The sequence below is a fragment of the Lynx canadensis genome, chromosome F1, assembly GCF_007474595.2.
Source record: "Lynx canadensis isolate LIC74 chromosome F1, mLynCan4.pri.v2, whole genome shotgun sequence".
Lineage (NCBI taxonomy): Eukaryota > Metazoa > Chordata > Mammalia > Carnivora > Felidae > Lynx > Lynx canadensis.
This window is the reverse complement of record NC_044319.2, coordinates 57039263-57327620: the sequence shown is the minus strand read 5'-3', so window position 1 is coordinate 57327620 and position 288358 is coordinate 57039263. Positions and strand designations below refer to the sequence as shown.

Here is a 288358-nt window from a genome sequence, read left to right as displayed (position 1 = left end):
CAGCAGGAAGTTATATTTCAGGTAAGTCCTTGAAGAGGAGTAGGACATAGGCAGAGATGAGAAGCTTCTGTGTTCCAGGCACCAGGAATAGAAAGTTGAGAGAGAGCCTTGTAGGTTCAAGAAACTTTTACAGATGAAGTATAAGGACAGAGACACCAGCTTAAAGAGTTTGTACTTTTTTCTGAGTACAGTGGGAAGCCATTGAAGGATTTTAATCATGGACAGATAACCACCTATTTTTGGTTTCAGAGGGATTATTTCACTACAACACGGGAGAACGAATTTAAAGGGCATAAACCTGGAATCAGGAAGGCCAGGTGGCAGGCTTTTGTGGCTGTCCAAGGGAGACAAGTCTGGATTATGGCCGTGTGTGCAGCGATATAAAATGGTGGACGAACTTGGCAAATATTTTAAGCGGTAGCCCATGGCTAGTCTTGCACACAAAATTTTTAAAAAGTCACATTGTGGAATCAGTCCATCAAGATGAAGAAAATCAAAATTACTCAATTCTTTCGTGATGATTAATTTTATGTACCAACTTGAAAGGTGTCTTGGGGTGAGATTAACATTTAAATTGGTAAACTTCTGGTAAAGTAGGTTGATCTCCATAGTGTGGGTGGGCTTCATCTGATCAGTGGAAGGCCTGATCAGAGCAAAAAGACTGTCTTCCCATAGCAAGAGAGAATTCTCCAGCAGATTGTCTTTGGACTTAATCTTTACCTTCAGCTCTCTTGGGCCTCCAGGCTGCCAGCCCACACTGCAAATTTGGACTTGCCAACCCCCGTAATCACATGTGCCCATTTCTTTTTCTTTTCTTTTTCTTTTTCTTTATTTTTTTTTTTGAAGTTTATTTATTTTGAGAGAGAGCAGGAGGGACAGAAAGAGGGAGAGACAGAGAATCCCAAGCAGGCTCCACACTGTCAGTGCAGAGCCTGATGTGGGGCTAGAACCCACGAACCATGAGGTCATGACCTGAGCCAAAATCAAGAGTCAGAGGCTTAACTGACTGAGCCACCCAGGTGGCCCATATGAATCAATTTCTTATAATCTATCTAATAATCTATCTATCTATCTATCTATCTATGTCTATCTGTCTCTTACTGGTTCTCTTTCTCTGGAACACCAACTAATACATTGTTGAATTAAGAACACAAGAAAAAAATGGTCTAGATTTCTCAGATGTTTGATCTCAAGAAGCCATCATTGAAATCCACTCCAGGCAACATATGATCTCAATATACACTAAGAAGATAGGTCTAGGAGTTCAGCCAAATGTGAATATGAAATTGCATCAGACTTTAAAACAAATCTAAGGTTGATGATACCTAGTGGTATCTTGCTTTCAGTATGACTCTGATCCATGAACTTGACAACACATTTTTTAGAAATTAAGTGTATGATGATCAGAGCTAGGTGAGAATTTACAGGTTGTTAGGTTGACCCTATTATTTTTTTTAAATTTTTTTTTTCAACGTTTATTTATTTTTGGGACAGAGAGAGACAGAGCATGAACGGGGGAGGGGCAGAGAGAGAGGGAGACACAGAATCGGAAGCAGGCTCCAGGCTCTGAGCCATCAGCCCAGAGCCCGACGCGGGGCTCGAACTCACGGACCGCGAGATCGTGACCTGGCTGAAGTCGGACGCTTAACCGACTGCGCCACCCAGGCACCCCGACCCTATTATTTTTTAGTTGTGAAAAATGCCTAATTCCATCAGCATTTATGAGCACTGCCCAGGATTATATAGCCAGGAGGAAGCTCTGGGATGTAGGTGATGGCCAGCTTAGACTTGAGGGTTAGAGTATGGCCCTCCTCAGCTACGTGTGTGGGAAGAAGGGACATGGGGCATGTTATCCATGGTTGATTAATTAGATCAGTTCAAACACAGAATTAATGATGCTGATGTGATGGGTTTTAGTCTCATGAGCTAATTAACATCAGTTGTATTATTTTGTCACAGGCGGAGTTACTAGCCCTTAGTGGTTTGTTCCTCACAACTATGTGCTATGGGTCACAGTCTGCAAGAGAATGTGGCTGATTCAGAACAAGTTCATGCCACCACTCACAGAAATAATTACAATGAAAACGTGTAGATTTTTACTTGCTCAACATCCTTTCTTGCCTCTTGGAAATAAGTGACATTCTTACCTCAGAGGAATGCCCCTTCTGTTGCATGAAGTTCCAGTGGGGCCACTTATCAGAGTCCCTCTCATCACCTATGGTTGCACGGCAGACACACCCGATCCCAGCCAACCAGATCTTCTCTCTTGGGAATATGAGTCTTGACGGGGCACAGGGACCTGAAAGCTGTTAGAGCTGAGTCATCCAGTGGTTGTGTCCTATGGTTCCTGTTGTCGACCACCATAGTAGTGGTCTGGGGGTTTCTACACTAGAAGTCCAGCAACCCACCTAGTTCTGATTTTTCCTGAGGTCAGGTTGCTCAACTTGTCCTGCCGTCCTCCTCCAGTAAGTGTCCATTTCTTACTTAAGATGAGTTTTTTTGTGGCTTTCAGCCAAATATCCTGATGCAACAGCTCAACATGCCTATTTTTCAGTGAACCATATCTTATTCTTTTATTCATTCATTCAATACAATGATCACTGGCCATATTTTGGCACAGTTTTAGATGTGTTGGATTCTTTTTATCAGAAATGTTATGCGTGCATATACACCATGCAGAAGGTACACGTGTCCTGGAAACACGCCTCTCTTACGGAGTAGTCACTGCATTGTATAGTTGATACACGGTAATCCAAAATTTTCTGAAAATGGGATCATACTATAAATACTGTTGTGAAACTCATTGTTTACTTTTTTTTAAATGTTTATTTATTTTTGAGACAGAGAGAGATAGAGCATGAACGGGGGAGGGTCAGAGAGAGAGGGAGACACAGAATCTGAAGCAGGCTCCAGGCTCCGAGCTGTCAGCACAGAGCCCGACGCGGGGCTTGAACTCACGGACCGGACCGTGAGATCATGACCTGAGCCGAAGTCGGACACTTAACCGACTGAGCCACCCAGGCGCCCCAACTCATTGTTTACTTTTAACGGTATAGCAATAATATCTCTCCACATCAGTGTCCATAATTCTACTCATTCTTTTAATTGGCTGCATATTATTTTATTTTATAGATTGTTTTAAGGTGAGGATGCAAAGCCACGGGAATTCTCATTCACGGCTGGTGGGGATTCAAGAAGACACACGCAGCCACTTTGGAAGATAACTTGGTGGTTACTTACAGAACTAAACATATTCTTACCACACGATCCAGAAGTTGCGCTCCTTGGCATTCATCCAAAGAGCTGACAACATATGTCCACACAAAAATCTTCACACAGACATTTATAGCAGCTTTATTCGTAACTGCCAAAACTTGGAAGCAACCAACATCTTCTTCAGTGGATAAATGGATAATAAACAGTATACATCCAGGCAGTGGAATAGTATTCAGTGCTAAAAAGAAATGAACTATCAAGCCATGAAGAAACATGGAAGAAACTTAAACGCGTGTTCCTAAGCAAAAGGAACTAATTTGAAATGGCCACATACTAAAGGATTCCAACTGTATGACCTTCTGGAAAAGGTAAAACTATGGAAACAAGAAAGACATCAGCGGTTGCCACAAGTTAGCAGGGAGAGAGGGATGAATGGGCATAGCGAAGAGAATTTTCAGCAGTGAAAATACTCTGTATGATACTATAATGGTGGAAACATGTCATTACACGTTTGTCCAAACCCATAAAATATACACCACCGGAAGTGAACCCTAATGCAAACCATGGTTTACAGTCTGGATGGTTAGCGATTGTCCGTGAAGTTTCATCAACGGTAACAAACACACCACTCTAGTGGGGGGAATGTTGGTAGTGGGTGGAAGGAAGGAAAGAAGGAAGAGGAAAGCCAGCCAGCCAGGAGCCTGGTGGGGGTGGGGGTGAGAGAGCAGGTGGCATTGTGAAGGCTTTGGTGATGCGTGCTCCCAGCTGTGTGGGCCTGCTGGTCTCGGTCACAACCGCTGGCCAACGCCTTCTCCCAGCCCCATCTTGGAAATGTGATCCCTTTCATACGTACTCAGTGAGTGCACTAGATATGACCCCTTGATTGGAAGTGCTGAGATCTCCGAAAACAACCTAGGGGAAGATTGGACGCAGCCAGCCTTGGATAACGCCGTTTTCTAGCACTTGCCATTAGCTCTGTCTAAACTGACTCCATGTGGAAGACTTGGCTCCTGTGCTCCAGAGAAAGTGCCTCGAGTCTTGCTACTATTTGATATTCGGGCTCCAGAGATGCTGGGTCTGCTCCTAACATTTGGTTTGCATTACACATATGTTGCACAGATCTGCTTGAGAGAGTTATGCTCTCCCTTTTAGGGTGGCCTCGCTGAGAAGGCAGAAGGAGGCGAAAGAGGAATTGCTTTTTGGACTCAAACACGGCCAACCGGTTGCTGACATGGCAGATAATACCTTAGGACCTGGTGACTCGGTCATCTTAGAGTTCGCGAACCAAGGAAGGGAATGCTGGGAATGGTCTAGCACGGAAAGTGGAAGTAAGACCCTCAGAGACAAGGCAGGTAAAATTCCATGGTCAGAAATTCCTTTTTTATTTTATTTTGTTTTAAGTTTATGTATTTATTTTGAGAGAAAGAGCACGAGTGGGGCAGGGGCAGAGAGAGGGAGAGAGAATTCCAAGCAGGCTCCGTGCTCTCAGCACAGAGCCCGATGTGGGGCTCGAACTCACGAATGGTGAGATCATGACCTGAGCTGAAATCAAGAGTCAGACGCTCACCTGACTGAGCCACCCAGGCACCCCCCGTGGTCAGAAATTCTAAAGGAGAGCATGGTTAATAGAAGACTACATTTTCCAGAATAATTTAAATATAATTCTAATAATGCAATCCCAAACAATCCCAGTGATGATTTCAGTGGGGCTGGGACAGATCATTTGCGTGTGGTTTACTCAGTTGACATTTATCAAATTCTTAATGTATGCTAGGAACCATGCAAAACCCTTCATAAGTATTTTCTCACTCAAACCTCAGATGATCTGTTTGTTAGGTACCGTTGTTATGCCCATTTTACAGATGAGAAAACCAAGTTTCACATGGTTACATGAATCGGCCAAGATCACACAACTGGTAGTTTCTCAAATCTGGATTTGAACCTAGACAGTCTGTAGAGTTTATGCTCTTGACCATTTTCTACATGAAAGAGAGGCCCAGACCTGGAGGGTAGTATCAGGATACACAAAGCCCAAATGAAGCTAGAGGTTATGAAAATACTAACTCGTTAACAATTTATATTCAAAGCAGTACTAATGAGGCAACAACAGGCCCATTTTGGGGGGGAAGCAAATAATATAGCTCAGGATGACAAACAGGTTTCAGCTTGCACGACAATTCCGGGTGACTGATGGAGACTATCTGGGACATGCTGTTGAAAAGGTTTCTGAGACAGCGTCCAGGCTGAGTTGGAAAGAGTGCTAAGGGGCTCCTGGGTGGCTCAGTGGGTTAAGCCTCCGACTTGGATTTCAGCTCAGGTCATGATCTCACAGTTCAGGAGTTCAATCCCTGCATCAGGCTCTCTACTGTCAGCACAGAGCCTGCTTCAGTTCCTCTGTTCCCCACCCTCTCTCTCTCTACCCCTCCCCCACACGCTCTCTCTCTCAAAAATAAATAAACATTAAAAAAATAAAATAAAATAAGAAAGAGGGCTGAGATTAATTAACGATAGCTGCTAAGGGTGCAGGGGTTGGGGAGAGGCAGAAAGTGCTGTGTGTGCGTCATTTTTTTTTTTTTTAATTTTCCTTTTAATGTTTACTTATTTTTGACAGAGAGAGACTGAGAGTGTGAGCTGGGGAGGGGCAGAGAGAGAGGCAGACACAGAATCCGAAGCAGGCTCCAGGCTCCAAGCTGTCAGCACTGAGCCCGATGCGGGGCTCGAACCCACAAACCGCGAGATCATGACCCGAACCAAAGTTGGACGCTTAACCGACTGAGTCACCCAGACACCCCATCGTCATTCTTGGTAGAAGCCCACGGGGGTCACAGAGAGAGCAGGATTTCTTCAAGGAGTTAGGCAAAAGTTGAAATAGATATGTGGCCAGCACCAGAGTGGTCTAACCATGACAAATGGTATCTGTCCTGATGCCACACTGCAGGTGGCCTCAGGGGAGTCTGCACTTACGTGGATGCACCAGCTTGTTCTTCAGAGTCAGTGGCCGAGTATCCAAGGGTAAATAGTAAAGGTGGGATTCCTTTTCCAGAAGAACAGGATCTTGGAAGAAATTAGGCGGTGACTCAGTGACTTGGATTGTGGTCTCAAAGGAGAAAGCAAGAGCTAGAGGCATGGTCCCAAGAGGCCAAGTTGGAGTGAGGTTGGCAACATGGCTGTAACACGGTTCCCCAGAGCTATGGGGCTCCAGTCTGTGGGTGTCTGTCCATCCAGGGTCTGAAATTGTTCTACAATACAAAGAGGGACAACTGGGAATTAGGAAGCCCTGTTTGTTTGTGAAGCTTGAGAGAAAACAAGGCAAGAAAGCAGTATGCCTCACACCCATTCCATGGAGAGAAAATGGGGAAACTGGTTTGGCAACCAGTCAAGGGACAAAGGCCTAGAGGCTTTCAGTTGATGCTAAATTAAATGGAAGCAACAACTAACATGCTAATGCATTAAAACCTAACGCAGGGCACCTTGGTGGCTCAGTCGGTTAAGCATCCGACTTTGGCTCAGGTCATGACCTCGCAGTCCGTGAGTTCGAGCCCCGCATCGGGCTCTGTGCTGACAGCTCAGGGCCTGGAGCCTGCTTTGGATTCTGTGTCTTCCTCTCTTTCGGCCCCTCCCCCACCCACGCTCTGTCTCTCTCTCTCTCTCTCTCAAAAATAAATAAACATTAAAAAAATTAAAAATTAATGCGATCAGCTCTAGCCCTCTTTTTGGGGATTGTGGCATCCAGATTAACCAGGAGTAATTTATATTTTGCATTTGTTTATTTTTTATTTTTTAGAGAGATATAGCATAAGCAAGGAAGAGGGGCAAAGACAGAGAGAGAGAGAGAGAGAGAGAGAGAGAGAATCCCATCCCATACAGGCTCTATGCATAGCATGAAGCCCGTCATTGGGGTTCAATCCTACGAGCCTGGGATCATGACCTGTGCCAAAATCGAGAGTCAGATGCTCACTCAATTGACTGAGCCACCCAGGTGCCCTTATATTTAGCATTTGTAAAGCCATATCTGGGGCGTTGTGCCCAGGTCTGGCCACTTCATGTTAAGGAGGCCAGGAATATAGGTACAGTTGAAATGACTGAAGCTGGGTATTGATTTTATTTTTGTTTTCTGGTTAATAGCAGACCTTTGAGGAACATGGGGGCTTCTTCTAGCCAAAGGGCTGGCCTTTGGAGGAAGGATTTGATTTACTCATAGTAACTCCTAAGGAAAGAATTGAAAACAGTGGCCTACTATTACAAGGGGGCTGATTTCTGTTCAATAAATGAAAGAATTTCTAACCATTAACACAGCTTTCCTCCAGATTATTTCCCCATAGAGTACTCTTCCCCTGGATATTATTAGCATGCACCAAGGGGTAAATTTAGGAATGTCTGCGTTAGACAAAATAAACAGGTTTCTTCCTGGCTGGACTCCTCAAATGCTTTAATGTATTAGTATTAATATGCTCAAAATTTCGCCAAGAAGAATATTTCCCAAACTTCATTGACCACAGAATCAAACTCAGTCTTATTTATTCATTCAGTTTTCGTGACTCATCTGTTACTATCTCCCAAAGCAAGTACTCTGTGAAACGCATTTGGGAATGCTGGACTAAAGCTATCAACAAGGAAATTGGTCGCTTAATGAAGAAAGTTAGCGGCCTGTCAGCATTCAAGCAGATATCCTTCAAATTCTAGGAAAACGGTTGGAGAGGAAAATACCTCACGGAGACACATTTGGGAATAGACCGCTCTAGAACGTATGGTTCTATGATGCCACTGCCAGCCTTAATGACATTTGTCCCATAAATGTTTTCAAAGGTGGCTGAATTAATTTTGCAACCTCGACAGATCCCTATGACAATATAAAGGTCGTCACATGAGGCTACTCAACTGGTGATACCTCCTGAGATTTTATGGGTCTAGCAAGAGCACGCCGTTGGCAAATTCAGGTTTGTGAAATTTTGCAAGGCTGTTGCTGCCCCCACAAAATGCCTTACTTGTAGAACATTCTAGCCGTCTTGTCCTGGCATCTCAAGTTGATCTCTGAAAGCTTTTTTTTCTGCTCTTTGTTGCAGAGTAGCTTTTGTCTAAGTTGTATCCATGATTTCCCCTAAAAATGATTCCGCTCCTCACGCTTTCATACCATTATAAATCTTTTTAGAAAGAGAGAGCGGGATATACATTTTAAATAATTTAGCTTAAGAAGAGTGTGTCTGTCATGTTAAAAAAAAAAACATTTTTAAAGAAACATAGAAAGGGGCACCTGGGTGGCTCAGTCGGTTAAGTGTCCAATTTCAGCTCAGGTCATGATCTCGCGGTCCGTGGGTTCGAGCCCCGTGTCGGGCTCTGTGCTGACAGCTCAGAGCCTGGATCCTGCTTAAGATTCTGTCTCTCCCTCTCTCTGTCCCTCCCTGACTCATACTCTGTGTCTCTCTCTGTCTCTTAAAAGTGAAAAAATGTTAAAAAAAAAAATTAAAAGAAGTATGTGTCTGTCATAAGCATAATGCATGAGCATAAGCATATGACCAGTTAAAAAAAGGTGGGCCTGGTGTAAAATCTAACATCCCTGGGTTGAACAAACAAGACCCCAACCCTTTTCCTTTCGAGTAAACGACAGGGCTTTAGTTACACAATGCGAGGTTCTAGGGACTTCCGTAAACATCCCAAGCAGGCAAAGCCTATCGTCTGTCCAGCCGGTCAACATTCGGGGCAGCAAGGGGTGACTGCCTTGGGTTTCCCTGTCTGAGGATGTGCTGCATACACAGCCTAGCCTCACATGTGCTGCATACACAGGCAGTTATATACACAGCCCTAGTCTCAGCCCCCACCTCTGGACAAGAGACAATGGTGGCTCTTGTATATTTCTCTGAGTCCTATGCACCCCCGGCTGCTAAGGAAGGGAGGGAGAACAATTTCTTACCACAGCCCCTGAGGCCTCCTGCCATCCGGCCCCCATCCAACCCTGTGACCTCATCTCCCAATACTCACTCTCCCTTTTTTCCCTTCCAGCACCTGCCTTCTTGCTGCCTTCTACCTCACCAGGCTCACTCCTGCCTCTGGGCCTTTGCATGCGCCCCTTCCCTCCAGCTGGAATTCTCTTCTCCCTTTTGCTTATTTCACTCTCTCACTTTTTTTTAGTCTCTGTTTAAAGGTCACTTCCTCAGAGAAGTCTTCCCAGATTACCCCGAAAAGCCAGCGACTGTTTTACTAGGAATCCTTCACTCGAGATCCCCTTACCCTGCTTGATGTTACAGTAGCATTTGCCACTGCTTAACACTTTATTCATTGATTTGTTGCCTTTGTTTACTTCAGGCAGGTCTAAAGCCTAGGTCTGCGAAGGGGATAATGTGCCTAGAGAATGGACCCTGAGGAAGTGGACTTCCATCCACTCACCCTGCAGCAAGCTCTCTGAAATGGCCCATCACCTGGTTCTGGTTGACAGACAGGCATCAGTGACAGCCTCTAGCACAGCTGAGTGGGTCCCGGAAGACATAAAACCCTCATCAGAGTGGCAAAAAGACCGTCTCTTAGCACTTCCGGTCTAAACAGTTCATGTGGTCATCAGCTGCTGGGGCTCCTCCCAGGGCCCAAAGCCCAGGAACACGGCCCTGTGGCTTGAACCCCCAGCTCTGCAGAGCTGTCTGTGTGGGTGAGTTGCATCCCTCACATGAAGGAGAGCCCCCGGATTTTGGCATCTTTCCATCAATCCTTTCACTGTCTCATTTGCACAAGTGAACAGAACTCAGTGCGAAAACAGTGTACATAAAAGGCGCTCAATAAAAGCTTTTTCATGGCTAAAAAGAGCAGTGGGAGATCCTGTAAGAGTGAGAGGAGAGAAAAGTGTAAGATCAACAGGGAGGACTAGAGGTCAGCCTTTTTGTTGTTTTTTTTTAATTTTTTTTAAATGTTTATTTATTTTTGAAGGAGAGAGAGACAGAGTTTGAGTGGGGGAGGGGCAGAGGGAGAGGGAGACACAGAAGCCGAAACAGGCTCCAGGCTCCGAGCTGTCAGCACAGAGCCCGACGAGGGGCTCGAACCCACGAACTGCGAGATCATGACCTGAGCCGAAGTCAGACGCTCAACCGACGGAGCCACCCAGGCGCCCCTAGAGGTCAGCCTTTTTGTTCAGAGGGGAGCAACCCCAGAGGTGCCCCTAACTTTGTGACAATGGTCTTCGACGTTGACCAGCAGCCTCCTACCTGGATGTGCTGCGCAGCCTTGATGGGCCAACGGCCCAATTACAGTATTGCCTCGGTGGTTCAGCTGGGATTCTTCCCTGGTAATAAAATCCTCTAAAATTTACAAGATGATGAGAAGACACGCCCTTGTTGTTCAGGAAGATGTTAAACCCTTTCTTCCAGATTTGTGTCCAATCTCCCTCTGATCGGGACCATCAGGTCTCTCTGTCATCCTCGGACCCGCTGAATCCCCCGTGCTCTGCCTTCCATCCTCCACCAAGGCTCACACTTGTTTCCTGGTCCAGCTCTGCTCCTGGAGCACTCCTCATCTCTGGCTACTCTTCTGGGTTCTTCCTTGCCCCCCACACTAATGGGAGCTGGACATGTGCCCCCATAGGGTGTATATACCGCTTTAGGAAATAAGACAGTCTCTGGAAAATGGGAAGGACTCCTGGGGAAGCAGGCTGATTATAGGGAAATCATCAGGTTAGAAACGAGAACTCGAGCATCAGATGTAGACGCAACGAAGCTGAACTCCAGAAGCTGTAAGTTACAAGCCTTCAATCAATACAGGAAACAGGAAAGACGTCTATTTGCTGCAAGTTAGCTTGTTTTTAAAAGACGCCATTGAAAACCACACTCCATTAGAGAGGGTTTGTGTAGGTGGGTTACTCTGAGAAAAATCCTGCCTCTCACTATACTTTCCAGGAGGGATAATGAGGCAAATAGAATGATCAAGCTGACCTTCCATAGTGAGGTCAGCAGAAGGGACTTTTCTTTTCTTTTCTTTTTTTCTTTTCTTTCAAGTTTATTTATTTATTTTCAGAGAGAGGGGAGAGGGGAGACAGAATTTCAAGCAGGCTCTCCGCAGCCAGTGCAGAGCCTGACACAGGGCTTGAACTCAGGAACTGAGAGATCATGACCTGGGCCGAGATCAAGAGTCTCACGCTTAACCAACTGAGCCACCCAGGAGCCTCCAGAAGGGGGTTTTCTAAGCCCAACTGAATTTAATTTTTTTAATGTGTATTTAGTTTTGAGAGAGAGGCAGAAAGAGAGAGAGAGAGAGCAAGCGTGAGAGGGGGAGGGGCAGAGAGAGACACACACACACACAGAATCTGAAGCAGGCTCCAGACTCCGAGCTGTCGGCATAGAGCCCGAAGTGGGGCTCAAACCCATGAACCTCGAGATCACGACCTGAAGTCAGATGCTTAACCCACTGAGCCACCCAGGTGCCCCTAAGCCCAAGTGAATTTAAAAATAGATGGAGGTGATGCAAAGTGTCAGAGAGCAAAGAGCTGCCCTTCACAAGCTCCCTCATTGCCCTTGTGCCTGGGAGTCCCTTGGGGTCTGAGGGTATCACATGCCAGTCTGTCTTATCTATTCGGGGCTGGAGGTGTGTGCCCTTGGTCTGGAGGGACATCGGAGCCACTTGGTTCTGATCCGCCCCATCATGGCCCAAAGTCACTGGGCCTATTCCAAGGTGTTCCCATCACCCTACACGTGTGCACACCCACACGTACGCACCTGCAACAAGATGGTGACTCCTTCAGGGGAAGGGACTGTCAACATCTCAAGAGGGGAGATAGAACCTGGTTTTAAAAAGCATGTTCAATGTGCTTCTGGCTTAATAATACAAAGGACAGGAAGTGGAGGTTCACAGAAATCTCTGTGTTGGTTTGCTTTAGCAGACAACAGAGCGAGAATACAGTAGGAAGCCACCAGGCTTTTTTTTTTTTTAATTCTTATTTATTTTTGAGAGAGAGAGACAGAGCATGAGTGGGGGTGGGGAGGAGCAGAGAGAGAGGGAGACACAGAATCCGAAGCAGCTTCCAGGCTCTGAGCCTTTCAGCACAGAGCCTGATGCTGGGCTCGAACCCACGAACGGTAAGACCGTGACCTGAGCCGAAGTCGGACTCTTACCCGGCTGAGCCACCCAGATGCCCCGGCTATTGGGCTTTAAAAAAAATCATTGAGAACCACTACTCGAGTTTGTAGCCTGTCCTTGGTGAGGGGATCAGAGATGGACAGAGCAAAGCAGGGTGCTTCAGGGCCTTCAGTCAGCAAATAGTATGCAAGCCTCTGTGTTTGGAGAAAAAAAAAAAAAAATCTGACCCCTAAGCAGTGAAGGCCACAGGCAAATCTGCCTGCCGTAACCAGCTGGATGCTAGAAAGGTTTGCCTCTGCCTCGTAAAAATGTATTTCACTCGCAGATGTCTGATCTCCACCTGAAAGGATTACTGAGCAAATAGCAGATTTGCCTCAGACAACAGCTTAGTGAGTCATCACTGATGTCAGGCGACGCTCGGGCTCAAAACATCTGGGGGCACGTAGCTGGATGGGGGCCGGCTGCGGACTCTGGTAATGTGGCATCTCAATGGGAAGGCAGAGCGCTGGAATCTATGTGACTGGAATTCTAATACATTGAGATTTTCATCAAGGACTGTAGGATGTCCAGGCTCGTTCACTGCCAATCGGAGCATTGATTCTGGAGCTGAGAATAGTTCTCCCACCTAAAAAAAAAAAAAAAAATCGAGACACTTCAGACCGTGACTGGCTTTACTTGGCAGGTGACATACAGTTTAAAAAGAAAAAGTTTAGGCGTCAAGATTGAAAGGGACCTCAGACAGGATACAGTCTAAGCAATCAAGAGGCCAACCTCTCCAGCCCCCAAAGATATTGAATTTGAGTAAAAGAAGTTGAAGTGTTATTCTGTTTCAACGCTGGGGAAAAGATGTCTTGAGCATATTCCAAGCCATCCTAATATACACACATACACACGCGCTAACACGCCTCACATACATGTACACACATAACTCGGATTCTCCTTCTGTCAATAGCAACACTTCTGCTTTATTAGATTTATCTGTGGAACTTTTGAAAATCCTGACACTTAGTCCATACTCCGGATCGATTATGTTGAAAAGCTCCGGGAGTGGGACCCAGACGTCAGTAAGTTTTAAAACTGCCACTAGGAGATTCCAATGTGCAGCCAAAGTGACGAACGGCTGCTTCAGAGGTTTGTTATTCAGTCATTCAACAAACATTTATTGGAAATTTAGTATGTGCCAGATGCTGGGAATTCAGGCATTGTTCCACTATACGACATGGTGGAGTTTTTCTATAGGCAATAAGACAAGGTCCTGCACTCAAGGAATTCACCCATCTAATTAGGGAGACAATGAAGAAGTGAGCCCAGTGCAGTGGGTGCCATGACAACACCCTAACAAAGGTTGGCACAGGGCTCCAGTCCCCTCACACAGGTGACTGAGTTGACCGGACAAGATTACGTCCATTCATTCACCAAATAGTTGTTGAATGCCTACCATGTGCCAGGACCTGCCAGGAAGCTAGGGATCCAGGGGTGTCAAAAACAGACAAGGGCGCGTCTGGGTGGCTCAGTCAGTTAAAGCGTCTGACTCTTGATTTTGGCTCAGGTCATGATCTCGCTGTTCGTGTGCTTGAGCCCCGCGTCGGGCTGACAATGTGGAGCTTGTTTGGGATTCTGTCTCCCTCTCTCTCTGCCCCTCCCCCGTGGCTCTCTGTATCTCTATCAAAATAAATAAAAATGAAAACTTAAAAAAAGAAGAAGAAGAAGAAGACAAGTCCCAGGCCCTCACAGGAGGCGAGATCTCAGACTTGGAAGTTACAAAGATCTGGGCTCAGATTTCATCTCTCCTCTAGTAGTTAGGTTCCCTCGGGCAAAGGGTATAATCTTACCAAGCCTCTGTTTATCTATCAGGTGGGAGTAATAATAGTACTCAGCTCTTACCTCATTATGAGAACGGAATGAGAAAATGCATATATTTGTCACCATTTTTGACACGTAATAGGTGCTCCAATGCTTTTTTCCCCATTGTCTGTGTGTGTGTAAATAGAACCAAGGATTTCTCTTTGGACGTTGGCCTGAAATAAAATGGGAGGGTGGAAAGTTCCAGAGAGATGGAGGACGAGACAAGGTGTCTGTATGTGACTCAGCATGGGGCTCTAGATTGCTCAGCACCATGAACATAATGTTCTGTCCCCACGTGTGCATTTCCATTTGACTCACAGGGAAGATCTGTTTAGGGAAACAATCTTTAAAATTATTTTTAATCATAGCCAGGAAAATACCAGAATCGAAATCTTACTGTTTATCTGTTTAAAGAATAAGTCCACCCTTGGGGTGCCTGGGTGGCTCAGTCGGTTGAGTGTCCGACCTCGGCTTAGGTCATGATCTCACGGTTCGTGGGTTCAAGCCTTGTGTCAGGCTCTGTGCTGACAGCTCAGAGCCTGGAGCCTGCTTCAGATTCTGTGTCTCCTTCTCTCTCTGTCCCTCCCCCACTCGTGCTGTCTCTCTGTCTCTCAAAAAAATAAACGCTAAAAAAAAAGTCCACCCCCACCTCCAGAAGGCTAGAGGGATTTTTCCACATGGCACAGATAAGGTGGCCAATTTCTTAAAAAGACAAATCAGGACATATCTGATAGCATGGCCACACCATACCAAAAAACAAAACAAAACAATATAATAAATAACCATTATTATACACATAGGGTGACTAAATTAGCATAAAATATGAAAAATAGGCATCAATTTGAAGTTATATATTATTCTATATTACTTGCCTTCCTGTTACATAAATGTTGTTATTAACAAAACAGTAACAGGACTGGGTAAGAGTGAATTACTAGTAATTGAAAGTAGGAATAATTTGGGGCGCCTGGGTGGCTCAGTTGGTTAAGCATCCGACTTTGGCTCAGGTCATGATCTCGCGGTTCCTGAGTTCGAGCCCCGCATCAGGCTCTGTGCTGACAGCTCAGAGCCTGGAGCCTGTTTCAGATTCTGTGTCTCCCTCTCTCTCTCTGACCACCCCCCCGTTCATGCTCTGTCTCTCTCTGTCTCAAAAATAAATAAACGTTAAAAAAAATTAAAAAAAAAAGAAAGTAGGAATAATTAAACAAAAAATATGTGTAGGAAAAATATAACAATATTTTCATAGTGTTTCTTCCAATGCAACAATTTATTTTAACTCGTCATTGGATAGTTAAATTTTATAGGCTTTTTTATTGTGTATTCTTAAGCTACATAAATGTAAGTCTTCTAAAAAAAAGAGAACATAACTACAACAGGACTAATTAAACCACTATCAATAGTTGACAAAAGACGACAGTGACATGTTTCTTTCTGTCCCATGATGCAGTACGATATTTTACACTTTGTGTTTCCTTGTCTTTTCTTTTAATGATTATTATTTAAAAAAATTTTTTTTAATGTTTATTTTTAAGAGAGACAAAGACAGAGTGTGAACAGAGGAGGGGCAGAGAGAGGGAGACACAGAATCCGAAGCAGGCTCCAGGCTGTCATCACAGAACCTGATACGGGGCTTAAACTCATGAGCCATGAGATCATGACCTGAGCCGAAGTCAGACGCTTAACCGACTGAGCCATCCAGGCACCCCCAGCAAAATTCACTTTGACCCGCAGCTTTGCTCTTACCAAAGTCACATTACACAGAGTCCTGGTGTCAATCCTATGTGCTAACATCCAACTGAATAGCCTCACGAGGAATGCATTTGAACTTGGAACTCATAGGACTTTACTTGTTAGCAACCCCACTTCTACAATTCATTTCCAGCTCTTCAAACATGTCCACCCACTTTCTATTTACAGGCTCGTTTTGGTAGACCAGATTTTGTCTTTCAGGTCTTTGGCATCTATAAATTCCTCCCATAGGCTACTATGCCTAAAAGGTCCATCACTTGAGAACACTACAAATCACACTGTATGTCATTGTAAGTTAAACTTCTCCCTCTCGGGGAAGATGGTTTTACAGCACAGGGGTGGTTTAAGCTTGTAAGGGAGAAGCTGGATTCTAAAGACATTGTAGTTTTAGTAAAGATATTGAGAAATTCCTGTTGAACTTGGCTGTCCTTTACCGGTGACTGTTTTTGTTTTTTTTTTTTTTTTAAGGCTCTGAAGCCATCTTATTTACCCCAAATGAATCATATTTTAAAACTATGAGTTTTTTAAAAATGTATATTTATTTATTTATGAGGGAGAGAGAACGTGTAAATGAGGGAGGGCCAAAGAGAGAGGGAGGCGGGGAATCTCAAGCAGGAGCCACACTGCCAGCCAGAGCCCAATGCAGGGCTCGAATCCACGAATTGTGAGATCACGACCTGAGCCTAAATCAAGAGTCGGATGCTTAACCAACTGAGCACCCCCGGTACCGAAAATTTATGAGATTTTTTTTTTTTTTTTATCACAACCAACACAGAACATCAAGCATCGCAGGCGCAGTCAGTTTATCCTCTTCTAGGCTCTTTGGACTCTTTAAAGATAATCTTGCTCTAGAGAAATAGCTTATAAATTTCTGTTTCACTGTGATCCTTTTATCCACTCTCATCCTCAAAACTGGAGGCCATTCTTGCACCACACTTTGAAAATGTGATTTTACAGCAGGTCAACATTTTAACATCTTTTCAATGGCCAGCACTAATGATAGCAAACCAATGGTAGTAGGTACATGTCTAAGGATACCTCCTTCTATTTCTATCAAGTCAAAAATCTCATTAAGTGCTTTGACACATCCTGAAGGACTTAACTCGACCAACGGCTTTCATGATGAAAGTCTCAATATCACGGAAAAGCAAATCATACCCCTTTTTTCTGCAGTTCTTTTTTTAATTTTTGAAGATGTATCTGGATTTATTAAGCCATTCGTGGATCAGGTGACAATCCATCTAGCAAGTAGAGAAATGCTCTCTGTAGCAGTGTTGCATGAAAGGTGTGCAGGACCTTTTCAGTAGGTAAAAGCTTTTCGTTTTATTTGGTAACAGGTTGATAACCTGAATGGAATTTGCCAAAACTTACATTTGCACCGTCTCCCGATTGCATGTGGATGAGTCAAGTCTAGCTTTTATTTGGAAATCGGCAGTCTCAATAATGTTTTTCTGCAGTTTCATTAAAAACTTCATAGAAATCAGGAACACGATTTGAAACTCCAGTTTTCACATCAAAGTACCTAAGAGCTAGGGACAAAACACTTGTTGGATGCTGTGATTTGATGCATCACTTGTTCCACTGTGGAAAGCATGATGGTTGGTGAGTTCTTGCAAAATCAGTTCTACACTGCAAGATGCTGACGTATTTGTGGTCAAAACGTCTTCTTTTGTTCACCCAAAGGATATCCTAGTTGCAATCTCTGAATCAGAAAACTTATCTTCACAAAGTTTCATTGAGCAATCAAGAGAAGGATGGATAATGCGTGTTAGTGTTTTGCCCAAGCTAATTTAGTGACCACCGTTTGGGGCTGAGAATTAATGTCTTTTGGGGAGATGCAAAACGTTTTATTAAATTAAAAGTTAAAGCTGTGGGGTTCAATATCTATATGTGCTTTTTAAAAAAATGTGCTCTCAGCACAGAGCCCTGACACAGGGCTTGATCTCTAGAACTGATCTCTAGAACCGTGAGATCATGATCTGAGCTGAAATCAAGAGTCAGATGCTTAACCGACTGAGCTACCCAGGCGCCCCTCTGTATGTGCTTTTAATTCTCCTCAGCCATTCTCAGCCACAAATTCTTCTCTGCATATTATGTAGATGGTTCTCTTTGGATCACTCACCTCCCTTCTCCAGTTGCAAGCGTCCTTCCATCAATCATAAGAAAAGCACAGTCAGTGAAGTCTGGGTCATACTGATGCTGGAACTGTCATTGTTCTCATTTTCATTGCCTGAACTTTAGCAAACACGGTCACGATATTCACAACGTGAAAACTTCAACTAGCAGTTGATACAAAGCATGACAATTAATCTGCAAGCAAAGCCAAAGGTGAGCTGTTAACACTCATGATTACAAGGCCCTTGAGCTATACACTTAAAGTCACATCACTAAGGGGCGCAACAAGGGGTGAGCCTTTAGCGAGGACTGGAAATCGTCCTTGTCAATACTACAGCTTGGGTGAAAAAACGACAGTCACTTTGGAAGGTGGGTAATCTTTGTCGGTTTTTTGCACACCAAATCAGTGCTGCTTTCAGCTCCCATTTCTGGGGCCACCGTATGAGTTTCGTATTCCCTCCCTCTCCCGATCTTTCACACCCATTGCCAAAACCCTAGGACCTTTCACGTTCTGGAAACGTTTTCTGGGAAGCAGGACTTTCAGTGCTAAACCCAGGCCACTGCTGGCCACCGCAGGACTGTTGATCACCCTATAAGGTTGGTCCTCACAGCGGTTTCCTGGCTCTCCCGGAGCACGTCACCACAATGCTGAACAGTAGGATCTCTCTCGGCTCCAGACTCCAAGCTGGAAGTCACTCATGCCTCTCGGGGCTTCAGATGCTTCTTCCCTCTCCCCAGCTCTGAGGATGCATGCCGTCCCCGGAACACAGATGAAGAGCCCTGACTCAGAGAGACAGAGAGCCACAACATCTTGCAACCCATCTTTCTGAGTGCAATGTCAGGCGATGTCTTTTGAGGGAAAAGAAAGCTCCCCCTAAACACAATCATTAAAATCTTAGTAACCAGGACTTTAGCTTGAACAAATTCAGCAAAATCCTTTTGTAATTAATAGCTGGAGACCTGGTATAGAAAATCAGCATGCTATGTGACAAGGGGCAGGGATCTTCTGTGTTGTGTGCATGTATATCCAAGAAAGTTGAAAACTATGTACCCCCTTGCACATTTTTACGAAAATTTTTAATGTTTATTTAATTTTGAGAGAGAGAGAGAGAGAGAGAGAGAGAGAGAGAGATGCGAGTGGGGGAGGGGCAGAGAGAGAGGGAGACACAGAATCTGAAACAGGCTCCAGGCTCTGAGCTGTCAGCACAGAGCCCGACACGGGGCTCGAACTCACAGTGAGATCATGACCTGAGCCGAAGGAAGATGCTTAACGGACCGAGCCACCCAGGCATCCCCCTCCTTGCACATTTTTAAGTTGACATAGAAAAATTATACATACTACACTGTCATTTCTGGTATATGATAAATAATAACATTTTAAAATAAAACTGTCACATTACCCAATGAAATACCATAACCATTTGATATCTACTATCTTTCACTTCAAAAATATGAGTTTGTTTTTTAACATTTGGAAATATAATATCTTTCCCTGCTCTATTTGAATTCATAATTCTGCTTCTCCACACACACACACAAAACTGTCCTAACATCTTTTATGGTTAAAAGTCCTTCATGGTTAAAACGCTCTGATCATCTCTTCATACCTATAATAAAAATCCGTATATTAATTGAAATTTTAATATCCGTATCATTTTTGGTGACCTAAGGTGTTAAATGTTTAAACAACATTTTAGATTGCATTATCATTACACTGATTACTAAATGCAATTGATGAAGACAAAGTAAATATTTTTATTAATATTAACTATAATGAAGTATAAAATTATATTTTATATATACTACATTTCCTTGACAGATGAATCATGATCAAACGTTTCCTGTACATAGGTGTGGCCACTAGCCCATAATTTTATTTTTTGCTAATGAGTTAAAAATAACTTAAACACCTTATGAAATGAAACAAGGATTGATTGTAACTGGAATAAATATTTAATAATATGATTTGATAATATAGATTTTAACTACTAATTCTGTAAGAGAAATCACATAAAAGTTTTATCTATGGGTTTTAGCTAATGTATCCTGAAAAAGCTTCCTGTTACCTTTAAAAGAATTAATGACACTCCTTGTATTGTTCTTCAGAGTTGACTTGCCTCCTAGCCGTAAAGGAGTAAGCAGTAGTCCTTTGAAAATGGCTGGAAAAAAGTTAATATTTAAATATCTTAAGAAATCTGTTTCAGGGGCGCCTGGGTGGCTCAGTCGGTTAAGCATCTGACTCTTGATTTTCGCTCAGGTCATGATCTCATGGTTCATGAACCGGAACTTCACATAGGGCTCTGTGCTGATAGTGCGGAGCCCGCTTGGGATTCTCTCTCTCTCCCTCTCTCTCTGCCCATACCCTGCTCGATCGCTCTCCCTCTCAAAATAAATAAACTTAAAAAAAAAAAAAAGAAATCCATTTTCAGCACTCTATATTTTTTATTCATGTTCTCTGCTTCACTTTTACAAGACTTTCTCTCCATAGTCAGGGAATGCAAGGGGCAAAGGTATTAAGCAAATTCTTGCTTCCCCTACCGCTCCACTCTGACATATCATCTGCACCAGAGTTCCCAGCATGGAGAGCGCCGCCCTCCACCTTCATCAGAACCAAGAGTAAAACCAGGAAAGACAGGAAGCCTGGGGTTCGCAGTGCCTTCATCACCGTCAAAGGAAGCCCTCCTTTCGTTGGCACCCAGGCGTTTTTACATCCCAGGGCAATGTGCCCATAGTGAGGTATAAAATGGGTGAGGATACGAAGAGCTTTTTTTGGTTTTGCTTTTGTGTGCATGTGTGTGTGTTTTAGAGAGAGTGCATGGAGGGAGGGAGAGAGAGGAAGAGAATCCCAAGCAGGCTCAGTGCTACCAGCACAACGGAGCGGAAATCGAGAGTCCAACACTTAACGGACTGAGCCACCCAGACACCCCATATGAAGAGCTTTTGTGAACACAGCTCAGTTCTCTAGGAAAGAATATCTCAGAGGGGGATTGAGTATCCGGAAATTCATTTCCTTAATACTATACACTTTATGCCTTAAAAAAAAACCCAACTTCTTTCACACCCCAGAGGTGCACATATCATAGTGTCAAGACCACTGAATAGTAGCGTTTAGTGTTGTGGTAAGTCATACGTAGATCCTAATCTGAGCACTGTCATACTAACTGTGTGACTTTAGGCAGCTTGTTCAGTCTCCCTGAGCCTGTTTTCTTACCAGTAAAATGGGCATAATGGATACATATCATAAAGTTATAGTGACAATAAATAAGATATGTGAAGCTACTAATATGCTACCTAGTTAATACAATGGTAGGCGGGGCACCTGGGTGGCTCGGTCAGTTAAGTGTCCGACTTCGGCTCAGGTCATACTCTCATAGTTTGTGAGATCAAGCCCCGCATCAGACTCTGCACTGACAGCACAGAGCCCACTTGGGATTCTCGCTCTCTCTCCTCTCTCTGCCCGTCGCCCACTCGTGCTCGCGCGTTGTCTCTCTCTTGCTCTCGCTCTCAAAATAAACACACTTAAAAAATGCGATTGTTGGTCCTGAATAAATAGTGTTGGTTTTTTTTTTTTTTATCACTATCATCATTTTGATTTCATTACATTTTGATTTCGGTACAGAAGTTACTATTATCCTTCTGCAGGTGGCATAGGATTACAAGCATAAAATAGGCACCCAAAGAGGAATCATAACAAAACTAAGTCTATTTTGCTAAAGGCTATAATGCCTTAAGATTTTCCTATTTGACAGTGGAGAGGAATTAGTGACTGGAATCCGAATCTGTTGTAGAGCTATTTGGTATCATTTTTAGTGCCAGAAAATGGTCTATGCATTCTCAATAATCCTACTGAAGTCATTGTAAAGTCTCTTGTTTAATAAAAACCCCTTTATGATTCTACTTCATTATTATAATCAAGGTGCTGGTGCTTGTTGAGCATACAATTAGGTACGTAAAACACTTTACAAAAATTATTCCTTAATGAGACACAGGCCTGAGACCATTCTTCTAGCCTATGGGTTTTGGAAGCAGATTCTCCAGGGTCGAGGTCTAAGGACCATCCTGCTTGCCATTTTTACCAGCTAAGATGCTTGACTGATTCAACTTCTTCCTAATTTGTAAAGATGGATAATAAAATTTCTCCAGGGACACCTGGGTGGCTCAGTTGGTTAAGCATCTGACTCTTGATTTCATCTCAGGTCGTGATCTCACAGTTTGCGGGTCTGAGCCCCTCATCGGGCTTTGTGCGCTCTCAAAACTAAATAAATAGGGGCGCCTGGGTGGCGCAGTCGGTTAAGCGTCCGACTTCAGCCAGGTCACGATCTTGCAGTCTGTGAGTTCGAGCCCCGTGTCGGGCTCTGGGCTGATGGCTCAGAGCCTGGAGACTGTTTCCAATTCTGTGTCTCCCTCTCTCTCTGCCCCTCCCCCGTTCATGCTCTGTCTCTCTCTGTCCCCCCAAAAAAAAAAAAAAAAAACTAAATAAATAAATATTAAAAAAATAAAACTTTTCAGAATTAATGAGAAAGAAGTGTGTAACTCCTCTAACAAAATCCTTAATATGTGGTCGGTGCTCAACAGAGGGAGGTTAGCATTACTAAAAAAGACAAAAGAAAAAACGCGGCAAATCATCATATCAAGCAGAGTGTTAAATACAGTGAAAAGCAATTGAGGGGCTATGAGGGTTCCAAGAAGAGAGAAGGACAGTTTTAATTCTGGAGGGAGGAAATGGGGAAGGCCGCCTGAAAGAGGTAGCATCTGAGATTGCCCTCAGAGGACTGGTTGGGTTTAGATGCGTGAGTTGGGCAGAAGGGACATTCATGGGAAAGGGAGGGAGCGAGAAAAGGCAGAGGTGGGAGATTCTATGGACAAATTTAAGGAATGAATAATTTAATGTGTATAGGTAGATGATAATGAGAGGTGCAGTTACGGCCTTGTCTCTTTCTATTCCTGCCTCAAACCTCAGGTGATAAAACGGGAGCGGTAGCTTGGTGAATCTTGAATGTTGGATCTGGGAGCTGACAGAGGGAGAGCTGAAGCCAGACTGACCGAGATCTCAGGCTGAGTGAGTGCAAGCCTTTATCCACAACATGGAGGCAGAGAGAAACCACGGAGGTTTTTTGTTTTGTTTTGTTTTTTAAGTGTGTATTTATTTTGGGGGGGGGGCAAAGACAGAGGGAGAGAGAATCCCAAGCAGGCTCCACACGGTCAGCGTTGAGCGCAACGCAGGGCTCGAACCCACAAACTGTGAGATCATGCCCTGAGCCAACAATCGAGAGTCAGATCTTAACCAGCTGAGCCACCCGGGTGGCCACCATGAGGTTTTAAATTCCTCACCCATTCCTCCCCTGGCTTGGATCACATAAGGAGAGATTTCAGAATGCTGTTTGGGAAATGTACTTAGGCCAGCATTTCCCAAACCATCTTCGGGGTACACGGAAAACTCCTAAAGTTAACACAGACATACCACGAAATAGTCCACTGTGATCACACAGATTTAGGAAACTGTGATGCTGTGTCCCTCTTTGTTGGTTACACTGTGAATTAACATATTAAGGATCCTGAGAAGCCCTGAAGCCAATGAACTGATCCCCCTTAATTTAAGTCAGCATTTTCCACACCCTTTACAGCAGGTCACACTGTCGTCTTCATAACACGGGTACTAAAAGCATGTGGAACAGGGTTTTGCAGAACCTAGTTTTGGGAAATGTATCTTAGGCCAGACCTACTTGGGCACCTGAATTATGATTTGAGCTTGGAGGCGCAGGGAGAAGAGGGTGGGAGCAGAGGAGGCTGTTGGGGAGAGTACCCCACGGTGTATAAACCAGACTGATTGACCCACGGGTCACACAGATAAGCTTCCTTGTAGAAGATTAATGAGCAGATGAAAGAATTTGATCATCCTGAAATTTGGCAATAGTGACTAACACTTTCTTCCTTAAACTCTAATCCTTGTGAGTTTTTAAACTAACTCTTCTCATTCCTTTTGCTGGCCCTGTTAAAAGAACCCCAGACTGCTTTCTCCTGGTTTTGAAGGACAATTCCGTACCCTGCCCTAAATTGGGTGTGAAATAGGTAAACATTAAAAATCCAAGATCTCTGAAGCCAGAGAGATTTTTAATCATTTTGCTCCTGGCATCCCTGACTTCTTCCTGATATCGGAGGGCTTTGCAGTTCAGATTGGAGCTGCGTGCATTTCTTCCCACTGAACATCCAGAGGCCATCAACAAGTCTCCCCAGGTCCTGTCACTCTGCCTTCCCTTCCTTCCTTCTGCTTATAGCCTATGGAAAACACTCACAGGCAGCAGTTAAAAAGCATTTAGAGAGAAAAAAAGTTGGCAAATGATAAAAATATAGAGAGATGTCCCATTTGAGTAATATGTATCGAGTACCAGGCACTTTTCACATAGTACTGAAAGATAGCAGCTCTTCTAAACTGCCATTCATATGTTTTCAGTACTTACAATCCGATTTGAGCCACTGCTGATAACAGAAACTGAAAATTCTCTATTGATAATATAGGGCCCTAAATATAAAAACAGCATAAGACATAAATAAAAGCATCTGTAGAACCTGGCCCAGAATGAGCAAATCAGAACACAGACTGCTCTTATAGACATGGCTGGACAAGGACTTCAATAATTCCCACCGTGGGGGATTTTGAGATGAATTATTTGAACCACAATAGTTTATATGGTTTGTTGTAGATCATTATGTTTGGTTAAGTTGATTATAAGGCAAACTATACATAGCTAATTCGTATGCAAATTTAGTCATTCTGAATTCATGTTGTCTGCTGTGTTTATAAAGTCTATAGTTAAGTAATCTCTTTAAATAGGTATATTGATACTTATATCTGTAGTAGTAAGTAGACTTTCTCTGACAATTGCAGACAAGATTTTGGCTTTTAGAATGAAGAACAGATAAGTTACATGTCTTGCGATGGGCTACCTTAGCCAGGCTTACTCTGGTACACTTTTTGGTGGTATGGCTTTCTCCAAACACCTATGACTATACATGAGCTTTAGAAACTCTAAAACTGAGGGGTGCCTGGGTGGCTCAGTAGGTTAAGCGTCCAACTTCGGCTGAGGTCATGATCCCATCATTCACGGGTTCAAGCCCCACATCAGGCTCTGTGCTGACAGCTCAGAGCCTGCTTCGGATCCTGTGTCTCCCCCTCTCTGACCCTCCTCCGCTTGTACTCTGTCTCTCTCTCTCTCAAAAATAAATAAACATTTTTTTCAATTAAAAAAAAAAAAAGAAACTCCAAAACTGAGTGTTAGCTGTGTTTGGCTGAAATGAAACCCTAAAGGAGATCATGGATCTCCATCTGGATACATTAATGTTCTGATCTGAAGGGCATTAAGGCCTCATCAGTTTCCTTCTATTGCATAGAAGGGTATGTCACAAGACTGGTTTTGATTTTGAAAAGTGGCACTGCTGTGGGATGCCCACTCTCCCTCATAAAAGTGGAACTATGGATATACGTAAGAGCAACTCTAGTCACCAAGCCCTCAGAGCCGATGGCAGCTTTCATAAAGTACCAGTAAGAGCCAGAAAGGTGTTCTGTGGATATGAAGCATTGAGTCGATGTCCAAATAGGAAATAGTACCAGCAACCACCACTCAAGGGTCTCAGTGTGCTGTTGACCACACGATACAAATCTGATCTCAGAGAAGAAAGGTCAGAAATAACAAGAGAATTTCCCAGAGGCACGTGACAATTCAGGGGCACAGGTGGCGAGAAGAAAGCTCTTCCTTCCCAGTTCTGTGTCGTCCTTAGTGCCTTACACTTCCCACAGAGTAGTTTCTTTCCAGGTCGTTCACTTTGCTCAGAGAACGCAGGGAAAATACATTCACCACAATCGAAGCAGCATTTGTGAGGCGTGATTGCCCACTCTTGCTTCCAATGGCTTCTACTCAATGTAGGCAGAGAAGGTGAAAAACAAACAAACAAAAACAACCAAAATTGGGACCAAGACAATCACACTTTGAATGTCCAATGCTGAGGGCAAGGAAACCCTGCAGAAGTTCCATTGGTTTCTCTCCTTTCTCCCTCCTAGTAGAGAAATGTGGAATGCTGACCAGCTCCGTCGGAAGGTGTCTTTCCTTTAGCTCTTATCCAGCAGTGATTCCTAAAGGAAAAACTTGTATTGGCTTTAAAGAAGGCTTGCTGCCCTGGACATACATCAGAAGAATCTGGCGAAGGAGAAAAAGGTGTATTTACTGCAAGACTTTCCTCCCACTCTGGGAGAATTTGATACACCCTCCTGGGGGCTTACTCAACATTCTCTGTCCACTCCTGTTGAGGGTCACTGTACTGGGGAGACACTATTACTGATGACATTACGCATATCCCTCAGCTCTGCTGAGTCAACAAAAGCGGACCACGAACCACTGCTGAAGAGACTCTTCACTCAACCTCAAATAAGTTGAACAGTTTGCTCAAAGAAAAAGCTAAAGCTCTACTGGGAGGGCCGTGTCTAATGAAAACAGTTGAGTAGAGTCCAAGGTCAGGAGTGTCTAAACCAGACCGCAGAGGACGCCAAAGGATCTGGTTGCCAGGTGGAGGAAAGAACTCAGAGAACACAGAGCAATGAACAGGCAACGAGGTTAGTTAGCAACACAAAGAGTGGTTAGGGTCTTCTCATGGGATTAACTTCAGAGCAACGTCCAGAGTCAGACAATGGGTTGAGAGTCTGAGCTAGGGTAGATTGAGGCAGAGCAGGACCAGGAGCTGAGGGCCGGCAAGAAGGCGTATCAGACGATGTAAATGCCTGGCTGCCTCAGTGGGGAGTCTCCCTCTTGAAGAGGCCCTTCTTCTTCGACAGTTTGGTGACCTGAACCCGCTCATCTTGGGGGCCAGATCTGCTCACAGAACTACCGAATTACCCTCAGGCCTCAGGTGCCTCTCCGCATCCTTAAGAATATCCTGTTACTTAAAGAAAAGAAGGCACATGTTTCTGTTGTTTGCTTTTGGCCTTGTATGTGAAACCATTGCAAAATCTGTCGTGTTAAGGGCTGCTTTTACGGCAGAATATTCAGCCTTTCCCTATGTTAGATTTGACCCCACGTCTAGAGGACTTTGGCCTGTTGATATACAGATTGTGTTTGTGTCCCCAAGTCCACATTAGCATCTTTCTGTGAGCTCAAGAGCAAAAAATGTCTTAGGCACCCGTTTTCTTCCTGTCCCCTGACCCTACAAATCTCACGCCTTGCCTGCTCTTTAGCTTTGCACCGATGTCAATGAAGACGAGACAAAACACCTGTTTGACAAGAACTGCCAGTCGCGTGACAGGCCCCACGGATGTCTGATGACTGGAGCTTAATGTTGTGATAAGCCTAAGGAGTGACAGGATTCAAGAAGGGATGCTTGGCTCATGTTTTTGCAACGGTACCATCGCAAGAACAAATGCAATGTTGTGCCATGTGTCTGGGCTTCCACTGATACTTTGCTCCACAAGGCAGATTTAAGGTAGAAGAGCTTCTGGGGTGCCTTGGTGGTTCAGTCGTTTAAGCGTCCACCTTTGGCTCAGGTCACGATCTCACGGTTCGTGGGTTCGAGCCCCTCATTGGGCCCTGGGCTGACAGCTCAGAGCCTAGAGCCTGCTTCCGATTCTGTCTCCCTTCCTCTCTGCCCCTCCCCTGCTTGCACTCTTTCTCTTTATCTCCCTCAAAAATAAATAATAAACATTAAAAAAAAAAGAAGAAGAAGAAGAGCTTCTGACCCAAAGGCTCTTGACGTCTTATCAAGCCACACTGGATTTGGACCATTGCTTCTGGGTCTATGTCACTGAAGCTCAGCGTTTCTTGTAATTAATTTACTACAAAGTATATTGGTAGATAAAATGATTACTTCTTCCTACTACAATGACTAATTATTATTAAAATAAAATGCAGTCGGGGCACCTGGGTGGCTCTGGCAGTTGAGCATCTGACTCTTGATTTTGGCTCAGGTCATGATCTCATAGTTTGTGAACCTGAGCCTCAAGTCAGGCTCTGTGCTGACAGGATAGAGCCTGCCTGGAATTCTCTCTGCACCCCCCACCCCTCCCCTGCTTTGTTTCTCTCTCTCTCCCTCTCTCTCTCTGTCAAAATTAAATAAACATTTAAAAAATAAAATAAAATGTAGTAAATGAAATCTGTCAACAGAAAGATGTCATTAGTTTTCTATTGGGATTATCAGCTTCTAAATGACTGGAATAGAATTGTGCTGAATGTAATTTGGCTTTTTTAATTATGTAAAAGGTACTTTAGAATTGTCATTATAAACACTCATTGAACTGAGGTTGGGTCAAAGCACTATTTGGAAAGTGTTCTTAAATTCAGTTTGTTCTAATATTGTAAATTACTGCAAATGAAGAATAAAAGTTAAATATCTAGGAATAAAATAGATCAACTTGGCACCTAAGTGACAGCCCCAACATTTTTTCCTCAAATACCTCTAAGAGGTCTGATAAATATTAAAAAAAAAAAATCTAACATTACCACCCAAAACTATGACTCTCAATTGTACTATTACAAATGTTTCAGAGGTATTTTTATTAATAAAGTTGATACAATGCAATTTACAAAACAATCAGTCTCTCATATTTACTTTTGCTGAAAAGATACCAAACTTGTCAATCTGAAAGAAGGGAGGAAGATGCTTTATGGTTTTTCTGACTACTAACTCCAGTTTGAAATGGCAAAATCTGGATTAATGAGAAAATTAGGTATGAAAATCCAGGGGTAGAGGGTTGGGGTGTTAGGACATGGTGAGTCAAGTCATGGGGGCAGGTTATCAGAATAGTGGCTGATTACACAGTCCGCACAATTCTCCATAATGCTTTTTAGAAACACAGTTGAAATTTATCAGAATTCCCAAGATTTGGGGGCGCCTGAGTGGCTCAGTCGGTTAAGCGTCTGACTTGGCTCAGGTCATGATCTCGCGGTTTGTGAGTTTGAGCCCCTGATCGGGCTCTGTGCTGACAGCTCAGAGCCTGGAACCTGCTTTGGATTCTGTGTCTCCCCCTCTCTCTGCCCCTCTTCCACTCACACTCTGTCTCGCTCTCTCTTTCAAAAATAAACATTAAAAAATTAAAAAAAAAAAAAGAATCCCCAGATTTTTAGATTGTAAGCACTGAACAGCAGGGATTCTGTTTCTTATTCACTGTGACATCCTCAGCATCTAGTAGAGTATCAGGCACACAGAACGTGCTCAATGTGAAATGAAAGAAAGAACAAAAAGGAAGGAGGAGAGAATGAGAGAGAGAAAGGGGAGAGGCAGAGAGGAGGGAGGAGTGGGGGAAGGAGGAGGGAAGGGGTATCGACTTGCTTGCATCCAAAGTCGGATTCCAATACCTCTTGGGAGAAAATCTTCTATTATATCTACATAATGGCTTACCTAACATGTGTGGGGCTAGCTACACACCCACACAACACATTATAAATTTATATTTGGAAAATATGCCCCTGTGCTATGCCATATTATCCTGCTGGTATTCTTGGATCTACTCAAAATATAATCAGGAGGCCAGGACACTCCAACCTGATTCTTCCCGCTTATCTCCTCTTTTCGGGGACATTCCTATCAGGAATAAACTAAAACCTCCCTGGCTCCTCCCTACTTCACTCTACCTGCAACCTCAGTTTAAGGGGAGAAATTCAAGAATGCAAGAGATACAAAGTCGAGCATTGAGCCATTCACCCCAGAGAGACCAGACAGAGGCATGTGCGGCTAATGAGAAGGCCTCTGTAAGAAAAAGGAAGACAATGAATCTGTACTCTAATAAGGCCAGGACTGCTCTTTTATAAGAACTTGGGTCAGGGGCTCCTGGGTGGTTCAGCTGGTTAAGCGATCGAATTTTGATTGGGGCACAGGTCACGCCCTCACGGTTCCTGAGATCAAGCCCTGCATCCAGCTTCACACCAACAGTGCAGAGCCTGCTTGGGATTCTCTCTCTCTTTCTCTATGCCCCTCCCCGCTTGCAATCGCACACATTCTCTCTCTCTCTCTCTCAAAAATAAATAAACATTTGAAAAATAAGTAAATAAAAAGCTTTGCTTTGTAAAAAAAAAAAAAATGAAGAAGAAGAGGTAGGGTCAAAATCATGTTAAAGAAGGTTAGCGAAAGAATAAAACTAGTGAGGCTCCTGGGTGGCTCGGTCGGTTGAGCTTCTGACTCTTGATTTCAGCTCAGGGCACGATCCCAGAATTGTGGGATCCAGCCCCGTGTCGGGGCTCCATTGAGCACCAAGATTCATTCTCTCTCTCTCTCTCTCTCTCTCTCTCCTTCTGCCTCTCTCTCCTGCTCATGCGCGTGCTCGCTCTCTCTCTCTCTCTCAAAAAAAAAAAAAAAAAAAAAGAGTTCTCTCCATGGTGTGGTAAGACTGCTCTTGGGTAACTTAAGAGAAATTGGCTATGGTTCTTGCTGCTGGAGAGAAGCTGGAATGGTATTGGCTCACCCTGGTGAGCCAGCCTAGCCCCTCCCCCATCCCATCCCACCCCCCAGCCGCATTTGGCTAAGAGGAAACGTGAGTTCAGCCACACCCCCCTCAGATCCCGCAGAAACCTATGGGAAGATTTTACTGACTCCAATTGAAGCCCGAGGAAGCTAAGTGTATGAGGTACAGAGGGATTGGACCTCGGATACTTTAGCCTGTGGGGAGGTACGGTGTGCCCAAAGGAAGAAAGGGGGTCTTACAGAGAGCATTCCTCATGCAAGAGAACACAGGGAAGATTGGGGAGATGGAGTTAGGGAATGACAGACAACTCAATGAGGCTCAGCACTGCCTTCAGTTCACCCGACTTTATCTACCCCTGTGTATTATAAGGCATCAGGTTAACTAAATAAATTCACAGCTTCTGAGCCTACACTCTGGGACACTTGGTTCAACACTTCATTCACATTTCAGTGCATGAATTTGGTCTGGGGAGGATGAGAAGGGCAATACTGAAGGCACCTACGCAGTCACCTCCAGAAGACCGCACACCCCTACCTTACAGTGTGCCAGCCTCAGCGTCTCTCAGGAGGAGAGTTAGTTGACTGGGGAGTCTGTCCAGGGTCCACTGGCAATATTTCCCCATGGAAAAGAAGAGGAGCATTCCCCACCAGACAGAAAGGAAGCTCTCTCAGAAACTCTTCAACACAACTTCCTGTGACATTTCACCACAAATAAGGGAGGGTTGCAATAGAGTAGCTATTGGTACGGTAACTCCCACTGTTCAAGGAAAGATGCTCATACAGTCACGTGTGGGAGATTACAACCAGCCATAAATGCTCTCAAATTCTCACATCAAAAGGTAGTGCGTTTTCTAACTCCTTAAATCTGGATCGGCCTTGTGACTGGCTTTAATCAACAGAATGTTGTGGAAACGATATTCTACAAATTTGAACTTAGGCCTCCAGAGGCCTTACAGCTTCTACTCTTCTCCTGGAACGTGATGCTCTGTGAACAAGCCCAAGGTAGCCTCCCTAATGATGAGAAACCACATGGAGAGAGAGGCCGCCGGCACGAGGAAGCCAGCTCATATCATGTAGAGCAGAGACGACCCATGTGGGTTTAAAAGAAATCTGGAAATTCTCTGATACTTCTCAGGTAACATGGTGGAGTTGAATTCCCTCTCCCCTTGACAATGGGTTGGCTTTAGAGACTCCCTGGTAAGGGATACAATGCAGTCAAAGTGGCACTGTGACTTCTGAGACTGGGCTAGAAAAAACAATACACTGCCCACTGGGCTCTCTGTCTTTAGACACACACCATGGGTTCACCGAGCCAACATTCGAGAGGTCTGGCTACGTTGGAGCCACCACGCTGGAGAGAATACATGTAAATAGAACCGGGTGCTTGAGGAGTTTGCTCCGCGTCAACCAGCAGACATGAGTGAGTGAGTGAGCTGTCACATGACACTCACTTCAGATGAGCCCCCAACTTGGAGACACTCTATGCCGACGCCGGGTGAAGCAGAGATAAGTGGTTCCTGCCAAACTCAGCCTGAATTGCAGATCTGTAAGCAGGATACATGTGCTCATTGTAAGCCACTGAGTTCTGAGATGATGCATCAGCTAACAAGATATAACAAACATGATATTGCATTTTCTTAATCTGGTCTGTCATAACTTGGTGAGTTCTGGTCAAGGGTGTGCTTAAGCCTCATCAGCATGAATCAGTGAGGAAGAAGCAGCTAGAACAGGAAGTGAGAGGGATGGAGGCTAGAGATACCGACCTTGGCCGCAAAGGTAGCTGCGGGTTCCAACACATGATGTTTGAAGGTCAGGGGTACTCAAGTGGAGGGGAGGGGAGAGGTCACAACCCAACAAGTGTAAGTACACATTTTCAGGGAGGCCAGCAGATACCACGTGGTAGCCATCCATTGGGGGGCCTCACAAGGTCTTAATAATTCTCCGTCCCCAAGGGGCTTTCCTTTTGATTTTATTACCCAGTTGGAAGGACAAAAGTAACACACGTGCAACTTTTAGAGGGAGAAGTAAGTGCTCAATCACTTGGGCTATGTGTTCAGACAACAGAAAGTTAAACACGAAAATTACCTTCACACCATACTAGTCGTATTCGTTCACCTATCACTAGCTGACCCTGTCGTAGTCAGCTAAACCGAAGGTGGGTCACTATGGCTCGAAAATGATTCCAACCTATTTCCTAGAAATGAATGGAAGGGTTTGGTGAAAATAAACCACTACTTTTCAGAAAGAGAAGGGTGTAGACTATGCCGTAGTTTGAATGTGAGAGTGAAATCTCTATCTGCCCCAAATCTCATTTTCCCTTCCAGCATTGGTTTTGGGAAATCCATTGCACGCTCTTGCCTTCATGGACTAGGCACTCAAGCACCAGCGTCATGTTTTTGTATAGGTTACGCTGAACCTCTACCCATGAGAGAATCTTGTGTTCTGATCAAGCAGGGGTGGAAAATAATAATGGAAGGGAAACCACAGACACTGAGCATTTATCAGGGACTGAAGGGTAGTGTATCTTGTGTCTATGACTATCCGGAATAATCTCATATTCTCATTGTGGAATGTTACTACAGATTTTCTACCCATTTGCCAAGAAGAATATGGAGAAAGGCAGCAATTTCAGATAACTGTGTTCAAAATAATCTGTTGCTGTTGGTAACTAAGACTTGGAATAAATTGAACTATAGGAATCTATGCTCCTTTTTGATGTTCAGATGGTTGAAACTTTTAGAAAAGGGACTTAGTTTATTTTTGGTTTTTATGGTTCAACTATTTCTCAGAAGGTCAGTAGGCCTTGGGAAGGTTTATATCCCATATTTGGATTACTAGATCTATGTTTTAAAGAAGAATGTTTGGGACTTCCAAAAAATTCAACTTACGGAAAAGAATTGTAAGATAAATAAGATTTCAACTGCCAAGCCAACCACTTCACGTCTCCATTCAAGGGCACCATCACACATCATTTCACTTCATGGCAGCTATTAGTAGATCACACTCCAGAGAAGTTTCTGGGGTCCTCCAGTAACTTGTCTGTTTTTTTTTTTCTCAATCCTCACTCTCTGCTCACCCTTTGGACTTGACAAAGGAATTTGGCTAACTCAGTGTATACATCGGGATTTTTCCAGTTGCATGTCACAAAGTATTTAAACCAAACTGTCCTGAACCAAAAAGGGAATGGATTGGCTCATGTGACTAGAAATTTCAGGTACATCATGTTTCAGGAGCTCAAATGAGATCTCTCAGTCACATTTTTTTTCTCTGTCTCATGACTCAACTTCTGTGTTGATTCCTTTCTCAGATAGCCACCCCCCCCCAATGGCCCCCAAGTAGCTGCTACCTGCTATGGGAAAAACTTCCTTCTAGGTTTAAATCTGGTAGAAATAATCTGATAGAAATTCGAGAGATCCACATCAATTAGACCAGTCTAGATCTCATTCCCACCCTTGTCCTGAGATAATGTGATATGCCAATTGGTTTAGGCACCAATCTAATACCTAGCCCCTAAGCTGGATCTCCACCTATACTGCAGGAAATGAAATGGGGGAGGAATGGGTTCCAAAATGAAAACAGGGCCTGTTGATAGGAACACAAGGTTGGATACCAGGAAGGCAAACAACAAATACCCATTACATCTAGTTTGGGCCATTAGCTCTACCCAGGCTCAGATCCTAGGCTCTTACAACTCTCCAGCCATACGGAGCTCTCCACACCCTTAACTTGCTGTATTTTCCTTCTTCCTCTGCCTTCCTGCATGCTGGGAAACTTAGAATGGAGTCTCGCCTATTGCGTGCCTGTCATGAAAAAGTGCAAATGAAACTAAACTCTAGGACCCAGATCCGTAATTAAGGTCTTGGACTCAATCCAGTGAAACAACCTAGCAACACCAGGATTGCTACAGATGTATAGAAATGAGCATTAATGCTCCCAAAGTGTACGGATCATGTAAGCCAAAGCACATCTAATTTGAAAGATCTATCCTGATGTTGGAAGAAAGATGATAAAACATCTATAGCCAATGCCCAGTGCCCAGAAGCCCTCACCATGGTGGCCAATACACCCTGGAAGTGCTTCCCTCTCTGTTGTCATCTTGAAAATATTCAAGACTTCTCCTCCAAGCAATTAATCCCTTTGAAACTACTAGACGTCTGACATGGTCATTCATCCTAGAGAAAAGAAGTCTGACTTCAAATATATGAAAGACTGTGAGCTAAATAATAATAAAGTAAAATAGACTTTTTTTTTTTTGGTAATTTTTTTTAAGCATGTGACTAGAGCTCAAAAAACAGCACATCTCATTCAACGCACATTTACGAAGAGTCTGCCAGGGCCGGAGCTGGGTATACAACATTGAAATGACACAAGTAAGATCTCTGCCTTCAAGACTAACCCACATTAACACACATATGAATACACACATTAACAAATGCCTGTCTCCCCCCACCTCGCCCCACCCCCTGCTGGGGCAGCAATAACCCTAGGTGAGACCCACTGCACCCTTTCCATCTCTCTCCCAACGCTCCCACCTGGAAAGAAGGTGAGCAGGCTTGGGCTTTGCAACATTCTAGGCCCTGCTTGGCAGTCTCCAGCTGATGACTCCTCCTTCCCTATTTTTGTCCTTCCCGTTAAATCCCTCTGTGTCAAGACCATCATGGCACTTTCCTGCTGCTTTCCCTGCTGTCGCGGAAGGGCTGTGAACTGGAGCAAGGCTCGCTGAATAATTTAAAGGCAGTTTCTCACTTCCCGAAGCAGTTCTCCAGTTACGTAAGATAGCATCGGGCCACCCAGCTCTCGGCCTGGGCCTGAGGCAGGTGAGCCCTGATGGTGGCTCCAGCTGCAATCGCCATGAATCAGCAGTGGCACTAACTATCCCCCGACTTTCATGAATTATGGACGTCACTCTAAATTGAGGGATGTGGGTGGAGGAGCAGCTGCTGGGGTTGGTCAGCAGCAGGATCACAGGCAAAAAGGACCACCTACTGGTGCTATGACAACAGGTCATGTTTGTGTTAAAAAAAAAATTCAAGTCAATAAACATGAAGAGCTCACTGGCTTTATTAAAGGCTCCATGAATCGGGCAGCATCCCACCTAGCAAGTAAGGGATGTCTAGAGGAGTTGTACAAAATGGAAGGAGAGTACGGTAAGTAGGTTATAAGCAAAAGAAAAGAAAAGATCGTTCCAGGGTAAGATCACTTTCCCTTAGGGGGAGGAGTGGGGGGCGGGCAGTCTTCCTGTGCACATTATCTCACCTTCCTTTGGGAGATAGATTCCCTCAATAGTGCTCCCTGGAAAATTCCTGATTGTTAGGTTAGGACTTAGATTTCTGGGGCAAGGTGAAACCGCAGTTAGGGTAGGTTCTAACCCCCTGTTTGGTGATCTGGCCTGGCCCAAGGAATGCTCCTTTGGGGCCTGTGGTTTTCTTTTTAATAAGTGTTTCCAGGGGCGCCTGGGTGGCGCAGTCGGTTAAGCGTCCGACTTCAGCCAGGTCACGATCTCGCGATCCGTGAGTTCGAGCCCCGCGTCGGGCTCTGGGCTGATGGCTCAGAGCCTGGAGCCTGTTTCCGATTCTGTGTCTCCCTCTCTCTCTGCCCCTCCCCCGTTCATGCTCTGCCTCTCTCTGTCCCAAAAATAAATAAATGTTGAAAAAAAAAATTAAAAAAAAAAAATAAGTGTTTCCATTTTCTTTTAAGTTTATTCATTTTAAGAGAGAGAGAGCATGTGCTTGTGAGTTGGGGAGGGGCAGAAAGAGAGGGAGACAGGGAATCCCAAGTAGGCTGTGCACTGTCAGCACAAAGCCCAACGCGGGGCTCAAACTCCCAAACCTTGAGACCATGACCTGAGCCGAAGTTGGATGCTTAACCGACTGAGCCTCCCAGGAGCTCCAACGAGTGTTTCTAGTTTAAAAATCAAGTCTGGAATTTCACCTACTTCCTTCTTCCTGCCACCAACATTCTCTGTCACTTCACTAAGGTCATTCCACCTTCTCCAGGGAATTCAGAGAATCACAAATCACCAGTGTACTGGAGTCCTAAGTATGAACAGAAGTGAGACTCCTTCTGTGAGGAAGACAAAATGCAGGAAGGTCTAGGGTTCCCCAACTAGCTTTGTTAACTCAAATCTGCAACAAAAATTCGTTCTTAACATTGCTTAAATGATGATCATACTTGCAAGATTTCTGGGTGTGTTGGTTGAAATGTGATTTTTTTAGTTTTTTATTTTAACTCCAGTATTGGTGACATACAGTGTTGTATTAGTTTCGGTGACTCAACAATTCCATACGTTACTCAGTGTTCATCAGGATAAGGGCACTCTTGTTCCCTGTGCCTATTTCACCCATCCCCCACCCACTCCCCTCTGGGACCATCAGTTTGTTCTCTATAGTTACGAGTCTGCCTCTTGGTTTGATTCTCTCTTTCTTTTTCTTTGCTCATTTGTTTCTTAAATTCCACATATGAGTGAGATCTTACAGTGTTTATCTTTTTCTGTTTGACTTATTTCACTAAGCATTATACTTTCTAGCTCCATCCATGTTTTTGCAAATGGCAAGATTTTGTTCTTTTTGATGACTGCGTAATATCGTATTGTGTAAGTATATACCACATCTTCTTCATCCATTATCAGTTGATGGACACTTGGTCTGCTTCCATAATTTGGCTATTGTAAATAACACTGCAATAACATAGGGGTGCATGTATCTTTTTGAATTAGTGTTTTTGTATTTGGGGGGGAAATGCCCACTAGTGTGATTACTAGACTGTTAAAAAAAAAAAAAAAAAAGAAAGAAATATAGTGATTTAGTTAATACTGAACAGAAGCTAAAATTGGAGGAAGAATGGAAACAAATCCAAGACATGGGGTCCTCTTTATATCCACCTTATGAAGGTTGCTCTTATTAGTTTAACTAAGCTCCTGGATTAATTTAGGTAAGCCCCTCTTGACTCATTCCTTACTCATGTAGGGATCCCAGCATGAGCCTAAGCTGGGTTCACTCTAGGACTCAAGCAAGTCAAGACATGTTGCAAAGATAGGTGGGGGTGGGAATGGGGGCAGTGTTCAGTAGGGCTTTACCTAAGTGACAGATAAAGGAAGCTTCTGGAAAAGAACTTTTCAGGAAAGAGAATTGTAAGGCAAATAAGTATGATCCAGAATGAGAAGGGTAAAAGGGCAAAAGGAGTGAAGTGGGAGGTCCTCTGAGAGGTTGAGGGAGCCCCAAACTCATGTTTTTGAGACTCCTAAAATATTACACCACTAAGAAATACCAATACTGGTTTATAAAAATGGGCACATTTTTACAAATTCACATTTACTATTTAAATTTACATTTGCATTTAACATCTTCATTTTTTAACACCAAAACAGAAGCAAATCACAAATAATTGCACTCTTCCAAGATAATGAAAGGATTTATAAACATTAGTAATTCATAATCTAACGCAGGTAGGGTGATCCAGTTCAGGAGCACCAGGGAAAGGTATGTTGAAGGCTGTCCGGTTTCAGTTCTGACAGCATCTCTGAGACCGTATGAACGACCTCGTTTGGAGTCATCCCCATGGCTAGCCTGCATGGGGGACTCCTACACCGTCCATCTGTCCTCACTGACCCAGCCTACAGCTTTTGCCTAGGGAGCTGCAGGGAAAAGGCAAGTGGAAACCACAGGAGCTCTTTATCCAGAAGCTCCGAGAGACGCTGAGCTCGCAAACCTCTGGCGCCAACAACTTCTTCAGCGATTTTGCTGACTTTGGCAGCCACAGGAGTCGGTTCAGACGTTGTTGCCTCAACTGGGCGTCAGCAGCTTTGGCACAGGTGTGGCTGGGCCATCACAGAAGTGGGAGTGCCTTCTACTGACACCAGCAGTGGCTACGTCTTCCAGGCATACTGACACAACTGTCGCTTTCAATATTGGTTATAAGAACACCAATGGGAGGCAGATCACCAATGGCGGAAGCCGTGGCATAACCAGGCGGATCGTATTCCGTCAATTAATCCTTCCGTGTCCTCTCCCTTGGGGCCAGACTTCCCGCAGAGGGCACATATTCTGTTTCTCCATGGCTGATTTTCAAGGGACAGACCATGTGGGGAATCACTGCCTGTGACTGGGTGTGTAGGTCTATTTAATTCTGGGGTTTAATATTTAGAAGCCCTCTTGTCCACAGAGAGAAGGTTCATTCTTCAATACAAGCTTTACTTAGGAATTATTTTGATGTTATAACTTTGCGTCTACATGCTGACTCATCATCAGTGTATTCTCGGGGCCAGGTATATTATCTGACCCTAGCAGACACATAAAAATATATTCGTGAGAATGAATGAATGAGAACATATGTACAATACTCACCCCAGGGCAATAGCAGAAATATCTGGTTAGAATTTGAAGGGTGTGCCATGAATGGGAAGAAGGCAGATCCAGAGAAAAAATTGTTGGTTGCAACAGTGACTCAAGTTTTTTCCCTAAAGCTAGTATACCCCAGGAAGCATAATTTATTCATTTATTGACTTATAATTTCAAGAAACATCTTTTGAGCACTTCACTTGCACCAGAAAGAGAATTGTCACCTTTAAGCGGTTCATATTCTAGTTGGGTACACAGACCTGGATGCGAGTAATTGGGTTTCAGAATGACAAATGGTTTACCGACAGTGTAAAACCCGTTGCTACCGGGGCTTAGAGAAGGTGACAACCCTGCCTATCAAGAGAGTTAGAAAAGTTTTTAAATGCTGAGGACCAAAAAATATCAACTACATTTATGGATTCACAATAAGGAAAAGAAAGAAATGCGTGTGACATTGAACAAACTTCCAAGTAACTGCTGAAAGGGTATGGAGCTTCTAAGGCCTCTTGGAGAGTGTCACTCTCCCCAAATCTCCAGGTGTTTGCCAACCTGGAAGCTCTCCACACACTGTCCTTTTGGGTTTGTATGGAGGCTTCAACATATAGGAATGGTTTATTAGATTAACCCATTGGCTATTGGTGATTGATTTAACCCCCAGCCCCTCTCCCCTCCATGAAGGCCAGGGGGATGAGAGCAAAAGTTCTAACTCTCTAATCCTGTGGTTGGTTTTCTTTGCAATTTGCCCCCATCGTTAGGTGCCACCCAAAAGTCACCTCTTTACAAAACAGAAGACAACTTTATTGCTCTCGTTGTTTAGGAAATTCCGAGGGTTTTAGGACCTCTGTGCCAGGAACAGTAGACAAAGACCAAGTATATATATATTTCTTACTATAAATCACAGTATCACACCATTCAACCCACAAGGTAGATAATGGCAGAGAGGTTTATTGCACATAGACCCTTTCTACCTGGGTTAATAGATCAGTAAGACAAAGGGCAGCCATCTAAGATGGACGTCTGTCTCCAAAACCAGAATTGGGGCTAAGAGACGCTTGCAAATTGCTAACGGTTACAGTTCACACTGTGCTCAACTGAAATATCTTAATAACATTACAAACTTGTGTATGGAGAAGCAGAGGTCACTGTGAAGAGAGAAACCTGATGCACAATGAGAAAAAGCCAGAAGGAGCCTAGGTGCCCATAGCTTAGTCCCTATGACATGGCCTCACCTCCTACTCTTGGATCCTGTTGCCCCATAATAAATCCTTGGCACACCACATTTTTGCTTAAGTTAGTTTAGTGGAATCTTCTGTGTTACCAAAAGAGCTTGAGGCTTTAAAAAAAAAAAAAAAAAAGTAGAGCAGAGACCCTCTTCTGGGATGAATGGTCTGTAACTCACTAGCTGCAAAAGTTTCAGTTGACTTACAGGGTTCTATAAAGTCTGTGTAGTTGTGGGGGGATAGCTACATATGAACTTGGACACCTCATCCTACAAACTGTTGCTTGCCTCTGGGAAATGCAGTTGCTTAGGTAGATCGGCTGCTGAGCCCCCAACATGGAAAGGATATGCAGGCATGGATGTTACCTCCAAGAAGAAAAACTGAAAACAGCTGGACTGGGTTTAGCGATGTTACTGTAGACTGGACTGATTGTGCCTTGTGCCGTTTATGTGGTGCTCTTTTAACCCAGCTGAGATAACACCAGAGTTTCTCTCAGCTGTGGGATTGGTTCAGGGGAGGGAGAGATGGATGGGGCCAACACGGGCACCAAAAGGAACGTTTGGGTTTTGTTGGTGCTCATGGGATCAAGATGGTCCCCAGATAGTGTCGCTGGTTTTCAGGATTCTGGGATTGGTTTGTTGATTTCCCTGTGAAAACCAGGAAGAAATCCCAACTCCCCCAGTCACTGCTCTCTGAGCATTGCAAGGGCCTCTTCCAGCTGGGGTCCTAGCCTTATCTTGCTGTCACCTTTCTAAAAGTGACTGTACCCCACCTCAGGCAGGGTCACCCCCACTGGTGGCAGAGCTGGAGGGGGGGGGGGTTGCTGCGTGGCGGTGGGTCAGGCCAGAAAATGCTTGACAGTGCTCTCGTTTTGTTCATAACATAAATTATTGCTGTCATTTTAGAAAATTTAAATAAAGAGTTTCAAAGCAATTAAACAAATAGTTATTTTCTAAAGAGACTCTGTTTCTGAGGACAGAGACCACCTTCTATGGGGCAGGGGTTGATCATTTTGCTAAAGGGAATGATAATTTCCAGAACCTGTCACATTGGGATCGGACGATCCAGAGGCAGAAAGAAAAGACTCAGAAAGCAGAGAACATTTAACCTTTGAGGAATCTGACGATACCGAGGCCAATGGCTCAACAGAGGGGGATGGGCTCGAGGTCTTTCCTCCCTGTGGGAAAAAGAAAGCTGCCATCTACTACAGTGAGATGGGCCAGAAACTATACAGGCTTCCATGGGTGAGCTCTGAGAACAGTCATATCTATACTGGTTTTAGGTTTCTCTGCATTGTAATTTCCTTCTGTGATGTTAAAGCCTTCAGTAAATTTTTGTTGGTACAGTCTGGCCTTGACCTAATTCAAGTAATGAATGGAAGGGTCTGTGTAGAGTAGTAAAGGGGAAACAGACTTTCCTCATCTTGAGGTCAGCTTCAGGATGGAAGAGAGAAGTTTCTGGAACTGCATAAAGTGGCCATCAGGAAAGTTGAAAGAAAGCCCATGGTGGAGTGGAGTTCACCAGTCTGGAATAGTGCAAAGCAGAGGCATGGGTACAGCATGATTGGCCTGGGAACCAACATGAAACAACCTTTTTCCACCCACCTCCTCCCAAGTATGCTACAGGGGAAGGAACAATTATGGCAGAGACTGGGTAGGTGCCAGACAATAACATTTCCCCCTCTTGAGCGCCCCCTCTTGAGCCCACAAAAGACTACATCTTCCAGCCCCCTTGTAACAACCAAAGGAACATGACCAGAAGTGAAATAAACCGCCACTTTCAGGCCTAGACCCTAAAATCTCCATGATACACTCTGCTTAGTTTCTCCTTGCTTGCTGGTCAGCTCAATTCAGACTCTGGGAGCGTTGTAGAGGACAGCAAACCCAAAGGATGGAAGGAAGATGAATCCCTGAGTCATCGCTTGGAGGAGAGCTGCCAGTCCTGTTTTGAGTTGCAATGTGAGTGAAGAATAAACATTTACTGTGTTCAACCACTGAGATTGTGAGGTTGTTTTGTTCCTGCAGCCAACATTCATTACTCTAACTGATACAACAACATAAAGAGATGCCTCAAGTCCTGTTATTACTCGGATGAGGGCGTTTGAGCCATCGGAGATCCAGGTTACAGGAACATGAATCAGATATAGAGCTTTCCTCCAAAGAGCTTGCGATCCACTAAGAGGGTTAGACAAAAAGTGACAACAGAAGGGTAAACAGGACCTAATAAATGATGTTGTGATGAGGCATAAGGCCACCAGGAAGTGTTTAAGCAAAGATTCTTATAGCACCATTCCTTTGTCAGAATCACTGAGAGTTTCACTAGTAGTGAAGTCATGGAGATCCTACCCATTTTTCTCTCAGATGAGCTCATAGGGTTTTGTTTGTAACCTCTATTTTTTCATTGCCATGGTTTTATCTTTTACTTCTCCATGGTTATTGGAAAACAAAACAAATTAGAGAGACACTCTGTATACTCAGTCAGTTCTCACTGAACCAAGAACCAACCTTTACTAACACAGTGCTTGTTAATGACATGTATAACTACAAGCCCAAATAGGACTAAAACTTTTTAAAAATACTTTTAAAGGTTTATTTCTTTTGAGAGAGAGTGAGCACATTACATGTGTACGCGAGCAGGGGAGGGGCGGAAAGAGAGAGGGAGCAAGAGAATCCCAAGTAGGATCTGTGCTGTCAGCACAGAGTCCAATGCAGGGCTCGATCTCACCACCGTGAGATCACGACCTGCCTGGAAATCAAGAGTTGGACACTTCACCGCCTCAGCCACCGAGGTGCCCCTAAAACGTTTTTTTAAAAGGTTGACCTGGCGTCCTTGGGAAAAGAGCTGTTCACATGGGATATATAGACTTTATTTCTCTTAATCTCCTTTTCCCGCTTCCTCGGGACCTAAATAACGCACCAAATCAGAGGTTTGTGATGGCAGTTCTTTCTCTCATGGACTGCCAAGTAACACTGGGTGAAAGGAGAAATCCAGCCAGGTGACGTGGGTTGGTGACTTTTTTTAAAATTTTTTTTTCATCGATTTTTTTTTTTTAATCAAAAGTCACTTACGATATCTGCTAACCACGGATGAACCTTGAAAACATGAAGCTGGGTGAAAGAAGCCAGACACACACACAAAAAACCCCACATACGGTATAATTCCATTTATATGAGATATCCAGAACAGGCAAATCCGTAGAGACAGAAAGCAGATTAGCGGTTGCCAGGGGCTTGGGGTCGGGGGAGGGAGGAAGGGAGAGGAAAGGAGGAGTGACTGGTGCTTAATGGGTACGGGGTTGCCTTTTGGGAAGATGAAAATGTTCTGGAACTAGATTACGATGGTGCTTGCACAGCACTGTGAATGTACAAAATGCTGCTGGATTACACACTTTTAAATGGTTAAAATGGCGAATTTTACGTTCAATGACTTTTACTTCAATTAAAGATATTCTGATTTTTTTTTTAAAGTTAACTTGACATAATCTGTCGCCTTCCTTGCCCCCCATACTCCTGCTCTGTCTCCCACTCATCCTTCCTGAAATTATAGCATTCATAATGGTAGCACTAATAACAGGAGAAATTAAATGCAACTCACTGCAGCCACACTGGCAAAAGCACAAAAGTCAACTTTAGGGGAAGTGACCGTCCGCCAAATCAATGGAAGCTCTGAAAGGCGAAATCGCATGCTGTTTCGTCAAGTCCTGGGGGAGGCGGTGCTTCCAGTCGCGGCGGACACACAGCTGTAGGTTCCTGGATGGGAGATTAATAACCAAAGAGTAGAGAAGCGTATCTGGGTCCCTTCTAATTCTCTCCCAAATGCATGTTGGTGTTATTTATGGCTCGATCATTTTTACAATCTTCTTCCCTCCCAGCACTGGTTTTTGTGGCAAACCAGACTCAGACAGAGAAGAAGAACAGAGTAACCGAAGGACAGGAGAGGATCTGAGGTTGGATTGTGATTGTCATGCCGCTCTCCCGAGAGCCACCCCGTCCGTCCCTGTCGCCGATGCTGCGCCAGGCCGGGTAGAAAGACATGTGGTTTGAAGAAAATAGACTGAAGACGCTTGATTTAAACTCCTGCCCTCCCCTTGCACCTCGGCCACACCTTCTCCTCAGGGAGACGGCTTAGCATCTTCAGCTTGAGTTGGGAGATAAAGGGAATGTTGGCAGGAGGTTTGTCACTTCATAAAGAGGCTCATCTCCTTCGCAGAGGCCCCGGTCCATTCTGTGAGATGGTTTCCAGGCATCTCCGAGTGTAAAGGTAGCATGATGGCAGCCGACCTTCCAGGGTCCAGCACAACAGAGAGCGAAAGCCACGTGGTGGTTTTGACGATTGAGCCCTGCCTTGAAGAAGACAAGGGAGTCAAGCCAGGTCACTGCCAGCCTCAGAGACAGACGCATGCTGGAGCTGGCTTGGCTCACGGGAGGCAATGATTACATTTGAGGGTATTTTGCAAGCCAGTTCTTAAAACTAGTGTTTAAAAAATTATATTACAAATATGACCAGAACTGAAAGAGCTCTCAGTTTAATGGTTGTAATTTGCATACAGGTGATAACTCCTGGACAAACTGTAGGTGACATAGCAAATGTAATGGCAATAAACAGTGGGGAAAGCTTTAGTGGATTGGAATGTGACTCCATTTGTCACATCATGGTTGAATTGCAAAAATAGGTTGGCTAGGGATATGTGAATGCAGCAAAAGTCAACAAAAGCATTTTGTGAAAGTCAATTGGTTGTATGGAATTTACAGTAAAGTGTGCCATGCATTGTGTTATTGTTTGTTAATTGTATGAGACACTCCCTTTATATCAGTGAAATTCATAATAAACCCATAAACACATTCTTTTTGGAGAGCCAGTTGTTAAACATTACTAGCTCACCACTGCCCGAAAGTCGATAATCCAAGGAGACCCGAATCGAGTCATTTGGAAAATGAAGAAGTGAAATGAAAGAAATAAGGGAGGAACAGAGGCAGGCAGGTGAGCAAGGAGAAGAGTTATCCTAAACAATCCTACTCCTTGCGTTTCAAATCTAAAGTAGTGAAGGAAATGATAGATATGAAAAATAAAGGGCTCTCTCTGCAAAGGTAGAGTAGGTGGCCTCCCGTCTGGTGTGATTTGAGAGGAACTCCAAAGCTTGCCAGCCCGGAGATATCTACCCCTCTGGCTTGTCCGAGCCTGCTTCTTAAAATTCACAGGATGTGAGTGTCCTTCCTTTGGGTGAGCGTTGCCTCCTGTAGCTTTCTCTTGCCTCCAATATCACTCATTAGCACCTTGCCCACATTTGTGTATAAATAACCACATATGACCTTGAGAAGCACTGAACTTCTTCCCGGGGAAAAGAGACATAATTAAAAGTTCTGATGTGGGGCGGGAGCTGGAAAAATCCCAGACCTTGGGCTTGCCTTGGCAGTACGGGCCACAGATGGGGAATCACGGACAGCCGTGGATGTAGCCACTGAGGGCACCGGGGAGCGAGCATCAGGGTTTTGCAGAGACAGGTGCTCCAGAGGCCGCTTCATCTGTGGGTCAACTTGATGTGTATGCTGGCATTGAGCTTGCACGTTGGACCTCACGTGAAAAATAAGGAGGGTTGAGTGATTCCTAGTGTAAACAATGGACTTTGGGGGATAATAATGTGTCAATGTAGGTTTCATTGATTGTAACAATTGTACAGGTCTAGCGGGGCATGTTGATGGTGGGGAAGGCTGTGTGTATGGGGACAGGGAGCTCTCTGTACTTTCTGCTCCATTTTGCTGTGAACCTAAAACTGCTCTTAAAAAAAAAAAACAAAGCCTATTTCAAAAAAATAAGGGAGTTAGGATTCCAAGTGTTTACCTTGTTTACTGTTCTAGTCTGAAGCTGCCCACCCAGGAGGGTTCTTCTCACTTCTCAGCACCCCTCACCATGTCAAGATCCTAAAGTGTCCCATTCCATGATGGCAACATTGACAGTTCTTGGAAAGACATAATTATAACTTAATAAATAAGCAGACATGAATGTGTAGACATACATCCAAAGCGATGGGAAAGATGAGAGAACGCATGTCTCCTGCACTCCCAGCAATCACATAGCAGAACTAATAAATAGTCTTGGGGTGCCTGGGTGGCTCTGGTGGTTAAGCGTCCAGCTTCAGCTCAGGTCATGACCTCGCGGTCCTTGAGTTCGAGCCCCGCGTCGGGCTCTGTGCTGACAGCTGAGAGCCTGGAGCCTGTTTCAGATTCTGTGTCTCCCTCTCTCTCTGCCCCTTCCCCACTCGTGCTGTCTCTGTCTGTCTGTCTATCTCTCTCTCAAAAAAATAAATAAATAAACATTAAAAACAAAACGAAACAGACCCTAAAACTCATACGAGAATAGCCTGGTTGTTCTTTACTCCCTTGAGCTCTTGCTGCATGTATGGAAAAGTCACGTATTTTTAAAAAGGGGTTAGGAATGAATCACTGAGGCCACACAGGCGAGGCTAGCTTTTAGTGGTGATTACAAATGCCAGGGTCACTAGTGCAAGGCGAAGTTGCTCCATTGCTATCGGTCGAACTCCCCCCTGCTGGGCCTGACCTGTCCTACTTGCCACAGTGCTAGCCTAATGAGGATTAAACCTTCCTTTCTGGGTCTGCTTCAGTCCAAGAGAGCTCTGGGATGGCCCCTGGCGATCCAGATCCGTCTTCAATACCAAGGTCTCAGTCAGCAGCCATTGCCTCACCCGCCAGGTTTGGGCCTCTCTAAACCAAAAATGCAACCAAGTGGTCTAAGAAAAAAAACTTAAAAACATCTTTTTTAATTTTTTTAATTTTTTTTAATTTATTTTTGAGACAGAGCATGAGCAGAGGAGGGGCAGAGAGAGAGTGAGACACAGAATCTGAAGCAGGCTCCAGGCTCTGAGCTGTCAGCACAGAGCCTGACGCGGGGCTCGAACTCACAAACCGTGAGATCATGACCTGAGCCGAAGTCGGACGCTTAACCGACGGAGCCACCCAGGCACCCCCTAAAAAATTTTTTAATGTTTATTTTTATTTGAGAGAGAGAGAGGAGAGAGAGAATGAGAGCATGCATAAGTGGGGGGAGGGGCAGAGAGAGATAGAATCTCAAGCAGACTCTGTGATGTCAGTGCAGAGCCCGATGCGGGGCTCGAACCCACGAACTGTGAGGTCATGACCTGAGCTGAAATCAAGAGTCCGACACTTAACTGACTGAGCCACCCAGGCGCCCCTAAGAAAAATAGATTTTAAAAGACATCCCTGTGTCTTTTCTCACACAGGTCGTTGCCCTCATGCTTTGGCCTCCACGGACACTTGCACTCCATTGGCAGAGATGGGACCACAGGGCACCCAGCCCTTGCCTCCAGATGGCCATGACTTTCACAAGAAATCACCTTTGAGAAGTCACCTCCACGTTTCAGTCTGGGCGGGAATCTTTTTCCTTCACGCCTTCAACCCTCAGACGGAGCCAGTGAGTGGCTCTCTCTTCCCAGGCGTTAGCTCTCAAGTGGACGGTCTCTGCTTGGTTCACCCACAACGTAGAGGGAGCAATCCGGTGTAAACAGAACACCCAGAAACTGAGTTGAGTTTCTGACACGTGTGAAAGCTGCCCACTTAGTTACAGGATAGCAAGGCAGACGACGGCTTGTGGGAAGGATTCTTAGTCAACAAATAGAAGCCACAAACATGATGAAATCATGATTACCAGTGTATCTTCTGCCGTCTGCGCACGGTCAGGTGTCTCTGGGAGGCTTCCCGGGAACATCAGCTCTACAATTGCCACATAGAAGAATTGCAGGAAGCAGGTGACTAAGCAACTCCGTGCCTAGCGGCCTCGCTCCTCCAGAAGTAAAGAGAGGCCAGGGAGGACGAGACCAGGGAAGGGGCGCTGTGATTTCATGGCTCTAGCTGTTTCCGAGCACATGTTCTTTGCTCAGCCCTCTGCCAGGCAGCGTTCACAGGAGCCCCAAAACATCAGGCGCATCTCCCTAGAGCAGAGCTCACCCTCAGCAAGAGTGAGAGACGGCTGTGCCTGACAGCCATCCTTGCTGAAGTGTGGCTTCTGGGCTGTAGGGAGAGCCCAACGGCAGAAGCTAAACCAGGAGAGAGTTAACCCAGAGCCTGCAGACGGCTAAAAAAAATAAAAATAAAATAGAAAGTAGCAGTTGACTGTTTGCTTTGTGGTTTGTATCTCTGTTCACTCAGAAAGGGCTGTGTTCCCTCAGAGCTGCAATTAGCCCAGCTCACGAAGGATACGCCGAGGCCACTCCTGGCCGCCAACCATCGCTCCCGCTGTGACCCCCTCCAACTGGAGAAGTTCACCGACGAAGAAGGGCAAGAGGCAACATGGGCTCAGTCCCTACGTCCAAGGCTGCTTGTCTTTGACCTTGTTTTTCTAACCCAAACTCCGGACATGTGGTCTGAAAAAGGATTTTTGTGTTCCCAGGGGCATGAGTCAGTTGGGAGAAACATGGTTTAGAAGGACAGATGTTGGAATTTCTGGTACATTTTAAGAATAGCAAAGAACAGTAGTTTTCAAATCAAAGGGATGTGATTAAAAATTCTATCTCCACTACTTAAAAACTGCAGTCTTGGACAAATTATTTCACCGTGACACCGCTTTCCTCTTGTAAGAGGGAGGAGTGATACCTCTCGCGTGCAGTGGCTCTAAGTGTTGAGGTAATATGTGCATTAGGAGAAGAGAAAAAGCGTCACAATAAAGTTGCCACAGATGCTTTCTAAGGAACTGGGATCCTGTTACAGACGGCCCTTTTATTCTCCTGAACTTCTTCATGGGTCTGCTGGCTTTTCTTAGTAAAGAAACAAGAATTTGGACTTTGGGAATAGTCCAGGAGTGATTCCCTGAGGAATGGGATGGAAATAGGGAAAGAAAATAGAATCTGGTGAGATGGTGTGGGGCTGGGGGAGGAAGCTCCAAGCCAGGGGATTTAACACTTGATAGACAGACCAGAGTCCAAATTCTGCTTCTTTTTTTTTTTTTTTTAATGTTTAAATTATTTATTATTTATTTTTGAGAGAAAGAGCGAGCGAGAGGGGCAGAGAGAGAGGGAGACAGAAGATCCAAATCAGTCTCTGTGCTGACAATAGAGAGCCCAACACGGGGCTCGAACTCATGAACCGTGAGACCATGACCTGAGCTGAAGTCGGATACTTAACCGACTGAGCCACCCAAGAGTCCCTCAAATTCTGCTTCTAACACTTACCAACTGTGGAGCGTTGGGAAGTTATTTGCCTTTGCTGGGTTCAGTTTCCCCATATAGAAGATCAGGATCATAATTCTTCCCTCTCGGGGCTGTTGTGAGAAATAGATGAGATAAGATTGTGGAAGTGCCTAGTAGGTAGCATCTGTTGTTGCTATTGTTGTGAATGGCACTGAGAATATATGGTCCGATCTCTGCAACAGGGGACAGCTTGGCAAAGGCACATTCCCCGCTTGTTCAGCTAAAGCTGGGCACGTGCTTGGCTCACCTTCTCCAGAGTCCAGTGTCATACGGGGTATAGTTGGGAGAGCCCAGGGAACATCTCCGGATACTGGCAGTAGCTACCACACCCAAAGCCCTACCCGAATCTCAGATACGTACACACCACACTCTCCCCTTGGTATTTTATTTTTGAGCCAGGAAAGCAGCATTCTATGATGGGATGACAAATGTGAAAGGCCTACATTTATGCAAATAAAGTAATGGGGGCACCTGGGTGGCTCGGTCGGCTGACCATCCAACTCTTGATTTTGGCTCAGGTCAAGATCTCGTGGTTCATGGGTTCGAGCCCCCATTGGGCTCTGGGCTGACAGTGTGGAACCTGCTTGGGATGCTCTGTCTCTCTCCCTCTCCCTCTGCCCCTCTTTCCCGCTCATGCTCGTTCTCTCTCAAATAAAATTTTTAAAAAGATTTTAAAAAGTAAACTAATGTATGCGAAAGTATTTTGTAAACAAACTCGGGTGGGTGTATTATGCAGAAGTAAGTCACTGGAGTTACTTTATCAGAAGACAAGGGCTTCATACACGCAAGGCTGGATATTCCTTTTTTATGTCAAGTATGGTTTTTCTCAGATACATCATCTAGGCATTAAGGAGTTAAAAAAATCATCTTGGGGGCATTTGGTGGCCTGAGATTCTCTCTTCTCTCTCTTCTCTCTCTCTCTCTCTCTCTCTCTGCCCCTCGTTACCCTCCACCAAATAAATAAACATTAAAAAATAAAATAAATCAAATCAAATAAATCATCTCTGCAGCTCCACTTAGTTTCTGCAGGGTTGCTGAGAATAAGTGCCACTTCTGTGCGTGGCAGAGTTGTGTGGCTTGTGCCCTAGCACAGGGGACCTGCCCGCTGTGCCTGGAAGGGCAGCAGAAGTTGTGTCTGCCTCCTGTGTCCCTGCACTAACGCCTCCATGCTGGTGGCAGCAACTATCTGCTGGGCCCATAACACAACAGTGAGTAAAACACAGTACGTACAAGTACACACAAATATCGTTCAACTAAATGTCTAAATACATGTATACACGTGCGTTGCAAAACAAGAGTTAGGGGTGCTTGGGTGGCTCAGTCGGTTAAGCATCCAACTTCGGCTCAGGTCATGATCTCACGGTTCCTGGGTTTGAGCCCCGTGTCGGGCTCTGTGCTCGCAGCTCGGGGCCTGGATGGAGCCTGCTTCAGATTCTGTGTTTCTCTTTCTCTCTCTCTCTCTCTCTCTCTCTCTCTCTCTCTCTGCCCTTCCCCTGCTCATGCTCTGTCTGTCTGTCTCTGCCCCTCTCTCTCTCAAAAATTAATAAACATTAAAAAAAAATTAAAAAGAAAAGAAAAACAAGAGTTAAAAGAAATATGTCAAAAGATGGGATTAAGGAAGATTTTCTTACAATGTGTGGTTGCTATCTTTAGAATAGAGGAAAAAAAGAAAAGAAACCAAGCTGTCTCTGGCTTATTAATTAGCATCTGGTGACAAATAAAGTTTCTTTACATATTCTCTTCCTCCATTTAGATTTGTGTACCTCGAGGTGCACCTGGGTGGCTGTGTCAGTTAAGCATCCAACTTCGGCCCAGGTCATGACCTCACAGCTCCTGAGTTCAAGCCCCACATTGGGTTCCATGCTGAGAATTCAGAGCCTGGAGCCTGCTTGAGATTCTGTCTCTGTCTCTGTCTCTCTCTCTGTCTCTCTCTCAAAAATAAATAAACATTTAAAATATTAAAAAAAAAAATTGGGGTACCTTGAGACTAAAGACCCTCTCTGCTATTTCTCTTGTTTTCTCCCTCCTGGTACAGGGGTTTTTGCACCGAGGGGCAGTCAGCCAATAAGTCTAAAGGAAGGATAGGAGCAGCTGATATCATCAGTTCAGTGATCACTTCTGTAAAGGCCCTGTGGTCAATCTCTCAGCAAAAGGACCAGCGGGTCACTGGGTGAAATTCTACAGCATTGAAGGTGATGAAATACCCAGTGCAGAGGAATAGCAAAAAATAAACAAACAAACAAACAAATAAATAACTAAAAATAAATTAGGGTCAAGCACACCTGAGTTTCAATCCCAACTTTGCCACTTAATAGCTAAGCAAGCTGACTTGGCCAAGTTACCTCTTCTGTGAGCCCCAGCTTGATCACCAATGATAATACCGCTCCTTGAGGTGGTTGTACAAATTAAAGGAGGTACAGTGCCTGGCAAATTGTTGGTAGTTTCCCTCCTTCTTTTGGAAGCATGGATCATTTTACTAAGAAAAGGAGATCGTGAATAATTAAAATTGTCACCAGCTCTCACGGTTCATTAAATATCTTCTTTGGGGGAACTCAAAGGATTTAAAATGAAAATTTAAATGGTATCTGTGTGGACAGAATCCACCCACACGTGGAAAACTAGAGGTTGAGCCTTTGTTCTTGCTGCCAGCAATTAGATTGTTCAGTATTCCTCTGAAAACCTCTTGCTGTTTCATCAAATCTGATTGGGGAGGGACACTCGATTCCCCAGGGTCTGAGGTTAAGCGTTAGACAGGAAAGTCACATAGAGACCAGAAGAGATGAATAATATGCCTCAGCTCATTTAATTTCAAAAGCTTTTTGAGGCAGGAGAAGAGGCGGATGGGAGGAACTTTGAAAGACTAACCAGTTTGATGAGGCGAAAGGATATCGTTTTCATAATTTAATCCTGGAAAGCAGGATTATCTTTGAAGAAATAGATGTTGGAACGGGAGTAACTGTTATTTCTTTTCTGTTTCTCCAGGGCAGCACAAGGACACTACAGTGACTGCCATAGGGCCATATGCAAGTTTATTTTGCCTCCTACACCTCTCTCTGTCCTCTCTTTCCTTATGTTGTGACTATTTGGTTAAACAGTGATTTTCCAAAAATTATTTTTCTTAGTTATGTGCTGTATACGTTTTCCATTATCAAAATAATTCTCTATTCTTTCATTCTGGCTTATGAAAATGGAATCTTTGCATTGCCCCTACCTTGAAGGTGGTGGCAATAAATCGTTTGGTCTATTTGCGCACTAAGCAAACCAGTCATTTTCGCAAAGAAAAATGGTAGTAATGATGATTGGATTTTGGTGTGTATTATTCAATGTTATCTAATGCCAATCTGTATAAATTCCACTTAAAATGACCCTATTCCCACCATCCTTTGGGAAACACTCCTTCTGTCATGGTATCATCCATGTTCCAGAATCTTTGATCCTTATACTGTCAAATCCTTAGAGTCTGGCTTTTGTTCTCATGGTCTCAAGATGGCTCCTCCACATCCTCCAGATACATCCTCTTTCCAACTGGAAGGAAGGGTCAAGGACCAACACAGTGAGTATAACAGCTAACCTTTGATTTTTCATTGGGAAACAGTACTTTAACTAGCATTTCCACCCAGTTGAATGCAACTTGCCTCTCACTGGCCTGAATGATGTTACATGTCCATTCCTCACTGCAAAGGAAGGCTGGGGAGTCGTCCTCATGAGATGTGTTTCCTGTACAAATGTATCAGATATTCCCAGATCCATTTCCTTCCTTGGAGACACCATTCCCGGTGTGCTCTAATGCCTGCCTCCAACCTGCCCAGGATATGCTCTAGGCTTGGCGCTCAACCAGAAACCAGGGACACTTCCATTATTTTCCATCCCGGGAACCGTATTCCTCGTGTTCCTGTGTTAGATCCTTTGTTTCTTGGATGATTACTTCTTGGTTTACTCTCCCTTTTTTGATGGTGTGCATGTTTCCACAGCTTTTGGAAAAGGCAAAGTAAATTTTTCAGAGCTTACATGTCTGTAAATATCTTTTATCTAGTGTCGTGGTTGACTAATAGCTTGGATGAGTAGAATTCCGGATTGATTACATATCATTTTTTTCTTATTTGTTATTTATTTTTTTATCTTTGCTTTTGAAGGTATTGCTTCATTGTCATCTAATTTTCAATGATGTAATTGGGAAGTGTCGTGCCATTCCTATTCCAGAACTTTTATGTATGTTCTCCTTTTTCTTTCTGGGGCTTTTCAGTACGCTATTTCACGTGTTCTAAAAGTTGGCTCGGTTCCTTATTTATTGTGTTAGGCCCTTGTGAACCTTTTCATCTGGAGATGTATGGCCTTCAAGCCTACGAAAAGTTCTCATATTATCTCTTTGGTCATTTCTTTCTCTCCCTTTTCTCTGTTTGCTTTTTCTGGAATAACTGCTAATTAAATATTGCACCTTTTGGATTGCTCATTTTACGTTCTTGTTTCTGTTTTCTCTCATGAACCATTGCTTTTACTTTTTATTCTTCTTTCTTATGATTAATGTTTGCATATAAATCTTTTTCCATCACTTCCCTTTTAACTTGTCTGTGTCTTTCTGTGTAAAGTACATCTCTGGGGGCACTTAAGTGGCTCCGTTGGTTAAGGGTCTGACTCTTGATTTTGGCTCAGGTCATGATCCCATGGTCACATGGCCCTGCATGGGGCTCTGTGCAGGTGGTCCAAAGCGTCCTTGGGATTCTCTCTCTCCCTCTCTCTCTGCCCCTCCCCCAAACGTGCTCTTTCTTACCCTCTCTGTCTCTAAAATAAATATATAAATAGGCCTTAAAGTATATCTCTTGTCGGGGCACCTGGCTGGCTCAGTCAGTAGAGCATGTGACTCTTGATCTTGGGGTTGTGAGTTCGAGCCCCACACTGGGCATAGAGCTTACATTTTTTAAAAAAAGTAAAAAATAAAAAGTGAAGTACATCTCTTGTAAACAAATATAGTGGGATCTTGCTTTTTATGCAGTCTGACAATATTTTTCAGATTTTGATTTCTATTTTGACTGGCTGCCCAGAGACTTCCAATATTTGCCAGAAAAATGATTCTGAATGTAGGAATAAAGAGAAGATTGTCAGAATAGATACACACAGAGGTGATTATTTTCTATTATAATTCCAACACGTCACTGAGTGAAACAATTTGTTGAGCCAGAAAGCTCCGACAGATCATGAAAAGCAATGTTTAAGATAAAAGGCAACTTACTCGAACTCTAATATGTGCTGTGGATAGAAACACCATCTGGGCTCCTTTTCCAACAGCTGCAGAGCCTTATGAGTCCGTATTTCTTTGATCCAGAAGGTTATCCACATACCCCTCATATGCCCCCCACCCATATTCTGCTTCTGCCTTTCTCAGGTGTTGAGAAACCAGCACTGGAGAGCCTGTCAGCGCAAGAGTATGGCCTCTGGGAAATTATCCTCTCTGAGCCTCCGTTCTTCACCTGAAATATGGCAGAAAGCACTGCTTTTTGAGACATTATCTGCCTCTGTCCTGCCAAGTGGTTGACGCTAAAGCCGACTGGCTAGGGGAAGTGCATGGCCCAGGGGGGCATGTTGGAGACCCTTCCTCTCAGCAGGGGAGGCAGGAACTGATCTCCTGCACGTACACCTGCTACCTGACTTGCTTAGAGTAAGTGGTAAACCACTACGTGCCCTGTGGGTGTTAGCCCCGAGAGGCTTCACCTACTTCATTGTTCTTGTTCTATGACAGTACCTCACCCGCTCTTTCCCTCAGGGCTCTGTACAAGCTCCTACTTCTGACAGGAACGTTCTTCCTTCTCAGATCTTCACTCGGACTCCCATCCCCAGCTTGATGCTTCCTGGTAAACTCCTACTCTTTTTTAGATCTCAACCCAAACATCCCTTCCCCAAAGATCACCTCTCTGACCTTGACTAGACTCAAATTCCCCTGCAGGAGGATCCCCTAAAAACCTGCCCTTCCCCTCATGTAACATGCATCACAAACGAGAGTATTTATTTAATATCTGTGCTCTCTGACAGGAGAGAGAAACTCCCTGAGGGCAAGGATCGTGTGTGGAATCTCCAAGACTCGATCCTGATCCACAGAGAGTTGCCCAACGAACCGTTGCTGATGTGAGGTGTTAATTGTAGTTGAAACGCACCCCATATATTTGGAGCGTGTTGATGTTTGAGGACCCAGTGGGGACTAGCGGGGTGACTGGGTGGAAACTTAAGTTGGCGTCCAGCAAGAAGATACTTTTGCAGCGTATCTTTTTATATGAAAAACTCCACACGTTGAGGGAGTCAGATGGCAGAGGAGGAACAGAAGGTTTCGGAGCTGAGCAGTGAGGCACTCTGCCTGTGAAGGTCCTTGTGGAACATCTGCTGAATAGAAGACAGAACAGGAGATCTGTGTCACAAAAGCAACCTCTGCTCGTTGGTACAAAAAGGTGGAAACTGAAAGTCTTTGAATCCTGGCCAACAATGGCCAGGACCAGTTACATGCTCAGTGTTTCCCTTTCCTCTCTGGTGAAAATCAAGAGGCAGAAAGTATGTTTGTGGTCGTGATAGCCATTTTCTTTTTGTACCGCAGGAGTAAAAGTGCATCGCTTGTCTTCAGGCACGAGAGAACCAAACACGGGAACAAATGCCTGCATTAAAAAAAAAAAAAAAAATTCTCAACAGCGGGGAGGGGATTAAGAAGCAGTGACATTTGCCCTGAATAATTTGGACAGTTTATCAGAACTCTTCAAAAAATTAGATACACATGAAAGAGAGAGACAGAGAGAGAAGGCACTTGATTTTTCTCTATGTACTCTGTGTGTGTATGAAAAAAAAAGAAAAAAAACAAATATGGAAAATGTTATTAATTGGCGAACTTAAGTGAAAGGTATATATGGGTATTTTAGTATTCTGTAATTTTTCTCTATATTTGAAACTTTATAATAAAAAATATCACCATGATTAATAAAGGCAAAGCTGTGTATTTTTAAAATATTATATTTAGTCCATCCAGGGAGTTTGTAGAAGCTTTATTTGCTGACCCCCACATTCCTCTCCCCGAGATTCTGTCTCTCTACCCACTTAGAATGCATAAGAATTTCTGCTGGAGCGACATGTCCAAACCCTCCCCCTAGACATTTAGCTAGTCCGACTAAGAGCCACTGCTCTAAAGGTAGTGACACTCTGGAGCCACTTACCAAAGCAGGTTATACGCCATCATTCTCCTGGAGAGTTTCACATGCTTTGAAGTTTTAGATATAATCTTCCTTAGAGGCAGATGGTTGAACCAGATAAGCCTCCCTAGGTCCTTTGATTATAAATGTGTCTGAATGCTGAGAGGTAAGGGTTTAGAGTCTCTGGAGTAAGTGTTACAACTCCCTTTCTTCTCCCTTATGATTTGACTGCTCAGATTTTTGAAGCTGGCACATACCTTTTGTTTTGCTCTGATTTGTTTGCTTTTCTGTCTCCTGAAAGAGCTAGGAGCCACTCTGCCCAGCAAAGTTGCCAGTGGCAGCATTCTGGGAAGCTCCCACCTCCGGATGATGTCAGACTTCATGTGACCCAACCACCATGCATCCAGAAGCATTACATCATTCCAGGATGTGATCCCTTCTAAACGCAAAGCTTGTTGTCACCGTGCTGCCGTTGCCTCTGTGGCCACTATGAGCAATAAGCTATAACCTCAAGTGGAGTTGGCGTTGTCCAGGTCAGCAGTCAAGGCTAGGTCAACAACAGGCTCACCTGAAGGTCAGAGAGTGTCCCCCACAAGATACAGTGGCTTCTGGGGCAGGCCACACAACACATTCAACGTACATGAGACATTCTACGATTGAAGATCAGGAAATGAAAGGAAGGTGGCTTTTTCCTGGCCAAATGTGTTAGCATGCGGTTCCTGTTTTGTTGAGTCAGTATTTTGGTCTGTCAGGTATGGGCAAATTATGTAGGCAAATGTTAGAGTGAATCATCACTGTTGACTGTCTGAAGGGGATTGGCTCTGAGTCTAAAACTCACGTACGGACAGGAACGGGCAAAGAGGACTTTTGAGGGGCATTAAAAGACAAGGCCTATTTTAAAGCCATTTGTGGGGTGTCTGGGTGGCTCAGTCAGTCGAGCGTCCCACTCTTGATTTCCATTCGCATCATGATTCCAGGGTTGTGCTATCAAGCCCCACATCAGGCTCCGTGCCAACATGGAGCCCGCTTAAGATTCTCTCTCTCTCAGGGCGCCTGGCTGGCTCAGTTGGTTGAGCGTCCAACTTCAGCTCAGGTCATGATCTCGCGGTTTGGGAGTTCTAGCCCCACGAAGGGCTCTGTGCTGACAGCTCAGAGTGTGGAGCCTGCTTTGGATCCCGTGTCTCCCTCTCTCTCTGTCCCATCCCCACCTGCACTCTATCTCTCAAAAATGGCCAAATGTTAAAAAGAAAAAAAAAAAAGATTCTCTCTCTCTCCATCTGTCCTTTCCCCTGCTCACACATTCTCTCTCTTTATAAAAACAACAACAACAACAACAACAACAACAAAGTAAAGACGTTTGTAATCCATAGTCACCTCAAAATAATTAGAGACACAATCTGGGGTTGGAGGGAGAAGATAAATAGTTAACACCCATCTGTAAAGGTGAATGTAACTAGAACAATAGAATTTTAGCTCTTACCATGTGCCAGGTGCTGTGTCAAGCACTTAACCAGATAAGGAGGCCACCCTTTGCCTCTTAGCCTTGTGTCCCAGGGGGTTCCCATCAGTTCCCACCTCCTAACACTGAGCTCTACTGGATGAGCCTCTTGCCGTCTGGAGCAATTCAAATACATCTGCATTTGGATGAGCTTCAGTGCTTCCCAGAGACAAGCTCAGGCCCAGGAAGGATGGCCTCAGTCATGTGGATCTCAGTAGCCACAAGCATTTGACCACCATGCTGGATCTGAGGAAAGCAGGGAACTGCGAGTTCCAATCCAATTCCCCAGGAGCTTCAATCAAAATGACTCCTTCTGCCATTATTTCCTCCGAGCAACAAGCCTTTGGTTTCTTTGCCATCTACACAACCTCACGGAAGTTAGCTCGTATTGGTGCCTCATCCTGCATCTCTGCCTCTTATCTATAAGCTCTTCCCCCAAAGTTCTTCCTTTCTCTTCCCCAGCCAACCCCCATTTGTACTTGAACTCAGTTTTGAAAAACTGAATCAGGAGTCCAGGAGGGATTTGCTCCTCTACTTACTCAATGGTTGTGTTCAGCCGGCTAGCTTCCCCAGTGAGCTGAGGCCCCTTGATCGCTGCCTGCTGCCTCAGCTCTGGTCTCCTAGCAACCGTCAGCCTTCACAGTTTGGGAGGTAGAGGTGTCAAAGGGAGCCAGGGTGGCGGAGGTGAGACTGTGAGGAAAACTCCTGCTCCCGGGCCCTGAAGTGAAGAACTGTTGATTCGCAATCATGGCTTATTACAGAAGGGATTGGCTTTCCCTGGCATATTTAAGAATCAGCCCTAAGGGTAACAAGTCATTCGCCAAGGAGTGCAGGGTTGCACTTTGATGCCAGAAGCAGAAACTTCTATTTGAAAGATGTTTAATGATTCCTTACTTAGTCTGCCCTGAGGACCAATGAAAAAACAGTGGGGGTTGAATGTGATTTATCTTTTTTGGGACAAGAACAAGTTGGACTGACTTGTCTTCACTTGCTCTTTGAGAATAATGCCATTTTAAAGCCAGATGATATCTTAGGATCACACTGGTCAAATATCATAATTTTTGTAACCTGGTAAAATGAAGCCCAAAGAAGTTAAATGACTCACTTGGGGGGGGGGGGGGCTGTCTTCCAATGAGGAAATGCTGGAGTTGGAACCAGAATGCTATCACCCAAGTCTCAGTCCAGTGCTCCTTCTATTACCTCACTCTCCTTTCCAGAGATAGTGTCGATATGCACTGAGGCACACTGGTTCACAACATGGTCAAGGTCATGGGTTGCAAAACAGATGGATGTTTTTAGGGGTAAGTCTTATGCTATAGACAGAACAGAACTAAGTGAACCACATGACCCATGCAACCCGGCCTCACTAACAACATGTTCTTCCTGGTTGAGCTAACCAGGACAGGCAACAGGGAGGAAATATTTAAAAATAAACTAATCACTACTTACCCATGAGTCTGGTATTGAAAGATGGGACTCTTGGCTTGATCTTTAGGTTAGGGTCAGAAGCATGGTGTTATGACCCCACCCCAAGTTTGAACAGTCTCTGTAGTAGTCAGAATTCTTCACTGTGACAAAAATCTAACTCAAACTACCTTTAAGCAACAAAAAAAAGTGGGAATTGATAGGCTGGTGTAGGTAGGAATAATAACTAAGGTGACTCAAAAGTCTGAGGAGCTGTAGGAGCCAGGGCTAACGGACTGAAATTAGGATTCGTTCCTCCATGTGGCTTTTGTCTCTGGCTCTATGCTCAACTCTCTTACCTCTTCTGGTTGCAAGTCTTCTCTATTTGGTTAGGAGGCTGTCCATGCTTGTCCAGTGCTTCTCATTCTTCTGGCGTCATGCCCCCCGAGACACGACAGCTATTCCTTCAACTGCAAACTCAGAAGTGTCAGGGAAAGGACTCTAACAGACCCGGCTGGATTTCCTAATAGAGCTCTCCTGAACCATCACGGTGTCTGGGAGGGACAGGAATCCGTGGTTAGGCAGACCTGTGTTGCTGACCCATGCCTCTGCGAGTAGGGGAGGGGAGGGTAAGTGGTTACAAGAATCAGGGGTAATAGGAAAGGCTGCTCTTTTGTGGAACTAAAAGGCAATAGCTCGCACCGGCACCATTCACTACATCTTGTTTTCTCTAAGCGCTGGCATTCAGCACGGTTGCCATTACATCATGCTACTCCTCCCTCCAGCCCACATGCATAGATATGGACCATTAATAAACTTGGATGATGACATTGGCAGTCCCAGGAATTCTTGGCAAGTTAATCAGCCTCGTCAGAAGCGATCTCTCGGTGGACCCCACACGAATCCTCCAGGGACTGGCGGGCAGGAGACAGTGTGCTACAAAGAGGAATGCTGGAAGGAAAAGTAAGTGATCTGGGTTTTGCCACTGGCCAACTCTGTAGCCTTAGGCAAGTCCCTTCGTCTCTCTGTTTGTTTATAAAACTGGAGAAGTTGGCCGAGGAGATCACTAAGACCCGTTTAGCCTTCATATCCTACAGGTGCATTTCAGGTGCCCTAACGGAGCAGGTCACTGCCCCCTCTAGTGGTTAATTTAAAGTAGAAAACGAGTTCAAGTGTATTTTCATTTCAAGATGATGACAGGAACAACTTTCTCCGTAGAGTTTGACAGGCACATGCCAGTGGAACAAGGTAGAAAGGCAAACTTCTGGGAGCAGAAGGATGCCATGGCTTTGTCAATGGCAGCCATTGAGAAGTGCAAAAAAGAGAGACCTCTCTCCTGCTGGGAAATGTTGTAGCCACTCTGACATCCATCCACCAACACACTATGTATCCCAACTGTAGGTAGTAGGTGTGTTAGAAAAAGGAAACTGATAGTAGAGAGAGGAGTAGACAGAGAAGGAGAGCGAGAGAGGTTAGCCTCACAAATGCTATTGATCAAAACTCACTTATTCCAGAAATGTTTATTGAACATCCACTGTGTCCTAGGCACTGATTGTGATTTGTAGCACTGAAGAAAAGCCTAACACAACAGGGACGCAGCCCTTGACTTTGGGATCAGGGGAGGTCTCTCTGAGGAAGTTATCCTTAAGCTCACTTTTGAGAACACTAACACTGTGATATTGTGATTTATAATAGGAAATATATATATTGGGGGACTCCTGGCTGGCTCAGTCAGTAGAGCATGTGAGTTTTGATCTTGGGGTTGTGAGTTTGAGCCCCATGTTGGGTGCTTCACCTTCCGTTGGGGGTGAAGATTACATAAAAAATAGATAGATAAATAGGCAGGTAGATAGATAGATAGGTAGGTAGATAGAATCTTTTTTAAAAAACATTTTTAAGAAATATATACATATATATTTCTCCAGTTTCTGACACGGGACTCCTAAAACCCTTGTCATTTCCTGAATGCTAAAAGCACTAAGAACATCTCTTGTTCTAATATTTGGTCTTTGACCCCAGTTCCTGACACAGGGCTCCTGAAACTCTCGCAATTTCCTGGGCGATAGGTGTGTCTTTTGTTCCAATAAGCGAGCTCTTGGATGGCTTTTGGATGAGAGCTGGCCATTGGAAAGACCAAGCCATGACTAGAAGCTTGGAATTTTCAGCCCCACCTCAAACTCTCTTGAGAGGGAAGAAGGGCTGAAAATAGAGTTAAAGCCCTCTCATGCCTATGTGAGGCAGCTTCCGTAAAATCCCAGTAGTACGGGGTTCAGACAGCTACGTCTATTTTACCACAATTTAAAATTACTATTACTTTCCTTTTTATACAGCAGCCAAAATTCTCAACTATCTTGGTGTATATCTTGCCCAGAGTGTGAGAATACTTAGCTAGAAGAGAGAAATCATAAAAACAATGGCACAGAACCCAAATCATAGAAGTCCTTGCTCTTGGATGAGGAAAGGAAGGAGCTCTTTTTCCATTAACCTAAGGAATTTGTCTATTCCTAATATATGTCTACTCGTATTTCCTATAACTTTAAGAATTCTATCTTATTCCCTACATCTAGGATAACAAGCTTGATCCAGGACATAGGGAATAAGATGCTCAACATAATTTAATCATAGTATTCTGTGAAGAGTTTAATCCAGCCTTTAGCTTTTCTTAAAAAAACCATTAGGGCTGCCTGGAGGGCTCAGTCAGTTAAGCGTCTGACTCTTGTCTTGAGCTCAGGTCATGATCTCATGGTTCGTGGGTTCCAGCCCCGCATCAGGCTCTGTGCTGACAGCTCAGAGCTTGGAGCCTGTTTGGGATTCTCCCTCTCTCTCCCTCTCTGCCCCCCACCACTCTCAAAACAAATAAATAAACAAACTAAAAAAGAAAATATTAGCAACTGGGTCAGCCCAACCCAAAATTCTCAGAAACTTTCAATACACGAACTAGAAGTAAGTGCAATTCGCCTGTCCTGTTACTGTGTGAACGTGCCTAGTAGTCACTATAATTTGCATTGTGTTCTACAGACCTCAGAAAGCTGTGACCTACTGCACATTATTTTATCTGACCCTCAAAATAACCCTGCAAGGGAGTTAAACAAGTATCATTGTTCCCATTTTAAAGGTGAAAACGAAGTCTCTCAGGGGATAAATTACATAACCAGGGTTAAATAAAGAGTAAAAAGAAGGGCAAAAACTCAAACCCAGAAGGCAAAAATCCATTTTCTTCCACCGCGTTATGAGGCCTCCCCTAGCACTTGGAGAGCAAACTGCTTATTGTATTAAGCAAGCCAAGGATTCTATCCCTTTTAAATGTATGCACTCATTTCATTTTCATTCAGATTTTCAGGCTTCGTGCTTTCATTATGTATTTTTCTTCAAAATGGAAAAAAAAATACCTCAAAGCTTTATTCTGAATAAAAGCCAAATGTAAAGGTCTTAAAAAGAAAGACTTTGAGAGAGTTCCGTTTCCAGCTAGAAAGAGGACAAAAAATATCTGGCAATCTTTCAGCTCTAAGCATCTCAAAATGCTGGGTAAAATCTAAGAAATACTCTCTAAAAATTTTTTTAATGTTTATTTATTTTTGAGAGAGAGAGAGAGAGGATGAGTGGAGGAGGGGCAGAGAAAGAGAGAGACATAGAATCCTAAGCAGGCTCCAGGCTCTGAGCTGTCAGCACAGAGCCCGACACAGGGCTCGAATCCACAAATCGCAAGATCATGACCTCAGCCAAAGTCAGACACTTAACCGACTGAGCTACCCAGGTGCCCCAAGAAATACTCTTTGAAATCATAGCTGAGGGAGCATGAAACAAAAGGAAAATTGCACGTGCTACAAACGAAAGAGAGGCTGAAACAGAGAAGCAAGCTTGCTTAGCTACACTTGAACAGCAGGCAGTATGCATCAGCCTTGGTTAGTCAGGGGAACTCCGGTCCCCACCTGATAAACGATGATCATGCCTTGGGCTTGTTCAATGCAGGGTATTGGCCCTGAGACTGTCCTCACCAAACTAAGATTTTAAAAGGGGTGTCCTCTTAGCGAAGGACTAGTTTAGAAACCACGCACCTTCCAGCACAGCAAGAGAGCTTATCTGAGTAGACCTGGTTCAATGTGGAAAAAAATCCTCCCTGAAAAGTTAACACCACTGCCACAAACAAAGGTTGGGAGCTAATATTTATTGTACCCTACTGTGTGCCAATCACCGTGCCAGGACCTCCTCCTAAATCCTCTCATTTAAGAAGCATGAACTTCATTCAGTGGGCACCGAGGGACATTCAGAAGCAAGGCAGTGACACAATTATTGAGGATGGAAGAATGTCATGCATTCATTTGTGTCTTCGAGCTTCCTTTCAATGCGCAGAGTGGTAATATCTGGGAGATTGACTGAATTCTGGAAATGTGAAACAGTGGGGGTAGAACCACCCAAAGCTAGGGACTTTCTATGTTAACTCCAAACTTCGCTATTTTCCGAGGGCCCTCCAAGGAAGCTAAGTACCATTTACTCCTTCATTTCCTTGGATAAGTGCAGTACAACTATGGAAAAGTATACAGACTCGTTAAGAAATAGTGCACTTGGGGGTAGTCTAATCTGGAACCCAACCCAGATAACTCATGCCTAGCACCTCCTTTAACAAACAGTATGATATCTTAAAATATAGGATTCCCTGGGGGAAGGTATACCAAAGAATAGCAAGAATCTTCTGTTTCTTCATGATCATCATCACCATGATATCTTCACATTTTATACGTAGATGTAGCATAGTATAATCTATCTATATAGTGTGGTATAACCTCTCTCTAGAGTATAGTACATTGTATACAAACCATGTGTGCCTTGCTTGGCAATCCCTTTATGTCGCTCTAGTTCTACAATGGTTATTACATTATTCTGCCTCCATTTATTCAATTGTGAGAGGAGAATATTGGGCTAAATGGTCTCTAGATTTCTTTCCAGGTCTAAATTTCTACACGTCTATGATTCTACTGCAGTCCATAATTATTTAATTATCTTTTGTTAATGGTGTTTTCTCTAGCCAAAGAAGTTGTATTCAAACTCTATATGTTGTGTGAGCAATATTTTAAAGTAGCACACTGTATTTACCAGCATCACTTCTCTCCACTGTGTTAATATCAGTCTATGGAGTTACTTTACATTGAACCATATACATTTACACCTCTCTAGGAGAAACATCTCAGGACATTTGATAAAATAAGTGTTGCTTTTTAAGTTTTTGATCATTTACAGTTACAGAGTCATTAGTAGTTATGTCGGGGAACGAGTGGTTCTTTTTTACGTGTAGCAACTATAATTTAGGATTATGCAGCCTTTCAGTAGGCAAACCATTTATATGGAAATCAAATAAATCTGTCTTTAGTTGGTTGCTTTATAAAAATAATCTCATAAAGACTTACTTCAAATAATGAAGTCCTCTAAATGCAATCTTTATAGTGGTTCTGTCACAAAAAGTCTATCAAGACCAGGATAAACAGGATGAAATACTCACTATATATATGTGTGTATATATATATATATATATATATATATATATATATATATATATGCTTCGTGTGTGTGTGTGTGTGTGTGTGCATACAGACACATGGACATATATATACATACACACATACACACACATAGGACAAAGTGCTTGTATCCAGAATATATCAAGAACTCTTACAATTCAACAACAAGAAAGTAACCCAATTCGAAAATGAACAAAAGCCTAAACAAAAACTTCACAAAAGAAGATGCATGAATGATCCATTAGCACATAAAAATATGTTCAACATCATTAGTTATCAGGAAAAAAGCAAACTAAAATCAATGGGTTACGACTACAGAATCATGAAAACAGCTAAAATTAAAATGACTGACAATACAAAGTGTTGAGGGGAGTATGTAACAACTGGAAATCTTATGCATTGTTGGTAAGAGTGTAAAATGGTACAACCACCTATCTTTGAAGGTAATAAAACACCTATCTTCTGATACAACAATGCCAACTCTAGGTGTTTACTAAGAGATATAAAAAATATATGTCTATACAAAGGCTTGTGCATGAAAGTTCAAAACAGTTTTGTTTGTAAAAGCCCCAAACTGAAAGCAACCCCAAGTCCATCAATAGGTGAATGAATAAACAAGTTGGGTATAACCAAACAAATGGATACTACTGAGAAATAAAAGTGAACAAGGGCGCTTGGGTGGCTCAATCGGTTAAGCATCCGACTTCAGCTCAGGTCATGATCTTGAGGTCCATGAGTTCGAGCCCCATGTTGGGCTCTGTGCTGACAGCTGAGAGCCTGGAGCCTACTTTGGATTCTGTGTCTGCCTCTCCCTGCCCCTCACCCACTAGCGCGCACTCTCTCTGTCTCTCCCAAATGAATAAAAAACATTAAAATATTTTTAAAAATTAATAAATTTCTAATATACGCAACAATATGCATAAATCTCACAGAGATTTGGTTGAGTGAAAGAAGTCAGACACAAAAGAGTCCAAAAGAGTCCATACTTGCTTGTTCCATTTATATGAAATTCTAGAACAGCCAAAACTACTTTATTACGATAGAAGTCAGTGCTTCTCTGGGAGAAGGATTGGATTAGTGTTGGCTGGGATTGACAAAACAAAGTGGCAGGATGAAAACTCCCTAAGGTGATGGAAACGTTCTATATCTTTTTTTTTTTTTTTCAAATAGTCTGTATGCCCAATATGGGGCTTGAACTCATGACCATAAGATCAAGGGTCACATGCTCCACAGACTGAACCAGCCAGCCACCCCCCACCCCCAGAAATGCTCTATATCTTGACTGGGGTCAAGGCTACATTGGGTGTATATATTTGTTAGAACTCATCAAACTGTGCAATGAAAATCTATGTAATTTAATCTATGTAAGTTATATTTCAATAAAGTTGATCTTACAGGATTGATCAGTATAGACTAGTAGGCACTTTCTGTTACAGTAAAGGATTTTTGACACTTTCTTATGTTTTGACTCCTAAGTTCCTTCTAGAAAAAATGTAACTGTAAAACCAGTGGTTCTCGACAGGGGATGATTTTTTCCCCCAGGGGACATTTGGCAATGTTTGGAGATACATTTGGTTGTCACAGGCAGGGGCAGGAGCAGTTACTGGCATCTGGTGTGTAAAGGCCAGGATACTTCTCAACATCCTACGGGGTACAAGACAGGACATGTCATGTTCCTCCATAACAAAGAATTATCAGGCCCAAAATGTCAAAGTGCCCGGCCTTAAAACAGTTTCTGAAATCATGGTCTGCTGTGCAGACACATGTTAGTGAGATTATCAGACTTAACTGATTGAATGTGAGCATGTGTATGGTGACACTAATGCATGGTACAGTGACCCAAGGGACAGTTTGCAGTTGACAGTGCTAATAAACCCACCATCCTACATGATATTGTCAGTTTTTTAAAAATGAACTGCTAATTGGGAATGCAAGCTGGAGCAGCCACTCTGGAAGACAGTACGGAGGTTCCTCAAAAAACTAAAAATAGGATTACCCCACGACCCAGCAATTGCACTACTAGGCATTTATCCACGGGATACAGGTGTGCTGTTTCGAAGGGACACATGCACCCCCATGTTTATAGCAGCACTATCGACAATAGCCAAAGTATGGAAAGAGCCCAAATGTCCACCGATGGATGAATGGATAAAGAAGATGTGGTATATAAATACCATGAAATATTACTCAGCCTTGAAAACGAATGAAATCTTGCCGTTTGCAACTACGTGAATGGCACTGGAGGGTATTATGCTAAGTGAAATCAGTCAGTCAGAGAAAGACAAAAATCATATGAGGACTTTAAGAGACAAAACAGAGGAACATAAGGGAAGGGAAACAAAAATAATATAAAAACAGGGAGGGGGGAAAGAACAGAGAGACTCATAAATATGGAGAACAAACTGAGGGTTACTGGAGGGGTTGTGGGAGGGGGGATGGGCTAAATGGGTAAGGGGCACTAAGGAATCTACTCCTGAAATCATTGTTTCACGATATGCTAACTAATTTGGGTGTAAATTTAAAAAAATAAAAAATAAAATTAAAAAAATAATAAATAAATAAAAATAAAAACTGAACTGGTAAAGATGGAAGTAGTAAACATAAAGTATGAATTTATTTTTTCTTTTAATTTTCTTTCACATTTATTTATTTTTGAGAGAGAGAGAGAGAGAGAGAGAGAGAGAGAGAGAGAGAGACAGAGCACAAATGGGGGAGGGGCAGAGAGAGAGGGAGACACAGAATCTGAAGCAGGCTCCAGGCTCTGAGCTGTCAGTGTGGAGCTGGACCCGGGGCTCGAACTCACGAACCATGAGATCATGACCTGAGCCAGAGTCTGACACTTTACTGATGCCACCTAGGCATCCCTGAAACATGAGTTTAAAAGATCCATCTGAAGACAACGTTTCAGGGACATATATGCAACATAAAGAGAGGCTATAAGTTTATTGACATAGCAACAGTCCTCTTAATATTTGTGTTCAGAATTCACCCTGATGCTTTATTTTAAGTAAAAAGAGTCCTGGTAAGTACAATGAAATCAGAGTGAGGGTGTGATAAATACATGTCTTTGCCTTTGAATGTCTTCTACTACTGTTGAGTTCATTTATTAAAACATCTGTAAAGTGTTCTTTTCATATTCATTCCTGACTTCTGTTAAATATTTTATCTATAGATCCATGGCCAGTAATACTAAATAGTTTAAGTTGTAACATATAAAACATTCAAAGAATTTCACTTACTAAGATATTAACATGCATTAACCAGGACTCCACTCAGCGCTGAAATATTTATTAATACATTAGTGAATTATTTATTCCCTTGCTTTATTCATTGCTTAACATCTCAGGACTTTTGAAATTTAATTTCTTTAGGAAAAAAGAATCTCGAAATGGATTTTTCCAGGTTTACGGAGCTTAATGTCATACCTTACAAAAAATATTGTTGTCCAAAGGGTAAATTTGGGGGGGGGAGGGAAATGTAATTTAGCTAGAATGGCTGTATATACTATAGAGTCACGAACTCAGAGAGTACACAGTCAGTGTGGAAGATGCGGTGATCAAAATGGGGAGAGGAACGGGATAGATAAATGTAAATAGAATGACAGCAGTTGCCCAAGGAGTCATAATATGTGGCTAAATTAGTTAATAAAAATGTAAGATGAGATTATACATATTTTTAAAAAAATAAAATGTAGGTGGCTCGTTTCCACACAACATCTATATTCAGTTCATAGCAACATGAATGATAGTAACTTCAAAAATCGACAATTATTACACAAAGCACACAATACAAGTCTATTCTCCGATTAAACGAAGGTCGGCAAATAGTTTCCTTATCCTAATGGTGAAACGACATTTGATGTGTGAGACTCCTAGAATTACATAAAGCATAAACTACACAATAAACGCTCCTTGTTTTTACTTCTTTTCTATATTATCATCATTCATTAAGCATCTGGAGGTAATAGCAAAACCGTTTCATAGCTAAATTCTAAAAATTACTAGTTGCAAAGAAATTACCGGACAATCTAAAAGTCATAGCGTTGGTTTTTCAAATTCTGCAACCACAAATGATTTATTTTCCTGCTTACAAATGATTACTGGCCGTTTGTCTTTTCAAACACAACGTTTATTCAGAAGAAGTGGTTTTCAAAGTGGATTCAACACTTCGGTTTGCTTTGACTTTTGATCTTTTAAAAACCAGTGTTTATTGTCTCCTTGCATTTTTGCCATGTACATTGTTACTCATAAGCCACCATAAATTATCCGCTATTTGTATTTTGAATTTAATGAATATGGAGTTCGTATAATCCCTGATCATTTATTTCCTACAATGTCACAATTAAGTTTCACCCTTTAAGTAGCAGGCAGACGTATCAATACAATGGCTCTTTTCCCAATAAGATATAAACAACCTAACTGGCAAGAAAGACAACCAAATAAATATGTAGCTCTATGTTACTGTTTTTCTGTTAGGAGCAAAGAATTTACCATGGCTCACACAGAAAATGTTGAAATATGTTTTAGTTTCGTTTACCTTTTAAATTCAGAAGCAACTCAGCAGAAAGAGGGAGAACGTGATTGTCGAGAAATAAATCATTGGTAATCAACATCACTTGTGATTTTTTAATAAATTGACTAGCAGACCAGAGTAAAGTATAGATGCAGGTGCTACTATCAAAATTAATTCATTTAAAATACTTTTGACAATGTCACAGAAAAGTGTGGTGTTATCTGCAGTTTTTAAAAAAAGAAAATGTGTATATTGTTCCAAAAGTTTAGAAACTAAAAGCACAGCAGTACTTAGATAAGAATGTGATCGAATCATTCCAACTGGATTTCTTTTATATCGGTTAGTCCAGAATGCCCCCTAAACTACTATTCCCACGATAGATGGAGCCTACCGAGAAAATTTCTCATTGTCACGTGTTCTCATTGTAGAAAATGTTTGAGAGTTCATTGTCATATGCCATTGACCCTAAGGCATATTTTCCCACATTTTAACAACTCTGAAAGGGAGATACACTTTACTAAAATAAAAAAAAAAACTGTTATAGTTTAACTGACAATGTTTTTTATTCTTTGTGGTACATAAAATAATGGTCTATCCTTTAAGCAAGGACCTCTCGGATTCAGTAAAACGGAGTCAATGCCAGGTAGAATTGTGCTGAGTGGTTTACATGCATTAGGTAATGTTAATATACCCATGGTACAGGAGATGACATTGCATTTAGAGAGATTAGAGTCACCTGGCTGCTTATACTGCAAATAATATTTGTGCTAGAGCTCACATTTAAGATGTTCTGACTTTACAGCAAGCCCTTGCTCTAGCCGAACGACAGCGTCCTATGCATTCATAGAAGTCTTACCAAGAGGACCGGGAACTAAGGTATTGCAGCACAGGATGAATTTTATGTAAACATAAATGTCCCATAATCACACAAGCCTATTCGAGACATTTTTAAAAGCTCTATATTAAGAAAGCACAAACTACAGATCTATTTTTTTTTTTTAATTACCTGAATGATAGTCAGTGGTGTGCTGGTAAATATTTAACAACTGGTTTTGGTAGGGGTAGAAAGAATGAATCCCAATTTGTAGGGTTTGCTGATTTCTCTGGTATAAATACTCTCACCATGGCAGATTTTAAGACACTAACCTAAAAGCAAATGGTTTATAAATTTCTTCAAAAGTTAATAATAGCCAGCTATGGCAAGCTGGTAGGAGGCAGCTGGAGCATACCACGGCTTGTAAATGTTACCTAATGATTAAGAAATATTTTTATTGGGGCGCCTGGGTGGCGCAGTCGGTTAAGCGTCCGACTTCAGCCAGGTCACGATCTCGCGGTCCGTGAGTTCGAGCCCCGCGTCGGGCTCTGGGCTGATGGCTCAGAGCCTGGAGCCTGTTTCTGATTCTGTGTCTCCCTCTCTCTCTGCCCCTCCCCCGTTCATGCTCTGTCTCTCTCTGTCGCAAAAATAAATAAACGTTGAAAAAAAAAAAAGATTAAAAAAAAAAAAAAAAAAAAAAGAAAAACAGGCTCGACCTGAGCGTCCTGTGGGGCCCAAGTGAAAGGCCGCTCAGCAGTTCACTGCGGCAACGCCACTGGGGGCAGTGGTTGAAAATGTGCCAGTGAGGGTGTCCCATGGCTCATAAAGCCTCCAGAACTGATGAGGATCCAAAGTTTTGATTTTTTACTAGTTGGACCCTGTTGACCCGGTGGACAGCCAATCAGGAAGTTTTTAACGATGTCAATATTGGGGCGCCTGGGTGGCGCAGTCGGTTAAGCGTCCGACTTCAGCCAGGTCACGATCTCGCGGTCTGTGAGTTCGAGCCCCGCGTCAGGCTCTCGGCTGATGGCTCGGAGCCTGGAGCCTGTTTCCGATTCTGTGTCTCCCTCTCTCTCTGCCCCTCCCCCGTTCATGCTCTGTCTCTCTCTGTCCCAAAAATAAATAAACGTTGAAAAAAAAAATTAAAAAAAAAGAAATATTTTTATCATACTCCTATTTTATAAAATCTTATTTGCAGTATTAATTCAAACTGACTTGGGAAGGAGGATTAAAAACCGCTAAAATTATCATAAAGCAAATATAACAGTATGGTTAGCCTGTTTAAAAGGAGGATGGGCAGGGAAATCATAAATCTGGTCAGGATTTGTCTGCAAGTATATTTTGAAATTCTAGAGTCAGCCCTCACTTTGAAGTCATAGTCTATAAATAAACAGCATGAATGTGATGGTCAAAATTTAAGGATTTTCTAAGAGAGAAAGGAAGAAAAAGCTCAATAAGAAAATCTCGGGATTATTCTAAATTTGGGAGTATTGCAAACAATAGCCAAGACTGAAAAAGAATGCCGAAAATCTTTAAAGCCTAAAAGAAAAAAAAAAAAACATGAGGGGAAAATAAGTTTTAATTTCATAGAATATGAACCATTACATTCAGAGAAAATAATTTCACACACTAAAATTGGAAAAACAAAAAGTCAAAGACCTCCAACTGTGAACGCAAGTTGCAACAGGAATGTGTTTACACGAGGAGAGACAACGTGGCAGCACATCTAATAGAAGACTTAGCCAGGACAGTAGAAGTCAAATTCCATTACACAGGCTCCCAGGAACTATCCACAGACATGTTGATCTAGAATGTTCTTGGTTAGCTATCTCTTGAAATTGGCAGGGTGTTGGTTGCTTTTGCAAAACCAAGATGATCCTGTTTGGAAAATGGTATTTTTATATTAGCTGAACAATGAACACAGAGCACATTTTGTATATCTGTGCTTCTTTTTTTTTTTCTTTTCCGGAACACACATCCATACTAGAAAGTGTGTTCACTTCAGGTCAAGTTTATGAACCTGAGTCTCTTGGGCTCTGATTCCATGAGCAGGTCTTCCTAGACAACCCCATGCCCTATGCGGTGGGACCTCTCTGCAGATATGTTGCTATCCTCAAAGCATCTCTTCGTTAGACAGAGGTCGACTGGAAGAGGAACCAAGAAAAATTTGCAAGGGATTTTCTTTCTCCTTCACCTTGTGTCTCCATGCCCTCACCTCCATGGGGTAAAATTCAGAATGTCCTATTTCTTTTCTTCCTGTTTAAACCATACTCATCCCACAGATGCAACGGGTCCCATTTTTTCTTGACGTAGGCTTCGTAGGCCTTGGCGTAGGCCACGTCCTGGGGACAGCAATCTCTCCAGAGGTGTTTGCTGAATACCACTCTCTTTTGGTATTTAATCAAATGGGGCCTGGTTTTATTTACCTATTTTGACAGATGTGTCTTGTCTTTCCCATGGCCTTGAGGGCAAATGGGTCTGCATTTCATATCACGTATGTACCCTACTGGAGTGCTGGACCATCCCTCCCTTCCTCTCCTCCACAGACATCGGTCAGCTACTGGTTTGTCAAGTACTTTGCTAGGCACTAGAGAAACAAATTTGAATAAACCAGAGAACCCATCCTTGAGTCCTTTTATGATTTTGCCCCCTTTACGTCTCTAGCTTTATCTTAACACTTTCCTTTTAGCTCTAGATAGGCTAAAGGATGTTCAACCTCTACATACAGTATGTCTTCTCCCCTCTGGGATTTGAGCTATTTCCTCTGTGTCTCAGAATACTTTGCCCTCCCTGTCCCCATTCTATTCTCCATCCACTTTATATCTGACTAACACCTACCCAATCCTTCTGGGCTCAGCTTAGATGATACTTCCTCCAGGAAGCCCTCCCTGGTCCGCAAAGTGAGGTACCCTTTTTATGTGCTCCTTTTTATGTTCAACATTGCACTTTCAAAATGGAGTTAAAATTACCTGTTTATCGATGTGTGTTGCTGGAGTCCGTCATGTGTTTCTTTTGTATATGGGGAGGAGATGTATGTTTAGCTCCTGATACGTAGTAGGTATTTAAAAAAAATATATTGAGGGGTGCCTAGGTGACACAGTCAGTTGGGCGTCTGATTCTTGATTTCGGCTCAGGTCATGATCTCGCTGTGTGTGAGTTCAGGCCCTGCATCAGGCTCTGTGCTGACAGTGTGGAGCCTGCTTGGGATTCTGTCTCTTTCCCTCTCTCTCTACATCTAAGGGAACAAAACCACATCACGAAGAATGAGACACGGGGTCTCCCAATACCAGTCAATGTAAGGAGAAGAAATTAAAGGAGCTAAAAGAGGAGAAGGCTTCACTGATCACACACGGGAAAGTTCTTCAACTCTAGACTCTAGTCGTCTGGGAAAGATTTACTGAAGAGAAACGGAAAGCCAACACTCAATGCAAATCTAGCCTCTGGTGGAAATCGTCAAGGAGGTCATGTGGAGTTGGGCCTTATTAGCACATTATGACTCCAACCTACCAAGCCCTGTCCCCTCCCTGCAGTCCTTTAGACTGCAGGCAAGATATGAAAAGTGGCATTGATGAAGAAAATGGACAAAAGGAGACTTTTCTCACTTCTAAGCAAACTAAGCAACGTTGATTAGTCCTTAATTTCTGGAGGAAGTGAAATCTGAGGATGTGTAAGGTCACACAGGCCACCTCTCTGGACTCACCCCCTGACCGTGGCGTCACACTTCACATTCTAGAAACAGCTGCTTGTGTTTCTCTCTACACACAAGTCATTGGTGCTCCCAAGCCTTTGCTGATGTTTCCTTTGCTTAGGTTACTTCCTCCCCTCTCCCTTCCACCATCATCAGCCGGCCAAAACCTATTCTACGCTCAGGACTCAGCTCAGATATTACTTACAGAAAGCCTTACCTGAATCCCAGAGCTGTGCTGTCATCCCCTGCTCTGCACCCTTGTAGTATGTTAACCTGTTTGTGCCTTGGTAACCCACCACCTGCGCTAGCACTGGGTCTAATTTATATTCATGCGTACAGGGCCCCCTGTTATTCACAGCACCTCGTGGGCATCTAGAAAATAGCTCTTGAATGAATGGAAGTGTTATGGGAAGATTTACCAAGTCGCACTGTCAGGAAACAATTCTGGCAGCAACGTGTAGGACGACTGAGGAGGGGAGACACCGGAATCAGAAGCGAGACGAATCAACGGGCTATAAAAACTGTTCAGGGGAGTGGTCATGAGGGTCTGGATTAAGGAGAAGGAGAAGTGCAGAGCGCCTGGGTGGCTCGTTCGGGTAAGGGTCAGACTTTTGATTTCAGCTCAGATCATGATCTCATGTTTCATGAGATCGGTGAGATCGAGCCCCATGTTGGGATTCTCTCTCTCCTCTCTCTGTCCCCTCCCCTGTCTCTCTCTCTCAAAACAAATAAATAAACATTTTTAAAAAAAAGGAGATGGAGATGAGGATGGAAAGGATGTCAATCCGAATGACAGTTTGGAAGTTAAAACGATAGAACTTGGTGGCTGGCTGGTGAACAAGGGGAAGAAAACGATATTTTTATTTTATTTTATTTTTAAAAATAAAAAAACCCAATTTATTTATTTATTCATTCATTCATTCATTCATTTTCATAAAAGTTTATTTATTTATTTTGAGAGAGAGAGAGAGAGAGAGAGCATCAGTGCACATGAAAGCAGGGGAAGGGCAGACAGAAATGGAGAGAGAGAGAGAATCCCAGGCAGCCTCCGCTGCCAGTACAGAACCTGACACAGGGCTCGAACTTACCAACCATGAGATCATCACCTGAGCCAAAACCAAGAGTCAGATGCTCAACCGACTGAGCCAAGCAGGTGCCACTTTTATTTATTAAGTAATCTCTACCCCCAACATGGGGCTTGAACTCAAGCAAGTCACGTGCTCTCCTTGACTGAACCAGTCAGGCCCACTAAGGGTATTGTTAGTCTTTTTGTTATTAAATGATCCACCAACAGAAGGTTAATACTATTAACAGAAAGAAAGGAGTCTGGAATAAGATTGACTTTGAAGAAGGGACTGGGGGAGAGCAGAAAGATGAGAAGAAGATAATAAAATATCCAGAAATAAAATGATCAGAGGGGAAGAAAGGGGCCATGAGGACGCAGATTCTTTGAAGCTAAGGATTGGGAAACATTTAAGGAAAGGATGAGCCAGGGCATGGAAGCCACAGGGAAGAAAGATGTTTGCCTCAGCTCTCATCATTCACAAATCCCAGTGTGATGGCGTTTTGGACTTGGGGTCCCAGGTTTAAATAGAACTCCTTCCAGCAGTTTGACCTTTTATTGACCTACCCTTGATTTTCCATCATGAAAACCATTGGTTGGAACTTTTCACACTGCTACTAATCATAACCTGGGGATATTTCTTTATTTCACAGAACCTTTTACGGATCTATTTGAGTTGTGCCCAAATAAGACAACAAGAGCTATTTGGTCATCTGGGATATATTAAAAAATTTTTTTTAATGTTTATGAGAGAGAGAGAGAGAGAGAGAGAGAGAGAGAGAGAGAGAGAGAATGAGCAGGGGAGGGGCAGAGAGAGAGGGAGACACAGAATCTGAGTCAGGCTCCAGGCTCTGAGCTGTCAGCACAGAGCTCATGCGGGGCTCGAACTCACCAGCCGTGAGATCATGACCTGAGCCGAAGTTGGGACGTTTAACCAACTGAGCCACCCAGGCGCCCTGTGGGGTATGTTTTTACGTACAAATGAAACCAAAAGTATTTGAACAACTCAAAATGTCCAGGTAGTTGGTCTAATTTCTTCTTAACTACACTGGAGAAAAAGAACATCCAAGAAATGAAAATGGTTTTGTTTAAACAGGACATATGGAACAGACCAAGCTTCCTTCATGAAAACTTCTTCTTGGCTATGTAGATCATACTGTGTCAGGATTAGGTTCTTTGCTACAATAACAGAAAACACAAAATAACAGTAGCTGAAACACATAAAGTTTGATTTTCTCATGTATAAGAAGCCCAGGTGTGGCTCTCCAAACATGACATGGCATCTCCACAAAGCAAAGGATCCCCAAGCTCCTTGTGCTCTACCATAGCTGAGGTCATTTCATTGTCTAAAATGGATGCTGGAACTTTAGCCATAAGGTCAAATTCTATGAAAGAAACAGAAAAGAAGAAGGAAAGATCAAAAGGAGTTTTCTTAGCTGTCTGTTCCTCTTTTAAGTAAACTTTCTGGAAATTCCTTCTGACAATTTTAACAATTTGTGCTCCATCTAATTGGTCAGAACTCAGTTGTATGCATACACTAGGAGTCCAAAGAGATTGGTAAATCTGAGAACCAGATTGGGGGACCAGAGAGATTTGTTTTTAAATCTGGGTACCTAGTTGCCCCAGTAATAGAGGGTTGTCTTGGTAAAGAAAAAAGGAGAATGGATAATTTCTTCCACAAATGCCCATTCTCATTGTTTTAAAGATGGTGGCTTACTTACCAGGCAAGTCCCAAATGCAGGAAGGTCAAGAAGTTGGAAACTTATATGTGGAATTAAACCAGAACAAACCAAAACAATACTGAGCTCACAAAGGGACAACACCTTGGTGGTTGCCAGAGATGGGGGTGTGGGTGAAATAGGTGAAGGAGGTCAAAAGGTAAAACTTTTACTTGTAAATAAGTCAGGGCGATGTAATGTACAGCGTGGTGACTACCGTTAATACTGCGCTGCTTATTTGCAAGTGGCTAAGGGAGTGGATCTCAAAAGTTCTCATCAAAGAAAAAAAACTTGTAACTATGTATCATGATAGATGTTAACTAGACTTGAGATGATCATTGTGTAATTAACATACATAAATATTGAGCCATTATGTTGTAAACCTGAAAGTAACAGGTTACCTGCTGATCATATCTTTTAAAAAAATTTTTAAAAATGTTTGTTTATTTTTTGAGAGAGAGAGAGAAAGCGAGAGAGAGGGAGAGAGAGAGAGCGAGAGAGAGGGAGAGAGAGAGAGAGAGAGAGCGCGAGAGAATGAGCGGGGGAGGGGCAGAGAAAGAGGGAGACACAGAATCTGAAGCAGGCTCCAGGCTCTGAGCCATCAGCTCTGAGCCTGACATGGGGCTGGAACTCAGGAACTGTGAGATCATGACCTGAGCTGAAGTCAGAGGCTTCACTGATTGAGTCACCCTGGCGCCCCTATGCTGATCATATCTAAAATAAGTTATGAGGGGCGCCTGGGTGGCTCAGTTGGTTAAGCGTCCGACTTCAGCCAGGTCACGATCTCACGGTCCGTGAGTTCGAGCCCCGCGTCGGGCTCTGGGCTGATGGCTCAGAGCCTGGAGCCTGTTTCCGATTCTGTGTCTCCCTCTCTCTCTGCCCCTCCCCCGTTCATGCTCTGTCTCTCTCTGTCCCAAAAATAAAATAAACGTGGAAAAAAAAATTAAAATAAGTTATGAATCACACACACACACACACACACACGAAGATGGAGATTTAAAAGCACTATAACACCTACGTTTTTTAGCTAATGATGTTATTGTATTTTCTTATGCCATTATAAAGTAGATTTTGGCCCAATATAAATATTTGAAAATATTGAAAATATAAACATTTTCTTACCTTCAAACAAGTCATAAAATACTTAAAGTTCACTGAAGTTAGTTCTTTTTTCCATACTTGTTAAATGCCAGTAAAAACAAAATTCTTTCTCTCTCTAAAAAATTTCTCCTTTAGTCAGAGTTAATTAAAGACCAAGATGCCTTAGCTAGCTCCTGTGGCTGTTAGAAAAATAACCTACTTCTGAAGTTAGGTAACAACTTATCTGCCAAGGAACCAGGAGTTTGGCTGTTCAATAAGCTGGAGAGTCACCTTGTTACTTCCTACCTAGGAAAAGCAATCCCCTCTTCTCAGACTTTGCTCCCCTTAAATTCTTTATTGAATTCAACAATATATATTCACGTGGTCATGGAAATTTCTTATGCCTCCCTCGGCCTCTATGGATGGTTCACTTCTTGGCTTTTTTCCAACCTGTGGCCTAATTCCATACTTCTAACTTCTGTTTATAACCCCCTCCCTTTTTTTAAATGTGTATTTATTTATTTTGAGAAAGAGAGAGAGAGAGAGAGAGTACTAGCAGAGGAGAGGGGTAGAGAGCAGGGGGGGGGCGGGGAGAGAATCTTAAGCAGGCTTCATGCTCAGTGTGGAGCCCCATGTAGGACTCGATCCCACAACTGGGAGATCATGACCTGAGCCAAAATCAGGTGGGACACTTAACTCGTGGAGCCACGCAGGTGCCTGCCCCCCCCCCCGCCCACTTTTAAAAACCTATAGGCACTTCAAATGTAACATATGCAATACTGAATACATCCATTCCTGTTGGCCCCCAAATCCACTCCTCCTCTCATTCTCTCTTTTGGTTGCTGACATGACATTGCCGACATCTCTCTAGTTCTTTACACAATGCACTTGAACGTCGGTCACCTTGGCTCTCATCTTTTGTCCCTACCATCCATATCTAATCACACACTGAAAATCCATTGATTTGGCTTCCAGAGTGGCACTGTCTTTCCACTGTCATTACTTCTCATTTAGAATATTTTTATGGTATCTTGAGGTATCTCTGTCTTTAGTCATGCTACACACTGCTACCCCACTGCTTCTAAAAAACTTTTCAATTGGGTATACCTTGCATACAGAATAAAACTCAGATTGTAGTATTTGGACCTTGAGGTTCTCTAAAATCTGGAACCAATCTGTTTATTGCCTTTCATAAGTCTTCCCCACCACTCCTTTTCCATTGGTCAAGACCACCAACCAATATTAATCTCTCCCTTATATCTCCCACAGCCCTTTATGAGTACCAAAAGTCACCCATAATACTCATCACACTTAGAGTCACGTGTAGCTGTCTCCCAGTTAGGCAGTGAGCCTCTGGAGGGCTCGTCCTCACCACCTCATTGTGCTCACATGGCCTCTAGTGTGATAAATTAGATGTTATCCTCTGAGGATGTTGGTTGAATAAAAACTGGTTGTATATAGCCTTTGCTTCTGCTGACACTTCAATTCAGATGTGAATTCAAGGATGACTTTCTGCATGGCTCTGAGGTTTCAGTGTCCTTCCATTCTCCTTCTCTGCTCTCCTTTCTTGCACTTAAAGAGGCTCAGTGCCCTCATGTTCATTCCTGTCCACCCACGCCTCTTACTGGGGAGCCTACATAGATCATTCCTTTTAAGGAACACCAGCTCCCAGACGCTTTCCTTCCTAATTTCTTACCAAAACTACACAACCCTGAGACAGACTTTGAGTCCATTCTCTTCATTTTACAGATGAAGAGACAAAGGCCTAGGAAGGTGACATGAATTGCCCAAGTTCATGCCACATATTAATGGTCTCGCTAAGACAGACCCATGGTCTCCGGACTGTAAGCCATTGCTCTTTCTTTAGTACTTTGCCCCCCATTCTGTGTCTCAACACCATAAGCCTCAGGCTGCCATTAAAGATGGGCAAGGACCCGCTTCTGACAACGTTCCGGAAGCATCTCTCTGTCACCAACAGTTTCTAGCGCGCTAACTCAGAATAATGGGTTTGGGAGAGTTCGTGTTAGTACCCTCCTGTGATTATTTTGGTCACAAAATCTGGATGATTTTGGTGCTTTTTCTAGCTCCTGAACTCATACCTCGGAGAGACACGGTCTATTCTGAGATGTGTAAAGCCTGCACATTTTCTGCAATGCGCTTCCTTGTGACCGCGTGGTTGGTGATGTTCACTGTCTAACACAATCCTCCCACACTCGCAGAAACCATGGCAGGCAGAGCTGCAGCTTTACAACTTCCTGGGGGAAGAGTTCAGTTCATGAATGTGTTGTAATTTCTGTGAAGGGTATCTCAAGTCCTTCAAAACATTCATGAATGAGCCTTTTCAATACCACTTGGAAGGAAGTCAGGGACTTCACCCCTTGAAACCCAGCAGTAATGAAATTCAAGGCAGCCACACAAGGGATACATGAATGCCTCGGGGCAGAACAAAGGCCAGCTGAATCAGCCGGGGGCAGTCACTTCCACAAAATGCGTTCACCTGAATAGGAACTCAGATGGTTTTCAAGGAATGACACTGTATCCTTCCCAAAAGTATCACGTGTTCTCTATTCTTCCTGTAAAGCTAGGAATATAGATTTACATTTTATTCTCGTTTGGTATTGGTGCCATATTTTAGGGTTTAATCACTAAGACTTGATGATCTGAGGAAGCATTGCATTTTTTTTCAGATGGAAAACAGAAGCACTGAAAGCTTGCTTTTTCTGCAAGCTTGCATCACAGAATTACAAGTCCCTGATGCTTCAGGAACCTTATAGTACATCTAATCCAACCATATATTTTGTAGGGTTAGAACTGACCCTGTTAACCTGATAGCATAGATTATCTCATTTTGTGCAAATCATTCTACTCTAGAAACAGGAATTGATGGAGTAGGAACTTGGGCATTAAATTATGGTTATATTATTAGGACGAAGTGTGTACACAGGCCTGACAGACAAGAACGCTCTGGACTTCATCTATTTGCCTTCAATTTATTTCCATCTCATTTTCTGTTGTACAAAATGGATGACCACTTCAGGTTTTGGGAAATTATGTGAGTGCCAATGGTGCTTTGCGCTACCACTAAAATCATTCTTTTTTGGTTTTTACTTTTTAGGAAAAAATAATGTAAATGAACTTCAAGACAACTTGAACTCAGTGACACGTCAATTTTTTCATTAAAAAAAAATGAGCTAAGACACACTTTCAAGATGGTGTTGTGACTATCCAGTTAAACAATGGACAGAAAAATACTTTAAGAAATATAAAGTGCCTTGTAAAAGAAGCAGGCTACTCTACTTACTTTACGTACGCATTCCATTCCATTCATTTCCTCAGCAAATGTTTATTAAGCACTAGCGCTAGGTACCGCCGACACGAAGGGGAGTTAAATGAGATCTCACCTTCCTGGAGTTTGCAACAAAGTCTTCCTGATCCTGGTAACTCTCCACCCCCACTCCCCAAAACCAAAACCACCACCAGGTAAGGTTCCCTGTTATGTACTGTCTTCCCACTTCGTACTTCTTTCCTTCCCAGCATTGTCAGGATTTCAGTTACATAGTTGAGTAATTAATTGCCTACTACTTGTGTGCCACTAAAATTTTAGCTCCGTGGGAACAAGCCTTTCATCTTTTATTCTTTTATACTCAGCGCCTCACGTGGCTGGCATAAAAAAGACGAGCAACAAATACTTGCTGAATGGATGGATGAACGAGAATGAATGAAAGGCCAAATGAATGTCGAAAACTTAAAGAGTATGTAATACATTATAACCCGTACTATATTAGGCGTGCAGAGTACTATGGGAATTTGCAGCAGGAGCACTTAAAGTTAGCCTTAATGGGGCTGATTTCCAGATGAGAAAGTAATCTCTTCAAACTCTGATGCTTGCAGGATACCGTTCCCCGCTGGGCTGCCACGAGTTTAACAGGGATTCTTCTCTGAAATACCAGGACCGTGCCAATAGTAGGACATCAATAAGATTGGTTAAATGGTTCAAAGGCTGGCGTGGACAACGTCCAATTAGGTCATCTCTGGCTCAAAGCCAGAACAAATAAAAGCGTTCGTTCCCGGCTGTAGGGGCAGAGCTGGGATTCAAGTCGGCAGCCAGCCTCCACGTAGACGTTGGTTCCCCAGGGCCGCCGCCGGTCACGTGACCCGGACCTCGCCAGGCCCCGGCGCCTGGGCCGGCCCGCGCATGCGCAGCGCTCCGGGGCGGCGGGCCCGAGCGCGCTGACAGCTTCCGGTTTGGTTTCCCCGCCCCTGCGCGGCTAAAGCAGTGCGGGCTCGGCGGCGGTAGCCGTGGGGCGGCGGGGGGGCAGGGCGTGGCGAGGTGAGGTGGGTGCCCGAGCGGGGTTCCCGGAGCCATGGCCTGCTCCATTGTCCAGTTCTGCTACTTCCAGGACCTCCAGGCCGCCCGGGACTTCCTCTTCCCTCATCTGCGGGAGGAGACCCCCAGCGGCGCCGTGCGGAGGGACCCCAGTAAGTGCCCCCTGCCTGGCCGCTCCCTTCCCCCGCTCCGCCCGCGGCCCCTGCTGGGCGGCCTCGGGTCTCCTCCCCGCCCCGCCACCGCTGCCGTCGGGGCTCCTAGTCCCCCCCCCCCCCCCCCGCGCTTTCCTTCTTCGCTCCGCGCTGATCCCCTGCCCTCCTCGTCCTACACCCCGTCAGCCCTGGCCCTCTGGCCAGAACTGCGCCTTGCTTCCTGACGCCTCTGCCTACCCCCGTCCCCACCCCCTACCCCCAGCTTTCTGCCCGAGTGCCCTCTCCATCTCCCCCCTCCAACCCGCGGTCCCCTGTTCCGCACGGCTTGCTCGGCGTTCGCAGCCTCCTCCCCATGCCTTGCCAGCTGTCAGCGCCTTCCCCGGGTGCTGCCTCAGTCCCTACCCCTCCATCCCCGGAACTGTGGCCTTTGGCCACCCTCCCTTCCTAAAGTGTTTATCTTCGCCCACCGCCTGTCTTCTTCCGGCCCCTTCCCCTCCATCCCACCCCCCCCAACCCCCCATTCAGATGTAGAGAATAAATGGTCTGATCGACAAGTGAGTGGCTCCTGAGGTGGTGAGTAGGCGGCTCCCAAATAAGGAAAACCTGACAGGAAGCGAGGGCGAATCTACATCAGGAAGTAAAATTACCGTAACTTGGGCCAGGAAAAGTTAATGTGCTTTATTGAAACGAGACGCCTTCCCCCTGTTTATTGTCATCCAACAGTATGAAGTGAGTCCTGGCCCAGGTAGTATACAACCCCGAGTCTGGTTTGTTAGAGACTGCAGAGTTTCTCGGAATTTCCCCACATTTCTCCTGTTGGAAGGGCGTGCGTTTGGTGTCTCCCGGTTTCTCCATATTTCCCACCTGGAGCGCACGTCTGGTTTTGCGGTACCGTGAGTGCTGTCATTTGTGCTATGCCGGAATGGTGACAAAAGACCCGGACCCGCTAAATAAACTCCTTCCCCTTTCTCCAGCGTGGAAGGTGTCAGGACTCTCTGTGCCAGTCAGCAGTGCCGCAAATCAAGGAGGGTAGTGTCTGCCATCTAGGAGCTGGGACCGAGAAATGAACACGGAATGAGATCTACATTAACACCCACCCCTACGTGCATGTATAGCCATCCACACGTGCGTGTGCATGTGGCACTAGGACACTCCTTGAAGCTGAGCCCGCCTTTGAAGTAGTAGCTACGCGAAGAGGGGAGAGGTGATGGAATGTGCAGAGGAAGGGAGGCCTGAAATCACAGGGCAGAAAGTTGCATGGCTGAGGACGAGGAGGCGAGGGAAAGAGTGGGGGAGATGAGGCTGTGAAGGTAAGCGGGAGTTTGATCGCGAGAAGCCCGTGGAGGTAGTGGGAAAGGCCTTTGAAAGACTTTAAGCAGAGAACTGACTCGGCCGGGCTTCTACTTAATGTATGCAACAGAGTTTTTGAATACCTGTTACGTGCTTCCGTAGCAGTGTGTCGAGATGGGAAGCAGGGAGGTGGGTGGGAGGCTGTCCCAGAAACGCAGGAAGTGATGGGAGCTTGAACTAAAAGAGCCTCAGCGGGACTGGAGAGGAAGAGAGAGATTGGAAAGCTGCTAAAGGAGGTAGGATCTGCAGGACCTGGTGCAGATCTGGTGTTGGCATTGGAGCTGATGAGTGAGAGGGAGTTGAGAATGTCTTTGGCTTGGGCAGGGGTGTGTAATGAGAGAATGAAGGAGATGGGTTTTGGGCCTTTTGCGTCTTACATGTTTGTGGTATGTCCAAGGGAGGGGGTCCAGTCAGACGCTAGATCTGGAGGTCTGAAGCTTGGTAAGGATCCCGGGCCAGCGATGTTAACCTGGAAGTTACCAGCCAGAAGTGTCAGTTGAGTCTCAGAGATCACGTATGCAGTGAAGTGAAGTGAGTACTGCAGATGTTCCTTAGAGGAGCAGTGGTGTTCAAGAGTCATGTAATGGGAAGAAGACTGAGAAAGGAAAACCAGGTGACAGCATGCCCGGGAGCTGAGGCGGGACAGGATTTGATGAAAGGGAAGAGCGTTGCGCAGTCGCAGGCACAGCTGAGGTCAGCTCCGGCAAGGATGCAAAACCGCGGGCGCCTGGGTGGCTCAGTCGGTGGGGCATCCGACTTCGGCTCAGGTCATGATCTCCTGGTCCGTGAGTTCGAGCCCCACATCGGGCTCTGGGCTGACAGCTCAGAGCCTGGAGCCCGTTCGGATTCTGTGTCTCCCTCTCTCTCTGACCCTCCCCTGCTCATGTTCTGTCTCTCTCTGTCTCAAAAATAAATAAAAGTTAAAAAAAAAAAATTAAAAGGAAGCAAAAACGCTCGGTGGTTTTGGGCAGGTGGGGGTGAGTGGGACCTTAGGGCAGTTTCCATGGAATGTGGAGACAGAAAGCATGTTTACAGGATATTGAGGAGCAAAAGAGAAGACTCTTTCAAGGAGCCAGGTGTGAAGGATAGTAGATACAGGACTGTGGACAGGAGATGCGGCGAAAAGAACCCATTCTGTCTATCCCGCCGCTGATCCCCTGCTCTTCTTTCACCCGGGTGGTGACACCGGCCTGCTGACAGATCTTCCTGCTTTTGACCTTGATTTCTTGTCATTCTTTCCCCAAAGTAGTCAGAGGGAGCTTTTAAAGACATTTTAGATCATAGCACTGTCCTTTAGAACTCCATGGCTTTCGATGGCGCTTAATGTAAAAATCTAAAGTCCTTACATAGTTTATAAGGCCCTCGAGGCCCTGCCTCCTGCCACTTCTTGGCACCTCATGTTACTCTCCCTTATATCTTGTGCTTCGGACACACTGTTGTGAAACCAGTCAGGCTCCTTTGTGCCTAGGGCCTCTGCCCTTGTTCCGGTCTCTTCTTTGGATGCTGTAGGCAGAGCTTTCATTCTGTCTGCATCTTGTTAGTCAAGTCTCCCCTCGGATGTCAACATCTCACGGAGGCTTGTTCTGACCGTCTCATCTAACGTAGTCGCTCCTGCCCACTCAATTGCCTTTGTTATGCCCCATCATACCATTTATTTTTATCACTGTGTCCCGTCCAGTATGGTAGCCTCTAGCCACATCTGGCTCTTGAGCCCTTGAAATGTGGCAAGTGCTACCGAAGAGCTGACTTTTTAATTTTACTTGATTTAAGCTTCAGATGTGCCAAATGTGCCAGTGGCCAGATGTGGCTAGTGCCTACCCTATTGTGTGGCACAGTTGTAGGTGCTAGGATTTAGGTACATACAGAGTGAATACTTGTCCAAGGTCACACAGTGAAGGCTAGCCTTACGATATCAATCTGGGCAGTGGGGGATATAGAGTCATCTGGGGATATAAACATCTAGATTAATTTGCAGTATGCTCATGAGTTTGCAAGGGTGATTTAATTTCTTACCCTTTTAAATCAAACTCTCAGGTTTGTGTGTGTTGGTATTATTGTGGCTACCATCAATTCAAGTAGAAAATAGAGAAGGAACCTCTCACCCAGTTGAGCCCATTTGCCAAGCCAATATTTTACTGCTAAAACAGTGCATTAATTTACAATTAAAAATCATCAAATATCTTGTCATACTGTTGATAGTTTACTTCAAATTCTTGGAATGACTAAGGCTATGGATTTCCATAATCACTGCAGGTGTTTTTTGTTTGTTTTTTTACAAAACCTCCAGTTTTGTAAAGAGGTCTTCATTAGGACAACGCGAACTAAGGTTTTGTGAGGGTGCAAATTTACAGAGTAAAAAGAGCAGGTAAGTAGGACCTGCCTTAACCTGCGGATGGTGTTTGGCTTTGCGTTTCTTCCCTTTATTAGTGTTATAAATGATTACTTTATTAGGAAGCAGAAATCATGACATCATTTTATTTTCCTAGCTTATATAGTTTTAATTTCTTATCCCAGCTCATCTCTAGGGGGTATGTACAACCAAAACAACAATAATAACAAAAACCCCTCAACTACTTGTCATGAATTATTTGTTGTAGGTAAGTGATGATCTTGAAGGCTCATTAGTTGGTTCAGTAATTCTTTTAATGTGGACAGCTGCCATAGACATAGTGATAACCTGGTTCCTGGAGACCCAGAACTCTGAACTACTCTCTTCTATGTTTGAATTGTCAGAGAATAAGAGTATGACTTTATGGTACTTTGTATCTTCAATTATGAAATGAGAATGTCTTCTATGGCTTTAAGAGAGGTCTTGAACCCTGGGGCACCTGGGTGGCTCAGTGGTTAAGCATCCGACTTCGGCTCAGGTCATCATCTCACGGTTCACAAGTTCCAGCCCCACGTCGGGCTCTGTGCTGGCAGCTCAGAGCCTGGAGCCTGCTTTGGATTCTCTGTCTCCCTCTCTCTCTGCCCTTCACCCACTCACACACTCTCTCTCTCAAAAATAAACAAACATTAAGAAAAAAAGATCTTGAACCCTACACTATTTCCCATTGCTTATATTAGTGATAACTATTAGTAATTGTTTCTACTAAATCAAATGCTATTTCAGACAAAAATTTTGGTCTCATGCTTTGAAATTTTGGAGATGGGTAGTAGTAGGGGTCTGCACATAAACTCTGGTGGCATAATTTCCAGTGAGACTGGATTTCTGGACTAGAGCTTTCTGATATTTATAATTGAGTTGGGGGGGTTAGAAAATAGACATACAGAGAGGGAGAATCAGAATATTTGGAGGTAATTTGGATATTACAGTATTGTGGATCTCATAATTACCTGATAATAAAATAATTTCCAGCTGGCATACTAAAAAAGTAAGGCAGCTTTCCTTCCTGCCTCTTTTACCGGAAAGATAGAAGATAAAGCAAGCAGGAAATTACCTTGGAGTCGTCAATTAAAGTCATGTTTTTATACAACTGCTGAGCAAAGTGTGCTTTTTAGGATAACCTAAAATCATGGAATCACTTTACATGATGGGATATTACAAAGGGCATAAAATACCCATTTTTTATACCTAGTGAAAATGCTTTCTCTTGTTTCAGATCATACTAGGGGTAGAGATGAAATCTGAAAGTGGAACGTTTATAGGAATTTCAGAAAACTTATGGGATTACTGGATTTTGTTAGCTATTTAAAATCGGAAGAGCTCTTACAGATAAAATGTGTCAGTGAGGAAATTGAGACAGGCATTGTCTTGTTTCATTAAGCTAGTATTTGTTGAGTACTTCCTGTGTACTAAGCACAAAGTAGGCGTAAAATGAGTCCCTTTGCTCAAGGAGCTTTCAGCCAGTAAAGGAAATAAGCACGTAAAAGGAGTGTTAAAGGTGTTGTGCTGTAACTTGGCACATGACAGTTGGAGAATGAAGGAGTGTTCATTCTATATAGGGGACTCACGGAAGTCTTCTTAGAGCAACTGTTACTTTCACTGAGTCTTAATTGTTTAATGGATGTCCGTCAGGTGGAGAGAAATGGTCAGCCAAGGGATGTGAAACCGGATGAGGTTCAGATGCTGCAAATAGAAAATTGCGGGAGAGTGGGGTATGGTAAGGGATGAGCCTGCAGAAATTGTCAGAGGAACTTCAATTTTATGCATCATCAGATGGAAGTTAAGAGTACCTTGGGGTTACATGGAAATTTGCCCAAGAGTTACTTGGCAACAGATAGTTTTAAGTAAACTAATTTCTAGGTACTCTTAAGTGCCTTCCTTTCTACCCTGCCTTTCTCCTACTTTACTAAATAAAGGCTCACCTTTCATACATTCTGAATATTATTATAGTAAGTTGCTCCAGATTGTTTAGAAAAAAGTCCCCTTTAATCAAGGCCCCATAAACTCTCCATGCATCTTGAGACATTTCCAAATAATTTTTGCTATTTAAGTTTAATAGTCATCAAAATTTGTGATGTATGTATGTTGTTAGTCTCTGTTATTGGCTCCTAATAATAATTGAAATAGGTCAAGAAGAAAAATTCTAATACATAATTCTAATAAAATTCTTGTCACAGCAAAGATTTTTCTCAATTCATGTTTTTGCGGAGAAATTTTTGGATTAATAATTAGAATAGCATTCTGTGGAGGAAATGGAATGGAAATAGGCATTTAAGGAGAAGAAGGGAGTACTTACTATCTTTAGAGAATATCATTTTTTAACGGATATTGGTATCTTTTCCCTATAGTGTATGGAATCTACTGAATAAGTCCATATGAAAATGTCCATGTTTATCATATATCAGAAATTGTATCTTTTACGCAAGGGATACATACCATTGAAAAACTCTTGGGGGTGTATATAAACAAAAAGTTTGAAGGTAATCTTCTATAGGGCTCGGTCATTCCCAGTCTTTTTTTTTCATCATAGGACACATAAAAAATGAAACTTTGTATCTGAATAGTGAAAACAATTTTGAAAAAGAAGAAAAAAGTTGGAGGGCTCATACCTCTTGATTTCAAAATATTACAAAACTGCACTAATCAAAACCATGTGGTACTGGCATACAGACAAATAGACAAGTAGAATAGAGTCCGGAAATAAACCCTTGCATGTATGGTCAGGTGATCTTTGACAGGGATACCAAGACCACTCAGTGGGGGAAAGGACAGTTTCTTCAACAAATGGTGTTGAAAAAGCTGCATATCCATATACAAAAGAATGAAATTGGACTTCTTAGACCATATACAAAAATTAACTCAAAATGGATTAAAGACCTAAATAGAACACCTAAAACTATAAAATGCTTAGAAGAAAACATAGGGGGAAGCTTTATGACATTGAACTTCCCAGTGAGTTCTTGGATATAACACACAAAGCAGAGGCAACAAAAGAGAAAACAGGCAAATGGGACTATATCAAACTTTAAAACATTTGTGAATCAGAGGATGCGGTCAACGGTAAAAAGGCCACTTACGGAATGGGAGAAAATATTTGCAAATCATGTTATCTAATAAGGGGTTACTATCCACGATATATAAAGAACTACTTCACCTCAACAGTAAAACCAAAACCTGGACAAAGGACTTGAACAGACATTTTTCCAATGATGTCATAGAAATGGTCAATAAACATGAATAGATGCTCCATATCCGTAATCATGAGAAATGCAAATCAACACCATAATGAGAGATCACCCCACACGCATTAGGATGGCTACTATTAAAGAAAAAAACCCAGAAAATAACAACTGCTGGCAAGGCTGTGGAGAAATTGGAGCTCTACGCTGTTGGCAGAATTGTAGAATGGTGCAACTGCTATGGAAAACAGTATGGAATTTCCTCAAAAAACAAATAGAATTGTATAATTCAGTCTCATTTATGTCTCATTTCTGGGTGTATATCCGAAAGAATTGAAAACAGTGTCTCAAAGAGACATTTGCACACCCGTGTTCATAGCAGTGCTGCTCACAAAAGCCAAGGAGTAGCAGCAGTCCAAATGTCTATTGTTGAATGAATGGATAAACCAAATATGTATACGTACAATGGAATATTATTCAGCCTTAAGGGGAATCATACAGCATGCTACAATGGGAATGAACCTTGAGGACATTATGCTATGTGAAATATTAGTCACAAAAAGACATGCTACATGATTCCACTAAAGTAAATACATTCATAGAAATGAGAATTAGAATGGGGTTACTGGGACCTGGGAGCCGGGGGTGGGGGGTGGGGGAGGGGAAGAAGAGCCTTGTTTAATGGGTGTAGCGTTTCAGATTTGCAAGATGAAAAAGTTCTAGAGATCTGTTTCACAACAATGTGAATATATTTTGTACTACTGAACTGTACACTTAAAAATGGTTAAGATGGTGAATTTTATGTTTTTTAACAAAAATGTGTATCAGTATGGTAATAAATTGGTCGTACAGAATAAATAAAGATGCTCATGGTGGGAAGTGACCTGCCAGTAGTTCGAATAGCCCCAAGCCCTACCTGGCTGTCATGAGAGATGAGAGATACCGGTAGCCTATTTGTAGTATACTAGGAAGTTCTACTACAGGCAGGGAGTAGACATTGATGGTTTTAAGCAAAAGCATAGCATTTCAGGATTTGAGTTGCGGGTAGATGGATTTGGTGGCTGTGAAAAGAATAGATTGGGTAGTTCAAAGCTAGAGGTAGATACCGTTTGGGAGATGTTTATAGAAGTCAGATGAGGGCCTTCAGAAGTAAAGACAGAACTAGGGCTGTAGCAGTGGTGATGGAGTTTGAAACTTGCCAGAGGTAGCAGTGGCAATCTATGAAAGGAATTTGAGCTGAGAAGTAGCATAACCAGCTAATATCCTGGCGACATTGTTTTGTCAGCAAAGAAGAGAATGGATGGGACTGGTGGGTGAAAGTGGAAGTAGAAAGACCAGTTGGGTGGCTGTATTCCAGAAGGGGAGGTAATCTTCTTAGATTGGTATTCCTCAGGTGTTATTTAGTATTATTTAAAGTGGCCGTCCTGGAATTATAAGACAGGAAGTATTTTTTTGCATGACTATGCTGATTATCATTTGGAACTATAGAGACCCTAAGTGAACCTTCCTGATGGAGAGGAATCCTTGAATCTCTTAGGTGTGTGCCATGCCCATATTTCTCCTTTGAAAAGAAGAACAGAAATAGTCTTCCAAAGACAGATCACTTTTCTTTGTGCCATGTGAGCCGAGGTCTCACAAATTTCCTGGAAGAGAGAAGGTTAAGAGAGACTTAGTTACTCATTGTCACACTGCCCTTTTTTTTTTTTTTAAGTATATAAAATCAGACATGAAAGTCACCTTCTGGCTGCTCATATCCCACCTTCTAGGTGTTAAAACTTCAGTGCTGTGCTGTTCAATATGGTAGCCATTAGTGATATGTGGTACTTTAAGTCTAATAGAAATAAAAGTAAAAATTCAGTTCCTCTGTCATACTAGCTATATTTCAAGTGCTCAGTGGCTACATGTGTCTAGTGGATACCTTATTGGAGAGTACAGATATCGAACACTTCCATCATCAAAGTTCCATTGTAAAGTGCTGCTGTGGTAAGACTCCTCTGAGACTCTCTGCTTAGACAACACACATGCTGCTTGGGTATTTATTTTAATTTTGTATTATAGTCTCATTTTTGTCAAATATGTACTCTGGAACTTTCTCTTGTGCTTATCTGATGTATACATCTTTCCAAGTTTGTATACGCAACTCTATAGCATTTTTTCTAATTACCACACAGTGTTCCAATGAAGACTCTACCAGGCTATATTTATTCCCCTATCAATGAACATTCAGATTATTTCCAAAATTTTTGCTATAAGAAAATGCTCTAGTAAGCATCCTTATGCGTGTGTTTACGTATGATATCGGTATTTCTGTGTGTACATTTCTAGGGTTGGAACTGCTGAATGATAGACATTCACATTTTAAATCTTGGTTACAGTTGCCAAATTACTCTAAACAGTGGTTGGGTTCACTCCTATCCATGGTAAACAGAAGTGCCTTTTTACACACATACTTGTCATCATTCTTTGTTACAGTTTCTTTGACTTGCTTTTCTGATAAGTGAAAAACGGTTCTCATGCGATAAAATAAGATTGTTATCAGACTTTATCTGTATTTTTTTTAAAGCGGCAGGTAATAGCAAAGTTAATCTGGCATTCGAAGAATTTACTTCAAATACAAGGAAAATTTTCTCACTAGTACTAGTTGAATATTATAATGAGTTAAATAATAGTGTTGAACTGGCTTCTTTAGAATATGCAGGAATTAGCTATAGCTAGCAGTATTTACATACCTTCACCCATATTTCACATCCTCACCTTATTAGCCATGCTTGTCTTTTTCTGAAGCTTTGGATATAATAAATCAGTAATACGTAAGTATGACATTGTAGGAAGCAATTCTAAAACATGTAGAAGTTTTTTCTAACGTACACATTATTGACCTTATGATTTCTTTTGAAAAACAAAATGAATAGAAAATGGACTAGGGCAATTAAATTATGTTAAGTCTATGTAGATTTTGTTGTTTTTGTTAAGATGGGTCTAAAGAGTTCTTAGGATTTAGGGCAAAGGGAGCATATTTATTTTTATAAACTTTTTAGAGGAGGAGGATATTTTAGACCTTAAAGATATTTTCAGTTCTGTCATTTTGTGAACTATTAAGAGCATACACTTACTTGACAACAGAAGTCATTAGAATTCTAGAACTGAAAGGACCCTTGAAGAGCTAGTCTGATTTAATCATGGTGTTCTGAAAGAAGCTGCTTGTAGAAATGGGATGGCCTCTTCATTTTAGATTGCTGCATATTTTATGTGCTGAAAAGAATATGCTAATATGCAATTTATTTTACCATTTCCCTAGAAATAGAAAAAGATGAATAATTCTGAGGCATAGGAAATTAAGAAGCAGTTTCTCTATTCTTTAGTCCTTTTTTATTTCGTATTGCTCTGTGATGGGTTCTTTGCCTTGGCCAAGAAGAGCCAGCTAATTTTGTTGAAGTTTCTGAATTACTTACAAGCCGTGGGTTCTAGAGGTTCTTGCTCTTTATAGAAACAAGTACATTCTCTGTTTTTTTCTTGTCTCAGGAAGAATGGAAACGAATTTGCTTCTGTGCTAATAAGATCTTTTATTAGACCATGGAGATTAAATTAAGTTTTTCTTTTTCTAACATTTAATGATTTCAGTTTCTCATTTAGTTTTTGATCTTGACATGCTCATACTGGAAAAAGCAAATACTGCCAAATTAATTGCCCGCTTCAGGATTCAGTTTCCTTTCTAGCTTCAGGTTCTTGTTATATGAAAAACATACACTCAGTTTATGAGGACAGACTGTTCAGAAGCAAATCAGACTAAGGTATTTTTGGAATTAAAAAGAGCTACAGAAAGCAAAAGTTGAATTTCTTATTTGAGCTTTTGTTGGTAGAATAATTCATTCACTGGGAGTACCCCTAAAAAAATCTATAATTTTTCATGTTTGAATTAAAATGTGTTTTCTCTGTGTCAATAACTATATCATTTATCAAATGAGAGACTGAACAGTTCTTTTATACCAGTATAATCTGATCTCTTCGGGGATAAATTCTCTCCAGAAGGAGATGTAGTTACATTTTACATTTTGAAGTCACTGGTTTTATTCATTCAGGCAAAGTGTTGAACTTGATCAGGATAAGAACATCAGTTTGTGCTTATGTTATCAACCCCTTTAGACAGTTCAAAATAGTCATCTTCAGTGACGGGTATAAAAAACTTCAGGATTGAAAAGTCAAGTTAATCACTGAAGAGGTAGTTGCTTTTTGTTACTATTATTATTACTTCATCTTGTTTTTATTTCTCTCCACATTATATAAGTTGTGGAGACAAATAAAAGAGATCAGCTTATGAAATTTTTTTTTAATGTAGAGAACAAGAATGATTCAAGATGTGGTATGAAAGCAGGAATGAAGGGTAATGTCATCAAATGAAGTAGACTAACAAAATATTTTAAGCTGGAAAACTTTTGCAAAGAATCAAAATCCTCAGCATAGTCCTTGCTTTTCAGTGAGTTTTAAGGGAAATTGGCTAAGAGTGTGAAAATTTAAAGAAAGCTCACCTCTCCAGAAAGGAGCTCACCTCCCCCACCCAAATTAAAACATTCAAAACTAAGCAGAACTGTCTCATGTACTTGGAAATGCCAGTTTTTCGGTAGGTTGCTCGGGAAATGAAGTGGGGAAAACCCAGTTAAAACATGAGCCTTTGAAATATTTGGCTTATAGACGGAGGCTATGCTGATGTAATATAGTTGTAAAATTATTGCTTTAGGAGCAACATCTGGTACATGAATCTCAGCATGAAAGTAGCAAGACGAAGGTAGGAGTTCCATGATCTATTTTAGATTTTTTTCAGTAGGCACTATTTGCCATTTTGAAAAAAGTTTTTTTCCAGGTAAGTGTATTTTTATTATTTTTAATTCCAGTGTAATTAACATACAGTATTATATTAGGTTTAAGTGTATAATATAGTGAATAAGCAATTCTGTACATCTCCTTAATCCTCATCTCCTATGATCTCCCCCGTCCCCCCCATCTCCCCACCTCTCCTCTGCTAACCATCAGTTCTCTGTAGTTTCTTGGGGTTTGTCTCATTTTTTCCCCCTTTGCTTGTTTTGTTTCTTAAATTTCGCATATGAGTGAAAGCATATGGTATTTGTCTTTCTCCGACTGACTGACTTCGTTTAACGTTACACCCTCTAGATCCATCCATGTTGTGGCAAATGGCAAGATTTCATTCTTTTTATGGCTGAGTAATATTCCATCGTGTATGTATACCGCCTTTTTATCAGTCATCTATTGATAGACACTTGGCTGCTTCCATAATTTGACTATTGTAAATAATGCTGCAGTAAACATAGGGGTTCATGTATCCCTTTGAATTAGTATTTTAATATTCTTTGGGTAAATACCCAGTAGTGGAATTACTGGGTCATAAGGTAATTCTATTTTTAATTGTTTGAGGAACCTCTGTACTGTTCTCAACAGTGGCCGCATCCATTTACATTTTCACCAGTCGTGCGTGAGGGTTCCTTTTTCTCCACATCCTCACCAACACTTGCTATTCTTGTGTTTTTGATTTTATCTGTTTGGACAGGTATGAAGTGATATCTCATTGTGGTTTTGATTTGCGTTTCCCTGATGAGGAGTGATGTTGAGCATCTTTTTATGTATCTGTTGACCATCTGTATGTTTTCTTTGGAGAAATACCTGTTCATGTCTTCTGCCCATTTTTAATTGGATTATTTGTTTTGTGTTGAATTGTCTAAGTTCCTTATATATCTTGGATACTAGCCCTTTATTAGATGTGTCATTTGCAAATATCTTCTCCCATTCAGTAGGTTGGCTTTTAGTTTTGTTTGCTTTGCTCTGCAGAAACTTTTTATTTTGATGCCATCCCAACTGTTTGTTTTTGCTTTTTGTTTCCCTTGCCTCAGGAGACATATCTAGAAAAATGTTGCTTTGGTCAGTGTCAGAGAAATTACTGTCTGTGCTCTCTCCTAGGATTTTTATGGTGTCAGGTCTCACATTTAGGTCTTCAATCCATTTTGAATTTATTTTTGTGTATGGTGTGAGGAAGTGGTCCAGTGTCATTCTTTTGCATGTAGCTGTCCAGTTTTCCCAACACTATTTGTTGAAGAGTGTCTATCTCCCGTTGTATATTCTTGGCTTCTTTGTTGAATATTAGTTTATCATGTGATTGTGGGTTTATTTCTGGCCTCTCTATTCTATTCTGTTGACCTATAGGTCTATTTTTGTGCCAGTATCATACTATTTTGATTACTACAGCTTTGTAGTATGCCTTTTTTTTTTTTTTTTTAATGTTTATTTTATTTATTTTGAGAGAGCGAGTGAGCAGGAGAGAGGGAGAGGATCCCAAGCAGGCTCCGGGCTGTCAGCGAAGAGCCAATCAAGAGTTGGATGCTTTACTGTCTGAGCCACCCAGGTGTCCCTAGTACAGCTTTGTAGTATATCTTGAAATTTGAGATTGTGATACCTCAGGTTTTGTTTTTCTTTTTCAAGATTGCTTTGGCTATTCACCGTCTTTTGTAGTTCCACACACATTTTAGGATTGTTCTAGTTCTTGTGAAAAATGCCGTTGGTATTTTGATAGGGATTGCATTAAATGTGTAGGTTGTTTTGTCTAGTATGGACATTTTAACAGTATTTGTTTTTCTAATTCATGCACGTGGAATATCTTTCTCTTTGTGTCATCTTCAGTTTCTTTTATCAGTGTTTTCAAAGTACAGGTCTTTCACCTCCTTGGTTAAGTTTATTCCTAGGTATCTTATTATTTTTGATGCAATTGTAAATAGAATTTTTTAAAAACTTTTTTTAATGTTTATTTTTGAGGGAGGGAGGGAGGGAGAGAGCAAGGGAGACACAGAATCTAAAACAGTCTCCAGGCTCTGAGCTGTCAGCACCGAGCCCAACGTGGGTCTCAAGCTCACAAACCTAAGCTGAGGTCAGACGATTAACCGACTGAACCACCCAGGTGCCCCTAAATAGGATTGTTTCTTAAACTATTTTTTTTTTTTTCAACGTTTATTTATTTTTGGGACAGAGAGAGACAGAGCATGAACGGGGGAGGGGCAGAGAGAGAGGGAGACACAGAATCGGAAACAGGCTCCAGGCTCTGAGCCATCAGCCCAGAGCCCGACGCGGGGCTCGAACTCACGGACCACGAGATCGTGACCTGGCTGAAGTCGGACGCTTAACCGACTGCGCCACCCAGGCGCCCCAGGATTGTTTCTTTAATTGCTCTTTTGGCTGCTTCATTATTAGTATATAGAAATGCAACAGATTTCTGTATATTGATTTTTGTATCAATATACTGAAATTCATTTATCAGTTGTAGTCCTTTTTTTGGTGGAGTCTTTCAGGTTTTCTATATATGGTATCATGTCAATTGCAAATAGAGTTTTACTTTTTCCTTACTAGTTTGGATGCCTTTATTTCATTATGCTAATTGCTGTAGCTAGGACTTCCAGTAGTATGGTGAGTAAAGATGGTGAGAATGGACATCCTCTTAGGGGAAAAGTTCTCACTTTTTTCCCCATTGAGTATGATGTTCGCTTTGGGTTCTCTCTGTAGGGCCTTTGTTATGTTGAGGTATGGTCTGTCTAAACCTACTTTGTGGAGAGTTTTTAATCATGAATAGATGTTGTACTTTGTCACATGCTTTTTCTGCATCTATTGGAATGATATGGCTTTTACCCTTTCTCGTATTGATGTGATGTATCGTGTTAATTGACTTGTGAATATTGAGCCACTCTTGCAATACCACTGGATGGAGAATGATAATTTTAACAGCCGTTAAGAGTGTCTATGTGCTAAGCACTGTTCCTATATATTCTAACAACAGTATGAAGTAAATATAGTTATTCACTCCATTTTGCTAAAGACGAAGCTGAGACAGTAAGAGATTACATAAATTGCCTAAGGTCATATAACTCTTTAGGGGGTAAAACTGGGTATCCAACCCAGACAACCTGACACCAGAGACCTAATACTTGTTTTAGATTTGTGCTGTCTCATACTGTAGCTGCTAGCCACATAAACTTTTGAGCACTTGAAATGTGCCTCGTCCGAACAGATGTGCTCTAAGTGTAAAATATACATCAGATTTTGAAGATTTAGTGTGGGGAAAAAGTAAAATATCTTCTGAATAATTTAACATTGGATTGATTACATATTGAAGTGGTATCTTGGCCATATTATATTACATAACATATTAAAATTTCACCTGTTTTTTTCTACTTTTAAAATATGGCTACTACTAAATTTTAAATTGAATGTGTGTCTCCCATTATATTTTTATCGGAGAGCACTGCTAAAGACTGGCCACCAATGAGTGAAGAGTCTAATTGGGGAGAATAGAAGGGTGGTGGCAGGCAAAGGAAAAAAGGATAATTAGGATCAGATTAGATTGGCATTAAAGTTTATCTTTGAAGCCGGTGTTCCTCAGAGAGTGATGTGTCTGCTTCAGATTTGCAGGGTGAGGCCATCCCTGGAACTTCAGTCATCCCTGATTCATTATTTTCACCTCTTGCAGCGCTACCTAGAGAGAGGAATCTGCAGAAGAGACAGTAACTCTAATTTTATAAGGCAGTGAATGTGAATCCCATTTTCTTAATTCTCTGATCAATTTTGTTGAATTAGACTTTAGCATAATGAAAGGCATAGGCAGTTGCTGACAGTGTCATTTAAAGATTTGCTTTCTGAAGATTGGATGTTTGCTACGTATTTAATAAATGGGGAAAACATTTAAAATGACCTTATAATCTATAGTGTAGCCTTTGACTAAAATGAGTGCCACTTAGCTTAGTAAGCAAACTAGGTAATTGCCAATGGCTAAATGATTTGGTGAATTGTGGAGCGTTTGGAATTTTCATACTGGATCCTGACTACCCTAAAGAAGTTGTATGTTCTGGTGTCCTTAGTCTAGAATACACTGTTAAATTGGCTTACCTCTTAAGTTATACCACAGCTTGGGTCTCTTTAAAATTACCCTGCCCCATAGGAGATTTTTGTCTATTTATTCTAAGAGACAATCATGGTGAATGATTTTTAGCTTTTCTTTATAGTAAGTAATAATGAAAAGTTAGTGTTATTTCATTATGAGTACATAGAATGTATAGATCTTAAGGTCCTATAGTAATGTTTCATATTGACACTGAATAGTGCACAGTTCTTAAATATATTAAATACGTTGGTTTTGTTATCTACAACTTTAAGGATCAATTAAAAAACGCTGACTACGGGATCACTTGTAGAACACCAGCCTTCATAGAAAAGTTACCAGAGGGAAAGATTGCCTGAACAAAATTATTCGCCTGAATGGCAACTTGATTAGACATTCATCAGATATTGTTTTAATATAAACCATTTTTTTTTAAAAGAATGTGCTTGGCCTGCTTGCACAGTTTGAGGGCATAAGAAATAACCTTAGTGAAGTGCAAGATTCCAACACTTTTTAACAGCTGACAATAGCCGTCAGACAGCACTCTGCAAAATGGTATCAAGTGATTTTCAGCAGACTTCAGGAGGCTGCAAAATTTACATCACCGGCACAGAGTAGAAATAGCCATAAGGGTAGTACCCAGTTTCCAAATGTCTCCCTTAAAAAAAAACGGTTTCCACTTCTGAGTTGATGAGAATCAGAATTCATTTTCTTACAGTATTATAAATAGGCTTAGGATTCTAGACCAACCTTCAGAAACATCTTTGACCTTCCTGAGTAATAGTGCTGTTTCACCTTCCATTAAGCTCTGACTTCTTTAGAAAATATATTCCTACGATAGGGGGAGATGCCTGATTAAGTCCCCTTCCCCTCTTGTTAATAGAAACTTCTATCAGGGGCCTCGAGAAATGGGTAAACCTTCATGAACACAAATATCTCGTATAAAGAATTTGTCAAGGTCTTTCTCTTCCTGGATGTTTCTGATTCTGCTATGAAGAGATACCAGGTCTCTGCAGGGGCAGGAAATCCCAATTGCTGCTGTCTTGTGTTTGATTGTATGAGTCATTTGTGAATTGAGTCAGGTGCTTTTTATTTCAGTGTGGAGGAGAAATAACACATTTTTCATTGTTTTGTTCAGAAGTTATGTGCACAAACTAAGCTTTTTTTTTTTTTTTTTTTTAATTTCCAAACTAAACTCTTTGAAGGCTTATTTGCTTTTGTGTCTCTAGCACTTAGCACAGTGGCCAACACACAAAAGATGTCATGTTTGTTGAATGAATCAGTGACTGACTGAGGGAGTGAACCATTAGCTGACCCCATTATGTGCTTGCAATTATACATGGTCTTTCTGAGATTGTGGTATTTCGATATATTCATTTTATAGCAGTATTAAAATTGAATTATGGATTTTAGAGGGATAAGCTTTTCAAGGTACTTTCCTTTCTTGAACAAGAAAAATAGTGCATTTTCTAAAACTCTGTAAATGGGATGGCCTAGTTGCCATCAGCCCACAATAAGGCAATTGTTTTTGGTCTAATGGAAAAATTAGGAGAGTAAAGAAATTGCCTAACTGAATTAGATTGCCAAAGAACAAATTGTAATTTTCCAATTTAGAAAAAAATTTCCAAATCTTTATATCAAGGGAATGTTTCTATTTTAAGTTTTTTTTTTTAATGTTTATTTATTTTTGAGAGAGACAGAGACAGAATGCGAGTGGGTTGGGGCAGAGAGGGAGAGACCGAATTGGAAACAGGCTCCAGGCTCTGAGCCATCAGCACAGAGCCCGATGCGGGGCTCGAACTTGTGAGCCGTGAGATCGTGACCTGAGCCGAAGTTGGACGCTCAACCGACTAAGCCACCCAGGCACCCCTTCGGAATGTTTCTATTTTATGCATTCAATTTTTTTAAATTTTTTTTTTTTCAACGTTTATTTATTTTTGGGACAGAGAGAGACAGAGCATGAACGGGGGAGGGGCAGAGAGAGAGGGAGACACAGAATCAGAAACAGGCTCCAGGCTCTGAGCCATCAGCCCAGAGCCCGACGCGGGGCTCGAACTCACGGACCGCGAGATCGTGACCTGGCTGAAGTCGGACGCTTAACCGACTGCGCCACCCAGGCGCCCCGCATTCAATTTTTTTAAATGTTTATTTATTTCTGAGACAGAGAGAGACAGAGCATGAGTGGGGGAGGGGCAGAGAGAGAGAGGGAGACACAGAATCCGAAGCAGGCTCCAGGTTCTGAGCTGCGGGCTCGAACCCACAGATTGCGAGATCATGATCTGAGCCGAAGTTGGACGCTCAACCGACTGAGCCACCCAGGCGCCCCAGGAATGTTTCTGTTTTAAAATAATATGTCAGGTGGCTCAGTTGGTTAAGCCTCAGACTTCGGCTCAGGTCATGATCTCACAGTTTAGGAGTTTGGGCCCCGTATCGGGCTCTGTGCTGACAGCTTGGAGCCTGGAGCCTGCTTTGGATTCTGTGTCCCTCTCTCCCTGCCCCTCCCCTGCTCATGCTCTGTTTCTGTCTCTCAAAAATAAATAAAACATTTAAAAAAATTTAAAATAATATGTCATCTTGCTTTTTGGCCTTAACTGTAAGCCCCACGTTTCCTAGTTTTTATGCTCCTTCATAAGCCATAGGAGAGTAGAGAGTAAGTATAGCAGAATATGTGTGAGCGTGGGCTTTAGAACTCCAGGAGCCCTGGTTTCAAACCCCACTCCACCACTTAATGCTCTGTGATCTTGGTCAAACTATATAAACTAAGTGATCTGGTTTTCTCATTGTAGTAAAGGGACGATAAAGAATCCTTGGCATGTGTAAGTGAATTAATGTCTATAAAGCACTTAGAAATCTGCACATAGAAATCTGAATATGTTAGTTGTTATGTGATAACCCCTATATGTGAGTTGCCTCTTTTTGCCTTTGCTCATGTTAACCTTTTTTTTTTTTCAAGTAAATTTGAAAAGTTCCTGGCTGCTCTTGCAAGACCTACGGTGACTCCTCCCTGCATTTTGTGACATCTCTCTCACTATCTCCTCTTTTTTATATTAAGTAGTTGTTACGGCACTCACCATGTACTATAGTTATGTGTTTGTCTGCATTGGGTCACAAATCCTCTAAGGACAAGGAGTATGTTTGAATTTTTCTCTGTTCCCAGTACAGGGCATGGCACATGCACGTGGTATTTAACAGAGCATTTGTTAAGTTGTTTATTTGACGTGTATATGGAGATCTTCTACAAGCTATGCAGTGTTAATCAAATGATAGTGCTGCTTTAGGACTTATAATATGGCTAGGAATGTGCTTGGCAATTAGGAAGTAGTTACCTGGTATTTCAGTGCCAAAGATGAGAATATTATCACAAAGCTAATTGAGCCATGATTCCAGGTACCAGACTGTTACTTTCTTATCATCTATATGTAATTGAGTTTAGCAACTTTTAAAACCTTATATATAATTGAGGGGCGCCTGGGTGGCGCAGTCGGTTAAGCGTCCGACTTCAGCCAGGTCACGATCTCGCGGTCCGTGAGTTCGAGCCCCGCGTCAGGCTCTGGGCCGATGGCTCAGAGCCTGGAGCCTGTTTCCAATTCTGTGTCTCCCTCTCTCTCTGCCCCTCCCCCGTTCATGCTCTGTCTCTCTCTGTCCCAAAAATAAATAGAAACGTGGAAAAAAAAATTAAAAAAAAAAAACCTTATATATAATTGAATGTTATATATGCGTCCTTCCCACTGTAAGCATCCTAGGTATCTGGTTTAGTCCCATCTTTTAAAATGATTCTTTGCTAGAAATATGAAGCTTGACTGGTTTAAATACAATATTTTGTTTATATTTTGTAGTATTTTAACAACTAAATCTTGATGATTAGCATTGAGAACTTACTATGTGTCAGGCACTGAGGATTTTAGTATGCTATTTGATTTAAATCCTTATAGCAATCTGACGAGATAGTAAGCACTTCTGATTTCCATGCTTTTATGGAGACAAGTAAAGTTTGCAAATATGGGCTAACTTGCTGGTAAGTCCTAGATCCAGGATGTGAACCTAGGCAATCTGATTCTGGGGCCTAAGTTTATAGTTATGCAACTGCCTGCTCTTTTCACATTTTCTTTGAACTTTATCTGTTTTTTAATTTAGTTTGAGGTAACATATATAAAATGTTTGTCTCCGAATAGTTGCCCAAAAGTAATAGTTTTATTTCTTCTGATGTGATACATCATAAGAGATAAATTCAAAGATACTCTCCATACCTTTTTGAGATTTTAATTCCTTGTTGCAGTGTTTCTTGAACATCCTATTTTAATCTGAGCAAATGTTCTCATGTGAAGGAAATCACAGAGTGTCAGAAAATATCAGAAATTATAGACCTCTTGTTTCAAAATTCAGTTTTTTTCATTGATACCTTGTTTTATTAAAAAAAAGTTACATTAAGGTATCCGTGTGAAATGTTAGGTGTGTTTTTTGTCACTGTGTGCATTTAATTTGTCTCATGTCTGAGCAACAAATATTTGTAATTTTAAAGATTTTTAAAACTCACCTTTGTGGTTTGGTTTAAATGTGGAAACTTGATATCCAGTATCTTAACATCCAAATAACTTGCACAGTAATATATATATATATATATATATATATATATATATATCAGGTGTTCTATTATGTTTAGAGAAATGTTTTTAAAAATATTGTTAAGCTCTTTGTTTCATGTAAGCACTTTTCATCTTTTTTAATAATAGGTAAATCAACAAGCTGGGAAGATGATGGTTGGGGAGCATGGGAAGAAACAGAACCCCAAGAACCTGTAAGTCTTTATAAATGTATGCATGCTTTTTGAAAGTGGCATTTTCCTTTTGTAATGATGGTGACACATTCCAGTGTTAGGTCGACATTTGAAAACCTTTGTCAAGGACATCTTTATGCTTATGTAATAGTACTTAAGCAAATATTTTTAAGGTATATTTATTTATATTGAGAGAGGGAGCATGTGCACGTGTTAGCAGGGGAGGGACACAGAGAGAATCCCAAGCAGGCTTCGTGCTGCTGTCAGCATGGAGCCCGATGGGGGGCTTGATCTCACAAACTGTAAGATCATGACCTGAGCCGAGGTCAAGAGTCAGATGCTTAACTGACTGAGCCACCCAGGCGCCCCAAGTAGATACCTTTCTTAAGGATTTAATGACTTTAAGTCAGCCACCTAAGCAGGCTGAATGGAGAATAACTGTTTTAGGATTCTTTCTCCTTGATTAGTTATTATTTTAGACTCCTCTACTTATTCAACACATATTTGTTAAGTGCCCATCATAAGCTAGGCATTTTTCTAGATGCTGGAAGTATAGCAATGAGTAAGTAGAGGAAGTCCCTGGATGTATTTTCATCTATCAGTAATAGAAAATCTAACCTAAACTGGCTTAAATAACAAGGAGATTCATTAGCTCATATAGAAGGAAGTCAGAGGTAGTATGGACTCATAGGTTGTTTGATCAGGAGATTCAACTATGTCATCAAGGACTTAAGTTTTTTCCTTCTGTCTCCTCTGCATATACAGTACTGACTTCATCCTAAAGATTGTTTTTCTCTAGATGGAGTGTGGCACCATGTTTCTTCATTCATGACCAGAGGGAGAAAACAGACTCTTACAGGAGCAGGGAACCACTTTTTCAGAAACCTCTAGCGAGCCTTGCCTGTATCTTCTTGGCCAGAATAAGGCCAGACACTCATTTTTGAACTAGTCACTGGCAGGGGATAGATTTTTCATCAGTCGGTCATACCATTCCCTCGAGTTGGAAGATAAAGGGTCAACATCTCCTGAGGCCCATGACTGAACAAAATTACAATTTTTTATGAAGAAAGAAGAATGAACATATATATTGGGTAGATCTTCTTATCGTCCCTGTTCTCGCAGCTTATACTCTAATGGGGAGAGAAAATTTTTTTTCAAAAAGATAGATAAAAGTATCAAATGGTGGTAATCAGAGTTATGTGGGGGATTCAAACGGTGATGTGATGGCAAGTGATCAAGTGACTACTATGGCTTGGGTGGCCTAGCAAGGCTTTTTAGAGGATGCCACATTTAAGCTGCGGTCTGAAAGACAACAGGGAGTCAGCGACGTGAAGATCTGGCAAAGAACATTGCAGGCCAGGGCAACAGCTCATGCAGAGGCCCTGTGGCAGGACTGGGCTTGGAGTTTGGAGGACATAAAGAAGGCCAGTGTGGCTTGGCAGGACTGGAGGCTATGAGATGGGGTCAGAGAAATTGGCGGGCTTCATGTAAGGCTTTGTGAATTTGGAGTTATTGTAAATGTGATAGGAAACCACACATAGCTGATTTCTCACTTTTAAAATTCATCTTCGCTGCTTTTTGGGATAAGTTGAAATAGGGAGCGAAAGTAGAAGCAGGGAGAGCAGTTAGGAAGCTGTTGTGGTAGTGTAGCTGGGAAATGATGATGGCTTCCACTAAGGTGATATTAGTGAAAATGAGATAGTGATGGATTCAGGATAAGTTTAGAGATAATAAGATTTTGCTCTCAGTTGGTTGTGAGGGATGAAAGGGAAAAAAAATCGAGGATTTACTTCTGTGATCCTGGGATGTGATGTAGAGTAGATGAAACATCCTTGGCAAGGTGTCGGTACTCCCTAAAGCCGGGTGATAGGTACCAGTCTCTTCGTTTTTGGCAGTGTTTGAAAATATCCACTATAAGTTTCTTTCTAAAAAGAAAACTTACTTTTGGTTTTTGGCTTGAGCAGGTGTTTGGCTTGAGCAGCTGGATGGATGGTGGGGAAAACTAGAATAGGTTTGAGGGAGAAATGGAAGAGCATTGTGTTGTAGGACGCGGAGCCTGCTATGTCATGCCAATTGGTGGAAAAGCTCCGTGGGGAGATTAAGAACAGGAAACCAGTTCAGAAGGCCTTACAGAGAATTGGAATGTGTTGAATAAGATGTAATGCAGCTCGAGGAACTTGTTTCACCATCACTTCAGCAAACAGGCACCTTGTTCCTTGCCCCTCTAGCGCGGTGTCATCATGGGGACTCAGCTGTACTCTGTCTCTGTTTTTACCAAGACTGACTGGCTTCCGCTTACTCACGATCTACACTGTTTCATGGCTGTTATTTGTGTCTTTCATTTGTGGTTGTCTTGGATTCTTCTCTCCTCTTTGTTTCACACCCAGAGCTCATATGAGGATTTGATGGAGTCTCTTCATCACTACCCAGTATAGGACATTTGCAGACGGTGGGGCATGGTATTTATACCCGGCCACTCCGTGGGATGTCAGCCTGCTTCTTAATGCTGCCCTCTGATGGGGCATCCACCAGAGGTCTCATTAGCTACTATGGGGACAGAAAGAAAGGCGAGGGGGTGTGTGTAAAGAGGGTTGGAGGCTCCGCCTGACCACGTGAGTAAACCTCTCAGGAGGAGATGGGTGTGCTTGGAGAACCTCTCAGAAAGAGGCGGTGTGACTGGTAGCTACTTTGCATGTGGCGTTGGCTACATTCAGTATTTGTTTTCTAGAAACCTATAGCTAAGTGACTGTTGTGAGTAATACGACAAGCTCCTGAGTAAGTTTGAGGTTTTCTGGAATAAACCTCACAGACATTGCACGTTAAAGTGGACACACGCATTTGTGATCTCCGGGGAGGTTCCATTGGGACAGTTATTGTTAAACATCTAAAATGGTGCTGGTGCTGAGTTACGGTATTTATTTACAGACCTAGAGGCCTACATCTTACTGTGTCTACTGGGACATAGTTGGTTCTTTCTGGAATGGATTTTTCCTAGTGAATGACATAGTTGGAGAGTTGTGTGTCTGTTACATTTTCTGTAATATTAAGTATTAATATTAATATTAATAAATATTAAATATTAGATGTAATATTAATCTGAAAATATTAAGGGGGTTAGTTTACTGATAGTGTGTCATATCCCTGCTTTTTGGCTCACGTAACAGTGTGCCTTCTCTAAGTGTGTACTTCCTCGTGGCATTGTAATGTACCAGAGTAGAAAATGATCGAAGCTACAATTTGGGGTCAGAGAAGCAATAGTCCTGATGTAAGGCTTTATGAATTTGGAGTTTATTATTTTTATTTTTTATTAAAAAAATTTTTTTAATGTTTATCTATTTTGAGAGAGAGAGACAGAGAGAGAGAGAGAGAGCGCAGGAGAGGAGCAGAGAGGAGACAGAATCTGAAGCAGGCTTCAGACTACGAGCTGTCAGCACAGAGCCTGACGCAGGGCTCAAACTTATAAACAGCAAGATCATGACTTGAGGCAAAGTCGGATGCTTAACTGACTGAGCCATCCAGATGCCCTGTGGAGTTTACTTTAATGTTTATTTTTGAGAGAGAGAGAGAGAGAAAGTGTGAGTGGGGGAGGGGCAGAGAGAGAGGGCGCCGGAGGATCCGAAGCGGGCTCTTGGCTGACTGCAGAGAGTCCAATGCAGGGCTCAAACTCCTGAACCGTGAGATCATGACCTGCGCTGAAGTTGGACGCTTAACTGAGCCACCCAGGCGGCCCTGGAGTTTATTCTAAATGTGATCAGAAACCACACTATTTCTGATTTAGAAAGCTCACCTTTGCGGCTCTGTGGAGTAAGTTGTAGTGGGTCTTTTGATTAGTTAGTTGTGTCTCTCATACTCATGACTTTTCATGGGCTGGCTTATATTATATTTTATATTGATGTGCCACTGTTCCAGCTGATTCTGGGTGATGTGAACAATGATCGCCTGGTTAGAGTGTGTATATTCTTATACTTTCTTTGCGTCTGTTAAGGCATGCCAACTTCTGTTTATTGGTAAGGCTATCCTAAATTTAGGAGTAAAACTTCTTTTAACTGTTTCAGTAAAAAGCTGAAATATGTTTCTACTCAGTCCAAAACACATTAACTTACGTGTAGCACATTTCTTCATTTGGATAAAATTGGTTGTTTACAAATGGCCCTTGTGGATGATGGTAGCTTGTTCTCTTTGTCCTAACTGATTTTCTCACACAGTGGATTTGGCATGCACGGCCAGTGAGACAGTTGACGACAATTTTGGGTGTACAAGTCATTCCTAACTTTTCTCATTATCCCCCTTTGAACCCTTGTGCCTTGTCATGGCAAAGGAGAAGGTATTTGAATGACAACAAAAGTGGGCCAGGATAGTGACATTGAGATGTTACCTGGGTGTTAAAATGATCCTGCTGTATTTAACAGAGCTTCTTTGAATTTGGATCCTGTCCTTAAAGTAAGACAGCACCTTTGTGAAGGGAGACTGTTCCGTAGTGAGAATAAAAACGGCAGGATGGCCAGGCGAAAGGATGTGATTGCTGCCTTACACTGCAGCATCATCACTGTCCATGCATAACATCACCAGGAGGTGAGGTTTTGCTGAGCAAAATGTTTGATACCAGGGCTGTTGGAAATGTTAACTGAGGTAAGGGACTTGTGTTATTTCTGCTACTGTCTAGGATCATGAAAATTCCAAAGGCATAGCCAGCTTTAGAGGCATAACAAGAATCAGAATAAATTTCTGCAGATGTATGAATTGCATGCCGTAGTCAAGGTAAGAGAGGTAGCCACCTTGTCAGAATGGAGAAGGAACTTTCTACTGTCTCTTGTTAGGAATAGACAGCAAGGGGCACCTGGGTGGCCCTCGATTAAGTGACTGACTCTTGATTTCAGCTCAGGTCATGATCTCACGGTTTGTGGGATCCAGCCCTGCAGCAGGCTCTGTGATGATAACATAGAGCCTGCTTGGGATTAATTCTCTCTCTCTTTCTGTCTCTCCCTCCCTCTCTCTCTGTCCCTGTCTCCCTCCCTTTCTCTCTCTCTTTCTAAAATAAAATAAAATAAAATAAAATAAAATAAAATAAAAAAGGAACAGACAACAAACTCAAAACCTGCCTTTCCTGAGAGTCTCACTTGTAGGTCTTGTCCACATTGAAGTTGAGACCAGTATTGGAACAAGAGACAAGTCTTGCGATCAATTTATGGCTGCATCGAGGTGCTGTAACTGTAAAAACAGTGGTAGCGTTCTCCACCACTGGGTTGTGGTCATTACGAACAGCAGAGGAGAATAGTCTGACACTGGAGAGGTGTTGTGTTTTGGTCTTTAGGGGGGCTGCAGTGGTGTGCAGATGAACCACAGGTGGGGTAGCTAAGAGTAAAGCACAGCAACAGCCACCACGGGCACCGAATGCCGGCCTGGAGGCCAGCTGGCTGTTAGTGCGTCCAGCAGAAAACGAAAAACTTCGGGGTGCTTTTATCTCCATAAGTCTGTCAGCTCGTTGAGAGTAGGTTCTTATTTTTGGCAGAAGAGAGGGAAGGGTTTCTGTAATCAGAAAGATTTGGCACCAGTGTGGACAAAGCTCTTTTAAGGATGGGAGAAGCCTCTTCAGCTTTCTGTGATTCTGAGATGTCCGCTATTATAAGGGCTCAGTGAAGAAAGCATGTTCTAATACCCTTTATCAGCAGTAGCCACCATGTTCAGGAAAGGATACATTTGTGACATGGGTGGGCTTAGGAACTTTAAGGATAGCTTCCGTTAGAGGACAAATCTCTTTCTTCTGTAGGTATTTCATGCCTACATGAGTCAGCTTGGCTGCTGTAACAGAATACTACAGACTTGGGGTCTTAACAGAAATCTATTTTCTCACAGTTCTTTTTTTTTTTTTTAATTTTTTTTTAATGTTTGTTTATTTTTGAGACAGAGAGAGACAGAGCATGAATGGGGGAGGGTCAGAGAGAGAGGGAGACACAGAATCTGAAACAGGCTCCAGGCTCCGAGCTGTCAGCCCAGAGCCCGACGCGGGGCTCGAACTCACGGACCACGAGATCATGACCTGAGCCGAAGTTGGACGCTTAACCAACTGAGCCACCCAGGCGCCCCTATTTTCTCACAGTTCTGAAAGCTAGAAGTTCAAGTTCAAGGGGCTGTCAGAGTTGGCTTCTGGTGAGACCCCTTTTCCTGGCTTGCACACAGCCACCTTCTCACTGTGTCCTTACGTGGCCTTTCCTCTGTGTGCAAAGAGAGAGCAGTGAGTCATGGTGTCCCTTCCTCTTATAAGGATAACCAGTCTGTCAGATTAAGGCTCTGCCCTTCTGACCTCACTTAACCTTAGTTAAAGGCCCCATCTCCAGATAACAGTCCCATCAGGGATTAGGGCTTCAACGTGGGAATTTTGAGAGGACACAATTGAGTCTATAAAAATGCCCCAAATAACTCTTTGTGTACAAGTGCAAAAAATAAGCTTAAGGGATTCCTACTTGCCCAAAGTAAAAGAAGATAGTTATACTATAACACCTACCGGTGAATGATCCTCTGATAGTAAATAGCTTTGCTGTATTTTCTACAGTGTGGTACAAGGGCTTTTAGTTTAGATTATAATTTGTTTGCTTTGGGAAAGAAGTGATCAGGGAGGGTATTTTGCTCAGCCTCATGCAGTAATAGAAATGGAGGCAGTTAAGGAAGAAGCTGGACAAGGTTTAATTTTAAGGCAGATTTAATAAGCTTTCCTTCATTGGTGTATTAAGTCCAAACGGTAGGAAATAGAGAATCCAGGATTTGCAGGGCAATGGTTTCAGGAAGCACAGAAGCTTCTGGGTTGAGGCCTTCAGTTAAGGTAGGACGCGTGGAAAATTTCCATTCAGAAGACACTTTGGAATGTGTTTTGTCTGTTTTACAGAAAGTGGTGTAGTACAGTTTACAATTTGATTTAGCAGATTAACAAGAAATGAATGCATGCTGGCCAGAGAGAGGGCCCCAGAGAAATGTTTGTTTATAGACTGAGAAATTGGATATAGCATGACCTGATTAGAGATTCTTAGAACATTAATAATCTGGGATAATACTGGAAAATATTTTGCCTTATTTTAGTGTCATTAGACTCTGGAGTCACCCACCGCATAAGAGACCTAAGCACCAGATTGGCCACAGGCAGAGGAGAGCACCCAAGTTATACCAAGGTTATGTTTTAGGTTCTTTTACAAAAGGGGAAATGGCTACAGAGGTCCTCCTTACTAGGGTGGACTCTCATTGAGATTTTGGTGTTTGACTCTTAGAAACACTCATTTTGCCAATGACCTTCCTGTTAACATTACTACATGCTGGGTCTAGCCTAGTGATTCTCAATTGGAGGTGATTTTGTCCCCTTGGGAGATATTTGGCACTGTCGAGAGAAATTTTAGGTGGTCACAACTTGGGGGAAGGTGCATCTAAGGGGGTAGAGGACAGGGACGCTGCTAAACACCTTACAGTACACAGGACAGCATTCTAAAAGAATTTTCTAGCCCAAAATGTCAGTTGTCCTAAAGTTCAAAAACCTGGGTCTAGCTCATGGCTTTCAGTGTAACTCAGTCCTTCTTTCTGCTATCCTCCTGCCTGTTTCTAAAATCCCTTGGCCTCTTTGGGGGCTTCAGAACTTTTGACCTATATGGCCATTGATTTGTTTTTAATAGATTCTGGTGAGTTGGTCTGTTAGTGTGAAAAGTGCAGCTAAAAGATTGTTTGCCAGTAATGAAAGGTGAACATAAAGTTGTTCCTCAGTCTTTGGCCACAGGTCAACAAGTAGTCCAGGCTCTGTCTTGGTGGCCTTATTTATGCCTAAATGTTTGAAGGAGAGCTGCCTTTAGTTTCCCCGTCACAGCAGCCACCACTTTTTCCTGCTCTTGCTTATCGTTGGTTAATTTCATTTCAAATCTGTACTCCTCAGGCGTTCCTGTAGGGTAGCTTGTACATTTTGGCTTAGTGATGGGCCCGTGGTCCTCAGCTGGGGAGGATGGGACAGCCATCTGCCTGGGCAGTGGGGGGGGGAGCGGTCAGGAAACATGACTGTTGCTCAAACACACGTTCAGTGAGGCCTCCAGATTTGAGCCGCATCTTTGCCCTCCTTTCCCGAGGGACCTGGTACCGGTTCCTAAGCCTGTGATCAGTTCTAGGGACTGTGAAATCTGTTGGCACCTGCCCTTCTGCTTTCTAGTGGCTTTTCTCCTCTCATTCTTTTTTCCCTTCCTGGTCTTTACCTTTAAGCAAACTCTGTAACTGCTGTTTTTAGTAGGGTTGAGGGCACTGGGGAGAGTAAGGGGAAAATTCATGTATTTATCCCTCTCTCTTTTTTAAAAAAGTTCTTTTATTTATTTTGAGAGAGAGTACACATGGAGGAGGGGCAGAGAAGAGAATCCCAAGCAGGTTCCGTACTGTCAGTGCAGAGCCTGATGGGGGACTGGAACTCACAAACCATGAAATCATGACTTGAGCTGAAATCAAGTCAATCGCTCAACTAACTGAGCCACCCAGGCGCCCCTTGTTTATTTCTCTCTTACCGGAAAGTCCTTGTGGGTTTCATGTTCTACCTCTTTGTTTTTCTGGTTAATGTAATTTGGAGGTTTTTTCATATCTGCAGATATAAATCATCTAGTTCTTTTAAAGGAATGCTGAATATCTCATTGTGTAGACGTACTGAGATTTATTTAACCATACTCCTGTTGAGGGATATTTAGTTTTTGTTTGTTCTTTGGTTTTTTTGTTTTTTTTCCTATCACAAGCAAATGCTAATCACCTTTGTATCTGCCTTACATCTTGAAGTTTTTTTTTAAAGTTTAAAATATGTGCACACTTGAGAAAGAGTGCAGATCTGACCAGCTCGTTTCACTGCTTAGAAACTCCTTCAGTGACCGCCCGTGTCCTCAAGATCAAGTGTAAGTACCTCAGCACAGTAGACGGAAGTTCTTCATCACCTGCCTGCTGCTGCAGTGGACCCTCTTACCTCACACTGTTGGACTTGTCCGTGACAGCAGCCCCTTGCTGGCTCTGTTGCCTGTAGGCCTTCAAATATATTGAATTCATGGTTTTCTAGAGAACTAGGGCGCAGAAATAGTCTAGGAACGTCCACCTTCTCTTCCTCTCTCCTGCCGCCCCCAACCTGGCTACCTTCTACTCTCTCTGCAGGATTTAGCTTAGGAGTTATTTCCATTAGGAGGGTTTTTGTGTTGTTGTTGACACTCCACCCTGCCAGCCCCAGTCTGGTCTGGTGACCCTCCCATGCCCCCTTGTCCGACTACTGTGTACTTGTCCCTCTGTCTTCCCCAGAGGAGGGAAGAATGTGAAGCCCGAGAATTCTCTTTGCTCTTGTCTTTCTGTCCTAATACAGCGCTGGCACGTGGAAGTGGGCAGCCCTTCCTGTAGTGTGTTGTGTGGGATAGATCAAGGCAGGGAGAAAGGTGCGAGACATCGAGGATCTGGACATCCTCAGGGGTTCTGACCCATAGACCGTTGCCTCGTTCTTCCCCCTTATCTGGACTATTCGTCCAGTCCCCGATTTTAGAGGTAGGGAACCAGACCTGTTCGGTAAAGTGTCCAAGGACTGTGTGAATGTGTATTACTTTAAATTTATTACCTGTGGCATTCCTGTGGTTAGTGACAATCCATTTATTCTTTCCAAGCCTTGGTTTCCTTTTCTGGACAATGAGGATTTTGAGTCACATAGTCTCTATGGCTCCTTCTCTTTCTTTATACAATTGTGTAATCCCGTCAGCCGGCCGGGAGAGATTATGGCACATGGGTGAGGGAGGGTGTTGATCCCATGGTAATTAAAAAAAAAAAAAAACAACTTTACAGTGTGTTTCTTATTCAGCTAAATCAGTGGTTCATAACATTTTGCTCTGCAGGGGACATTCGGCAGGGTTTAGTTGTCCCAACTGGGAAATGCTGTGGGTATTTGGTGGGTAGAGGCTAGTGGTGCTGCTCAGTATCTGCAGTGCGCAGAACGGCCCCTCCAGTAAAGAAGTTCCAGCCCGAAGTGTCAGAGTTGCTGAGGCTGAGAAGCCCCGAGTGAGCTGTTAAACCACCCAGTAAGGTTTGAGTACTTTCAAGGCAAAGCTTAATTTCATACTTCTTAGCATTTATTGCAGCGTTCGTGACCTTTTTAATTTGATAAAGACTCTCAATATGTCCATTCATTCAATGTTTAATTACATTGAATGGGATGGGACTATTTCTTGGCTGTCTTTAAAAAGAGACTAGTTGAACAAGATTATTAAATACGTGACAAGCCTTTGCAAAAAAGGTCACCGTAGTCAACCAAGTGGCTGAATTGGATTAGGTTCGACCTCACTTGATCCACGTCCCTCCTTCTTTACTTCTTCCATCACTGAGGGGTACTTGCCTCTTAGCCAGCAAGTGGGGTAGAGCTTCTCTTCATCCCTTTAGTTCTGGACACAGCATCAGTCATTCTGCCTGGTCACTCCCAGTGTCAACAGCGAGGAGAGCAGCGGAGCAGGCAGGAATCAAAGGTGCTGTTGCAGATGTGCTTAGAGGGGACCAGCTTCCCTCGGCAGTGTTGTGTGGGAGCGGCACAGGGGAACTCCGAAGCCTGGGTTCCTATCTCTGCCCCAACTGTGTGACCCGGGAAGGGGGGTTATCTTGATAAGTATCTGTTTCTCCGTCTCAAAACTGGGGTACCACCATACCTTCATAGAGTTACTGTGAGAATTAAGACTTACGTGTAAAGCATTTAACCCAGATTCTGGCACATAGTGAGTGAGTGGCAAATGTTGCAGTGAACATCTTCCAAATCACCAGGACCATGGCTGCTCTCTTCCCTGGAGTTAAGTGACCGAACCTAAAGTCACATCAGTGCCAAACACTTCTTGATAGGCCTGCTGTCCTCTACTCACGATGGTGTGGAAAGATTTCTTTATTGTGGGAAGAGATGTCACGGTACTGTGACCTGATTTCGACACGCCACATTTCTTGGGTACCAGTAGCAGACATTGTAGAACAATTTAGGACATGTACTTTTCCATCCTTCAGTTCTGTATTTGCCTTTGTAGATAGCATGTTCATTGTTGATGCGCCATCCTGATTTACCTGGAGATTTGTTTTTTCTTTTTGAGGTTGAGGGTTTATTGAAAAAAATTTGATTTACATGAGGTTTCTTCTCCCGCCCTCCTGGTGGCTTTCAGTTTTTAGATTTACTTCCTAATATTCTGGCACAAACAGTTTACACTGTTTGGCAAAATAAATAGCTAATTAGGCTTATAGAGAAACACCTAGTTATGAAGAAACAATGCATCTTTACCTCTGTTGGTAATTTTAAGGATATGATTTATTTTTGGTTACTGTCCTTAGAGGCTTTTAGTCTTCAGTCTGCTAACCTCGAATACTGTGTCTTAGGGACAAAGAATGTCTTTGTGTCTTTGGGATTACACATGACCAGGAGCTTGTGGTTCTGTAGGTCGAGATGCTCCCCCATGTTCCCCCCGCCCCGTGTGACTGCACATCCAGAAGCCACTGAGCTTGTACTAAGAGCTCACTGTCGTGCATTTCATGACAAGCTAGTATTATGCCCAAGCAGCAAGACTTGAGATCTAGACTTTTAGGGCATATCAAACCCTAATGATGATAACGTTATGTAATATAATCATATGGTAGTATTTTCTAACCTGTTTTTAGAATGTAGAACTCCTGCTTGTACATGCCCCCCTCTGCCCTGACAAACAGGGCAGATCTGTGTCATAAGGAAAGATGGAGAGGTAAAGAGGACCTAGAAAAGAAAATGCAGTGAACAGTGACAGAGCTTGGTGTTCTCCCTCTTGGAGTAAAACCTGAAAATGTTTGAAATGCCGGAAACTAGACTGCTAATTCACGTGAAGTTTCTTTTTCTGGCTTCATATTACTAGATAGGCACATTTATGAGATGGCGAAGCAGGGTTAGGCAGGTAACCAGTGGAGTAGTTTCTCTGAATTTGTTTCCAAGTAAGTGGTATGTTTCCCAAACTTTCATCTTGGTTAGTTCTTGCAGGGCAGAATTCATGCTTGCTTCTGGGATCGCTTGTCCATTTGCTGGGATGGTGGCGGACAGAGCTGAGCTCTAGGCTCAACTAAGAGGGTAGTACTTTGTCCCCTTTTACATCTTTCTAACTTGTGTTTTCCATGGGTATGGTATATCAGCCAGAATCTTGAGCTATTTAAGGGAAAACATTACTGAGGATACTATTACTTAAGGATGCTAGCTTTGAATCGGTTGTTTGTTGATGTAGAGTTTCATGTGTAAGAGTGATTTCTGGGTTATTCCATTATCTTTATGAATATAAGAAAGGAGGCATGGGAATGCCGTTATCCACTTGTCTGTGTGTCAGTGGGCTGTGTGACGTGTGGACTTGAGGAGTCCTATCAGGCACAGGCTTGGCCAATTAGAAGGCTTGGAGTCTAGTGTGGGACAAGTACCGTCACAGAATAAACAGGTAGCAGAGAATAGCAGAGAATAAATAGGTAGCAGTAAGTTTGAGAGAAGGTAATAGAACAGGATGGAGGGAAAGGACCTGGCACTGGCCACAGAAAGACAGAAATGAAAGGGGAAGTAGTTTTGAAGGAAGGCCTAGAGAGATATCTCTAGGGTATACTGGCTCACATGTTCAAGTAGTGCCCTACGGTTCCAAATCGGTTCAAAAACTGTGGGAAGGTTGGCCTGGGATAAAGCGATAAGTAGTAGTAATGGTTTGAGAAAAGGCTTTCGTCGACTAGGAGAGTAGAGTCAGATCCCAGGGGAAGACCCATCTTCTCGGAGGGCCGTTAACAGCTGTACCCCAGGATGACCGGGCAGGGTGATGAAATGGGAAGACCACCTGAATTAAATGTCAGGAGGCATGGGTTCTAGTTTGGGCTCCGACATGGATTCTGTTCCTCCCTGAGACTCTGTTTTCTTTATTATAAAATGAGGTTTTGAATCAATTAGCTTTTAAATCCTTCCATCTTTGAATTTCTTTTACTCTGTCTTTTCAGCAAATATAAACACGTAGGTCTAATCCTTGTTAGTGGCATTATTTTGAAAACCTAGGACAGAAACATAGAAATGATGTGCTTTTGGGGCTCCTGGGTGGCTCAGTCAGTTAAGCAGCCGACTCTTGATTTCGGCTCAGGTCATGATCTCCTGGTTTGTGAGAGAGAGTCCCATGTTGGCCTCTGACAGCATGGACCCTACTTAGGATTCTCTCTCTCCCCCTCTTTCTACCCCTCCCCCACTTATTCTCATTCTCTCTCTCTCTCTCAAAACAAATAAACATGAAAAAGAAATAATGTGCTTTTTAAAAAAAATGTTTGTTTATTTATTTTGGGAGAGAGAGAGAGTGCACGCATATGCACACACCCCAGGGAGGGGCAGAAAGAGAGAAAGAGAATCTGAAGCGGGCTCTAAGCTGTTAGCACAGAGCCCAACGTGGGGCTCAGTCTCCTGAACTGTGAGATCATAACTTGAGCTGAAGTCAAGAGTTGAACACTTACCCGACTGAGCCACCTAGGCGCCTCTAATGTGTCTTAGTGCAAAGTAACTTTTAGAAGATTTTCAGGATCTGTTGTTTGAACTTCATTTTGGGAGTGTAATAAAAGGAAGAAACCTGTTTGTATAGAATTTGCTGAGATTAGGACTGTATCACATCTCTGGAACGATGTTTTGATTCTTTTTTATTGCACTAAGATGGAAATTTTAAAGTCAGAGTTTTAGGCGCCCCTGACTTCTTATCACAGTACTTAAACATCCCCGTGTGACTCACCCTGCTTCTAGCGGCCTGGCTGAAGGTGAGATGCTCCATCACTTGAAAAGTCCTGCACCTCGAAGTTGGTACAGTTGGAATCTCAGTTGTTGGGGAGGGAACCCCAGGGCAGGGTTGTCTTCAGCTACAGCTGAGCTGCTCTGAGGAGTCCTGGGTGTGCGCTGCCTAAACAGAGACTGTACTCTACAGCAGCAATTGTGGGCCCAGAGAGAGGCAAACTACAACTAGCCTTTACTATGTTACTTTCATCTTTAGGGGATGAATTTTCTCCCTAATTTACATATAGGAAAGTACACATTAAGAACACCAAACTGGGTAGCAGAATTCCTTAGAAAAGTAGAACTTTAATAAAACAAGGAATTTTTCCAGAAATCTACATGATTCCTATTTGCTAAGTTTAAAAAAAGTATAAATGTGTAGATTAAGAAGAAAGAACGAACAGCCTACGTGTCATCCCCTCTCTCCCCATGTCCTGCTGTTTAGTTCAGTCTAAGAGCCACTGGGTGGGTTTGAGTAAAGCTTTGAAAGCTTAGAAACCAAAAAGAATAGATCGAAAATTTAGCTGCATAACATTAAAAAATGTCTACATAGAACACATTAAACTACCATATTGACTGGGAAAAACTATTACAACTCTTGTGTTCAAAAGGCCAGTTTTGGGGCGCCTGGATGGCTCAGTCGGTTAAGCGTCCGACTTCAGCTCAGGTCACGATCTCGCGGTCCGTGAGTTCGAGCCCCGCGTCGGGCTCTGGGCTGACGGCTCAGAGCCTAGAGCCTGCTTCCGATTCTGTGTCTCCCTCTCTCTCTGCCCCTCCCCCGTTCATGCTCTGTCTCTCTCTGTCTCAAAAATAAATAAAGGTTAAAAAAAAAAATTAAAAAAAAAAGGCCAGTTTTCTTTGTATGTAAACAATATATACAAATAAATGAGAAAAGGAGTAGCAACCCATCAGGAAATGTGTAAAGGAAAGGAACAGATCATTCATAGAGAAGACTTTTAAGCATATGAGAAAATGACTGTTCTCATTAATAAGAAGGCAGTATACTGAGGTAGCATTTGTCGTCTGTTGCATTGACGGAGATCCAGAGTTAAAGCATCTTTTGAAAAGTCTGTGGGGAAGCAAGCACTTTCAAAACTTGCTGGTCAGATTATAAATTAATACTACCTCTGTGGAACACAATTTAGATAGCAAATTTACTAATACATATTACCTTTGACCTGGCAATTTCACTTCTAGGAATTTATCCTGCTAATATGCTCCCACACAAACTGACAAGTGTATGAAGTTATTCGCTGTATCATCATTTGTAGCAGCAGAAGAGTGTAGACATCACAGATGCCCATTAATAGGGGACTGGTGAAACAAATCATGGTGTATCTCTACAGTGGAGTATTATGCAACCTTAAGAAAAACTTCGTGGGGAATGAAGTCTCAGGCATATGTTAAGAGGAAAAAAGTAAAGTATAGAGGACTGTGTGTGTAGTGTGCTACTATCTGTGTAAGAGAAGGAGAGTAATGTATTTGCTTGTATGTGCATAAAGCGTACCTGGAAATACACCCTCACTGCACTGGTTGTCTCCAGAGTAAATAGGAAGCTAGAGTTCTAGAGTGTGAGAGAGACCATCTTAGAGAGAAGACCATTTTAGATCCTTCGAATTCTTAACCATGGGGACTTTCCTCTTTTTAATTATTTTTTAAGTAATTTGTCAATAAAAAATGAAAACATCTTTCAATTCAAATGAAGAAAAAAGTATCAAATTTATCCAGTACATTTACAGACCCTACAACATAAACAGCAGAGAATTTTTTCCTTGCCGTGTAGCTGCAGATACCTTAGCTGTCTGTCTGGAATTGGATTATTCACTAAAGCTTCTAACAGTGAGTCATTCTTGGAATGATCTCTGTATGACATTCTTTTAATGTCTTACTAGTTTATATGTGCTTATGTTAAAACTTTCTGCATTAATATTCAAAACAGATTTGTTTGTAGTGGATATTTTATTTATTGGTCATCTTTGACGTGTTTTGATAAGGAATATTATTGAGACTTTTAAAAAGAAATAGGAAGATTTCTTTATCCCTTTTTCTTCCCCCTTGTTCCTCAAGGCAGATAAGTCGAGATGCAGTACTCTCAATATTTTTACATACACTGTAATTGAAGTTTTACCCACAGGAAGAAGAAGGAAATACTTGCAAAGCACAAAAAACTTCCTGGCTGCAAGACTGTGTTTTATCCTTATCTCCGACCAATGATCTTATGGTTATAGCTCGAGAGCAAAAAGCTGTTTTTCTAGTGCGTAAGTACTCTTATTATTTTTAGTGCCTTTTATTTTGATGCATAGAATAGGACGGAAATGGGTTAGCTAGGAAGAAAAAATGTTACTTACATCATATGCATTATATGGTGGCGTTCTACAGTGTACTTTCATGTTTTGTATAACACTTATTTTCAGTGTTTTTGTACCTCTCATTCTCTTTCCTTCTTTCGATTCTGTTTGTTTCCTCTGCTTTTCTTTCTTGGCTGCAGATACTTTAGCTGTGGTTATGTGGCTCTTCAGAGGCAGAACTGGGCATTGCCCGGTTCTTGGAAGGGGCGGGCAGAGCTAAAGAGGCCGCTGGCCCCTTCTTAGTCATAATGTGAATGGAGGTGATTTTCAACCACATTTTGAAAACTCATAGGACTCTAGTTTCTCACTGTGGGCATAAATTTTCAGTTCATAATTTTTGCTGAAGACTAAAATGAATGTTGACATAAAATATGGAAAACCTCACTGATCAAAATCAGATCATACATTATTAAATGGCTGTGGAATGGTCTTCAAAGTAGATTTATCCTTCTGTAGCATAAGCCTTTTTCTTTTTTTAATATTTCTTTCTTTTGAGAGTGAGAGAGAGTGGGGAGGGACGGAGAGAGAAGGAGAGAGAGAATCCTAGGCAGGCTCTGTGATGTCAGTTCAGAGGGCTCCGTCTCACGGTTCGTGAGACCCGGGTCGAAATCAAGAGTTGGATGCTTAACCGATTGAGCCACCCAGGCGCCCCTGTAGCATAAATCTAATAGAAAAGTCTTCTTTGTCATCTGAAGATAAAAGTCATTGCATAAATACAACAGATGGGGTGGTACATAAGAATAGTAACTTTATTCTGCAAGAACTGCGACATCAGATGGATTTAATTGGAGGAGGGGAGAGACTACGGGCCAGGAGACTAGGTTGAGTTTTATAAAAATCTTATAAAATTTTTTAAATATTTACCTATAGAGACCCAAACCCACTAATATAGAACAATTACATTCTGTACTTATTCTAAAGGGAAACTGTGAAATTTATAAATTACTGTTTTAGTATGCTATAAAGTTATTTTATATGATAATTTTTTCAGCAAAATGGAAATACAGTGATAAAGGAAAGGAAGAAATGCAATTTGCTGCTGGCTGGAGTGGTTCTTTAAATGTCGAAGAAGGGTAGGTAACAGTTAACGTTTTCTCAGCTTGTTTTAAATGTATGTATGAAATTATTTGATTTGTAGAGCAAGAAGTTTCATCACTGGAGTATTTAGTGAATGTATATTCATCCCAACTTAGAGGTTGTGGAGCGTGATTTGGTCAGCAAATTTAAATTTTACTCACGTGATTACTTTTTTTTTTTTTTTTTTAATTTTTTTTTCAACGTTTATTTATTTTTGGGACAGAGAGAGACAGAGCATGAACGGGGGAGGGGCAGAGAAAGAGGGAGACACAGAATCGGAAACAGGCTCCAGGCTCCGAGCCATCAGCCCAGAGCCTGACGCGGGGCTCGAACTCACGGACCGCAAGATCGTGACCTGGCTGAAGTCGGACGCTTAACCGACTGCGCCACCCAGGCGCCCCACGTGATTACTTTTTTAAAAAAAACTAGTTTGCAGAGGATTTAAAGAGAAGCTCAGAGAGAATCCCATACTTTCTACATTTTGTTGTTTCCTGTGTTCATTACTGATTTTATTCAGCCAAAAAGTCCAGGGCAGTCATTGTTTTCTCTGCTTTGGTAGCATTGGCCTTGTACTTAAAGGGGACAGTGCTACATTAATTCTTAAAACTCATAAATACTTCAGAAAGGCAAGTTGGTAAATTCAAGTTTCCCAATGACCCAATAAGAGTGATTCTCTAGCCTGATTATTTGGTGGAGCTGCTAACCTGGAACCTGGTGCCAAAAACTGTTTTCACTTAAATTTTTATGACAAAGCTGTCTGATGAGGATGAGTAAGATACTTCAGACTTTGGATTCAGGTAAAAGACAACAGCCAAGTGGAAGTCCATAATACGTGTTGGCACATTGTAGTTACTCACCGGAATGTTCTCTACTCTTATCAAAATAAATGATAATATTTCACCTCAAGCTGTGTAGTCTAAGAATTTGAAGACATTTAATTTCTGTCAGCAGTGCAAAGCAAACACAGTGGTTCAGTTACAACAAACAAAAAGATTTTGTTCAGTGGTTGCATAATACAATGTATGGGGCAAGAGTGTTCACAGCTTCTTTAATAAGCTGGTGATGGGCCTGAGGGTTGACACTAAAATCAGGAGAAAAAAAAATAAAATAAATAAAATAAAATCAGTCAGGAGGAGTATTTTATTTCATTTCATTTCATTTCATTTCATTTCATTTCATTCCATTTCATTTATTAAATGTTTATTTATTTTTGATAGAGAGGGAAAGCGCAAGCTGGGGAGGGGCAGAGAGAGAGGGAGACACAGAATCTGAAGCAGGCTCCAGGCTCCGAGCTGTCAGTGCAGAGCCTGATGCAGGGCTTGAACTCACGAACTGTGAGGTCATGACCTGAGCCGAAGTCGGACGCTCAACTGACTGAGCCATCCACACGTCCCAAGAAGGAGTTATTTTAATTTGGGGGCTTAGTCTCTGAGCTCCTGAAAGATTTTTCTTTTCTTTTTTCTTTTTTTTTTTTTTAACAAGAGATTTATTTATTTTTTATTTATTTTTTAATGTTTTATTTATTTTTGAGACAGGGAGAGACAGAGCATGAACAGGGGAGGGTCAGAGAGAGGGAGACACAGAATCTGAAACAGGCTCCAGGCTCTGAGCTGTCAGCACAGAGCCCAACGCGGGGCTCGAACTCACAGACGGCGAGATCATGACCTGAGCTGAAGTTGGCCGCTTAACCGACTGAGCCACCCAGGCGCCCCCTGAAAGATTTTTCAAGTCCACATGTCACATTAAAAAAGAATCTTTTAGGGACACTCAACCTAGCATGTTCTTCGAAATGGATTATCAGGGGCAGTTTCTGCAAAATATCAAGGAGGAAGCCAACCAGGTGAAATGTAGTTAATCCCTAGAATAACATAGCCACCGAAGTGGGGTTTGCCTGTGATGTGACCGACGTGCCTCCCGTGCTGTGCCCCATGCATAGCTGACGCGGAGGAGAGGGGGCCGGTAGGAAATGACCACCCCCAATGACCTGCTGTTCCTCAGTTCTGTGTATAATCCGTGCGCGCAGTAAAGTTTTGCTTTCTCTTGTGCTTTTCGTGACGGTACAGAGTAAAGAATAGTGTTTTCATTAACCTCAAGTGAATGTGACCTTACCTTTTACGTGAATGATTTTTATGATTCTCCTTATGTGGAATTTTACTGTATTTTTACTTCTGCAATGAAGAAAACTGGTTCACAGGGCACAGCTTCCATTGGTTGCCCTTTAACATTGAAGTAGAGGGAAATAAAAGTACTTGCTAAATTCATTAGATAAACATACGATTTCGTTTTTGTTTTTAGAGAATGTGTAACCAGTGCTCTGTGTATCCCACTAGCAAGCCAAAAGAGGTAAGGATAAAGAAATTATTTGTTTTCTCTGCTTTGCTTTATGAGCAAAATTATAACAAAAATTACAAATTTTGTCTGTGACAGGAGTTCCACCGGGCGTCCTGACTGGACCTGCATCGTGGTGGGCTTTACTTCAGGTTACGTACGCTTCTACACGGAGGTGAGCTGAGTGTTCAGCAGTTAGAAAGCACCACTCGACGGGAATATCTAGTTAGGTGTCCCCATTATACTCATTTGTGACTCACTGCCTGCTGCTTGGGGATGTGTAGTTGCTACTTCCTGTGCGGGGTGGGTGTGGAAGCAGGGACAGGGGAAGTCATGGTGGAAAGTTCTGGTAGAACCTGTTGAGAAGAGAAGCTGTGTTCTTCTGAAAGAGAGTGCCTGATATCCGTGGAAAACTGGTGGGGAAACGACAGTCTCTGCCTGGCCATACATGTTCGGGTCCATTCGTAAGGAAACGAGCAGAGCCCTCCTCTTTGCTTCCTTCTAGAACGGCGTGCTCCTGCTCGCACAGCTTTTGAATGAGGACTCTGTGCTCCAGCTTAAGTGCAGGACCTATGAAATCCCACGGCATCCTGGCGTGACCGAACAGGTAGTGTAGAAGACTGTGTTCAAAGTAACAGTGCCTTTACTTTGAAGTATTTTTTTTGTCTTTTTTGGGAAACTTAAAGGTATCTTGTGGCACAGTTAGCTGTGCTGGCATATTCTGGAAATATAACCTGTTTATGACTGAGTACAGAATCCCATTCTTGCTTTTACTTATTTAATGAAATATCCTATGTTTTATTATATAGTAAAATAAAAGACTGTAGTCAGAGAACCTTAAAAGGGTTTCTTATTTTCAGAATTTAATAGTGACTTAAGGTAGACATATGGCATATATCTTTTTTATTTGGATTTAGCTGTCAAAATTGTACACAATAAAAGAAAAAAGTTCTGACCTATTATTAATACTACTATATTGTACTACCTATTTCTCAGGGGGTGAAGTTTTTATTTATAGTGGGAAATACATTCACTGAACTGAAGATTTTGATAGAAAATAATATTTTATATCTAAGACTCTCCAAATGTACAGTTTTCACTGCTTCCCAGGTGGTGTGAGAATTTGCCTCAGTCAAAAATTAATTGTAGAGCCATGTAAACTAATACGCTCTTGTTTGACTCACAATGTACATAGTCAAAACTATGTAAATATGCCTTTCTCCTTTTTACTATCCTGCTTCCAAAAGGTTTCACATAAACAGATGTGTGTATTGTGTACCTGTGTAGACTTAAATTGTATGAGAGGTGGCCTGGTGACTGGAGCTGTAGAAGAAACTTAATCTAGTAAGAGAGACTAGATTAATTCGTATTAATGCCTTTGAGCGAATTAAGCATCAATGCAAAGCAGTACCTAGTGATTTGCCATTTTATGTGGCCAGAATACATTCTGTACAAGTTTGGAGAAAGGGGCGCTCAATTAGAACGAGGACAATAAAAGAAACTTTCATTGAGGAGGTGAGATTTGAATTAAGCTGTGAAGAATGGTTATAGAATCTAATAATTAGTTAATGGTAAAAGAAGGGAAAGTATTTTAGGTAATCAGGAGAAAAATGAAGGGAGATTCAAATGTAGGACAGTGCATGAGACAACAAAGAAACCTATGATAGAAAATATTGAGAAACTGTCGAATAGGCAGAGTGGCCAGTTTTTTTCATAAATTTGAAAACCAAGTAAAAATCATAATGATTCAGGAGATGAGCAAAGCTACAAGGATTTATGAGAAGGAAGTGATATATCAAAGGGATACTGAAGGAATCTCTCCTCAGGAGGAATTGGAGTTGAGAGAGTCTGGAATCAAGGAGGCTAGTTAACTGATTTTTTGAAGTTCTCTGTAATAGACGTGCAGTGTTGGGATGGGACTCTCTAATGGCCGCAAGAAGAGAAAAATGACCAGTACAAAAATCATTTAAAGGAACAATCGGCAGGATTTGGTTATTGTCTAGAGATGTAGACGAGTCAAGAGGAAAATGAGTGGTCTTTAAGATACCCACGCTGAAGAGTGCCATTGACAAAGTAGGAAGATGGGACTGCTTTGGCAGTGAGTAAAGGTTGTTAAGTTTGGTTTTAGATATGTTGAGTTTGAGGCGATGGTAGGAAATGAAATGAAATAAAATGAAAATACTAGTATGGCTTGCCATACAGAATTTCTGTACAGGCGCAAAGACTAGATTGAAGAAGTTGGTTTAAGTTATAGATAATGAATTCTTCCAGGTAGAGGACCTAGGAAAATAAAAGTGAAGACTGAAAATTTAAGTCTTCCTAATATTCACCACAAGAAAGTAGAAGAAAATGAAACCATTGAAGGAAACAAAGAAGGAGCTCTTGGAAATCTAAGAAGATATTGTGTTCATTGAAGATACTTCTCAAGAGCTGTTCTCTGTTTTTCTATTCTCTAGGTGGTGAAGGTTCTTTGAACATTTTAAGTTGGGTTATGTCTATACTATTTTTTAGAGTTGGTAGAAAAATATAACATTTAAATACTTGCTGTTTGCGAGTCAAGAAAATCTATTGGTTGAAAAATAATTCTTATTGAACACGGAGAGTGAAGTCTTGGTTGTTACTCTATATTCTACATAAGCATCTTTGGATCTGATATATCAATTCATATATCAAAAGTACATATTCACTGCTTCTTGTACTCCCAGATCTATTAAGGATCATAGAGCACATTCCCTCTGATTCAATTCTCTGGGGTCAATGAGTGTAGTGGAAGTGACAGCAGGTCATTGTAGGAGAAGATTCCAAAGAGAGAAGATCTCTTTCTTGAATGTCAAAGGAACTCCTTCTGGGTCTTCTGCACAAAGATCTCTGTCATCCGGCATAATTTCTGTAGCTTTTGGACCATTGGTATTTGTATTAGTATCTCCTTCAGGAGGACTGTCTGGATTTCGAGATAACTGACTTGCTCCTCCAAGGCAGTGACAAGGCTCTTTCCCCACTGTTGTGCTCAGTGGGCCGTACAGCCTAGCCTTGTGCATCTGTCATATGAGCACCCATGCCAGCTCCCTTCCTCTGGCTCCTATCCCTCGTGGCCCATAAATCTCTTTTAAAAATGGAAACAGTCTACTGGTCCAGTAGAAAAGAGGGCAAGGCAGTTCTGAAAAGGAGAAATAAAATTTGTCGGAAAGCACATAACATTTTGAATCTAAATAATAATCTAAGAACTATAAGCAACTACATTTGGATAATTTTTCACCTTTTATATTGACAAAGATCAAGATTTACAAAACTGTTGGTTACAGTATGGAGAAACACACTCATGTATTGGTGGAAACGTAAATTGACAGGTACTTTCTTGAGGGCAGTTTAATAATATGAATGAAAATTGAGAATACTATACGCTCCAACAGACCCAGTTGAAGGAACTTATACTAAAGTAATGTGAAAAGATCTACACAGAAGAATTTTTATTGCAGTGGTGTTTATAATGAAAATGTATTAATTCATTCATAAATATTTACTGCCTATTTTATTCCCCGTCCAGTTCTAATCACTGAGAATCCTTGGTAAAGCAGACGCACAGAGATCCTCCTTTCCTGGAGCTTATAGTCTGGGGATGGCGAAGGGAGACCAGCAATAAACAACTAGAGATACAAAGATGGTTCCAGTGTCTGACAGGTACTAGGAAGGAAGTAATCATGTTGATGAGGTGGTAAGGAGGCAGGAGAATGGAGGTGCCTGCTTGACCTCTAGGGGCTCTGGAGCAGCCTCTGAGCAATTGCGTTTGAGCTGAGAACTGATTGATCAGAAGAATTAGGGGCGCCTGGGTGGCGCAGTCGGTTAAGCGTCCGACTTCAGCCAGGTCACGATCTCACGGTCCGTGAGTTCGAGCCCCGCGTCAGGCTCTGGGCTGATGGCTCGGAGCCTGGAGCCTGTTTCCGATTCTGTGTCTCCCTCTCTCTGCCCCTCCCCCGTTCATGCTCTGTCTCTCTCTGTCCCAAAAATAAATAAACGTTGGAAAAAAAAAAAAAAAAAAGAAGAATTAGGCAGGTGATGACCTGGGAGGTAAGGTCTAGGCCTGTTCAAAGCACTGAGATGATAATGGCCTTTGTTCAGGGAGCAAGGGGAGAGAGAGGTGAGATGATAGACAGGTGCCCCGTCCTCCAGGCCTGGTTAAGGAGGCAGGCTGTATCCCAGAGTGCAGAAGGAAGCTGTTGGAGGGCCTCAGTCAGGAGAGTGGTTTCTAGGTCTCCCAAACAAAATTTCTATCACTAAGAACTAGTTAACTAAATTTTGATACATATGCTACCTACTGCTTTAGCCACAATAAAAAATGATTTGCTCGCTTACTGGAGTGGAAAAATATCATTGACATATTGAGTAATAAAAAACATGTTATACTGTATATAGTATAACCTCATCCAAAGCGTATAAGGATGTGTATTGAGACATGTCTGGGATATCAGGTGAGTTTCTTTTTTTTTCCTTCTTCTTCTTTTATATATTGTTGTATTTGCACAATGACTATACTTCAGTTTAATGCAATGTGTACATTTTTTGGTTAATCTCACCACCTACCCTGAATGCATTATACGTCATTTACAAAAGCTTATGTTTGAGAAGAATTGTAGGTCCTTGGCCAAAAGGCATTCTGAATTTAATTTTCCATTTATTTTTACTTTTCTTCTGCTTGATGGTGTTTTGTGTGTTGGGTGGTTGACACTTAGTCATAGTATTTTCTATTTTTCATTAATCCTGACATTCAACTATAATACAAGAAGTAGACATGCTTATTTGGCAATGATGAGATGTATTATTTTCTTATTTCTTTAATAGAATGAAGAGTTGAGTATCTTATATCCAGCTGCCATTGTGACTATTGATGGATTTAGCCTTTTTCAGTCTCTTCGTGCTTGTCGAAATCAGGTAGCAAAAGGTAATTTTTGGCACACCGTATCTGACTTCTAACTTCTCATTTAATTTAACCCATTTAGAGAATTAAGTATGTCCTCTAAATTAAAAAGGCCGCCTGTACTAGATTTACAACAAAGACCCCGTGACTGTAAAAATGGGAGTGCATTGTTGGGTAGATGGCTCAGTAAGATAAAGGCAAGGACTGGTAATCAACGCTATGTATTGGGGTGAGAAATTTCATTGCATCTAGCCGAGGAACCAAGTTCTCACTATTTCAGCAGCTGTTGGGCTGGTTACTAGAATCTTGTGATTCTGCATTGCTTCCATTCTCACCAAGGGTAAGGATACCACTGTGTGCGGGGGGGATTTTATTCCCCACCCCGCCCCACCCACCCGTGGGCAAGGCCCAACAGGGAGTCCACATTGGCTTCTCTTTGCTAACCCGGAAAGCTTCTGAATGGAGAAGTTAAATGCCTGAACGATGTGTATATGGGCAACTACATTATTTCCAGACTTGGGGGTGAAAAGTGCACAAACAATCAAGAGTTCTTTCTTGTACTGCTCAGTCTACCTTCTTGGGAAGAGGATGAAGAGCAGAGTTGTGTCCATCAAATTCAAGATGTCATTGTTTATAGATGCAGTAGTACCTGCAAAAATGCCGCCAGCGAGAAACATACCATCAATTTTAAGACCCCACTTTTAGAAAAGCTTTAAACTCAGTGAAAACACCAGTGCTAGACTTCCTCCTTTTCTTCTGGGCTTGGGTAGTGGGGCTTATAATGGCCCTAAAACCAAGTTTGTCTTGTTTGCAGGTTAATGGATTGGTAAAATCAGGAGGTTTTGGTTATGTACGTCTTTAATGGTACCTGCTTTTCTATTCAGTCAGAACTTGTTGGAGTTTTTATGGCTATTTCATAATCTTTTAAATTATTTAAATTTAGGCATAATAAGCATCATTATCTTGGGGTCATTTAAAATAGTCATTAGTATATATACCTAAAGAGACTGGCAGTTTTCTGCAGGTAAGAATTCAGTCGGTGAAATAAACTAGAAATCGATGATTATTGGTATTGTCAGCCATTTAATTTTTATTGTTGAGTTCCTGTTTATCTTTTGTGTTTAAGACCATAAAGCCATTGGTCTCCTAGGAAGTAAGAAAGCCACTAAGTGCCCACCTAAAGTAAGCTGCTCTGAAAAGAATTCTGACAAATTGTTGTGTCTTTTTATTTCGGCATGTAGGAAAATTCTCTTTTCTTGGCCTTACTATCAAAATCTGAAGTGCTTAGAGGAATCTGTTTTTCCCTTATTAAAGTACTTCACTTCCCAGAATAAACAACCAGAATCCAGCTGTATTCTAATATGTAGCATGAAACTTTACTGATAAATAGGACCTAGTGCCTAAACCTATGGCAAGAGGTGTAACTATTGCTTTTCTGTTCATTACTTGCTCACTAGGTGGAAATACTGAGCAGATACAGGCATTTTATTCTTTCTGGTGATGCTATTGCTGGTTACATATCTTTCTATCAAGACTGGCCTAGGCTGTTGTCTTCGAGGCCTTGCTATATGTGTGCTCTTACAGGCATGTCGTTGAGTTTTTAATTTTTCACCAAGTTAAGGCACTGGTTGCCATTCTCAGGATTTTATCCAGTATTTCTCAGCAGGGAGAGATTGTTTCTTTGTCTTCAATTGCAGTTTGAATTCGCCTTAAAGTTTAGTAATAGTCTAGAGTTTTTAATAGCCTTCTTCCAATTACGTGAATGTTCCAAAATCTCTTGTGACGGTCAACTTGCTCTTTTAATGTTTGTGTTTTACATATACTGTCTTGGCATGAATAAAGTTCACTTTAGCCTTGTTTATGTTGCCTTGCCTCATTATTATTATTGAAATTTTAAAGTAATCAAGTTATTATATTTTTAAAGGTTTTTTTGTAAAACTTTGCTTCATCCATTATAGTTAAGTTTGGATTGTTTAATTTTTGTCTTTAACAGCTGCGGCATCAGGCAATGAGAACATACAGCCACCACCGTTAGCTTATAAAAAATGGGGTCTACAAGATATCGACACTATTATTGATCATGCTAGTATTGGTAAGCATTACTCATTCAAATTCTTATGGAATTTACTTCTTTTGCTTTTTAATTGATGTATCTCATTTATTAGAAATGTCCATTTATTCTTAGGCGAAAGGAAATGCATTATCTTTAGTGCGACATTTGGAAGTTACTCCAGACTTACGGATCATTGTAGGTTTATAAGTTTAAGAAGCGACAGCAGTTTTAATAATTACATCTTCAGCAGCAGTATTGTTCAGTTTTAGGTCTTTCACTATTTGACTTCATTTTTTTTTTTTTTTTTTTGCAGACAAGTTTAATTCATATAATCACCATATAGCTCAGTCTTCTAAAACTGTAACCTTTAGACCAGCAGAGTATAGGTAAAAGCAGATTTCTCCTTGCGAGCATAATTGAAGACTCACTGTGTTAGGCACTGGGAACACAGACGAAAAAGACAGAGGTGAGAAGGCTTGGTCTCATCAGGGAAGCGTGAGGCTAGCTGGAAGAACCATGTGGAAACAGCTGCAGTCGCCAAGTGCACCAGCTGGGGCGGGAGGCGGAGGAGAACCCCTGGCGCTGAGGGAGGTAGGGAGCAGTGGCGGACTTCAGTCTGAAATTGGAAGAATGAGTGGGACTTGATCAGAAGCAGCAGCACAGAGGCGGCATCCTAGCCAACGTGTGCTAGGCGTGAGGGGGGAAGTGCACCGCGTGCTGTAAAAATAATGGGTACAAGGAGAACTGGCAGGCAGACATGTAAATAGGAGTCAGATTTCGAAGAGCCTAGTGTGCTATGCGGAGGAATTTAGGTCTTCCTCCCAGCAACACTGAGAGCCACTGGAGAATTCTGAGCAAAACAATGGTATTATCACTTAGCCTGTTAGAAGAATCACTTTGGTAGTTCTTAGTGACTGTAATGTGGGGGTCAAGGCTAGAAACTAGGTGCAAGAAGGATACTTCTTGGTAAGAAGTAATGAGTTTCTGAATTAAGGTAGTAGAAATGGAGTGGAGGAGAAAATACTATTTAAAAAATGTGTATTGTTTTCTGTTTACCAACATGTTATATGCTTGTTAAATTCAAATAGTATATAAGTATATAAAGAGGAAAAGAAAAAATATCCCCTTAAACCTACACCATCCAGAGATACTCACCATTGGCATTTTGGTAAACATCCTTATAGACTTGTGTGTGAAATGCATGTGTAATATGTATATGGTGATAGAAATAGGTTTTCATAAATAGGATTACATCATACCAACCATATTACAGCCCTTTTCTAATCAACATATTGTAAAGAGCCTTTCAATCAATTTTGCTAAATACACATTTTATCGGGGTCCTGATAGAAAACAGATGGCACCCCTGAAATAGGACAGCTGAAACACTTTTTATTTACAGAGGAACTATTTGGAAAGATGTGGTGCAGGAGAACCACAAGGGATGGTACAGCATCTCGGGGCTTCGTAGCAGCCCAGCTGTTAGCCACTGCTAGGCCACAGGGGGCAAGGGCCTGGACAGTTCCAGAACTTGGAGGTAGTGAGTAGAATCAGCATCTTACGAGCAGGATGGCTTTTTTTTCACGTGTCACAGGGAAGTAGGTGTCCTGACTTCACTTTCCTTTCTGTCTTTGATGTCCTGATGAGGCTTCCCGTTGTCTGAAGCCAGGCGGATGTCAGCCTAATCTACACACACTGTGCCCTGGGAGTGGGTGGGGAGAGAAGGCAGGAGTGTGAGTCTGCAGGGTCAGACGGAAGATCCCTGACACACGCATCCCGTGGCTTGTTGCTGCGTCCTTCTCATGAGGAGTACTCTGCAATGAAGCACTTTCTTGTAGACATTCAGTGTGTCTTTACTGTTTTGCTAATAACATAAACATGCTGCAAAATTCCAAAGTGTTGAGTTCGGTTCAGGGTGGCTTCCCTGTTCTGTGAATTGAACTTTGGAACATTGAAACGGGCTAGGAAAAATGATTGGATAGAAAATATTATTCTATTCATTTATCTCCCAGCCTACAAAATGATGGGAAAATAAAAAAGGTACAACGGACGTTATTTTGCATGTACATCTTTATGTTGAAGTTCTGATGAATTCATCCAACAAATAAGTGAACACCTGGTATGTCCTAGGTGCTAATATTGGAGCTAGAACTAGAAGGCAGACGGAACCCCGTCCCGATGAAGCTTACAGTCTGTGATAGGGAGATACACGATGGACAGTTAAGCCAAATGAATAAATATGGTCATATCACATATCACGCTAATATTGGAGCTAGAACTAGAAGGCAGACGGAACCCCGTCCCGATGAAGCTTACAGTCTGTGATAGGGAGATACACGATGGACAGTTAAGCCAAGTGAATAAATATGGTCATATCACAATGTTAGCCTGCATCATGAGGAAGATAAGCAGAGGGTTATGATGGAGAGTGAAAGGAAGAGGCCACTTCAGGTACACTGGTGAAGATAAGGCTCTCCAGAGAAGTGACGTTCAGACGGGACACCGGGGTGGGGAGAGCAGCCAGCTATGTGAAGGGGTGTAGGAAGAGCATTCCAGGCAGAGGAAGCAGCAAAGAGATGGGCCTGTGGGGCCTCAAAGTCCTGAGAAACGGGAAGGAGGTCCCTGTGACTTGACTGTAAAGAGTAAGGGGAGGGGCGCCTGGGTGGCTCATTCTGTTAAGCGTCTGACTCTTGATTTTGACGCAGGTCGTCATCTCGTGGTTGTGCGGTCGAGCCCCATATGGACTCTGTTGGGCTCTGTGCCGGGCATGGAACCTACTTAACGTTCTCATTCTTTCTCTCTTTGTATTAAAAAAAAGGGGGGGGGGGAACAGGACAAGGTAGGGTTGGAGATGGAGACTGGGGACAGATCACATAGGGTAAGGAGTTTGGATTCTCTCTAAATACAGGGGATGTCACTGATGGTGTCTAGCTACGGGGCATTTTAAATGATCCTGACTGCTGCTTAGAGGCTTGTGAAATAAAAAGTAAAAGCAGGGAGACCGGTAAGGAGTTTGTTGCAATGAGGGAGAATGGCGGCCTTGCCTGGAGAGGAAGCCGTGGAGCTGGAGAGGGTGGACAGATTGAGATATTTTTGTAACTGGTAAGGGGTGGATTTGAGAAATGAGAGAAAGGAAGGACTCAGGGATATCTGATTTTTTTTAATTTGAGCAAGTTGAGTGGATGATCTGTTTACTGAAGTGAGAAATATGGAGAAGGAAGAGGTTTGAGGTGGACAGATCAAGAGTTAGGTTTCTTACAGGTTAACTTCTGACACAATTACACATTCAAATGGAGGTGTCAAGTAGGCAGTTAGATATACATCTGAAGTTTAGGGAAGAAGTCCAAGTTATTGACATAAATTTGAGAGGGAGTGGTTGACTGTGGCATGCTTCATAGAATTCAGGAAGGGAAAAGGTCCATCAGATTTGGCAACGTAGAGCTCTTCCTTGAGTCTGATGTGAGCACTTTAGGTGGAGCAGTGAGGAGGAAAGCCAGATTGGGGTAGGTTGAAGAAGAAACTTTTCCACCTCTATTTTCAGAAATTAGAAACACAAGAGCCAAGAAACTGGATCACAGCATCTCCATTTTTTATGTTCAGTCTTGACCTCTTCCTTAAAATTCATTTCTATAAAATTCATTTTCCACCAGGGTATCCAAACTTAACATATCCAAATCGGAATTTTTTATTTCCTCCCCCAAACCTGTTTCTCCTTTTTTCTTATCATCTCTTCTGTTGCTCACACCCAAAGATTCTGAGTCATCCTCGACCCCTCCTTCTGTCAGGTTTTTCATCCAGCAACTACCCCCCTCACCCCCGCCTCTTCCTGCACAGCAGACCCTTTCTGACCACCGCTCATCTCCATCATTGTGAGCACCGTGGTCTAAGCCACCATCATCTCTTGCCTGAATGATTGAGGAAAAAACCATTCTAACTGGTCTTTCTGCTTCCTTTCTTCCCTCTCTAAAATCTGTTTGCCAGTTAGCAGCTAATAGCCTTTTGAAATGTAAGTCATGTTTTTCTCACTCTTCTGTGCAAAATGTTATTTTTATAGTGGCTTCCTGTCTTATTCCTAATAAAATCCAAAGGCCTTATAGTGGCATACAAGGCCTGACATTGCCTGGTTTATGGTGTGTCTTTTACCTTATCTTCTTTAGTACCTCCCCCCCCCCCGGCCCCGCCCCGTGTGTTTGACCACATCTCCTAGTTGTTCCTCAGATACACCAGGCGGCCTCCTGCTTGAGAGCATTTGTGATTGTGGCTCCTTCTGCCTGGAAAATTCTACCCAGCTAGCCATGGCTCGCCCTCTCTCTCACCTCATTTAGGTCTCTGCCCAGATATTATTTTGTCAAAGAGGTCTTCTTTAGCCACTATAACAGACCTAGAAAATTATCCGAGTTTGACTTTATGGAAATTTATATTAAGAGTTAAATTAATATTTATATTTTAATAATACTTAAAATAATAGTGGGTTAACATTTAATCATAAATTATATTTCAAATTAGTATTATATTTACATAAATCTATTTTAATATGTATTTTAACTAAATTGTAATTTTTATAATATAAATTATATTAATATTTATACTAAGTTTCAAAGTGTGGAAAGGCCTCAGATAAGATGTTCAGGAAAAACACCAAAAGTTCACATCTGAGGAAATACACTTACAGTAGGCAGCTTGTCTCAGCAGTAATATTCACCTCATTCCTAATAATGAAAGCAGCGTATATTTAATAAGAAATTGAAATATTTATATATTGAAAGATATGGGGAGAAGAAGGGCTGTCAATAAGCTGTATCTTCATTTACCTTAAATCAATGAAAAATAATGCTCAGATTGGTGACTCAACAGACCACGGGTCTCTCGATTTCACCACTTTGCCGCAGTACAGAGAGCAGGACAGCGCACATAAGACCTCAGGGATGCAGTCAGCGATTCGTAGGCTGTGGGAGAGGAGTGCCTATTGGAGTATAGGAAGAAGTTATTTAAAACATTTTTTTAAATTTATTTTGGGGGAGAGAGAGCAGGTGCATTTAGTGTAGGGGCCGAGAGAGGGAGAGGGAATCTCAAGCAGGCTTCTCGCTGCCAGTGCAGAGCCCAGCATGGGGCTCCATCCCATGACATGGGGATCGTGATCTGAGCTGAAATCAAGAGTCGGACACTTAACTGACTGAGCCACCCAGGCGCCCCGAGAGAGGTTATTTTAAAACTTAAATTTCAGGGGCACCTGGGTGGCTCGGTCAATTAAGCGTCCGACTTCAGCTCAGGTCACCATCTCGCGGTCCGTGAGTTCGAGCCCCGCGTCAGGCTCTGGGCTGATGGCTCAGAGCCTGGAGCCTGCTTCCGATTCTGTGTCTCCCTCTCTCTCTGCCCCTCCCCCGTTCATGCTCTGTCTCTCTCTGTCTCAAAAATAACTAAACGTTAAAAAAAAAAATTTTCTTTTTAAAAACCAAAACTTAAATTTCAATTTATATGTCACACAGTCCACCCTTTGATTTCATTCCGGTAGTGTCAGGCCAAAGTCATGCAGATTTTTATCACATAGTAAAAACATTTTGTATATTGAATCATGAATTTATTCATGAAGGTGGGACAGGTGTTCTGCTCTTTGAGAATAGTCCAGCTTTGACAATTATTTGATCACTTCAGTCCCTCAGTCCAGCAAATGGCCTGCTCAGGCTCTCCCTAAAAGTATTTCCTTTCCCAGGACTCTTCTTCAGGAACATTGTGTTTTTTGACCATTTGCAGGTCAAGTCGAGGCAATACCTATATGTGAAAATTAGGGTAACTCCTGTTCCAATCTACAGTGTATTTGAGTTTAGAACTTTCCAACTGAGTATCTTCACGGACCATGTGAATACCCAGGTACCGCATGTGTGCCTGAGTCCACATAGGTTGAATCTTAGCAGCACATCTTTACTTCCTGGATCTCTAAGCTTCCTCCACCACCTGCTGCTCCCATCTCTCTCTCCCTGCCCCCAGGTGAATTTACATGACCTTGGTTTTTCCTTTGCTACTCCAGACAAGCATGTGGGTGTCAGCAGTCTGTCTGCTTTTACTCTTAGAGCCTTGGGGAAACAAAAAGTTAACTCTTCCTTCGAAAAGGTTGGGGATTTCTGGACTACAGAGTAAAGGTTTGAAAGTGTTTGTTTTTTGCTGTGTTGGGAGGGGTAGGATACAGAGCACAGATGCTCTCGTCTTTTTGGTGGCCGTGTAAATTAACACCACCTCTATGCAATGCAGTGTAACAGTATGTAATAAGATGTTTAAAAATGTGATCCCCTTTGAGAATTTCTGTCTGTAAGAATTTTCCGTACTGATAGACGTACATAGGTGTCCAAAGACATATCAGAGATCTTTATCACAGCGTTATTGGTAGTGGCAAAGATGGGAAACAACCTAAATATCCATCAGAGGTCAAATCACTTACGGTATGGCCGTCGTGGAATGTTCTGGGTGACTGAGAAGAACGTGGCACGTCTCTTTGATGTTTTATGAAATAAATGAGTAAGACACACATCCTTTTACTTGGTGTGCTGTCATCTGTTGTACAACATCTCCTGAAGGCAGCGTAAGACACGGTTTCACTTGTTGCCTCTAGGAACTGACTGATGCCTGGAGATCTGGGCAGACTGGATACCTTCTGTACTGTCTGAGTTTGTATGTGTCAAAAAGTTAATATTGAAATTTTGTAGTATTTTACGGCTTAGAGAAATAGGTGGCACTTTTAATATTTTATGACATTGGTTTTACAGTCATTTAAAAATGACTTTTATCTGTTATATAAAAGCAAGCAGTTTGCATCTTTGAATGGAATCGAAAATGTAATGACCTGAAGTGACAGTGTCATTTCAGTGCATTTAGCTCACGTGTTGTTGCTGTTGTTTCGTCATTAGGTATTATGACTCTGTCCCCGTTTGATCAAATGAAGACTGCTTCCAATGTAGGTGGATTTAATGCAGCAATTAAAAACAGCCCACCTGCCATGTCTCAGTACATCACTGTCGGGTCCAATCCATTCACTGGCTTCTTCTATGCTTTAGAGGTAAGAGTTTTGTCACTGATCACGGGTAAGGCCTCTCTCGGTTTTTCACCTTGTCTGCAAATTGGATATTGTAAGTTAGCCTTAGAAAGATTAGGCAGTTTACATTTCTAAGTTTTCAATTTAAGCTAAAATTAGTCCCCACTGACTTCCTTCTAGATTCTTTAGGTGAACTGAAAAGGTACTAAAGTCAGCGTAAAACCAACACATTTCTCCATTTCAGCTCCCCCAGCTTCCTGAACGGTTGATTTGTCTTTAAACACTGGTGCACTAATCAGCGTCTCAGGGTTACTTATAGCCCACCAGAGTGCAGTAAATCAGGAATTGTAAAGTTACCCGCTGTGGTGGATACAAGTGGTGAAAATTGGTTCCTAAAAATAGGGGAAAGTTAGGTTCTGGACTTGGTGGCTCTTATTTCTCGCTTATAAAACAGCCTTCTTAGATTTGTCCAAACTATCTTTTTACTTTCATAAAAAATATACATTAAAAAAAAAAAAAAAGAGGGACGGGAGCCAGTTGTGAGTAAACAGGAGATCCACAGCCTTGCTAGAATAATGCCATGTTAACGTCCTAGTTAAACTTTTTAAATTAAATTACAATTTAAGGAGGCTAATCCTGAAGATAAAATGGACTGCTGGTGATTTCACTTTTAAACTGTAGAGTTAAAACTTCTGATTATATTCCTACTTCCTAAAATCATGTTTATTGCACTCTCTGAAAGATGCTATTTTTGATGCTCCAGGCTTTACAGCCTTTCAAAATCTTTAAAAGTAAGCCTTGTTTAGAAAGTATATTTTGGTTGTCAGCTATTCCCTGTTCTCTTTCAAATGTCTTGTTTTTCAGGGAAGCACACAACCATTATTATCTCATGTTGCCCTGGCTGTTGCAAGTAAGCTCACTTCGGCTTTATTTAACGCTGCCAGGTAATTACGGAACGCTCGACTGCAAGATGATCTAATTTGTATCTCGCTTGGTTTTCACATCTGTTTTGATAATCTGCACATTAGAATGTTGGAAGCCCTGGTTTTATTCTAAATTCTCTTTCCGGTCAGTGGTTGGCTCGGTTGGAAAAGTAAGCACGAGGAAGAGGTGGTGCCGAAGCAGAAGCCAAAGGTGGAGCCCGCTGCCCCGTTAGCTGTAAGGCAAGTTGGCCGTGCTCATCTCCCGTTGTGTGTTTGTGAAAATGTACCGTGAAATGTATGGCCTTTTAAAAAAAATTTTTTTTATGTTTTATTTATTTTTGAGAGAGAAAGGGAGAGAGCATGAGCAGGGCAGGGGCAGAGGGAGAGGGAGACACAGAATCCAAAGCAGGCTCCAGGCTCCGAGCTGTCGGCACAGAGCCCGATGCGGAGTTCGAACTCACAAACCATGAGATCGTCGCCTGAGCCGAAGTCAGGTGTTTAACCGACTGAGCCGCCCAGGTGCCACGATGGTCTTTCTGTGAGTTTGGTTGATTTGTTGATCTCGTGAGTTTGTGGAGCTTCTGAAAGTCATTAATGTGAGACTTTTTCTGTCGGAATATAAACTCCACGAGGAAGTGATTGTCGTGTGTTCTGTCCACAGCTGTCTCCCTGTCATACAGTAGGCGCTCAGTGTGTGTTTGTGGAGTGTGCTTTCTTGCAAACACCTAGAACCTTAGCTTAAGTTTTAGGAAAATTAGTTCTGTGATAGCTGTTGAGTTTTTTGTTAGGTTTATTTATTTATTAGAGAGAGAGAGCATGCCTGCATGGGGGAGGGACAGAGAGACAGAGAGAGAGAGAGCAGCGCATCTGTGCCGGCAGTGTGGAGCTTGACATGGGGCTCGATCCCACAAACTGTGAGATCATGACCTGAGCTGAAATCAAGAGTCAGATGCTCAACCACCTGAGCCACCAGGCGTCCCAGATAGCGGTTACAGTTTTTTAAAGAAAGTTTAGTTTGTCAATCAACTGTGTAAACTTAAAAAGTGCTTAGTAACTTCTTTAAAAAAAACAAAAACAAAAACGAGGAGTCTGTGCATTCAAGCACTCTGAGGAATGCAGGCTTGTGCTTTTTTGTTGACTTCACTGGTGCTGTAGGATAGTGTATTTGTCAGATTGTGCAGGGAGAGGGCGTGATTTTTGCTTGATTTTGTTTTTAAATCGTTTGTGTTACCTAATATAAAATACTACCATGAAGGGAAACAGAATCCACCCCCCCTTGTAGATATTCTTTAACTAAAGAGATATAACGAACTGTCTGTTATTAAAATTTATTGAAGATTATCCTCTAAGGTTGTTTCATATTATTTTAAAATACTGTAACACCTCACATTTTCTAAATTCACTTAAGAATCAAGAAGTAAGCTAAGCTGCCCTCTGCCTGCACACAGATGTAACAGAATTTGGACACTTTGTTTCAGGGGCTTTTCTCAAAGTGAGTGCACTTGGTCCTTTTGTAGTACCTCTTTACTTTTATCTTGCAGTTCTAGTAAGATTGGTTATAGACCAAGAACAGTTTAAAGATAATTATTTAGGGGCACCTGAGTGGCTTGGGTGGTTGAGCATCTGACTTCAGCTCAGATCATGATCTCACAGCTTGTGAATTCGAACCCCGCATTGGGCTTGGTGCTGACAGCTCGGAGCCTGGAGCCTGCTTCCGATTCTGTCTCCCTCTCTCTCTGCTCCTCACCTGTTTGTGCTCTGTTTCTCTCTCCTCAAAACTAAACATTAAAAAAATAATAATAATAATATAGTTATTTAGAAGAGGGAGAGTTCTTCAGGCAGATTTGTTGGTGCCAGTAGATTATGGTATCTAGCAGAAAGTAGAGGTTAGAAATACAAACTTAAGGGGCACCTGGATGGCTCAGTCGGTTAAGCGTCCAGCTCTTGATTTTAGCTCAGGTCATGATCTCACGGTTCGTGAGTTCAAGCCCCTCATGGGGCTCTATGCTGACAGATTGAGACCTGCTTGGGATTCTCTCTCTCTCTCTCTCTCTCTCTCTCTCTCTTTTCCCCCCTCTCTCCCTCTCCCTGTCCCCCTCCCCCTTCCCTGCTTGAATGTTTGTATGCTCTCTCTCAAAATAAATATTAAAAAAAAAAATGAACTTAGGACAGGCAAAATATGCTTGTAGTATTCTAAAATTGGTCATGAGGGTACTGTTTCCTCTGACATAACACTTCATCAAGAAAAGATAGTTATACTTGATATTCTCTAAAAATATAAGATTATGGGTACTTATGTGGAAAATCTATGAAATAAAACTTACCTGTTTTTATTTTATAATGGAAGAAACTTCTTATGCATTTTGTGTTGCAAAATGTCTGGTATGATTAGTTAATAAATTCACCATGAATCCGTGCAAAGTTTATATTTCTTTACCTAAAAGCAGATTTTGCCTATTTTATTTACACATTTCATTATTCTGTTAACTTTTTCTAGATTGGAGTTTGATTTGAGCTTTTTATTTTCTTTTAAATATCAGATTTGGACTTCCAGATTCTAGACGCCATGGTGAAAGTATATGTCTGTCTCCATGTAACACGCTGGCAGCAGTAACGGATGATTTTGGCAGAGTTATTTTATTGGATGTAGCTAGAGGAATCGCAATACGCATGTGGAAAGGTACTTCCTTATAAAAATCTAGAAAAAAGTTAATTTGCTTTTTACCCCTATAGTTGAGCAGTATTCTCATCCTTCAGCTCCTAATTAACAACACTGCTTAATGCATTACGTGTATGCTTGCTTGCTTTTTTTTTTTTTTTTTTTTTTTAACAAGAACTCCCATCAGCCACACTTGATCCAGTCCAGTTGGTCTGTTAACTTTAAGTTTGATCAGTTTATATGCTTTTAATTTCTTCCTTATGTCTTTTTCAATTCTGTCCTTGTCAAATTCCTGAAGTCAGTTTCTTGCTCCTGTTATATTCATTCCACTTCACAAGGTCACACTTAAGTCAGATGTTCTCTTCAAATCTAGAATGCTAAGTCTTTCAAACTAAAGACAGCAAAATAATTTTTTCTTATTTGACTTCCATATCCATCTGCTGGGGTCAGTTTCTTGGTAAAATGTCAGTTAGGAGTTGTAGTTAGTTGCTAATAAACGACTCAAGTTCAGGATTGTAATGATATGCCCATGACAACCTCAGGAGCCCAGTCGCCTTTTATGTAGCTTCCCTACTCAAGGTTATTTCATGGTTCAAATGACTACTGGAGCTCCAGTCTTCTTGTCTGAGTTCCATGAAGGAAGAAAGGAAGAGGAAGAACTTCCAACTGAGCCAGTCCGCTTTGAAGATGATTCCCTGCCAAGCTCTTTCCACAGTGCATTAGTCAGGACTTAGTCACATAGTCATACCTAACTATAAGGGAGACTTGAAAATATCTAGGCACATTGTCAGCCTGAGAAAGGTAAAATCTCTTTGACCAAGGAAGAAGGGGAGAATGCATTGTTTTGGAATCCTTGGAATAGTAATATGTTAGTAATATGGTAGGAAATCCCAGCTGTGATGCAATGTGGTCTCTGCTTAGCAATGCGAGGAAAAATGGATTTGAGGAGATTAAAGTACTCTGGACAGATGGAGACCAGTATCACCTTCTTGCCAGAGAATTTTTGCAGTGTTTACCTGTTACATGTTTAAGTGTCTATAGAGGTAGGTTTCAGCACCGCAGACACATCATTTCTTCTTGGTGTCTGTCTTCTGAAATAACATCAGGGATGGTTCTCAGCAAGACTTTTCCAGAATATAGAAGACATAGGTGTCCCAGTAGGCCCACATCCACTACAGCGATGTTGTTGGAGGCATTGTGGCCTTCCCTTCTGCGGCTGGTGCTGTTCCCCCATATTTGGAAGAGAGGGGCCTGTGGCCGGTGGAAGGGGCCCCCCTGAGATGGAAGACTGTGTCGGCTGCCTCTTCTCAGAGGCAGGGGCTTCCTGCTGCCACCTGGCACCACATCCCCCCCGTCTGCATAGCACCACAGGATTTGAAAAGCACAAGATCAGGTTGATCTTTTTCTTACATTTTAATGGGACTTTTATTCAAATCCAAGCCTGGTAACCTCCCCCAGAGTTTTTAAAGGGAAAGAATTTTTTAAAGAGAAGGAGGGGAGAGAATGGGATCAGGGAAGGGACTCATGAAGCCTTAATGACAGCCGTTTTCTTTTTAAAGAAAAAAAGTGATCGGAAGCAAATTTAACAAAATTCTGGATTTAGTATGACTTGGTGATTGAGTCAGTATTTGTTACAATTATTATTATCTTTTCTGTTGAAGCCATTTCATAATAAAAAGGTAATGTGCTTTTATAGGTCTTCTTAAACCCCTGGCTAAAATATCCCAGAGTGCATCAGAAAGCTATGATTGAACCTAAATTAATTAACTAATTAGCTTCCCTTTTCCTCTGTCTCAAAGGGTATCGAGATGCACAGATCGGTTGGATGCAAATCGTAGAGGACCTCCACGAAAGGGTACCAGAAAAGGCGGATTTTTCCCCCTTTGGAAATACTCAGGGTCCAAGTCGTGTAGCTCAGTTCCTTGTGATCTATGCACCCAGAAGGGGAATCTTGGAAGTGTGGGGCACACAGCAGGGGCCTAGGGTAGGAGCCTTCAACGTGGGAAAGCACTGCAGGTAAGCCGCAGACCCCGTCATTTTCCTGGTTACAAAAAGGAATGCTTTTGTTCAAGTAAAGCTTTTATTAAAGCTACTTATTAGATTGCAAGTCGTTTGAGAATTGCAGTGTTCTCTATTATGGGTTTTCCCTGTGAGTGCCTGGTATATAATTAAGGATTAAGTATTTAATAACAACAACAAAAAATCTTAATGAAAAGGCCATGATATGCTACTGAATTTAATAAAGTGACCTGTGGTGTTGCCATTTGCCCCCATCCCTTACTTATGCTGTGGGGGCTCAAAAGGAGAGATTCCTTCAGATTCCCATGGAGATGATGTTAAGTGAGGTGAATGCTTTGTTTGCCATAGGCCTGTCACTTAATTTTTCTAACACATTTTAACAAGGCGTCATTCTACCAGTCACCTCTGCTTCACTTGTGTTCTTGGTATCAGTTAGTGTTTATTTTACTTAGTGGTGCCCCCAAATCGAGACTAACGTAGGGGTCCCTAGCTATAATATAAGCACTTCTGGCATTTCTCCTTTCTCTAATATTCTTACCGTATTGGTATGTGATTTCCTCAGGCTTCTGTATCCTGGCTATAAGATAATGGGCTTAAATAATGTCACCAGTCAGAGCTGGCAGCCACAGACTTACCAGATCTGTCTTGTTGATCCAGTGTCTGGAAGTGTGAAAACAGTAAACGTTCCTTTCCATTTAGCACTGAGGTAAGACCTATCAGGTATCCCTCTGCTAGCTTTTCCATCCCGTGTTTTGCTCTTGGTCTTGTAGTTATTGTTGTTGCTGGTTTTTTCTCATTAGACAGAGATCTTTATTTTGTTTTTTTTAACGTTTATTTATTATTGAGAGACAGAGAGACGCAGAGCGTGAGCAGGGGAGGGGTAGAGAGAGGGGGAGACAGAATGGGAAGCAGGCTCCAGGCTCTGAGCTGTCAGCACAGAGCCCGACGTGGGGCTTGAACTCATGGGCCGTGAGATCATGATCTGAGCCGAAGTCGGTCGCCCAACCAACTGAAGCACCCAGGCGCCCCTAGACAGAGATCTTTAAAGTTAAGTAGGAAGAACATAAAGGAAAAGAGAGTTGGAGTGTGCCAGACTTAGAAGGAAAGCGATTTCATGTTCTGTAAGAATTTGTTGTGTTTATTGTTTTAGCGACAAGAAGTGTGAGCGAGCCAAGGACATGCACCTAGTGAAGAAACTGGCGACCCTGCTGAAAACAAAACCTCCCAATCTCGGTGGGTGTCCTTTAGTCAAAATAACAAAGCATGCTCTTTCATCATTTTCTAAATTAATAGCATATTATAAACAGAGCAATCGAAATAGTTCAGGGGCGCCTGGGTGGCTCTGTTGGGTAAGAGTCTGACTCTTGATTTCAGTTCCGGTCATGATCTCAAGGTCGTGGGATGGAGCCCTGGGTCGGCCTCTGCGCTGGTCGTGGAGCCTCCTTGAGTTTCTCTCTCCCTCTCCCTCTGCCCCTCCCCTACTGTTGTGTGCTCACTTGTGCTCTCTCTCTCTCAAAAAAAAGATTCATCTCTGAGCAGTTGCAATTCCTTAAAATAAGGTGAGCTGCAAGTAATCCTGTATATATTTTATTGGAATTGCTCTGTAAAGATGAAGCTTGCCACCTGGGAGATATTAACATTCATGTAAAGTAACAATGTGAGAGAAACCAGAAGTCCTTTAGACTGACTGATAGCTACAAATATATGCATTTTTCTTTCCACATAAAGTTTACCTTGTAATAATAGTGAAAAATGTGGTTAATGTTCTCTTTGTAGATTTGGTTGAAACAGAAATAAAGGGATTAATTCTTGATATTAAGTATCCTGCAACGAAGAAACAAGTAAGTATGCATGTGAATTTTCCTGACGAGTGGCTGTAACCTATTTCTCTTAAGAAAGCCTTTGTTTTCCTCTTTCCCTCCAAACATGACAGGTTAACGTCTTCCTTTTCATGTTTTTATTCATGCATCCTTTTTATATTCATATATGGAAGTTGTGTTGTCTCTTTCTCCTTCTTTTTCTTTTAAAAATTAAGCAATACTACCATACACGTGTATGCATGTTTTAGACACAGACACACGTGTATATACATAGCATTTATTCAGATTAAAGAATAATAATAAACACTTATGTATGACCAGCCCCCTGAGGAAATAGAATGTTACCAGGAACTCTGACGAGCCTCCTGTCCCTCCTCAGTCCCCTCCCCCATCCCTAATGTGACCAGTGTTCGGAATCTCGTTTCTCTACAGTTGATGGACGTACTGCATGTGCTCACATACTGTATGGATTCCACCCTGTGACTCTACTTTCTTCACTCGCCTCCTGTCGGTGGGCATTTAGGTTGTTGCCGGTGTTTTGGTTTTTTGCCATTACCCTGATACTGTGATTATCCTTGTACTAGGATACTGTATCTTTGTTTCCTGGTGCCCGGTGTGCAAGAGTTTCTCCTGAGTTTTATACCTAAGAGGGGAATTGTAGGGCATGAGCTACGCTAGCTGTACTAGTTGATGAAAAATTGCTTCTCAAAGTCCTTGTGCTGCTAGTTTGCGTTCTCACGTGTGCTGTGTCAGAGGCCCTTGTCAGGCTTCTTGAGTTTTGCCAGGTTTGGGATTCTGCTGTGACAGTTCACTGTGATTTCTGTCCTCGCACCCTCTTATCAAAACCCTCATAATGCTGCTTGAGTTTTGGCTGTCTGAGTTCTTACACAACGCTTCAATCCCCGTGGACATCTCTGAACTCCTAGTCTACTTTTAATCAGAACCAAATAGCCAACGGCTCCTTGTTTTCTAATGACTTGATGTACATGGGTTATAGCTCACCAGTTTTTTTTTCCCTTTTTACCTCGTTTAAGCCCCTTCAAGTAGGGTCTTCACCAAAGATGTCTGTTTCATAATCCACAGCAACTAAAGTAATGCCGGATGTGTGGGAGAATTTAGTGAATACTGATTTCTTATCCCCTCTTACTGTGGTAGTCATTTTGTTGAGACACTTCTTGTTTTATTGTAAAACAGGCAAGTCCCTGTGACTTTTCATCCAGTTTCCATTCTGACAGGGCTAATTAGCTCTCATTTTCCTCAGGGCAGAGTCTTGGTTATGAAAGCTGACGTTCCTCTGACAAGGCGGGCACCCAGGAGAGGTAGTTCAGAGAATCTGTAGAAAGGGAGGGCTCTCACCCAAACAAGGCTTCTCATTTTGATACTGTCTTTTCTCTTACCTTACATCCTGGAACAACAAAACTGGGAACTTTAGCATATTACAAACTGTCATCTTGGCCTTTTTAAAAATTACTACACTACTGAATTGTGCGTGAAACTATGAATTTTATTAAAAATGCAGGAAAAGCTGATAGTAAAAGTTGTGTATTGTTTTCAACACTAAGGGGGGAAAGGAAACCAGGTTAGGCTTGAGAAGACTGAACAAATAGGCAGCCAGCTGCCCCTCTGTGTAATAAATACCAGAACACAGGCGGTTACATTTTCTTGGGTGTTACCTTTCTCAAAAGTCACTTTCTTTATATCCACCATGTAGTGAGGCAACTACATCATGGGCTTGACCAGCCTCTTGAGCCACCCTCGGAGCCCATTTCTTTCCCACACACACACAGAGGGGGTTGTGATACCATTTTTGTCTCATGCCATATTCTCAGCCTGCTTTTGAAACTATTTAATCTCATCGATAAAAAAGCCAATTTAACGTGGTAGTATGAAAGGGTAAGTATGAGCTTCAGCCGCTGTGTCTACCCATTGGTGATTCTTATGGTTGCTTCTTTAGGCATAAAGGGAGATTTTGGAACTATGGTGAAGGCTCTAGAGCATCTACTGGGGGGAGGGCAGGAGAGGTAGCTGGGGTGAGGTGGCGCCATATATATCTCCCATGGCCTGTAGGTTGACCTGGCCGTGCTCAAATGCAGTCATTAGGCAGTAATTAAGTTCTTGTCAGATTTTGTTATTGGCACATCAGCAACAGCCTCTGCTTTTCATTTATGCCCGTGGGGTATAGACTTACACTCTTCTTACTGGTGAATGGCTTTGTCTCAGTTTCTGTTTGTCTTGGCCGTTCTGTTAAACACCAGTTGCCTTCTAGTTGTCTCATTCTGAGTCCGGACTCTTTGTCATCCACCATATTGGGTATGCGATGAAATTCATTGATTATTACGTATGATGCAACCCTCATTCTCAGGTACGTATGCTAAAACATCTTACCAATGGAGCTTCCCTTGGGAATTTGGGGCAACGAAGGTGTAGGTATAAATACAAAACTTAAAAAACAAAATCATTACCTTTTAATTGTTGCAATTGCTCAATATCTTTCTTCCAGGCTTTGGAAAGCATTTTGGCAAGTGAACGTTTACCATTTTCCTGCCTTAGAAACATCACTCAGACTTTAATGGACACTTTAAAAAATCAAGGTAATAGGGTTTGTACTGATTGGGGGTTCTGGTCTCACTTCAGATTTTACAATTCTGATTATAGAAAGCTGTTCCTGTTAAAGATACCATGATGTTACTTCAGCGTGGAAATAATACATATAAGACATGGTATTTGGAGACTTTTACTCCCTATTTAGTATACGCGCTGATCTTCATCTGAGCTTTCTCTGAATATAAAAATATTTCTCTTTCAAATCTCTTTACTGGGGGAAGGACACCAGCATAGGATGGCGAGAAGTGGTTATTCTGATACAGCTATACACATGTGAAAGCCATTGGCACGGGGAGGAGATGAGCTGGTGGTGTGCAAAAAACAGCCAGGTTCTCTTGCTGGCATTTTCTTCTGTTTTCCTTTATGGGAGGAGAACGGTTTCTGCAGATGAAGAGTTCTTTAATTTTGTGTTGACAGGGAAAATGATAAAAAAAAAATATATGCTTTGAATTAATATTCTTTTAGTGTGTAGAATCCACATTTTCTCATCCATTTCCCTCAGGAACAACTGAGGACTTCCCAAATCAGACTATGAGTAAATTATTAGTTCTGCTTTTGTTTGTTTGTTTGTTTTTGGTTTTTTTGCTGTTCAGAATTTGTCGAAAAAGAATTACATCTCTATCTGTAGGATTTTAACTCTGTACTCCAGCTAGCTAGCCCAGCAAAATTCAATTTATTCAGAATCCCTAACATCAATTAAATTGTAGTGTGCAATTTGCAGACTTCATCTAGTTGTGACTTTCTGCTTGTCATGTTAATTATATAAAGCCAGCTTTATATTTATATTTAAGCCAACGTAAAGTGGTTTAATTAGCAAATCATAGTATCCTCTTTCAACACTTTCAGCATCCTAATTTTGAGATTTGCTTTCTCCACATGTATTTAAAGCTGCCTTTTGGAAGATAGTGAACTTCTTTAGTGCATACAACTTATTGGAAATGTCTTTTAAAAAGCATAGTTTGCTTCTGAAGCTCCCCTGTCCCTCAAGGCTTTATCAAAATCTTAAAATTTATTAAGTCAGAATTTATCTTGCACTGAGCTGAGAATAAACCAAACACCACTGTTGGAGCTCTATAAAATCATCACTGGTTTCAAGTTCTACCCAGAACTGGGATTCCTAAAAATTTTACCTATTTAATATGTTAATAAGTTTTATTGTGGCTATAACAACTCTTGGAGGTAAAGTGTCTGTCTTTTGAAATAATAGTTGTTTTATATTAGGTTATATCTAAATTACCATGCAGGAGGGGCGCCTGGGTGGCTCAGTCGGTTAAGCATCTGAGTTCGGCTCAGGTCATGATCTCACGGTTTGTGAGTTCGAGCCCTGTGTCGGGCTCTGTGCTGAGAGCCTGGAGCCTGCTTGGGATTCTGTGTCTCCCCCTCTCTTCCCCTCCCCCACTTGCAGTCTGTCTGTCTGTCTGTCTCTCTCTCAAAAATAAATAAAAGGTTAAAAAATTTTTGTAAGTTGCCACACAGGCATGTTTTATACAGAGAGGAGTATTTCTCTGGTATTAAACTTTCTTCAAGAAGCCTGATGGACGGATGGGGAATGTCACTGTGGTCTCTGCCTCCCTTGAGGGTGGGCCTGTCACAGTCACAGTTGGCAGCAGGCACCATGGTAACGGGAGCCAGGCAGCTTCCTGCCGGCCGTCCTCTGTGTGTGGGCACAGGAGGCAGCGTGTGAGCTCCGGGCTGACGGAGGATACCTTCAAGGCTGCTTTCGGTTTAGTGTTTTAAAAATTGAGTATTAGACTCAGGTAGCTCTTTCTGTTTTTCCCCACCTCCCCCCACTACTAGTCTGCCTTATTTCATTTAAGAATTTGGACATTTTTCCATGATGGAAAATATATACTTGTAGCTTATTAAGTACCTCAATATTTAATAGAATAAAACATCAGGCTGGGAATGCCAGCTGGTGCAGCCACTCTGGAAAACAGTATGGAGGTTCCTCAAAAAGCTAAAAGTCGAACTACCCTACGACCCAGCAATTGCACTACTAGGCACTTATCCACAGGATACAGGGGTGCTGTTTCGAAGGGACACATGCACCCCCGTGTTTATAGCAGCACTATCAACAATAGCCAAAGTATGGAAAGAGCCCAAATGTCCATTGATGGATGAATGGATAAAGAAGATGTGGTATATAAATACCATGAAATATTACTCAGCTCTGAAAAAGAATGAAATCTTGCCATTTGCAACTATGTGGATGGAACTGGAGGGTATTATGCTAAGTGAACTTAGAGAAAGACAAAAACCATATGACTTCACTCATGAGACAAAACTTCACTTTAAGAGACAAAACAGATGAACATAAGGGAAGGGAAACAAAAATAATATAAAAACGGGGAGGGGGTCAAAACAGAAGAGACTCATAAACATGGAGAACAAACTGAGGGTTACTGGAGGGGTTGTGGGAGGGGGGATGGGCTAAGTGGGGAAGGGGCACTAAGGAATCTACTCCTGAAATCGTTGCACTATATGATAACCAATTTGGATATAAATTTTTAAAAATAAAAAAATTAAATTAAAAAAATAATAAAACATCAGGGAAGTGTATAAGACTATGAATGTTAATGAGAGAAAAATCTTTTGTGAGTCGGCTAACTAGATCTCTTTAATGTATTTTTTCCCCTCCCCCTTTTTAGAACTGGAGTCTGTGGATGAAGGATTGCTACAGTTTTGTGCCAATAAACTGAAACTACTCCATCTTTATGAGTCTGTCAGTCAGTTAAATTCCCTTGATTTTCATTCAGACACACCATTCTCAGATAATGTAAGTAATTCTCCTCATCATACAAAATAATCTCTTGGATTATTTTTAATGTTTTAATTGATAGTAAAGTAGAAAATTAAGAATTTTTAGGAAGTATAAAGGTGTATTTCTTTACCAGACCCCCTGCTGGCTCTCTGTGCCTTAATGTTAAATTTATATTATTTATGCTAAGATATTACATTTTATTATTAATCTATTTTTACTACCCTAGAAGCATTTTTTTCTCATTTTTTTAAGGTTACTTCATACCACGTAAGTTTGACAAGATTTGCCAATTACAATAAACTTGGTTTACTAAAGTAGGAAAATTTTAATTTCTTTAAAGAAAAAAAAAAAAAAGATTCTGCCAAACAGAAGAGATTGGTTTTCTGTGGTGGTCTTGTGAACACATTCCTACAGCTTGCTCTGTTGTATTCTACATAATGCTTTAAAAAATTCTGTCTTACATCATAGTGTTTCATTATAGTAACTGTTCTATGTTTTTATTCTGTAAAACATTAAAAAATGGCAGCGCCTTGTAATCTTCATTACGGTGCAGTATTACTCATTTCTGGGGCGTGTATACAAATTCTTACTTTCCATACAGAGCAATCAATAGGGAAGGAAGTAAATAATAAATAAATAAATTTCTTAATAGGGAACAGAGGGAAATATTGTCCTGTCTTTCCCTCAGATTCGTGTGTGACTGGGCACAGGTCGCTTGCCCTGAAAGCCTCTTGTCTTCCACTTCTCTCTCTAAAGGAAAATTATCTAAGCGATTTTAGTTATTTGTCAAGTCACTGATAATGCTTTTAGAAAATTACCAGGTGTATCTGAAACTTAATTGAGGTTTAAAGTGGAAGCCTTTTATTTTAAATATACGTATGTGAATAAAAAATTCTTAAACAAAAACAAGAAGATTTTTCTCTATTGGAAACCACTTACATATTCTTAACATCTTTTTAATCTTTGGGATTATAGATGGATTTCATAAAAGCATTTTAACAGTCTTCATCATTTTCTGTGATTGCCATTATAAACGACAAAGCCATTTTTGGGGATCTTTTGTTTTTCTTTCTACTTCAGCAATAGTATCTTTCAAACAACAAAAAGGTCAGGTTGATTTAATTATGTCTGTAGGATTGCCTAGACGTTTCATAGATTCTTAAGTGCTTAATTTTTTTGTAAGATCCAAACCCTCCTACTTTGCCAGAGAAAGTTAAGTATATGTCATTAATAATCAATCCCTTATAGAATTCATTTCCACTTAATAGCCCCAGTATAGTCTGTAAATAGAAAAGATTTAGAAAATTTAAGAAATCAGTTTCTTAACTGATTGTTCTTTTTTTAAGTTTTAAAGCACTTTTTAAGAATTATAAAAATTATATTTTGCTGTGGACTTTTAGATCCTTCAAAAATATACAGTCATTTTCTAGGCTGAATGGCCAATATTGTACATGTAAAACTAGAATTCAAATTTGAAATCATTCTTGTTGTCTGTGGGACATAGTTCATATAAGCTCATATCAATTCAGTATAGCATTGAACTGCTGGTGTGTGTTCAGTGCACTTTGCAATTTACTGCTTGTTTTTAAAAACAACAGCCTTAATAAATAGAAAGCTGCATTCTTAAACAAGCGCAGTTTTATCAGGTAGCATGGGGGGAAGAAAGCTGTGCTTGCTGTGGCAAAATGGTCTCTTACGTATGTGTGTATTTGTGTATGCTTATTCCTAATTTAGAAAAATAATAGTATCAGGAGATGTTTTTGCACATATGGGGTATAAAAATAGTTTGAAAGCCTGGCAGGATGTTATCTGTGACTTTTCAATCCCTGTGTCCCTAAGAATTACATAGAGGATATACATGTAAATACAGTGATGATTGGTTTCCAGTATTTTATTTTATTGTGTTTTTGCTGCTTAATAAATATTGTTTCAAACAGACCTTTAGTTTTCTTAGAATCACAAGGGTTGTAGTTGATACTCTTGTAATTTTTTTCTGATTATACATTAATACGATTAGCTGTAATCCGAACATTTTAGAAGAGAATATTCTCAAGACATTATATAAAAATGGTACTTTTAGTTATATGTAGTATTTCAAGATTAATTTATTTAAATAACACCCCACTCATGATTTGAGAGTAAAGTTTTAAGCGGAGTACGTTACAGCCGTCTTTTGCTCATAGCCTTGAATTTCACCTCAGATAATGGGGTCGACTCCTTTGGCAGAGTCAGAGAAAGAGTCATGGTCTATTCAAGACTTTTTTTTTTCCGGGGCGCCTGGGTGGCGCAGTCGGTTAAGCGTCCGACTTCAGCCAGGTCACGATCTCGCGGTCCGTGAGTTCGAGCCCCGCGTCAGGCTCTGGGCTGATGGCTCGGAGCCTGGAGCCTGTTTCCGATTCTGTGTCTCCCTCTCTCTCTGCCCCTCCCCTGTTCATGCTCTGTCTCTCTCTGTCCCAAAAATAAATAAACGTTGAAAAAAAAAAAATTAAAAAAAAAAAAAAAAGACTTTTTTTTTTCCTATTTTTTAAGGACTTGGCTGTGTTACTGAGGCTTGATGAAAAAGAACTGCATAAGCTCCAGGCATTACTAGAGAAGTACAAACAGGAAAAGTCCAGAACTACTACCGTCCGATTCTCTGATGATAAGGATGGTGTGTTGCCTGTAAAAACATTCCTGGAATATTTAGAATATGAGAAAGATGCGATCAACATAAAAAAGATGAGTGAAGAGGAGTATGTGGCTTTAGGTAGGTGGCATGATAAACTGCTCTTTGAAACCTGCCTCTTCTGGATGAAAGCCTGGGAGGAGTTCACAGCATCTCAGAGATTCAGTTTGTTTCAAAAGTAAATTAATGAGAAAATTTAATGTATGTTTTTCAGTTAACATAAGATACTCTGGATATGTAGACACTATGTCATAAAAGTTTTATTGATTATTACTTATACTAAAGAGACAGTGCTAGACATGGAATGATTTGCCTTCTGCTATAAAGTCAACAAACCGAACCATTCATTTCTCTTCTCTCGTGCTGCATTGCTTCTCTGAGGATCTAGGTTGCAATTCAGGAAGAATGTTAGTCCAAATGGTAAGTAGCTGTTGGTTCATGCATTTTGCTTTTGTTTTACTAGGCAGCTTCTTTTTTTGGAAGTGTTTGCATGGAGAAAGCTCTACTGAGGATATGTGTCGTACTTTGGAGTCAGCTGGACTTAGCCCTCAGCTGTTGTTGGTAAGGTTTCTTCGCATGCTCTTCTTCCCTGCTGATGTCATCTGGAAGTGTCAGTCTTTTGTTTAAATGCCATTGTCTAAAGCATATCATACAACATACATCAAACCTCCCAAAAATGATCAGAGAAACTTATAGTTACCATATTTGAGTAATAATTATTTCTCTAATGCTCTATAAATTGTAGCATGCATGTTCCATGGTTGGCCTAAAATAAATTTAGAATCTGACACATATGCGTGCATTTATAGTGGGTTGTGATCATCAAGGAAAATGTTCATATTGGAACTAAAAAAGGTCTTATTTACAGAACAAAATCAACTTCCCTTAAAGCAATACAGAGTTGTTATCAAACATTCCCAAACTTTGAAAATAGGTTAGGGTTTAGTCTCTGTGCTATAACAAATGTAAAACAAAAGAATCATCCAGTAGAGAATGACAACACTAAATGTTTGCCCTTCTGCAAAGGACCCTGTCGTCATCCCTTTTCTGTTCCCTCCCCGCCTTACATGCACAAATACATACTTTTTCACATCCTTACTAACATCTCCTATTTTGGCCAGGATTTGGGCAGTCTCCCTCCGTAAGCCTGTTGACTGTGGTCATGTATTGTTTTAATTGAACATTTAATCTTCTAAAAACAGATTCCATTCTCTGTCACTTTGCAGTATGTATGTCCGAAAGTAAAGTAGTTAAAGATACATATAGATGGTACATGGATTTTCATAAGCAGCGTTTTTTGGTTTTGTTAGAGAGCATGTGCGTTTGAGCAGGGGAGGGGCAGAGAGAGAGAGAGAGAGAGAGAGAGAGAGAGAGAGAGATAATCTTAAGCAGGCTCCATGCCCAGCGTGGGGCCCAACACAGGGCTCTGTCCCACCATCTCATGACCCTGGCAGCATTTCCTGAGCCAGAATCGGGTCAGATGCTTAACCAACTGAGCCACCCAGGCACCCCAAAACCAGCTTCATTTATAATAGCCCAAAATTGCAAACTACGCAACTGTCCTTCAGTGGGGGAATGGTTAAACTGTGGTACAGCTTTACCAGGAATACTTCTCAGCGATAAAGAGGACTGAGCCATTGATTGACACAACACCTCTAGTGAACCGCAAGGAAGATATGTTGAGTGTAAAAATGCCAATCTTAGAAAGACATGTACTGTGTGATTCTGTTTTTGTAACAGTCATGAAATAGCACAGTTACAGAGATAGGGAATAGATTAGTGGTTGCCAAAGGTGATGGGTGAGTGAGCAGGGAGGGACAGGTATGGCTAGAAGGGTTAACACAAGGGAGTCTTGTGCTGATGTATAGTTAAGTGCTTATAGTGGTAGTGTGTTTGCAAAGTTACACATTTGGTAGAATTGCATGCACACACGTATGGGTGCATGTATTACTGGTGAAGTTTGAATACACTCTATGAATTTTACCAGTGTTAATTTATTGGTTTTGATATTGTGTAAGATGTTAGCATTAGGGGAGACTGCAGGAAGGGTGCATGGAACTTCCTTGAGTGTTTTTGTGTGTGTGTGTGTGTGTGCCACTAGTGAATCTTTCACTGTTATGAAATAAAAAGTTAAAAAGAGAGGAGGTAAGTATTGCTTATTATTCAAAGTTGAGATGCTTAAACAGGATGAGTACAGAAGACTTCTTATTTCACACTGTGTTTAATCAATATCAACAAATTGTTATTTGCATTAAGTCTGGGGTCTAAGAAACTGGGAAAATACGAACCTCAAATCTTACCTCACTCCGTATATAAAAATTAACTCAAAATGGAACATAAATATAAGAGCTAAAGCTACAATACTTACAGGAGAAAACATAGGGGACAGCTTGGATTGAGCCAAGATTTCATAGGACACAAGAAGCATGAGCATAAAAGAAAAATATTGATCATTTACACTTCATCAAAATTCAAAACTTCTATGTTTTACAGCTGTTAAGAAACTGAAAGGCAAGCCTCTCTTTCAGAATTTATACTTGATAAATGAACTGTAGGCACATTAGGAAAGAATCTGTACAACTCAGTAATAAGACAAACAGTACAATAAAAAAAAAGCAAAAGATTTGAACAGACCCATCACCAAAAAAGATACATACAAATGGCAAGTGATCACCTGAAAGGTGTTCAGCATCATTTGCTGTTAGGGAAATGCTAAACAAAAGTACGGTAGCCTCTTTCTCAACAGGGTGACTGAAATGAAGTCTACTGATGGCGTCAAGTGTTGAAGAAGTTGTGGACTGATCGGAGCTCTCAGCACGGCTAACGCAAACGATAGCACAACAACTTTGGAAAACAGTTTGAAAGTTTCTTATAACGTTGAACATAAATTTACTATAAACTCTAGCAATCTCACTCCTGGGTATTTAAGAGGAATGAAAATAGATGCCCACATAGATTTGGAATCAGATATTAACAGCAGCTTTATTCGTAACAGCCGAAAGTGCAAGCAACCCAAATATCCACCAGCTGATAAATGGATAAACGATGGTATCCATACAGTGGAGTGAACTGCTGGTACACAGAATAACTGTGCAATGAATGAATGAATGAATGAATCTCAAAAGCATTATACTAAGTGAAAACATCCAGAAACAAGACTGCCCACTGTATGATTTCAGTTGTATGAAATACTAGAATAAGCAAAAATATAGGGACAGGGGAGATGGACGTTTGCTGGAGAATGAGGGTGGGGGTTGGAGACTGATGCCAGGAAGCACAGGGGAACTTTGGGGAATGAAGATACGTTGGCCACCCAACTTAAAATCAGTGAACCCTATTGTAAATATATAGATGTTGTAAGGTAATCAAGTGACACATATTATGTAGGAAATCTCCCTGCTTTAAACCCATAAAGCTGTGATCTATAGAAATATTGTGCTGTAGAATTTATAAAGTGGGTTATAATTTGAAATTATTTTAAAAACTCATCTGAGAGATTGTATTTCACACATTCCAAATGATTCATCTCTTTTCCCTTGTTTTTCTCAGACAAATGGTTTACGGCTAGATTTTTTTTTTTTTTAGAAGTATTTTATCAATAGCTGAAAGCTGTTAAGCAGCCGTGTAATTTTTAAAAATCCTGCCGTGAGTACAGAGAAATAAACAAGGCATTTTCACTTAAAGTGTGTAATTAATAGTATGAATAGGCAGGGAAGGGGGAATGTCTTTAAAAAAAAAAAAATACAAAGCCTAAGAGTTAAGAGTAAGAAATGGAATATACAATTAAAAAAAAAAAAAAGACAAGCTTTTCAAGAAGGCTGCTTGGTCATTGTGGTCACGTTGATCAGAGAAAATAGTGGCCGGCACGTTGAGGCCGCAACTAAGCCATCTGACCTCAGGGAGATAAAGTGCAGGGGTTTTGTGTCCCCGTGTAGTAAGTGTGTGTCCTGCTTCATCCTGCTCATCCCCAAAGCAGTTAGTGCCAGTGTCAAAATATTGGCCAGTGATATTTCTCTAGGCTATTAAATTTTAAAACGTTTTTTAAAAGAGAATAAATGTCTATTATATTCAAGGAGTAACAGACTTTTAGGAGTTAGGCACATAAACATGAATAAAAGGTGTTTGGTCTTTCAGCAAAATATATTATTACTGTTATAAAGACACACTATTTGAAATGCTAATTCTTCCTATTTTTCTGCAATATTTTCATAATAGTTTTATTGGAATTATGTTCATGAAGAAATTTGGTACTTGTAATCTAGGTTGTATGTGTTTGGGCGGTATATATTTTTAAGTTTAGAAATATTTCTAGATATACTTACCATTTTTTTTTGTAAAACTTACATTTGATTTAGTCACTATTTTACTATATTAGTGTAATTCACAGACCGATAGCCCGATAGTTTTTAAATGCTTAAAACGATAATGTTTAGAACTCTAATTACCCTCAGTGGAATATTATCAAGTTTTAAATCTGTAACCCAAAACAGATCTAGTTTTCAGCAAAGACTGGAAAGTAAGGCTCCTCCAAAAAACTGACAAGAGAAGTTTCTTTTAAGTAGAGACTGGACTTAACAGATGGCTTCCTCACATTCTGTCTGCTGGCATTTCTGCTGAGGGAAGGGTTTAAAACATCTGGGTTATTACTATTACAGGAGGATACTTAGCAAGAGGTACAATTAATTCATTAAGCATTAGAAGCAGCTACCAAGGACTCCTGGGATTTTCTGTTTCATTCTTAGGTACAGGTTTTACCAGGTCTTAGATCTTGCTTGACTTAGAAAAGAGGAATTAACTGAATTTCCTCTCAGAGTTTCTCTTAATAAAAATCTCATACTCACATATTATCTGTTAGTGTGTCAAGATGTGACATTTGTGTGTGAAACAACAGTATACATTGATAGTATGAATATCCACGTTGTATTAAGCTGACATTTTTTACTGTGATGTATTGAAAAAATATTTTGTATTTACTAGTTATAGCTACCTTCTGTATGCTTGCTCTGTTATGTATGTTCATGTGTATGTTTTTATGTGGTATCTTATCTCTGTATTCTCTTCTTTATTTTTCTCCTTTTACCTTACTTTTTTCTGATGCTTAAAAAATCTTCCTATTGCTTGTAAGTGATCCTAAAATTGTGTCATTGTGTTCTGATGACTCCCATGGCATCCTCTCTTTCATACTGACTTTTTACATGCAAACTAAAGCAAAGCTGATTGGAATTTTTAAAGTTTATTGAAAATGGGGAACACCCACTGTGTCATAAGCAAAGATTACCTTGGTGGAAGAAAGTTAGAAAAACAGGGCTGACCCAGAGAGAGACAAAGAAAGAGGGTTCGGTAGAATAGTTTTTTGTTTTGTTTTGTTTTGTTTTAGAATTTGCTAAATAAAGGTGGTGGTGGATAAGGGGGAATGGTTAGTTGGAGAGAAAACTAGAAGGGTTTATAGTATGAAGAAAGATTCAGGGTATGGCATTTAATTTGTCTAAGTATGATTTAGCCTGCAGTAGCCCCTTGGGTTGTGTATCTTTTTGAGCACTTTGAAACTTTGTTGCTGATGAGGAGATGAATCAAGCTTGAAAAGACAGACTGTAAACCTCTAAGTGTGTTTAGAAACCTGGGCGGTGCCTGGGTGGTGCAGTTGGTTAAGCTTCTGACTTTGGTTCGGGTCATAATCTCTGGTTTCATGAAGTCAGGTTCTGTGCTGATATCTTGGAGCTTCAGTGTCTGTGTCTCCCCCTCTCTCTCACCGTCCCCTGCTCATGCTCTCGCTCTCTCTCTCTCTCTCCACAATAAACATTAAAAAAAAGAAACCTGATGTGCTCTTAAAATACCCCTGGGGCCTATATTTTGTGCCTGAAATTATTCAGAGTGAATCTAATGGCAACTAACAGTGAAGCTAAAAGATAAATTGTGCCAATTCCCTCATTTCCTTTTGATTTGCTTCATAGCATGTGTGTTCATCGAACACTGACATGGTTAAGTTCTGGATTTTGGAGTGTCTTTGTTGCCTTTGCAGGCAACTCTTTTTTTTTTTTTTTTTTTTTTTTTTTTTAGCCTGCCTAGTGGTTATAAGTAGCACTGTTGTATGAGGTTACGAGAAGATCTGGAAGAGAGGGAATAACCTTGATAAGTGGATAAAGTCAGTCAAAACTTCGTGGACTACATAGGATGTTGTGTGGCAAGTGGAGTGAACATGGCATAATATGACCGTGTTTTTATAAAGCAGTGACCACCTCTCTGCTATCCCCCCTGCCGAATGCTCTCTGGGTAGCTATACTTAAAACACTACTAGTGGCTTGGCGCATGGTAAGCTCTGTATAATCATTAGCACTTATTATTGTTCACATTGTCTTATGAATACGCAGGCAAATATGAAAGCACATATTTGGTTGTAAAAAAAAAAAAAAGTTTTGGGGGCGCCTGGGTGGCTCAGTTGGTTGAGCGTCCGACTTTGGCTCAGGTCATGATCTCACAGTTTGTGAGTTCGAGCCCCACATCGGGCTCGGTGCTGACAGCCCAGAGCCTGGATAGGATGAGGTAGAAAGGCTGACATAGGGAGAGACATAAGAGTTAAAAAAGGGAGACAAGTAAAATCAAAAGAAAACAACAGTACTTTTAGAAGTGTGTATTTTTTATTTGTAAAAATTATGTAACATGTAAGTTTATTTGTACATGCCTGTGCACATGTATAATTTTTTAAAGAGAAAAGAAAACATGCGTGTTAGAATCCAGCAGATCTAGGTTCAGACTTTAGGCCTAATTCATTAGCTATATGGTACCGGGTAAGTTACTTTTCGTCATATGTACAATGCGGGAGACTATCCCTGCCACAAGGTTGTTGGAATTGAACGGGGTGATGCCTGGCAGGTACTTCCCTCTCCTGGCCCTTTAGGTCGTTCTCATAGGTTAATTTCCTTCACACACTTCTTCAACTTCCTACTCTTCTGAATTTTTGAGAATTACTTGTACTAATATATTTAAAGTGATAATCATCCTTTTTTTTTCAAGGTTTTTTTTTTTTTTTTTTTTTTTTTTTTTTACATGAAGGTTCAGGCTTTCCACAAACACCGGTACCGACAGGTGTGGTGCTGTGCCTTTGAACTTCTCATTATCTCAGAATTATCTGTGTACAAATGTTATACATCTTCAAATACTTGAGTTTTCAGTAGGTATGCTGGTTCATAGGCATCTTAAAAGTCACTTATGTTGATTTAGGTGTTTTTGCTTAAAGTCTGTTTCTCATGCCTTATTTAAAGACTAGAATCTGATAGTTGTACATGTCTGTTCACCATTGCCAAGTCCACAGTGCCTTGTGGCCAATGCGGGGTATGGTCCACAGCTCCAGATCCTTCCTTTCCTCCAGTCGGCTGAGTGGCTTCTCACCAATCCACAGCGATCTATGCTAACTTGGTAGTGACCTTTCTGGTAATATCCTCCGTAATCAAGGCTCAACCTGGAAGGCAATGCTTAACCCAAAGAAGAGATGGAATCGGTGGAATTTAGTTATCTGACAGATGATAGAGAATCTCTTAAGTAGACAAGGTGCCTTTTCTGTCCCTCGTGTTATGTGATACAATAAGCAACCACTTCTTTCTCCCTCCGAAGGACTGAAGCACTCATATACGCACATGTGCTCTCTTGAAAACTGCAACCTTTTGTTTATTTATTTTACTGAAAATTATTTAAATTTGATTTCAGGCTCTGCTGCTAAGTGTTTGGCTTTCCAAGGAAAAAGATATTTTGGATAAACCGCAGTCTGTGTGCTGTCTTCACACGATGCTGTCCCTCCTGAGCAAGATGAGAGGTAAGATAGATGCCGGTGGAAACTGTGGTTCCCCAGGCCCTGAGATGCAGGCTGCTGCTTTTGCAAATGAAGATTAATTACCATTTGAAAACCACAAAACTGGGAAAGGAGGATGCTTTCTCGAAATAAAAGGAGACTACAGTGTACAAAACGTTTCTCTGCAGATTCTTTTATGTATGAATGGCTCTCAGTTCAAAGCATGCTTTATGGAAATTAAATTTATATTTTGTGGCATCAAAAGTAATGTGATATGAACAATGCGTTTTCTTAATTCATTGAGGTAAGTCATATGGTCTTTGGTGGAGGTCATTTTTTAAATTATTTTTGGCCTCATTAGAATAATAATCCGTTACATCAAAACATTCAGTAGTAGTGGGGCACCTGGGTGGCTCAGTCAGTTAAGTATCCGACTCTTGGTTTCAGCTCAGGTCAGGATCTCAGGGTTCGTGAGTTCAAGCTCCGCATCAGGCTCTGCGCTGACAATGCAGAACCTGCTTGGGCTTCTTTCTCTCCCTCTCTCTCTGCCCCTCCCCTGCTTGTACTCTTGCTTTCTCTCAAAATAAGTAAAATAAAACTTAAAAAAAAATTCAATAGTAGTTTTCAGCAATGATGAAAATATTCCACAGATTTACAGTTGATTCAGAAGCAAGACCACTAAAGGCAGCCTAAATAAATGGGATATAAGTATTCTGATAAGAGAAGTTATGGATTTGTTTTCTGAGTCATTCAGAAATCTACCAGTGCATAACTGGGGAATTTAGCTTCTGCATTACATTTGATGTAAAGATTGGACCAGAAAAAATCGACAAGCTCTGAGTCTCTTGTTTAACTTTCTCTTTTTGCCTGCAGTGGCCATCGACGAGACCTGGGACTCCCAGTCTGTGTCCCCGTGGTGGCAGCAGATGCGGACGGCTTGTGTTCAGTCTGAGAACAACGGGGCCGCCCTGCTGTCTGCACACGTCGGCCATTCCGTTGCCGCACAGATCTCGAACAGTCTGACTGAGAAGAAAGTAAGTGGGCAGGGGCGCGCCCATGTTTGGATGGGCTGGGTCTGTCCCTGTCCAGCCTGCGTCGGGGCTGCGGTGTCTTCAGTGTTACGGAACATCTGGAGTTTGAAATGTGTGCCCAGCAGGTTCTTATTTGTCTTACTGGGAGTGAGGGGTGCTGCCCTTAACTTGTTTATTCAGATGGCATGCGTATTTGAGCTGAGCCATCACCTCATGGCATGAGGGGTAAAGTCCTGCAGGTGGAGGGCAGAGGTCTTCCCCCTCGTGTGTGGTAAGTCCCTTAAACATGTATCTCCTGCTTCGGTTCCGTCTGCAGGAGGTCAGGGTTAGACTGCGTTATTTCTGAGCTTTGTTTTAGCTCTCAAGTTCTACGGTTGTATTTATAACCTCTGCCCCCTCTTTTATAAACAGAAGTTGTTTTAGGGGATGTAGTGTTGAATGACACATAAAAGTTTCCTATTGACCGTTTTGCTTTGTGGTTTCTCCTCATCCCTTGAACACTCAAATTTTAAAAATCTCATATCTCATGGTAGATCAAATAATTTCTTTCTAGGGGACATTGCATTTAATTGGATGAGCCACTTAAATGGGCCTGTAGACGTTCACTTAACACTGTCGGCCTGAGTATAGTTTCTATGCTAAATTGCTAAATATGCTAAATATGGCTTAAGATGTTTATAATAATGGAAAGAGAAGAAGTTTGAGATACGTTTTGTATGTTGGTGAGTGCATTTTGAAGAGATACCAGTACCCGGTACTGACCGAAGAGACCGGGGCCCTTGTCAAGGATGGCCCTGCAAACGTGTTGAAGTACACACTGGATGAATCGGGCGTTACTGCAGATCTTCTTGCAAATGTCGAAGCAGTGAGTCCAACTCACTGTTGCCCCAGAGCCTGCCGTCTCCTCCTGTCCCTCCTGTTCCATCCCAGTCAAGTAGTAACATTTGTGAACCAGCATCTGTGTGCTGCTTTGTGATGTATCCTGACGGTCTGTCATCAGCTTTCAAGTTAAAAGCTCATTCAAGTTAATGTCGATCCAGATTCTTTGCCAGAGTATCACCAGTGCGTTTTCTGTTAGTTTTCCCAAACAGTCTTGGGTGCTGATTCCGAGGCCCTCACCGACTCCTGGGAGGCCCTCTCTCTTGACACCGAGTACTGGAAGCTCCTGCTGAAACAGCTGGAGGACTGTCTCATACTTCAGACCCTACTTCACAGCAGGGCAAACACGCCAGCCTCCAAAGTGTCATCGCTGCAGGCTGAGCCCCTCCCGAGGCTTTCTGTCAAAAAGTTATTGGAAGGAGGAAAAGGTGAGCGTTGCACCTGTATATCTGCATGTTTATGTCGTGGGCGTTTCTGGTGGTTTTTATAGAAATGACTGAAAGAATAGGGAAAGAGAAATACACTCAGATTAAAAGAATTCTAACTAACCCACCACGTACTTCTTCTCAAAGTCTGACCCTGTCAGTTCCCTGCTCAGGAACCCTCCTCCCGCTTCCCCCACCTAGAAAATCAGCTGTGGCTCTCAAAGAATGCAAAGAAAGAGTCAGAAAACCCTCCCTTTTCTGACTTCGTGTCTGTGGGAGGCTGGATTTTCCTCCTGTGCTTCAGCCAAAACAACAGATCACAGTGGATGGAGAGCAGAAACTGATGGGAGACTCCAGATACGAGCTGCACAGTTGAAGAGATTGGCAAAGACGTAGTGTTGCTCCTCTTACTAAACGTCTTTTGTTGCTTTGGGGAATACAGCTATTTTCATAAAATGTTATTAACACGTAATAGGCTTATTATTTGTATTTAAAAATGAATTAATAAAAATATTTTAAAATTTTGTTTTAACTTATAATACCATAAATATCAGTAAATATAACCCATAAACTCAAATTCTTTGGGATTGTCAGTAATTTTTTTTTTTAATGATTGTTCATTTTTGAGAGAGAGAGCGTGAGCAAGGAGGGGGCAGAGAGAGTAGGGGGGACACAGAGGATCTGAAGCAGGTTCTGAGCTGACAGCACAGAGCCTGACATGGGGCTCGAACTCACAAACTGTGAGATCATGACCTGAGCTGAAGTCAGACTCTCAACCGACTGAGCCTCCCAGGTACCCCTGGGATTGTCAGTATTTTTTAAGCATTTAAGGAGATTCTGAGACAAGAGAGTCAAGAACTTCTGGAACAAATATAAACTCTTAAGTCTTTTCTCTAAGAATTTTGGGCTTTGAATCCAACCCATTTTTCCATTTCTTGCTGCTTGATTGTGGTTCTAATGAAGGACCTGTGATTCCCCATCTCTGGGTCTGAGCCTGCCCCCTTCCTGCTCCCCACCTGTCACATTCCGGATTCTAAATTACATGCCTTTCTCAAGGCCCAGCTCAAATGCTACCTCCTCTAAGAAACTGCTCATGATCCACTAGCTGCAAATTTTCTCTTCTTTCTCCTAATTTCCACAGAACTTTACACCCTCTTCTGTGATTTATTACTTTCTACTGTCCTAGAGACGTTGGGTTCCTTTGACCATAAACCTCTTGAATTTTTAACCCTCATGGTGTAGTTTCTTTTTACCAGCAGCTCTTTCAGGCATTTGATACTGGAATGAATATATTTCTGGATTTATAAATACCTGTGTATTTATAGATTTTTTATTTAGTTAACTTGTTTTCTCGGGCTTTGTAAGACTTGTAAGCTTTGACCTGAGAGGCAGGCTTTCGGTTTGGCACATATTAAGTGGCCTATGGAGCTGCTCTGAAGGAACATAGGCTGTGGATGCCGTCTTGGCACTCGCCTTCTGCCTTGTCCCAGTTTGTCATTATAACCCAGAAAGAGCTTATACACTCATGAGCCCTAAGTTTTGCAACTGCCACCTGGGGGACATCTCAGGTCTCCTAACTCTGGTGGCCGGTGGGGTTTATGCTTGTGGGCCTACAAGACTGTATATATTTGCGTACTTTCAAAAGCTGATACCTGAGGTTCTGGCTTCAGTCAGCCTGAATCGAGGTGTTAAGATTCTCCCTTTTGGGACACTGGCATGTCTCAGTATGTCCTCCACTACTAGAAGCTGTTAAAAATATAATAGGCTGCTTGGATAAGCACAGAGGCTTGAGAGCCAGCCAGGAGCCAAGGCAGGATTGAACAACAAGTTTCATCTCCTACACAAATCCACTCCTTTAAGACTAGGAGAGGTGGTTCCATCTACTGTATAGGAACCACAGGGAGTCCAGCAAAATGAAGAAATAGAGATATTCCAAAAGAAAGAAAAAGATAAAACTTCAGGGAAAAAAAGCTTTAATCAAATGGAGATAAGTAATTGACCTGATAAAAGGTTCAAAGTTATGATCATAAAAATGCTCACCAAACTGGGGAGAAGAATGGATGAATACAGGAATAACTTCAAGGAAATGGAAAATAAAGTAGCAAGTAGAAGTCACGAGGCTGAATAATATGGTAACTGAACTCCATATCAACTACAAGGTTTCAGCAGCAGACTAGATGAAGCAGAAGAAAGGACCAGTGAACTCAAAGACAGGGCAGTGGAACTCAATCAGAGCAAAAAGAAAACATGAAGGAAAAAAAAAAGGTAAAGATAGCTTTAGGGACTTAGGGGACAATATCAAAAGGGCTAACATTCATACTGTAGGGCTCCCAGAAGGAGAAAAGAGAGAAAGGGGCAGGGATCTTACCTGAAGAAAAAATGGCTAAAAACTTCTCTAATCTGGGGAACATCCAGGTCCAGGAATTTGACAAAATTCCAAGTAAGAGGAATCCAAGGACCCATATTAAAAATGGACCCATTATTATTAAAAATGTGAAAAATTAAAGTCAAGGAGAGAATACTAAAAGCAGCAAGAGAAAAACAACTTGTTATGTACAAGGGAACACCCATAAGACTGTCAGCAGATTTTTCAGCAGAAATTTTTCAGGCCAGAAGGGAGTTGCATGATATATTCAAAGTGCTGAAAGAAGAAAAATTTTCAACCAAGAATACTCTGTCTGGTAAGTAAGTTATCATTCAGGAGTGAGGGACAGAGTTTTGCAGACAAGCAGAAGCTAAAGAAATTCTTCAGCCCTAAACGGACCTTATAAGAAACACTAAAGGGACTTCCATAAGATGAAAAGAAAGGGCACTAATTTTTAACAAGAACACATGTGAAAGAATAAATCTCACTGGAAAGGTATATATATATATATTAAAGGTAGCGGAGTAATCACTTATAAAGCTAGCATGAAGGTTAAAAGACCACTATGAGGGGCACCTGGGTGGCTCAGTCAGTTAGGCATCCAGCTCTCGATTTTGGCTCAGGTCATGATCTCACCATTCGTGAGTTCGAGCCCCATGTCAGACTCTGCAGTGACATTGCAGAGCCTGCTTGGGATTCTCTCTCTCTCCACCACCCTCCCCCCACCCCTCTCCCGTTCACACACGTGCTCTCTCTCTCAAAATAAACATTAAAAAAAAATAAGTAAATACAAGGGGCACCTGGGTGGCTCATTCAGTTGAGCATCTGACTTCGGTTCAGGTCATGCTCTTGCATCTGTGGGTTCGAGCCCTACATTGGGCTCTGTGCTGACAGCTCAGAGGCTGGAGCCTGCTTTGGATTCTGTGTCTCCTCTCTCAACCCCTCCCCTCATGCTCTGTCTCAAAAAATAAAATAAAAACATTAAAAAAAAAACAAAGACAACTATGATTATAATAGTTAAGGGATATGCAAGATAAAAAGATGTGAAATGTGACATCAAAAATATAAAGTGTGGTACCAGAGAGTCATTATGTTGAACTTTCCAACAGGATCAAACTTGTTATCAACTTAAAATAGCCCACGACAGACACAAGTTGTTATATCTAAGCTCATGGTAACTACAGAGCAAAAACCTATAGTAAATACACAAAAGAGAAAGAGAAAGGGGTATAAACATATCACCAAAGAAAGTTATCAAGCCACAGAGGAAGAAAGCACGAAAAGAACAGAGGAACCATGAAAACAGCCAGAAAGCAATTAAATGCCATAGGCGTATACCTATCAGTAATTACTTTAATTATAAATGTACTAAATTCTCTAATCAAAAGGCATCAGGTGCCTGAATGGATGAGAAAACAACAAAAAAAAAAAGACCTATATATGCTGCCTAGAGACTGACTTTAGATGAAAGGACACAGAGACTGCAAGTGAAGGGATGGGAAAAAATACTCTGTGCAGATGGAAACCTTTCTTATTTATTTTTTTAAGTTTAAATAAATCAAAAAAATTTTTAACTGTAACTCATTATACCCTATGCTGTCACCTGCTGATAGTGTAGGACCATCACTGTGATATTAACCTAAGCAATATAATCAAGGGCTTGATTCTAGAATGAAAATTACCAGTTGATTTGGAAATCAAACATAAGAAATTAGATCACTCAGCCTACTGCTGTCAATTATTTTCACTGATAATTGTGATTTTACTGTGAAGCTTTTGTTTTGTTTTTTTGGAAAGGTTGTATTTGAATCCAAGTAGGAAGAAAGAAAGGTTTTGGTGAATTACAGAAGAGTGTATAATTTGTTTTAAGTAATAAACAGGACTTTTTGTCTTGAGTGTTTTTCAGATTACATTTATAATTTTTTTGAACTATATTGATGACCGAAACTTGGGATAGCATCATCATGTTTCTTATACATGGCTAAGTTTTGCCCATAAATATTCCATATAGGCAAGTTAGTTGACTATTAAAAGTAATATGCTAAGGAACCTAGGCAAGTATTATGCTGATCAGTTTCACTTACAATTAAGTGAAAGTGTTTTAAAGATATATTCATCCCTTCATCTGTGTCTGTTAAAGTATACTTTGAATTTGTGGACATAGAAACCATGTGGTATATAGCCACATATATGTGAATGCATTTACCTTTCTCTAATATTTTATGAGAGTATAGAGATGCCCTTAGATATCAGATATCCCACCTGCCCTCACAAGATGAATGGTAGGTATTACACTGGTGAATCTCATGGCTTTTGGGGGTCACTCTCAGGTGCAGAACTGAATATGGCACTTAGATCTCTTTATAAGGAAGACCAGATCGTGCACTGTGTTGGCTCTCTTTGGCGAACACGGTAAGTTTTCATTTTGTTTCTTGTCTCCAAACTGTAGGTGGCATTGCAGACAGTGTAGCCAAGTGGATATTTAAACAGGACTTCAGCCCTGAAGTGTTAAAACTGGCTAATAAGGACAGAGATGCAGAAAACCCAGATGAACCCAAAGAAGGTATTAACAGAGGTTTATATGAGGTGCCAGAGGTGGAGACGAACCTCGGAACTATACCAGGTAACACAGAAACAGGGAGAAAACACAATCCAGAGAGGGGGAGATGTGGCTGAGACTTTGTTAGGGAAAGAATACTAAGTACGTCTCTCTTTTCTGGCTTTCAGACTTGCTGCATTCAGCCTATAGGCAGTTTCCCTGTAGCCTTGAGCTAGATGTGCTCTACGCGCATTGTTGTTGGGAGTATGTTGTCCAATGGAATAAAGACCCAGAGGTAAGATTCCTGCTACTTCTGTCCTGTTGATTCTGTCGTCGTGCTCATGCTGTGCACCTGTGAGAATGTGTAATTCGGTAACTTACTGGAAACACTGGACTTTCCCCTTTGGAATGCCTCCACACTAGGAGCGGTGCTAGGCCTTTTTCATGATCTCTTACAGTCTTCACAGAAAACCTGTGTGGTGCGGACATTGTCGCGATCCCCACTCTAGAGAAAACGAGAGCTCAGAGAAGTTCTGTTCCATGCCTCGGCATACCTTGTCAAGTTGGGGTCTGGGCCCGGATTTAAGCCTGGGTTTCTTTGTCTTTAAAGCCAGTGTGTTTTGCCCCACTCCTGGCTAGGTTGTGATGAGTAGAGTTATTTCCTTTTGATTTCATACAGGAGACAGCACCTACCTAATGGAAACTTTTTAACATTGTAGTCCTTGTGATGAAAGCCAGGGTAAAGATCCTGACGTTCACCTAGTGTCTGCTTGTTTAGAAAGCCCGTGTTTGTCACTTCTCTTACGTTTGCCTCAGAAGAAAAATCAAGAAAGTCACGTCCAAGGCTGACTCAGTCCAGGGTTAGCCTTGCTGCCCTTTCTCCTCTCTGCTTGGACACTCTTTTTCTCCCGCTCGTGGTAGCCACCTTCTCTCCTGGCACATTCACAATCCAGAAGCAGAATGGGGAGAAGGGCCCGTCCTGGGGGCAGGAGTCCTGGATTTGGATCCCAGATGAATGGCTGTGACAAGTGTCTGGGTTCGGGCCAGTCACTGAATCTCTGGACCGGTTGTTTTCTCCCTTCACCTTTTTTTTTTAATAAAGGTGCCAGTCCTTCAGGGTTGATGCCAGGATCAAGTAAGATGTCCACACATAGGATGGATATTCCTCTTTACCAGTAAGTCCTTCACGTAGGTCCCCTTGTCAGCGCTCCGGGAAATGATCCTCCTCAGAGCAAAATTAACACCTTATCGCCCTTGGATCAGGTTGCACTTTTGAAGAAACATCTCACTGATGAACTCATTCACACCACTACTTTAATGGTAATCATATTCTTCCTCCAAAAAAAATGGTCTTTGATACATAATCAATTACACATTCAAGGAAGAGCTTTGGAAAAGAAAGTGCTTTAAGCAAAGGAATGGCCTTTGATCAACTAAACCTTGACCAAAAAGTGATTTTAGGACAGCGGACCCTCTTGATGACCCTTGAGTCACCCTCTTCTGTGGACTCCTCTGCAGTCTGAGTGATAATTGTGTTCGGGCTCTCCCCTTACATGGAATATTTTTCTTACATGAAAAAAGAATGTTAAGGCTATAGTAAGGACATAATAATTTCTAAAATCTGGATAAATTAATTCCAGATTCGGGTCTAAGAAAGTGATACTTAAGAACACTGTTTTGGGGCGCCTGGGTGGCTTAGTCAGTTAAGCACTGACTTTGGCTCAGCTCATGATCTCACGGTTCATGAGTTCGAGCCCATGTTGGGCTCTGTGCTGACAGCTTGGAGCCTGGAGCCTGCTTTGGATTCTGTCTGTCTCTCTATCTGCCGCTCCCCAGCTCACCCTGTCTCTCTCTCTCTCTCTCAAAAATAAATACACATCAAAAAAAATTAAGAAAAAACAACTGTTTTTACATCATTCATTATACATTATTCATTATAAACCAAAGGCAGCTTGCAGAGTAGACACAGAATTGAGGTCAAGCCCATTGCCACTATTAACAGCTGTGTGACCTCTGGGAACATTTCTGAACCCTTTGTTCTCGCTTTTCTCCTAAAAGTACATGAGGACTAGGGCTACCTCAGAGGGTTGTGGCAATTTATAGAGAAGGTGCATACACAGCGCCTGACACTTTGATTAATGTTATCATTGTCTATTGAAATTGTTTACATTTCAAATAAGTGGCCGCTTTTCTCGTCTTTTTTTTTTCTTATCAAATAGCCCTCCTTACCCCATCCGACCCCTACCCTTCTTCCACCATTTTATGCACACAGCTTTATTAGGATCAAAACAACTGAAATTACTTTGGGGAAATTTTTTTTTTTTTTTGAGAGAGTGTGAGGGGGAGGGACAGAGAGAGAGAGAGAGAGAGAGAGAGAGAATCTTAAGCAGTCTCAGCAGTCTCTGTACTTAGCTCAGAGCCCGATGCAGGGGCTCAATCTCACGACCCTGAGATCATGACCTGAGCCAAAATCAAGAGGTTGAACACTCAACCGACTGAGCCACCCAGGCGCCCCCCACCTTTGGGAAGTCTCGAACACCGGTATGTGTTGGCAAAGGTGATATATTTAATCTTTATACAGGCCATACAGTTACTGAGCAAAGGTCCGGATAATTTCATCGGTTTCGCATGCTATGTTTGAGTGTTTACTGTGTAAGCAACTGCCTCAATTAGAAGGTTGAATTCAGACATCCCCTCCAGTAGGTCTTGTTTCCCTTCACTGCTCTGGTTTTCCTCCTTGGCACATATCACTGACATAACTGTATAATTTACACACCATATTTACTTGGCTCCCTTGCTGGAACGTAGCCTCAGTGGTTACGTTCCCCGAGGATTCGGGTCTGTTTGTTCGTTGCAGTATCTCTGGCGCCTCAGACACCGTGATATATAGTAGTTGCTCAGTAAATATTTGGTGAATAATGAATGAATGATATTCGCAAAGAAGTAAACCCACTGTTTTCACATCCTTGTGAAATTCAAGTATTAGAGAAAATACTGCTGTTATATACAGACCACAGAAAATTTTGATTCCAGATGTCAGCATATATGACCTGGGGGTTTCTAGGAATCAATCATTATGTAGATCATGTGAATTTCAAGATACCATTGACACTATCCTATGAAAAATTACTTCTTACCTAATGATTTTATGTTCTTATCACAGCATTCTTGGGTAGCTTTATGCAGAAATTTATGTAAAAAGTTACCATTTATATTGAAACATCTGTTAAATGATACTTCTGTTTTTTTTCTCTCTCTCTTTTTCTCCCTGTATGTAAGGAAGCACGTTTTTTCGTTAGGTCAATAGAACACTTGAAGCACATTCTTAATGCACATGTTCAGAATGGTAAGTAAATAAGTGTTAAAAACATAACTGGTTGATTCAAAAGAAGCAGGAATCTTTTAAGTTCGCATTCTGTTAAACTTTCATTTGATAGTTCAAATCTCACCTGTAACTGAGTGTGTATTGTGATGTGACAAGTCCTGGCTGTTTGAAGTGCTGGGAGAAATGCGCTCCAGAAGGGGAGGAGGGGGTGGCCACAGTTCTCCCCTCTGTCCCCACCCACCGGTTTCCCAGCTGTTCCTAGTGAGTAAGGAGAGTGTTAGACAGAAATCACTGCTCTTCTTTTTAGGTCACAGGTAGATGAGGAAGGAGGGCTGGGCTTCTGAGGACTGCAGTTCCTGATGACAAAGTTAGGGAGCCAGGAGCCTAATCATATATACCCTACAAAACAGCTTGTGCTTTTTTTTTTTAAGTTTATTTATTTTGAGAGAGACAGTGCACAAGAGAGCAAGCGAGGGCGGGGGGAGGGACAGAGAGGGGAGGGGAGGGGGGGGAGAGAGAGAGAGAGAGGGAGGGAGGGAGGGAGGGAGGGAGGGAGAGAGAGAGAGAATCCCAAGCTGGCCCTGCACTGTCATGGCTCAATCCCCCGACCGGGGAGATCACGACCTGAGCTGAAATCAAGAGGTGCTGAACCGACAGCCACCCAGGTGCCCCTGGCGCTCCTTTCAGCACCTGTGAGTACTCTTCTGGTGGCTGCCACACCGTGGGGACTGCTGATGTCTCCTTGAAAAAATGTCACACATTGTTGTAGAAAAATTGCAAATAGGCTGCTGTTTCCATTAAATGGATAGCTGGGTTTCCCTGGAAGAATTAATGGAACAGCTCAGAACGAGGCTAGTTATTTTACTAATAAGTAAGTGGGGAAACTAGAAATTGGGCCACGTAAGAGGGAGGCATCATCTTGATGTCTGTGTGGTGAACTTTAGAGAAGCTCCTTGTCTCTTCTAGAATGGTACCGCCTTCTCCCAGTGGTATGACGTCAAGTTGCAGAAATTCTAAATTGTCTCATTTTATGTGAAGAGAACTTGAAAATTTTATTTATTCGTCTCTTAGATCTGACCTTCTTCCAAAGAGAAAAGAGAAATGACTCATTTGGAAAACAAGGTCTCCATAGAATTCTTTCCTTCTTGATAAAATTAAGTCACTGCTAACTTCTGGCTAGTAGTTAAGTAAGAATTTACCCGTTTGTCATCTTCCTGGCTTCTCACCCTTACATCCAGAAGCAGACAAGGGGGTAGTGGTGACCGCATGGGAAATGTCATGTTTAAGTTGCCTAATTGACCACTGTTTCTGAAACCATGGTTTGATGCCATGGTTTATTGTCTATGGAAGTACAGAGCCCAGATTTCTTGCTTGGTGTCTTTTGTATTCTGTTTTGTTTTTTTAATACTTCCTTACATGACACTTTATTTGGTGGTTGCTTATGAAAAAAATCAGTTTTAGGGGCGCCTGGGTGGCGTAGTCGGTTAAGCGTCCGACTTCAGCCAGGTCACGATCTCGCGGTCCGTGGGTTCGAGCCCCGCGTCAGGCTCTGGGCTGATGGCTCAGAGCCTGGAGCCTGTTTCCGATTCTGTGTCTCCCTCTCTCTCTGCCCCTCCCCCGTTCATTCTCTGTCTCTCTCTGTCCCAAAAATAAATAAACGTTGAAAAAAAAAAAAAAATTTAAAAAAAAAAAAAAAAGAAAAAAATCAGTTTTAGACATGGGGCTGTTTCTCCTGTTTGGCTGTTTTGAACAAAGCTGTTCTCAACACGCCTGTACGGGTCTTCGTGTTCATCCGTGCAGTAGAGTCCCCGGGCCATACGGCAGACACGCGGTTAGCTTAGTAGATGTGACCAAGCAGTTTTGCAATTTGTGATGCCCCCAGCAATCCATGAGCATTCCAGTTTTTTCCGCATGCTCCCCAACACTTGGCACTGTCATTAAAAACAATTTTAGCCTTTGTTGGCGTCCGGGTGGCTCAGTCGGTTGAGCGTCCGACTTCGGCTCAGGCCATGATCTCACAGTTTGCGAGTTTCAGCCCCGCATTGGGTTCTGTGCTGACAGCTCGGAGCCTGGGGCCTGCTTTGGATTCTGTGTGTCCCTCTCTCTCTGCCCTTTTCCTGCTCGTGCCCTCTCTCTTTCTGTCTCTCAAAATTAAACATTAAAAAATTAAAAAAAAAATAAAAACAATTTTAGCCTTTGTGTTGTTTGTGTAATGATATTTTCTTGTGATTCTAATTTGTATTTCTCTGGTAACTAATGATGTGGATCTTTTCTTATGATTATTAGCCTTTTGGATATCCTCTTATGCAGCTCAGTTCTGATTATTGTTGAAGATCAAGGTTTTTGGTAATTTTATAAGTATTATATAAGATGTAAGAAACGATATGTAAATAAATAGCCCATATAGCTTTATAAGTTTAAGGAAGACAGTAATTTATTAGGTGTGGTGAAAGGGAAAATAGATCAGCTTTCTACTTACCGCTTTTACTTGCTGTCTAGGTATTGCACTGATGATGTGGAATACATTCTTGGTTAAAAGATTTTCTGCTGCTACATACTTGATGGATAAGGTAAGGTCATTTTAAGTGTCATCTACTTGTTTATTTTGTTCCCTTAATTAATATTAGAAAGATTATTTACCATGGGCCTTGTTAGACTTTTTTGTTTGGTATTACATTTTACTAATGCTCAGTTAAACGTAATTCCCATGCTGGCATCTTGATGACCTGGAGAAGAACCTCAGGTCCTTGAAAGTAATTTACTTTAAAAGCTCCTTAAGCAAAGAGAGTAAGACTCGTGGTTGAATCAGGGATTTGCACTTTTTCTTTAATGTTTATTTTGAGAAAAAGAGGGAAGGAGTGGGGGAGGGGCAGAGAGAGGGAGAGAGAGAATCCCAAGCAGGCTCTGTGCTCAGCACAGAGCTGGACACGGGGCTCGATCTCATGACTGCAAGATCATGACCTGAGCCGAAATCAGGAGTCAGACGCCTAACCGACTGAGCCACCCAGGTGCCTCGCACCTTATTATTATTTTTTTTTAATCTTTTTTGTTTTAAGTTTTATTTATTTTGAGAGAGAGAGTGGAGGGAGAGAGAGAGAACGAGCCCGTGAGCAGGGGAGGGGTGGGGGGGGGGGGAGAGAGAGAGAGAGAGAATATCTCAAGCAGGTTCAGCACTGTCAGCACAGAGCCCAATACGGGGCTTGAACCCACAAACCGTGAGGTCGTGGCTGGAGCTGAAATCGAAGTGTACAAATGTACAGTTTCTCATCAATCTTTGGATGTAGGGCTAAGATATTTTGAGTAGGACTGACACCCTACTTTGGTTTTCCTACGTAAACCTCACCCCTAATGCCTGGCCTGTGATTTCTAGATCCTGATTCTTTAATGTTGTGATGCAGTCTGAGTGCAAAATGTTTAGATTTTATAAGCTCTGCCCTCATCTTTGTAGCTGTCCCTCTGTCTAATCCAGTAGACATCGGTGTTAAATCTCCACAAATGTTTTGAAAGCCTTCAACCTGGTAGTTAAATAAACAACTCCCTTTGTTTCCTCACGTTTTATCAGTTATTTCATTAAGTTGCATAATTGTGACATTACATATGACACCCAGCGTGAGCAGCGTTGGGAGCAAACCCAGCACCTGGGCAAAGACTGCAGCCGGTGGGGCCCTGCCCCCAAGCTGGGCGCCAGGCCGTCGTCACCGTCCCCAGGCCCGTCCAGAGGGAGGTTCATGTGGCTCAGTTAAGCGGATGTCAGGAGAGTTACCGCTGTAATTACAACATGTTCTTTCTGATGTCGGTGACAGACGTTCCTAAGCCATGAGCAGCGCTACATTCAGACCCACTTTGGGCCACAGCTCCTGTCACCGGTAACATGTTTTTCTAGTTACACCTGTTTTTCCCTGTGTGCTCACCTTCCTTGCCTGCTTAAATGTTTCTTTTTTCGAAACTCACTCCTATGGCCTTTCTGATCCTGTTCTGTTCACCTGCACCTCCGACCGCTGCTCTTTTGGGAGAATAGTGACGCAAGAGTTCTGCGTGTATGTTACTGCTTAGTGTTCTAGCATTCTCCCGTCCCCGGTCACGCTTGAGCCTCACAGCCTGGATTTGAATTTTTTGAGCAGTCCTGAACGAGGAGGCAGAGAATTTTGATGAGTCATTTGACAAGTAGTGATTATGATGAGTATCTCTTCTGTGCCAAGAACTGTGCTAAGTTCTATGGCCGCAGAGCTAAAAGCCCCAGTCCCTGCCCTCGGAGGACTCCCAGTCCACAGGGTACATAGGCTGCCTTTGGAGTGGAGAAAGAGGAAGTAAGTAACAGACCAGAGGGAGGGCTTCTGGGCTGAATTTTGAAGATGAGTACGTACGAAGCAGTGGGTGAGCAGAAGAGGCATTAACAACAAAGCCGTGGACACAGGAGGCTGTGTTTTTGATTCAGAGCTGCGAGTAGCTTCGTGTGCTTGAAGCGCAGGCTTAGGAAAGTGCAGGAAGCAGGGCATGAAGTACTTCCCGGGTAGGCTCTGGATTTGGGGTTTTCTAATGGTACGTGTAGACCACTCAGCGTAGGGCACATACGGCAGGGGGAGGGTCGTCAGTGGTGGCCCTTCTTTGTCCTGAAGACACTGAGGCAGCTCAGCGCAGGGGAACGATAGGTTCAGGTTTGCATTTTGCAGGCCACAGGGTGAAATGTTGGGATTGGGACGGGCTGGGCTTGGTCGTGTGAAGGCCATGGCAGCGATCTCAGGAGAGGCAACGAGGTGAAGCGGCCTTTGTGCTGGAGTCCCATCCCTGGTACTTACCACTGCCTCCTGTGAATTCTGATCAAGGCATGTTCCTGAAGACCAGAACTTTCCGCTCCCACTTATCCCCTTGGGTAAAGTGCACGGTGGAATCTCAGTGCTTACGGAATCGAGAAAATCAACCAGTTTTCTGAGCTAGGAATTTAACTTCTGTCTGCATTAGATTGTCTCTCCTTACCATTTAAAAAATTATCATGTGTCTTTATCAACAGGCAGAATTCTTAGCTGCTCTTTATTCATAACCTTGAGTTTTGTTCTGGGTTTGAAGGCAACACAGTTACTTGATTGTACAAATTGATCACCAGATTTTTAGAGTTCTTTTTTTATTTAATAGTTCAAAAATATTTATTTTTGAAAGGATTATTTGGGGGCCCAGCGTGTGACATATTTTCATAATATATGTTTTAAGTTCCACCACAAAGTTAAATGAGCAGAACCAACATTTATTTATAGCTCGATTTAGGTTCTTTAAATTTCGTTACTTTTTATTTCCTGTACCATAGTAATGCCTTTTTTTTTCAACTGTTAAATAAATATAGTATTCTGTGTCCTTTTGCCTTAGGTTGGAAAATCACCAAAGGATAGGTTATGCCGAAGGGTAAGTGAATCTCCTTTAACTGGATGTATAGTTAATCCTGTGCTTTACGTAGGTGCCTTATTAACTTCAGGCAGGGGTGAACTTTGCCTTTGTTACCATTTTGGTGACGTGTCGGGAGATAAAGGTGGAAAGAGAGTGTGATACTAAGGAGACTGGTCACGAACTGCGGCCGATTTTAATCGACCTTTCCAGGTTGTCAGATGCTCTGTGTCAGGTGAGTTTTCACAAGGTGTCTTCAGTCTGGACCGTGGATGGGAGGGCGCCAGGCCGTCTTGGCTTTGCCGCGCGTGGTTTCTGCGCTTCCTGACGGCGGCAGCCAGTGTCCGGTCGAGGCAGATTCACGAGCGAACGTAGCCACCTTTATGGAACAACCATTGTACGAATAGCCTTAAGCAACATTCCAGCCCACGGATACCGGGCTTCTGTTTGAGGCCAGTGATTAACAGTGCAGACTTTTGCTTGAAGCTTTGAAGTATTCTTATTGCAACACCTTAGGAAGTAACGGGGCACGTGCATGTAGCCGTTCTAGGCCCACAGCCCTGAAAGGCCGCCACCGTCGAAGATTCTTCCGCTGTGCCCTCGAGAGTGGCTCTGTGGCTACGGTTATACCTGTGTGCGTCTGGATCCCTTAGATGTGAGGGGCTTATTGGTTGGTTGTTTATGTTGACTCCAGGCAGTGGTACCTCGTGGGTCAATCTGGAGTCAGGAGGAACGGCCTGGTGCCCACAGCACGGGTCTGGTGTTTAGTTCACAGGCTCGAGGATTCAGGTTTTGTTCAGAAGGTTCAGCTCCGTCCCTGAAGGACGCTCCAAAACCAGAGCAGGTTGTTTTCTCGCGACCTGACAGATGGGGCTTTCGTGTGTGCGTCTTCCCGTGCCAGGGTCGTGTGTGTGGCTGTGCGGTCTCGCGCAGGTGGCTGTGACGTGCCTTAGCGAGCCCGCCCGCAAGCAGAGTGCCACCGTCTATGGCGTCTGACGACACCATGTCTTTCAACACACGAAGAACACTAACTTTCATAAAGTTGATAGTGGTACCATAGTTTTTAAAGCCCGATTTAAAATTAGTTGACGCTCAAGAAAGGAATAAAATGTGCCCGGGTCTTCCTGTCTGTGCAGTGCAGGCAGTTGTATAGGCCTGTTTTTTATTTTTCTGATAGTAAGTGTAGCAGCTTTGCTCCTGGCACTAATTATGTTCCTTTTAAAAAAAAAACAACAGGATGTGGGGATGAGCGACACGGCAATGACCTCTTTCCTCGGCTCCTGCTTGGATCTTCTTCAGACTTTAATGGAGGTAAAAGAGGTGTATTTGCATTCTGAACTGTCTAAGACAGTAAATGTTTTTTTTTTTATTAATTTTTTTCAGTGTTTATTTTTGAGAGAGCACAAGCGGGGGACAGGCAGACAGACAGACAGGGAGACACAGAATGTGATACAGGCTCCAGGCTGAGCTGTCAGCACAGCGTCTGATGTGGGGCTCGTACCCATGAACCATGAGATCATGACCTGAGCCGAAGTTGGACGCTTAACTTACTGAGCCACCCGGGTGCCCCTAAATGTTTTTAAAATCATTGGACTAGAGAAAAAAGTTTTTTTCATTTATTCATTTCTTAGTTTTGACTTAAGCCCCCAAAATAGTGGTTTCTTATAAAGGATTAGATTTGTTGTTGTAAATCGGAGGTGCGGGGACAAAAGGGGTTTGTACTTCCCACTGGTAAAGTGTTAACGTGTTTGCAAGCTGTTATCTCTCCGGTTCTGAACACAGTTCTCTGTTCTGAAAACACGTAGGCTGACGTTAGCAGGGATGAAATGCAGGCACCTGTCCTGGATACGGAGGACGCGTGGCTCGCCGTCGAAGGACCGATCTCGATCGTGGAGCTGGCCTTCGAGCAGAAACACATCCACTACCCGCTGGTGGAGCACCATTCCGTCCTGTGCTCCATCCTCTTCGCCATTATGAGGTTTTCTCTGAAAACCGTGAAGCCGCTTTCACTCTTTGACAGTAAGGTAAGTCCCTCCGAGGACGCCCGAGCCACCTCGGAGCCGAGGGTCTCGCAGGACGAGGAGCCAGACTCATCTTTCACACTTGAAGTTGCTCGGTACTTGTGTGACTCAGGGGGGTCCTGTCTCTCTCAGAATGTGCTGTGCGACCCCAGACACTTCATATCTAAAATCTGTCTCGACCCCCTCACCCGCACTCTGACCTTGACCTATGCTGCTGTCCTCCTAATCCCCGGCTGCGCCCGGGCGGACGGGAAGCCGTGAAGGTCTCTTGCTGTCTCCCCTTCGAGCCCCTCTCGTCGATTCTTCCTGAAACCGCCTCCGTCCATCCCTCCCCATCACCCAGTTCAGGCCTTCTGGTCTTTCGCTTTCTCTCCGTCCAGTCCCACGCTGCCACGGTTCCCTTTCCAGAACGCGCATTTACTCAGACAGGATCCAGACAGCTGGAGATGAAAATCAGAAGTCAGGCGGTTGGCCAGCTTTATCACTTAGCCTTTCACCGACAGAAGCAGAGTTGGAGAACCCAGCTTAGCCTTGTGAGAAAGTGGTGTATTTCACCCTCAGTGACTCACGTGCCTGGGGCACGGCTGGACTCGCGCGGGCTGCCCTTCAGGCTCCTGCTTCCTGCACAGAGGCTGCCCCCTGAAGAAGGAACACAGGGAACGCTCAGCAGCTGGTCCCGAATTCACAGGTCCCTTTAGCGGGGAGAGCGCGGGTGGGGCGGGAGACGCCGGCCCGTTACTGCGCTGGAGGCAGAGGAAGGCTCCCCGCACCAGGGGCTGCCTCTCCTCCCTCCACCCGTTCCTCCGTGCACCTGCCCCGCAGCGACTCCTGACTACCCCCTCCCCTAGAGCAGGCAGACACGTTTCGCTTTTCTCACTGCGGTGGCCCATTTCCCTAGACCGTGGTTTTGCTGTGGCCACGGCTTCTGCGTGTTGTCCCTTTCTCGCTTAAGTGTCACCTTCTCCTCCAGGTCTTGCTCTGCACTCCCTAACTTACCACGTCTTCGCTGTTCCCCCGGCTCTGTGCCATGCCTGGCATGCCACAGGAGCCCAGTAAATGTTTAATAAATTTAAAATGAAGGAGATGTTAGAGAAGAGTCAGCGTCAGCAGGATGCAGAAGAGGGGAGACGCGGCCGTGGTCTGGGGAACCAGTGACAGCGATGAGTCACTGAGGGTGTGGACTGGGGAGAAGAGGAAGTCGTGGAGGGTCTGGGGGAAGCTGTACCATGAGGACAGGCTGGGAAAAGTGCCGCAGGACACGAAGGGGCCCCAGTTCCATGAGCTCCCAAGCTTGGAAGGCACGTGGCTTCCCAAGGAAGCCCATGTAGAGGGGTTTTGGATGTGTTGAGTTAGGGGGTAGATATAAACAGAAGTAGCTATGTTTTAAGAAAGGTATTTTGACGTTTAAATCTCAGTAGTTGACCTTTGAAAGGTAGAAGGCTGATGACAAGTTTTTACCTACCTCATAAAGTAACGATATAGTGGGGCGCCTGGGTGGCGCAGTCGGTTGAGCGTCCGACTTCAGCCAGGTCACGATCTCGCGGTCCATGAGTTCGAGCCCCACGTCGGGCTCTGGGCTGACGGCTCAGAGCCTGGAGCCCGTTTCCGATTCTGTGTCTCCCTCTCTCTCTGCCCCTCCCCCGTTCATGCTCTGTCTCTCTCTATCCCAAAAATAAATAAACATTGAAAAAAAAAAATTAAAAAAAAAAAAAAAAGTAACGATATAGTTTTTACATTTGTGAACATAGATTCTGGATGAATGTTTATAGCTTGCATTGATGTTTGTAAAAGCAGAGCGTAAATTTTTTTTCTTTAAAGAAAAACTAAAACCGCGTGCCTCGCTCAGTAGTCCCCTCAGGGAGCTTGTGAGACCAGAACACGTATTGGACAAGCCCGGTGGTGATGTTAGTCCCAGCCCAGGTCATGCCAGGATGCCCCGAGACAGCTGTGGGACTCTCACGTGCAGAGGCGGTGGGGTTTGGCTGGTGAAACCGAATCCTAGCTCTGCCATTTCCTGGCGAGTCTTCCTGAGCTTCTCCTGGCCTCAGTTTTCTCATTCAGAAGTGATGATTCTAGTACCTGCTTTATGGTGGTTCTGAGGGTTACGTTCGCTTAACACGAAGTGCTGAGCGGTGTCGAGAACGTGGTAAACAAATGGTGCTGTGATAGCTGTGCATACGTGTTCCCCGCCCAGAGGCCCTCACGTACGGTAGACCCTCATTGTAACTGAGACCACCAGGCGGAATCTAGAGAGTAACAAATTGTGAGCTTGCGGAAAAACTTTGAATCAGTGATGTCTGTAATGCAGGGCCTTGCCCTAGGGAGTCTGCTGTTTCTCCTCACTAAAGGATGAGTAGCTTTATCCTCATTGGCAGTCACGCTACAGATAACCTTTGAGTCTAGAAAATACGTTAGAAGATACCCGATGACTGTCTGCAGGTGAACACACAGCAGCCTGGGATGGTGGGGTCGTTTGTCCAAGATAACATGGTGGCAAGTGTGGGCCTGGGACTAGAAGCTGGGTCTTGGCAACTTCCGGGGGCCGGTGCTCTTGGCTCTGTGTTACACTTCCTTCCAAGGAAGTTCTGAAATCCAGCCTTCTGATGTTCTGCTTCGCCTTTTCAGACACACATCCGTTCTCTTAAAGATGACTTCCGAGTTGAACAAGTGTTTTTAAAAGAATTCAGAGTACACACATGTCTTTGTTATCTATTACTGCATAACAGATTATCTCAAAATTTAGTGGCTGAAAACAACAAACATTTACTACCATTTTCCTGCGTCAGGAATCTGGGTTCTGCCCGCCCTCCACCCCTTAGTTAGGTGCCTCAGGCTCAAAGGCTTTCAGGAGTCTTGAGGTAGGGTTTTAGCCGGGGCGGCAGTCCCATCTCGAGGCCCAACTGGGGTGGAGATCGGGGGATCCGCTTGCGGGCTCCGTGGTTGCTGTGGGTGCTGGCTTCCCTCGGGGCAAGGAGCGCGAATGTGAGCACCCAAACCTGGAGAGTGACACGCTAACGTCTCTGCTCTCCTGCTGGCACCAGGTCCAGCCCCCACTCAAGGGCAGGGGACAACCCGAGGCCTGCGTAGCAGGGGGAGGGGGATCATACCTTAAAGGCTGCCTACCTATAGTATACTAGATAATTATTATAAAAATTAAGTGAATAAAATTCTGAAATGTTACTGTTCAAGGAGAAGAAACATCAACCGTGACTTATCCATTAAATGACTAAATTTTAAAATCTTTTGTCTTGCCTTTAATAGTAATGTACTCATCAGTTTTTTTGGTCTTTTCTTTCTCTTCAGGGGAAGAATGCATTTTTCAAAGACCTAACTTCAATTCAGTTATTACCTAGTGGGGAAATGGATCCAAACTTTATTTCTGTACGACAACAGGTAAATTACAATTACTGGATTTTGTTTGTGTGTCTCAGAAAATAATAGTAAATAAAAAACGTAGCAGGTCTTAAAGGATGGCGACCACTTCCAGGGTATTCTGGAGAGCCATTTTTCCTTTCAAGTATATGTTCCTCTTTGATCATTTTTTTTTTTTTTTAAAGAATTTATTTTTATTTTTTTTTTAAATTTTTTTTAACATTTATTTATTTTTGAGACAGAGAGACCGAGCATGAACGGGGGAGGGGCAGAGAGAGAGGGAGACACAGACTCGGAAGCAGGCTCCAGGCTCTGAGCCATCAGCCCAGAGCCCGACGCGGGGCTCGAACTCACGGACCGTGAGATCGTGACCTGAGCTGAAGTCGGACACTTAACCGACTGAGCCACCCAGGCGCCCTGATCATTAATTTTAATGGAAAAGCTACCCTGATTGAGAGGAAAGCCAACAATTACTTTGATTTAGACATTTTAAAACGAGATATACTAACAGTGCTCTGTGTCCTTCTCCATTTTTGAGTTCTTACTGAAAGTCGTTAGTGCAGCCGTCCAGGCCCAGCATTCAGTCATGAAGGACAGAGAGTCCTCCGAAGAGGCACCAACCACTCCTTTTGGGAAAGACCAAGATTGGCCAGTTCTGGCCGTGGATTTGGCTCATCACCTTCAAGTTAGTGAAGATGTTGTTCGAAGGCATTATGTGGGGGAACTCTACAACTATGGAGTTGACCACTTAGGAGAAGAGGTAATATCACCGTAGGAGCGGGAGGTGGGGGCTCAAGTTAGAACATTTATTTTTTATTTATTTATTTTTTTTTTCAACGTTTTATTTATTTTTGGGACAGAGAGAGACAGAGCATGAACGGGGGAGGGGCAGAGAGAGAGGGAGACACAGAACCGGAAACAGGCTCCAGGCTCTGAGCCATCAGCCCAGAGCCCGACGCGGGGCTCGAACTCACGGACCGCGAGATCGTGACCTGGCTGAAGTCGGACGCTTAACCGACTGCGCCACCCAGGCGCCCCAAGTTAGAACATTTATAGTTGGAGTAAAGAATCAGAAAAGTCTCCAGTTAAGCTTTTAGCTTTTCTTTCTGTTAGAACTTCTTGGCCCCCAAATAAAAGAATATTAAAATATAAAACTGTAATCAGTTGCCCGTTTCTGGTCTGTGTTTAACAGACTCCTCCAGTGTGTCAGGCCTGTTCTATGCAAAGGGCCCAAGAGTAAAACACACAGACCAGATCCCTTCCTCGTGGGATCAATAGTCTGCTGGTAGCAGAAGAGCACGCTGACTCCTGTACTGAGTGAGAAACGCTGTGACGAACAGCGGTGGTCAGAGGTGACATCTGAACCGAGCCCCCGAGGAGAAGATGCAGCCAGTAACAGAAAACTGGGGCAACAGAGCTCGCGGCCCGAGTAGCGACAAGAACAGAGGCCCCGTAGTGGGACTAGCTTGGCAGCGTGCCAGGCCAGAAGGGCCCGCGTGGGGGACCGTACGTAGCACGGAAGATGAAGACGTCAGAGACGAGGCGGGAGGTCGGCAGGGGCCAGGTCCTGTCTCGTAGCTCGTGGTGATTCAGAGTGTGTTCGGAAGCCATTAGAGGGTCGTTAGCAGTCATGATGTGATTTTAAGTCCCCTTCTTTGCCAGAAATTTAAAAACTGACTCTTCTAGTCATATTGAATTAAAAAATTAGGGGATAAGAAAAATTAGGTGATGAGGAGAAATTTGAATTTTGAATGCCAAATTTGATTTGGACTTTTCTTCGTTGGTTGTATACATGGCCACAGCTCAAAAATGAACGGGAATCTCTTCACTGGCAAAGCCTTTCCTAGAGTAAATAAATCTGTTAGCTCTTACCGTACGTTTGTCCACGTTCATCTCCTCAGGCCATCCTCCAGGTTCAGGACAAAGAGGTCCTCGCCTCTCAGCTGCTGGTGTTAACAGGGCAGAGACTGGCGCACGCACTTCTCCGCACCCAGACGAAAGAAGGCATGGAGCTGCTGGCCCGACTCCCACCCACGCTCTGTACCTGGCTGAAAGCGATGGTGAGTACGAGAGCGTGGGACCGATGAGGCCACTGGATGCCTGCCGTCTACCTGTCTGTCTGTCGTCTATCAGAGACAGAGAGTAAGCGGGGGAGGGGCGGAGAGGGAGAGAATCCCAGGCAGGCTCTGTGCCGTCAGCACAGAGCCCGACGTGGGGCTCGATCTCACGAACCGTAAGATCGTGACCTGAGCTGAAATCAAGAGTGGGACGCTTACCTGACTGAGCCACCCAGGTGCCCTTGGGTGTTTTCTCAAATGCATATTTAATAACGGTTAAGGAGAAGATTTAAATTACAAGTTTAATTTAGGTCCAAAGAAAAGCATTCTTACTAGGAAGTAACTATTCTGATAACTCTGAAGCGACCAACAGTTACTGTTGTGTATGACTGGTCATTTTTTGTTCCATTTGCAGAACCCCCAGGATCTTCAAAACACAGAAGTGCCAATCGCAACAACAGCTAAACTAGTACATAAAGTAATCGAGCTGCTACCGGAAAACCACGGGCAGTACAGTTTAGCCTTACACCTCATTGAAGCTGTGGAAGCCATATCGAGTCCTTCTTTATGACACTCAGCCGGTTGTGAACCGTCTACAGTTGTGAACAACATGAATTAGTGCATGGTAATTTTACATAGTAAGATCTGGAATTTTATGGAGGGAGTATATCTTTTTTCTTTTGTAAAATAAAAACACATACTACTTTTAAAAGTGCAGTTCTGGCTAAATCCACTCCTTTCGTTAACATTGAAGATAAAATATAAACAAATATCAATGATACCATTAATTACTAACAGGTGTTTTACTGTTTATTTCTAATTTAAGCACTTTAAGTAGCTTTATTGGTAAACTTTGCTATTTCAAATGGGTTATAATTTACAGAGTATGTTATTATCAGAGTCTATATTTTGTACTTGAAATGTTATTGTAATTAAATTTAAACGTGTTCATGTGTAGTCCCCGTCAGTAAAATGAGGGAAACGACCCGCTCGCTTTTGTTGGCATGCTCCAGTCCCACACCCGGGCCGCCGCCTGGAGTCAGGACGCGGACAGGCTCTTTCCCAGAGGTTATGCTGCCGCCACCGGAGGATGACCTTGCTTTGGAGGAAGCAAGGGTTCGAGATCATCACATTCATCAGAAGGGACGCTGAACAGAACCTTAACCTGCTGTGCTTGCCAACTTGAGAATCCGCGACGCAGGCACACAGCAAAGTTAATTACGGTGTAAGCTGAGATTTCCCTTTGCCAAGATTCAAAGTTGTATCCACATCAGGTGATTGTAAAACTGTACTATCTTGTAAAATTTATGTTTTAAAAAAAGGGCAACGATGCTAAAAATTTAAGTCCCACTGTATTTTTCCTACCAGTGTTTAGAAACGTCTGCTTCTGGGATATGGTAATGTTATCTGTTCTTGGGAACAGCCCAGAAAAGGCTCGGTGATAATTACGGCTCCACAAACCTACCTCACAGCTGGGTGGAGAGAATAAGATGATCTTGTACCCGAGAGTGCCTGTGCAGTCCAAGTGCTGAATAATTACTTGTTGAGTAAAACCAGATTAACCAAAACTCTGTAAAAGCTCCACAAATACCAAGTATAACGGTATATTTTTGGAATGTAGCCATATAGTGCAATTACTGACCTCTGTCATGGATCACAGGTGTTATTCATAGTAACTCATTGTGATACAGAAGTTTGTTTCGTACTTGTGAGAAGCCAACTTTAGCGATTGGAGAATTGAGGAGCATGCCCCTCAAGGACTAAAGAAAAAAGTCTTATGTCTGAGGATCCTCAGAGGATATCCTAATTCTTTTTAACTAAAAGATAACACCCGAATATGAACTGAACAGTCTAAGACTTAATAATTACTGTCTAATTTAAAAATCTTGAAAGATAAAGTTGGAAGACGTCTCGACTATTTGGGTGAGGGCCTGTAAGCCTGGTCGAAGGTCCCGCTGTACCGTGGCAGCACTGAGAAGGACGGAAAGCTAGCCCAACGTCTCAGCCTCTGCTTGGATCTCCGCTGCCCCATCCAGACCCATTTGTGTGATTTCTTGTGAACCTACCTAGCTTTATGTAGTCACTTGTTATATGCATCCCAAAAGCTTAGTCTGAAAGTAGTTATGAATTTGGGGGGCTGGTCAAAGAAACTTTAAATCCTCACTTTGATCCAAGTGTCATTTCTGGGGGAAGGGGTACCTAATGAGCATTTTAGAGAATAAACCTGGTTAGACTAATTCTGGTAGGACTCATAATCAAATTTGGGGATTGTTGAGAGTAATAAGCTAAAATATGGCTCATAGAACTGTAACCAATCGCTGAATTACAAATCTCTAGTTACATTTGTGATCCTAAAGTGGACCATTCACAGAATTTTAAAATTGAATTACATGCTTAATTCATGGTTACATGGTTAAGAAAAGCAGCTAGGGGCGCCTGGGTGGCTCAGTCGGTTGAGCGTCCGACTTCGGCTCAGGTCGTGATCTCACGGTGAGTTCGAGCCCCGCATCGGGCTCTGTGCAGACAGCTCAGAGCCTGGAGCCTGCTTCCAATTCTGTGTCTCCCTCTCTCTCTGACCCTCCCCCGTTCATGTTCTGTCTCTCTCTCTCTCAAAAATAAACAAACATTAAAAAAAAATTAAAAAAAAAAAAGCAGCTAAATATTTATTACCTGTTAGCCACAAATAAAGGAATTAAACTGTATGTAGAATAATGGGTGGTTTCTGGAACGAAGGTCGGCTGCACTTAGTGATGGGAAGCCAAGAACCAGTCGTGTTTTCTTAGTTAGAACTGCCACCCCCCTCTCTTCACTAACATTAAATAGGCATTCTGTCCCTTGTTAAGTCCCACTATATAATGCTGAAGGAAAACAGGAATGTTCAAATCGTCATAACTTCTACATTTACAGGTTGTGTTTAGATGTAGACCTAGAAGAGCCAGGACAAACCAGGTGGGGAAGAACATAGCACTGACCTTCTAAAAGCTTCCTGCATACTATTGCAAAAAGAAGAAAGGAAGTTTCACCTTTGTTATAAAAACTCATCTAAGGTCAAAGTAAGCACTGTTAAATTGTCTTCTTTAAAAAAAAAATGGTTACAATTTAAAATCAAAGGAAAGATTTAATAATGTGAAGCTTATGTGGAACATACCATTCACTTACAAGTTGCTGCGGCTCCTTCATTTACAAGAGACAAATCTTTTTAAAGGATGCCATAGCAACAGTGAAAGCCCTTTCTCACACTGACAGGAATGAGTCTGTTGGGCTTCTAAAAGTTAGATTTCTGCTGATAGAATTAGCCATCCCTCGCAAGGTTTTAATCCAATACTGAATTGTTTATAAAACGCTCTTCTCTAATGTACTGTAAGTAGTGACCCTCTGTATATACTTCCATTTTCTGTGTCTGTTCCTTGTTGTGAACTTACGTATGTTAGTGAAATAAATTTTCAGCTTTCATGTTTCAACATTCGTAAATACAAGTATGAAGTTTTTTTCCGCTCTTGTAGGAGAATAACAAGTTTGGTGGCGATGTGTTGTGACGAGGTTGACGTTCACTAGTGAGGCAGAATGAAATCACTCTTTTTGTCCCTGAAGGGGAACACGCACCTCTGCCATTTGCCTTCAAAACCATATTTTTCACTTGATTTTTACAACTTCACCAATGTCGGTAATTTTCCAGATGCCTTTATTTTTAGACATTAGAGAACTTAAATCCTGAGTCAAGAAGATTTATAAAATATAAAACATTTTCCGGTCAGCCACCTCTGAAGGCAAACATATTCAGTGTCTCTGTTCTGAATAAATCCATCATGGATCCGTCCAGATCCATCTTCATACGTATATTTTTCTGCACGTGTGTATATACATACACGTTGCTTTTTATCTAACACAGGACAGACTTACAGTTCTGAATTTGCCCCTTCTCCTCCACCATCTCCTCTCCCACTCGTCACCTAAATCTTGGGTTTCTCGCCGGTGCTGTGAACGCTCCACCGTGAGCAGCAGCGTGACCTATTCCCTTCCAGCGACGACTTGCGTGCACCGGGGGCAGAGCGCGTCTGAAGAGTCGGCGGTGTACTTCCAACAACGGGGGCATTTTTCTTTGGTGGTCGGCATGACGATTACTTTATAGGAAGACTCTTCACGAATATCCCCACCTGGGAGAGAAAGGACACCAAGAGGCTTTCTGACGGGCCAGTCCGCTTGTATCCCTAGCTCCCGATGGCTCTGCCGGCGCTCCTTTTTTGAAACTTCTCCTTCCCCTGGTAAACCGGTCGTTCCTACTTCATTTGCCTCACACGCACACGGCTATGACGGGGGACTCACGATCTGACGACCGAGGACGGCCGAGGAATCGGGAGACCCTGAGTGAGAGGTTAACTGCTTTTTCTACAAGTCACTGAACTGTTACCTCCTCAGGCAGAGCAGAGCAGGCCTTCTAGCTCTTCTTTAATCCAGGTTTAGTTCTGACAAATTACTTTGCCTCTCTAGCTACACAAGAATTTGACTTTAAAAAAAATTTATTTTTTTTACATTTATTTTTTTGAGAAACAGTTGAGACAAAGCGTGAGCGGGGGAGGGGCAGAGAGAGACAGAGACACAGAATCAGAAGCAGGCTCCAGGCTCCGAGCAAGCGGTCAGCACAGAGCCTGACGTGGGGCTCGAACCCACAAACTGTGAGATCATGACCTGAGCCTAAGTCGGACGCTTAACTGAGCCACCCCGGAGCCCCTACGCAAGAATTTTCAAAAGTTGAAAAATTCTAGTGACAACTGCAGTGTGCCCACTTAAAATTGCTTGGTTTGACCAAAAGAAAACAAAAATTTCTCCATTATCAGTACTCAGACTTCAGACTGAATACACGTAAGAAAGTTATTTTCTAGCCATAATACAAACAACGTACATTAACATTTTGAGAGGCAAGTGAGAATCTTTACTACGTGGTCAGGGTTTCCAGGCCTCAGATTTACACTGATGCCCATAAATTAGCCTCACACCTCCCGATGGCACCTAACAACTCTGGAAAACACAGGCAGCATCCCCTTCACAGAGATCCCGCATGTTCTTCTCTGTTAACGTTGTTGTGCCTCCCTCGCATCACCGACAGTACTTGCTTGGGAGAGAGACCGTGGTGGGCATGAGTTCGATAAGACCTCTTCCTTAACCCTTCATTAAGAATGCCTACATCTGGGGGCGCCTGGGTGGGTTGAGTATGACTCTTGATTTCGGCCAGGGTCGTGGGATCGAGCCCCATGTCGGGCTCTGCACTGAGCACGGAGACAGTCTCTCTCCCTGGCTCTGGCCCTTTCCCCCACCCGCACTCTCACTCTCTCTAAAATAATTTTTTAAAATGGCTAAATCTGTTAACATAGGGTGGGCAAAATAAGCAATTTCAGAGTCAATGCTGGAGAAGGGCAGGCTAGGCAGTACTAGGGTACTAAGTGTCAAAGGACAGGAGCACAAAGAGCCAACGGGAGTGAGTGAGGCCAACTAACTTCACACACAATGACAACTATCAATTATTCACAGGACAGCAAGGGAAGCTCTCTCCTCTCCCTAGTCCTGGGTTCCCAAGGTCATCATGCAGGACGCTTCTGAGAGCTGGCTTAGAAACTTGAGCCATTTCCCATAAAAAGATGTATTCTAAGAACATATCTGCCTTTAGAATACACCTAATCCACGGGAAGGCTGGAGATGACCTTCGATTATCACTCAGTTCTCCAGGTCCCTCTCGTTACTGTGGCCTCCTCCTTACCTTCTAAATTGATCAGAAACGTCCCTTTGCGCTCAATCACATCTGTCGTTAGTGTTCGTGGTTCCTCAGGGAGTAAAGTCGTCTGGGAAGCCATCATTAATTCATTCAACTGAGAGGTGCTGGAAGTCTCCTCAGCTTGTAGCATCTGGGAACGAGCATGTCAAAGTTACCATCTCAATTTTTACTGAAAACTGAGGTTGTAAGAATAAATGCTACAGACTCTTGTGTTTTGTGAGTAACCCTTTGGTACCAATATCTCCTAAATCCATTCTTAACTAGAATGAAACGCTTCAGATAAAATCTTCCAGTCAAGGGGCACCTGGTGGTGCAGTCGGTTAGGCGTCTGACTCTCGGTTTCTGCTCGAGTCATGATCTCACAGTTTGTGAGTTCAAGCCCCACGTCGGGCTCTGTGCTGATGGTGCGGAGCCTGCTTGGGATTCTCTCATTCTCTCTGCCCCTCCCCAACTTGTGCTCACTCGCGCACTCTCTCTCCCTCTCTCTCTCTCCCTCAAAATAAATTTTAAAAAATTTAAAAATAAAATCCAGTCAGTAGGTACCTCACTATGCTAGATGCTGAATGTCCCTGATGATTAGAAACACAGTGTTTCTTATCCCCACTTTCCAAATGAGGAAAGCCACTCGGAGGGGTGCACTCACCCACGGTTCTCAGGCAGCAGGTGGGGAGCTGCGATTCCAGCCCAGGTCTAGTGGCCTCACGGCCCAGACTTCTTTATCCTGCACCCTGCATCCCGCTTTAGGAGAGGGGTCAAGACGCTACATGAGCAGACCTGCTTTCAGCAACACAGACCAATGGAGGCAACTGAATTACCCCCAGAACTCTTCTGAAGTACTAGAAAGCTGGGTGTCTGATAAGAATTTTTCCATTTTTCATTGTAATTCTGCTCTTCAAAATGAGTTAGTAAGCTAATATGGACATTCCTTTAAAAAAAAAAAAAGCTCAAGAGAAAACAGGAGGTTTGAGGAAATTAATTTGGTTTTAACAAATTCATGTAATTAGTAACTGATAGATCCAGGACTCCATCATCTGACAGCTACCTAACGTAATTCCTAAGAAAAATACATTCATATTTTTTTAAATCCCTAAGTTTTTTCCAATGTAAATGATCCAAACAAGGTGTATTTTTTTAACTTACTACTCAGAATTAATGAAGTCAAAAGAAACATGACATGCAGGAGAAAAGCCCAGTACTAGGCTGTGTAGCCTTAGCTCGCTCACAGTTGCAACGGTCCTCAGTTTCCCGCTCACAAAATAAAGGAGTCTGAGCCTGCCATCCGGTAGATTTTAAAACGTATCTTACTGAAATTCTCCACTATGGTCAACGATCTCCTAGAGACTAGCTGTTTCAAGCCTCAAATCTTAATTTAATCACATTATTAAAAACTTAAAGTGAGCTTACCAACCAAATGAGATGGTCATTTTTCAGAAAACTATGATAGCGGTAAGACTTCTAAAATATAGATTATCAATTCTCTTCTCAAGCATTGAAAGTAGAGAAAACTCTTGAGCCAGTATGTTAACATGAAAGTCAACCTGGCCAATGAACCCCTAAGAATCCCAAGAAGAAAATTCTGATGGTCCTTTCGGAAATAAAAATAGGATGAATGCTTTCAGAGAATGCATGCTGATTTGCTACAGCAAATGAATTTTCTTCAGGTTTCCTGAGAAAAAGATTGAAATCCGTTCTTGGATTTCTTTTGACAAAATTCGCAGAGAACTAAACCCTGAACACAAAACTCTCAATTTTTATGTACTGTAAACTAATGTCATTGGTTTCTGTCACATCCAAGTAGGCCCAAGGTTTTGCATTTCAAATAGGACTTTATCGCACCTTCCCTGCCCCTCTGGTAAAGTACATACTTTGTAGAAGGAGGGAAAGGAAGCACAGAAAAGTAGGAAACAGAATCTGTGATAATATCAGGGTTACAAGATTTGGAAACTACAAAATCTTACTTACACAGAGATTTTTAAAAGCCAAATTTCAGGTGAGGCTGTAGGATCCTAACATCATTTTCAAAGGTACAAACCACTCCTCACCTCTATTATCTCAAAAAGCAGCCCCGGCTCTATCACAATGGTAACCTGGTACTCGGCGGCATTTTTACCAGGGATGCTTCCAAGAAATGAATCTCTCATTGCACAGGCGCCCTCTATTGCTTCCTCTAATCCTGGCTTCTTCCAGATAGAACTTGTTCGAATCCACCCAGTACGAAAAACACTCTTGGGTTCTATAAAAAAAAAAAAAAAAAAGGTAAAGTAATTCACATATAGCCGTTTTAAACCATACGCAGAGCGCTAACCATGAAATATTTATTCACAGAAAATAAGAATTGTTATTTACGGTAAATATTATGGAGCCATTCTAAATGTTTAGCAAATATTTATATTCACATTTGGAAATCTAAACAAAGGAAAAAATATATAGTAAGACCTCAAAAGGAAAAAAAGGATGCCTAGAAGAAAATAAAATCGAAAAAATAGCCCCAAATTAACAGTTGTCTTTGCGTAGCGAGATTGTGAGTGACTTTTTCTCTTTGAATTTCTATAGTTCTAATTTACTATAAGCTTACTAATTAACAATCAGGGGGAAAAAACCGTGATAAAAATATTCACTAAAGGCACCACACTTTGTCTTAATAAAACCTAAAATATATTTCACACATTTAGAAAGGCATCGAGGAAAAACTGATTTTGTGGTCATGTCAAGTTGCTCGTACGTTTCAGAAAGCACTCCGTGGTGGCTTGAAGGCCATTCTGAAATGCATCGTACGCGGCCCCAAACAAGGGCAGAGACAGTTGAAGGGCCAAGACCTGTCCTGCCACACGCGCGCACCGTGGACGGGAAAGCGCCCCTTCCACGGAGCAGAGAAAACCAGAAATCGCATCCTCACCAGGGAAGGGTCTTTCTCCTCAGGAGAACAAATCGAGTGTTCCTTACCTTTGACGTAAGGTATGTGCCGGAACGCTTCCTCAGCCAGGTGAGGAAGAATGGGAGCAAAAGAACGAACCATCACGTCCAAGATTTCAGCCAGGGCGGTCTGGCAGGAGCGCCGTCCGGGGTCGCCGGCGCTTTCACAGTAGAGCCTGGGCGAGAACAAGGTGCGCGGCGGGGCGTTACACGCACGCAAGTGCAAGCACCGAGGCAGGGCCTGCCTCGGGCTGGTCTCCTCCTGCAGTGGCCGATCCTCTGGCTCTCACCACCTTCCGATTTTCCGAGGCAGATGTTCCACCACGGAACTTGACCGATCAACCCTCTGTCCCGGTTCGCCCCTTGCGGGTGCGCTCGCCTTCCCCCAACACTCCCCGCAGCGGCGCCGCGTCCACGTCGGTTTTCCGAGAGACGACAGCCGGGAAACCCTGACCACTGATACGTTAGTTGATGGTATTCATCTTCCTGCGTTTGGAGGACTGGGGGTTACGATCCCCGTGTGTAAGGTCCCTGAGGTGCTCACGGGTCGGGGCTGACACCTCACGGTGGCTCACCCGCCACCCAGGAAGACTAAGCACCAAGCCCTCCTCTGAAAGGATACTGGATAGAACTGATCTGACACAATGTTCGTATGGTAACAGTTGCCTGTCTCTTGGTCTCTCCTCAAAATTTATAAACTCCTCTGAAAACAGGGACTAGATTCATTACCCCCACTGGCTCCTGTTGCTTAGTGAGCGCTCACTTTACCACGCAGAGCACAAAGCACGTTCCTTATATCATCTCTTCTCATAATCACATTATGAGGTTGTATTACCCCTGAACTCAAGAACCCAACTTCTTCATGACTGCACAGTGCCGCCCGTCTGGCTCACCGATGTACGCCCGGAGTTTGTCAAGCAGAGTAGACACTCAAGAAATGTTTGAATATTCAGTCCCACATACCTGTCTTTGATGATGCTGAAATAAAAGTTGGAGAGTTCTCTGGTATAAAATGCTCGTAACAGCCGAACAACTTTTCCAAAATCATACTGTTTGTATGAATCGGTAATCTAAGGAACAAAAGCCAAAACAAATTTGGAAGATGGGATAAGCGAGCAAAAATGCAAGTCCTGTGAGCTTGCATTATCCTCCCTGGATCCCTCAGTGAGCCTAGCCCTGGCCCTATGAGCAAAATGTGTTCCTTTTCAAAATCTGTTCAAAGGCAACAGATACAAAACAGGAGATATGCAGTAGTGACAGGATCTTTGAAACATTTCTGGCTATCAAATTTGACTATCCTCAGAAAACACTGAACATTCTACTCTGGAAACTACAAAAGAATACTCGTCAAAGGAATCAAGTTTTTTTGTTTTTTTTTTTGTTGTTGTTTTTAATGTTTAGTTTTGAGACAGAGAGAGAGAGAGAGAGTGAGCATGAGCAGGGGAGGGGCAGAGAGAGAGGGAGACACAGAATCGGAAGCAGGCTCCAGGCCCTGAGCTGTCAGCACAGAGCCCGATGCCAGGCTCGAACTCACGATCTGTGAGATCACGACCTGAGCCAAAGTCGGATGCCCAACCGACTGAGCCACCCAGGTGCCCCAGGAATCAGGTTTTAAATGATAAACCACACTATTTTAAAACAGCAGAGACTACAAGTTGCCACTGTTCCCTCATTTTCGCCAGAAAAGTAAAATTGGGCAAACGTCTGCAGGGACATTTCTGACACAGGGTACGTGGAAGCAACCACATTTCCAATTTTTGAGAAAACACAAGTTATCTGTGTATATATAAATGGGAGAATATCTTACGAAACACAGAGGAACAGTCATTTCAGTTATTTTTATTCTTTGAAGAGTACATCTACAGATAAAATATAGCTCCACTTTAGTCCTTCTTCTTGGGAAAATATGTAAGGCAGACCTCGAAAGAAAAATGTGGTCTTAGGGGAAGTCTGGGCCTACTGTTCCCACCAGGTACTGTGAGTCTCCTGAAAAACCACCAAAGAAATCCCAAGACTTCACTACCTAAAGTGAGCCTAAGAATGTGTGGACCTCACCAAGCATGACTTTTCTCAGTGCCATGGTTACTGTTTCTAGTAATGTCTGTTCTGCTTGCATGCAACTCCAATTTCAACATTCCACAGTGCTGATATTTCTATTTGCCAAAGGCTTATTAGTTCATACTTACCTTGTTTGCTAAATCCTGCAGTAAGTGTAGCATATACTGGTCTATGACATACATATCGTTAACAGGAATGGCATCTGTTTCTGGGTTGAAACCACTGACATTTCCCAAAAGAAAGCGGAGTGTATTCCTAAGCTATCGAGAAAAAAATATGCAAAAACAAACGTGAGCCTTTAATTCTTACTGAAAAGTTTTTTCTGTAATTTTTATCCAACTCGTGACTTTCTCAATGGGATTTTATATATATATATATATATATATATATATATATATATATCATTCCTAAATGAGACTACAAATGTCAAAAAACAGACTCATTTCAATAGCCCAGGTATAGAAACCACCTCTGGACTCTACACATGAAGACTGAATTTTCATTGTTATTTCTTTATAACCTTATAAAGGCAAATCCCCCTTCAGTGGCCCAGTGTGTTCCTCTGTATAGGTAAGAATGTTATTTTCACCTGCTTCCCAGGCAAACATAAAGATAAATGGAATGAATGTGAAAGCTCACAGAGCACACAAAAAGTATATAAAATTAATATAATTTTGTATTATCTTATGCTAGGTTATATTTTATAAAATATAAAGACAGCATATAAAATTATTAGGATTACACTATGTTTTCACTGTTTTGAAATGCCAAATAAAATGTACTTCATTTAAAAAAAAAAGTCATTTAGCTCACTTTTTATTCGGAAATGGGAAGAAGTGACGCTGACCTTGTTAATATCATCTCTGGCAGCATTAAGTGCAGCTGGACCAATGGTCACTTCAGTGAAGACGTTGGACTCGGCCACCCACCAGCGAAGGACATCAGCACCATAGGGAGGCTCTTTGCTTTGATCCTTTCGGTGGAGGGAAAAACATATTAACATACAAATGGTGAACGAATGTTTTCGATATTCTTCCTCTGACATATTTGAGCTCAAAGTGAGCATAAGATATACTTGCACTGTAATGAAATAAGGGCTAACAATCTCAGAGATCAGCTGTGTCTAAAAACCAACACTGGGAAAAAGTATGCTCTGCGATGTTGTTTCATGCGTGGATGCGGGCATTTCTGTATCCATCCATCTGTGACCGCTGGGGTCGAAGCAGAGCCCTGATGCCTCTCTGATGGTGGAGGGGGTGCTCCCTAGCCACTCCGTACACACAGCAGTGATTACTGGGCATTAGGAGGGTGGTACAAAGCCAGAGGAGTAATGGGTATCTGGGTGGCTCAGTCAGTTAAGTGTCTGACTCTTGATCTCAGCGTCATGAGTTCAAGCTCCACTCTGGGCTGTGTGCTGGGCATGAAGCCTACTTAAAAAAAAAAAAAAAAAAAAAAAAAAAAAGCCAAAGGAGTAAAACGACAGGTGATTTCTTTTTTGAAAGCAACTCCAAAATAAACCAAATTATTAGCAACTCCAGATATGATGCTCATTAATGACCCACGGTAAGGGGCGGAATTTCTGAGAATGTAATAATGAAGCATGAATTGTAATCTCATTGTTTTCTTATACTGATTCCACTGAACTGTACATTTTTATTGTTTTTTTAAATAAATTTTTACAAATTCTGAAGTTCAGTTAAACAAAGAGATAGCATGGTTCAGGACCCAGAGACTCAGACCTGAAATGAGTCAACAGGGCCACAACCCCAGCCCTTCCCTTTTTCATTAAAATCACGTATTACCTAAGAGCCTAGATTTAAAACACAGTAAGGCACCTGCTATTAGCATAAAAGATAGGTTTTCATTATTTTTTTTTTTACATCAAAGTAACTACATTAAAGATTTTGGCTGCCAATTTAGAAGCCTTAAAGCAAAAATAAAAAGACTTTTTAGAGAACCACCTACTTGTCCCCCATTGATGACCACATCAGGATCAATGACATTCCCAAGAGACTTGGACATCTTTTCTCCTTTTTCTCCAAGGGTAAAGCCATGAACAACCACTGTCCTAAGAAAACAAATCAGCTATTATGATAACACAATTCCAACAGTCTTTTTGAAGGTCACTTATAGTTTAAAAAGAGTTAGCTTGATCCAAAAACCAGGATTTTTCTTGACAAATTATGCATGAAAGCTTTTCTTGAAAGCCTAATTCTCAGCTGCTTATTTGTGATGACTGTTAGATAATAAGCTCTCTACTTATACACAGAAATTACTTTTTTGAGAGAGAGAGAGAGAGAAAGCACCAGCAAGCAGGGGAGAGGGGCAGAGGGAGAGCGAGGGAGAGAGAAAATCCCAAGCAGGCTCCACACTCAGCACAGAGCCCGACGCAGGGCTTGATCTCATGACCGTGGGATCATGACCTGAGCCAAAATCAAGAGGTGGACGCTCAACCGACTGAGCCACCCAGGCGCCCCATACCTAGAAAAATTTTGATGTTTACATTCACTATACAAATATTTCCTGAGCATCTATGATGTTTTCATTTTGGTCATTAAAACCAACCAGGAAAAATGTCTTATTATTATGTATTGCTATGTCTTAAAAAGAACAGATTATCACCTCAAAATATTTTCAAAAAGACAATGTGAGAAAACTACATCTGCTGTTCTACTGGCTTCTAACAGCAGGTTATAGTAGTGTCTGGCCGGCTCAGTCAGTGGAGCATGCAACTCGATCTCAGGGTTGTAGGTTCAAGCCCCGTGTTGGGGGTAGAAATTACTCAAAAAAAAAAAAAAAAAATACTACAATCTTTAATCAATCAATCAAATAAAAGCAGGTTATACAAGAAACCTACACATGTAAATTGTTCTGGGATGGGTTTTCGTTGTAAGACAGTAAAAATCTTAAGCTATTCAAAAATTTTTGATTCTCTATCCACACACTTGAATAAGGAAAACCAATTCTCTGTAACTTAATACCTAATTTAACAAAACAAGAATGTTTCAGTTAATTAGCCACTTGTGGACATGACAGATACAAGGAGATGTGACCTCAGGCCGTCTTCAAGCATCGCAGAGTACCATCCTCCACGTCCAGTCTTCCCATATTTCAAGATCTAGCTCTTCGGAGATTTCCCCACTCCTCCAGTCGATGCTGACTCTACCTCTTGTGGGAATTACCAGTCTGTGTCAGTGACAAGACTTCTCTGTATTGCTGTTTGTTTTTTTTAACTTCAAACTCATTTCTCATGAAACAAGAGACTAAGCTAATGAAGGAGGTGCCTTATCATATCCAGGCATAACTCGGAGATATTGCGGGTTTGGCTCCAGACCACTGCGATCAAGTGCATAAAGAAGTTATGTCTACACTACTGTATTCTATGAAGTGTGCAAAAGCATTATGTCTAAAAAAACTATGCACACGTCTTAAGTAAAAAATACTTTATTGCTAAAAAACGCTAACTATCACCTGAGATTTTAGCAAACTGCAATGTTCTTGCCGGGGGGAGGGTCTTGCCTCGATGCTGATGGCCGCTGACCGGTCAAGGTGGAGGTCGCTGACAGCGAGGGTGGCTGTGGCAATTTCTTAAAGACAACAGTGAAGTCTGCCTGACCCTGCCTTTCACACACCACTTCTCTGGGCACGCAATGCTGTCTTACACCGTTTTACCCAGAGAACAACTCCTTTCGAAACTGAGCCAAGGCCCTCAAACCCTGCCACTGCTTTACAACTAAATTCATGTGATACTCCAAATCCTTCACTGTCCTTTCCAACCATCTGCACAGCCTCTTGGCCAGGAGTAGATTCCATCTCAAGAAACCACCTTCTTTGTTCGTCCGTAAGAAGTGGCTCCTCACTGTGAAAGCTGTGTCACGAGACTGCACGATTCGGTCCCGTCTCCAGGCTCCACTTGTGACTCTGCTTCTCCTGCCGTTTCCACCACGTCTGCAGGCACTTCCTCCACTGAGGTCCTGAGCCTTCAATTTATAAAAAAAATGCAGCATCTGCGAAGCGCAACACAGCGAGTTCTGCCGGGATAACTGCTCGGCACGGGGCTTGGCACCGGCCAGGGCGCCGCACAGGTCCTCACAGCGTGAGGACACCTTTAGCTCAGCTTGAACACTTACTTAAAAGGTGCTTTTTTCCTTGTTGCCACACTTGTTAATAAAGAAGACTGAAACCAACCACCAAGCTGGTCTTTTCCTTCCAAGTACAAATCTGCTCTTTGGTCAGTACCTCAAAATAAATATTAAAGAACAGAGAAATTTAAGTTAATTAAAATGGGAAAATGAAAGTAAATATGCATCAAAGTGTTAACATAATAAAAGCAATCACGTCATTTATTTCATGCGTCATGCTACCAGTCACTGGAACTATTACCCTCTCGCTGCCCATTTATTAATCAAGAGAAACAGAATAAACGTTGGAGTATGATCTCCTAAACTAGAAGTAACTAAAACACTACCTAAGTTAGGGACTGATTGGGACGCCCGTGTGGCTCAGTCAGTTGCACCTCTAACTTCAGCTCAGGTCATGACCTTGCAGTTTGTGGGTTCGAGCCCCACATCGGGCTCTCTGGTGTCAGTGCAGAGCTGCTTCAGACCCTCTGGCCCCCTTCTCTCTGCTCCTCCCCCACTCAGGCTCTTCTTTCTCTCTCAAAAATAATAAATAAAGATTTAAAAAATTAAAAAAAGATAGTGACTGATTAATAATTACCGGTATCAATATTTCCAGTTGTCTCTTATGAAAATGAGCATCTAGCTTTATGTTAATTCATTTGATTCTCACAGTAACTCTATAAGGTAGGTATTATCATCATCCCATTTCACAGATGAGGAAGGTGAAACACTGAGATGTTTTAGAACTTGTCCAAATTTATGGGACAGTAAGCGGTAGAGAGGGATTCTGAATCTAGACAATCTGGCACTGGAGTACATTTAACCAAGAAATTAAACAAATCAGAAAAAAGAATCTTTTAAAAAGGGCAAGTTATAAACTTCTAATTTGACAATGACCCAGTCAAAGATGGACCAACTATTAAAAAGCCATGTGAGGCAGGGGTTGGGGTGAACGATGAGGGGTTGGGGTAGGAGGGATGAATGGCAGAGCACAGAGGATTTTTAGGGCAGTGAAAATACTCTATGTGATACTATAATGATGGATACATGTCCATTATACCTTTGTCCAAACCTATAATATGTACAACACCAACAGTGGACCATAACGTAAACTACGGACTTTGGGTGGTCATGATGTGACGCTGTAGGCTCATCTACCGTAACAAATGTCCCACTCTGGTGGAGGATACTGATAATAAGAGAGGCTATGCATTTGCGGGGGCAGGAGGTATATGGAAAATCTCTACACCTTCTTCTTAATTTTTTAAATATTTATTTTGAGACAGAGAGAGAGAGCATGCAAACAGGGGAGGAACAGAGAGAGAGGGAGAGAGAGAGAGTCCCAAGCAGGCTCCACACTGTCAGCACACATCCCAACGTGGGGCTTAAACTCACGAGGCGTGAGATCATGACTTGAGCCGAAACCAAGAGTAGGTCATTTAACTGACTGAGCCACCCAGATGCCCTTGAGTGTTTATTATTTTTGAGAGAGACACAGAGAGAGAGAGAGAGAGAGAGAGAGAGAGAGAGAGAGAGAGAATATGCGCTGGGGAGGGGCAGAGAGAAAGGGAGGCAGAGGAGCCAAAGTGGGCTCTGCACTGTCAGTACGGAGCCCAGTGTAGGGCTTGAACTCACGGACTGTGAGATCATGACCGGAGCTGAAGTTGAAGTTGGACACTTAACTGACTGAGCCACCCAGGCTCCCCTCTTCTTAATTTTGCTATAAACCTAAAATGGTTCTTTAAAAAAAATAAAGTCTTTTAAAAGAAGATGTAGTAAAAGGAGAAAAAAATGTGGGGCCCCTGGGTGGCTCAGCTGGTTGGGCCAATGACTTCGGCTCAGGTCATGATCTTGCGGTTTGTGAGTCGGAGCCCCGCGTCGTGCTCTGTGCTGACAGCTCGGAGCCTGGAGCCTACTTAGGATTCTATGTCTCCCCCTCTCTCTACCCCTACCCTGCTCACGCTCTGTGTCTCTCTGTCTCTCAATAATAAATAAATTTTTAAAAAAATTTTTTTAAAAATAAAAAATAAAAAAAAGGAGAAAAAATGCTCTATGAACAACTTAGTCTCAAATTTGTTAGGACATACACATAAGCAAGCTTCAGGGCTACTTCAGCATTCAACAGTTAACCAGTTAATTCAGGAGTTAACAATCTAAGATAAAAGACCATTTGGCAAACATCGTAAGTAACAATCATTTCAGTCAAGACTCATCAAGGGTGAAAATTTGTTGAGAACACAGGGTATTTCCATAGTTGTCAAGTGTCTCTCTATAAGACACTTCCTAACGTAACAACCCCTCTGGCGAGATGGGGGTAAGAAGTCACCGTAATGGAGAAAACAAGCAGACACCACTTCCAAGTGACCAAAGTTCAACATCACTGGTAAGTCACTGTGTGACTTCTGTTACGATGTGGAAAAGGACACAGTGTCTCTTCCGTGATATTCCTGCCCAAAACGCATAGTCTAAACCACATCATGAGAACACATTACACAAACTCAAAATGAGGGGCCATCGACAAAATAACCTGTACATTCATGTACGTCAAGGGCATGAAAGACAAGATCAAAGTAAGACTAAAGCGACGTGACACCCATGCCACGTATGGTCTTAGACCCTAGGACACTTATTTTCCCTCCTTCCCGAGAAAGGGCGTCACTGGGTGAAATGTGAATAAGGTCTGTAGATAGGTGACACGATGGTGACAGGATGGAATCAGGGTCATTTCCTGAGTTTGATACTCATATTGTGATATAAGAGACTGTCCATGTTTTTAGAAAACATACACCAAAAAATTTAGGGATAAAACAGCATCAAGTCTACAACTTACCCTTAAATGGTACAGAAAAAACTGTATATACATAGCCACAGGGAAAAAATATATAAAGCAAACAGTAAAATGCTAACTTTGGAAAATCTAGATGAAGGGGAGATGCTACTTCCTTACACTGCTCTGTGACTTTTCAGAATAAAATGTTATTTATTTATTTATTTTTAAAGAATATGAGGGGCGCCTGGTGGCTCGGTCGGTTGAGCTGAGACTTCGGCTCGGGTCATGATCTCGCAGTTTGTAGGTTCAAGCCCCACGCTGGGCTCTGTGCTAACAGCTCAGAGCCTGGAGCCTGCTTCAGATTCTGTGTCTCCCTCTCTCTGCCCCTCCCCTGCTCGGGCTCTGTCTCTCTGTTTCTCAATAACAAATAAATGTTAAAAAAAATTTTTTTTAATAAAAAAATAAAAAATAAAAAATAAAAAAAAAGAACATGAGGTCTTTGGGAAAGATTATTCCCATATTTTAAATCTAAACTCACAACTTTAAAAGCCCCTTCTACTTGTGAAATGAAGATCGGTCCTTATGCCCTAATATTGAGGATTCAGCGTTATAATCCTTATGTGACAATGCGGGTCTGGGGGGAGGTGGGAGACAAAATTAAAATAATTAAATCAAGCCAGTTCCATTCATTCAACATTTCTGAGCACTTATCACCTGACAGGCACTGTACTAGGTCCTGGGGCAGAAAATGCAAAGAAGTCTGGCATCTGTCTTCTTGGAGCTGACAGTTAGGGGGTGAACTTTATGTTAAATAAGAAATAATTGTGCTGGTTGTTATCATGGCAAAACTGCACTTCAGCCTGGTCTCCGCAGCTAGGAAAGTCTAAGAGGGTAAGAAGACAAATGCATATGCAGTAAGAACAAAATGTTTTAGCCTCAACATCTAGAATGCTACATCTACAACCTACTTTTCTTCTCCCTCTACTGACTTGTAGCCATTTGTAACCCTAGCCTTCTTTTTTAAATCTTTTTTTAATGTTTATTTTTGAGAGAGAGAGAGAGAGAGAGAGAGAGACACAGACAGGGCGTGAGCATGGGAGGGGCAGAGAGAGAGGGAGACACAGAATCCGAAGCAGGCTCCAGGCTCCGAGCTGTCAGCACAGAACCCGACGTGGGGCTCGAACTCACGAGCCTTCAAGCTGTGAGATCATGACCTGAGCTGAAGTCGGCTGCTTAACCTACTGAGCCACCCAGCCACCCCTGTAACCCTAAACTTTTATAAAAGCCGGCACTCAAATCCTCTTCCACCCAAGATGTTAACCTCCTACTGCTGACCACTTTGGGGATGTGGCAGTAATCAAGGAAATGATTGATAACAGAATGCTGTAGGAAGGAAGGAAGGAAGGAAGGAAGGAAGGAAGGAAGGAAGGAAGGAAGGAAGGAAGGAAGGAAGGAAGGAAGGAAGGAGCGAGCAGAAAGAATCACCAAATCCTGTTCCTCTCTGAGAGCTGCCTGCTCAGGGGCTGGTGAAACAATCACTGACAGTAACCGGGCATCAAACGGAAGTTCTGTCGCCTTACTGCAAACACTGCTTCTGAGCCTTGATTAACACACCTCTCAAACAAGCGGTTTAAATAATCTCTAAAACCTTTGCCCTAAAAGTTTAAAAAGCTGGCTGCTGCCCAAAGACTTACAGTCGTCAGGACACCAGCAATCTGACTGCACGGGGGCGGCACTGAGGCTGCCGGAGTCCCAGTCCTGTGTGTGGGACGCACCAGGTGTGGGGTCAGAGCTTAACCTTCCCACGTGCCCAGGTCTTTACTAAGATGAGGACAACCCCAAATGTATTTACCTTACGAGGCTGTAAGAGAGATTAAAGAAGCAATAGGACATGCTGCGTACACAGCACATTATCAGTAAACGTTAATTATTACAAAGATTTATCACAAAGGGCACTGACATTCCCTGATGGAAAATTAAGAAAGGTGTATTTTTTCAAATCATTTTTATATACAAGAATACTTGTGAAAGTATCGTTATCCTAAACTATTTAAAAAATACGTGGTCTCTGATTCTGTCCTAGAAATATATGTTGCAACGCTCTAGTAAAATAGGAGGACATCAGCCTACTAATCACAGCACAACAAAACAGCTCATACTTAGCAGGGGTCAAGTCTCAATGCCTTTTCCATTCTCATATAGATACTGAATTGCTGGAACTGGGAAGGAAGCAAAATACCATCCTAGAAAAGGAAGTGTAACCCCATAAAACTTCTGCAAGCCAGAGCCTTTCAAGGTGGTGTATGAAACCAGTGGAAAAAGATGGACGGGGTAGTGGGGTGTTTGGGCGTAGCAGAGCTCTGGACAAGAAATGAAAAAAATAAAGCTTGTAGGAACTTTAGAAACAAAGATAAGCTTAGTCTTAAACGGTAAGAAATATGAAGATCTGTCAAACTAAGGTGCTGGAATACTCTGGAATTACTGTACAGCTACAACCACATATGATGAATTATTGGGACTATTCCCTATTTTAGTAAGTTTATTTTTAGTAATGGTTGTTTTTCCTAGCAAATGTACATTCTCACTTTAAGAAATCTGTAAAACACTGGGAAGTTAAAACAAAATAAAATCACCTATATCCCACTACCTAGAGATAACCATTTCATTACAGCGCATCTCTTCCCAGTCTTTTGTCTGTGCTCAACATTTCCATGAGTTGTTAGCAAATCACGATATTTGACTATATCCTTTTATTTTGTATTCTGTACTTTTTCAAATTTAGCATGCCCTTAGATAATACCCATACCCTCAATTATTTTTCAAAAACATTACTCAATGGCTGCATATGATTCTGATGTATGAATGTATACCATATTGCTTTAGTAATTTTTCTACACATAGACAATGAATTACTGTGCCAAATCACGTACTATTAAAATAGCATTGTAAAAAAAGAAAGAAAGAAAGAAAGAAAGAAAGAAAGAAAGAAAGAACACTGTAATGAATATCCTCACACACAGTTCTTCATCCAGATTTGATCACTTGAGAGAGTGCAGGTGTGTGAGCAGGGGAGGGGGAGAGGGAGAGAACCCCAAGCAGGTTCAGCATTGTCAGCACAGAGCCCGATGCGGGGCTCAAACTGACAAACTGCAGTGAGTGAGCAGTGCGTAAGCTCATGACCTGAGCTGAAACCAAGAGCCAGACACTTAAATAACTGAGGCACCCAGGAGCCCCACATCTGACCACTTGGACAGGAGAGATGCCCATAAATAGAACTTTTCGGTCAAACGACAGAAAACCACTCCGAAGCTTCTGAGGCATAATGCAAAAATCCTTTCCAGTCCACCTGTGCCAGATTACATTCCAACAGCAGTGCACAAGAGGGAGCAACGGTGCCAACTTTTTCTGCCTATTTTTTAATCTTCTTTCCTCTTTTTCTTCCCTCAATAGACCTTCTAGTAAAAGAAAAAACTAGAAATAAACCTGGGTGTTGTAATATTCCAGGAAAAGTCGCAATCAACCATGTGGCAAAAGGCTAATATTTCTATTACAGTAACTTTCTTTCTTAGAAAAATTATAAAAATCATAAACTATTCAGTACCTCTAAGATTATGATTTAGGCATGGTAGTAAAATAAATAAAGAATAAACTAATTACGGCGTTAAAAAAACTCTCAAAGCAAAATCAGCCAAAAAATTGAGTAGTCTATAATTTCATTACTAAATTTGTTTAACTTAGCTGAACTGATAAAGTTTGAGCAAGATTATATTGTATTTAAGAAGGCAAGTTATAGAACTAGCACAAAACATATTTGTCACAACTACTGCTTAACCAACGTAAAATAATTTAAGCCAAGAGTAATTTGTCAAAAATGTTAGGATATAGTTATTAATTTTAAAAATTAGGCTATTTGTAAACTATCATCTATGTTCTTAATAGGGTAATCCTTTAAAAAAGGCTTTGTAAATCTAAACTGTAAATAATAGTTTCTCTTTCAAAAAAATGATCTTTTTTCTATTTATTTCTCTTTATTTGTTAAAAAAAACAAACAAATGAAGTAGAATAAGTATTTTAAAACACTAATTCCTTGATAGGTGAAGATAAATAAGTTACGGCACATGCAGACGAGGGAACATTACTTAGCACTACAAAGAAATGAGCTATCAAGCCAGGAAAAGACACGAAGGGACCATGGATACATGTTAAGTAAAAGAAGCCAATCCGAAAAGCTACATACTGTGTGACTCCAACTATATGACATTCTGGAAAGGCAAAACTATGGAGAGTACAAAGATCAGTGGTTGCCAGGGTCAGCTGGGAAGAAGGGATGAACAGGTGGAGCAAATTTTTAGTAAAATTTTAGTAAAATTCAGTAAAATTTAGTAAAACTGTTCTGTGTGATACTACAATGGTGGATACATGTTGTTATACATTTACCAAAACCCACAGAGCGCACAACACCAAGAGTGAATCCTAACTATGGACTGTGGGTGATCATGATTTGTCAATGTAGGTCCATCAATAGTAACAAATACACCACCATAGTGTGAGTTGAAGGCAGGGGAGGTTATGGGGAAATGGAGGCACAGTGTATGGGATCTCTGTAATTTCTGCTAAAACTGTTCTAAAAAATAGAATTTACTTAAAATTTTTGAAAACATTATTTTTAAATCACTGCAAAAATTAATGCCTTCGGTAAATGTTTAAAGAATGTTTTAGAAATGATTCACTTAAAAACGCCATTCCCTTTCAGAAAGCGTTAGGGTTTCAGTTTAAGTACTATTGACCTTGAACTCACAATCAAAGAGGTACCTGACCTGGTGTTCAAATTCTTAAGCCAAATCTTTCACTGTTGTAAAACGTGTCAACGAAAAGTAAAACCAGTCATGTATGCCATAATCACCAAATTCATCTTGTTAAACATCAACAGGTACTGATGAAGCCTAAGTAGCTCAATTAAACTCAAAAGTAAGTTGATTTTAGTTTGCAGTAACGTACTCTGAGGGAAATACGCAGGCGTTGAATCATTTATTAGAATTAATGTAAGCATTTGAGAATGGAAAGTAAAATACCCTTCTCGAAAAAGACTTCTCCCTCTTGTTCTTTCTCTCTTTTAAGGAAAGTTTGTTTTATGGATTTTCAAACTGTGAATTCACTATATCTTGGCTCTTTCCCACTTCATTCTTTCTCCCTGTCTTTTGAAAATTTTCTTATCAAAAAAGAATAAAAGCTCAGAGGTAAATAGGATAAAATATAAGCCAATTAATCTAATTCTTTGACTAACCTCACACCATGTTCGACTGATTTAGAGGAAGAGGAGGAGGAATATGACAGCTCAGTGAAAAAGGAGAAATTACAGTCTAAAATTAGTCTTGTGCATTTATCTGTGAAGGTAGCTTATTTAAGTTCTGGCGGCCTCTATGCAGGCAACATACAAGTTTAAATGACAAATCAGTTCTCCTTCTTCGAATTAATTATCTAAATATGACACCTACTGCTTAGGTGTAATTCTACCACTAACTTCATTTAATAAACTATTTCTTCCCCAAGTATTTAGTTAAAAACATCATCAACTAGAAGGAACGTGACTATACTTTTATCAGCACCACTGGCAGCAGCACAGACGGGTTTTAACGAGCTTTCATGCAGTTTCACAAGGTCTCTAAGTAGAACACGACCTTGCTGTGTGGAGTAATGTGAAACCACTTCTGAAATTAAACTGCAACAACGCTCAAAGCAGCCATTCGTACCAAGGCCAAAAAAGTTAATGAACTTTGAAATATATCATATAAACGATTTTGCACATGGCACACTTTTGTTGAAATTCACGATGCTGCCCCAATGTGGTAGGAGATACGGAACTCTTCTCCCTATTTATAACACTACTTCTACCTACCTTATTTAGTGGTCCTTGCCTATATTTTCAGTATAATTTAGGGAAACAAAGTAATTGAACTTGCAGTATTTTCTCTTAGGTGTGGTGGGAGAAACTTACGAAATAGTAATTCTGAAAATTATTAAAAACTGTAAAAGATTTTATTAATATGTAATTTATACATGGTCATTATGAATTACTATTTGTATTTTAGCTGTAATATAGAGGAAACATGAATTTACATGGATTAATTTCCTAGGCTACTAGAAGGGGACAAATGATCATATTTACCTACCAGGAATCAGATGTACGTCCTCTCAATAGTGAGGCCCAGTACCAAAAGGATACCTCAAGTCACACTTGGGGACAATCCCTCTCAATCCCGTAATAATGGCCAGCTGCAAAGATAAGTTACTTTCCCACATTCTCTCGCTCCAGAAAGCAAGATCTCTTGGGCCCAGGGTGGCGCTTAGCAGCAATGTGAAGAAGCATCTGATTCATCCTCGTTCCTGTCTTTAACCTCACGGTGATGATGGGCTTTGCTCTTTGTTTTCCCTCTGGTGTTCGCCTGGTGTGCTTAAGGATATCTTCTTAAGCAGCTACACACAACCTCCAATGTGTGCCTTCTCCTACTTCTCCCTGCTACTGCCCACCAGGTCTCTCCCTTCTCACAGTGTGCCCTGTGAGTGAGTGTAACATTAGTCAGCTGCCTGTGTGGAGGGGGGAAGAGCTGTGAAATGACAAGGTCGCATAAGAAAAATAAGAACCAGAGATCAGGGTACCTGATTTCTGGTCTGAGACTAACTAAGCTATGTAACCATCACCTAATTTGGCTCTAATCTAATCTCATTTCCTCTTCTGAAAAATGATGGGAGTCAGACCGTTTCAATGACTTCTAAATGTTACAGAGCTAATGCCTTGGGTTGCTAAGTGCGTCATGAAGAGCTGGTTGAGAGGAGGAAGAAATGTCCGTTTTTATCTACCTTGTGTATTGTGGGTCTATATAAAATTTCATTTGGAAAAACAAACAAATTTAGACATCATTGGATTAAATGATCTCCAAGAGCCCTTCCAGATCTAAAATCGTATCATGGCAGGAGATTTTCTTCCAAATAAAAAAAAATACTCCCAGATTATAGATTTCTTCTGAGTAACTTTTATGTATTTTCAAAACTGCTTGACTGGTATATAATCTATGGTTTAAAATTACCTGGAAGAACACAAGACCATGAAGTTCCACTATCGAACCAGATGTCCAAGATATCCTGACCAGGCACATATTCCAAGGCATCAGGACCACCGACCTAGTAAGATAACGTAAAAACATTTTAATTATGCAAAGATAGCGATATACACAATAAAAAAAGCAAAAAGAAAAAGTCTTAAGAAAACAAAAGGATGGGGAGCCAGGGTGGCTCAGTTAGTTAAGTAGCCAACTCTTGATTTTGGCTCAGGTCACAATCTCACGGTTCATGAGACTAAGCCCCGCTTCGGGCTTTACACGGACACAGCAAGGAGCCTACTTGGAATTCTCTCTCCCACTCTCTCTGCCCCTCCCCCACTCTCTCTCAAAATAAATCAACTTAAAAAAAAATAAGAGAATCAAATGCTTACAACCATTAAATTCACATTTTAAAATGAAATTTCAAACATTTCTAAGTATTTTGCAATTAGTACAACTGCCTCATTTGTATGTGAAAGTGATTGTGGCCACTTGATTCTACACTTACTAACATAAAGTGTTTTCACTTCTTGAAATGATCTCCTAACTTGGATTCTGTTCATGTGTGATGGAATCAGTCAACTCCAATGCAGATCCTACAAAACGCTGATGTACCAAGTTAGGCACTGCTCTCTCATAGTCAACACCTACATCTGCTTAGTCAACTAAACCCGCTAAAATCAATCTTGGCCCTCAATAAGTAAACAAATAACCCTCATACTCCACTGCTATATTAAACACCAAGCTTCTATGGCTAGGCAAAAACGTCTACTTTCAAACTGCACTGGCTCCTGATTTGTAGTGAAATGAACTCATCAACTTTACACAATGACATAAATACTTTTTAACGCTCAAGAATCCCTTGTGTTTTCATTAAGTCATGCAATGCACACGAAGGCTGTTAAACACACACAGAAATTTACCTGCGATAAGACTTCCTGAGGAAGAAGCTGCTCAGGGGGATGAGTCCACCAGACATCACTGCCATGTTGTTCCACTAGTTTAATAACATGCTCTGTGGTTTGGCTGTTTTAGGTGTGAAAAGGCAGAACTGTTCAATTAACTACAGAGGGTAATAGTGAACATTTAAAAAATAAGAAACAGCTAAAAGAAAAAAAGAAAAACAAAGAATAGTTATTTTCCCCTATCCACAGAATATTTTATTCAAAAATATTTATTGAGAACCTCCAGTATCTTAGAGACTGTCCTAGGAACTGGAAATATAGCAGTTGACAAGACAGATAAGATTCCTGCACTAATGGAACTTACACTGTACGATCCGAGATACCTCCCTCAGAATGCCATGTAAACGAAGTAAGATGATGCACAAAAAACGCAGCACAGAGCCTAATGTGCAGTAAAAAGCCAGTGAGTGCATATCAAATGAAATTGACCATATCTTTGGGAAGACACACAGTTATAAATTCTTTGAAAACTAAACTCGGGAAAATTTATACTACATTTTCTCACAGCAGTAACATACATTTAATTTATTATCACAGCTTTATTGACGTTACAACTTCCTCTAGTTGCTTTCCATGGGTCAGAGTACATGTAATGGTTAAGAGCATGGACCTTAGAACTAGACAGCTTTGGTTCCATTCCTGGCTCTTCCACTTATTACCTAATGTGACCTTGGCTACAGCACGTAACATTTCTGTATCTGTTTTTAAAATGCAGATAATAATATCATCAAGATGGCTATTAAGGATATTAATTAAGCTTATATATATAAAATGCCTAGGACAACGTCTGGCACATACTAACAAGTATTATATAAGTGTTAGTTATTATTCAAACTGATTTTGTGAAGTCAGGTAAATTTAGAGAGTAATTATGTTAACCGATCACCAAAATACAAATCTGTATTAATATTTACAGATTAAGACACACATACAAAAGCTAACTTTTGAATTATGCTCATTTCCACCACATTCCATTAGTTACTAATTCTCAGTAACTAAGAATTAACTACAGGCCCATGAGAGTCAATGGAAATGGAAAGACTAGTGAACGGGAAAAGATTTACATTCTTTAAAATTGTTTAATGTTTATTTATTTATTTTTGAAAGAGAGCGAGCACACAAGTGGGGGAGGGAGAGAGAGAGAGAGAGAGAGGGAGAGAGAGACAGAGACAGAATCTGAAGCAGGGTCCAGGCTCCAGGCTGTCAGCTCAGAGCCCAACACGGGACTCAAACGCATGAACTATGAGATCCTGACCGAAGTCAAAAATCAAGACTTGGACCTTAACCACAGAGCCACCCAGGTGCCCTGAAGTCATGAGGTTTTATATTCCTGACCCGTTCCTCACTCGGGTTGGATCACATAAGGACAGATTTCAGAATACTGTTTGGGAAATGTACTTAGGCCAGCATTTCCCAAACCATCTTTGGGGTACACGGAAAACTCCTAAAGTTAACACAGACGTACCACGAAACAGTCCACTGTGATCACACAGATTTAGGCAACTCTGATGCTGTGTCCCTCTTTGTAAGTTATGCTGTGAATTAACATATTAAGGATCCTGAGAAGTCCTGAAGCAAATGAACCAATCCCCCTTAATTTAACTCAATGCCCTGAAAAGCTTTACATTCTTAATCTGGATCTGATTCTTATTAATCATGACTATGCAAGGGCAAATCATCTACCTCTTTGGGTCTGAAAATTCACAGATGTGTATGAAAAAATTATTAAATTATTTTAAAGTATTAAAAAATTATGAAAGTAAAAATCAAATGGGTATTACAAATTATTTAGATAGGCTCAAAAAATTGAAATTTCAAATACCTAAGTTGGTATGCTAGGAAGGATAGACTGAAAAAGTATAATGTTATCAGCATCTATTTTAAAGAAGTTACAAATAACAGGAATGTTAAAACGGGCACAAGTCCATATTTCTTCTAGTCATACATTTTCGATGGACTTTAACAGTAAAGATAAACTTTTGTGATAGGAGACCATAAAAACTTTGTGCAATACCTAGTTATATGACAATATTTAGTTACATATTACTTTTTTATATAGTTTGCACAGAACATTTTAACAGTTAAGAAAATATGAACATACTATAAAAGAAAACCTAAATAACCTAATGTTATTTTTCTAAAGAAAACCTAAATAACCTAATGTTATTTTTCTAAAGAGATACTAGCAAAGTACATTTACACGTACCCAATTATAGTAGACATGATGCTCATACCGATTCTGAAATTGTCATAAAAAAGAATGATTCTAAACATGAGTGTCATTTTGACTCCTTACTTTTACAATGTTATTAGACTAATTTTAGGTAAATGGTAAAATAAAACAGTAAAACCGTTTCAAAATTGTTAGAAAGAAATAGGTTAAAAAATAACACAAAACTAAAAGCAAATGGTTCAAGTTTCATATCAACGTAGGAAATATGGTACAGTGTATTAGGATTAATATTAAAATAAAAGCATTTATGTATATACCACACATTGTACTTTTCAAAGCAGTTTACACGCACTTTTTTTAAAAGTTTATTTTTCACACACACACACACACACACACACACACAGTGAGTGGGGGAGGGGCAGAGAGAGAAGGAGACACAGAATCCAAAACAGGCTCCAAGCTCTGAGCTGTCAGCACAGAGCGTGACGCGGGACTCGAACTCCCGAACCGTGATTATGACCTGAGCCAAAGTTGGATGCTCAACCGACTGAGCCACCCAGGCGACCCTAAAGCACTATCTAATTGGAATCACAGAAAAACATATTTAGTAGCTCCTGACACATAAACCCTGTTCCCTGCCTCGGGGTTCCTTAAGTCATGAGCCTTTAAACTAAGTAACACCGGTAATGCCAGGCCTTAAAACTGTCTCCTAAATCATGGTTCGATTCTGTTTTTACTTCTCCCTTCAGCTTCTCTAACTCATCTACAAAGACAACCACTGTACCTGTGAATTCACACTTCTATTCTCTTGCCTTGCTAAGCAAAGGCAACAAAGAGTCTTATTACCCATGTGTAATGAAACCCTCAACTGGAGACGAAGTGAGGGAACAGGGCAGTCCCAGGAGATTAGTGTGCTGACAGAACACACACCAAGTCCAAAGACCGGATTCTACCCATGAATTATTAGATACTGACAGGAATACATCATATTATTTTTCTGAGCTTCAGTTTCTGTGAACACTGGGAACAGCTGTCAGAAAGAAGGCCATATGAACCTTACAATTGTAGATGACGCATATCCATTTTAGGAGACCAAATTCACCTCTAATGTGACCGACAAGTTCTTTTTTTATATCCCTAAATAGATAATTCAATGAGGTTTTAGAACTATAACTAAAAATACCAAACAATAAAGATTCCCATTTTGGAGCAGACAAGTTATTAAGACAACTGTAAAGTCCCCCCAAGTTTAGTCAACTATCTCTAGTCTAAAATTATAGTTTTAATTGTTATATTTTCTTATAAAGATGAGTAATTCGCTCACATAATCTAACTTTTCAGTGTAAGAAGCATTTTATATACACTTTATTTGCAAATATACTTTTTTTAAAAACTCATAAGCCTCTTGCTTCAGTGAGGAGGAAAGTTTGATTTTGTTTTTCTTTTAGTTTCCCTAATACTTATTAAAAAATGAAAAAAAATCACACAATGTCATCTACACTAATGAAAATAATCCAGTAGTAGTTTTTAAAATCTAATTTCAAAAAAGCTGTCATAAGTAAAACTACACACTTTTAAAAAAATAAACCAATATTTTCCCTCATAACACATGCATATGAATCTGGACCAAAGAATAATTTTTTCAACGTATTCAAAAGAAATATGAAACATTTTATTTTATTTATTTTTTAATGTTTTATTTTTGAGACACACACACACACACACACACACAATGTGTGTGCAGGGGAGGGGCAGAAAGAGGGAGACACAGAAACCGAGCTGTCAGCACAGAACCTGACGCGGGGCTCAAACTCACGAGCCATGAGATCCTGACCTGAGCGAAGCTGGATGATTAACAGTCTAAGCCACCCAGGTTCCCCAGAAATATGAAACGTTTTAAAAAGGGAGAGAAGAAGCTCTGCCTCAATAATAGGGCAAATCTCGCTAGTATTTAGAGCAAGACTTGCTTCCCTACATTATGAAATACAAGAATATCATGAACCAAATATACTTTAATAAGCATTATGCTCTGCAACTCAGTTCCGTCTTGAGATCTTACAACACTATATTACATGTATTTTTGAAAACAGGAAAAGACGCTAAAGACAATTCTGGAGCTCGGGGATAAAAACTGAACAAAATTTATGATAAGAATACAGACGTCAAAGACAACACCCTCACAATCCAAACAAATCAAAATTTAAGTGCATGGATTTGGTACCACAAAGTAAGAACTTTCTCTTGATTTGTACTCTGAGTCTCTGAATAATCTTAAAAAACTGTGGCAGAGAGTTTTAAAAACACAATTTTCAACAAAAATAAACCTACCCTGGCAACCTACAGACTTGAGGTTAACTATCCTAGATTGTAAAATAAAGATAGATTTAACATTAGTTCAAACCAAATCTGGAAGGATAACTTGGAAACAAAACAAAACAAGTGAATGCTACACTAGTGCTTAAAGGTGGTCATTGTCACTAGAATACTGTAGCAAAAACCTAGAACAGTCCAATGTCCTTGGTGGGCTGCATGGATTGGATTTTCATTCAGAGGGAACCAGGCGACCATTAAGAGCTAAGCCAGCATTTTTAATGGCTGTATACTCAGTCTTCCAAAACCAATTTAGATTATTTCTTTCTATCACCATGTTCCTTTATTATCAACTATATGAGACACCCTTATATACCTGTCTTCGTATAAGAGATGTTCATCTTCTTATTTAAGGATAAATATTTTGGAAGTATAATTTGTTCATAATGAAATTGAAATTACGCTTCAATGAGTTTTTAAAACAATTTTAAACAATATTTGTTTTAAAAACAATAAACATATCTTAGTGATAGTGAATATTCTTCAGGAAAAAATACAAGGAAAAGTCAAAATCTGTCTTTGGAAATTTAAGAATTCTTCCCTTGTGTTAATAATATCCTATACTTAACACAAACACATGGTTAACTTATAACCTAAAGATCAGTATAAATTACTGTTGATAAAAGTGGGTGAAACCACTTATCACTACATAATATATGCTTCCATTTTAATGCTGCATTTCATAAAGCAATAAATCCATCATAAAACTTTGTACTTTATGCAAGGGCCTTATCTAAACACATATATTACGTGTCCCTCCTTAGGTTTCAACCAGTGAAAATCCACTAGGTTGTATGAGCAACTGAAACACCATCCAATCATTCTGAACTTTGATATCCACTGTGCTGAAGGCTTATTTAGCACATTATCAGAAATTAAGCAGCATTAGGATTACTAAGCAAGGAAGAAACCTGCTGTCATTCCACTGTCTCCTGTGCTTTGTCTTTATTAAAGGAACAATATTAAGGCCTATAAGACAACTTTTCTTCTGCAACTTACTGGAATAAGAATGAGGTAAGAGGCTAAATGTTTCCAATTTATTTACTAAGTTTATAAATTTATTCTAGAACACAGTGAAATGTGAAGGGGGGGGATTCTATTTTTAATTTAATCCTACACTTATGTATTTAAGGTGACAGGAAACAATTTTGGAGAATTTTTTAATTGAATGATTATAAAATTTTTTCACCAAAAACGTCATTGTTATATGAGCAAGAGGGAGGTAGAGCTAGCACTCAAAGTGAACTGTAAATTCCTTGACTATTTCTAGTAAATTTCTCATAGGTTCTAGAAATCAAGGGCCAAATTCCCTAAATGCATAGATTATTGTATTAATAGTGAATTGATAACAATAATCTGAAACAGAACTTTAAAATTTTTTTTAATGTTTATTTATTTTTGAGAGAGAGAGAGAGACAGACAGAACACAAGCAGGGGAGGGGGAGAAAGAGGGAGACCCAGAATCTGAAGCAGGCTCCAAGCTCTGAGCTGTCAGCACACAGCCCAACGTGGGGCGCGAACCCACAAACCGTGAGATCATGACCTGAGCTGAAGTCAGAAGCTCAATGGACTGAACCACCCAGGAGCCCCTGAAATAAACAAAATTTAACAACTTCTTTTCCTTCCTAGGTAGCAAATGCTTCTAAATGTTACCTTTGTATTATGTTAAAAAGTATTTGTCTTTGTTAACTAGGAGTAGATTTCTACCTAAATTATGATGGCATTCTATTACAGATTCAGAAAAATCAATGATGTTAAGGTCAGAAACGCAATTATATCTTGAGCAAATACAAATGTGAATATGAAGTGCAGATGAGAACATTAATTCAAATCAAAGTTAAACATCAGAGTTTCAAATCTACTAGTCTCTAACCTTATTAGCAATGTGAATCAATCAAGATTTTCTTCTGTGAAACAAGTATACTTAAGACTTGAACTTACAGACTTTGGTCCAGAAAAGCAGAAGGAATGTTCTGGTATGCTTACTGGGGTTATCAAGTGTAACAGCAACTCCATGTGGACTGTGTACCAATGTCCAGTGGAGATGCTGTTACTTTTGATGATTACCAACTCACTACAATAGAAAGATCTATCCAAGAAAGACAGAAAATCGTGGTCACTTGATTCTGACTTGATTAAGGAGGAAAAAAGATAAGCCTTCACGCGGTCTTAAAAAAATTACTTACAAGTAAGTAATTAAGAATTAACATCTATCTTCTTACATTAAGTGCAATGTCACACCAAGGAACCAACAGTGGAGGAAGATTAATCTTGGGTCATCACTCAGAAATGGTGTACAGGAAAATGACCTATGAACTGACAGACAATTTGGCTAAGTCTGTCTGTCATTTCTGTAGGCCAATATTCTGTATATCTCTTCTACTTCAAAATCAGAATTCAACTAATATGATGCAAGCAACACAATGGGAGATGCACAGAAAAAAATCTGCAACATAAGCATGTATTGACTGTAAGCAGAAAATAAATAATACCTGATGAAAATCTGCTTGTGTTTTTCTGACAAAGCTCACATTTATTTCACCTGGCTTAGTGACCAATCGGCCTATGTACCGTTTTATTGTCATTATTGTCAAATAAACTAATTTCCTCTTCCTACTAATATATACATATGTCCACCTCCATCACTTCAAGGAAATTCCCTAAAAATCTTGTTCTCTAAACACTAAAAAAAACCCAAAAAACGAGGAACAATGACAACGGCTTATACACATTCCTTAAAAGAAAACTGTACAGTGTGGAATTTTAAATAATACCTGTGTAAACTTATGTCAACTTTAAGGTATTAAGGTATCAGCAGTCTACATTTGACCAAGCTCTCAATTATAAGAACAACATGGGCAACACTATTTAGCCCAAAGAGCCTTGGCTCCAATCTGTAATAATACTGACGAAGTCTTACAGTGACCTCCTGGCCTCCAACCTCTAGCTTTTCTTCCTAAAATATACTCTCACTCCTCATGCCTATTTAAGAATTTAAACTGCTTAACCTAGTATTCAAAACTCACTACAATTTGCCCCCACAAACCTCTCTCAGCACTTGACTTTCTAAAACCCCCCTCAACACCAGACAGTCCCATTATGGCTCCTATACATGTGCTATGCTTTCCCTGCTCCACACCCTCAGCTCCTGCTAATTCCTCCACTTGCAAAATACTTTCCTACCTAATCCTCAAGGCCCTACTCAAATGCCGCATCCTCTGTGAAGAAAGCAAATGAGCTGTTTTATGGCGATATTTGCCCAAGGCAGAACCTGCAGTTCTTCCCTGAGCCATGTTACCATAAGATGTCAGGTTCCCCATGAAACAGTGACAGAATGTATATTTCAAATTGACAAAGAACTTCTACACAAAAAACACTAAGAACTACCTAATATGTGGCTATCGATGATTAAAACACACAAACAAACCCACTTTAATCAACATTCAAAAAAACCCTGAAACACATGCATTCATAAAAGGACCACCTAAAGAAATACTGATAACATTGACGATGAAAACTAGGAACTTTTTACAAAAATTCTGATGAACCCCAAAGTAGGAACATGCAATTCTACGTCTACAGTCTCTCGAACTCCCCATCATTACTTAGTGGCCTCCATGCCCTCAAAAACCTTATTGGATCCTCAAATGATAAAATGTGAAAATATTTATCAAAATGGGCTCAAACTTTTCATTCATGTTGAAACATAACTTAGTAAAATTTCCATTAACCAGATTAAAACAAATTACTCAGGGGTGCCTGAGTGGCTCAGTCAGCTGAGCATCCAACTCTTGGTTTTGGCTTGGGTCATGATCTCAGTTTGTGAGTTCGAGCCCCACGTCAGGCTCCACACTGACAGCCCAGAGCCTGCTTGGGATTCTCTGTCTCTCTCTCTCCCTGTCTCTCCCCCACTCGCACTGTCTCCGTCTCTCTCAAAATAAATAGATTTAAAAAAATTACTCAAAAAAAAAGGAAAACTTAGGATGTATTCTTAAAAGGAATGATTACTATTTCCCTGTCCACATCTGTTAGTAAAAGCTATACTGAATACCAAAAACCTCCCTAATTTACTAGAAGATAAACTAGCCAGACTGTTCCCTCATGAAAAGCAGGGACAATGTCAGTCTATACACTGCCTCGAGAAGAGTCTAGTGTGTGGATTAGGAAAAAAATCTTTCCGCTGTTTAAGTTTTTCTACCCTGCATTGTCGACTATGTCCATGTATTATCTTCTCAAAAGAAAAAAAAGAAAAAACCTTAAAGAAAAGAGAAGAAACAGTTGGGAAGGTAATCATCACTAAAATAAACGTTAATTTTGTGCATTTAACTATGTAACAGTTTCTTAAATTTTAAAGGATCTATAAATCATTATACAATGTCATTTCTATTGAAACAGTAGCCTGAAGTAAGAGAGGGACTCTGATTCCTAAAGAAAAACTGCATACTCGGATCCCCTCCTGAACGCTGTTCATCTTTGGATTCCTGACACTGGATTCTAGCACAATGCTAGGCACACAGTCAGAAACCTTGGATTCCCACAGAAAAACTATCAGAGCCTCTGCTTCTAAGTATCTATACTGAAAAACTGTAGCTGTTAAAATTTCAACCACATGAAAGGATCTTTGTGAAATTATATTTTATTCCCCCACCAAAGACTGTTATTTTATAATATGTGATTTAACATATATCAGTTCTCAACAGTCCACTAATTTTCTACTTTTGAAGAAAACACAGCTCACTTTAAAATGCGGGGAAAAATTGGGGCACCTGGGTGTCCTGGATGGTTGGGCATGTGACTCTTGATTTGGGCTTGAGTCACAACCTCACGGTTCACGGAACTGAGCCCCACATGGGGCTTTGTGACGACACTGAGGGGCCTGCTTGGGATTCTGTCTCTCCCTCTCTCTCTGCCCCTCCCCGGCTTGTTAGCTCTCTCTCTCTCTCTCTCTCTTTCTCAAAATAAGTAACACTTAAACAAAATGTTTCCATTTAAAAATAATGCTGAGGGGCGCCTGGGTGGCGCAGTCGGTTAAGCGTCCGACTTCAGCCAGGTCACGATCTCGCGCTCCGTGAGTTCGAGCCCCGCGTCGGGCTCTGGGCTGATGGCTCGGAGCCTGGAGCCTGTTTCCAATTCTGTGTCTCCCTCTCTCTCTGCCCCTCCCCCGTTCATGCTCTGTCTCTCTCTGTCCCAAAAATAAATAAACGTTGAAAAAAAAAAAAAAATTTAAAAAAAAATAAAAAAAAAAAATTAGTGTGTCCTCAAATTTAAAAAAAAAAATAAATAAATAAAAAATAAAAAAAAAATAAAAATAATGCTGAAAGAAATGCAGAAAGAGTTCTACCTGTTGATCAAGAATTCATCTTTTGTCTTGTGATGAAACACAGGGATTGGAACACCCCAAACTCTTTGCCTTGATATACACCAATACGGCCGTCTGTCCATCGTTTCAACCATGGCATTCAGTGCTGATCCAGGAATAAATTTCACTTTTTGTAACAATTCCTGTAATTGATGCACAAATCACATCCAGAGAGAGTAAGCAGAACATATTTTCCACAACTTCCACTATTTATTCTCATAGCTCTTTATTTTGGATGTTTATAGTCATTTACATGTCTCCCTCCCCACACCCAAAAAATTAAACTAAAAAACAGATTTCAGAGTAAATGAAGCAAAGTTAAAAGAAGGCCACAAAGGATCTAATAAATAACACTGAGAACAGACTTCACCTTTAGAGGACGGGACAGGAGATTTTCTACTGATTTCCAAACACCCTAGATCAAAACTGGTAATACTAGGGTTAGTAGAAGTATTATACTTAGTTAAACCACAGTTAAAATACATTCAAACATGACTGCAACAATAATTTTTAAGTACTTACTTAAAAAATAAGCTGCTGTTTTAGGCTGATAAACAAGGGCTGCAATATAACCTAATTTCACATACTATGGTTTACAACACAGAAAACACTCTGAAAATCACACTTTCTATTTATTTGCTCTCTCGCAAGAACTTCCTCTACCTTCAGCCCCCCAAAAAGTTGTTTTTTATTTCATTTCATTTGTCAGTTACCAAAAGATAAATTATATAAGAAAAATGTTTGGTAATAATCTCAAGAAAGGACAAATATGTCAACTTCATTTTTAAGAATCGAGCCATTAATTAAGCATTTTTCTGCTTGCAGAGCGATTTAAATACTTTCCTCACTTAACCTCAACTACAAGAAATCCCCTCCCTCAAAACCTACTGGAAGAATGGCAACATATGCGATTCAATTTGATTCATCCTTGGTTTGAAAATCCAAGAAATATGAATACAGACTGGATGTTTGATTTTGTTAAGCAATAACTATTACTTTTATAAGATGGTAACAATGGCATTTGAATTATGTTTAAATAGTCTTTATCTTTCAGATATACATACTGAAATATTTATGAAGACATAAGGCCTGAAATTTGCTTCACAATAATCCAATGGGTGGAGAGTGAAAGGAAGGTGGTAGGAGGGGTGCAGACAAAATGAAATTGGCCAGAAGGTGATTAATGTTGAATTTGGATAGGAGAAACATGCAGTACATTATTCTATTACTGCAATGAGAAACTGAAAATTATCTGTGAAGGAATCAAAACCAAAACGAAACAAAACACTAGGCTCCAGCATTCTGCATCAGACTTAGATGTTCTTCAATCAAAAATCTGTGCAGAGCTGAAGTTACAAAACTTAACATTTACAACAAAGGAAAACAGGCTTCACAGGAATGCAAACAATAAAACAGTCCGTACGATAGTTGTCCACTCTATACAAACACAGAAAATGTAAACTGCTTGCCCGGCTTTGGCAAGGGCTTCAAATTGCCAAGTCAACAAATAAACCAACTGTTTACAGTTATATGTTAAGATGAAAGCAGTAACATAAAGTATCTTCATTATCAGCCTGGCTAACAAATATATATTTGAGCTCTTTCATTCAACAGAATTAAGTTGTTTACAACACACATACACACACACACACACACACACACACACACACACATACATATACTATGTGGTGAATGAAGGAGCTCAAATATATATTAATATTTAGAATACCCATTTTAAAGTCTTTGTTAAGTCAAAGCAACAATTTTTTGAATGGACTGCAATTTCAATCTTAAGGAAGCAAAGCGTTTTTAAAGAGTTTTACTGAAATGTTTACTATGTGCCAGACACTGGTCTGGAACCCTCATTCACTTACCCCACGAGGTAGGCATTATTATCAACTTTATATAGATGAGGAAACTGAGGTTCTGAGAGGCTAACCACCTCCTGAACTCACATCTGTCCTAACTCTATATTACTTTCATTATACTGGGCAGGAAATCGGGGCATGTCACTTAACCTCTTTAAGCCACACGTGTATAATGAAGGAATGGAAATCCAAGATCCTTCTAAATCTAAAACTATAATTTTATGAAACCAAATCACATCACCAAATCATAATAGCAGCAATCCCTTCTATTCCCCAAATCCTACTTCAACCTCCCATGCAATCCTTTCATACTGAGGGAATCAAAACCCAATGCTCACAACAGGATGTCTCGTATACCTTGGCTGTAGCCTTGATATCCGTGATATTTACAAACCACTGCTTGCTGGCACGAATAACCACTGGTTTCTTAGTCCTCCAGTCATAGGGATAGCTGTGTACCAATTTCTCCTCTTTCAACAAATGTTTTGAAGCCTGAAGCATCTTTATAACTTTGAAAAAATCAATAACAATTTACATTAGAATTAGAAAGTACTATGAAAATCCTAATAGCTCTGTAATTCCCAGGGAGTACTAATCTGAACCAGTAGGTACCAGTTGGTAAGAGTAGCTACAGAGGCATAATCTGGGAATCTCTTGGCAAAAAAAAGCAGAGACTACAAAACCTTAAGTAGACTCTAAATTAAGCCATTCCCATGGCTCTTCATTCCAAAGGAAAGATAAATAGGATATATCTAAAATTCTACGTTTGAAATTCATAGCCATAATCTTTCATACCATGAATCTTAAAATGGTCTCCAAAGAATCCAAAAGAAACCAGCTATAGTGGGTTGAATTTATCCCCCCAAATGATATGTTCACATCCTAACCCTTAGTACTTGTGAATGTGACCATATTTGGAAATAGGGTCTTTGCAGATGTAATCAAGTTAAGATGAGGTCACATTGGATTAGAGTAGGCCCTGAATCCAATGACTAGTGTCCTAATAAGAGGGGAGGATAGAGACACACAAGAGTAAAGGACTTGGAACAACGGAGGCAAAGATTAGAGTGATACCAAGGAAAGCTAAGGATAACCAGAAACCACCAGAAGCTAGGAAGAAACAAGGAAGGATTCTTCCATAGAGCATTCAGAGGGAGCAAGGCCCTGCCAAACCACTGATTTGACTTCTAGCCTCTGGAACTGTGAGAATAAATTTCTGTTGTTTTAAGCTGGTAGATTTATGGTAATTTGTTACAGTAGTTCTAGGAAAGTAATACACCATGTTTAATTAGCCTTAGTCTTAGTGTGGGCGAAGAAAGGTCTTAACAGTACCTGGTCCTTGGGTCTATAACTATAAAAAGTCAAAAAGACAAGTCAAGGCTGGAGGACCCCGAAGATCATAGTACATAAACAGCGCTGCACAGGGGATCAGTGATTTACAAGAGGGTTAGAAAAACAGTAGTGTCTGATACACGGTCAGCACCTAGCCTCAAGCTTGATTTTATTTCTCCACAAAACTAATACAGCCATAGTCATAAAATAACACCACTCCCTGTTGACTGCCCTGCTTTGCTTAAACAGAACAATGTTAAAGCAAAAGATGAACAAGTCCCAACTTCCATTTTAAACCATGCAGTAAAATAAAATACAATTTCAGATTTTTGTTTCTAATGAGAGTGTAAGATGGGAGAAGAGCCAGCAAAGCTTACTGCTGGCTGCTTTTCAGAAAATATCTATTTATCATAATAACACATGCAACACTCACCCACATCTGTTCCCTCTTCAAGGACAGCCTTGTTTTCAAGTTCAGGACCTGCAACTTCTGTGAAAACTCCATCTTCATCCACTAAACAATCCTACAAAGGGTTATTTTCAACAACAAAGTACCAAGATATTTTATCTTATGACAATACCCGGCAAAACAATCTATATAAAACATATCAGTACAGTCTTTCACTGCACTGAAAATCTGGATACTTCTTAGTTAATAGAAATTTGTGGATTTACACATTTAAACCACAAAAGGCAAATGTCTTTTTTGTTTTTGTTTTTGAGACATAGAGCGCGCACAAGCACACAAGCAGGGGAGGAGCAGAGGGAGAGCAAGAAAGAGAATCTTAAGCAGGCTCCACGCAGCGGAAAAGTCTGACGCAGAGTCTGACGCAGGGCCTTGATCTCACAACTGTCAGATCATGACCTGAGCCAAAATGAAGAATCAGACGCTTAACAGACTGTACCACTCTGGCACCCCAAAAGGCACAATGTCTTATTAAAACAAATACCTGAAGTTTAATTAAAAAAAAAAAAAGTAAAATCCTCAACAAAATATTAGCAAACTGAATCTAATAATACATTTTTAAAAAATCACACACCGTAATCATTTGAGATTTATTCCTGTATGCAAGTGTGGTTCAAGATTCACAAAACAACCAACATGGCGTCACATCAATAAGACAAAGGATAAAAACCATTATGATCATTTCAACAGATGCAGAAAAAGCATCTGACAAAGTACAACATCCATTCATGATAAAAACCCTCTGTAAAGTAGTAAAGAAAACATACCTTAGCATAATAAAGCCTGTATACGAAAAACTCACAGCCAACAATGTACTCAACGGGGAACAACTGAGAGCTTTTCTCCTAAGGTCAGGAACAAGACAAGGAAGTCCACTCCCACCACTTTTATTCAACATAGTACTGGAAGTCCTAACCATAGCAATTAGACAACATAAAGAAATAAAAGGCATCCAAATTGCTAAGAAAGAAATAAAACTCTCATTATTTGCAGATGACACGATACTATATATATATAACCTTAAAGACTCCACCAAAAAACTGCTAGAGCTGATACATGAATGCAGTAAAGTCACAGGATACAAAATCAATGTACAGAAATCTGTTGCATTCCTATACACTAATGATGAAGCAGCAGAAAGTGAAATTACGAAACCAATCCCATTTAAAATTGTACTAAAAATAATAAATTATCTAGGAATAAACTTAACCATAAGTGAAAGACCTGTCCTCTAAAAACTGTAAAACAGTGATGAAAGAAATTCAAGATGATGCCAAGAAATGGAAAGACATTCTATGTTCATGGGTTGGAAGAACAAATATTGTTAAAATGTCTATACTCCCCAAAGCAATCTACAGATTTAATGCAATCTCTATCAAAATACCAACAGCATTTTTCACAGAAGTAGAACAAAAAATATTAAAATTTGTATGGAACTAGACCCAAGACCTCTAATAGCCAATGCAATCTTAAAAAAGAAAAACAGGGGCGCCTGGGTGGCTTAGTCAGTTAAGCGTCCAACTTTGGCTCAGGTCATGATCTCATGGTTCATGAGTTCAAGCACCGCATTGGGCTCTGTGCTGATAGCTCGGAGCCTGGAGCCTGCTTCGGATTCTGTGTCTCCCTCTCTCTGCCCCTCCCCCTCTAATGCTCTGTCTCTGTCTCTCTCCCTCTCTCTTAAAAATAAACATTAGAAAAATTTTTAAAAAGAAAAACAAAACTGGAGGTATCACAATTCCAGATTTCAAGTTATGTTACAAAGTGGTAGTAATTGTATGGTACTGGCATAAAAATAGACACATAGAGGAATGGAATAGAACAGAAAACCCAGAAGTAGACTGACAATTATATAGTTAATTAATCTTCAACAAAGGAGGAATGAATATACCATGGGAAAAAGTCTCTTCAACAAATTTTTCCAGTTGGACAGTTACATGCAAAATTACGAAACTGGACCACTTTCTTCCACCATACACAAAAACAAACTCAAAATGGATTAAAGACCTAAATGTAAGACCTGAAATCATAAAAATCTTTGAAGAGAACATAGGCAGTAACCTCTCTGACATCGACTGCAGCAACTTTTTTCTAGAGAGGTCTCTTGAGGCAAGGGAAACAAAAGCAAAAATAAACTATGGGGACTACACCAAAATAAAAAGTTTCTTCACAGAGAAGGAAACAACCAAAAAAACTAAATGGCAAAATACTAAATGGGATAAGGCACTTGTAAATGACATATCTGATAAAGGGTTAGTATCCAAAATATATGAAGAACTTATAAAACTCAACACCGCAAAAATAATCCAATTAAAATTGGGCAGAAGACATGAACAGACATTTCTCCAAAGAAGACATCCAGATGGCCAAAAGACATGAAAAGATGCTCAACATCACTCATCATCAGGGAAATGCAAATCAAAACTACAAAGAGGTATCACTGCACAACTATCAGAATGGCTAAAATCAAAACGCAAGAAACAGCAAGTGTTGGCAAAGACAGGGAGAAAAAGGAACCCTCGTGCATTGTTAGTAGAAATGCAAACCCGTGCAGCCACTGTGGAAACAGTATGGAGTTTCCTCAAAATGTTAAAAACAGAACTACCCTATAATCTGGTAATCACACTACTGAGTATTTACCCAAAAACATTAAAAAAAACCACGAATTCAGGAGCGCCTGGGTGGCTCAGTACACACACACACACACACACACACACACACACACACACACACACAGGAATATTATTCAGCCATAAAAAAGAATGAAATCTTGCCATTTATAACAACACGGATATATCTAGTATAATGCTAAGCAAAATAAGTCAGTCAAAAAAGACAAATACCATATGATCTCACTCATGTGGAATCTAAGAAACAAACAAAAGGCAAAAAGAGACAGACACTAAGAAACAGACTCTTAACTACTGAGAACAAACTGATGGTTACCAGAGGGGAGGGGGGAGGAGGGGATGGAGGAAATAGGGGTGGGGATTAAAGAGTACACTTTTGATGATGAAAAATAAAATAATTTTTTAAAAAGTTAAATATACTAAAAATATCTTTAACTTGGTCTCTATTAATGTCCAGATCAATTGTAATGTACATATATTGTGCTGACTTTGGGACTCACTTTTAACTAAAGGAAAAAACTCCCTAAGTAACTGACATGTATAACATAAATTTAAAGAGGACTGTTTAAAAACAAACTGCTCTTTCAAACAGAAAGAGAAAAAATTCTCCCCATTTAATACGTATTTTTCAATTCTAATTCTGTGCTGATTTTGTGTTAATTCTCCAAAATCTTTCTCAATTAGTATGAATTAACGAGGCATTAGGGTACTGAACAAACCCCAGCATTTCACAACTTAATTGTGACAAAAATCATTGCTTATCACCAAAACATAAAGATGTTAATTAGGATTTATCACTTTAATTCTACAAAAGCAACAATTAAAAAGGAAAGAAAAGAGGAAAAGTACCGTGGACAGGTTGTGTTGAGAAGCTACACTGTAATCTTCCATACCATGGGCTGGGGCTGTGTGAACCAACCCTGTTCCTTTTGTCATGGTCACATGATTTGCAGGTAAAAGAGGAGAGGCTTTACCAGGAATTAAAGGATGAGTACAAGTACCATTTTCCAAATCTACACCTGTGGGGGAAAAAAAAAAACCATAATTAAGAATTATCTTACGTAACAATGTTTCTACCTCTTTAAGAGTAGCAAGAGAGTAGCAAGTGAAAAGTGCAGGATCTTCCAGGCACCTGGGTGGCTCAGTCAATTAAGTGTCCGATTCTTGATTTTTGGCTCAGGATATGATCTCACAATCGTTGAGAATGAGCCCCATGTTGTACTCAGCGTGGAGCACAAAGCCTGCTTGGAATTCTCTCTCCTCTCACTGCCCCTCCCCTGCTCATTCTCCCTCTCTTTCAAAAGAAATAAATAAACTTCAATTAAAAAAAAAAAAAAAAGAGGGGTGCCTGCGTGGCTAAGTCAGTTAGGCTTTTGACTTTGGCTCGGGTCATAATCTCACGGTCCATGAGTTAGAGCCCCACATCGGGCTCTATGTTGACGGCTCAGAGTCTGTAGCCTGCTTCAGATTCTGTGTCTCCCTCTCTGTCTGCCCCTCCCCTGCTCATGCTCAATTTCTCTCTCTCTCTTTCTCTCTCTCAAGAAAAATAAACATTAAAACAAATTAAAAGAAAAAAAAAAGAAAAGTGCAGGATCTGGAAAAAGACTGGCCTCAAACTTGGCTTCCCTTTTTACTTGCACTGTGACCTTTAGGAACCTATAGTATGTAGAAAATTACAGTTCCCATCTCAGAGGGTTGCCATGAGGATAAATTGAGGTAATACATTTTAAGTATTTGGGGGCACTTAGCACAATAACTGCCACACAGTAAATGATTTAAAATATTAGCAATTATTGGGGCGCCTGGGTGGCTCAGTCGGTTAAGCGTCCGACTTCGGCTCAGGTCATGATCTCGCGGTCTGTGGGTTCAAGCCCCGCGTCAGGCTCTGTGCTGACAGCTCAGAGCCTGGAGCCTGCTTCAGATTCTGTGTCTCCCTCTCTCTCTGACCCTCCTCCATTCATGCTCTGTCTCTCTCTGTCTCAAAAATAAATAAATGTTTAAAAAATTAAAAAAAAAATAAAAATAAAATATTAGCAATTATTATAACAGACAACACAAATGAGCCCAAGATTTCTCTAACTTATGTACAGCTATGCACCTTTTGGAATATAAGGACAAAGAAATTAGAACAGATCAATGACCAAGAGGTTCTAACACTATCTCTATGGGAATTAACTGTTGTTGCTTTTCATGTTACCCTAAAAAGGTAAGAGATGATAAATAATACCTAACAGTCAGTAGGTACCTACCATGTACTGGGTTCAACATAAATTCTTACTTCATCTTCATAATACTACCAAACACCTAATATTATCTGCAATTTATAAATCAGAAAACAAGAAAATATAGGCAATATGCCTGGTGTTACATGGCTAATAAATGACTGAATCCAACTTCCAAAGCAAGTATGACTCTAACATTCTGTATAACCCCAGCCTTTTTAATAATACATCGTATCCACCATCTGTCAATTTTCCCACACTATCAGTAATGTTTCTCACCTTTACTGCTTCTTGAGTTGGATTCTATAAATTAATCTTTCATATGCTCTAAAAACAACAGAAATAAATAAGTCCCCAAACTTTAAAAAGATTACCTGGTTCTACTTATGTATTTACCAAGATGTACTAGGTAAGTCTGTTAAGTCTATCTACTCTTCAATAATTAAAGAAATTTCAATGGTCCCCTTACTCCTAAGATCTTCCCCACAAATCATCCTTCATCTTTCTAAACTAAATAATATTAACTTAAAAAAAAAAAATCTGTCCTCACAGAGCAACGTCTCCACTTTTATGATCCTTCCTTTCTGGCTGTAGAGGAATAAGACGTAACCGATTCAATATCACCAAAAGAATACAAATCTTTTAATTTTAACATTTCATAGATAGCCCTGTTGCTGATTTCATTTTGATTATAACAGTATATGAATAAAAAGGCTTGAGAAAAATTAACATTCCCTTATAACTGATGGCAATGAACTCCCTTTTCTGAAAATAAATCACAAGTTCTCCTCACTGTTGGACTTGGATGACTTGGCATTTTATTCCTAGAAAATACTTAAATTACTAGGAAAAACTTGAATACTTCAGGATACATGTTTTCCAAGATAATTCATAATGCTGTCAATGAAGAGAATTGTTAATATTGATTTTTTCACTTTGATCCTTTCTTTAAGTTAGATTTGCAAGTAAGACAAGTCCCTGTGACCCTATGTTGTACTTCTCAAGCATTTTTAGTATGGAAATGAAAGGTTTAGGGCAAAGTAAACTTCACCCATTAACCTTCCTTTATCTCCATCCTTAGCATATCTGCCACTCAATATTCTCTCTCCCCTCCCAACAAAGATCTTTGGTCAATAAGAAACAATTTATATTTTTCTGTAAAGAAAAGCTATCCTACACAAATTATTACATTTTAGCTGTTCAACATTCCTACCACTTTAATAAGTTAATAAGCTATCCGTCATCAGTTTATTTGCCACAGATGAGAAGTGTACTTACTCCTCTAAAACGTGGTGTCTCAAAACGGCAACCCAATAATTCTCTGACATAATAATTTGAAACAATTATCCAATCTAGAAAGATGACCTTAAATTTAACCTGAGTACTTTCAAACACCTCATGGGAATGCCATTTAGCTTCTGCAACAACATCTAACTTTTCAGTGAAATCTGTACTACCTTCTGTGCTTAAAAAAGGGATAGGAGAGGGTTATGGGGTAAAGAATATGCTGGATCCTCTAACTTACTTACGGCACCAACAAGGACCAAATGGTATTAAATACCAAACATTTTGTAGCTTCTTTCCTGCTTTTGACATAAAACCCTCTTATTTTTGTTAAGACCGCTTCAACTTCTAATTGGCCTGCACCTAAAATGATACATTTAGGTCTATGGCCATACCACCCTGAACACGCCCAATCTCGTCTAAAATGATGCATTTAGAGGGCTTCTTTATTTGACTAGGCAATCTTTCCATTTCGGGGTATCTCTATTCATCCTACTCATGTGATTTTTCTCTTTAAGTAAGAAATTCAAGAAACGCAAAGATGTATCATCCCTAAAGATAAAAGGTAATTTTAAACTTCCCTAGATTTTGGGGTGCCCTGGGTGGCTCCGCTGATTAAGTGTCCAACTTTGGCTCAGGTCAGAATCTCACAGTTCGTGAGTTCAAGCCCTGCATTGGGCTCTGAGCTTTCAGGAGCCTGCTTTGGATTCTGTGTCTCCCTTTTTCTCTGTGCCTCCCCTGCTCACGCTCTGTCTCTCTCTCTCAAAAATAAACAAACATTAAAATAAATTAAAATAAATAAATGGACTTCCCTAGATTTTAATAATTATATTTCAAAATCAATCAATACTTCAGAAGTTACAAATTACAGCTTACTAAGGATTCTTTTGACAGAAGAACAATCTCAGGAATAATTTTCTGAATTTATTAAATTTCCTCATTAAAATCATATACCAAAAAATAAACATATTTAATTCCTTCCCTGTGTCTCTGATTAAATCAGATAACAAGAATTTTTGGTGACTCAATTTTGAGTAAAATTTTATTTTTTTGTTTTTAATTTTTAAGAAATTTTTATTGTAAGTAGGCTCCATGCCCAATGTGGGGCTTGAACTCATGACCCTGAGATCAAGAGTCACATGCTCTACTGACTGAGCCAGGAGGCATCCTTTGAATAAAATTTTAAAAGGATACTTGTACATTCTACATTGTACAAAGGACATTTATCTAATTTTTCATTAGGTATTTACCAGATATACTGTTATGTTTTTGTTAATGTTCATATTTTCTAGACTCTTATCGCATTTAATATATATTTTCCTTCAGTGTAATCAATGTGAAATATATTCTACAAAAACAGAGGCCATATCTGTTTCAATTTACAATGAGAAATGTTCAGCCAAATACTAAACTCAAATCACATGGATACTCTGATGACTGTGATGGTCAGAGTTTCTATAAATCTTCACCTGAAAATGTTGAAATAACTTCAAGTGTTGTTTCCAAAACAGAAGCAATGGATGTTACTTTATCTGCAGCAAGTATGTACAGGTCCCCAGATTTGGAACATTTCACAACAGCATACCTAAAATAAAATTTTAGGAGAAAATTACTAATAATGAAAAAGAAAAGCCACAGCTATTTTAAATGTTTTACATCATTTTAGGAAAACTAACTTCAAAATAAAAAAAAAAGCACTACTTTCAAAGAACTTCATCCCTTACATTTGTTTTCCAAAAAAGCTGCACGTGAGGTCTTAAATGGAATCACCTAAAGCTTAATAAAACCTATACGAACATAATAACTATGTTATAATTCATCGAATTTTAAGAGAACAATGATGAAATAAATCCAAAATAATGCTAATGATGAAACTGCTCCTATTTGTGGATAAAACAAAAAATACAGCAATAAACTTACTTTGAGTCTGGCATATAACAAACAGCTTGATTGGCAGGAATTGTCCAAGGCTGGGTGGTCCAGACTAAAAAACTAACAGGAGATGAACCATCTGTGAAAACAAAATTTTAACTTTTTTTTTTTTAATGTTTATTCATTTTTGAGAAACAGAGAGAGGCAGAACATGAGCGGGGAAGGGGCAGATAGAGAGGGAAACACAGAATCCAAAGCAGGCTCCAGGCTCTGAACTGTCAGCACAGAGCCTGACGCGGGGCTCTGACGCTTGAACTCACAAACTGTGAGATCATGACCCGAGCTGAAGTTGGACGCTCTACCAACTGAGCCACCCAGGCACCCCTGTGAAAATAAAATTTTAAATATGCTACCAAATGTTACACTTCTGTAACTTGAATACATTTCAAGCAATGAATAAATCTTACCTATGAGAGATACCAACTTGGGAGAAGGTTTCAAGAGAGGGAATTTTACATATATTGAGCGACTGACATGTTCAGGATTATACTCAAGTTCTGCTTCAGCCAATGCAGTCCTAAGGTTTAAGAATATTACATATAAATATTTGAAGGCCTCACAAAATTCTCCACTTTCACTACCAAAAACACATACATACCTTGATGAAGGAGACCAAAACACAGGTTTGTAAGATCGATAAATCAAGCCCTATGAAAGACAAATACATATGAAAGCTGGAATTTTGTAACACATAATTTAACATACTCAAAGAAAAAAAATACTTCATTACCTTCTCATACATTTGGTAGAAAAGTCTCAACTGTTTGGCCTCATATTTTCCATCAAATGTATAGTAGCAATTATTCCAATCTGCCATTATTCCCCAACGAATAAATGCTGATCTCTGTTTCTCAATTGCTGCTTCAGCAAATGATCTAGCTAAAAAACAAATTTAAGAAAGACAAAAAAAAAAAAAAAGCATCTGAAAACCAATAAATTCAAACTCTTTTTTTTTAATGTTTTTTTTTTTTGAGAGAGAGAGAGCGAGCGAGTGAACGAGTGAACAAGCCGGGGAAGGGCTTCCAGTGCAAAACATGATGTGGGGTTCAAACTCACGACCGTGAGATCATGACCTGAGCCAGAACCAAGAGTTGGATGCTCAACCAACTGAGCCACCCAGGAGCCCCAGTAAATTCAAACTCTTAAAGATGGTTTAGTATGTAGGTCTCTAAAAGCAGGTACTGTACATAGTATACACTACAAAATGTATATAATAGGGAAATTATTTTGAAAGTTAAAGGTGTCCAGAAGATAACTAAAACAAATTCTAGAATTAATTAGAATTTCAAAACTATTCTTCAGACTTTATACAATGAACTTTACATTTAGAAAAAATAAACTGGAAAAATTATTTTTCGTATTTCTTAATTTGGGAAAAGGTAAGAGTAATTTTTATTTCATTATACACAGAAAAAGTAATCAGTACATCTAGTTTAGGCCATTAACACGAAGATGTTTCACAGTGATGTCAAAAATCTTCACAATCATATCTAAATATATGATAATTTAAGAACAGAAGATTCCTCCCTCACCCAGCTACTAAAGGATCAAATAAGAGATTAATTTAAAAAATATATACGCATTTTAGAATTGACTTTTAGTCTAGCACCTGAAATAGGTCAACAAACTCCAGCTAGGAAAGTAAATAAAAACACTGAGCACAATAATTTCACAAAATATGAACATCAAAAAATTGAAAAATGTACGTGGACATGCTCACAAACCTTTCCTCAGTCTCTGAACGTAAGTTCTCACAAAAGTCACTTAAACGAGATCTGAATTTTCTGTAACAAAAACTGGTTTCTAATAGATACCATTATAACCAAAAAAACCAAAACCAAAAAACAACAGAAAGTCTCTTTGATTAAGTCCTGACTTTTCCTAGGGACCAGTGTTTATGAATAACCATTTTAAAAAAGAAATAGGGACTATTTACCTTTTTCTCTAATTTCTACAGCTGAAAGATTCTGAGCTTTTCCACCAAGTTCTGACAATACTTTTATTTCAATGGGTAACCCATGACAATCCCAGCCTGGCACAAAATGTATTTTGGAACCTCTCATCATATGGTATCGATTGGCTATATCCTTCAAAATCTGCAAAGATAAAATGATAATCATCATTCACACATAAAGCACGTGGCTTACCATTACATTACTTTAGTGTCATTGTAAAACACTGGGAAAGCCCAATTTTAAAAAGATTTACATAAACAAAATAGCCTATTAAATCTGTTAACTCAAGTTCTACATAAACACAAAAGTAACAGATATTTGAAGTTTAAAAGTGCCATTAACTCCAGAAAACAAATCACATAAAAGGTTTCAAAGTGAAAAACATTATGCCCAGAATTATTAATTTGTTTGTCAAGTTGGAATATGCAGAAAAGCAGGCTATACCACCTTCTTAAGAAACAATTTTGACTTCTTAAAAACCAGAGGGTAAAAGTAAGTCAATTATAAATTTCCTTTACTCATACTAAAAACATTAACATGAAAAATCCAGTATCATTTATATTCAGCTTAGAAACAGTATATAATCAATGCAGAATTTATAATGCACCCAGAGTATGGAATATCACAGTTAACTTTCTTTCATTGACAGAACCCTTATTAAAACACTAGACCTTCACTAGGTATAGTTCTATAACTGAATTCTCTTCTTAGTTCATTTTAGATACCAGAGGGCAGCCTTTTAAAACATGTATTACCATTACAAAATGGAAGATCAAAGGCAAAGGATAGATTTGGCTCCAAACTCAATTTCCTTCTTCCCAAAAGGAAATAATGCAGTCGTCCAGAAAATTACTTCCTCCTTTCCACATTTATCAAAATTAGAAAAGATATTACACATTCCTCCCACACCTTCCCCCACTTAAAACTCTAACTCTCAAACTTCTTACCTAGGGGCAAGAGGAAGACCTGTGATCTGGGTGGTTATCACCGGACATAAAAAGTTATCTAATCACACGCACTTAAGATTTGTGTACTTTACAGTAGGTATATTATTTAAATCAACCAATATATAAATAACCCCCTTCCCACTTATTTGTTTTTGAAATTATTTTGATTATCTGTCCCTTCCCAGTAAAATATAAACTCCTTAAAACCCCATCTGTCTTCTTCACCAGTAAACTCCCAGCATTTAGAATGGCATCTGGCACCATTCTACAAATATTGGTTGAAGAAATATTGGTTGAATGCATGCACATATGCTCTAGACTGTAATGTCTTATATAGTAGTCACTAGCCACCAGTGGCTACTGAGCAATTGAAAACGTTGCTAGTCCAAATTGAGATGTACTGTAAATATAAAATATATATCAGATTTCAAATAGTACAAAAAAAGAATGTGAAATATCTCAAAACAAGTTTTAGAGAGGCTGTATGTCAAAAGATACCTTAGATATGTTGACCTAAATATAATATTAAAAGTAGGTTCATCTGTTTCTTCTGACTTCTTTTTTATGGGGCTACTAAAAAGTTTTAACTTACCTATAGAGCTTACATTGTAGCTTGCATCATTTCTAATGAACAGTGCTGTTTTTGATCATATTAACACAATAGAATCATTTGGGCTACAAATTAAGAATGTCCCTATTAAGGAAAGGTCTATGTGAAGCCTGTGGTAAAAGGAACAGCAGGGACGCAGTAAGAATGTTTTACTAGTTCCTCAGTATCAGATTACGCTCCTCTCCAAACAAGTTCCTCCATTATGTTTAAGAACCTTCGGACCCTTTTGCTCATGATAACCCTGTCCTCATTTTTCCTTTTGTTTTTCATTTTCCTTTCATAATATTCATCTATTCATTTATTTAATAAACAAAGTTTTGAATGCCTACTATGTGCTAAGAACTGTTCTGGGAACCTAGAGTAGGATAACAAACAGGGTCCTTCCAACGAAGGAAGACAGAAAATAAATACATTCATATTAAGAAAAAAGCAAGGTAAAGGTCAGAAAACAGTATGTGAGGTGGGGGAGGTGGGGGTGGGGGTACTATTTTAAAGGAAGGTCAGTAAAACCTGATGAGATGGCATCTGCACAGAGACATGAAGAAAATGAGAAAGTGAGTCATTTGAGTATCTGGGAAGTGCATTCCATGGCGAGAAAGCCAGCAAGACTACACAGGGTATGTCTGAGCAAAAGCAGGAACTGTTCCTCCTCCAGGTCTTTGACGGAACCTCCAACTATGCACATAAGAGGTGGATTTGCATGGTGCCTCAGGTTTTTAGAGAATAACTCCTTCTCTACCCTCAATCCGTGTGGAGCTCACTCGCCTCTATTCCAGCCCCAAGGGTGAACACATAATCCATTGTGGCCTTCAACATATTCTATCCCCACCTCCAAAATGACTGATTCAGGGATAGACCTGTGCCTCAAATCAGGACAAGGAGATTCAATTCCAGGACTTTTGTAAGAATTACTGGGGAAGAGAAGATAGAAGAATGTAAGCCTATAAATGCTGGGAAATGTGTGGGGTGGAAATGGGGGTATGGGGAGCACCAAAGGGGGATACCATGCTTAAGAGTGAAACACAGAAACCAACTCTGATAGTATCTGAGTCCCTGGGTCCGGCCATGAAAGGAGCTAGAACTATCTCTGAACTCTACAATTAAAATACCTAACAAATTCTCTTTTTTGCTTAATCCCGTCAAGAGTTGTCTTTCTGTCCCTAAGAACCCAAACAATGTGGAACAACAGAGTTTTGTTTTATATTTTTGTTATTACAACTTATGATCCTACTGGGGACACTAAAAACAGGAGATTAGACTATCTTTCTTAAATTAAAGTGTCTTAATTCTTTGAGCATATGCAGCAGAAAGTTCCACAAGACAAATGGATAAATAATAAATGGACAAATTTTTTTTTTTATTTTTTTTTTCAACGTTTATTTATTTTTGGGACAGAGAGAGACAGAGCATGAACGGGGGAGGGGCAGAGAGAGAGGGAGACACAGAATCGGAAACAGGCTCCAGGCTCCGAGCCATCAGCCCAGAGCCCGACGCGGGGCTCGAACTCCCGGACCGCGAGATCGTGACCTGGCTGAAGTCGGACGCTTAACCAACTGCGCCACCCAGGCGCTCCAATGGACAAATTTTTAAATATTTGAAACAGAGAAAACAACCTAAAAGGAGTAACTTTAAAACAAAGATAATACCTCTTGAAGCTTCTGCGTGATAAATAACGAGACTATATTAAAATAGACAAGACTAGTCCAGACACCTATTTTATTGATAACCAGATATTGATAACCAGATAATGCTGCACTATATTCCTATCTGGGAGAGCAATGTGTTCTTTGACCTTTTTTAAAATTTTGACTATTCAAACACATTGACTTTCCAGCGTTACTTTTTAGCCATTAAGTACATTAAAATTTTTAAAAAATATTTTCTTTGCTGTTTGTGATTATAAGAGTAATACAAGTTCTTTCAAAAAAAAAAAGAGTAATACAGATTCCTGTTTTAAAAAAAATTTAAATGGGGGGTGACTGGCTAGCTCAGTTAGTAGAGCACACAACTCAATCTCAAGGTCATGAGTTCGAGCCTCACGTTGGGCATGGAGCCTACTTAAAAAAAAATGCTACAGAGATAACAAATATTAGGTTTAAATTTTGTGTGTGTGTGTGCAAAATTAGATTCTAATGTAACACTTTTAAAACTTGTTTTACTTCTTTCACTTAATAATATTTGTACATCTCTCACGTCAGTACAGAAATATCTACCTGATTCCTTTTAAGATTCCATATACTTCATTACCAAGATTTATTTAATCAAGTCCCATTAAGGACACTCAGTATGGGCTACCAGTGTAATACAGCATTAACACAAGACGGTTAACGTTTTCCTTTTACATATAGCATAGTCACTTTTTCTAACAAAATTTCAACCAACCAAAGTGCCATAACGATAGATGGCTCAATAATCAGAACATAGATAGCCCCAAAATATATCTAATTTGTATGATTTAAGAGGGACCACAGAAACATGGCAAGGACATAAATGTACCAGATACATTTCTGATTAGATACATAACTGATTTCCTGTCTGGAAAATAAATCAATTTAGGTCATCCCTACCTCTTGACATCAACCTAAAGAAATTACAAATGGATTATAGTAATAATAACATTAATAATAAATCAACATGAAAATCCAAACGTATACAAGAGACAAATTAAAACATTTAGAGATTCCATTTGTCTTTCTAATCAGTAATACATACTCAAATTGGCAATAAAATTCAGTGTCAGTGGAGTACAATAAGGCAAGTTTCCTAAGTCGCCTGTAATATAAAAAGTGATATAATCTATTGAAAAGTAATTTACCAGTAGGTATCCAGAAATTCCTGTCTATTAAACTAACTCAAGGAAACAATCTAAATTCTTAAGAAAGTTGTAGGTATAAAAATATTCATTATATCATAATGTTATACAGTCATGAAAACACCTACATAGGATATTATAACAATTTCAAAATACATTTATGTCAAAAATATCAGGAAAAAAAGGCAAGACAAAATCTATTCATAAAAATATTATCATTAACTGTTTTTTTAAATATTAAAACTAAGGAAATACCTCAAAAAATGTTAAGGGCATTTACATTTGTTTGATAGGATTATGATAATTTTAACTTTCTTTTTTCAACTTTTTTGTATTTGCCAAATCCACATTTATAACCAAAGAAAACAATTAACTTTTAAAAATTTTCAAAACGTACCTCCCACTTCTTAAAAGATGGAGTAAATTCTTGCCAGTAAATAAAAATTTAAAACACTGGACATTATATATAACACAAACAGAAAGGTAAAGGGAAGGCACTAAGGACCTTGAGACCAAGAATGGACACAGTGGTGAGTTTCCAGGGTTTTGATTTGCCTCATAGATTCTAGACATGGACACAAGAGGCCAGCAATCTGGAAATGCCAAAGGCTACAGAAGAAAACCCATCGAAACCTTTTTTCCCCTCTGTCTCTAGCCAAAGCACCAGGAAAGGGACAGCCTAACTGCTCTTCTCCAGTCAAGCACCACAAAAAAATCTGTGGCCTCAATTATACTCCTTCAAGCAAAAGCTGAGTAAAAAGCCTAGATTTCCACCTTTGCAAATTTGTCACGAGGCACCCTAAGCCCTCCTCCCCTGTCAGGATGGTGTCAGAGAAAATCAAGTAGCGAGTAGGACCCACACCTCTGCTGGGCAGTAATGAGACCCCGGTCTGCAGCGGCAGTGGAGACCATGTAGGGAGCCTGGACTTCATTCCTACCCAGCACCAACGAGGCACCCCTACCTGTCTCCCACAGGGGTGCTCGAAGGAGGCTTCGTGCAGAGTGGGGATGTTCACCGCTGCCCAGTGGTAACAAGGCCACCTCTTCCTCCCCTGGTATCAGTAGTGGCCATGCGGGGAGCTAGCACTTTCTGGCCAGCAGTGACAGCCGAGGTTTGGGGGAAGCACAACTTCTACCTGGCGGGGCAGTAAGAAGGAGCACCCCGCCTTCGTGTTAAAAGAGGCTGAGTGGGGAATCTGGACTTCCGTCCCCTCCTTGGAGTAGCCAGACAGTGACCCCCTTCCTCTGCTGGAGAGGTGTCAGTGAGCGAAAGCTGCCAAAACAGAATGTTTAAATAAGATCCAGGCTCTCAAAATACACAAAAGGTCAAGGTTTCAATAAAAATTCACTCATCATACCAACACTAAACATCTGACACTGAAAGAAAAAAGACAGCAGACAACACTGAGATGACAGAGATGTTAGAACAACCTGAAAAAGATTTTAAAGGAACCATGATAAAAATGCTTAAGCAAACAACTGTAAACACAACATGAAAAATATGAAAAAATAAAAAGCCTCAAAGAACGTGTAGAGATAAAGTAAACGGTATTTTTTAAATTGAGATATAACTTAGTATATCAAATGTAAATTTTAAAAGTGAAAAATAACTCAAGTGACAATAACGTCAAAAGTGAAGCAGTAACTGAAATAAAAAGTTCAGCAGATGGGCTTGACTGCAGAACGGAGAGGACAGAGACAGGAACCGCTAAACCACGACTGAATGATAAACTACTCCCTCTAAAAAGCAGGGTAGAAAAAAAAGGCAGGGAAAAACATGAAAACCAGGGAACTGTGGGACTATCACAAAAGACCTAACACAGGTGTCACTCTGTCCTGAAAGGAGACTTTTTCAGCCAGAAATGGAAAACTACATGAAAAAATAATGGCCAGAAACTCCACACGTTGGTCAGAGACATAAACCTACGAATTCAAGAAACTAAATGATGTCCAACATGAAAAATCCAAAGAAATCCACACCGAGAGTCATCATATCATTAAACTTTTGAAAATGAAAATGTCTTTAAAAAAAAGAAAAGAAAGAAAATGAAAATGTCTTATAGGAAGTCAGAGAGCAGGGGCACCTGGCTGGCTCTGCTGGAAGAGCATGCGATTCTTGATGCCAGGGCCATGAGTTCAGGCCCCACGGGAAGCGTAGAGATTATTTAAATAAATAAAACTTTTTAAAAAAGAGAAAAGGGGACACCTTACTTATATGCAAAATATAATTTGAATTACAAGAGAATTTTCATCAGAAAATATGAAGATGAGAAGGAAGTTTTTCAAGTGCTAGGGGAAAAAAAGTCTATCTGAAATCGTAGACCCAGCAAAAATATACTTGAAGGACAAAAGGGAAATCAAGCCGTTATCAGATAAGGGAAAGCAAAGATGACTGTCGACCAGCAGACTTACCCTAAGGAAAGGCTAAAGGAAATTCTCTATAAACAGAGAGAAAACAATAAAGAGGGAACATGTAAACATCAAGAAGGAAGAAAGAACATAATAAACAAAATATGGGTAAATATACACTTTCTATTTACTCAGTATTCTATTTACTCAAATATTCTCACCAATGTTTCACAGTCGAAAGAATAACTATCAAACACTGTCTTGTGGGGACTGAAATGTGAGGGATGTGTAAAACAAGTTACAAAAACAGGAGGGTAAAGGGATGGAAAGGCATACCAAATAGTCCATGGACCAAAGAAGAATTCTCAAGAGAAATCGCAAAGCACAATGAATTGAATAAAAATGTAAACTAAGTACATGTTAAAATTTGCAGAACACAAGCTACAGAAGTACTGACAGAAATTTACAGCAATAAAATACATGTGTTAGAAAAAGAGGAAAAGTCCAGTCAATCATGTAAACTCTCACCTCAAGAAACTACAAACAGAACAAAGGAACCCAGAGCAAGCAGAAGCAAGACAATGATAAAAGGCAGAAATTAGTGAAATTAAAAACAGAAAAACAAGAGAGAAAATTCAGTGAAACAGAGTTTGACCTCGGGTATGACAATGCAAAGAACCACAGGGACACGCTTGGCACTGAATCTGGGGGAGTAATTTTAAAACCCAACCTTTAAAGCTCCTGGAAATGGCCCTACAGGTATGCAACAGATGAAGCAACATCTATACGAGAAAAAATTCTGTAAAAATTTGGTAAGAAAAGTGAGAGTCCGTGGCATCTGAACCAAGACCCTTCCCTCCCTCCAGCCTGCCAGCTCAGCACAGCAGAGAATCCACTCTGGTCTACTGCTGCCAACAACACAGGGCTCCCTCTCCAGTCCCCCCCAGCTCCCGGCTGCAGGGAGGTCTTCCCCAGAGAGGGCAAACATTTCTGTCAGCACTTCTGACCCTGCCCCAGCTCCCTGCAGCTGAGGCTCTCAGTTCCAGGCAAGGGCAGTCGAGAGATGGGCCTCCCTCCCTCTACTTGGCCCCCACTCAGGGAACACGCTCTACTCTAGGTGAAAGTCCGCTGGGAAGACTGGGGCTCCAATCCCACTTGTCTAGGCTCATAAGATGGTGGTTCTACAACAGGAAAGGCAGGTCAAGATCGCAGACTACTGACTCTCCCACGAGTGCTCAGCTCCTAAAACGGGGGTGTCTCTCACAGAAGAGTATACGGTTGTCCCCACTCTTGGCTCCAGAGCCGTGGCCGGGAGATTGTCCGTGAGGAGAGGAACAAGCAGTAAAAAAATGGCTCTTACTCTCTTCCCAGCAACAGAGCACAGAGAAATCCAGGCCGAAGGAGGTTGTCGAAACCAGTGGAGGCAGTGAGGAAAGGCAGTTGGAGAAGGTTCATAGATTCAAGATGACACAGGCTAAAATCTAGGTCGGCTAGTTTGCAGGAGAAAACCAGAAGACACAGCTGGGCGGGACCCTCTCGGGATGAGAACAAATGTCAAACACTGACTCCAGGGCCTAATACTTCGAGGGATCCCCCAAATTTGATGGATTAGTCTACAGAACAGATTATGCCCCAGGGCACTTTTGAAAATAAGAGAGAAAACAGTAGGAAATCTTCTGAGTAAAATAGATGGGTTTTGTCAGGGAAAGAGGATGGGCATCCTGCCAAAACCACAGCCAACCCAGGGTGACTGAGCACACGCAAAGCTGTGCCTCCCCGAGAAGCAACATCAGAGGCTTGATGCTGAAGAAAAATAGGAGAGGGTGGAAAGAGACCTCAAAAAAAACCCAAAAAAACAAAAAACCAAAATCCATGCAGTCGCTACACATATAAACAAGAAAGTCATAATAAAAAGCCACGAGGGGGGAAGGTGTCCAAGAGGTAATTATTAAGATTTATTACAATATATTATCTAAAATGCCCAGTTTCTAACAAAAAAAATCCCTGCAAGACACATAAATATTTCTCATCGCCAGCATCCACTGCTGTGCACATGCACGAGGCTAACCTCTGCAGCTGTACAACTACGTGCCGACGATCAGGGATCCCGCAGCTGCTGGCCCGCGGGCACGGAGCCAACCCTGACTCCCGTCACTGGCCCGCATGGCTTTGAGGGCCTGCAGCTAGCTCCCGTAGTCACACAAATGCATGCTGACAGCCAAGGCCCCCACAATGGCTTATGGGTCTGGCTTGGCCCTGATTCATTTCACTGACCTGCACGCCACCAGCCCCAGCGTCCATGACCACCCTCCATTACCGTGCATAGGCTGTGGCTAGCCACAGCAGTCACAGGAGTACAAACCAACAGCCAGGGTCCCTGAGCTGACTATCTGACCAACGGTGGCCCCGGACACTGCTCCTGGCTCTGACCCTCCCCACTGCCTGTGTCTGCGGCTGGCCCCTAACACCACATTGGCTCCCACGGCCAGGCATCAGGCTACCACGTGATGCTCAGGCCACCACCACCACCTGCCCTGGTCCTTAGCCATTGGACCTGAAGGCGCTGCTGAGGACCCCAGCAGCCCATACGCCCATGGTGGACCATTCACAGATCTCATCAACGATCACACCATTGTTGATGTCGTGCTCCCAACTGCCTGAGCGGACAAGATACTACACCAGCCCCATCCCTAACCTAGAATTGCCAGGGGGAGGAAAAAAAGTCAATCGAAAATCCTAGATGCAGCAATCCCAGTTACACCCTGCACCACAGCACACTCCAGCATGCCCCCATCTATATGTGAGTTCTTTCCATAAAGTCTCGAAGAGGTGACTGCTTCTTCAAATGCATAGTCATCTACACAAGGCTGCAGGAATCATGAAGAATCAAAGGAACAAAGGAACAAAGGAACAAAGTAAACTTCTAATAAAACACACACACACACACACACACACACACACACACACAGAAATTAAGATCCATAAAATGCCTGACAAACATTTCAAAATAACTGTCCTAAAGATGCTCCAAGAGCAACAAGAGATCAGACATATACAATTTAACAAAATCGGAAAAATAATACGAGAGTAAAATTAAAAGTTCAATCCAAAGATAAAAAACAATGATGAACCAACAATACATTTGGGGCTGGAGAATACAGTGACTAAACTGAAGAATTCAGTGGAGAGCTTCAACAGTCCACACAACCCATCAAAAGAAAAGAATCAGTGAAATCAAAGACAGATCATTTGAAATTATCCAGTCAAAGGTACAAAAGATACAAGAATGAAAAGCAATAAAGAAAGCCTACAGAACTAGTCTGAAACTACTTTTAAAAAAATATATGTTTTATGAGAATCCCAGAAGGAAAAGAGAGGGGGAAAAGAGTCAGAAAACTCAAAGAAACTATAGCTGAGAATTTCCTAAATCTGGGGAGATACATGGACATCCAAGTTCACTAAGCTCATACATTCCCAAACAAACGCAACCCAAAGAGATTTCTGAAAGACACATTATAATAAAACTGTCAAAAATCAAAGACAAAGCAAGAACCTTGAGAGCTGCAAAGGAAAAAAGCTTGTCAATTTTAATTCCCCCACACCCTCCCATGAGGCTATCAGATTTCTCTATAGAACCCTTGCACACCCAGACAGAGTGGAATGACACATTCAAAATGCTGTAAATAAACTTCCAACCAAGAACACTTGATCCAGCAGAGCTGTCCTTGAGAAATGAAAGAGAGAGACCTTCCCAGACAAAGTCACCACCACTAAACCTGCCATATAAGTCAAAATTTCAGAAATTCTGAAAGGAGCTCTTCAAGCTGCAATAAAAGGATGCGATTTACTACCAGAGAGCACAAGAAAATAATCAAGGTGAGTCTATAGTCAGATTCAACATACCCCAATAGTGTAATATGTTGGTACGTTTATGGTGTAACTCTAATATAAAGACCAAAGGACAGAAGAATTGAAGATAACTACAGTGGGGAGCGCAGCTGGCTCAGTCAGTTAAAGCGTCTGACTCCTGATCTCGGCTCGGGTCATGATCTCACGGTTTGTGAATGTGAGGCCCGCATTGGGCTCTGTACTGATGGCACAGAGCCTGCTTGGGATTCTGTCTCTCCTTTTCTCTGCCCCTCTCCACTTCACACACACGTGGTCTCTCTTTCCCTCTCTCTCAAAATAAATAAATAAACTTATTGGTGGACATTGAATTTGCTTCCAGTTTAAAAAAAAAAAAAAAGATAACTATAGCAACAATAACTGGCCAGTATATACACTGTATAAAAAGATGTAAATTATGACATCAAAAACATAAAATGTGTTAGAGGCAGTAAAAGGATAGAGTTTTTGCATGTGACTGAGGTTAAGCTGCTATCAGCTTAGAGGACTGTTATATTTTATGTAAGCCTCATGGTAACCACAAAGTAAAAACCTTCAGGAAATGTATAAAAGAAAAAGAGAAGCAAATCAAAGCATACCACTATGAAAAAAATCATCAATTCACAAAGGCAGACCGAGAGGAACAAACAGAAAACAGTATATTGGGATAAGTCCTTGCCTATCGATGATTGCTTTAAATGTACATGGATTACATCACCCATCAATAGATGTGGGGTGGCTGAATGGATGAGAAAACAAAACCCAACTGTGCTCCCTATAAGAGACTCACGTGTAAGCTGTAAGGACACATGTAGGGATTAGGTGAAGGGACGGAAAAAGATTCCACAAAAATGGAAACCCAAAGAGAAATATTAGACAAAACAGATTTTAAGCCAAAAACTGTTAACGAGATGTGGTCATCATAATGATAAAGGAGTCAATTCACCAGGAGGATATGACAGTCTTAAAAACTTATGCATCCAACATCAGAGCACCTGAATACATTGACTAACTACTAACAGATCTGGGGGGAAAAAAAAAAGACAAGAACACAATAGTAGAGGACTTCAATACCCCATTTTCAACAATGAATAGGTCAAGTCATACAGACAGAACATCAGTAAAGACACATTGGACTTGAACTACACTTTAAATCAAATGGATCTAACAGATAAACACTGAACATTCCATCCAATAGCAGCAGAAGAGCACCAGAGCACCATCCAGGATGGACCATATATTAGGCTATAAAACAAGCCTTAACAATGTGGAAAGATTAAGATCCCATCAAGTATCTTTTCATACCAAAATGGTATAAAGTTAGAAATCAATAATAGGAAAAAACTGGAAAATTCACAAATATGTGGAAAATAATCAACACATTTCTGAAAAACCAATGGGTCAAATAAGAAATTAAGGGGTGCCTGGGTGGCTGAGTCAGTTAAGCATCCGACTTCAGCTCAGGTCACGATCTCGCGGTCCGTGAGTTCGAGCCCCGCGTCAGGCTCTGTGCTGACAGCTCAGAGCCTGGAGCCTGTTTCAGATTCTGTGTCTCCCTCTCTCTCTGACCCTCCCCCGTTCATGCTGTCTCTCCCTGTCTCAAAAATAAATAAATATTTTTAAAAAAAAATAAAAAAAAGAAGTCAAAAATATATTGAAGCAAACAAATATGGAAACACAACATACCAAACAAACCTTAGGGAATGGAGCAAAAGCAGTTCTTAGAGGAAAGTTTATAGCAATAACTGCTTACCTTAAAAAGCAAGAAAGAGGGGGACATGGGTGGCTCAGCTGGTTAAGTGTCCAACTCTTCATTTCGGCCCAGGTCACGATCTCCCGGTTCATTAGTTTGAGCCCTACATCTGGCTCTACACTGACAGCACGGAGGCTGCTTGGGATTCTCTTTTTCCCTCTCTCTGCTCCTCCCCACCTCAAAATAAATAAACTCAAAAAAAAAAAAAAAAAAAAAGCAAGAGGGGCGCCTGGGTGGCTCAGTTAAGCATCTGACTTCAGCTCAGGTCATCATCTTGCATTCGTGGGTTTAAGCCCCATGTCAGGCTCTGTGCGGACAGCACAGAGCCTAGAGCCTGCTTTGGATTCTGTGTCTCCCTCTCTCTCTGCCCCTCCCCTGCTCATGCTCTGTTCTCACTCTCTCAAAAATAAACATTAAAAAAATTTTTTTTTAAAAATAAAAAGGCAAGAAAGATCCCAGACTACTCAACTTTATAGCTCAAGGAAGTAGAAAAGAACTTAAGCCCAAAATTAGCAGAAGGAAGTAAAATGACAAAGATCAGAACAGAAATAAATGAAATAGAAAACAGGAAAACAACAGGAAAGATCAACAAAACTTAGTGTGGGGTTTTTTTTTTTGAAAAGATAAACAAAATTGACAAGTTGTTAGCTAGACTTACTGAGAAGAGAAAGAACTCAAATAAGTAAAATTATAAATGAAAAAGGAGATATTACAACTCATACATGAAAAAGACAAAGAACCGTTAAGAGACTACTATTAACAATTATATGCCAAGAAATTGAATACCCCAGAAGAAATGGGTACATTCCTAGAAATATCCAGCCAACCAGGGCTGAATCATGAAAAAATAGAAAATCTGAAGAGACCAGTAACAAGTAAGGAGATGGAATCAGTAACTAAAAACCTCCCAACAAAGAAAAGCCCAAGACCATATGGCTCCACTTGTGAATTCTACCAAATATTTATAGAAGAATGAAGGTCAAACCTTTTCAAACTCATCCAAAAAAATGAGGCCAGCATTACCATGATACCAATGTCAGATAAGGGCACGATAAGAAACTATAGTTCAAAATCCCTGATGAATATAGATGCAAAAGTTCTCAACAAAATGCTATCAAACCAAATTTAACAGTACTTTAAAAGGATGATACACCATGAGCAAATGAGATTTGTCCCTGGGATTCAAAGATCAACATACACCAAAAATGATACAATAAGTTAATTGATGGAAAGACAGAAATCATAGCATCATCTCAATAGAAGCAGAAAAAGCATGTGACAGAATTCAACATCCTTCCCTGATAAAAACTCTTGAAAAAGTGGGTACAGAAGGAACGTACCTCAACATAATAAAGACCAGTGGCACCTGGGCGGCTCAGTTGGTTAAGCGTCCAACTTCAGCTCAGGTCATGATCTTGCAGCTCATGAGTTCGAAACCATGTCAGGCTCTGTGCTGACAGCTCAGAGCTCAGAGCCTACTTTAGATTCTGTGTCTCCTTCTCTCTCCGCCCCTCCCCTGCTTATGTGTGCTCGCTCTCTCTCTCTCTCTCTCTCAAAAATAAAAACATTAAAAAAAAAACATATAAAGACCATATATGATAAGTCCACAGATACCATCATATTCAACAGTGAGAAGTTGAAAGCTTTTCCTCTAAGATCACAAATAATACAAGGGTGCCCTCTCTCACCACTCCTATTCAATGTAGTATTGAAGGTCTTGCCAGAGAAAATAGGCAAAAAGAAAAAAGAAAAAGAAATAAAAGGCGTCATCCAAGCCAAAGGAAGCAGTAAAATTATCTGTTTGTAGATGACATGATCTTATACACAGAAAATCCTAAACACTCAATCAGAAGCTATTAGAATAAACAAATTCATTAAAGTTTCAGGACACAAAATCAACATACAGAAAGGAGTAATATTTCTATACACTAACAATGAATTGTTAAAAAAAAAAAAAAGAACAAAAAAAGGAAAACAATCCCATCCCATTTATAATAGTGTCATAAAAACCACAACGAATAAATTTAACCAAGGGGCTGAAAGATCTGTACATACACTGAAAACATTTTAACAATAAAATGTTCATACTACCCAAAGCCACCTAAAGACTCAATGCAATCCCTGTCAAAATTCCAGTGAAGTTTTTACAGAAATGGAAAAACAATCCTAACATTTGTAATAAATTACAAAACACTCCAAATAGCCAAAGCAAATGTGAGAAAGAACAAAGCCGGAAGCATCACACTTCCTGACTTCAAACTATATTATAAAGCTATGGTAATCAAAACAGTATGGTATTGGCATAAAAACAAAACAAAAACCTAGATTGATGGAACAGAATTAAGAACCTAGAAATAAATCCTTGTCAATTAATATCTGACAAGAGAAACAAGAAAACTCAATGGGGATAAATGGTGCTGGGAAAATTGTATATTCACATGCAGAAGAATGAAAATGGGCCTCTCTCTATCTTACACCACTCACAAAACTTAACTGAAATGGATTAAGAACTTAATTATAAGATCTGAAACTATGAACTACTAGAAGAAAACATATGAAAAAGCTCCTTTACTTAGCAATGATTTTTGTTACACAAACAATAAATGCAAAAATTTTAAAAAATGCGACTGTCACCAAACTAAAAAGCTTATTCCTCACTTCAAAAACAAACAAACAAAAAAGAAACAATCAACAAAATGAAAAGCCAACCTAAAGAATAGGAGAAACTATTTGGGGATCATCTATCTGATAAGGGTTTAAGATCCAAAATATAAGAAACTCATGCAAATCAAAGGCAAAACAATCAAAACAACAAGAAAAAAAATCTGATTTAAAAATGGACAAAAGACCCAAACGTTTTTCCAAAGAGGAGATACAAATGACAAACAAGTACATTGAAAGTCGCTGCAAGTATCTAATCATCTGGAATATCAAAACCACAGTGAGGTATCACTTCAGCCTTGTTAGGATGGCTGTTATCAAAAAGATAAACGAGGGGCGCCTGGGTGGCGCAGTCGGTTAAGCGTCCGACTTCAGCCAGGTCACGATCTCGCGGTCCGTGAGTTCGAGCCCCGCGTTGGGCTCTGGGCTGATGGCTCGGAGCCTGGAGCCTGTTTCCGATTCTGTGTCTCCCTCTCTCTCTGCCCCTCCCCCGTTCATGCTCTGTCTCTCTCTGTCCCAAAAATAAATAAACGTTGAAAAAAAAAAATTAAAAAAAAAAGATAAACGATAACAAGTGTTGGTGAGGGTGTGGGGAAATGGGAACCCCTGTGCACTGATGGTTCAAATGTAAATTAGTGCAGCTGCTATGGAAACAAGTATGGAGGTTCCTCAATACATTGCAAATAGAACTGGCACATGATCTAGAAAAGATCCAGCAATTCCACTTAGTGGGTATATATCCAAAGGAAACAAAATCACTATCTGGAAGAGAGATCTACTCGCCTGGGTTCACTGTAGCATTGTTTACAACAGTCAAGACATGGAAACAACCTAAGTGCCCATCAATGGATGAATGGATAAGAAGTTGTGGTGGACATATATAATGGAATACTATTTGGCCATGAAAAAGAAGGAAATCATGCTATTTGCAACATGGATGGACCTTGAGGGCATTATTCTAAGCGAAATAAGTTAGAGAAAGACAAATACGGATGATCTCACTTATATATGCAATCTTAAGAAAACTGAAGTCATAAAATGTTTCTAATTTTGATGAAGTCTAATTTATCATTTTTCCTTTTTTAAATCATTTTTTTAAATAAAACAGAGAAAAGATTGATAGTTGCCAGAGGCAGGGGTTGGGTGGGGGGAAATGAATGAAGGTGGTCAATATATACAAACTTCAAGTTATAAGGTTAATAAATTCTGTGGATATAATGTACAGAATGGTGACTATAGTTAACAATACTGTAATGTGTATTTGAAAGTTGCTAAGACAGTCAGTGGTAAAAGTTCTCATCACAAGAAAATAAAAATTTGTAACCGTGTGGCAAGATGCATGTTAACTAACTGTGGTACTCATTCAGCAATACATACATACATCAAACCATTATGTTGTACACCTTAAACAAATACAATGTTACACGTCTCTTACACCTCAATAAAATGGTGGGGAGGGGGGTTAAAATTAGTTCTCTCAAAAAACTGCATACTGTTTACTATCCACCTCGCACAATTGACCTGAGTACCTGCTAGTACTCTCAAAACTCAGCTTACCTTCTCTGATACTGCAGTCAAAAAATTATCCTAAAACCTATATGGAAAGGCAAAGGAGCTGAAATTAACACAATTTTGAAAAACAGTAAAATGGGAACATAGAGACTACCCAATTTGAAGACTTATTCTATAGCTAGAGTCACCAAAACTGTGGTATTACCAGGACAGACACATAGATTAATGGAACAAAATAGAGAATCTAAAAATGGAGAATCATTTGCCAAACTGATTTTTTGACAGTGGTACAAAAGCAACTCATTAGGGAAAAGAGTGCCAAGAAACGGTGATAGACATCAATAGGGAAAAAAAACAACCCTCAGTATAAGTCTCATGTCTTATATAAAAGTTAATGCAAAATGTATCATGGACTTAAATGTAAAATGTAAAAGTTTTAGAAAAAATATGGGAGAAAATCTTCAGGATGGAAGGCCTGGGAAACATTTCTTAGACATGACACTACAAGCATGATTCATAAAAGGAAAAACTGATAAACTGAACTTCATCAACATTAATAACTTCTAGGGGGCACCTGGCTGGCTCATTCAGAACAACATGTGACTCTTGATCTCCGGGGTCATGAGTTCGAGCCCCACATTCGGGGTAGAGATTACTTAGAAAAAATTAAGAACACTTACTCTTCAATATACCTTGAAAAGACAAGCTACAGACTGGAAGAAATAGTTGCAAACCACATATCTGACAAGGTTTAATACCTAGGCTATACACATAAAGAACTCTCAAAACACAGCAGTAAGATAAATAAACAGTCCAAGTAGAAAATGGACATGATCAAGGTGCCGGCAGACTCAGTCTGGTGAGGGCTGCTTTCTGGTTCACAGACCAATATCATTTTGCCGTACCCTCACAGGGCTAAGAGAGACAAGGAAGCTCTCTGAGGTTTTTTTTTGTAATCTCACTGATAAGGGCTCTACCCTCATGATTTAGTCATCTCCCTAAGGCCCCACCTCCAAGTACCATCACCTTAGAGATTATTAGGTTTCAACATATGAATAGCGGGAGGAGAAGAACAAGTATTCCGTCTACAGCAACTATCTAACATTTATATATTTTACTTCTTTGTGTTATTATGTCTTTTTCATTAGAGCATAAGCTCTGTAAAGAGAAGATTCATCTTTATTTTGTTCACTGCTATTACCTGAGTCTAGAAAAATGCCTGGCACATAGTAGGTGCTGAATACTTATTTACTGAATAAAATATCTACTCATCTAAAATAACAATAAGCTCAATGCAAATACCAGGGATGTTATTTTCCATACAGCACTAAAACTATTGCTGCTTTCTACTAAGACAATTTAGTTTTATGGAAACTAATTTGACAATAAATTTCATATAATAAAAAATTAAAAAAACAAAACAAAACATGTTTTTCACCAAAAAAAAAAAAAAAGACAATTTAGTTTTATGCATTAACGCAAATTTACTTGTCATAAAAGCAAAATACACTTTGTAAAGTGTACTTACATAAAGGTTTTTCCCTCAGGTCTCATAACTTAAATTACAATTACCTTATTTAAAGCGTGTCCAACATGTGGGTCACCATTTGCATAAGGAGGTCCATCATGAAGACAAAATTCTGTCTTTACTTTTCTTTCTCTTTGCCATGAATAAAGTTCTGAAAATCCACATTTCTGTTTAAAAAGAACCATAATATCTGAACATCACCCAAATACATACTCCTGCATCTTACCGTAAGTAACAGCCAGCATTTGCTTATTTCTTATCCCATGCCAATGTATTCAACTCTAAAACCTGAGGGTGAAGTTTCTAAAATGCACATCTGAGTCCTCATCTTTCAAAACTTTTTAATAGTTTCCCTATAGGCTTCACATTGAGGTCTGAGCTCTTTATACTGTAAACAGGGCCCTGTTTAGGAGCACCAAATTCTGGCCAGTCTCTCGGCACTCTCCACCCTTCACTCCTCAGTCCAGCCATGCTGAAGGGCCTGTACACTACCCATCCCCCCACACCCACACACTCTTATCCTTGCTCTCCTTTGGCCTCAATACCTGCTACTGTCAAAATCCCAATAACACTCACTGCAGCCCTACCCCCCTTCTCTCACCTACTGTGTACCCTTGGCCCAGTCATTTTGCCCTTATGGGCATCCGTGTTCCCTCTTTTGAAAAAATGTTAACAATAACCAATTCACAGAGCTGGTGTGAAAATTACACGAGAAAACATCTGAAATTGTCACAGTTCCTGGCATAACAACAGTATTGAATAAGACACTTTAAAAAAGTAGATGGCAGGGCAGCTGGGTGGCTCAGTCGGTTAAGCATCAGACCCCTGGGGGTCTCGGCTCAGGTCATGATCTCATGGTTTGTGAGATCAAGCCCCACATGGGGCTCTGTGCTGACAGTGCTGAGCCTGCTTGGGATTCTCTCTCTCCCTCTGCACCTCCCCTGATCCTGCTCACTCACTCTCTCTCTCTCTCTCTCTCTCTCAAAATAAATAAATAAACTTAAAAAAAAAAGTAGATGGCCAAAACAGGTTTATGAGTCTAGAAGTCTGATAACTGCCATAAAAATATCTAGGCTAAGCAAATTTACTTAACCAATATATGCTAAATACGGAGAATTTTTAAAACTCTGGAAGTACAGAAACTGAGAAGTTAATTTTCTCTTAGAAAACTCAGTCTAACACAGGAGAAAGGTGCATAGCTTAGGAAGGGGACTCTGAGGAAGTAAGTACAGCTACTCTCTTCTGCAAACAAGTCAGAGTTCCAACTAGGCGCCTAACGACACCACAAAAGTAAGCTTCAACTTTCCCACATAATCGAAAACTTTATTTACAAGTGTCCATGTTAATTTACTTTTCACAAACCACTGGAAAAGTGTCCAAATTCGACGTGTTTTTGCCTAAAAAATGGCACTTATATTCAGCGCTGCTATGCGAGCATCCCTCTTTAATATTCTGCTCTGGAACCTGCTACAATTGAGGGATTCACCTAGAGGTTTTCCAGCAAGAAACCCTGTTGGGAGACCCACTCGTCCGGTCACAACGTCGCCGCCCAAAGGAGTCTAGAACCCGCGGCCCTACCTGCCGGGGTGTGTGGGTCACCCGGAGCGGCTGCCGGCGAGGGCCCAGCTCCCCTCCGCCCCCAGGCCGGCCCGGGCCTCCCTGCCCACCTGCTGGATCTCCAGCTCCGTGTCGGGCTGCTGGCGGCCCAGCAGCTTCATGGGGAAGCTGGTCTGCGGCAGCAGCACTGTGTCCCGATATCTGCCATTACTCGAGTTCTGCAGCTGGTTACTGGCCCCGGTGACTGACCGCACCAAAAGCCTCCTCGTCGTCCCTCGCCATCCCGGGTGACAACGAAGATGGGGCGGCACCCACAGATTTCGGGCCGTGGCCAGAGCCACCGCCCCCGGCCCGCGCGGGTGCAGCCCCCAACGCATGGCGGGCTAACCCCGGCCTCCCCGTGAGCGCCAAGTCCTCCGCGGGAGGATCCCGCCCGGGGTCTGGAAAACACGGACCCCAGGGAACCTCCACGAGCTCTACTGGAGTGCGCACGCGCGCGGGGCACGGAAGAGGCCGGGAGCAGGTCCCTCCCGGAGGCGGAGAGAATCAAGCCATCTCGGGTCTTGGCGGCAACCCCGGCGGGGGGCGGGGCTAACTCTGAGGGGCGGGGCAAGGTGTGGCGTGCCTGAAGGGGCTCAGATTTCAATCACACTGCCCTGTTTAGATATTTTTTATTTAACGCAGTATAACCAAGATATTATCACCTCAACATGTAATTAATATAAAATTATCCAGAAGATATTACATTCTTTATCTTCATACTGAATCTTCAAAATTGGGTATGTATTTTACACATATAGCATATCTCAGCTTGGGCTAGTGATTTGCCAAGCGCTCAACAACCATAGGGAGCTAATGGCTACTTTAGTGGGCAACGCCTCCTTAGCTGAGTGCAAAGTTCGGGACCAATATTATAAACCAACCTAATTATGTTACTTTCAGGTCCTCTATTATCCCTGTTATGTCCCACTCCCACTCCTACAGAATAGTAGTGTGTAGGACTTCAGCTCTGGTTTCCGACAGAAACCCACTTTTTTCTTAATGTTTATTTTTTTAGAGAGAAAGAGAGATAGCGAGCAGGGGAGGAGCAGAGAGAGAATGGGACAGAGGATCCAGAGCAGGCTCTGCACTGACAGCAGAGAGCCGATACTGGGCCAGAACCCACGAACCATCAGATCATGACCTGAGCCCAAGTTGGACGCTCAACTGACTGAGCCACCCAGGTGCCCCAGAAACCCACTATTCTACCGCGTTTTTGTAAAGTTTGTGTTAGGTCACTTCACTTTTGCGCGCGCACGCGCGCGCGCGCGCACACACACACACACACACACACACACACACACACAAAGAGGGGGTAATAGCATGCATCTGCTACATTAGTACCTGTTTTCACTAACCGAAAGAAAACTGAAAAGGATTTTTGCTCTTAGGAAAACAAGTGAAAATAGCATGAAGTATTTGTTTTGCAGCAAGCATACACCCAAGCAACCAGAGTGGCCCCCGACCAAGCTCCTGCCCTGGGAACTACACACAGCGGCTAACCCTTTGAACTGTGTGTATGAGCATCTGTGCTCTATCTCCCTTTATTCTGTGTATCTGTTAGCAACATGTGTCCTAAGGTATCAGAAAAGCTTAAGAAAGGTTATTTTTGGGTGACTTGGAATGCTAAAGAAATTTTTCCATATAAATTAATGGTAATTGTTTCTTTGCTTTACTCCATTTAGGCTTATGAAAGGTTTCATAGGAACACTCTACTTTCAGAGGGAAACCTGTATTCGGTTGTCCAGGTCATAGTAGTTCACAATCGTTACTTTTTCATTGTAAAGTATATCTCTTTCTATTCATAAGACACAACATCTAGAAGATTTGGCTTAAATAAATAAAATACTGATTTTCTACAAAAAGAAAAAGAAAATTTTATATGGAAAAACATGCCACAAAGTAAGAAGGCAAGTGGCAAATAGTAAGCATTCCGTGTCAGCTTTTCACCTTTTGTCGTGCTTTTTGAAAGTTTGTGTTAGGCCATTTCAATTTCACACACACACACAGTGAAAACAGCATTCATTACCTACATTAGTACTTGTTTTCACTGATCAAAACAGGTTAGCTCCTTACCTCTATTAATTCATTTAATCATTAAACCCTATAAAGTGAAGAGATCACATGCCAAAACAACCCTATGAGGTGAGGTAGGTACTATGGTTATTGCCATTTTACAGTTAAGGAAACTGAGGCACATAGTGTTAAGTACCTTGCCTAAGACCATAGAACTAAGAAGTGAGAGATGGGATTTAAATTCGGGCAATTGGGTTCTAGTGGCCATGTGGATAATCATCATACTATATTGCCTCCCCTACACTGTACTGTGGGACAAAACATTTGCAAACACATTTTAAAAATTAATATCCATAATGTATAAGGACCTGCTACAAATCAAGAAAATAAATATCAACAGCCAAATAGAAAAAAAGGTCATAGGATAAGAATAGGCATTCACAGAGAAATGGAAACAGCCAATAAACAAACATACTCAAAGATACTCAACTTTAAGAATCATCAAGGACAGGCAGATAGAACAAGATACCATTTCCATCCAACAAATTAAAGCAAATATTAAGGCGTTTGATAATAAGGCGTGGGAGGGCATATGAAAGTGGCCTCTCTCACATTGCCGGTGGTAATGTAAAATTTGTACTGCCTTTTTGATGTTTATTTTTTCTACTTTTGAGAGAGAGCACAAGCAGGGGAGGGGCAGAGAGAGCGGGGGACAGAGGATCCAAAGCGGGCTCTGTGCTTCCAGCAGTGAGCCTGATGTGGGGCTCAGACTCACAAACAATGAGATCATGACCTGAGCGGAAGTTGGATGCTCAACCAACTGACCCACCCGAGTGCCCCTGTACTGCCTTTTTGAATGGCAATTGGCAATATCTGTCACCATTTCACTTTTGACCTGCAATTCTGCATCGGGGAAACTATCCTGTGAGCTTCAGTCTCACGGGAGCACAATGATGAATGTACGGGGAAGCTCTTCTAACCAACCTCTACATAACCCATTGCTGAATTCAACAGTGTTCTCTGTCTCCCCATAAAACCTGAGGGTACACTGAGCCCTCAGAGCAGAAGGCTACTCTCTGACACCTGCAGACTTCGCTTCTCACCTGTTGAGTTTACAGTCATGTTTATCCTTAAACTTATTCAAGCCAGTTGTACTCGTTTTGTATTACATAATTATAAAGACCAGCATATGTTTAAAATGGTAAATTTTGTTATATACCTATTTTACTACAATAAATGATCTGACTTAAGTCTCAAAGTTATTGCGAAAATCAAATGAGACTGTATAGGTAAAAGATTTCTCGGGGCACCTGGGTGGCTCAGTCGGTTAAGCATCCGACTTCAGCTCAGGTCATGATCTCACTGTCCGTGAGTTCGAGACCTGCGTTGGGCTCTGTGCTGACGACTCGGAGCCTGGAGCCTGTTTCAGATTCTGTGTCTCCCTCTCTCTCTCTGCCCCTTCCCCACTCATGCTGTGTCAAAAATAAATAAGCATTTTTTTAAAAAGTTTAAAAAAAAGATTTCTCAAACTAGAACTCCTGTAATGGTAGCCATTTGTTGATATTCTCCGATGAGTTGTTGTTGTTTTTTAATGGAAATTATTGTTTCTACTCATAAAAGTTTGGGAGTTACAGAAGAGCACACAGAAACAAAAATGGTTCACTGACTACTCTCTTCCCAAAACCAATGCAGTTTTTTTAATGCAAAGGTAATTGATTTTATGAAAATCAAGCTGAATGCTCTGAAGAGTCCAGTAAAGAAAAATCTCCAAAACACAAAACAAACTGCTGTTAAATCAGGTGAAGATAAAACAAGTGCATAGTAGTGGAGAAAATATCATAAAAAAAATTATAAGAATTCTGCAGTTAGAATGTGTCTCCGTTTGGGGGCGCCTAGGTGGCTCAGTCGGCTGAGCGTGTCCAACTTTGGCTCAGGTCGTGATCTCAGGTTTGTGAGTTCCAGCCCCGCATCGGGCTCTGTGCTGACAGCTCAGAGCCTGGAGCCTGCTTCGGATTCCGTGTCTCCCTCTTTCTCTGCCCCTCCCCTGCTCACGCTCTGTCTCTCCCTCTCTCTCAAAAATAAATAAACATTAAAAAATTAAAAAAAAAAAAAGAACGTGTCTAAGTGTCTAAACTACAAAACTAGACAGTGCATTATGGCTCTGCATTCTCAGGAGACAGAGAGCAAAATTCCAATCCCAAAACACATGCTCTAAGAAAAGGCCTGGGCAGATAGTATCCTTTGCATTTTTTTCTTTTAAGCAATGAGAATGTCATGAAGTACTTATCTAATTTAAAAAGAAAGTAGTACCTTTATTAATATGAAGGATACCTTTAACAACACAAAATCATAAGCAGGTTTTCCTCCGTGCCGCCGAGAAGCGAAAACAAAACCCCCAAATCGTTAACAAGGAACATCTAGCCAGGAAAAGAGACTATCCCCAGGGCTTACTGGCAGACATATGAAAGGGTCACAGACCCTTTTAAGAATCTCATAAATGCTGGGGCACCTGCGTGACTCAGTCGCTTGAGCATAGGATTTTGGGCTCAGGTCATGAGGTCATGATCACACCGTTGGTGAGTTCCAGCCGGCATCAGGCTCAGGTCAGAACCCGTTCTGGATTCTCTGTCCCCCTCTCTCTCTCTGTCCCTTCCTCACTGTGCTCTCTCTCTCTCTCTCTCTCTCTAAGCGAATAAACATTACAAAAAAAAAAAAAATCTCATAAATGTTAAAAAAAAAAAAAAAGGTAAAAGCTAGTGACCATTTCGCAGAGAGCCCCACTGCCATTGCGAGCAGAAGTGCAGGTGTCGTGGACCTCCTGAAGCCACTTCTCGAACAACTGGGGTTCGAGGTTAAGCAGTCGCTGGCCGCCGCAGGGCGATATTACTATCTAACATTACTACTAACATTTTAAGAGTGAAGCATACATACAAAGAGGACTGGAAGACCCCTGAAATCAGAATGAACCTTTAAAAGTAGACACACCCCTCGCTGTAACCCGAGGCGACATAGGCCGCCGGAAAGTTCAGGGAAAACACGGAGAAGCGGAGTCACCCTGCAGGTCCGGAGTCGCCCGCGGTCCTGGGAGCAGCTGTTCTGCGCCTGCGCCGAATTTCCCGCATGCTCAGTAGCTGCAGTAGGTTGTCCTGCATCCGCCAACGTCCGACCTATTGCCGGGGAGAAGGCCAGGTACTGGAAGCTACCAGGGACCTGTTGCTTGATAGCTTTTATTTGTTGTTGTCACCCTTCCAAGTGTCTTTCGTCTAGCTTTGTTCCAGGCTTGTCACTGTAAGTTTCTCCCCTGCGAGTCAGAGCAAGGGCCTTGGGCAGATCTGAGTCATTTATTGGTCCCCTAACTCCACCCCTTTGCAGAGATATAAGGAGATTTCAGGGATTTATGTTAAAAAAAGAAAAGAAAAGATTGCGGGAATCAGATTGCCTCTCCAGACATTCCAATTTCGGACCTAGATTCTTGAGTGTCAACAATTTGATTGTTTGATTTGTTTTCGTGCTCTGGGATCTTTTCATGGCAATATATTGTAGAAATAGCAAGGCAAACCTAGACAGTGGGTTCGTTAGAGACTGCCTTAACGCCTAAAATTAAATTTCGTTAAAATAGCACACATTCTTCCTACTGTCTTTGCTGCATACTTATAGACTTGCTTGATTTATTCAGGTTTTCCTGAAAATATAATTGCTAGTTCGAAAGATGTGTACGTTTTATTTTTAGTAAGCTTTTCAAAACCATCCTAAGAGGTTTTAACCACTATGCATCCTTGCTAACAGTGCTCTGGAGGATGTTCCCTCAACAGGCTAGCCCACATTGGTCATATTTATCCATGCCAGTCTTACACATGAACAATCATCTTTTGCTGTTTTAATTTGCATTTCTTTCATAATTAGTGAGGTTGAGCATTTCATGTAATTAACTAATGGCCATTGCTTTTCGTTTTCTAGGAATAGACTGTGTCCTTTGCTCATTTTTCTACTGGATTATTTATCTTTAACATGATGATGTAAAAAGCCCTCTACATAACCAAAGTTAACTCAGATGTCTAGGCTGTGATACAATTTTTTTCTCATTTTGTCACTCATCTGCTTTGTGGTAAACTGGCTACATAGATATTTTAATTTTTATGCAGTCAAATTTGTCAATGTTCTTTTATAGATTGTTAGTTTTTCTCACGTTTAAAAGTCCTTTACCAAATTTATAAAATATTTAATACAGTTTTATTTTCATACTTTTATGGTTCATTCTTTACTTCTAAAATCATGCATTGATCTGGAGTATATATTTGATACAAAGAATGCAGAAAGTTTTAACTTTTAAAAAGATTAGTAATTGTTCTTGCCATTTTTTTGCACAATTAACTTTCCCTTGTGATTTGAAATACCACCTGTAGTATCTATTTCTGGAATTTAATTCTGCCCAGGACTAAACTCTTTAATTACTATAGTTTTATATCGTATTTTGATAACTGGTAAAGAGTGTATCTCTGCTTGTTGTTCTTTTTTCAGAATTTGCTCTGTCGTGCTCATATTTTAATTTTTCCAGATGCCTTTGCACCTAGCATCATTTGATCAGGTTTCAAAAGATATATAATCTTTGTATTTTGATTGGGAACTCATCATTCATTTAAAAAAATTTTTTAATGTTTGGGCAGGGAGAGCGGGAGACACAGAATCCAAAGCAGGCTCCAGGCTCTGGGCTGTCGTTACAGAGCCCAACATGGGGCTCGAACTCATGGACTGTGAGATCATGACTTGAGCCAAAGTGGGATGTTTAACCGACTGCCAGCCAGGCGCCCCGTCATCATTCGTTTTTGGATCCTAATCCTCATGTGCTCACCACCTTTATATCGATTCAAGGTACATTTCCCAAGCTATCAGAGGGAATGGATCATTTGATTCCTGTTGTGTTTATCCTTCCAAGTTAGCCCTATTGGCAACTGTAAAGATTTCTTAAAGAGTGGGATGTTGGGTTGATAGCCTTAACTGGCATGCAACCTTTTTCATACATACTCTAAGCTTCAACCTCCAAATGTTATGAAAAAGAATCTGTACTGTGATTCAGGGTTATCATATTACATTGATTACATATTATCTTACAACATATTACATTGACCCCAGGGTCAAAATAATGTTGCAGAAGTTATAGGAATTGTTTCGCCCTTAACACTGCCCTGATGTCTCTGCAGGATAGCCAGTAATGAGGACAATTATTACAATAATGGTTAGCCAGTATCATTTAGTGCTTACTTTGTGCCAGGAACTGTTACAAGTGCTTTGCATGCAATCCTCATTTAATAATTACAGCAACCCTATGCTATAGATGATATTGTTAGCTCCGTTTTACAGCTAGAGGCACAGAAAATTAAGTGGCTTTCCAAAGATCAGACAGCTAACATATGCCAGAGCCAGGATTTGAAGACTGGCAGTGAACTCCAGTGCCTGTGCCTTTAGCTACCTCATGATGTTTTGAGTAAGCTTTCAGAAAGACGTGTTCACAAAAGGCGGTGTTTTAGGACCCAGAAGGTATAAAACCGGTAGAGAAGGAAGTACAGTGTGTGTAATTTGACCTGCTATAAGGAAGTTAGCAACTTGCAGGTAGCTTTTCAGACTTGCTCTGGCGCTCCAATACCGTCAACGAGTGATTCTCCAACAGGTGATTCTCGTTTGGGTTCTGGGAGGGAACGCAATGAAAAAGGCTAACACATCTTTTACAGATGTGTTTTGATAATATGATTAGATTAATTTTCTTTATATTAAGGGCCAAAATTGTATTCATTTGTTTAAGAAATATGTAAGAATATTAGACAGGGATAATAATTTTATTAATTATGTTTGGATCAAAGTATTTCAGAGAAATTGGTTGGCATATTTTCTTACTTGCCAACTAGAAGTGATTTGCAGGATCTCTTTAAAAATCAAACCTAGGGGCGCCTGGGTGACTCGGTTAAGCGTCAGACTTAGGCTCAGGTCTTGATCTCAGGGTTCGTGAGTTGGAGCCGCACATGGGGCTCACTGCTGTCAGTGCAGAGCCCGCTTTGGATCCTCTGTCCCCCCCTCCCTCTGCGCCTCCCCCTGCTCATTCTCTCTCTCTCTCAAAAATAAACATAAACAAAATTAAAAACCAAACCATTCTTATGAAACTGATGTTAGCTTTAAATGGCAGTTCATGTAGTATGCATTTTATGAGGAATGTAGTAAAAAGACAAAGCCTGAAAGCTTGTCTTTATGAAAAAATACTGTGAACTTGGCAAACATAAAGGGAAGTGGTTTATTTAGATATGAAGCCTGGTAAGTCTAGAATGATTGCTTAATTAGCTCAAAGGTAAATGATATCTTGAAAAGTTAGAACACTACCACACAGTGAGGGAAAAGGATCTGCCTTTCATAAATGTCATTTTATAGAAGATGGGGACTGAACGAGCATACCAACACATAGTAGCACAACAGCGGTTAAGACATTTGGGCAGTACATAATTAGTTGCCTGAAGACTACCTTTTCCAGAGTAGAATAAATCAGATAGGTAGCCAGTCATGGATACTAAGGGAGTAGAGGTAAAGTCCACAAAGTATTTGCTGAATTATTTCTCCTGTTTTCAATTTGAGGTGTTCCTGCATGAGTGATTTTCATGAGCAGATTTTCCACATGTAGTACCTAGCATGCCAAGAAAATGAATGTAGCCTGATGATATAATAAGATAAACAGGATTTAAATACATAGGAGTCTGTTTTATTTTCATCTTAATTCCCGACAGCTACTGGCCACAGGATGGTGTTCATTACCTTACATCGAATTCAATTCTGTTCTCCTTCTGAAGGGTTTCAAACACTTCACTTGTTTTTTGTCTCAAGTATGTTCATAATGCCTGTGAATAAAATGTGGATGACAGGAAAAAGATGTAGAAAAGAGCTTGAAAGCCTCATCAGATCAAACATGCAGTCAGAAATTGGTGGTAGGATGATGGCTGTTGCCAAACTGAGGTTTATAATGTCTTTTCTGTTCTGTATTGTGTTCCTTTAATGCATTAAAATAATGTTGACCTGATTTGATGGGGGGGGGGGAGGGGATCATCGGGCGGTTCCCTGTAAGCATTCTGAGACAGAGATAAAGCCCAAGAGGTTTATTAGGGAGTGTTCTTGGATCACTTGTGGGAAGTGGAAAGTAAGCAGTGATGCCTTGTGGGGGGTTGGGAGTTGGGCCAGGACAGAGTCCCAGCCAAGGTCTCTGTCAACCTACCGTGCTGGGCATTCAGAAGCTCGGATGAGCCATCAGAGTTAGGGTGGCACCCAGCTGGAGTGTAGAGTGACCTTTAAATCCATCCCCTCTGTTGACCAGTTTCAGGTGAAGTGACTCATCTTAGCAGATAAATTCCCAGAGAAAGGTGGCAGGTAAGGGCCATCTGTTTGTGGCACTCTCAGCAGCTGGGGAAATGTCCTTCAGCCCTGAAGGGAATCTGAATGGTACATTGCAGCCTCAGAACAGTCACCAAAATTGCAGGACTTGTATTTGTATTTTCAAAGAGGAATTTACTTTATCCTAAAGGTTGGTTTTTTTCCACATTTTTCATTGGGCCAGGGGCTATTCTGACACTCATTACTTTTCCACATGATTGGTCTTTACCCCAATTAATTGTGTCACTTGTTCTCTTTATCTGGTAACTGACGATGGTAGTAATAAATAACCAGCAGGTTAAATTTTATTTAATCTGTAATGGACTATTCTGTGTTTTTTAGGAACTAATTATCATCACGTGCAGTGCAGTCCCTCCTCTTTTTAATTACTGCACACATCCATCCACATCCCTTACGCTGTCCATACCTCTCTTGGCACTTACTAGTTTTATGTTACAGGCTTTAGGTTATAATATTTTATCGCCAATCCACCAAAATATTAGCTCCTCGGTGGCAGATGTTGTATCTTATTAGTCTCTGCAGCACCTTCCATGGCCTTTGCACGTACATTCATATATCTCATACATACAACTTTTTCACATGCTCATAGGCCTGGGCCAGCTTACCCTATGCTTCAAAATGTACCATCTGCAGAGAGAGAATGCTATAAAATTTATTGAAAGAATCAATGCTGAAATGGAAGTTTTTCCAAGTCTCTTTTAGTAAATATTTATTAAGGAATCTACACAGTTAGGCACTCAATAAATATGTATTGAGTTGAATTCAAGTAAATGAAACCAGTAGAAAGTAACACAACTTTCTCTTCATTTCCCCCCAGGGCTTATCATGGCTTCCAGTCACACTGTGTTGATGCGGCTGGTGGCCTCGGCGTATTCTGTTGCTCAAAAGGCAGGAACCATAATCAGACGTGTTCTTGCTGAAGGAGACCTGGGTATCGTGGAGAAGGTACTGAAAGTCTCATCTCATTTCATACCAACTTTATTTTTGTTCCTTGAAGTTTATTTATATTTTTGAGAGAGAAAGTGCGAGCAGGGGAGGGGCAGAGAGAGAGGGACAGAGGATCCGCAGCGGGCTCTGTGCTGACAGCAAAAAGCCCGATGTGGGGCTCACGGGGCTCGAACCCATGAACCATGAGACCATGACCTGAGCCAAAGTCGGACACCTAACCGACGGAACCACACAGGTGGCCCCAAACATTTCACTTTAATTCATGTTTCATGTTAACCAAGAAAAGATCATTGCTGATAGATCCTAAGACTCTGCTTCTCTTTTTCTCTAACGATTAACTCAATACAGTTTTAATTCATTGAATGCATCTTCTCAAAAATGTTGTGGAAGAGGAGGACATGAAATCATACTTATCTGGGGCCCATGGGTGGCTCAGTTGGTTAAGTGTTGGACTCTTGATTTTGGCTCAGGTCATGATCTCACAGTTCGTGAGTTCGAGCCCCACGTTGGGCTCTGCACTGACAGTGGGGAGCCTGCTTGGGATTTCCTTTCTTCCTCTCTCTTTACCCCTCTCCCGCTGGTGTGCATGTGTGCTGTTTCAAAAATAAATAAACATTAAAAAAAAAGAAATCATACTTACCAAATTTATCAAAAAATGAACCTGGTAAGAGTAGTTAATATATTGGTTAGTTAATATATTGGATCACAGAATAAGTATTCAAAAAGTTACAAACACTGAGAAAAGAGGGCCAAGTCCAACAGGATATTATATTGGGAATAATTATAAGGTCCCAAAGTATTAATGTTCAAGGAATAAGAAGTAAATCTGATTTATAATTGTTTGAAAAAGAGGTTTTAGTTGACAACATACTGAATGATAAATCAGCAATGTAATTTGGCAACCTTCAGAAGGCTACTAATCTCACTGCCTTTTTTATAAAGTGTTTTTACTGTTATAAAAAATAGGAAATAAAGAAAAATAGCAAAAATAAAGAAAAGTTACCCATCACACCACCACTGCCAATACTTAATGCTCATTTCTTTTCAGATAGTTTCCTTACGGCATCGCTTATTTTTACATTGATTTTATATTGTCATTGTATTAGATGTACCACATTGTAGCCTGTAGCTCAGAAGTAATGGAAAAACAGTATTCAAGTTAGGAAAGAGGTAATAATCGCACTGTCCTCTTTACTGGTCAGACACTTCTAGTACTTTGTATCTACTTGTTGACACCTCATTTTAAAAGAGGAAGGGCAGAATTAAATTTGTCACACAAAGTATTGAGTGCCAGATGAGGTCTGGCCCTATGTCAGTAGAAAGAGCAGGAAGTATTATCCTGGAGAAGAAAAGAATTGGGATAGCTTTCCTCGTATACTTCATGGCCGTCAGTGTGTCTTTTCTCTAGAGAGCAGTGTCCAGACTTGATTGCTGTATGTTATCTCCAAATTTAACAAATCTTTTCAAAGTTTCAGCAGATATTTCTAGAGCAGCTACCATGTGCCAGACACAAGTCTTTAGGAAATAAAACAAAGATCTGTGGCCCTATATTATACAGTTACTTTGCATTGAGATGACGAACAGACTTCAGTGTGGCATAAGAGTCTTTGATTTTCATGATCGTTCCTTGTCTCACTCTCACTCAAAAGTATTATAAAATTTCTACTATTTGAAATAACATAATCCGTAAACCCACCTAACCAGGCATATGTAAATTGCAACATTTCATAATTCTGTGAAAGCAAACTAACAAAAGGTTGTAGCTGTCAATTACCAGATTTTCCACTGTCTTTCACTAGAATGACTATCTGACATACGGCTTGAGTGAGAATATTGTAGATGAGCTATACATATCGAATATTATTGCTGTTCATTTTCATATTTTTTATATTTGAGAAATAGGAATTCTTTGTATCATCCTGAGGACCTATTGAATTATTAGGGAAGTAGATCAGTAGACTAGTAGAAGATTAGTGAGTAGAAGTTGTAGAAGGATCTGTGTAAGGAATACCTTTCAAATAGCTAAAGATAAAGTTTTTAGCTCCGATTGCCTTGGAAAGTTATCAATTTCCTCTCTCTTCATCTTTTTTAAGTAAAATATTGATGTAGAGGGGCGCCTGGGTGGCTCAGTTGGTTAAGCGTCCGACTTCAGCTCAGGTCATGATCTCGCAGTCTGTGAGTTCGACCCCCGCGTCGAGCTCTGTGCTGACGGCTCAGAGCCTGAAGCCTGCTCTGGATTCTGTGTTTCCCTCTCTCTCTGACCCTCCCCTGTTCATGCTCTGTCTCTGTCTGTCTCAAAAATAAATAAACATTAAAAAAAAAAAAGATTGATGTAGAGATCTTATGAAGAGGATTTCTCAATTGGGGGAGAAAATGGTCTAATAATCTAAAAACTCCTTTCCAAACTTTAACCACTATAAATCCCATGAGAAAAACCAAACTGGGAAACTAGTTGACTCCTTTGGTGTTAAGTTCCATGAATCTAAAAGTAGTGTGATTTAAATGATATGGACACTCATGCGTTAGGAGTCAGAGGACAACTTATTTCATACTAGTTCTGCTGAAATTTGCATTCTTTGTTGCAGACCTGTCCCACAGACCTGCAGACCAAAGCTGACCGGTTGGCACAAATGAGTGTATGCTCTTCACTGGCACGGAAATTCCCCAAACTAACAATTATAGGGGAAGAGGTAAGACTTGTGAGAATCTGTGAATTCAGTGTTGTGATACAATATGTGTGATGCATTATGTTTTTAATGACTGTTCCCCATGTGGATTTACAATTGCCCCTTAAAGATTTATATACCACTATTCCTATTTCAAAGTGTTGTATCTGGTGTTTTAACACCAAAATGATCTGTCATATTCCTTGGACTTGAAGGAAATGTCTGATTATAAAATATTTTGGTCCATTTTTAGGCAGGTATCTCACTTCTAGACCGTAAAAGATAGTTCCTGTTGTAATAATCAGCAGACAAACTATAAGATGGGATGAGTTCTAGAACTTTGGAATAAAAATGGATTTTGTTATTTCTCGTTTTGTTTTTTGTTTAAAATTAGGCTTATTTGTGCACTTACCCAAAGACTATAACACTGAAAGTGGTGGAGTTTGCCTGTCCTGTGTTTGAGAGGGAGGTATCAGATGTCAGAGCAACTTTACTTAAATATGTTTATAGCACTTAGATTTTTTTTTTTTAATTGTTCAGGATAAGAAGGATGGGGTTTTTTTGTAGTCAACTTTGCTCAGCCATATATGGTCATTTTTGCAATTTGATTTGATTTGCTTTACTTTCTACTCGGTTAAACTCTAAACATAAAGGGTAAACAGGAAGCCCTCGTGACCCACGGTGTTGCATTTCTTCTGTTACGAAGACAAAGGCTGCTCTGTAAACACCAAATAGCTTCAGTGACCATCAGTGTTCTCTGCCCTAGGATCTGCCTTCTGAAGAAGTAGATCAAGAACTGATTGAAGATGGTCAGTGGGAGGAGATACTGAAGCAACCGTGCCCATCACAGTACAGTGCTATTAAAGAGGAGGATGTATGATCCAGATCATTATTTCGTTCTTCGTCAGCCTTCATGTTGTTGCTCTAGTAAATAAAATTTGCCAGTAATGTTGAGAAGTTGGTAGATATAAAATAGGGCCAACCAGGAACTTGAAATCTTTCAGGGCCAGCATAGAAGTACCAGGCAACCACATGGAATGTATGATCTGTTAAGTTAGGGTTTAGTTTCTTACCCTCTTGGCTTCTTCTCTAAAACTATTATTAAAAATACCTGAGGGAAGAACATCTAATTTGTTAGTAAATTTGGGTAAAACATTCCATTGCTAGAAGGAGATGAAATAGATCCCTACGTTATATGTTTAGAAGGCCATAAAAATCACCTTACTTACTTATTTTGATTTGTTTAACATACATTCGTCAAATACCTACTATGAGTAAGGCACTTTGCTCTGTGATTTGGAGGACAGAAAGAAAATGAAACATGGTGTCTTCCATCCGAAATATGCCTCATTCACAAATTCACATCAAGCATTATAGCTCTAGTGGGTAATGGCTACATATCCTGAATCACGTTAAAATCCTAAGGAGAAGGGATTTCTTTTTAATGTACCATCCGTTCATAAAACATTCATTTTTCTTTGCTGTATATTATTGGTATCCTTAAGTTAAAGTCAGACTGTCATTATTTTTTTAAATCAGCATTATATACCAAAGTGAGTACCAGCCACACGTTATTCAAAATATTTTGGGTGCCACTTTAGTTTTCCCTGTATTACCACATAGAGCTCAGTGTGTTCATAGCATTGTGTTTAGCGTTCAGGTGACAGCAAATTTATTAGTTAAGCATCTTGTATTTAAAAGTCTTTGTTTGAGAGAGTGCGAGTTGGGGAGAGGGGCAGAGGGAGAGAGAGAGAGATAACCTTAAGCAAGCTCCACACTTGGCATAGAGCCCACGCGGAGCTTGATCCCACAACCGTGGGATTATGATGTGAGCTGAAATCAAGAGTTGGACGCTCAACCGACTGAGCCACCAAGGCGCCCCACATATTTAAAATTCTTAGGTCAGGGGTGCCTGCGTGGCTCAGTAGGTTAAGCATCCGACTTTGGCTCAGGTCACGATCTCACAGTTCGTGGGTTTGAGCACCCCCTTGGGCTCTGTGCTGACAGCTCGGAGCCTGGAGTGTGCTTCAGAGTCTGTGTCTCCTTCTCTCTCTGCCCCTCCCCCGTTCGTGTTCTGTCTTTCTCTGTCTCTCAAAGGTAAATAAATGTTAAAAAAAAAAAAATTAAAATTCTTTTTTTTTTTTTTTAACGTTTATTTATTTTTGAGACAGAGAGAGACAGAGCATGAACGGGGGAGGGGCAGAGAGAGAGGGAGACACAGAATCGGAAACAGGCTCCAGGCTCCGAGCCATCAGCCCAGAGCCCGACGCGGGGCTCGAACTCACGGACCGCGAGATCGTGACCTGGCTGAAGTCGGATGCTTAACCGACTGCGCCACCCAGGCGCCCCATAAAAAATTAAAATTCTTAAATCAGACTTTTCTCCAATTTAAATGGACGTTTTCCATGATTACAAAATATAAGGTTTTTTACTATCATGAAACTGATGACATTAGCTTAAGCAATTCATAGTATAATTTTAAAAATGAAAAAAGTATTTTTAATCTACTTAAACCTATTTTTTAAATGTTGTATGCTTACTTTGGATATTTCTCTTACTTAGCTTGTGGTCTGGGTTGATCCTCTGGACGGGACCAAGGAATACACTGAAGGTTGGTATCTCTTTGGTATTTGTTTCCAACAGCAATAGGTCTGGTAGATGATATTTGGTCAGCAACACTTAATATTTCATCTGCTGCATGAAAACCTGGTATCATATCTCATGTCCATGGCCTGAAGCTATATTTGTGCTCATCCTCGCTAACTGTTATTGTATATCAGTGAGTGTCAAGACAGCGAGGGAGAAAATTCATCTCCTTCAAATACCAACCCCCCCGACCGTCTAACAGCCGCACAATTCTAATGTCCCCCAGGTGAGGATAGCTGACACTAAGCCAGTGTCAACAGTGACAGCGCTGAACCCCCAGCTCTGTTGAGGTAGAAAACAATGTAAAGCCCAGCTGCACTGCTGGGCTGTGCCGCCTCTGCCCTCCCACACCGCTTCCACTCACCCTCCCCTCAACTGTGAGCTGCCTTCTCACTCACAGCCTCACCTTTAAAGATGAGTTTGGGGGCGCCTGGGTGGCGCAGTCAGTTAAGCGTCCGACTTCAGCCAGGTCACGATCTCGCGGTCCGTGAGTTCGAGCCCCGCGTCAGGCTCTGGGCTCATGGCTCAGAGCCTGGAGCCTGTTTCCGATTCTGTGTCTCCCTCTCTCTCTGCCCCTCCCCCGTTCATGCTCTGTCTGTCTCTGTCCCCAAAAAAATAAACGTTGAAAAAAAAAATTTAAAAAAAAAGATAAATAAATAACATAAAGATGAGTTTGGAGGGGCGCCTGGGAGGCTCAGTCCGCTAAGCGTCCAACCTTGGCTGAGGTCATGATATCATGGTTCCTGGGTTCAAGCCTCACATCGGACTCTGCGCTGACAGCGAGGAGCCTGATTTGGACCCTCTGTCTCCCTCTCTCTGCCCTTCCCCCACTTGCTGTCTCTCCCTCAAAATAAATAAATGAACTTAAAAAAATTAGGAAAAAAAATAAAGATGAATTTGGAAACACAGTACAATATTTCTTTGTGAAATTGTCTACAATGAGAAAACTCAGAAAGTGGCAGATTAAAATAAAATGGACAGCATTAAAGTAAAAAGACCATGCTCCGAGTCTTAGGTTTTAGGAGCATAGCGTACATACGCTTAGAGTTTTATTTTTGAAACAGAGATCTACATAGGTTTTCTGATACTGGCTCTCAGCTTTATAGCTTAAGAAAAAGAAGATTTCACATCATTATTAGAAAAACTTACCTTTTGGGATGAGCACTGGGTGTTGTATGGAAACCAATTTGTCAATAAATTTCATATATATAAAAAAAATAAATAAATAAATAAATAAAAATAAGACAACAACAACAAAAAAAAAAAGAAAAACTTTCTCTGTCTTTGGATGAGACATACCTGTAATGAGTCTGTCGCACAGTATACAAATGTACATATGCACACACAGTACAACTTCTCAATGATCCGTTGAGAAATAGGGAAGCTCTAGATAGCTTAGTACATATAAGAACGCCCAGATAGATTGTTTAGATCTTGACCCCCACCTCCAGAGAATTTGATTCACTGGCTCTGGGAAGAACCCTGAGAATCAGTGTTAAAAATTATGCCAGTTAAGGGGCACTGGCTGACTCAGTCAGTAGAGCATGAGACTCTTGATCTCAGGGTCGTAAGTTTGAACCCTACGTTGGGCATCAAGCTTACTTTAAAAAACAAACAAACAAAAAAACCATGCCAGTTAATTCTGATGCTGCTTGACAATGCACAGACGCCACTTGGAGAAATGTTACCTTAGAGACTGAAATGGAGGTCTAGACAGTAATCCTGGAACAGGGAGTGATCCAGCAGGCAGGAGTGACATGGAGGGTGGCAGAAGGTCACAGCAGTTTGACAATAATGGCTGTGGAGTTATGGCTGGTTTATTCAATTGGTTTACAAATTGTACTAATGAGACCATGCCTATCGATTCAGTTAAGTGGCCATAGATCCTTCTTCTGTCTCTGGCCAGCTATCTCTTATAATTTGTGCATTTTGCCAGCAGAGGGATTGATCGTGGATGAATCATTACAAATTTCTTACCTTTATTCCAAAAATAACTTGGAGCAGTTGATGTGCTGATGATGCGTTATATGTAATATGAGAAAGTTATATAATTGATATTCATTTCTTCCTCATAGGTCTTCTTGACAATGTGACAGTTCTTATTGGAATTGCTTATGAAGGAAGAGCCATAGCAGGAGTTATTAATCAGCCATATTACAACTACCAGGTATTACTATAAATGATATAAAAATATTTTATTAGATACAGTGTTATATGATTCCTGATGTTATGTAATCCAGTGATTTCTAACTTCATTGCCCATGCAGTTATTAGGGAAGTCAACAAAATACAGATTCCCAGGTCATACCCCAGACCTGTTGAATCAGAACCCCTCAGGGCACTGATATGAGGAATGTTTATGTATGTATTTGTGTGTACAGAGGGACACTATGTATATTACATGTACTTTTCTATGTATGCCTTATTTGAATGCCAAAGTTTGGGAATTACTGACATGGTTCTTGATTAGCTTGGTTATTGAGACACCTGATTTACAGGTGGTTCTTGAAGCATATTGAAGAAATGAACCATTTCAACCGAGAAAAGATGCTAGCCATGTTGTTTTCCAGGTAAAGCTATATAATCCCTAAATTACAGTCAGCATTGATAATAGAACTAGCTATGCTCTTGCACTCATTTCTCCTATTTTGTCTCTCTAATCTGCTTTGACTTTCTATTATGCTCCCAAGAAATTGCCTTCCTTAGAAACAAGAGAGTAATGTAATTCCAAGGCATAAATATACTGTGATGTGAAATCACATTAAATGTTGAAGGAAATTGTTGAAATAAAACAGTTGAGGTATTTGCATTACCGTGACCTTGATAGAACTTGGAGAATCGAAGTAACCAGAGTGGGGACTATTACTTCTGAATTGCTAGCTTGAGTTTAAGAGCAGGATTAATCTTTGCTTCTAAGATATTTTTTTCATGTGTATGATCATAACTTTTTATTTATAATTATGTGCCTCTTAAAATTATTTAGCAAAAATAGTTCTGCATTACTGAACAACTCTCTCGTACTACTTTGCTTAAGTGTCTTTTAATTTTTTTAATATGACTTTAACGTTTATACAGTACTATACGCAGACACAAGTTTGTGGTTTTTAGGTAAACTTTAAAGTAAGTTAATACCATTACTTAAAAGAGGGGTGTTTAGTTCACAGATGATGTTGTAATGCATGGCACCTTTCATCCAAAGACGATCGCAGTGCTTAGGGGTTGTTGATAGTTTCTATCACTTCTTTCTGAGATTAGAAAACTTGTATTCATTTTCCACAGAACAATGAAAAGCAGAAGTTAAGGGAACACGGGAATGAAGCAAAGGTGAGAAAAAATAGGTAGGGTTTTGGCTCCACTAGTAGGTAGAAAACAAGGCAGGCTACTTGTGGTACCCAGGTGGCCATTGTCCCTCTTGTGTGTCTGTTCAATTCCTCCTGTCCTGCTTCTCCCACTGCTACCTCTCTCTCCTCCACAGTCCCTTCTGTACTGTCTTTTTCCTCTCATCCTTCACGCTTGCATATGCCTTAAAATTTGTTGCAACAAGTGGAAAAGTTGCCCAGCTCTGTTGATGGTATTCAAGGATGGATATTCAGCTTCAAATAGTCATCAGTATAAGAATAATTGCTAAAGTTTATCAAGAGCTTACTGTGTGCTGCCAGACTCAAGAGATTCACAGGCTTTATCTCATGTAATACCACAGTCCTATAAGGAAACCTTTATCCTTGTTTTAAAGAAGAAGAAACTCAGGCAAGTAACTTGCCTGTCATGGGCAATATCTGAAGACTGAAACCGAGGTCCAGGTTCTTACCATTACTCTATATTGTCTTCTTGAGCCAGATAGAAGACTTCTAACAATTTGAACTTTAGTATTACTTCTAACAGATACTGAACCTGGTAAGCACTTAAAGGAAGCAGGGTGGCTTAGTGCAAAGATACCTAATTGGTCTTTATGTCAGAGATAGCCTCTTAACCATTATGAACTGTAATTAACCATCATGAAGCCTTTGTTACGTCCAGAAAGTTGGTGTGGTGCTTTTGAAGGAGATGGAGAGATCAGGAGCACAGAGGAAGGCTAGCTGGCTGCCTCATGGGATTGCATTATCGCACCCAGGTGCCAGATTCCTTGGTCACATCCTCTTTGCCTACATACTCATTTATGGAGTGAATGTGACATTTTAGGAACCAGAATAGCCATGTCTGCTCTTTTAGTATGATTTCCTTTCTTTTTCAGAATAAATGGAGATGAATTGATAAATAAGTTTCTTGAGAGCATGAGATTTATCTCAGCGGTCAAACTGAGGCCCAATGAGCACCAGAGCCCATCTGTACTTTTCAGGTTCTAAGACTCTCCTGTGGTGTAGATTCAAGAATCTACAGAACAGAGGAAGCGCATGAACATATATTGAACACCAAGTGCTTATTCTTTGGTTCCTCTGTTGCCCCATATGCAGGGAGAGCTATGCACAGACCGCCTTCAGCAGGCAGCCTCTTCAAGCATTGTCTCACCTGAAAAGAGCTGCCTCACCCAGTGACGTGCCCTTTTTCAAGGCAATCCATTTCCAATGACTGATTATTGCATGAGTATAAATGCCTGGTATTTCCTTCCAATTTTTACCACCCTGAGGGCCATTCTAGCTTCAGAGCTAATCAGCTGAGGCTGTTATTGGATCTCCATCACAGCTCGGTTTCTCCCTCTGCCCACTCATGTTTCCTTCCCTCCCTTGCACAGGTGTTAACCCCAAGGGTCCTCCCTAATGAACACCCTCCCTAATTCAGAGTCTGCTTCCCACGGAATGCAACCTGCAACATAAGCATATTTCACTATAACAGCACCCAGGATGCCGCCAGTGGACAAATAAGATGATGTGTTTCAAAGCATTTTGATAAGTAAAATGCAGTATAATTTAGCAATGAAGGATATCAGCTTTGAATACAGATGAGTCTGAGTTTGGTTATGATCTTCCCAGAGTCTTTGGTCAGGTTACTTAATGATTCCACATCTCATATTTCTCATCTGTAAAACAAGGATGGTAATACTTGCTTCATGGAGTTGCTTGGGGGGTTAAATGAAATAATACATGTAAGGCACTTAGTATAGTGTCTGGTATGGTACTTGCTTAGAATTCAGTAACATATATGTCTGTATGTCTCTGGTATATGTTTAGTATATTAACATAATGGTGTTTTGATGACTCTGTGCTAATGATTTTATGCATCAGTTTTACTTTCCATGAAATACAAGTTTTGTTTTTCTGTATAAAGTATATAGCTAAAACAAGGTGTTTGAAAGTTCTTTGAGCTCTGCAAAGGAAAACGCAGGTGCTAAGATTGCATTATCATTGTCATTTTACCACCACAATTGTCAGTAAAAATGTTAACCCTGACCCCATTATCCGTGGCTACTCTTCAGTATCAGCCTATTCAGTTGCCGTGTCTCCATAGCTGCAAAATACATTATCACTATTACTTATTCCCATAGTAACAAGACCCTTGCTGTTCCTTAGATGATGAAAAGTAGTAATCAGCATATGGTGTTTCATTTCCTGGGCACTTCAGTACCTTTTGCAAACAACCATTTTCAAATACAACAACGATATCATTGGCTGATTCAGAGAGAGACACGAATCAGTGTATGACTTTTCCTTGCCTGAGGACTTCAAGGAATAACCATAAGTTCCCTTCAGTGCCTCTTAAACCCAATTATTAGCCAAAACAACAAGAGAATAATCCTCTGATTATCTCAGGAAAATTTCATTGTCGATGATATTGTTCTGGTTCTTTATAACATTATCATATTTTTATTTCAAAAAAATCATGATGCTAACATAGCTCAGCATTCTATTTATGGCTGACATTTTTCTCCAGACTATTACAAGCTTTTCTGTTTCACTCATTTATATAGGCAGGACCAGATGCTGTGTTGGGGAGGACAATCTGGGGAGTTTTAGGTTTAGGTGCCTTTGGGTTTCAGCTGAAAGAGGCGCCTGCTGGAAAACACATCATCACAACCACCCGGTCCCATGGCAGCAAGTTGGTGATGGACTGTGTGGCGGCTATGAACCCGGACGATGTGCTACGAGTGGGAGGAGCAGGAAATAAGGTACAAAAGCGTCTGCCGTCCCGCTGAAATGCAATTGAGTCTTTGACAGAAATCCCAAGCTTTAAAAAAAAAAAAAAAAAAAAAAGTGAAATCAGGGTTGGGGAGAAAGAATTAGAGATTGTAACTGACCATCAAAGGCACATTTCAGCAACATTTGAATTTTTAAAAAATGTTATGGTTCAAGTCAGTGCTAATAGAAGTCACCAGGATAAGATCCTGTGCCTCTTGCCAGCCCTCCTGTTCTCGAGGACTCTCCGGGGTTACTTCTAGATCTTTTATTCTGCAGACTCCAAGGACGGGCCTGCCTGCCTTTCCTGGATGCTTCCCCCATTCTTTCATCTAGGCTTCCATCCTCCTGAAAAAATTGTGAAATGGAACACAATTTGATCTTCATCCTTCCCAGCCCTGATCTCTTCTCCTCTGATTGCCCCCCTGGATATCATCATCCTGACATCCTTCAGGTATCTCAAAGTCAACATGTCTAGTTGGAGCTCTTCCTTTTTCTTCCTGCCCCATGTGCGTTCCTCCTATTTCCTATCTGCTAAATGGCACCACCATTTTCCTAACTGCTCCAGGCAGACACCTGAAAGTCTTCCTAGACTCCTTCATTCCTCACAGCCTATCTCTGTATCTTCTTAATTCCTCCCTAATGTCTCCTCTTGTCCATCTTAACTGCCCCCACCCTACTTGAATCCTATCATCATCCTTCACCCAGACTTTACAGTAGCTTCCAGTGGTCTCTCTGTTCAGTCCCAGCCCTCACATTAACATAGAGCTGTTAAACATGCAAAACTTACCATCTGTCACTCCCTTGCCCCAGACCCTTGGACAACTCCCTGCACCACAGTTGAAAATCCAAGCCTATAAGAATGGAATGTAAATTCCTCTATATCTTGTTCCTTGGACACACCCAAGCCTTATCTCACGACATCCCCCAGCTCAGAAGCTAGTGATACTGCCTGTGGTTCCGGATGCATGTGCATTGCACACTTGTGTGCCTGGCACAGGAAGGCAAAGAATAAATACTTACCGAACTGAGTGGATTTAATTTTTCTTCACCTACCCTTTGGAAGCAATAATCAACTATTTTTAGATTTTTCAAAAGCACTGGTATGAGGATGAAAATAGGAGTTTAAAAATAATAATATTTTGGAAAAAAACTAAAACATTTCAAAGTAAAAATATATTCTTGATATTCACCAAATACAGTGACAGGTGTGATTTCTCTTTGCCCTTACTTTTATAACCACAAAAATCCCATTACATCTTTTATTCCCAAGGAGCACCATTCTCCTTAGGAACAAAGTCCCCATCCTGCATATTCCCCACCTTTGCTCCTATAAAAAGACCTTGTTAGGCAGTTATTCACTTTTTTTATATATATCAAGGACTTATTTAAGGATCTAATGAAGGCTACAGCCCTTCCTCCCTCAAAAAATATACCTGAAATAGTTCTTGGCCCATAATAAGACTTGACACACAGTTGCTAAATGAAAGGAAAACCGTTTACTTAAAAGTCTCCAGGAAGGTTTAATCAAGTTTGCTGGCGTTCTTGAGCATCAAGAAAAACAATTGAATGTGACCAATTCCTTTCCTTAAAGAATTCACTGAGATTTTCCTCATTCTGTCAGTGTGGCCTCTTCATCTGAATATTTGAAATCTGAATTTTATAGTACTGATTATTTTACAGCATAACCAAAAAATAAGTAAATGACTAATGAAAGCTTGATAGCAATTGCTCTTTATAGAGTCATGCAGTTTCTATCAGTGACCTCAGTTTTGTTTGAGAGTTGTAAGAGTTACTAAGATGACAATTTAAAAATTCATATTTTGGCATTAGAAACCGCAATGCACAGGATTCCCAAGACTTCAGAAGCTACTTGTTAGACTAGTCCGCGCTGCATATCTGTTAGGACTTACTACAGTTTATACATTAGCGCACTACTGGCTATTCTTCTATCCTTTATCTAACAATGGTCACTTCCTTACGAGATTGAAAAACTTTCGTTTTTCTACAATATGCAATATGTTGATTTTACAGTAAGAGAAAAACAACATAATAAAAAGCAAATTAAATTTATCTGATTAGGACTATGAAGACTGTTCCGATAGACTCGTAGCTTATTAAACCACTTTCCCCCCTCAGGTCACTATATTATTCTATATTCTATAGTATTCTATATGTTTCTCCATAATACTCATATCATTTAAACCTGCTAAAAGCTTTAACCTAAGTTGAGTTGGACAGAGGAATTGAAATATACTTGATAAAAAGCAACTTCTCTTGTTTTTCAATTATTTCATGGTCCAAGGATAATTATTATCTCTAACCTTACAGATTATTCAGCTGATTGAAGGCAAAGCCTCTGCCTATGTATTTGCAAGTCCTGGATGTAAGAAATGGGATACTTGTGCTCCAGAAGTTATTTTACATGCTGTGGGAGGTCAGTCCCTTTTATTTTGGGGAATTACAGTTTTTATAGTTGTTATGTTATGCTAAGATACAATTTTTCAGTATGTTATTTTACCTAGACCGTGAGGATATAAAAGCTAGAAGGAATCCTAGAGATTAGCCAGTGCAACTCCTGTATTTCATAGAGATAGAAAATAGATTTTCAGTAAATTCCTCTTTCTTTAGTTATTGTTTACCTTTTGGACTTTGATCTACATACAGTTGATTTGATTTGATTTGATTTGATTTTTTTTTATTTTAGAGGGAGAGTGAGAACAGGGGAGGGGGCAGAGGGCTAGAGAGAGAAAGAGAGATTGAGAGAGAGAGAGAGAGAGAGAGAAAGAGAGAGAGAGAGAGAAAGAGAGAGAGAGAGAGAGAGAGAGAGAGAGAGAGAGAGAGAGTCTTGAGCAGTCTCCACGCTGATTCAGGGTTTGATCCCACAACCCTGGGATCATGATCTGAGCCAAAATCAAGAGTCAGACACTCACCAATTGTGCCAACCAGGCACCCCTACATACAGTTGATTTATTTTTTTAATGTTTTTTTTTTTTTATTTATTTTTGAGAGAGAGACAGAGCGTGAACAGGGAAGGGGCAAAGAGAGAGAGACACACAGAATCCAAAGGAGGCTCCAGGCTCTGAGCTGTCAGCACAGAGCCCGACGCGGGCTCAAATTGCAAACCACGAGATCATGACCTGAGCCAAAGTGGGCCACTTAACCAACAGAGCCACCCAGGTGCCCCACATACAGTTGCTTCATTTAAGCCCTTAATGATTTATGGCTTTAATGCTACTAGGGTTTTTTTTTTCCTTGAAAAGCAAAATATTCATCACCATTGTCTTCACTGCAGTTTCGTTTAAGCAAATATTGGTAAATATCTTAGTACTAGTGCTTAAGATCATAGAGTTAGAATTTTTTTTTAATTTTTTTTTTAACCTTTATTTATTTTTGAGACAGAGAGAGACAGAGCATGAACAGGGGAGGGGCAGAGAGAGAGGGAGACACAAAATCCAAAGCAGACTCCAGGCTCTGAGCTGTCAGCACAGAGCCCGACGTGGGGCTTGAACTCACGACCGTGAGCTCACGACCTGAGCCGAAGTCCGACGCTTAACTGACCAAGCCACCCAGGTGCCCCTAGAATTTTTTTTAATCTGACTGAAAATATACTACAAATATATACATAGTAAGATGATTTTTCAATTTCTAATAGACATCAGTTCACTTGTACTCTTGAAACACTTGATTTTTTTCTATAATTTCTCCTAATATATTATCAATATCTCATTAGTATATTACATGACAAGGAAGTTAGATTCATCACAATCTCATCTCTTTAAAGTGTATAATTAAACTGTATTGTAACACAATTATATTTGATGAACATACTTCACTTAAACTCTTATTAAATAAAGTATTAATATTCAATGGAAGAATAAAGAAAACACTTCTGAAAATGGGAATCGTTGTGTTGGAGTAGAACCAACAAGAAATGTAACCACCTCAGGATAAGAGAAATTAATTGATACTGAGAAATATAAATTAAAAATGCTAAGTGAAATTAGTTTTAATCAGGGAGAAAAATAGTTTATCTTTCAGTTAGTCAAAATTGCTCTGTAGTTTTAAATTCAAGTGAATGAAAACTTAACCTTTCTAGTCACTCATTTATCTTATCCAGAATGAATTGATATTATTGTACAGGGAAGTAAAAGGAACTTAAAAATAGCTAGAAACATAACCATGTGGTCAGCCACTAATGTCGTATTGATGTTTTTTTGCTGTAGGCAAGTTAACCGATATCCATGGAAATGCCCTTCAGTATAACAAGGAAGTGAAGCATATGAACTCCGCAGGCGTCCTGGCCACACTGCGCAATCACAACTACTATGCAAGTCGAGTTCCAGAATCCGTTAAAAGTGCTCTTGTTCCTTAAAGGAAAATCTCATGGACTTAGCTAGGAGAAGAACTTGATTCTCAAAATACTGTACTTTAATTAGATGGAATTAGAGTTCCACTTTATTCATTGTTGATCAGTGATTTATATTTACTTAGGAGTAGAAAAAGGAATTAAAGAATTTCTTGATTAATTATTCACCCAGACCAGTTGTGACAACTGAAGGGTTTATAAAGTAAGTGTGTTGATGGTTCTTTTCCTCCTTGTATTTGGATAAATGAAAGGAAGGCTTAATTTAAGCTCCCTATTCTGGTCAGTTGTATAATCAACATTCCTGTTATTGTGAACAAGATTTCTTGTGGCACAAAACCACAAGTTGTTATCTGAATCTCATTCTTGTTTTTCACAGTAGTTTTAAAAGCTGTCCTTATTCCAGTGATGAGTACACTAATACTCCAGGGATGAATACACTAAAATGTCATGTATGTGGATGAAACAGATTTATGGGAAGATTCTTTATAATAAATGAAATCATTTAATTCTAGTTCTTTATGTTCTTTACCATCTTTTAAAAATTTTGAGTAGTATTTGAAAATTACATATTCTCTACTGTGCACATTATTCTTATGGCATCATTGTAATGACTATGGAAATTTAGGTAATTACCTTAGTTTTTTCCAAGGGGAGATTATAACATAAGCTATCAAAATCATTCTGACATTCTGCCCAGATTTTTCTTTTTTAGGTCTCTTTGCAGTGCTTTTAAATACATTTCTCTGTTGTTGGATTAGAGAAAAGTGGTTTAAATTAATGGTTCTCAAACCCAACTACATCACCTAGGAAGCTTTCAAAAATACGTTCATAGGCTTCATCCCAGCAGTTTTGATTCTATATATTTTTAGAAAGCTCTTCTGTGGACTTTGATAATCATTGAAGTTTAGATAATAACTTCACAGCATCTGTAACATAGCCTGAAGTGTGGCGTCTTGACATTGACACCTTTGACCACTCCAGTCTCTTATAACTCTCTTCTCAGTGATTTTCTTCTTCTCCAGCCATTCCCACCTAGTCTCCTTTCTTGGTTTCTCTTTGCCTCTCTTCATTTCAATGTCAGTGGGTTCACCAAGATTCTGCTCTGGGTTCTACCTTTTCACTAGATGATCTAATCCACACATATGGCTTCACCTGCTTACCCTTAATTCCAAAATCTTTGTCTAGTTTAGAATTCTCAGGGGCACCTGACTGGCTCAGTCAGTAGAGCGTATGATTCTTGATCTGGGAGTTGTGAGTGCAAGCCCCACTTTGGGTGTAGAGCTTACTTTAAAACAAACAACAACAACAATCCTCTCAAATTTTAAATTGCCATGCCCAAAAGCCTGTTTTGGTGTCTCACAGGTATCTGTGAATTACTATGTCTACAAAGCTCTTCATTCTTTCCCATCCCTCCTTAAATTATTTTACCAGTCCTCAAGGTGATTCTAGTAATTGGCCAAATTTGGAAATCGCTTCCTAAATCCATTTACTTCCCTCTAAGAGTAGAGTTCTCTATCTATAAAGAGGAGACTAAACCTAATTTTCTTAATATGAAATTTATTGTCAAATTGGTTTCCATACAACACCCAGTGCTCATCCCAACAGGTGCCCTCCTCAATGCCCATCACCCACCCTCCCCTCCCTCCCACCCCCATCAACCCTCAGTTTATTCTCAGTTAAACCTAATTTTTAAAAAAAAGCCCAAGTGCAATGTGAGAATAACTTCTGAAGCCATTTTCTACAGGCTCCTATTTAAATTTTTTTTAATGTTTATTTATTTTTGAGAGAGACAGAGACAGAGCATGAGCAGGGGAGGGGCAGAAAGAGAGGGAGACACAGAATCTGAAGCAGGCTCCAGGCTCTGAGCTGTCAGCACAGAGCCTGACGTGGAGCTCAAACTCATGAGTCATGAGATCATGACCTGAGCTGAAGTCAGATGCTTAACCAACTGAGCCACCAGGCACCCCTACAGGCTCCTATTTAAAAATGAGTTATCCAATACTCCTGAAATCATTACTTCACTATATGCTAACTAACTTGGATGTAAATTTTAAAAAATAAAAAATTAAATTAAAATTTTAAAAATGAGTTATCCAAGAGACATATTTGAAAGTCTACATTCTCTCTTCAATCCCATTGCTTATACATTAATTTATACCCTCATACACCTTTATTTCTTCCATGGATCACTGTGATATCTTCCTGACGAATCTGCCTGCCTGTGCTGTAGTTCTTCTTCACTCCACTTATCATGTTCTCTAGGGTGATTTTTTACAAAGTCAAATCTAGTAGTGCCACTCCCTTACTTAAAATCTTTTAGAGCTTCTTATTGCCTTCAAGATAAAATACTAGTTTCTTATCATAGCATGTAAACTCTGATGCCTTCCTTCTCCAGCATCAACTCTGATCACTAGCTTATATCCAGCTGTGCTCAACCATTTAGAGGTCTCCCCAAATACCATGCTTTCTCTCACCTTGGCTTCCATTCATTCATTCAACAAGTGTGTGTGTGTGTGGGGGGGGTGGTGTTTAAAGTTTATTTATTTTGGGACCTTGGGACACCTGGGTAGCTCAGTCAGTTAAATGTCTAACTTTGACTCAGGTCATGATCTCACGGTTCATGAGTTTGAGACGGCGTCAGGCTCTGTGCTGACAGCTCAGAGCCTGGAGCCTCCTTCGGATTCTGTGTCTCCCTCTCTCTCTGCCCCTCCCCTGCTCATGCTCTGTGTCTCTTTCTCTCTCTCTCTCTCACAAATAAATAAACATAAAGTTTATTTACTTTTGAGAGAGAGGGAAAGAGCGTGCTCAAGTGGGAAAGGGCAGAGAGGGAGAGCGAGAGAATCACAGGCAGGCCCTGCACCGTCAGTGCACAGCCCGGTGTGGGGCTCAAACTCCCGAACTATGAGATCATGACCTGAGCCAAAGTCAGACACTTAACCAACTGAGCCACCCAGGTGGCCCAACAAGTATGTTTTGAGTACATATGTGAGTCACTGCTCTAGGTACATACAACAGTGGACATAACGCTGACCTCTAATCTTTTCCTTTGTTGAGCTCATGTTCTTGTGAAGCAAATCAGATAACGAACAAGTAAATGAAATTATTTTGATTGCGGTAAATGCTGCAGAGGAAATCAAGTAGGAAGATTAGCTAGAAAGCAACTGGGGCAGGATGGGGGGCTGGAAGATGATCTCTTTTACATAAAGTGGATATCTTCTCTGTGGAGGTGATGTCCAAGCTGAGATTTCCAGTAGGAATAACGACCACAGTGTCTCTGAGGAAAGAAAGAAAAACAAAGCAGGAAGGGAGCCAGGATAGGCTGAAATAAAGTGAACAAGGATAGAAGAACGTTATAAAATGAGGTCGGGGAGGCAGGAGCCAGGTCATGTACAGTCTTAAAATTTTTTTTGTTTAGTTTTGAGTATTTAGGAGAAATGAAAATGACTATTAAAAGATACAGGGTTTCTTTCTGGAGTGATGGTTTAAAATCGTGTTAATGATTGGACAACTCTGAATACACTAAAGGCCATTGAGTTGCACACTTTAAATCGGTAAATTGTACGGTGTATGAATTATATTTTAATGAAACTGTTAGAAAAAAATTAAATAGCCCTGCGTGGTTAGTGCCCATCATATTACATGGGACAGCTCCATATCCTCTTCCTGGTTTATCGCCACAATTTCGACAACCACTCAACTCCAGCAAGATGTTTGAACTAAGCCTCAGAATTATATTATGCAGTTGCTATGGGATATTCATCTAGATACCTTTTTTTTTTTTTTTTTAAGTAGTCTCCATGCCCACCATGGGGCCTGAACTCACGACCCAAAGATCAAGAGTCGCGTGTTCTACCGCCTGAGCCAGCCAGGCACCCCTTTGTCTAGATGGAAGCATCTCAAAAAATCAGTTTGGGGCCAAATACTTGGCCAACCTGTTTTCCCTCCTGTCTTGCTTCTTAGACGATGACAACCATCCACCCAATCATCCAACCTGAAGCCTGGCTATAAACCCAGGCACACCTGCTTCCCTCCCACCACCCCCTTCCTCAGCATCTCCTCATTCACCACTGAGTCGACCTCTCAAATATGTCTGGAACTTCCTCTCTGTTCTCAATTCTGATTTTTATTGCCTAAGTTTAGGCCTTCATCTTTTACCTCCTCTCTGATAGATTGCTGTAATGACATTTTAACTGGTCTCTCTGCCACCGTTTCTGCACACAACAATCCACCTGCCATACTGTTGTCGAAACGGTCCTTGTAAAATGCAATCCTAATCATATCTCTTGCTGCTGCTTAAAACTCTTTACTGACTTCCTATCACAGAATGAACTCGAGTTCCTCAGAACTCTTTATAATTTAGTATCTGCTGACATTCCAGCTTTTTAATCTCTCATTGCAAAACATTTTACATTCTGGCAGTAACGAACTGGCCGGTTTTCCAAATACACACAGCTTCACAACTCCAGGCTTTAGCTCATGTTCTTTCTTTGACCTCTTTTTTTCCATCCCTTAGATATGCCATCTCTTACTGGAAGCTTTCCTTTACTATTCTCTCTTCCCTCCCCTACTCACCGTGAATAATCATTTTCCATCTTCTGAGCTACCTTGTACCTTGTGTAAGCTTTTACTCATGCATTTATTGTTATTACTCTTATTTCCAAAATGTTTTTTTAATTTTTTTTAGTTTATTTATTTATTTTGTGAGAGAGTGAGCATGAGCCAGGGAGGGGTGGACAGAGACACAGAGAGAGAGAGAATCCCAAGTAGGCTCCTCACTGTCAGCACAGAGCCTGACGCAGGGCTGGAACTCACAAACTGTGAAATCATGACCTGAGCGGAAACCAAAAGCGGCCTCTTAACTGATTGAGCCACCCAGGTGCCCCCTCCAAAATGTTTTTAAGATGAAGGTATTTCTGGGGCACCTGGGTGGCTCAGTCGGTTAAGTGGCCAATGTCGGCTCAGGTCATGATCTCACGGTTCGTGAGTTTGAGCCCCATGTCGGGCTCTGTGCTGACAGCTCAGAACCTGGAGCCTGCTTCAGATTCTGTCTCCCTCTCTCTCTCTGCCCTTCCCCCACTTGCACTCTGCATCTCTTGAAAATAAGTAAATGTTTAAAAAAAAAAGATGAATGTATTTCTCTTGCTGCATGTATCCCATTGTATAGCAAATTTTATTTGTCTCTTTCATGTATAAGACTAGGTCCCTTTATGAAGGGCAGAGTTTTTTTCTTTCACCTCTGTATTTCCTGTTAATTTACATTAAGAATGTAAATTACATGTAAAGAACGTAAGAAGGGTTTAATGTGTTGTTTGAATCTCAGTAGATGCTGAAAATGCCCATTTTAATTTTTTTTAAGAAAAAATACTGCTAACCTAAGAACAGAAGCAATTTTCCTAAATTGGATAGTGAGTATCTGTAAGATACTAGAAGGAAACACTATTCTTGATAGTGAAACAGCTACATTCCCACAAAGTCAGGAGTAAGAGAAATGTGTTTTTGCTCAACATAAACATTGCCCCTTTGACAATGAAAGAAATAGGAGGTAGAAATATTGGCTAGAAAGAAAAAAAGTACCTAGAAAATTCAAAATGTCTAGGAAAATGATTGGAACTAATAAAATCATCCAACAAGATAATGGTCCTAAGACCTGAGACTCTTACTGCTGTAGTCCTACTTTCCCGAAAGCAGGTTTCTATTTGTGTACCACAGTTGTACACTCTTTTTGTCATTTCTGTTGATGACATCCATTTTCTTGATGATTCCATGCTTCTCAAAATCAAGAATGATACGGTTTCGACTGGGAAGAATAATACGATTGCAGAACTCTATAAACAAATAGAATAGTTATCATTACTTCTTAGCACTAATCTCTTTCCTACTCCGTAAACAATCCCACTCTCTTCTGAATTGTTAAGGCATTTCTGGACTCATGCAGTCATTGGGCACTTGGAATGTTTGTACCTAAGTCTTTTCAGAACCGTCTGTATTACTTTGACAGTAGTCAATGTGCTGAATGACATAGATGGAACTAAAACAATCTCAAAAGTTAAAAGTTAGCAATGATATTTAAAATGAAAATGTTAGCTCTATCAAATCTTCTATGGATCAAGACTAGGCTAAGTTAGTGCATGCAACATCTTACATTAGTTAAGCAGAGAATGGGGAACTCGAGGGATTTTAGTTGTTTACAATCTTTCTAACTAAAATCCCTATGCTGTACTTTTCTTGTCTCCATGACTTATTTATTTTACAAATGGAAGTTTGTACCTCTTAATCCCCTTCACCTATTTCATCTGTCCCCTCCCCCACCTCCCTTCTGGCAACTACCAGTTTGTTCCCTGTATTTAAGAGTCTGGTTTCTCATTTGTTCATTTATTTTGTTTTTTAGATTCCACATATGAGTGAAATCATATGTATTTGTCTTTCTTTGTCTGACTTATCTCACTTAGCATAATACCCTCTGGGTCCATCCATGTTGTTACTAATGGTAAGATTTCATTCTTTTTCATGGCTGAGTAATATTCGTGTGTGTGTGTGTGTGTGTGTGTGTGTGTATACCATATCTTTATCCACTCATCTATGGATGGACACTTGGGTTGTCTCCATATCTTGGCTATTGTGAATAATGCTGCAGTAAACGTAGGGGTGCATATATATTTTTAAATTGGTATTTTTGGTTTTTTGGTGGCAGACACCCAGTAGTAGAATTAGTGGGTCATATGGTATATTTCTTTTTAGTATTTGAAGAAACTCCGTATTTTTTTCCACAATGCTTGTACCAATTTACATTCCCAACAACAGTGCACAAGGGTTTCCTTTTCCCCACATCCTTGCCAACACTTGTTGTTTCTTGTTTTTTTTTGCAACTAGCCATTCTGACAGGTGGTATCTCATTGTGGTTTTAATTTGCATTTCTGTGATGATTAGTGATGTTGAACATCTTTTCATGTGTGTGTTGGCCATCTGCATGTTTTCTTTGGAGAAATGTATATTCATGTCTTCTGTCCATTTTTAATTGGATTATTTGTGGGTTTTTTTGGTTTTGACTTGTATAAGTTCTTTATACATTTTGGATATTAACCCCTTATCAGATATATCATTTGCAAATATCTTCTTCCATTCTGTAGGTTGCCTTTTGTTTTGTTGATTGTTTCTTTTGCTGTGCAGTTTTGCTGTGCAGAAACTTTTTATTTCGATGTAGTCCCAACAGTTTATTTTTGCTTTTGTTTCCTTTGCCTTAGGAGACATATCTAGAAAAATATTGCTAGGGCCGATGTCAGAGAAATTACTGCCTATGTTCTCTTCTAGGGTTTTTATGGTTTCAGGTCTCACATTTAGGTCTTTGATACATTTTGAGCTTATTTTTGTGTATGGTGTGAGAAAGTGGTCATTCTTTTACATGTAGCTGTCCAGTATTCCCAACACCATTTATTTAAAACACTTGTATATTCTTGTATATTCAAGAATTGTATATTCTTGCCTCCTTTCTCATAGTTAATTGACCTTTTAAGTATGGGTTTATTTCTGGGCTCTCTGTCCTGGAGTTGTTTACAATATTAATATGAGTCAACAGTTTCCTGTGGCTGTAAAGAGCTAACGTGGCGTACGTTATTAGCATGGTGATGGGCAAAACAAAAGACAGTGCTTCTGCCTGCACTCTGCCCTGATCACACCACACCCAGAACCTTTTGTTCAGTTCTGAGTATCACATTTTAAAAGACACATTGAGTAACATAAGCATGTTTGTAAGAGGGAAGGTGGGATAGATTAAAACTATCATTTGAAGGATTGTTGAAAGGTCTGGAGACATCTGGCCTAGAGAACAAAGACATGGGAGGCATCATGACAACTTCCAGTGTATGAAAAGTTGCCATGCAGAGGATCCCAGACCTGTTCTGAACAGCCTCTGAGGGTAGTGGGCAGATGTACAGAAAAGCAGATTTAGATGCCTCTAATAGTAATAGGTGTTTAGAAACAGAGGAAGCTGTCTTGAGCAGTATTAAGTTCCTCATCACTGAAGGTGTTCAAAAACAGGTTATTTGGTTATTCATCTGTTGAGGAAGTGATTTCAAGATTCTCTGTATCCCTAGTACGTCATATGGAAAAAGACACTCAATATGAAAAGAATTTTTAAGAGAGACCCAAGAATTCCTCAGCAAATAAACACTGATCTTTTCCCTATATCTCATATACGATTCAATCACTGCGTAATATTTAGTGAGTGTACATCGGTGATGTGCAGGAAAGTCTATTGGACCCTTTGTGAAACTTAATAATATCAAAAAAATCCTAAAAATCACTTTGACCAAGAGGAGTATATTTAGAAGAGGGCAGCTTCAAAGTATCAGTGCAATCTATCACAGTATTAGCACTCTGTGAGCACATTGCTTACTACCTAGATGGAAGCTGTGACCAAATCTGAAACAGCTCCCTGAAAGTTACGTGAGGTATTGGCTGATGAAGTGGAGGGGCCCATAACTAGGGGGGAATGTGACTTTCACCTTGGAGTTCTTAATAGTCATAAAATAAAAGCTGAGCATGACAATACAAGTTTCCTTATCTTAATGGCATCACATAGCACTTTATAATTCTCTTTTTCCTACCCCCTCTAACCATTATCTCATTTAAGTATTTCCACACATTTAGAAAAAGCTACATATTGTCCCTTGGCCATTTATGATATTGTGACCAGGAAAAATGAAAGCCTCTTCCATTGTTTTGTTTGAATGAAATTATGAGTCTATAATCATAAAAAAAGCAGATATATAATAAAAGGGCCAAAACATAGAAGCTTGAAGTGGCAGCATAAGCAGCTCTCTGCTAAGCGATTTTAAAAGGATAAATATAAAACAGAAGAAGTAACAAAAGACGATCTAAGACTACACTGACTTCAAATAGAACATTTTGTCTGATTTACTAGCCGAGAGGGACCATCCATGAATATGAGGTTAAACATGTTATGGAACCATCTTTACAAGGCTAAACAGGTAACAATTCCACTTCTCACTTTTGTGTTTGCAAGTTAAAAAGACCTTAATCTGTAAATATTATGTCTGAAAGGCTATAGATAAGAAATGCAATATTAGCAAAAATTAAAAGCTAAAGACATCAAAAGGGACGTGTGAAGGTACATTCAGATCTGAAATTTGAATAAGAAGTCAGTCATGAAAATCTGGGGGAAAATAATTTCAGGCAAAAGGAAAGTGGTGCAAACAGATAAAAGATGTACTACTATTTTTGTTTTTTTTAGTCATTGGTTTACTGATAATGTATTTTATAAAATAAAATAAAATAGACATGTAAGGGTCCCAGATATTAGCTAAATTCAAAGAAATGGAGGAATCTGGGTTAATAAGTTTGAAGAGCAGGTTTAATTTGGTTTGGTTCATGTAAACAGTTCAGAAACAATATTTCAACTTTAGAAGATGCAGTATTGAAATATCCCTTTGTCTAATCTTGAAGCTGAACATTTTGTCCAAAGGGAATGTTATTTTAATGTCCAAAGGGAACTTTAGTGGGGAAAATGTAGGTTTACACATTTGTGGAGTGAGAGAAATAGGCAGACATGATATTCCAACTATTAAATTCTTGGTTGTGACTGATACTAGAAAGGAAAACAAATAGAACCTGTTATTTCTAGCAGTCAATTTCCCAGAACTCTGTGAGCTTTTACCAAAAGTAGTGACCGGCTGACAGCATCTAGGGAGGGGAGGCTCTGCCAAAGAAAAAGATGCTGTTGGTTTTAATGTGCTCAAAGAACAGAAAAGGGTGATCGCAATGGAAATTTTCATAAAAGGGCAATGACGTCGGAAGTTTCCATGCCAGTGGCAGCTGCAGATTCTGTGCCTTGCTCAGCCACCTCCCCAAGGGACTTGTGTAGGACTTTAGACACCTCAACACCCTGGCTCCTGGTCATGCTCTGTTGACTGAATGCATCCACTATTCCCATGGCTCCCAGCATGGCCTTGATACCAGAGCTCTCTTCCACTTTGAACTGATATAAGTACAAATCTACATCACTCTGGCTTGCATTCTGTAAGTTGCCCAGGCTATCAATTTTTCAGGAGTGAGTTTATCTTCAAGCTTCTGCAGACCATTTACTTCATTTGGCAGCAGCAAAATCCTCCTTAGATCCGCATGATCAATCGTGCTTAGATCAGCAAAGCCATGCTTGCCTTTTTATGGCATTTCAGAATCTTGGCTTGCACATCCTTAAGGAAGGCAGAATTAAAGACCTTGCTCAGATCTGCTCATATTCTTGTTCAGTCCAAATTCTCCCTCTTAGTATGTTCTTTATCAAATTCCTGGTCCCACTGCTCTTTGAAATGGACTGTGTCCACCAGAACCATATTTGCTAAGATTAGCACAACAGATTTGC

The 288358-nt window shown here is 41.2% G+C and overlaps 3 protein-coding genes and 1 non-coding gene across 13 annotated transcripts; 3 read left to right on the top strand and 1 right to left on the bottom strand.

Moving 5' to 3' along the window:
- Positions 1-81940: 81940 nt before the first annotated feature.
- RAB3GAP2 (RAB3 GTPase activating non-catalytic protein subunit 2) lies at positions 81941-186335 on the top strand. 5 transcript variants are annotated; one of them, XR_003966042.2, is made up of 37 exons: positions 81941-82116; positions 102688-102752; positions 118634-118769; positions 119851-119932; positions 122232-122279; positions 122364-122439; positions 122770-122871; positions 127101-127200; positions 129170-129268; positions 136129-136277; positions 137118-137197; positions 137327-137416; positions 139717-139856; positions 141635-141851; positions 142417-142560; positions 143005-143087; positions 143631-143695; positions 146175-146265; positions 148927-149054; positions 151569-151785; positions 152168-152265; positions 159406-159511; positions 160361-160521; positions 161597-161825; positions 166637-166810; positions 166915-167021; positions 170006-170072; positions 172551-172621; positions 173855-173917; positions 175410-175445; positions 176661-176735; positions 177230-177448; positions 180749-180838; positions 181356-181577; positions 182719-182877; positions 183290-183499; positions 183833-185287. XR_003966042.2 is itself a non-coding variant. In XM_030303123.2 (36 exons), exons 1-36 carry the CDS (start codon positions 82002-82004, stop codon positions 183443-183445), a joined length of 4260 nt encoding a protein of 1419 aa, XP_030158983.1. In that variant the 5' UTR covers positions 81941-82001; the 3' UTR covers positions 183446-186335. The 5 variants fall into 5 exon arrangements, 4 of the variants coding, with proteins under 4 accessions (XP_030158983.1, XP_030158985.1, XP_030158987.1 ...); XM_030303123.2 differs by having other exon boundaries at positions 183290-186335; XM_030303125.2 differs by having other exon boundaries at positions 81942-82116; positions 118646-118769; positions 183290-186335.
- Positions 131119-131250, top strand: LOC115505748. The gene has a single exon (XR_003966114.1). It is a non-coding gene; the product is annotated as a small nucleolar RNA SNORA36 family (small nucleolar RNA).
- Positions 186336-186538: 203 nt separating the features above from the next.
- IARS2 (isoleucyl-tRNA synthetase 2, mitochondrial) lies at positions 186539-252251 on the bottom strand. The gene is made up of 23 exons (XM_030302264.2): positions 251878-252251; positions 250255-250377; positions 232135-232294; positions 230929-231077; positions 230797-230846; positions 230606-230715; positions 230187-230277; positions 229736-229851; positions 225610-225779; positions 222101-222191; positions 220693-220844; positions 218450-218610; positions 208524-208626; positions 207589-207682; positions 197743-197851; positions 195578-195680; positions 194460-194585; positions 193741-193872; positions 192518-192624; positions 191585-191730; positions 190684-190874; positions 188627-188771; positions 186539-187028 (listed from the first exon to the last, which is right to left on the bottom strand). Exons 1-23 carry the CDS (start codon positions 252142-252144, stop codon positions 186883-186885), a joined length of 3042 nt encoding a protein of 1013 aa, XP_030158124.1. The 5' UTR covers positions 252145-252251; the 3' UTR covers positions 186539-186882.
- Positions 252252-256936: 4685 nt separating this feature from the next.
- BPNT1 (3'(2'), 5'-bisphosphate nucleotidase 1) lies at positions 256937-278491 on the top strand. Of its 6 annotated transcripts, none has more exons than XM_030302806.1 (10): positions 256937-257011; positions 262062-262189; positions 264778-264882; positions 265625-265732; positions 267421-267469; positions 269580-269671; positions 270784-270828; positions 273407-273604; positions 275943-276048; positions 277838-278491. In XM_030302806.1, exons 2-10 carry the CDS (start codon positions 262070-262072, stop codon positions 277984-277986), a joined length of 972 nt encoding a protein of 323 aa, XP_030158666.1. In that variant the 5' UTR covers positions 256937-257011; positions 262062-262069; the 3' UTR covers positions 277987-278491. The 6 variants fall into 6 exon arrangements, with proteins under 6 accessions (XP_030158666.1, XP_032447684.1, XP_030158667.1 ...); XM_030302807.1 differs by lacking the exon at positions 256937-257011 and adding an exon at positions 257020-257110; XM_030302805.1 differs by lacking the exon at positions 256937-257011 and adding an exon at positions 258569-258691.
- The last annotated feature ends 9867 nt before the right edge of the window (positions 278492-288358 follow it).

Bases quoted from the DNA above. Each gene is read 5' to 3' on its own strand.
- RAB3GAP2 (XM_030303123.2), top strand. From the start codon at position 82,002: ATGGCCTGCTCCATTGTCCAGTTCTGCTACTTCCAGGACCTCCAGGCC. The intron at 143,696-146,174 runs GTAAGTATGCAT...TCTTTCTTCCAG, and splicing joins ATCCTGCAACGAAGAAACAA to GCTTTGGAAAGCATTTTGGC. The intron at 170,073-172,550 runs GTAAGTAAATAA...CTTGCTGTCTAG, and splicing joins TAATGCACATGTTCAGAATG to GTATTGCACTGATGATGTGG.
- IARS2 (XM_030302264.2), bottom strand. From the start codon at position 252,144: ATGCGTTGGGGGCTGCACCCGCGCGGGCCGGGGGCGGTGGCTCTGGCC. The intron at 230,716-230,796 runs GTATGTATGTGT...CTTAAACCTTAG, and splicing joins TTTTGGTCTCCTTCATCAAG to GACTGCATTGGCTGAAGCAG. The intron at 225,780-229,735 runs GTGAAGATTTAT...TTTCCCCCACAG, and splicing joins AGTTATTTCAACATTTTCAG to GTGTAGATTTGGAAAATGGT.
- BPNT1 (XM_030302806.1), top strand. From the start codon at position 262,070: ATGGCTTCCAGTCACACTGTGTTGATGCGGCTGGTGGCCTCGGCGTAT. The intron at 264,883-265,624 runs GTAAGACTTGTG...TCTCTGCCCTAG, and splicing joins TAACAATTATAGGGGAAGAG to GATCTGCCTTCTGAAGAAGT. The intron at 273,605-275,942 runs GTACAAAAGCGT...CTAACCTTACAG, and splicing joins TGGGAGGAGCAGGAAATAAG to ATTATTCAGCTGATTGAAGG.